Source organism: Ochotona princeps, chromosome 33 (assembly GCF_030435755.1).
Source record: "Ochotona princeps isolate mOchPri1 chromosome 33, mOchPri1.hap1, whole genome shotgun sequence".
Classification (NCBI taxonomy): Eukaryota; Metazoa; Chordata; class Mammalia; order Lagomorpha; family Ochotonidae; genus Ochotona; species Ochotona princeps.
Genome location: NC_080864.1, coordinates 3,292,170 through 3,561,513, shown reverse-complemented (window position 1 = coordinate 3,561,513; position 269,344 = coordinate 3,292,170). Strand labels below are relative to the sequence as shown.

At 62.2% G+C, this 269,344-nt stretch overlaps 15 protein-coding genes across 34 annotated transcripts in view; 6 read left to right on the top strand and 9 right to left on the bottom strand.

Annotated features, from left to right (window-relative positions):
* Window positions 1–21,024, top strand: part of KDM4B (lysine demethylase 4B) — a 60,345-nt gene extending 39,321 nt beyond the window's left edge. Inside the window, exons 10-24 of the mRNA XM_012929931.2 lie at window positions 5,853–6,049; window positions 9,284–9,385; window positions 9,683–9,879; window positions 12,758–13,202; window positions 13,270–13,409; window positions 14,517–14,695; window positions 15,131–15,353; window positions 16,086–16,162; window positions 16,261–16,316; window positions 16,517–16,625; window positions 18,407–18,592; window positions 18,810–18,974; window positions 19,213–19,332; window positions 20,228–20,320; window positions 20,467–21,024. Coding sequence (XP_012785385.2) covers window positions 5,853–6,049; window positions 9,284–9,385; window positions 9,683–9,879; window positions 12,758–13,202; window positions 13,270–13,409; window positions 14,517–14,695; window positions 15,131–15,353; window positions 16,086–16,162; window positions 16,261–16,316; window positions 16,517–16,625; window positions 18,407–18,592; window positions 18,810–18,974; window positions 19,213–19,332; window positions 20,228–20,320; window positions 20,467–20,631 — 2,454 coding nt within the window. The 3' untranslated portion in view covers window positions 20,632–21,024. The remainder of the gene's footprint in view (window positions 1–5,852; window positions 6,050–9,283; window positions 9,386–9,682; window positions 9,880–12,757; window positions 13,203–13,269; window positions 13,410–14,516; window positions 14,696–15,130; window positions 15,354–16,085; window positions 16,163–16,260; window positions 16,317–16,516; window positions 16,626–18,406; window positions 18,593–18,809; window positions 18,975–19,212; window positions 19,333–20,227; window positions 20,321–20,466) is intronic.
* A 7,053-nt stretch (window positions 21,025–28,077) lies between these two features.
* Window positions 28,078–63,787, bottom strand: PTPRS (protein tyrosine phosphatase receptor type S). Of its 5 annotated transcripts, XM_058657759.1 has the most exons (34): window positions 63,609–63,787; window positions 60,813–60,958; window positions 60,390–60,531; window positions 57,190–57,378; window positions 53,738–53,848; window positions 44,043–44,312; window positions 42,709–43,290; window positions 42,075–42,208; window positions 41,833–41,977; window positions 38,462–38,520; window positions 38,215–38,329; window positions 37,477–37,670; window positions 37,350–37,376; window positions 36,175–36,292; window positions 35,032–35,649; window positions 34,508–34,605; window positions 33,744–33,997; window positions 33,549–33,642; window positions 33,020–33,235; window positions 32,617–32,774; window positions 32,415–32,426; window positions 32,215–32,327; window positions 31,461–31,558; window positions 31,236–31,359; window positions 30,859–31,034; window positions 30,651–30,770; window positions 30,152–30,306; window positions 29,774–30,059; window positions 29,463–29,641; window positions 29,228–29,354; window positions 28,829–28,954; window positions 28,552–28,706; window positions 28,304–28,439; window positions 28,078–28,213 (listed from the first exon to the last, which is right to left on the bottom strand). In XM_058657759.1, the coding sequence occupies exons 1-34, from the start codon at window positions 63,697–63,699 to the stop codon at window positions 28,145–28,147; spliced, it is 5,637 nt and encodes a 1,878-aa protein (XP_058513742.1). In that variant the 5' UTR covers window positions 63,700–63,787; the 3' UTR covers window positions 28,078–28,144. The 5 variants fall into 5 exon arrangements, with proteins under 5 accessions (XP_058513742.1, XP_058513739.1, XP_058513740.1 ...); XM_058657756.1 differs by having other exon boundaries at window positions 38,215–38,520; XM_058657757.1 differs by lacking the exon at window positions 37,350–37,376 and having other exon boundaries at window positions 38,215–38,520.
* Window positions 63,788–116,549: 52,762 nt separating this feature from the next.
* On the bottom strand, window positions 116,550–117,851 carry ZNRF4 (zinc and ring finger 4). Its single transcript, XM_004595886.3, has one exon. It carries the CDS (start codon window positions 117,717–117,719, stop codon window positions 116,631–116,633), a length of 1,089 nt encoding a protein of 362 aa, XP_004595943.3. The 5' UTR covers window positions 117,720–117,851; the 3' UTR covers window positions 116,550–116,630.
* Window positions 117,852–146,831: 28,980 nt separating this feature from the next.
* On the bottom strand, window positions 146,832–147,357 carry TINCR (TINCR ubiquitin domain containing). The gene is made up of 2 exons (XM_058657631.1): window positions 147,020–147,357; window positions 146,832–146,836 (listed from the first exon to the last, which is right to left on the bottom strand). The coding sequence occupies exons 1-2, from the start codon at window positions 147,285–147,287 to the stop codon at window positions 146,832–146,834; spliced, it is 273 nt and encodes a 90-aa protein (XP_058513614.1). The 5' UTR covers window positions 147,288–147,357.
* A 5,783-nt stretch (window positions 147,358–153,140) lies between these two features.
* Window positions 153,141–249,100, bottom strand: SAFB2 (scaffold attachment factor B2). Of its 3 annotated transcripts, XM_058657799.1 has the most exons (22): window positions 249,090–249,100; window positions 173,576–173,857; window positions 172,462–172,552; window positions 169,070–169,134; window positions 168,773–168,976; window positions 167,765–167,827; window positions 166,095–166,122; window positions 164,653–165,211; window positions 164,183–164,232; window positions 163,705–163,823; window positions 162,694–162,843; window positions 162,481–162,593; window positions 160,037–160,164; window positions 158,963–159,054; window positions 158,347–158,483; window positions 157,083–157,376; window positions 156,800–156,940; window positions 155,656–155,698; window positions 155,124–155,254; window positions 153,661–153,773; window positions 153,510–153,576; window positions 153,141–153,340 (listed from the first exon to the last, which is right to left on the bottom strand). In XM_058657799.1, exons 2-22 carry the CDS (start codon window positions 173,762–173,764, stop codon window positions 153,178–153,180), a joined length of 2,940 nt encoding a protein of 979 aa, XP_058513782.1. In that variant the 5' UTR covers window positions 173,765–173,857; window positions 249,090–249,100; the 3' UTR covers window positions 153,141–153,177. The 3 variants fall into 3 exon arrangements, with proteins under 3 accessions (XP_058513782.1, XP_058513781.1, XP_058513783.1); XM_058657798.1 differs by lacking the exon at window positions 249,090–249,100 and having other exon boundaries at window positions 173,576–173,859; XM_058657800.1 differs by lacking the exons at window positions 164,653–165,211; window positions 167,765–167,827; window positions 168,773–168,976; ... (2 more) ...; window positions 173,576–173,857; window positions 249,090–249,100 and having other exon boundaries at window positions 166,095–166,113.
* SAFB (scaffold attachment factor B) lies at window positions 174,248–197,103 on the top strand. Of its 2 annotated transcripts, none has more exons than XM_004595609.2 (21): window positions 174,248–174,614; window positions 176,749–176,833; window positions 183,128–183,192; window positions 183,342–183,530; window positions 185,802–185,864; window positions 187,070–187,097; window positions 188,028–188,586; window positions 189,027–189,076; window positions 189,920–190,014; window positions 190,996–191,145; window positions 191,230–191,312; window positions 191,453–191,592; window positions 191,685–191,773; window positions 192,179–192,285; window positions 193,197–193,487; window positions 194,023–194,160; window positions 194,353–194,395; window positions 196,320–196,435; window positions 196,593–196,693; window positions 196,777–196,843; window positions 196,966–197,103. In XM_004595609.2, exons 1-21 carry the CDS (start codon window positions 174,426–174,428, stop codon window positions 197,093–197,095), a joined length of 2,778 nt encoding a protein of 925 aa, XP_004595666.2. In that variant the 5' UTR covers window positions 174,248–174,425; the 3' UTR covers window positions 197,096–197,103. The 2 variants fall into 2 exon arrangements, with proteins under 2 accessions (XP_004595666.2, XP_036353982.2); XM_036498089.2 differs by having other exon boundaries at window positions 196,587–196,693.
* Window positions 198,664–200,040, bottom strand: MICOS13 (mitochondrial contact site and cristae organizing system subunit 13). The gene is made up of 4 exons (XM_058657820.1): window positions 199,921–200,040; window positions 199,373–199,550; window positions 199,036–199,087; window positions 198,664–198,844 (listed from the first exon to the last, which is right to left on the bottom strand). Exons 1-4 carry the CDS (start codon window positions 199,947–199,949, stop codon window positions 198,747–198,749), a joined length of 357 nt encoding a protein of 118 aa, XP_058513803.1. The 5' UTR covers window positions 199,950–200,040; the 3' UTR covers window positions 198,664–198,746.
* HSD11B1L (hydroxysteroid 11-beta dehydrogenase 1 like) lies at window positions 200,389–204,683 on the top strand. 2 transcript variants are annotated; one of them, XM_058657816.1, is made up of 8 exons: window positions 200,389–200,580; window positions 201,183–201,273; window positions 201,345–201,475; window positions 201,732–201,843; window positions 202,398–202,489; window positions 203,999–204,092; window positions 204,207–204,372; window positions 204,481–204,683. In XM_058657816.1, the coding sequence occupies exons 2-8, from the start codon at window positions 201,201–201,203 to the stop codon at window positions 204,677–204,679; spliced, it is 867 nt and encodes a 288-aa protein (XP_058513799.1). In that variant the 5' UTR covers window positions 200,389–200,580; window positions 201,183–201,200; the 3' UTR covers window positions 204,680–204,683. The 2 variants fall into 2 exon arrangements, with proteins under 2 accessions (XP_058513799.1, XP_058513798.1); XM_058657815.1 differs by lacking the exon at window positions 200,389–200,580 and having other exon boundaries at window positions 201,107–201,273.
* On the top strand, window positions 206,136–207,565 carry RPL36 (ribosomal protein L36). 10 transcript variants are annotated; one of them, XM_004595608.3, is made up of 4 exons: window positions 206,136–206,160; window positions 206,358–206,452; window positions 207,234–207,368; window positions 207,440–207,565. In XM_004595608.3, the coding sequence occupies exons 2-4, from the start codon at window positions 206,360–206,362 to the stop codon at window positions 207,527–207,529; spliced, it is 318 nt and encodes a 105-aa protein (XP_004595665.1). In that variant the 5' UTR covers window positions 206,136–206,160; window positions 206,358–206,359; the 3' UTR covers window positions 207,530–207,565. The 10 variants fall into 10 exon arrangements, with proteins under 10 accessions (XP_004595665.1, XP_058513808.1, XP_036354028.1 ...); XM_058657825.1 differs by having other exon boundaries at window positions 206,141–206,164; XM_036498135.2 differs by lacking the exon at window positions 206,136–206,160 and adding an exon at window positions 206,174–206,198.
* Window positions 208,386–216,735, bottom strand: LONP1 (lon peptidase 1, mitochondrial). The gene is made up of 18 exons (XM_058657801.1): window positions 216,278–216,735; window positions 214,452–214,540; window positions 214,229–214,348; window positions 213,578–213,806; window positions 213,010–213,071; window positions 212,775–212,904; window positions 212,612–212,695; window positions 211,949–212,169; window positions 211,540–211,678; window positions 210,916–211,094; window positions 210,316–210,403; window positions 210,109–210,231; window positions 209,901–210,017; window positions 209,586–209,726; window positions 209,342–209,507; window positions 209,046–209,263; window positions 208,811–208,975; window positions 208,386–208,717 (listed from the first exon to the last, which is right to left on the bottom strand). The coding sequence occupies exons 1-18, from the start codon at window positions 216,719–216,721 to the stop codon at window positions 208,541–208,543; spliced, it is 2,892 nt and encodes a 963-aa protein (XP_058513784.1). The 5' UTR covers window positions 216,722–216,735; the 3' UTR covers window positions 208,386–208,540.
* CATSPERD (cation channel sperm associated auxiliary subunit delta) lies at window positions 217,192–237,275 on the top strand. 2 transcript variants are annotated; one of them, XM_058657804.1, is made up of 22 exons: window positions 217,192–217,322; window positions 217,983–218,037; window positions 218,569–218,645; window positions 219,148–219,220; window positions 220,750–220,864; window positions 221,516–221,583; window positions 222,683–222,796; window positions 224,588–224,671; window positions 226,111–226,261; window positions 227,466–227,561; window positions 227,904–227,986; window positions 228,693–228,869; window positions 229,944–230,054; window positions 230,565–230,618; window positions 231,166–231,224; window positions 232,283–232,361; window positions 233,909–233,961; window positions 234,264–234,338; window positions 234,928–235,056; window positions 235,500–235,683; window positions 236,567–236,724; window positions 237,010–237,275. In XM_058657804.1, the coding sequence occupies exons 1-22, from the start codon at window positions 217,243–217,245 to the stop codon at window positions 237,242–237,244; spliced, it is 2,310 nt and encodes a 769-aa protein (XP_058513787.1). In that variant the 5' UTR covers window positions 217,192–217,242; the 3' UTR covers window positions 237,245–237,275. The 2 variants fall into 2 exon arrangements, with proteins under 2 accessions (XP_058513787.1, XP_058513786.1); XM_058657803.1 differs by having other exon boundaries at window positions 230,529–230,618.
* Window positions 237,709–239,401, bottom strand: PRR22 (proline rich 22). The gene is made up of 3 exons (XM_036498269.2): window positions 239,184–239,401; window positions 239,031–239,093; window positions 237,709–238,806 (listed from the first exon to the last, which is right to left on the bottom strand). The coding sequence occupies exons 1-3, from the start codon at window positions 239,314–239,316 to the stop codon at window positions 237,728–237,730; spliced, it is 1,275 nt and encodes a 424-aa protein (XP_036354162.2). The 5' UTR covers window positions 239,317–239,401; the 3' UTR covers window positions 237,709–237,727.
* DUS3L (dihydrouridine synthase 3 like) lies at window positions 239,655–243,404 on the bottom strand. 2 transcript variants are annotated; one of them, XR_009244464.1, is made up of 13 exons: window positions 243,238–243,404; window positions 242,507–242,819; window positions 241,881–242,354; window positions 241,728–241,769; window positions 241,446–241,598; window positions 241,244–241,360; window positions 241,063–241,128; window positions 240,783–240,893; window positions 240,592–240,688; window positions 240,433–240,508; window positions 240,161–240,349; window positions 239,903–239,994; window positions 239,655–239,814 (listed from the first exon to the last, which is right to left on the bottom strand). XR_009244464.1 is itself a non-coding variant. In XM_058657805.1 (13 exons), exons 1-13 carry the CDS (start codon window positions 243,342–243,344, stop codon window positions 239,742–239,744), a joined length of 1,947 nt encoding a protein of 648 aa, XP_058513788.1. In that variant the 5' UTR covers window positions 243,345–243,403; the 3' UTR covers window positions 239,655–239,741. The 2 variants fall into 2 exon arrangements, 1 of the variants encoding a protein (XP_058513788.1); XM_058657805.1 differs by having other exon boundaries at window positions 239,903–240,031; window positions 243,238–243,403.
* A 497-nt stretch (window positions 249,101–249,597) lies between the features above and the next one.
* On the top strand, window positions 249,598–258,758 carry NRTN (neurturin). Its single transcript, XM_058657817.1, has 3 exons — window positions 249,598–249,768; window positions 256,176–256,333; window positions 258,145–258,758. The coding sequence occupies exons 2-3, from the start codon at window positions 256,183–256,185 to the stop codon at window positions 258,552–258,554; spliced, it is 561 nt and encodes a 186-aa protein (XP_058513800.1). The 5' UTR covers window positions 249,598–249,768; window positions 256,176–256,182; the 3' UTR covers window positions 258,555–258,758.
* A 1,521-nt stretch (window positions 258,759–260,279) lies between these two features.
* Window positions 260,280–264,888, bottom strand: LOC131478446 (4-galactosyl-N-acetylglucosaminide 3-alpha-L-fucosyltransferase FUT5-like). The gene is made up of 2 exons (XM_058657814.1): window positions 264,708–264,888; window positions 260,280–261,682 (listed from the first exon to the last, which is right to left on the bottom strand). The coding sequence occupies exon 2, from the start codon at window positions 261,522–261,524 to the stop codon at window positions 260,436–260,438; it is 1,089 nt and encodes a 362-aa protein (XP_058513797.1). The 5' UTR covers window positions 261,525–261,682; window positions 264,708–264,888; the 3' UTR covers window positions 260,280–260,435.
* Between the last annotated feature and the right edge of the window lie 4,456 nt (window positions 264,889–269,344).

Sequence of the window (269,344 nt, the reverse complement as noted above, 5' to 3'; positions counted from 1 at the left end):
GCCGGGAGGGAGCCCGGCGCTCTTCGCTTCTTCCTGAAAGCTCAGCACTCATCCCTGGGGAAGACAGCCGGGCTGGCTGCCTCCCCTTACACACACACACAGGGGCACTGCGTCTGGAGATGGCCCCCCACAGTCAGCCTGGCATAGGGCTAGAGTGTGGAGTGGGGGGTGACTCCTGAACCCCCAGGCTGGGGTGGACAGGGGACTTAATTGCTGTAAAATGGGCGCCACGTGCTTCCTGTGCCTGGGAGGGTGCATGCTAGCTCCTTCTGTCGGCCTGCTCCAGGTTGTCATCCCGGATCCCAGGAGGTGGCAGGGCAGGGCAGGGCAGGGCAGGCAGACAGACAGGGGGCTGCCAGTACAAGAGCGCCTCCCCAGGCGCTAGATCCAACGCGCTTGCCCCGTGTCGCCATCCATCCGTCTGTCCGTCCGTCCGCCCCTGCAGCCACAAGCGCCCCTCAGCTGAGGGGGTCCTGTCTGTGCCCGCCCCACCCTTGCAGGGCAGTGGTTGCCAGTGCGGCCGAGCTCCATGCGGCACTGGGGACACAGTGGGCCCAGGCGTGCCCCGCCCTGGTGGTTGTGTCATTTTCCGGGTGCTGTGTGGGTGGGAACCACGGTTGCCAACCATGGGCAGCTGAGATGGGCCGTCTGTCCCACCCTGGCCAGCTGCGGTCAGGACGGGGCAGGGCCTGGTGGGCTCTGGCCTCTGATGTTCAGAGAGGAGGCCTGGGGGGCTGGGAGCCGGGGCCGGTCTTGTTTCTGAAGCCTTGTCAGTGAATTCCCTTGGATTTCCTAATGAACCCCTCCTGCTGCAGCGCCACTAATTGCATCGGAAACGGGGGCCACGCGGCCCTTCCCACACGCCAGCAGATGCGGTGGGCTCTGCCGCTATAGTCGGCCCCTTGGCTGTGGATTCAACGCTTTGGGAGCCAAAGCACTTGTAGAGGCAAGCCCAGTGCTGGCCATGCTGCCCCCCAATATGCTCCTTGCAGAGCAGGGAAGTGAGCTCCATGTGACAGCTGTTGTCCCCCCTGCCCCATCCCATCGCGGGGCTGCCGTGACCAAGCCCCACAGGGTTCCACAGGCCAAAAGTCCAGGTTGCATGCAGGCAATGGGGCGGAGGGTGGAGCCTGTCCTCTCTTGCCCCTTCCTGTGCTCATAGGGACACAGACGTTGGGGTGGGTGCCCACCCCAGTGAGCTCTCGGCCCCTGCTCCGAGGGAACCCTCGCTGGTACTGGGGGAAGAGAGCAGGGCAGCAGCATGGGTTTGGGGGGCCTGACTGGTCATGGTTCCTCCGTGGGGGCAATGGGGACTTATGCAGGAGGAGTGGGGGGATGGCCTTGGGCCCTGGGCGCAGGGAGAGATGTGGGGAGACTGTGGAGGTCTGTGGGTCTGGGCATGCCTGGGACCAAGGGCATGGAGAAGGGGCTGGGGTGTGGGAGGTTGGGGCTGTGTCTTAGAGGACAGAGTGGCAGGGGAGACGCAGAGACTGGGGCAGCCGGGCATGGGGACTGGACTGGATCCTATCCACAGTCACTGGGGGACAGCTTGTCCCCGCCCACCTCCCCAAAGGGTCTGCTGCCACCGCCACCGTTGGGACACCCCTGCTCCGCCCCCATCCACGGAGCAGGAGCCAGCAGCTGCTAACAGCCCAGCACGGCATGGTGCGGCCTCCATGTTCTGCCCTGGTTCCTGGGTGAGAGCCAGCAGGACCTGATGAGGCATCAGGGCCCCCGTGGTCAGAGGCTGTCGGGCTGATGATTTTATTGAACCGTGTTTAATAATCCCCTCCTCAGGCGGGAGCCACTCCTGCGCGCCCCTCTCTGCTCTGCTATTTTACACGAGCAAATTCAAAGAGCTGTTCAATCTTGTAGAACCAGATGGCCGCTGATGGAGGCCCAGGGGGAAGTCACAGCAAAGGAGACCCACGTGGATGAGTGGCTGGCTTCCCCGACAGCCTGGCCTTGACCTGTTCCTTAGTATCGGGGCCCCCTTGCCTGCCCCCGCCTGTCTCTGCCTCTGGAGTGGCCAAAGCCAGACCCAAGCACCCCGGGAAGGGGGACCTGAACAAGCCGGGCCCTCAACATGGCAGAGGGGAGCCTGTGTGTTAGCCTTCCCCTGAGGCTCAGAGACCTCTGGCCACAGGCAGCTTGGGGCAGGCTGCTGCCCAGACAGGCATGTGTGATGGGGGTGGCAGGGGTGAAGGGGGCAGGGTGGAAGGCTTTTAGCCTTGGAGGGTATCGGCTGCTGCACCAACACCTTGCAGTGCCTCCTCATGCAGCGCCCTGACCCTCCCAGCCCTACTAGAAGCAGGCCATAAGCGGTCCATTTGGGGCGGTGGAGTTTGGGGGTGGGGGTGCCCCGGGAGGGTCTGCACAGCGGCCACCCTCAGAGCCGGGTGCTATAGGATGCGCTGTGCAGAGAGAGGAATAGAGGGGGAGCCTGCACGCCTGCGTCCTAGAACTGTGGGAAGAGAGGTTAGCTGGGACTGTGGCCGCGTGGGTGTGGGCTAACACGCGTTCATGCGTGGGAGTTAGTGTCCGTGTGTGAGTGTGAGTTCCTGTCACTGATTTACACCCCAAACCTCACAACACCTGGAGCTCCAGCTGGGTCTCCCACCACCCCCTGGGTGGCAGGGGCCCCAAGGCTCCAGCCCTCACTACTACCTCCAGGGCATGCACCCCCCATGGTGGTGGTCTGCTCCACAGGGGGGACACGGTCACTTGAGGGCCACACATTGGTCACCGTTCATCATGGAGTTCTTATTGAACCCCCCGGCCCTGTCTCCGTCTCTCTCTGCTTCAGCTCTGCTCTGCATAGCGGTGGGCAAGGCCACAGCCCTCCACTCCGGTCCCCTCGTTCTCCTGGGAACTTGGCCGTGGCTCCTGGGAGACCTGCACGGCTGACTCCGGCCTGTTTGATGTGTCAATCTTGTGGGCACAGTGACAGCCACGCTGTTCCCTGCCCCGTGGCCGGCCGTCAGGGCAGTGAGTGATAACACCAGCAATGGTAGAAGAGGTTCCCACAGCTACGGCTCCCCAGCCGTCAACTTCCCGTCTGTCATTGTGAGAGACAGCTGTGGCCTGAGCGCTCACTGGGCCTCCCTTAGGCCCTTCCTGGTGATCCGGACCCCAACTCCTGGAGGCCGCCTTGGGCTCTGAGTGTGGGTAAACTGAGGCCAGAGGCATTGGGCAGGTGACGCAGGCAAGACAGGGATGAGGCTGGGCTCCTCTTGCAGGGTGGCTACTCCCCTGGGGTGGGGCAGGTGTGGCTGTGTCCATGGACATAACCGGGGCCGCCAAGTGCTCTCACCGGGGGTGTCTGGACCTCTCACAGGTCTCCAGACCTGGAGGGGTGCTGAAGTACTCACTGGGGCTCGACCCCCTTCCGTGGTTTTGTCGCCCTGCGGCCTGCTGTGTCTGCCCGTGAGGGGACGGGCAGGGCCGGGGTCACGGGCAGTCTGGCGTTCAACCCAGAGGGGCTGGCAGGACGGGCTTCTGGTCCTGTTGTGGAGGCACGTGTTTGGGACCAGCCCCTTCCGTGTTGGGGGGAGCGGTGTGTCATTCAGACAGACCTGTCTGGCCCTGTCGCAGTGCCCCGGGCCCAGCAGCCTTGCCACGTCCTGCCTGCGATGCCTGAGGGGACGAGAGCTGTCGCCGACCAGGAGCCCTGAGCCTGGCTGGGACCCCCTGTACGCACACTGGGAGTGCCCTTAGCATATCTGTTGATTCATCAAACTGGCATGGGCAGCTCTGGCGAGCAACACCATCAAGAGTGGATCTGGGAGGTGTCCCTTGCTCAGGCACCATCCCTTCCGCCCAGCATCAGGGAGCTCTGCACTCCCAGCAACGGACAAGTGATGGGGGGCAGCCGTGTGTCAGAGCCGGGCTGGACATGGGAGCCCCAGGGGACAAACCCACCTTGCACAAGTGAGAGATGGGGCCAGGGCTCCGTGTGTCCCCTCTCGCGTCCCCAAAAGCCCCATCCACACCATGGCATCTGCTGGCTGATGGAGAGCGGGTGTCTGGCACCCTCGTGGCTGGCCGCGTGGCCCTGGCTCCAGAGGCAGCCCCGCCTGCCTGCCTGGTTCTGGTGGCCGAGCGCTCTGAGCCGTACAAGGTACACAGGGCCCTGGGGCGTGCTCAGGCTCATGGAGGGGGCCGCCCAGACCTAGTTTCCCCGGTCCACGGCTGATTTCTTCATCAGAAGCTAATGACTCGGTTAGACTCCCCCTGGAGTTCCTTCCTCTCCGTCAGCGGTGCGGGCAGGGCCGCTGAGCTGGGGTGGGGTGGGGCCGAGAGCCCCCGTGACTGCAGCAGGTCCCGGAAAGATTCCTGAAGGCTTGGGGGAGACCATGGGGCCCCTGGCGAGGGCTGACAAAGCAGCTACAGGGCACAAGCTCGCTGTGTGGAAGTGCTAGCCTCCTGTCCCCGCCACAGCCCCTGTCGAGCCACTCGGCACAGGGTCCCCTGGTGCTCCCTTGGCCTCAGGTACCTCTGCGCTGCCCTGTTCCCATGAGTGTGTCGAGTGTGTCTCGTTCCTCTTCTGGCTCCTCCTGGGTGCCTCCGGGTCTGTGTGAGTGTCTCTAACTTGTCCTGGCTGGTGTCAGCCCTGGGCAGGGACCTGCCTGGCAGCCAGGCCAGGCTGCAGGGAGCTGACGCCGGGTCCCCCCATGGCCCACACAGGTGCTCGTTTTAATGAGTTAAGCAAAAGCAATTCAGAACCGCTTGGATGCGGGCCCCGTTAGCCGCTGCCTTAGATGGTGGGGCCAGGGAGGCCATGGCCAGGCCAGGCTCGGAAGATGCACCCACCACCTGCACCCCGCCACGCCGCAGCCCAGCTGCCGTGCCAGCCTCTCCGCCCCTGCGTGGGCTGTCGAGGTTGCTGGGAACCACTCGACTGTAAATGCTCCCTCTCGGCATGGCTACAGCCTTCCTGTCCCAAGTCCCTGTCCCTCGATTCAGCAAGCGGGGTCAGGGGCTGCCCTGGGGGTGGGGAGGGACGGGCCAGGCATGGGAAGGGGCTGCAGAAGGCTCCCCCCAGGGGAGTCCCTGCTGGCCCCCAGTGCCAAGGGCAGTTGAGTCCCTCACCTCCGGCAGGCCGTGCTCTGGGGAGCAACTTCCCCTAAGCATGTTTGCCTGATGGGAGGCCAAGCTGCAGGAGTGGGTGGGCAGCTGAGACCACCCGGCTCGTCCCGTCACCCACCTGGTCTCCAGCTTGGCCTTTGGGGGTGCTGTGTGCTGTTTGGTGAGAACCAGGAGCCCACAGACTGCAGCCCAGACTGCTATGTAGTGGAGTCTAAATGGCAGACAGCCACCTGCCGTGGAGGTGATGCGGCTGTCAGGGCGGGGTACGAGGCAGTGGTACTGTGAGTGTGTCACCCCCGTCACTCTCTGTTGCATCCAGGACAGGCCTGAGTTGGGTGCCTGCCTCAGGAACCCACGAGGGCCACGCAGGAGACCCGGAGGCAGGGGGCGGGGGGGAATCTGGCTTTTGCCTCCATCATCCACTTCCCTGGGCGCCCACGTGCCTCGTGGACAGCTGCTTGTGTGGGTGGACGCCGAGCCGCTGCAGCTAGGCCTGTCATTCCCTGGTCACCCGGGAGAGGGCCCAGGGCCCCAGCATCACACTTGTGGGCGATGGTGACCACACTGGGGGACAAGCGTGAGGCCCTGTGTGGGGGACGTTCCAAAGTCTCCCTACCTAGGGGAAAAAGAAGCCTCTGGATAGAAGGCTCTAGAGAGGGGGAGCTCAGTGGGAAGGGGCAGGGGAGGCCGGCTCCGCGTGTAGGGGACCTGCAGTGTGAGTGTGGGGTGAGCTTCCGGTGACGGCTTGTGTGTCCCGCCCACAGTGCACGTGCCGGAAGGACATGGTGAAGATCTCCATGGATGTGTTCGTGCGCATCCTGCAGCCGGAGCGCTACGAGCTGTGGAAGCAAGGCAAGGACCTCACCGTGCTGGACCACACGCGGCCCACCGCCCTCAGCAGCCCCGAGCTCAGCTCCTGGAGCGCCTCCCGGGCCTCGCTCAAGGCCAAGCTCCTGCGCAGGTGAGGCCCCACCCGTCTGTCCTCGGCTCCTCCCCCTCTCCCCTCCTCCTCCGCTCAAGGCAAGGTGCGTTTCTCAGGGTCGCGGGCGCTACCTGAGGTGAGGGGTGTGTGTGTGTTGTGGGAGATCCGGCTGGGGCCTGGGGCCACAGGGGCTGTTTGACCAGGGCCTCCAGCCCCTCAGAACAGGCCCCTAGGGACAGCAGCACCTGTCCTTGTGCTTTGTCCTGCCTCTGCCATTAGCATTACTCAACCACGTCAACATTAGCCCGACTCCCGGGTGCTGCAGCCCAGCCGCTGGCCCTGGCTACAGAGGTACTTGCTAAGCCCCCAGCCCCAGGCGTATATGCAGGAGGACACGTGCAGGCCAGGCCAGCTCTCTGTAAGCACACTGACCCGGAGCTGGCTAGCCAGGCTGTTACGGCTGCTCCACTCCGCTGCTGACGGTGAGGGAATAAGCTGGGCTTTATCTGTGGACCCTGCCACGAGATAGGGGCATGCCCAGCATGGAAGCACTGCCGTGGCCAGCTCGTGGCTGCCCATGGACGGGCCCTGGGTTCCTGGCTTTGGAGCGGTGGCCTCCACTCTGCATGCCGCTTTCCCCAACTGCATAGCCGCTCTGGGCCCTTCTGACCACGTGGCCTCATTGTCCGCACGGCCCTGTGTCAGTGCTCCCCGCATCTCTTTCTGATGGCCATGACGACGTTCCTAGCCTACTTTCCGTGTGGTCAGCCCTTAGCCACCCCTGCAGATCCCAGTGGCTCCCGAGTGTGGCGCCTGCCCAGGCAGGTGGGGTGTTTGCAGAGCCCTAAATTGACTGCATGCATTTCAAGCTAATTGGCCATCAGAGTGGGCTGGCAGGAAGCAGGTGTCTGCAGTGTGCCAGCCTTGTGCTTGGGCTGGCTCCCTCAGACACAGCCCACTGCGCAGGGCCGGCCCTCCTGCCCCTGAGCTGCTGCTGGCCTCAGGGGCGCTTGGAGCCCCTAGGGACTCCCCACGCCCACCCCCCGTACACCAAGTCTCGGTGCCATGTGACTGTGCTCACCAGGGTCCGCAGAGGTGGGATTCCTTAATGCTAGGACTTCATCTCAGGTCATGGTGCCAGGTGGCAGAGAGCCCTGCATACCCAGGACAGCCTCCCAGCCAGGCCCTGCTGGCAGGGCAGCCGTGGCGGTCCCACTTCACGCCGCGGAGTGGAAGGAGCCTGGGGCACAGCTGGTATCCTGGGGGCTGCTGGTCCAGGTACAGCCCTTTGGCTTGCTGCTGCTGCTGCCAGAGGGACACTGATCACCAAGGAGAGCCGAAGGTAGTTAAGCACCCAGAATTGAGGAGCCTGTGGCCGGGTGTAGTGTGTCTAAGGAGGATTGGAGGGGCAGAACAAGCTGGCATCCCTGGAGACGCCAGCATCGCAGCTCCCTGCTTATGCACCTGTGAAAGCAGCAGCAGGTGACTGAGTGCCGAGGTCTCTGCATTTGGGAGATGCTCGGATGGAGTTCCCAGCTCCTGGCTTCATCCCGGCCCCACTGTGGCTCCTGCGGTCATCAGGGGAGTGAAGTCCCAGCAGCCTGTGCGTGGCCATGGCCACCCGCCCGCAGGAGGGCATCAGGACCCAGAGCCATCTCCTTCCCACAGAAGATGTACCATGGCACGCCCCCACTAACTGGACGAGGGCAGACACCAAAGCGGCTCATCAGGGAGAACCCAGGTCAGGCCCTGAAGGGTGGCCAGCGGCTGGAGACACGGAGCCAACCTTGGCTCGAGCAGTCTCGAGGCTTGGAGCTCCCTGGAAAACCAGGATGGGACCCAGGGTGACCCAGTACCTATAGGGCAGCTGTGAATACCAGAGTCAGACAGCAGTCATGGCAGCCGCTGGCCAGGGACAGCCACACCCTGAGGGTCTGGTCCCAGGGCTACCTGATGGGATCAGCCAGGACCAGCGCCCTTGCCAGCAGAACAAGAAGACAGGTGGTGAATGGAGGCGAGCCGTGGGTCTGTGTGGGGCCAGCTCGGCATGCCTCCCTACTCAGGCTCCCCTGTGTGTATCTTCCCAGGGTGGGAGCTCCTTGTTGGCTGCCCACCTTGGCCCGGGTATGGCCCCTTCTAGAATGCCAGGGGCAAGGCTGGGGTCGTGGCGTGGGGCCTTACCGCCTTGGTGAAGCCCAGTGAGCCTGGGGGACCAGGGCTGCCTGGGACTCTGGGGAGACAGCAGCTGGAACGGTCAGGAGTGGCCCCAGGGCTGATAGGTGTCATGGGTGGGGGTTGGGCCAGAGGGACATGGAGGAGGAGGAGGCAGGAGCCATGCGAGGTGAGTTGGTACACCAGGACTCCTCGACGGGCGCCGCAGGCTGCTTGGGTGGAGGTTGGGGCACGTGTGACCCCAGTGCCAGCTCCCGAGCTCCTGCCACGGCCAAGGGGTACCTGGAGCTGGTGGCCTGGGACAGTTGGTGCATCCCCCGTGGGGAGACCCCCGAGAGGGTTGGGCTGTCCCCCTCCCTTCCCGCTCCCATCCCACACCGGGGCCCAGCTGCCCCTCCTGCCCCGCAGCCACCACCCTCCGTGCACCCTGCGTGTGTGATGTGTCCCTGCTCATGCACCCGCTTCCTGCCAGTGGTCATCTCGTGAGGTTCATGCTGCTGTCATTGCTGGGGGAGCTTCGGGGCAGAGGGGAGGGGTGAGCAGGAGTCAGGGGCAAGGCCTGGGGGTCTCCACACGGAGTTCAGGGGCTCATGGCTCTGCCCAGCCTCTGTAGGGTTCGTGGGGACGTCAGACAGAGGAGGCACAGGTGTCACCCCACCTTCCCCTGCTTGTGGGGCAGCGCACCCCTCAGTAGCAGCCAGAAGGGCCCAACATGCGTCTGCAGGCTCACCCACCTCTCCACTCCTGCTTTGTCCTGGCTGTCCCTCCCGCTCCTCCCTTGCCTCCGCAAGGCTGGAGCTGAGCTGAGCCGAGCCTGCAGGCCGCAGGGTGAACATCTCACCTGGGGCTGGCTGGAGGTGCCGGGCGTGGGCTGTGCCCTCCCAATGCCCTGTGCCCATCTCGGCACCGAGGAGGCCCCAAGAAGCGGCAGTGAACTCGAGTTCCCACGCGTGCCTCTGGAGGGGCTGGAGAGAGGACCAGGGGGGCCAGCCAGCTGGGGCCGATGCCCCAGGCAAGGCCCGACAGGCAGTGCCCACCCCCACACCCTGAGCAGCCGTGCCCGTGGGCTAAGAGAGCAACCCCCTGAAATTTACATTCTAGACAAATTAGTCTGAAGGAAAACAGACACTGGAAAAAGGCTGAGGAGGAGAGAAAACCGAGTCTAGAGAGAAAGAAAGAGCAGACCAAAAAGCCGGGGCCGGCGTAAGTGTCCTTTCTGTCCGTGTCCGCGTCCATCCAGCTCACCCTCCTGTCCCCCGTCCCCTCAGTGTCAGCTGGCTTCCATCTCCAGCCACCATCAGCACCCCCACCCTGTTCCCCAGAGAGACCCTGCCCAGGCTGTCCCCGTTCGTCTCCCTCCCCTGCCTCTGGAGCTGGCACTCGTCCGGGTGTGGGGTGGGGCCCTGTGGTTCCGCCTAACAGAGCACCTGGACCGAGGGCACCCTCCCCATGCTGCCCACACCCCACACCCCCCTCCGCCTGATGGGTCTCCCTCCCCAGGTCTCACAGGAAGCGGACACAGCCCAAGAAGCCCAAGCCAGAAGACTCCAAGTCCCCCGGAGAGGAGGCGGCCGGGGCAGCCCTCCTGGAGGAGGCTGCGGGCAGCATGAAGGAAGAGGCAGCACAGGAGGCCGACCCCGAGGAGGAGGAGGAGGGGCTGCAGCCACTGCAGGGCCGCGAGGCTGAGGGCTCAGAAGGTCAGTCCCCGCAGGGCCACCACCGGTGCCTCCCGGGAGGAGCCTGTGTGCATCTCTGTATCCAGCCGTATCAGCCCCACAGGCCTGGGCGTTTGTAAAAGTCTCCAGTGTATGGTGGATGTTGCAGAAGTGGGCCATGAGAGAGAGCCCGGGCAGAGGCCAGGCCTGGGGCTTGGGAGCCAAGATGGGGCACCGAGCCGGGCCTGGGAGCTGGAGCAGGTTAGGCAGCGGGAGCCGGGCCTGGGGGCTGGAGCAGGTTAGGCAGCGGGAGCCGGGCCTGGGGGCTGGAGCAGGTTAGGCAGCGGGAGCCGGGCCTGGGAGCTGGAGCAGGCTGGGTGTGGGTCTCCCACTGGCCTCTGGTCTCTGCCTCTCTCCAAGGCGTCTTCTGAGGGCCCGTGAGACGGCCATTGAAATGGGGCAGTGGCATTACATGGGTCTGTTTCCAGCATTCGCCCACCATGCAGCAGGGCTGTGCAGATGAGCCTGCGCGCCTGCACCCTGAGTTTGAGAGGGCAGAGTGACCTGCAGGGCACCCCTTCCTCAGCCCCGAGGAGCGTCCAGTGGCCACATGGACACCATCACCTACCCAGAGAACCTTTTTGGGGAGGAAGGCGGTCCTTGGAGACTGGCCTCCCAGAGAACGGCGCCTACAGGAGGAAGCTCTACTGACCACAGACAGACAGAGGCACCCTGGGGGGACGACCCCTGCACACCCCTGGCCACACAGCGGTGTGCATGGGTGTGTTTCAGCAAGGCCAAAGCAGTGAGTCAGCACCATAGGCCACTTTGTTGCCTGTGTGAGTAGCAGACACAGCCATGTACCAGCTGGAAACTGCCGGCCCAGAGCTGGAGCCCCAGAAGCCGGCTCTCCAATAGGGGACCAGGACATCTGACCAGCGAGTGCCCTTGGCTGCCAGGCCAAACGACTGCCCCAGCGAACCCCGTGATGAAAGCAGGGAGGGTCTCGGAGAGCAGGAAAGGCTTATGAATCCGTGAGCCCCGTGTGTCTCGGCTGCAGGAGCAGTCCCAGATGTGCGGACACGGCCATCTCCCAGCTGGCCGGCAGCTCCCTGCAGGACCTACAGGGCCCCTCCAGGGTCTGGGTGGTCGGTGAGGGGACAAGCCAATGGCACGGGGACTGGGGCACCAGCAGAGACTCTAGGTCCCGCCTGTCCCAGCTGGTCCCAGAGCTCGTGGCCCTCGGTGTCTCCACATCGGCCCCCAAGATGAGGCCACAGATGACTCTGCCTGAAAACTTGTGTTGGAGACACCAGGCGTGGCAGTTGCTAGACACGAGTGGGAAGGTGTTAGTACTGACCAGAAGGCCCGAGCCTGGCCAGTACAGTTCCTGTGGCGGAAGGGACGCCTGGCTGTCGGAAGACAGGCCAGCCCCTGGGCCCCAGCAAGGGCCAAGGTGAGGAATGGCCACGGAGGGGAGGCAGCCTGGCCATGGAGATGACCACCCCGAAGAGCTTGCCCACACTGCCCAGACGAGAGCGCTGACCTGGCCTAGCCGTGCCTGGCATCGGTGGCTGCCCCTCACTGTGCCTTTTGGAACACGCCGTCCAGAGCTGATGGCCAGGAGGCAGCCATGCTACCCTCAAGGCACAAGTTGGTCCACCCACGCATTTTGGCTCCAAAACCCAGAGAACAGGCTGCCCAGATGCGGGACAGAGTGCCCTGGGCCATGTGACAAGGTGACTTGGTGTGGGCCCCACCCCACAGGGTTCCCCCACTGCCCCGTGGAGGAAGGTCCCGCCAACTTCCCCAGGGTGGGTGGTGTGCTCCAGCTGCCACTCACTGACCCACCCCCTCCTCCAGCTGGCTTGCAGCCTTCCCTGGGGAGCCCTGTGGGACTCTGGGCTCCCACCCCATGGGCCTCACAGGCAGGATGGCCTCTGTGTTGGGCTGGGCCCCATGGCTGGGGTCAGCACTGGTCAAGGGGCCTGGACACTTCCTGCTCACTGCTGCTGCTGCTGACTAGGGTGTGGCTGGCTGGTACAGACGGAGCCCTCCAGTGGGCCAACCGCCACAAGCACACACCATCTTTAGCTTGGAGCAGACACGCTCCTCCCCTTCAAAAAGCCACTTAGGGGCTGAGGTGGTGAAAGGGTGTAGCCCGGGATGGCCGTGAACGGGGTAGGGAGGCCCTTGGTGGACCCAGGCACGCAGGGCAGTTGGGGGTGTTACACCCTGTATTTGCTACCATCACTGCCTGTGGGAGGGTCCAAGCCCTGGAACCTGGAGATGTGAGGAGGGGACTGTGGTCGCCAGGGCAGTGTGTTGGGCCGCAGGTGCAACCCTACGGGGCGAGCTGCCCTGTGCACCCCAGCGAGGCCCAGATGGTAGGAGAGGAGCAGGTGAACTCCCCCGCTGGGGTTTCACTGGGCTGGGGGTACAGGTGTGGGCAGGTGTCTGGGGAGACCCCAGCTACTAGAGACAGGAGCCTCCTGGGCTTGCAGCTCCTTCCACAGTACCGTGTCGGGAAGCCCCTCCTGCTCCCGTGGCCTGGGCCAAAATAGGTCCCCAGGACATCTGTGCTGACAGGGAGGTGGGGGCAGCACAGACTGAGCCGTGGGAGAAAAACAGGCTGCTTCTGCCCTGGCCTGTGCCTGGGCACACGCTGCGGGCAGGGTGGTTGCACCACCACAAAAACATTGGCAGCGCCGTGCCACATCACCCAGGCCAATGCCCATTGCCCATCGGTCACCCCAGGCCTCCAGCAGCAGCTACCCTGGGGCCCCATTTCTGCCCTGGGCAGGACAGTCTCCAGCTGGCCTGTTGCCCTCGGGGGCTGGATCGGCCCCCCTGCCTGGAGGGAGTTGGGAGCCTCGCAGGTTCTGGGTTCCAACTCTGACCATTTGTCCTTTCTCCACAGAGGACGGGAGGGGCAAGCTGCGGCCCACCAAGGCCAGGGGCGACCGCAGGAAGAGAAACTGCACTCCCCTGTCGCCCCAGCTGCCCCCACCGCCATCGGTGCCCAGCCCCGCCGAGGAGGCGCTGCGGCTGCCACCTCCCCTGGAGCTCCCGGTGCTGGCCCCGGGCCCTGGGACTGCAGAGGAGAGTCCCCCGCTGGCACCCCTCAACGTGGTGCCCCCCGAGACGCCCGGTGATGAGCAGGAAGTCAAGCCACGGCCCATCATTCCCATGCTGTACGTGGTGCCCCGGGCTGGCACAGCGGGGGCCGATAGGGAGCGGGTGGCCAGCCCACAGGCCTCGGAGCACTCGGCCCAGAAGGATCAGGCTGCCCCCATGGAACTGACGGGGCCAGAGGAGGTGCAGGTAAGCAAAGCTGCTCATGCGGCAGCCCTGTCCCAAAAGTGGCTCCTGCATTGCTGCCCTCCGACCCCCTCCTCTGGGGAGCCCTAGGGGAAGTCCTGTCCCCACAAGCCCTGCTCCCACATCCCAGGTTCCATCTGTGTCACCCAAGCTGAGGGTGGAGATCAAGAAGAGCCGGCGCCACCCCCTGGGCAGGCCACCCACGCGCTCCCCACTGTCCGTGGTCAAGCAGGAGGCTTCCAGCGATGAGGGTGAGGTGTCCCCCCCACTTTGGCATATCACACAGCTTCCCTGTGCTCCGGCCCGCCCTCAGTCCCAGCTTCCCCTGCCCGGGACCCCACCCCACCCCCCACTCTGTTCCCCCCCACCCAGTGGGCAGTAGGGAAGGGCCCTGTGCCCAAGTCTGCTCAGGCACTGGGTGCAGGCTGGCTCCCACCTCCAGCCGTGGCCTCAGCTGTCCACATCCACCTGTCCAAACCTCTTCTGCTCACACCCTCAGATGCTGGGACTAGGCTGACCAGGCACCTTGGGTGCCATTTGGCAGAGTCAACAGGCCCCTGGTGTCTCCCTAGAAGGGGGAAAAAAGCCAGTCTCCGAGGCCTCGGGGTGCAGGGGGTACAGCTGTGGGCTGGAGCTCTGTTACGGAGTGGGAGGCAGAGCAGGCAGCCTCGGCCGCAGGGCTTCAAGAGGGGAGTCCCCAGAAGTACCTCAAAGGGTGGGGCTGGAGCCCCCAAGGCAGGAAGGAGTCTGGGTGGGCAGGTGTGGGGGAGAGGGGGCTGACTGTGCCCTCCCCCTCCTCTGCACCCCAGCATGTTGCCCTGGCTACTCCCATGGCCCCACAGCCCAGCGTGGTGGCGGGACAGCCATCAGCGGCCACATTCCCACTGACAGGCAGGCACCCAGGGCCCACGAGGGGCCCGCCATGGCTAGGCCCGGGTCTCTGGGATTAGTCCTGGGCTGGCAGACCAGGTGGTAGAAGAGGTGCAGCCGGCGGCGAGGCAGGGCTGCGGGGAGCAGCAGGTGTCCAAGCTTGAAGGCTCCTGCTGCTGTCCCTCCCCGGGGACTGTGTGTGAGGCCGCAGCAGCTCCCTCTGTCCCGGAATGGCCCCGAGGGACAGCGTGTAGGGGGTGTAGGCCTTAAGGAACAGGACAGACACTCCACATGCTTAGGAGACCCAGAGTGGCGTGGGCATTGGGCAGATGGGAAAAGCGGACAAGACAACTGGGCCATGGCTGGGCCATGCAGCCAGGCGGAGGGACGGGACAGGGGGTGGGGGCCTCCACTCAGTGCCATGTGGGTGTGTGCTGGATGGCTTTCTCGCAGCGCTCAGCTTCCCATCCTGCTCCTGTTTATTCTAGAAGCGTTCCCTCTGTCTGCGGAGGAGGACGCGGGCGACCCTGACGCCCTGAGGTCCCCGCTGTCCCTGCAGTGGAAGAGCCAGGCGGTCAGCTTCCAGGCCGAGAGGAAGCTGAATGCGGCGGCTGCGCGGACGGAGCCATACTGTGCTATTTGCACCCTCTTTTACCCATACAGCCAGGTGAGCCCTGGCCCCCGCTGACACCCACCTGCCCTGGCCCCCGCTGACACCCACCTGCCTTGGCCCCTACTGACACCCACCTGCCCCAGGCCCTGCTGACACCCACCTGCCCCGGCCCCCACTGACACCCACCTGCCCCAGGCCCTGCTGACACCCACCTGCCCCGGCCCCCACTGACACCCACCTGCCTTGGCCCCCACTGACACCCACCTGCCCCAGGCCCTGCTGACACCCACCTGCCCCAGGCCCTGCTGACACCCACCTGCCCCGGCCCCCACTGACACCCACCTGCCTTGGCCCCCACTGACACCCACCTGCCCCAGGCCCTGCTGACACCCACCTGCCCTGGCTCCCACTGACCGTCACCTGCCAGGGATTAACCAGGGCAGGTGCAGGAGAGAGGGTACCACTGGAGGTTGCTGCTCTCATCCGCAGGCCCTGCAGACAGAGAAGGAGGCGCCCCCGGCCTCCCTCGGGGAGGGCCCCTCTGCTGCCCCGCCTGCCGGGAGCCGCCGGAGGACACGGCCACTCATCCCCGAGCTGTGCTTCACCTGCAGCAGTGAGAACCCCGAGGCCCTGCCCGCCAGCTCCGGTGTCGGTGATGACGGTACCAGTCCGCTGATGGTCTGCACCAAGTGCTGCCTGCAGGTGCACGCCAGTGAGTGACCCCCGGGCCGAGGAGATGGGCACGCCGGGGCCTCCCACCCAGGTTCCCTGGCAGCGGGGCAGCGGGGCAGCGGGGCAGCGGGGCCGGCTCTGAGAGCTGGGACTCTCCGCACACCGGGACATGCCTGTGGCCGGGGGCCTAGCCCCTGGTCCCTCCACCCCCGAGGAGCAGGCCTGATGCTCTCCAGAACCCGAGACACCTTCTGTCTCTCCAGAGAGTTCCTTCCCTTCAGAACCTGGGCCAAGATCGCCCCTCTGGCCACCACCACCTCTGTAGGGCTCCCCCCAGCTCTGCCCTCAGAGCAGGGGGGTAATGGGAAACCTAGTGACAGAGAAGGGACAGGGCTGCTGTCTCCCCTGACCCCGAGGTCCCCCACTCCCACCTCAGGGGCTGACCTAGCCCTCCGACTGCCTCCTCTACACCCCCTGCCCATTTCCAATCTGGGACCCCCTCTGGCTTCTGGCTCGTGGCTGCAGAAACAGCAATGTAGCCCAGAGATGGCGGGGCTGCCTGGCCAGCAGAGCTGAGCCTGGGGTCCTACTAGATGCAGCGTGGTGGTGGGGGGAGCAGCAAGGCACCCCCAGGCTGGGGCATGCGGGTGGGCTGTGCGGGGTCTCCCTCCCAACCCCTGTGTCCAGCCACCCTCTGGCCCTCCTGCGGTGGCTGTGCAACACCCCCACTGGGTGGCTTGGCGGGCTCAGCCAGTCCCACCGTCTGTACCAGGTTGCTATGGCATCCGCCCCGAGCTGGTTAACGAGGACTGGACATGTTCCCGGTGCACAGCCCACGCCTGGAACGCGGTGAGGAGCCCGTGCCCTGGGCCATGCAGGGTTGGTGGCTTGGGCCTGACACCCTGCCCCCACCTCGACCCTGAGCCCCCCGCTGTGTGTCCCCACAGGAGTGCTGCTTATGTAACCTCCGGGGGGGCGCCCTGCAGGTGACCACCGACAGGAGGTGGGTGGTACTGCCACCAGAGAGGGGCTTGGCGGGGTCTGGAGGCCTCCCTGGTTACCCACTGCTGCATGATTGGTGGGGCGGGGAGGGGCGGCATCCTGAGTGTCCTAGAGGGGTGGGAGCCACGTCCAACCCCTACCCTGCCTGGCCTGGGCCCCAGGGCCATACAGCCCCCCGCACGCCGTCCCTCCTCCACCCAGGTGGATCCATGTGCTGTGTGCCATCGCGGTCCCAGAGGCCCGGTTCCTCAACGTGCTCGAACGCCACCCTGTGGACATCAGCGCCATCCCCGAGCAGCGGTGGAAGCTGGTATGGGCCCAAGACCCCTGGCCCGACCCGAGATCCCCAGCCTGGCCTGGGCCCATCCCATATGAGCACCAGTGGCCTTGGAGAACCTGGCTCTGTCGCCATGACCTCCGGGCAGCGGGGCAGCTGTGCCCCTTCTGCAAAGCCCTGTGTGGGGCCAGGGTGGCCCCCTTTTGGCGAGTGCTGGCAAGTGCGCGTTCTCAGATGCAAAAGGAGGGAGTTGGAGCCTGGGGTCCTCAAGGGCTGGGCGCCAACGGCCTGCCTGTTCTCTCACCGCCTGGTTGGTTGTCCCAGCTGCCTGTGGTATCTTGGACAGGGAGGCACCAGGCTGCGGGCAATGTGGTTGGCAGCGGGGCATGCTGGGCAAGTCCTGTGAGGGCTGGGCCAACCCCTTACTGCAGACCCCGGCTCCGTGCCAGCAGGCAGGCGCCATGCGTGCCCAGGAGCCCGCAGGTGCAGGGCCACCTGACTGGCAGGGAGGGAGGCCTTGCTCACGGAGCGTGCCTGCACGCTGGGCCTGGCTCGGGGGTGACTCACGGGCCCGGCTGCAGCTCCAGGTGTGTCTTCTGCAGAGCCAGTGGCCAAGGGCCAGTGCGGGCGCCCCTCCCCGCAGGCGGGTTCCCAACAGGCTGCTCCCCGTTTGTCACTCTCCAGTCCTCACAAGCAGAAACTGAAAAATCCTGCTCCATGCAGCTTTCCCTTGTCCCAGTTAGCACCTGTTCTTCCTGCCACTTGCCCACCTTCGGGGACCACAGGCATGGGACGGTCACAGCCGTCTCCAGGGTGGCCGCCAGCCTGGGCTTGAAGGGCGATGGGGTGTGGATGGCAGCCTGCATGGAGAGGACCCCTTGCTCCCCTCCAAGCTGGGCTGGCTCCTGGCAGCTGACTGAAGCTCTGCAAAGTTCCTGGAGACATTGGGGAGTCTGGGGAAGGGGCTCAGAGTGGGTGACCCCACTCCAGCATGGTCAGTGTGTGTATGTGTGTGTGTGTGTATGTGTGTGTGTCGGTGGGGTGGGGGGATTGAGCCAGCTGGACCTGCTGTCCACAGAACACCGTGGGTCGTGGGCAACCAAAGGGGCTGGGCAGCTGGGCCAAGCTGCCTTCCAAGGGGCAGAGACGAATCAGGTGGGCGCCAGGCTCTGCCCTCGCTGCCTGGCACACAGTGTGAGCCCCTGGGGTCAGCCCCATGTGCTGCGTGCCAAGAATTAGTGTCTATCCCTGCTGGCGGCGGCCCGGGAATCGACAGCTTAACTGTGATGTCTGATTGCCATCGATCGGCCTTCCCTGGGGCCACGCTCGCTTGTCTGACCTTTGAACGTGGTTTATGGAGCGATAACACCGCTGAGATGATAACACAGCTGGGGGGGGGGCGGTTGAGGGAGCAGGCAGCCCCTCCCTCGCCACCCCTCATTCCCCAAACTAGGAGGCAGCTCTGTGGGAAACAGAAACAAAGCCACCTGCTGTGCCAACAAAAGCCCAGGGACTTCCAGCGTGTCCTCAGATTGTGCAGCCAGCTCTGCTAATTCCAGAACATTCTCACAACACACACCCCAGGAAGCCCGGCCCCAGGAGCTCTACCTCCTGGTTGCCTCTCCTCTTTGGGGTGGGCCTGTGATGGCAAGGAACCACCTGGGCACGGGGCGACTGGTGCCCGGCTGGCACGTTGCTCCCCATAGCCCTGCAGCAGTGTGCAGCACCACGCAGGGCAGGCCAGGCCGTGCTGGGGGCGCAGCAGGGCTCGGGTGGGGGGTCACTGTCCCACAGCGCTGCCCGTGTCCCCGCAGAAGTGCGTGTACTGCCGGAAGCGGATGAAGAAGGTGTCGGGCGCCTGCGTCCAGTGCTCCTACGAGCACTGCTCCACCTCCTTCCACGTGACCTGCGCCCTGGCCGCCGGCGTCCTCATGGAGCCCGACGACTGGCCCTACGTGGTCTCCATCACCTGCCTCAAGCACAAGCCCGGGGGCCATGCGGTGAGCAGAGAAGGCCCTCATCCCAGGGGCACCTTCTCCCCACTGACCCTGCCCCAACCAGCATGCCCACCCCACTGACCACACCCAGTGCCGACCCCACCCCATCCGGCATGCCCCACCCCACTGACCCCAATCCACATACCCCGCCCACCCTGCACTGACCCCGCCCTGTCCACCATGCCCCGCCCACCCTGCACTGACCCCGCCCCTGCTGCAGGTGCAGCTCCTGAGGTCGGTGTCACTGGGCCAGGCCGTGCTTGCCAAGCACCGCAGTGGCCTCTACTACCGTGGCCGTGTCATTGGCACTGCCACGCAGACCTTCTACGAGGTCAACTTTGACGACGGCTCCTACAGCGACAACCTGCACCCTGAGAGCATCACTGTAGGCGAGGGACCCGCGGGGTGGCTGCCAAGGGGCCCGCGGGGTGCCCCCCGGGGGTGGCTGACAGGGGATCCGCAGGGTGCCCGGGGGTGGCTGGCAAGGGGTCCGCAGGGTGCCCGGGGGTGGCTGGCAAGGGGTCCGCGGGGTGCCCGGGGGTGGCTGGCAAGGGGTCCGCGGGGTGCCCGGGGGTGGCTGCACTGGGCCCAATGCCCCTGCTCACTTGTCGCCCACCACGCAGAGCAGGGACTGTGTGCGGCTGGGCCCCCCACCCGAGGGCGAGCTGGTGGAGCTGCGGTGGACGGACGGCAACCTGTACAAAGCCAGGTTCATTTCCTCCACCACGAGCCACCTGTACCAGGTGAGCAAGCCAGGACCCGAGCCAAGGCCCGGCCCGGTGCCCCTTCCCGGGACTTTTCCTTCCTGACCTGCCCAGCGTGCAGGTTGGGCACCCCTGGCTTTTGCCTTGACCCTGACGGCCGGGGCTGTGGAAGCCTGAGTTATTCACAGCTGTGGGGCCGTGGAGCTTTGGGGCCCTGTCATGCCCTTTGCCTCTGGCAGATGCTGGGTGGGGTCGCCAGCTGGCAGCATCTGCCTCCCGTGTGCCGCCCCCAGGGTACCCAGCAGCTGGGCCTTGGGGACGTGCCCCTACCCCTCACCACCGGCTGACAGGGTGTCGCCCAAGGCAGCACCCATCAGGCCATGGGTGCAGGAGCCACACGGGGTGGCACACACTGCAGTAGGAAAAACTGGTGTTTGGGGTGATGTGGGGCCTGCCTGCTCCCCTGCTTGTACTCCCAACCTCACCCCGGAATTTGGGCCAGTCTGGGACAGCCTCGCCCCCGAAGGCACCTGCCTTCGCCAGTGGGGGCACGACAGGTTCCACAGTCCACAGTGACCACAGAAACTCGCCACGGGGTCGCAGGTCTGCAGGGGTGACAGTCTCTTGTCCTATCCGTGACTCTGGCCTCTGTGGGGTCTCTGGGGATCCCCATGGCACTGTAGGGCAGCATGCTGTTGCGGGGGCCTGTGATGAGTGGGTGGAGGCTGAGGGCCCAGCGCAGCCCACACCCCCCTGAGATCCTGCCAGGTTGGGCCAGGCCTCAGGCGTCCACCCTGCCCATGCTGACGGCCAGTGTCTCCCACGTGGGCGGCAGCTGCGGCAGTGGGTGCCGCAGGGTGCGCTGTGGTGCCTGGGGCCATGGCAGCTGCCCAGCCCTGAGGGCCACATCCCTCCCTCCCTGCCTCTGGCACAGGTGGAGTTTGAGGACGGGTCCCAGCTGACGGTGAAGCGAGGGGACATCTTCACCCTGGAGGAAGAGCTGCCCAAACGCGTGCGGTCCCGGCTGGTGAGTGTTCCTGACCCTGGGTACCCGCCCACGGTCCCCCTGCCTGCACCACACCCACCTCAGCCCCCCCAGAGCTTGGGCCCACTGGCTGAGGGGTCCTGGGCAACGCCAGCGCTAACCACCGTGCTCTCTGCTCCCCCCCGCAGTCACTGAGCACGGGGGCCCCACAGGAGCCCGACATCCCAGGAGAGGCGGCCAAGGCCGCCAAGCGCCCGCGGGTGGGCGCCGAGGATGCGGGCCAGAGCCTCGACTACCTGGCCTTCATGGAGAACCTGCTGCAGGCCCAGGCCCGGCCCGGGGCCCCCTTCTAGGACAGCCACCCGCACCACCCTTTCCCCCACGACCCGGCCAACAGGCCTGGGCGCTGTTCGCTGTGCTGGGCAGCCCGTGGCCAGGCCACCCATCCGCCCGCGAGGCGCAGGGGGCCTGGATCCCTCGGCTGGCGCCGGCCGGGACTCAGGGAGCGGGGCCGCAGGCTCGCGCCGCCCGCCCAACTACTCAGATTTGTAAACCTTGTTAGGCTCTTCTCCTAAAGGTGCTACCGCTTTCGTCTCCCGGGCCAGCGTGGCGCCGAGGGCGCGCCGCCCGCCGAGGGTGCTCCACCCAGGTCAGGCCAGAGGAAAACGCCCCCAGCCCCTCCACCCCTCCCAGGCCGTTTCCTGCATTTGTGGCTTTACAAAACACACACACGCACACACAGGCACACACACACGCACACACAGACACACACACTCTCTCAGAACCAGGATGCGCTACAAGGCATCACCTCCTCGGGTTTTTTCCTTTGTCGTCCTTTTCCAGTCCGATTTTCCCCGGCACAGGTAGTAGGGGGCTGCACGGCCACCCGGAGCCCCCGGCGGGCCCGGGAGCGGGGCCAGGGGTGCCCTTCCTGTAGCTGTGTTGGCTGTCGGGAGGTCAGGCCCGTGCAGCGCCCGCAGCCCCAGCCCCAGCCACCGTCTCCCATCCTGATCATTACCCCATGGCCACGTGGAGAGCCTTCCACAGAAGCTTCCAAGGACTGCCCCGCCCTCCCTCCGAGAGGTGGCCCACCAGGGGCCCACAGTTGCACAAGGCCTCACGGTGACCCAGGTTCATCTGTGCAGAGCTCGCACGAGACCACGTGTCGCCGGCTCCTCACAGAGCCGTGGGGTGCACAGAGGCCGCCACCTGGGATCCCAGACGCAACGCGGCCTACAGAGCCGTGTGTCCATGCGAGGCGCCAGAGCCGCCGTCCCACACCCAAGGGGGACCCACGCCTGCCTGTGGGCCAGCCGGGCCTGGCCCCAGGGGGGCTGTGTAAGATACTGCGCCAGGGCAGGCGGGAGCTTGGCCAGGCCCCACAACCTGGGGCGGCGGGGGGTCCCTGCATGGCTGCAGGGGTCACAGAGACTTGCAGGACACTATTTATATCATACCGAACCCAGTGGGGGCGGGCAGGCCTGGCGTGTACCTGCCGCCAGGGTTTCTGGACGCCCCCTACGCCCCACCCCCGCCCCGAGATTAAGGATCTGTTGTGTTTTGGCCTCTCATGAATTAAAGGCCCCGCCTTCTCTAAAGTCCCAGTCTGCATCCCGGCCTGCGTCTTCATTTCTGGGCCAGCGTGGGGTGGGTGGGCAGGTGGGCAGGACCACCACCACCTGGGATCCCGCAGAGCATTGTCCCCGGCGGCCTCAGCCTGGCTAGAGGGCTTGTCGGCTGGGCCCCTGGTGAGCACGGGCACCTGCCTGGCCGCCTGCCCCGGGTCAGGCACTGCTAACCACGTCTGAGGTTGGACAAAGTGGATTATCTGAGGTCAAGTGCAGCTGGGGCGGGGGTTGGGGGACAGCTCAGAGCAGCCAGAGTTCTCTAGTTCCAACGAAGCCATGTGGGCCGCGGAGGCCACGTGCTTGGGCGGGCCCTGGCTGGTTCCGTGAGTTCAGGGCTGGTGGGAGATGGGCAGTCAGTCCTGGGACTCAGGAGCTGAGCTCCCACGGACCACGCCCAGCCCTGCCCCGACTCCTGACCAAGCATCCTGCCCAGGGCGGACCGGTGATGGCCACAGTGCCTGGCCTCCTACGAGGCCTGCAACATGGCCATTTGGGGAGTGACCCAGTGGGTGGGAGCTCATTCTTTCTCTCTCTCTCCCTTTCAAAGACAAAGATAAGCAGCAGGTGTGTGTGCCATGCCTCCTCCCGTGGAGGCCCCCCCCCGTGTCCCCACCAGGGTCCCCCCTACAACAATGAACGGCAACCTGAGCCATCCTCACCACCGCCTAGGGTGAATCCAACCCAGATCCCCTGGGCACCATCCCCAGGATATGGTCTGCCCTCCCCACCTGGCCAGGGCGGAAGCCTGCAGCTCCATCCTGGTCTCCCTGGTAGGGGCTGGGCCTGGCTGGAGGTGGGATTAGCAGCCACAGGTGTGTGGGCGCCGCCCCCAGCCCGAGGCACTCCCAGCTTCCCCTGCTCTCCCAGGCTGCCTTGAGGGGAGGCCTCCTCCCGCCCAGAACCCAGAGGACACCGCTTGGCTTGGGGAGCCTCAACAGACGCTCAGCCCCCTGCAAGAACCGTGAGCAGTCCCCCTTCTCCTGGGCCCACGTCCCCCCACCTCTCAGTGGCCCTGAGGCCTTTCCCACCCACCGGGGACACCAGAGCCTCTCTGTCTACTGCCGCTGCTGCCAGTAAGCCCTCCTGGATGCTGCAGTTCTGGGTAGATTTTTATGTTTAAATTATTTGCCAGGCACACCGAGATATCTCCCACCACACACACACACAGAGCTGTGCTGGGGGCCAGGCGGCAGCCGGGACTGGCCAGGGGAGGAGGACAGACAACTCGGCCTCCCACCTTCCTGGAGCTCCCAGGGTCCCCCAGCTACAGGCCTGCCTCGGCCGGGCTGGGTCGGAGGCCCCCAGGGGGAGGGCACCCACACAGTCCTTAACTGAACCCTAATGAGGTAAGGCCGGGAGCTGTGAATTCCCGCCTCCCGGGGATGCGCTTCTGCTTCTTATTACTGCCCGTGACTAAACAGAAAACACCCTGGCTCCATTTAGATTATTATAGAGGGAAACATGCCAAACTTGGGCCACGACCATGGGGTTTTTGTTCATCCTTATCCCCCTGATGGGAAGTGAATGGAGACCCTGAGATGCTGGAAGTTGGGGGGCCAGGAGGACGCCAGCAGGTGAGGGGAGAGCAAACGGCTCCCCTGCCCCTGGTCCAGACCGCAAGCCACCTGTGTGTGACCGGAGGGAGGGCCTCCAGGGCCAGCACGCTGCCGATGCCCCTGGAGAGGCAGCAGGTGTAGGGCCTAGTCCCTGACTCCCTGCACCTGCGTTGGAGGCCCAGCTGGAGCTCCTGGTCTCCGCCCAGCCCAACCCTGGCCCTGGCGGCCATTTGGGGGGTGAACAAATGTGGATTCCGCTGTAGGTGAGCTTGGCAGCTGTGGGCAGGTGGCCGGTCAGGACTCCCAGGGCACCCAGGGCCTGTGTCACTCTCGGCCTCCCGGTGAGTGCTGAGCCCTGGGGGGCTGCAGGGTCCCTGCCCCTCATAGCGGGGCTCCACGAGCAGCTGCAGCTTCCGGCCATGGCCCTGGTCACCACCGGGTAGGCAGTGGGGCAGCCGGGCCTGGCACTCCCACGGAGGCCAGAGCCACTGACCCCGGCTGGGCCACCACATCGGCCCCACCACAGAAGGTCATTTCACAGCAGGAAATTCCCGACCTGCCAACTGTCACCACTTCTTCCAGAACATTCCATTGGCCCTGAAAGCAGCCAGGTCACCTTCCCCCTGGCAACCCCTGGATCCCTCTGTCTGGGATGTTTGCTGTCCCGTGTACACCCACACCCCGCCGTGTCCCCGTCTCTCCCTGGAGGGTCTTCCTTGGGCCCCCACCATACTAGCGGCTGTGCCCCTGGAGCAGGAGGGGCACTGGCAGGGTGGGCTTGGCCAGGCCCCCTAGGATCGGCACGTGTGACTGGCAGTGTGGAGGAGCGTGCCCCATGGTCCTGCCAGACTCCAGGGGGCGGTTGTGGGGTCTCCCCCAGGGGTGGTGATGCAGTGGCTGCTGCCTCCTGGGGAAGTGCGTGAGCAGGGAGCCGTGTGGCTAGTTGGGGGGACTCAAGGCCGAGGGAGGACCAGTGCCTTCTGCAGGGGTTACACCAGCTCCCCAGGGTTCCCCCGAATCTGTGGGGTACAGCCGTGCTCTGTGCATGCTGGGAGAGACGGGGTTAAACCATGCCTGAGCCTGGACCCTGTTCACATCGCCAAAAGCCCTGGGGAGAGCGAGCCCCCTTTGTGGAGGCCCCTGTGCCTTTGTGGGGCTCCCCCTCCGCACACCCTCTTTGTCTGGAAGCCTGAGCAGGCCCGGGAGCAGGCGAACCCTGGCCATTGTCCGTGCTGATTGAAATGCAAGAAGAAAACCCAAATCCACCTCGGCCCGGATCGCAGTGAATTCAGCTGTTTCGGTCTAAGCAGGTGAAGAAAAACAGCCTTTGAGAATGTTTGAAAAAAGCGTTCTTTTTGCTTCCAGTCGGCTGTGCTGGCGCCAGCTCGGGGCCTCAGCCGGGATGCTTTGCGATGGAGACCAGTAACTCCACAACAGGGTCCCGCAGGCGCGCCTGTTCACCCCACGCTTGGCTGTTTAGGAAGTGGGGGAGAAAAGCTTTTTAATGTAAGGGATGATGGGCCCGGCATGGTAGCCTAGTGGCTCAAGTCCTCTGCTTGCATGTGCCAGGATCCCATATGGGCACCGGCTCTAATCCCGGTAGCCCCACTTCCCATCCAGCTCCCTGCCTGTGGCCTGGGAAAGCAGTGGAGGACGGCCCAAAGCCTTGGGACCCTGCACCCGTGTGGGAGACCCAGAAGAGGCTCCTGGCTCCTGGCCACCTGGGGAGTCAGGCTGCTCCTGCCGCCCTCCCACACCCCGACTTGATGGAGTGGCATTATGGGAGCCATTTGTGGGGTGAACCCCTGATTGAGGGTGGCAGTGTTGGGGTGCTGTGGGTGGCGGTGGCACCAGCTGGCTCCAAGGGATGGGAGGGGACTCTAGGCTTTTGGGGTCCCTGTGCAGATGGGGTCCCGGCAGAAGGTTGCCATGGCAACAGTGCACTGCATGGGGTCAGGTCCTCCAGGAATGGGGGATATGCCAGGCCCCATCTTGAATCCCACAGGTCCCAGCTAGTTCCCCAGCTGGCTGACTGGCTGGTAGGTGGAGCTTGGGATGGTCACACCCCTCCCTGCCCCAACCCTCCTTGTACTGGCCCCGCCCCTCCTGGACTGGCCCCACCCTCCCCGGACTGGCCCCTCTCCTCCCAGGGTCTGGCCCCAAGTGGGGGACACCCCGCTGCTGGCCCCCCACCTGCCCACCCCTGGCCCTGCTTCCAACCCTGCCACCCACCAAGGCGCCTGCAGGGGTGCTCGAGGGTGACCATGCCTGTGCTTGGTCCTGAGACCCCCAGGGAGCCCCTGGCCAGACCCGCAGGAGCGGAGTGGAAGGTTGGGGAAGAGGTGACAGGCTGTGGGGGGCGCCCGGGGGGAACTATGCTCAGCTCTGACCCGGGCAGGAGGTCTGACCACCCTGGGAGGCAGCAGGTGGTGCCCGCAAGCTTGGTCCTCTGTGCCGCCTCCCTGTGGGAGAGATCTGGAAGGCGCTCCAGCTCCAGGCCAGCCCTGGCTGTGGCAGGGCCTGGGGAGCAAGCCAGGCCATGGGAATGGGAACCTTTTCCGGCCCCCAGACTGGCTCCCTGCCGGAAGTGCAGGTGGGGCAGCAGGAGGCTGGGTCAGGGCAGGGCTGGTGGTGCCCACTTGGCTGCAGCGTGGGTCAGCAGGTGCCCATCTCCTTGGTCGAGGTGGGGGGGGGGAGGTAAGGTCCTCCAGCCCCCTGTTACGGGGTCACCACCCCCTGTGTCATGGTTCTCTGTGCTTTAGGGGCCCACGGCCCAGTCTCAACATCCCCGGGCCAGCTGTGTGCTGTCGTGTGGGGCTGTAATCAGGGTCCCAGCTGTTCTCTGGCACAGACTGAGGGTGGGGGTCCCGCTGGGGGGTCACACGGATACTGGGGGACAGCTGGAGGGGGTCACACGGATGAGGGGTGTGTGCGGCTGGCAGGGGCTGGCTCAGCAGACAGGGAGTCTCCCAGCAAAGTGGGGGAACCACAGCTGCAGCTCTCCCCTCGCCCAGGCTCCCGCTTGCAGCTGAGCCCCCCGCTGAAGGAGGTCCAGCCATGTGACTGAAGCGGGGCGGGGATGGGATAATGGGATGCCCGCTGTGTCCCCCACCCCCAGGGCCTGTGTCCTTGCTGAGAGCGGGGCTTGCTGCTCCCCTCCACTCCTGGGGACCCCGCATCCTGTTTTCTTGTGTCAGCACGGTGACCGTGGTGTGTCGGGCGGGGTGACCTGGACAAGCTGTGCTGCGTGTCAACCTCGGTCGTGGTGGCCGTGACGTGGGTTCAGCCTCCAGCATGGGGCCTGGGCCGGGGTTGCCAAAGACCCAGGACGCCACACGGATGGCCCAGCCAGCAGGTGCCAGGCCAGGGCCTCCCTACTCCCCCAACGGGCATCGCTATGGCAACAGGCAGACAGGCACACCCTGGGAAGGGAGTCCAAAGCCAGGCGCCTCCTCCAGGTCTCCCATGTGGGTGCCAAGGCTCTGGGCCGTCCTCCACTGCTTTCCCAGGCCACAGGCAGGGAGCTGGGTGGGAAGTGGGGCCACCGGGACATGAACCGGTGCCCATATGCAGCATCAGCAGTCTGGGTGTATGTGGGGTGCCCCTCAGGGGACGTGCGAGTGTCTGGGACCACTGCAGCCTGGGGGACTCCAGCATCTCTGTCCTGTAGGTTGGTTGTTCACTGTGCGCGGTGTGGATGTCAGGTTCCCAGGAGCCGCTGAGGCATGTTGCTTGTCCCCCACCCCCAGCGGCGTCCTCCGGCCTCCTGCAGGGCAGAGGGGCAGCCCTGGTGCCTTTTGCTTTCGGCAGGGAGGCTCGCATTCCTTGGGTGTGTTAGCCATGGGTCAGAGGGCAGTGTGGGGGGCCCTCGACCCCAGCCTCGCCTTGTGGTCAGTGGTTCCTCTAGCCGCCAGGGGGCCCACGTGCCTTCTCCTGGGGTCAGAGTTCCCACGCTGGCCCTCCTGTTCCTGCACCCACACGCGTGGCCCAGCTGGGTGAACCTGGCCAAGGAGGTGGCGCCCACCTGCCCATCACCACCCCACGCGACACGGTTACACAGGTGGAACAGGGGCGGGTTGGACGCTCTCCTTTAATACAAAGTTGATTATGTACACGCGGGGCCGTATTCCCCCACGTCCACCCCACCCAGGGCGCCCTTCCCAGAGGTCCCCCTCGGGTCTGCCCCTCCTGGGGTGAGACCCGGGCAGCTGGGGCCAAGGGCTGGCACGGTGTGGGTGGAGAGCGGCAGGCACCGCCGTGGCCTCTGCTGCACGTGAGGGGTCTCCTGCCCTCTCCCCCGGGGGGAGGGAGACGGACCTCGACCCTGGGGTGGGGCCATTGGATGTGTCTGAAAATTTAGTTTATAAAAAAATGAAACAAGAGGGGTTGGGGAGTAAAGAAAAAGGAGCCAGGAATAGGGGCGGGGGAGACAGGGCACGGGGCAACCCCGGGCTGCTGAGTCTTAAAACTTAAAAATAATCCACGATTACAAAAGGGCGCGTGCCCCCCGGCCTGCTCACCCCACCCCCCACCCGGGGCCGCTCGGCTCGGCTCGGCCTGGAATCGGAAGGAAGTGAGGAATGTGCCAAGTGTCGGTGGGCCGGCGGGCCGGGGCCGTGGGCCTGCTGCGCGTGGCTCGCCCCACGGGTGCACACGCGTCACGTCGCGCCGGGGACCATGGCTTAGGTTGCATAGTGGTCGAAGCTGCCAAGGTACTCCAGCGCCGCCTGGTAGCAGAACTGGTACTCGTCCTGTGGGGCGGGGGGTGGCGTGCTGGGGTCAGCGCCCCACAGCCTGGGCAGACCGCCTCGCACCCCACACGGTGCCCGGTCGCTCCCTACCTCGGTTTGCACCATGGCGGGCCGTTGTGTCCGCAGCATCTTCACCGTCTGGAAGATGTCCACCACGCCCTCGTACCGCATGCGCTCCAGCACAATGCTCAGGGTGATGAACACGCCCGTCCTGCCCACGCCAGCGCTGTGGGGGCGAGCGGGCGGAGTGAGCTCACCCCGTCCTGTCCGGGGCTGCCCTGTGTCGCCCCACCCCTGGTCCTCCGGCCCCGCGCCCGGGCCTCTGCGCAGGCGCACACCTGCAGTGCACCGAGATGGGTCCATCCTGGCCGAACTGCTCCTTGGTCTTGTGCACTTGGCCGATGAAGTCGATGAAGCCCTCGCCAGACTTGGGCACGCCCTGCTCAGGCCAGTCGGTGAACTGGAACTGCCGTACGGTCCGCGACTGGCCGTCCTGTGAGGGAAGGGGGCCGGGGTCAGGGCGTGTGGCCCTCCACCCCCAGGGTCCATCCCCAACCAACCCACGGCCACGTCCCTCGGCCGCAGCCGGGCCACCCTGCCGGCTCCCACACTCACCCTGGCGTCCGTGACCTTGAACTCCCGCAGGATGTACTGAGGCATGTTGTACTCGGCCATGGGGTCCACCACGAAGTACTGGTAGCGGGCAGAGCGCTCAGCCGGCCAGTACTGATGGCACTTCTCCTGCGGGGCAGGGCGGGGTAGTGGTCAGCCCTGCCCAGTCCCGTCCTTGCAGCCCCTCATCTCCTGCGGCTCCCCAGCTCACCCGGCCCTTCTCCCACAGCCCCCCATCTCCTGCGGCCCCCTGACTCACCCGGCCCTTCTCCCACAGCCCCCCATCTCCTGCGGCCCCCTGACTCACCCGGCCCTTCTCCCACAGCCCCCTATCTCCTGCGGCCCCCTGACTCACCTGGCCCTTCTCCCACAGCCCCCCATCTCCTGTGGCCCCCGGCTCACCCGGCCCATCTCCCGTAGCTTGCTCAGCATCACCACAATGGTCGAGTTGTTCTCCCATAGCATACGCCAGAAGTCCTCGGTGGTCTCGGCCAGCGGCCCTTGCGTGGCCATGTAGGCCTTCTGCTGCCTGTGGGGTGGACGGGCTGCGGTCAGCGGCTGCAGGGTGCCCTGCTCGATGAGGAGCCCCCGCAGGGATGCGGGGCATCCCGGGCCGCCCCCCAGGGGCAGGTCGCACCTGTAGCCGTCGATGAAGCTGGCGTTGATGTAGTCGGAGCCCTCCACGCCGCGGATGGGCTGCAGGCAGACCCGCGTGCTCTCATACGGCATGATGTTCACCAGGCGGTTCTTGAACTTGTTACAAGGCAGGTTGGCACTGATGAAGCGAGACGTGTGGGCCTTGGAGCTGGCCAGGCGCTGTGGGCAGGGCAGGGAGCGGTCAGCCAGGGCCCCACTCAGGACACCCCGGTCACAGACCACCCCTGGCCCCACCATCGCCCTGCCCGGGTCACCTCTGGACCAGCACTCTGCCCCGGCCCCACCCCGCACCTTGAACTCGAGCTCCATGCCCGTGACGTGCTCGCCGGGCTCCACCTGTGCCAGCTTCTGGATGTAGGCGTAGAGGCTCCGCGCGGGCACCTCGGTGCTGCCGCAGCCCACGGCCTCGAGCAGCGCCTCGTGGATGAAGCTGTACTGGTCCTCCGTCTGCACCATGTAGTTGCGCTGCGCCCGCATGAGCGTCACGTGCCCGTACACGTCCACCGTCTTCTCGGGCCGGATGCGCTCCAGCATGGCGTCGATGACGATGAAGCAGCCGGTGCGGCCCACGCCGGCGCTGCGGGGGACAGCAGCAGGCCCGGGGGTTGGGGCGTGCCCGGGGCACGCGTGGCAGGCTCCGGGGGTCCCTGGGGGCGCGTCCACACGCACCTGCAGTGCACCACCACCGGGCCGGCGTCCGGCGGGTTGCAGGTTTTGACACGCCGCAGGAAGGCCAGGAAGGGCGTGGGGTACTCGGGCACGCCGTGGTCGGGCCACGCCGTGAACTGGAACTGGCGCACCTCGCGCTTCTCACTCGAGCCGTTCTGGGGAACATGGAGTGTGGGGCGGTCACCCCTGCCGCCCCAGCCGTGACCGCGTGGGGGTGTCACACCCAGCAGGACAACGCCCGCCCCCCGACCCTGCGCCTTTCCTCTGAGCTGGGGAGGGGGCTCCATCCTTCCCAGGCCCTGCTGTGGGGTCCCCTGGGACTCCTCGCCCGGGCACACGGGCCAGCGCTACTTCCACCCCAGCCAGAGGCAGGCTCTGCCCACAGCCTTGCATGGCCCCTGGGGTCGCAGCTGAGACTGGCTCTGCCCTCCCACCAGCCCTTCCCTGCGTGGCTCCTCCCCCCTCGGTGCCCGCACCCCTGCCGGCCTGGCGGGCCCACCTTGTGCAGAGAGAATGTCCTCACGCAGAACGTGGCCAGCTCGATGGTGTCCAGCAGCGTGACCTGGATGAAGCCGTAGGTCTCGGTGCCGCGGTTGGGCCAGTACTGGTCACACTTGATCTGCTCGGGTTGGGGGGAGAGTTGGGGGGTGGTGAGCCAGAACGTCCCACACGGGCAGGGCCAGCGTGGGCGGGGAGCGGGGCCTCACCCGCGACTTCTCCTCCAGCCGTGTCATCATGACGATGGTGGCCGAGCGCTGCTCCCACACCATGCGCCAGAAGTCGCCGAAGGTCTCCGGCAGAGGCCCCTGCGTGGCGATGTAGGCGTTCTGCCGCCGGTAGCCGTCCACGTAGTTGGCGTTGATGTAATCACTGCCCACGATGCCTGTGGGCCAGAAGCCGGTCACGTGCTGGGGTGCGGGGCTGGCTCCGTGTCCACCCATTCCCCCAGGCTGACCGCACCCCAACTCCTCCCGGGTGCTGCTGCCAGGCTGCTCCACACGTACGGGGTGGACCAGCACGCCCGGCTCCCCACACGACCCCCGGGGGTGGGGCCATCAGTTACATGCACGTTGGCGATGCTAACCTTCGATGGGCTGCAGGATGACGCGGGAGTGGTCGTAGGCGATGACATTGGCATAGCGATTCTTGGGTTTGTTCACCTCCAGGTTCGAGTGCTCCCAGGTGAACTGCTGGCCCGGGTCAATGGACTGCAGGGGGAGGCGGGGCCGTGCAGGGTCAGAGTGTGTGTGTGTGTCTGGGGGGGACACACGCATGTCCACGCGGGAGGCACGGGGCGGTGGCAGCTCACCTCGTACTCCTGCGACAGCTTGAGGCTGTCATTGGCCTTCAGCCGCTCCGTGTGCTCGGCCATGTCGGCGATGGGGATGGGCGGGTGACTGAGCATGCCTGTGGGCAGGGCAGAGGCCGTGGGCACGGGCTGGTGAGCCCCGGCCCAGCTGGGGAGGAAGGACGGCCCTGAGGGTTTGGTGTGTCCCCGAGGGGCTTGGAGGTGGGGGCAGCTGGTGAGGTCCAGGCGTACCCTCTTCCTGTCCTTAGCGGGGGGTCACAAGGTGATGGGGTAGACTGGCCTGCCCCACCACCCCCACTTTGTGGGCCTCCCATGCTGGTGGGGAGAGGTGAGGACGAGGCCTGCCAGGTGGCCCCTGACTTGACCGGGGAACAGTGGTTCTAAGGGAGCCCACCACTGTGGCAGAGGGCACACACACAGCCAAGAGGGGGGCTGGAGGCCGGGCAGCCGGGGCACCCACATGGCAGCAGCGCCCCAGGGGAGGAGTTGGGGTGCTGGGAGGGCCACGGTCACCTATGGTCGGGCGGACAGAGCCAGCCCCAAACCTGAACCCCTAGTGGGAAGAAAACAGAAGTGGCCAAAGCCAGCCTGGAGACGGGAGCGTGTTGAGGATGGCACGCGAGTGCTTCGGGGAGGGGGCGCTGCAGCCCCCCGACCAACCCCCATGTGGATGAAAGCCGGGGTGACGGGAGGCGTGACAGGGAGCAGGTGGGAGGCGAGGCGGAGTGCAGGGGACGCGAGGGGCCGGCCGTACCCGGGGTCTGGAAGTTGATACGCCTCATCTCCACGGGGTCCTTGGGGTGGTGGGGCGCCAGGTCGGCATTATTGAGTAGGCACTTCGTGCGCGGCTCCGAGTCCTTCCGCTTGCTGAGGGACACGAGGACATGGTGAGGCCCGTGGGCACAACCCACCCCTTCCCCGGTCAGCAGGCAGGAGGACCGGATGCGCTCTCACCTGTCGGGTTTGCTGCTCCCGGGAGGCAGCAGGCACAGGGGAAGAAAGGAAGAAGCCGAGGTGAGGGGGCGGCCGTTTTCTCCAGCCCCAGTGACCTCCAACCCCGCCTTCCCGGCCCCCACTGGCCCTCCCTGTGGAGACGGTGCTCTGAGCACCTGCCACGCGGCCCCTGCTGCGCCCCGGGGACAGAGAGGGGACCCACTTCTTATAGAGTAGGATGGCGATCACGATGCAAATGATGAAGACCACGGCCAGCACGGGCCCGATCACCCAGATGAGCCCCTCCTCGCCGTCCACGATGGGCTGGGGGTCCGGGTTATCTAGCTGGAAGGGGTCTGAGAAGGGGCTGGCTGCAAAGGTCTGCGGGAGACGGGTGGGGTTACAGATGGGAACCCTCCTTGGGGGGCACCTTTGCTGACCTCCCACGCACCCCTGAGCCCTCCCACCCCACACCCCTGGGGTGCACACCCCTGGGGGCCGCACCTTCAGTGTCCCCCCCCCAAGCACCCTGAGCCCTCCCTGTCCCTGCACACCCCTGGGGGCCGCACCTTCAATGACCCCCCACGCACCCTGAGCCCTCCCTGCCCCTCGCATGCTCCACCCACCGGCTCGCTCTTGGCCAGCACGGCCAGCACGAAGAGCACGTAGCGGTGCCCCGGCTCCAGGCCCCGGTTGTCGAAGCCCCCGTACTGCTTCTGGTCTCCGGGCCGGAAGCTGGCGGGCAGCGCCGAGAAGCGGGCGGCGATGTAGGGCCGGGGCGCCTCGAGCTGCCGCGAGTGCCGCAGGCTGCGCCTCTGCAGCCGGGCCAGGTCCTGCAGGAGCTGGGGGCGGAGTCGGGGTCAGGGGCGGAGTCAGGGCGGGGCGGGGTCAGAGCTGGAGTAGAGTCGGTGGGGCGGAGTCAGGGCGGGGCAGGGGCGGAACTGAACCAGGGGCAGAGCGCAGAGGGGCGGGGCCAGAACCAGGGCGGAGTCGGAGGTGGAGTCAGGGCGGGGTGGAGCTGAGTCGGGGGTGGAGTCAGGGTGAGAGCTGTCAGGGGCGGAGCTATGAGTCAGGGGCGGGGCCCGATCGGGCAGGTCCAGGGGCGTGGCACTATGGGCGGAGTCTCCACGGGGGCGTGGCCGGGCGCAGCCTCACCTCCTCCAGGTCCATGTCCTCCGGGCTGCCCAGCGGGGTCAGGAACTGGCCGCCGCGAGACTTGCGGAGCGGAACCATCACGATGAAGTAGCTCCTGCTCAGGGGTGACAAACGGGGAGTGTGAGGGGGTGCGGGCCGTGTCCCCACCCCGAACCCGGGACCCCCTCTCCCACCCGCGGGGCCGGGCACACGTACTGGACGGGCACGGGGCTCTGGCCGTCGGGCAGGTGTACGGTGATGTAGCCTTCGGGGTCGGGCTTGGGGGCCACGCTGGGCTTGCCGCTGAGCAGGTTGAAGGCCGTCCAGGCAGTGACCGTCTGCTGCAGGCCACCCAGGCTGCTGCCCCGGTTGGTCAGCACGAAGTTGTAGAAGGTTTGGGGCTTTAGGTGCGTGATGAGTTTCTTTGTGGTGCGACCGTCCACGTCCAACGTCAGCCCATTGTACTGGATCTGCAACGGGGCCGGGGCCGGGGTGGGCTCAGCCATGGCCCACGGGGCCCTGACTCCCGGCCTGGCCTTCATCTACGGTCCCCGATCGCCCACGCTCGGAGGGTCCCAGGCACCCATGTGGGAGACATGGGGCTCCTGGCTTCAGCCAGTCCCGCCTGAGCAGTTGACGGCATTTGGGGAAAGGGCAGGGGATGAACCAGCGGCTGGAAGATCCTGTCTGTCACTCCCACGCGGGTGCAGGGTCCCGAGGCTTTCCCAGGCCACAGGCAGGGAGCTGGATGGGAAGTGGAGCAGCCGGGATACGAACCAGCGCCCATATGGGACTGCTGGTACAGCAGGTGGAGGACTGACCACAGGAGCTCTTAATCCTCTAGAAAATTTCAAGTGCACTCTAATCCCAGCTGAGCCAAGACACGGCCCAACCTGACCCTGGACTCGGCCTCCACGGCCATCTGCACCACACCGCCCGGCCCCACGACCCCACGGCCCCACAGTCCGGCCTGCACGCACCCTGTAGGGTGTGGGGGAGTTGTAATTGTCGGGAAACTCCCAGCTCAGCAGCACCGATGTCTTCATGATCATTTTGACCTTAAAGTTCTTGGGTGAGACTGCGCCGGAGCAGGTAAACGGTCGGGCGAGGGAGAGAGAGGAGAGAGAGAGAGAGAGAGACCCGGGTGAGTTCAGGCCGGCGGGGCGGGGCGGCCCAGGGGTTCCCTGCCGGTCTCTGCCTGGCCCTGGCCCGGCCCTGCCTGCCCTGTCCCAGTGCCCTGTCGAAGGGGAGACGGCGCAACTGCAGAGAGAGAGAGAGAGAGAGAACGGAAGAGGAAGAGGAGGAGCAGGGGGATGCGGCGGTGGGGGCGGCGTCCCACCTGTGCCAACGCCGGAGGAGCCTCGGGTCAGACTGGCCTGGAGCGAGCACAAGGAAGCAGAAAAGTGACCACTTACCTGGCCGGGGGACAGGGAGGGGGCTGGGGTGGGGGTGGGCGCAAGGCCCGGTCCGCCTGTGGTTGTGGTGCGGGCGTCGCCGCGCCTACCTTGGTCCCGCAGGAAGGTGCGGTAGCGCACAGGGGGGCTGTAGGGGCCGGGGCCCCGGCGCGTGTGGGCTCGCACTTGCAGATCGTACGCCGTGTCAGGCTGCAGGCCCCGCAGCGTGAACGCCATCTCGGCCCCGGGCTCGGTGGCCGCCGCCACCACGGGCAGCTCGGTCTCTCGTGCGGGGCCCGCGGCGCCCGCCTCCCGCACGGCCACGGTGTACTTGACAATGGCCCCGTTGCGCTCGGCGGGCACGGGCGGCAGCCAGCGCAGGAGCACAGTGCCGGCCGACGCGTTGCCCGCCGCCTCCAGGATCTGCGGGTGTCCGCGGGGCGCGTCTTCGGGGATGTGCAGCGCCGCCGCCGCCTCCTCGCCCAGCCCGCCGCGGCCGCGCGCCGCCAGCCGGAACACGTAGGTGGCCCCTTTGTGCGCGCCCGGCGCCGAGTAGTGATCCTGCGACGCCGGGAACTCCAGCGTGGCCAGGGGCGCAGAGTCCTCGCGGCCGAACTGCAGCCGGTAGCCCAGCACCGGGTCGTCGGCGCTGGTGGCCGGGGGCTCCCAGCGGGCCAGCAGGCTGCCCTCGGGGGTCTGCTGCACCGACAGCGTGGGGCGGCCCAGCACTGTGGGGACACGGATAGGCGCGGCGTCAAGAGGGGGCGCACGGCCTGCGTCCCTACCCAGCTGGCGTCAGAAGCCGTCCTCTGCAGCACGGGGAGGGCTGGGGTCCCCACGCAAGTACTCCTTGCACGGGGAAGGGGTGGGGGATGGCCAGCCAGCTGACCAAAGGGTGCGGAAGGAGCGACCCCACTCGAGGCCTCTTGGACCAGCATCGTGGACAAGCTCTGGCCTCTTGAACACCCGGGATGTGGCCATGGAGAGGGGGCCCCTGCCTGTGTACCCGCTTTCCCCCACATCTCTACAAAAGCTTTTGCCTCCTGCAGTTTCATGCTGGCTGGGGGAGTGGATGGAGATTTAAAAACATCCCTTGAGGGCGCCAAGAGGGAGACTGGGGTGGGGGGATGGGGCAATCAGGGAGGCTTCCTGGAGGAGGGCCCTAAGGGAGGGAAGGAGCAGGCCGTGCACCCCACCCTGCACCTGCTGCTCCCCTGCCTGGCGGGGTGGGGTGGGGGCCGCGGGGCTCGCACCTGCTCCCTTCGTGGTGACCACCTTGGGTTTGCTGCGAGCGCCATCGCCTTTCATGGTGTAGGCGGCTACCGTGATGGAATAGGAGGTCTCGGGCAGCAGGTCTGTGATGACCATTTCCTGGGGGAAGGCAGGGGGTGTAGTCAGCATGGGGGGGTGGGGGGTACCCCCAAGAGCACACACGTGCAGGCGAGTCCATGCAGGGACCACGCACATGCAGCCTGCCGACTCCTCCCCATGGCAGCCACCAGAGGGCATCTCTGAGCGCCCCACACCCTGAGGGTTAAAATCAGGGTTCTCTGGGGGGGTCCACTCCTTGCTCTGGCCCTAGCCACACCTGCGCCGGCTCACAAGCCCAGCAGCTACACCTTCAGGGATCCTGCAAGATGCTGACGGGACAAGTGACTCAACTTCCTCTCCAGTCTGGGCTGAGCACACAGAGGGAGTGTCCACCTCCCAACACGGGCAGCACTGCCCATCGCTCCAGTCACAGGATCTTCACCTTGACCCTGCACGGGCGCGCACCTCCCTGGACCAGCGCCCTGCTGTTCCTGCCTGAGCAGGGGACCTGCACCTGCCGCTCCAGCCCAGGGGTGCTTCCCAATGCGCTCCCCTCCCACCATCGTCCTGAGGGCAGGAGCATACAGCTTGCCAACACCCACCAGCACGTGTGGGGGGGCAGGGCCACAGGAACACGGGACTCCTGCCTTTAAGGCCTTCGTGGCAGCGCCCCAGAGACACGGGGTGGCCAGCCCAGGCTCTCACGGGAGGGTGTGGCTCCCGCCTGTGGGCAGAGACCTGCCCAACATCACTGCATGTCATCTCCAGGCCGGCCTCCCTAGGTCAGGGTGGCCCATGGCCAGGTCTCCCAGCCCCTCTCTGCCTGTGGGCCAGCATACAGCGAATGCAAAGATTCGGGGGTGCTCTTTGCCCCTCCAAGACCTACATAAGTGTAAGGGCACGGAGCTCTACAGGGACAAAACTCTGTCCCCACGGCTGAGCCTGAAAGGAACACCAGCTCACCAGGGCCTGTGGGCGCCCAAGGGCCATGGGGCGGAGGGGGGAGGTGCATGCGTGCCCCCAGGGAGGAGACCCTACGATCTGGGTGGGGAGAGGGGCGTGCAGGGTTCACAGCACAGCACGGCCCGCGGGAGCGCACGGCTAGGGCGCTACTCACATATTCGGCCGTGTCATCCATCTCCCACTGCGCGGGAGGCGGCGGCGATGGGAGAAGAGCGGGCAGGTGAGGCGCAGGCGGGGCCCCCGCAGGCCCGCCCACGAACCCCGTTCCCCGCAGGACGCACCTGCGCGTCAGCCAGCATCACATCCTTGATACGGGGCGGCCCGCGGGCCTCGGCGCCATCCATGCGCACGTAGTGGACTTGGTAACCACGGATCTGGCCATGTTGCCGGCCGGGCGCGGGCGAGCGCCACAGCACGCGGATGGCCGTGGCGTTGAGCGCCTCCGCCTCCACCTTCCGCGGCGGCGCGCTGGGCACTGGCGGACGGGAGGGGAGGGGAGGGGCGGCAGGGTGGTTACCAGGATGCCCGACTCTGCCCGGGGCCGTCGGGCTTGGGAGTGGCTGCAGGGGCGCGCAGGGTGCGCACAGCCCTCCCCACAGGCCCCGCTGGGGACCCTCTGCGCTTGTTGGAACCACTTGCCCAGGGTTCTTAGAATTTGAGCAGGCTGCACCTGCTCCAAACACTTTGCAGAAAACTCCCCCGTCTTCAACAACTCGCACCCAGATGGGGCAGCTGAGGCGCAGTGGACAGCTAGGCTGCTAGCCCAGCCCACCCGAGTCTCCAGCTCTGGCTGCCAGCGCTCAACAGACGGCGACCACAGCCTAACTTCCCAGTTGAGCGCTACCGGGCAGGACGCAGGTGCGCACACACACAAACCGGGGCTCCGCGCCCAGTCCTGCAGGATTCTAACCACCCTTGGCTGCCCCCTCAAAGCAGCACGGCCGCCGGTGTCACCGGGCTCCCCACCCCGATGCCTGCGACGCCGGGCAGGTGCAGCCGGCCCTGGGGGTGGTGCTTACCGTCTTCCTCGGTGCGGACGACCACGGGCGAGCTCTCGGGCCCCGGCCCCACCTCTGTGTGCGCCACGGTGGTGATGCGGTACTCCGTCCACTTCTCCAAGGCCTCCAGTAGGATCTGGGTGGTGGTTGGAGGGATGCCTTTCACCTCCTTGGGTTCCGGGTCCTCCGAGCCCAGCGGTCGATAGCGGACGCTGTAGCCCACCAGGGCCCCGTTGTGCGTCTCCGGCGGCGGCGGGCGCCAACTTACCAAAATGGCGGTGGAGCGCATGCTGACACATTTAACGTCTTGAGGGGGGGCGGACGGTTCTATTGGAAGGGGGGAGGGGGAGAACGTGGGGGAGGGGAGGGGAGAGGAGAGGAGGGGGTGGGCGGGGAAACAAAAGATGGGAAAGAGAAAATAAAAAAGAAGATGATAACAAACAAAAAAACAAAACAAAACCAAAAGAGAAGTCGAACCCAAAAGAAGCAGGTGGCAACCGAGGGTGCAATGGGCGGGTGGGGAGGGCTGGCCAAGAAGCTGTGGAGCTGGGGGTTGGGGTGCCCACTGAGGACCTACTGTGCACCCCGGGCGCTTGTCAGGCCTCAAAGAAAAACAAGGCAAATATCTGCTTACAGGGCCCCCACTGCGTGCCAGGCATCAGGACGGGGGCTGCAATATGAGTTCTGCCAAGTGAAGACCTACTGTGCACCTGGCACTTGCCCACAGGACACCCACTGCATGCCGGGCACTGGGACAGGCTACAGTACTAGTCCTGACCCATGAGGACCTACTGAGCACCTGGCAGTTGCCCACAGAACACCCACTGTGTGCCAGGCACCAAGGCAGAACTACAGTACCAGTCCTGCCCCCTGAGGACCTACTGTGCACCTGGCACTTGCTCACAGGGCACCCACTGTTTGCAGGGCACTGGGCCAAGGGGTACAGCGCAGAGACCCCACTTGTCAGCTACCTACTGTGTGCTGGACGCTTTCTAGCGACAGATTACCACACACCTATTAGGTGCTAAGCATTGTATTAAGGGATGTCACCATGGAGACCCCACTTGATACTTCCCAGTGGCTTCAGAGAACAGTAAAGGCAAAACGCAGTGACACCAGATCCAAAGCAACGGCCCCACTGGCTCTTCCTAACCCCAACCCTACCCTGCACAACTGGGATCCCATGGGGCGCTGGTTCTAATCCCAGCTGCTCCGCTTCCACCCAGCTCCCTGCCTGTGGCCTGGGACAGCAGTGAGGACGGCCCAAAGCCTTGGGACCCAGGAAGAAGCTGCTGGCTCCTGGCTTTGAGTGGGCGCAGTTGCGGGCGCTTAGGGAGTGAATCACCGGTCGCAAGATCTTCCTCTCTTCTCTGTAAATCTGCCTCTCCGATAAAAATACATCTTGATAAAAGTCTCCTATCAAGATCCTACTGTGTGCAGGCTCGCTCCAGGGACAGTGAACGCCCACTTTGCACACCTACTGTGTGCTGGCACGCTCCCCACTCCATGAGTCTTCAGTGTATACCTACTGTGTGCAGGCAGGTTGCTGTGGGCGTATTTTATAGAAAAGGACTGATTCTCACGGTGAAAACAACTACTCTCTATGAAGCACCTGTGCCCCGGGGGCCCCTGCACCACCCTGGCTGCTGCTCATGCCTTCAGCCACCTGCTGTGTGCCCGCCCGCATCCTGGCTCTAACATGACTGAATAAGGGCTTGGCCATGCCCTGCGCCTCAGGAAGCACGTTTGAGGACGTGCAGCCCGTCCTGGATACCCAGCATCGGCCAAGGGCCTTGCAAGGTCACACTGTTCCCATTTTGAGGCCCTACTGTGCGCTCAGTGCCGCTCTAGGCCTGTTATCAAGTGACGGCAGCAAGTTGGTAGCTAAGTAGGGCTATGGATGCGGGGTCCCTCGGGGCCAGGCTGGGGCCAGTAACTGTCACCTGGGACACACACACGCTGTAATGCTCCCAGCATCACACCTGCACGCCCAGGACAGCTGGCTGTGCACACACACAGCTCCTGCACGCCCAGCGCCCGCTGAGCCCTCACCACCTCCCCACATGCCAGGAGTTGGCAGCCTGAACCTCCACCTGCGTGAGGCACCTGACCTTGGATGCGCATGGCGCACACCCTCATTGGGGGCCTGGGACTCTGCCCCCTTTTCTTGACCAGCCACCCCAGCCGGAAGTGTCAGGGAAGAGATGGGGGGACACGCAAGGCAAGGGCAGGGGGTGGACAGGGCAGCCGGGATGGCGAGGGAAAATTGACATCACGACCATGAGAAGATAAGGAGCAATGGTGATGGCGGTGATGAGAAAAACCAAAATAATCAACACAAATCAATAAAGGGAAAGACAGAGAGACCGCGCCCCGGCGGTCCTGGGCCGGGTACCTACCTTCCACACCGCAAGCACTAACTGATGGGACTTTCTTACGAGGGAGACGAGCTAGGGGCCAGGCCGGGTTCTCCGGCGCCCACTGGCCTGGCCTGCACCTACCCATGTGAGCGACCGATAGGCTAGGGGAGCCGCCAGCCCCCGCCCTGGGGTTGAGGGGCAAGGGACCGACACGCCTGGCCCTGCGTCTTGCTGCTGGCTCCCCGCCCGTGTGCTGGGCCGCCCCAGGGAAGTGGGAGGGGTGAGCACGGTGCGGAGGGGGCCGAAGCCATTTCACAATCCAGCCCAACCTGCGTGATGGCGTTGTGGGTGGGGTGGGGGGGGGACAGGTCAGAGAGAGAAAGAGAGAGAGAGAGAGAGACGCAGAGAAGGGAAGAGGCCGCAGCCAAGTGGGGGCCAGGCTGGGGCCAGGCACGCAGGGTGGGCCGTGTTTGTGAACTTGACACCAGCGAGGAGTACTCACCTTGGCACCTCTGCCGGCCTCGTGGGCCACAGGCCACCCTCACTGACTTTCATCTCACACACGCCCCCACTCAGGGAGGGGGGTCCTGGGCCCCTGAAGCCCTGGCAGCAGCAGCCTCGACTGAAAACCCGCCCCCCCGCAACCTCTGAGACCAGCTGTGTGTCCACGCACCCGGGGCACATGTGGAAGCTTCTGGAACAAGGCCTGGGGCGGCTGAGCCGTGACTGACTGAGAACGTGGGGGAGGGGGTGCAGGCAGGGGAGGGAGGCGAGAGGAGGTGATGCCGCACAGAAGAGAGGAGGGGGGCAGACGTGGCAGGGACTCGGGGTCCTGTTCAATCCAGAGGCGGGTGCAGCGGGCGGGTGGGTGGCCGTGGGGCCTGATCTGGGGCAGGGAGGCCGGGCCGGCCCTGTTGAGGGGCATGGCGTGGGCTCTGACTAGGCCCTGCCCCCTCCCTTGCTCATTTTGGGGGTGTTAAGAACTGGGGTGTGGGGAGGGACACAGCAGATCTACCTCCTCTGCTAACCTTTGCTGTCCCGAGGGGAGGAGGGACGGGCATGACCAAAAGCGGCTCCTTGACCCGCCCCCTGCCCGTCCCCACCCCTCCTATCCCCCCCAGGACCCTGACCCTCCATAGGGGGCAACCCTGACTGTGCTGGGTTGTAAGGGATAAGTAACACCAAAATGAACCAAACCAGGGCCGGGCACGGGCGGGGGCGAGCCGGCCAGAGGCGCCCCCCACCCCCTGCGACAGGCGCACGGCCAGTGGACACGTACTGGACTGCAGCGTGCGCTGTCGCACGGCTGAAGTGAAGGCGCCCAGGCCCTGCGGCGAGCGCGCCGCCAGGCGGAAGGCGTACTCAGTGTCTGGCTTCAGATCCTCCACCACAAAAGCCGTCGTGGGATCGAACGTGCGGGCCACCTGCGGGCGATAGCAGCGGGCCCATCAGTGCGGGCTGGAGGGGCGGGGGGGTGCCCATGCGGCCCTGGCAGCACCATGTCCGACCCCCTCCCAGTACCTCGTGACCACGGTCGCCTTCCTTGAAGAGGAGCTCGTATTTGATAATGCTGTCCACCCGCGGGGGGCTCCAGGTCAGCCCGATGCTCGTCTCCGACCTGGCTTCAGCCCGAAGGTTCATTGGTTGGCCCGGGACTGGGGTGAGAGGGTGAGGGTGGGTGAGAGAGCGAGAGAGCGAGAACAGGGGCAGCGAATAGAGCGAACAGAGCGGAGGAGAGAGGGAGGGAGGGGTGCCTGGCTCACTCTGAAGGCTTCCAGATTGTTCTCCGGCTGTTCTCATCTCTGGCGTATTTTTTTTTTTCTAGGAACAATCCCTCCCACCAACCCACCCCATCTCCTTGTCCATCTCAACTCTCTGATCTGTTCTGCCAATAGCGGAAAAAAAAAATCCATGGATTACAAAAATTCCCATTTGCAACTGCTCAAGCGCTCATCCCACCCCTGCAAATGGAGTGACACGGGGAGGGGCGTCTCCCGTGGCTGCCTCTCCTGCACCCACCCACTGCGGCAGCGGCAACGCAGCATGAGACATCTGCTTCCTGCTCTTGGGCGGGCACCCCTAAGATTGTGAGATCTGAGCCCCAAGAGGAAAGAAACAAAAATCCCACAGGCGGCTGGGCCCTTCTGGGGCTCACCTCCCTGCTGCGTCTTCACCTGGATGGGGTCTGAGAGCGGCCCGTCGCCCACCGAAGTGAAGGCCAGCACGCGCACGGTGTACGTCTCGTCCTCCAGCAGGCTGCCCACGGTGGTCAGCAGGCTGTCGTCCACATGGTGTTTCTGCCAGTTGCCCACCGGGTGCTCGGGCTCCATGGTGTAGTAGACGCGGTAGCCGCGGATGAGCCCGTTGGGTTCCACGGGTTCCTCCCACTGCACGATCATCGTAGTGGAGCTCAACATGCGGGCTTGCACGTTGCGGGGCGCGCTGGCGGGGGCCTGCTCGCCCGTGCGCGTCACCACCGACTCGCTGGGCGGGCCCTGGCCGATGGAGTTGACGGCTGACACCCAGATCTCGTACTCAGAGTTGGGGCTCAGGCCCCCGATGCTGTAGCGTGTCGTGGTGATGTCTTCTTTGATCTGGTAGGGGCCGTCCTGGCTCTTGGATTTGTACTCGATGACATAGTACGACACGGGGTCGGGGTTGCCCGAGTCCCAAGTGATGGTGATGCTGGTAGCTGTGTTTTCTGTCACCACAGGCGTCCCTGGGGCTCTGGGGAGTGCTGGGTGGTGGGCGAGGCAGGGTGCGGGAAGCAGGGTTACATGAGTGGCCAAGTCACTACCTACCGCACAACTGCCCCTGCTGAGCCCTGCCTGAGGCCGGCAGCCAATGACAGCCCCGCAGCGCTGAGAGGTAGGCAGGCAGGGTCGTCCCCCTGCTGGTTCACATCCCAGGCCACAGCCAGAAGCTGGACACATCGTCTGGGTCTGACCCGTGGGACTGCAGAGGCCCAAGCACTTCAGCCATCTCTCTCCCCTCCCCTGGGGGGTGCCCAGCAGGCAGCTGGAGCCGTGCGTGCCCCAAATGTCCACCATGAAAACTTTTCCACACTGGGGCTTGACACGGTAGCCTAGTGGCTAAATCCTCACCTTGCATCTACCAAAATCCCATAGGGGCACTGGTTTGTATCCCAACTGCTCTATTCCCCTTTCAGCTCCCTGCCTGTGCCTGGGAAAGCAGTCGAGGACGGCCCAAAGCCTTGGGACCCTGCACCTGCGTGGGAGACCCAGAAGGAGCTCCCGGCTCCTGGCTTCGGATCAGCTCAGCTCTGGCCACTGTGGCTGCCTGGGGAGTGAACCAGCGGATGGAAGATCTTTCTGTCTCCCTTTCTCACTGTAAATCTGCCTTTTCCATAAAAATCAATCTTAAAAAAGCACAAGTTGGTCTCATCTATTTGTTCTTTGGAAATGTCACGGGTGGGGGTGCACTGTGGCGCTCTGACCCTGCCACCCCCACGGCCACACACCCACTTACACTTCACGGTGATCTGTGCTACGGCCTCAATGACGCCCAGGCTGGACATGGCCACGCACGTGTAGTTGGCCGAGTCCTTCACGTCGGTGAGTTCCAGCACATTCCGGCCCACGGGCATGTCGTCCTCGGGCGTCAGGTCCTCGGCCCCCTGCATCCACTTGACGTAGGGCATGGGCGAGCCCACAGCCACACAGGTAATGTTGACACTCCCGCCTGGCATGATCTCGTGGCTCATGGGCAGGATGGAGAAACGGGGTGCCACGCGGCGGACTGGGGGTTGGGGAGGTGGTGGGGCAGGGCGCAGAGCAGAAGAGAGAGAAGAGAGAGAGAGAGGGGACAAAATGGGACATCTGTTTAAACAGGGCGCTGGCCTTCCCCCCCACCCCAGCTGAAGAGCTTTCCCCCCTTCCCCCGCAAAGGAAAACAAAGCAAATCAAAAAGGAAAGAAAAAAAAAACAACCAAATTCCAACGCAAAGAAAACAGAAAACTCCAAAGGAAGGCACTTCACAAACAATAAGAAAGATATATCGAGACAAGAAGCGTTATTCTAGAGCGACAAGGTTTCTGCCACCAGTCACTGGGCCAGAGCACAGGGAAACACAAAAATTTATCAGCAGTTTCTCATCTTTGCTGTGAGGCCAAAGGGGAAGCTGGCGTGGTCCTCGCGTGGGCGGGGCCTCATCTGGGGGTGTGGCCACATGTGGGTGTGGCCACGGGTGGGGATGACCTCCTCCTGGACCTGCCGGATCTCAGGGGTCCAGGAGGGAGGATGGGAGGGTAGGGACGAGGCGCCGGGACAGCTGGGCCCCGGGTGCCATGCACCTGCGGGCTCCCCCATCCTCCCCTACTTTCCTACCTCTGTGTAAGTCAGCCCTTCCCACCTCCCAAGGACCCCCCAGGGCGGAGGAGGGGGAAGCGGAAAAAGATGAGAAACGTTAATGAAATTTTTGTGGTTGATTTTTTTTTTTTTTGGCATATAGAAACTCTTCTAGAAGCTTCTGTCGGATCGGACAAGTTTCCATCGGTAGATGCAGCTCTCAAGTCACAAACATCATGCAAAAAGTAGGATCCAAGAGAGACGAGAGGAGAACAGGCCAGAGTCCAGGGGCCTCGTGTGTAGGTGTGTGTGGGGACGGGGGAGAGGAGGAAGAGGAGAGAGAGAGAGCGAGACAGAGAGAGAGACAGAGCGAGTGAGGGGGCCTAGGGCGGGGGGGTTACCACCCCTCCCCCCGCCGTGCGAACTCCCTAGCGGATGTGACAGTGGGATCAACCGCACTGTCAGATCGCAGCCCTGGCAGGATCAGACGTGGGCCCGAGTTCACATGTCAGAAGGGACACGGGATGAGCTGGCCCATGGAGGGATGAGTGGGGTGGGGGATATGTTCCGGACGTTTCTCAGCAGGTTGGGGGTGGGCAGGTGCAGATCCGCTGAGAAAAGGGGGCACGCGGCGCCTTTCACTGGGGAGCTCCATTTCCAGAAGGGAGAGGGGGGTAGGCCCGTGTGGGCAATGGCAGGGATGGATGTGGGGGGGGTGGAGGGCACAGACTGCCGTCTCCTGACCGAATAAGGCAGCCAAGACAAGGGTCTTGGCGGGGAGGGGTCACCAAGTGGGGCTGGGGGTGCAGCCTAGGGCAGGGCCACCCTGTGTCCGCCCTCTCTTCCAGGCTGGCTACCTGGCTCTGGGTTTACGGGGGTGGGTACTGCGAGCAAGGGGCCCTTCGAAAAAATGGAGCATCCCTGAAAAGTCCGGGGGGAGGGGAGGGAGAGGCCGAGATGGGATGGAGAGGGGGCAGGGCCATGCATGCCAACGGACACGGAAGGTGCTGATGACGGGGTGGGGGAGACCGTGGATCCGGCCAGCGGACCCGGTCCGTGCCAGCAGCCCATATCCACAGCGAGGCAGGGGTTACGGTGTGGTGGTGGTGGGGGGGGGGGGAACGAGGTGTATCCACGCACGCGGTTGTCATGGAGACAGAACACGATGGGGGAGGAGCGCATTGATCCGGGACAGAAGACGACAATGGTGAAACCAAACTATAGGGGGACGGGGAGATCAAAGCAACCAGAGAGAGGGCGGGCAGGAGGGAATCTTCAACTTAAAACCAGAAAAACCAAAACCCAACCAAGAAAAACCCCAGCTGAAAAGAAACACGAACGCCCCACAAAGCAAGAGAAAGAAAACGAAAAAGTCCAAACCAAAGAAAGACACATCGTGAACAGGTGTGCGGGGTGGTGGGGGGGTGGGGGAGCTGAAAATCGGGGTCTGAAAGGACGGGGCCAGGGGGCTTCCCAGGGACTCCCCCCGGCCACCCGCCCACCCACCTGCAAGCAGAACACACAGGGCCTGGCCCGGGTCCAAGGGGGTCCGCCCGTAGCAGAGGGAACCTCCTGGAGCAAGCAGCTACGGGGTGAACCAGCCCTTGCTGACCCTGTCCCCTGCCCGAGAGCTGAGCCTAAACTCCAGTCACCTACTTCAAGGGAAACCCCTCCAGACCGAGGGGGGAGGGCAGAGGAGCCTCACCCTTCCAAAGCCTTCTTTCCCATCTGGGCATGTAACGGATGGGGTGGGGCCCGGTATACAATAGGTGCTCTGCCGGACAATGGCTAAGTTGGCATACGGAAGGAACTCCGTCTGGGACATGGCGCTGGCCAGATCATCTCCCAACTGCCGTAGTGGACAGTCCCCCATCTTAACAGACACTGGGGATGAATTAGGGTTTGTCTTGTAAAGGAAGGACCCCCATTGCATCCTGGCCTTACTTGATACCAACAGCTCTCGGGGAGCCGAGTGGGGGTCACAAAGGGAAATATTGGGGGTCCCGGGCAGGGGGGGAAGGGGAGATAGATGGAGGAGTGGCCAGAGCCTAAAACCAGGCCCACGTGGTTCCCCCTGCCCATCAGACTAAATGGGCCTTTTCTAACCCATGGGCCAGCTATCCTCTGTACTGTACAGCTCTTTCAAATTTATGCATTCTTATGCATTTTGCGGACCCCCAAAATGGGAGTGGGAGGGAGGAGGAACCCCACCAACTAATGGCCAGCAGCCCTCATAGTAAATGTCCAGAGGCCATCAGTAGAAGGACCTCACCCCACAGGGTGGCAGGACCATCAGAGGTGGGCAGCTCTCATTTTGGGATTTGGAGGTTTAACGTCATGTGCAGCTGCCCCTTTTTGAACTACACACATCTTTGTAATGAGGCTGACCACAGTGAGGCTAACGTAGGCTGTCATTTGTTGACACGGATTCCCCACATGGCCAGTGGCCAGCAGGTGAATGGAGCTGAACTCCCTCGCCCACCGCATCTGCTTCTTCCAGGTCCTGCTGCAGGGAGAGGAGGGCTGGCTTGCCCCGAGTTCCAGGAGGATCCCCCTCTTGTCTGGGTGCCATGCGGCTGCAACCAGCCCTGGGGGCCCAGGCCAGGGTGACGGAAGGCTGGGTCTCCTGTGCTCTGCCCTGGTTTTTGGTTGGTTGCTGGCACCCACCCGCAGCCTCGGTCCACCCCTGGCTGCCAGCTGGAGGTGCAGGTGACGTCAGGTGGGCGCAGAGCCCACAGGAGCCCGCCCCCAATTACCGACCTGAACGTAGGCTCCAGGCGGGGGTTATGAGGGGCCGTACCAGCCGTGCTTCTCAGCTCGCTGCAGCTGGCCTGCGATCCGGCTCTTCTCGCCGAGTGGCCAGGAGGGGAGGGACCCCCCCCACCTCATGGGCCAGGGGAGGGGGCAGAAGGAGGAGGAGGAGCGTGGCGGGGGGGGCGGAGGGGTGGGTGGTGGTGGTGGTTTCAAACCCCGATTCACATGGAAAAAAAACAAACAAACAAAAAAACCAAAACCTAAACTCACAAACCATCCAAAGGAACCAGGAAATAAGCTCTTCTCCTGGGCTGGAGAAAGCACAGAACCAAAACCCAAAAACTTAACAACAAAAAAATTACAAAAACAAAACAGAGAGAAGGGTGCGGTGGGGGGTGGCAGCAGGTGCAGGGAGGAGGGAGGAGGGAGGAGGAAGGAGGGGAGGAAACTGCAACGTGAGGTGGTCTGGTTGAAGCACCGGGCGCCGAGCCACAGTGCGTGCCAGCGCGATTCAGCAAGCCACAGCTCCCAGGGAAGGGGGGCTCTGCCAGGCATTTTGGGGTGAGAGAAACTTACAGAGGTTTCTCCAAACGCCAAAATGGATATACAGGTGCAGGGAGTGGGAGGGGGGAGGGAGAAGCCAGGGTGGATGCAGCCTTGCCAGGGGGTATTTAAACTTAGATTACACCTGTCAGGGAAGTGGGGGGTGGGTGGGGGGGGGGTGCGCAAGGGCCTGGAACCCCAGCTGCAGGCCCAGGGTGGGTGAGCATCACCCCCTTGGCCTGCCCTCTGCACCTGCCTTGTCCCCACTCCCCAGCCGCTCCTGCCTGCCTCGCCTCTCCCACTGCCAGCTCCCTCCAGCAGCCAACAGCTAGCTAATAAGCTAGCTAGCTTTGCAGGGACCTGGACCGTCCCCCCACCCCCACCACACACACATCCCGCCTCCCCTGCCCCGTAGGCCTTGGCAATGCCTTGATGCTGGACTTTCGCTGTGGTTTTTAATAAATCACGGCTTTTCCTTCCTTGGTGCCCAGCTCCTCCTCCCCTTTGGCCTTCACTCCCTGGCCGCTGGCCACCAGCCTAGGGGCCAGGTGGGAGTGGCGGAGGGAGGTGTGCGCTTCCCAAATGACCAGGTGTAATCTAGTCTTCCCCTCCCCCACCCCCAGAGAGGAGACAGCAATGCGGGGCGAGGGGAGGGGGCAGGCAGCAGGCGAGTGTGCACAGTGTTCCCGTGGGGCGGCACCCACCAGGTGGAGGTGAGATGAGAAAGGCTGCCCAGCCCGTACGTGGTCAAGGCCAAGACTGCGGCTGGGAGGGTGAGGGAGGTGGAGTAGGAGGGAACTCATGGCTCCTGGTTTGGTGAGCAGGAAGTGGGGGTTACTCAATGCACCCCAGGAAATGCTGGGGTTACTAGAGGTGAGGGGTGTTCTTAGCTCAATATTGGTGCCTACTCACTGTGGGGTGACAGTAGCTGAAGGAGGAGTACCTAGGGGTCCTCCCCTCCCACCAGCTCTAGGGCTTGAGTGTCGGAAAGGTCTAGTCCACAGAGGATGACCCAGAAACGGGGCAATCCAGCTCTTCCTGGCAGCGGCTCCCACACTCCCTAGCTCAGCTACAACTCCTGGTGGCCTACCACCTGCAGAGCTCTCCCTGTGTCCCCCCACAGCACTGGGCACAGGGGCAGAGGGGCAGGCGGGGCGGAGGAAAGGGGAGGCAGGGCACAGTTTAACCGGCTCTGGGTGCCATGGTTCAGACATGGCCTGGGGCAGACCAGTACAAAGGCAGCCAGTTCTCGACCCATCAGTCACTCACAGCTAGAGACTGCTGGGGTGGGGGGGGGAGATGTGCCTTCTGGTCAGTGCCCTCAGGGAACTTTGGAACATGCAGCTTTTGCTAACTCAGGTTCTCATAGATCTAGGAGGCTGACCTTGGCAGGAGAAAGGCCAGTGGGATAAACCCTTGATCCCAACTGGGGCCCCCATGGGGAGGGGTGAGGGTGGAGCGCAGAAGAAACATTTCAAAGGATTAAAATGAATGTATCCCTGGGGCAGAACCCTCCACATCCCCAGGTGGGGCTCCACTGGCAACATTGTAAACTTTTGTTGCTTTCCAGGCCAACAGCCTGGGCAGCCCAGTGTTTTAGAACTGGGCTGGTTCTTATCTGCAAGGTTAGCTTAGCCCTGCTGCTGGGGCCATGACTACCCCCTTCATACCTCTTAGGCTTCCTAAGGGGAATGGAGTGGATGGCAGGCTACCAGTGTGGCTTTGGGGGCTATCATCAGGGGGCTGGGGGGGGGGGAAGCAGATGGTGGTGACTGAGCCAGGAAGACATGAGGTTTGAGCCAAAGGGAGTAGTTTCTGCCCTGAGTGGCTTTTCCAAAGTGGCTGCTCCACATGGTATCTCACACATCCTTCAGGGACACCAAGCATGCCAAGGACAGCCAGGCAGGGACAGAAGATGGGGGCTGGAGTCCACATCCACCCCAGCCCAGAGCCTGTTGGACAGTTTTGCCCCCATCCTCTCGACCAAAGTCCTCACCCCTGTCCAGCTCCATGCCACCAGGACCTAATGTCAGTGGAGAGGCTCCAAGAAGACCCCTCCTCCCATTCCTAACCCTCTGAGGGTTCTCCAAGGGCCAGCATGGCAGCGCCCACACTGGGCTGATGAGGAAAGAGAAGGTGGGCGGGTGGAGGGCAATCACAAGGAGGCTGTTCTCTCTCCCAAGCTGAGTGGTGAGCTGGGACCAGAAATACGGCAGCTCTAACTGGGGCGGGGTATGGCTCTCCCAGGGGGTGGGGGGCTGTGTGTTTTCTCAAGCAGCAGCACAAGATGGAGGAATGCAGCTTTATAGGTCTGCGAGAAAGAGAGAGAGCAAGAGAGAGAGAGAGAAGAGGAGAGGAGAGGAGAGGAGAGGAGAGAGGAGAGGAGAGGAAGAGAGAGAAGAGAGTTGGGAAACACAGAGAGGGGAGAAGCGATGTCTGAGGCATCCCTGGTTTTTTTTTCCTTCCCAGAATTCCACAGCTCTGATGTTCAGATATTCAGAAAGTGACCATGCTGTGGGGCTAGACAGACAATGGCTGCGCCTGGGCCCAGAGCCTGCTAGAGGACAGGGGGTTGGAGGCATGGGGGAGCAGCCAGCGGCGTCTGGGAGGCGGAGGCATTGCACTCTGGGCCAAGTGCTGCTTCCAGAATCTGTTGTGTTCTGTTTTCGGATGGAAAGCTCTGGATGTGAGCCCAGCCAGGACATACCAAGTCATCATGCCAGCTGTCACTATATGCACCGGGTGCCAGACACATGGTGGCCAGGGATGGGGACAGTGTCTCCACCGTTAACCCCGGGTCATGCTGGTGATACCCTGACCTGGGCATGACACTGTACTACACAAGGACTCAGAAAGTTGGGGTCTACCTGGCTGGACTGCGGAAACGAGGGTCAGGAACAATACCCTCACTTCAGCTCCCTTCCACTGTGGCCAACCTGGAGCGGCCCTGGGCAGAGCGGTCAGGTGAGTGGGGCTGCTGGCGGCACCCCCCTCTGGGCCCCAGCGGCCGTGTGCCTAGCCCGGACAGTCACTTTCTGCCCCGACATCACAGCTGTGGGACTCCCTCCCGCCCCCCGGGGCCGTGTCTGACACAGGAACACTGGCTTGGGGTTCACAATGCATTGAGGACAGCCACACAGCAGCAGCTCAGCCCAGGAACGGAGACCAAACAGCACGCAGACGCGACACAGCCAGAGCCAATGCGCTCTGGGGGAGGCGGGGAGCAAGGGGAGGGGTGGGGCGGAGGGCGAAAAAAAAAACCATCAACCCCTCCCCCCCCAAAAAAAGAACACTAAAAAAGAAAAAAGGAAACGAAAAGGAAGAAAGAAAAACAGAACAAAACAAACCAACAACAACAAAAAAGGAAGAAACACTCCCACGGAAGGTTGCCGGGAACTCACCAAACCAAGACAAGAGTGGCATGCAGAGAAATTTTCATACATTCTCCCAGCATGCATCAGGCCCAAGTTACCATGACGACGAGGAGTGCAAGAACTTAGCAACAACGTTACCAAACGGATGCAGAGGAGACAAGGCAAGCATCGCGTGTGTGCGGCCGGCCCTGGGCCGGGCTGGGCGCGGTTGAGAATTTCGTGTCTTTCTGGGTTTTGCTCTCGCTTGGCATTTATTTTTTGTTGTTGTTGTTGTTGTTTTGTTTTTTTTGTTTGTTTGTTTGTGTGTATCCGCCACACACTCCAGACTTTTTGAAATTTTTTGCTTTGGTTCGTTTTCCGTGTGCGTGTGTCTGGGTGTGTGTGTGTGTGCTCACGCGGGTGTGTCAGTGTGTGTGACGTGTGTGTGCGTGTCATCTCGCAGAAATGTAAAAATGTGGGTAAAGAAAGTAAAAAAGAAAAAAACACACCAACCTTCTCGAAGTTCTGAGGGATGAAAAAGGGGATTGGATGCGGAACACAATGACATGGGAAGAAGAGAAAAAAATAGGGGAGATACAGAGAGTAAAAAGAGGACTTCCCAAGCCCGTCAGCTGCAACCGCCTGCTCGATTACTTTTTTTTTTCTCTTTAAATCAAAAAACAAAAAATTCAAATTAAAAAAGAAAAAGAACAGCAACGATCTTTTCCTCTTAATCTTCACACTGACCCCACACACACACACACACACACACACATACACACACACAACCACCACTGTCAGCTTTTCTCATTTCTTTACTCAATGAAGTCCAGAGCAATTGAGACCCAGGTCAAGGCTGCGAGGCTGCCCAGAGCACCCTCACCACTATGGGAGGAAGGTGGCTCAGGAGGTGCTCGGGTGGAGGGGGGGCAGGGATACAAGGCCCTCCCTCCCTCACGACCCACCAGCCTTCCTGCAGCCCTACCACACTCACACGCTCACAACGCTCGCACCCCAAGTTTCGGCAGAGATCAGACAGTGAGACGGAGCGGTCAGCCAGGACCACCACCTCCACCACCACCTCCACCACCACCGCCGCCTTACGATTCACCAGGGTGCAGCCTGGCGGAGCCCCCCACCATCCTCGCTCACGCCCACCTCCCCGGCCCCTCCCCTCCCCCTCCTCAGGTGCCTTCTGAGGCCAGACAGATCAAGTCCAGATCCCAAATGTCACTCTGAGGCCAGTGGGAGTCATGGGTGGCGTGGACAGGGGCAGTGGCGGCGGGGGTCTTGTAGATGAGAGAGGAGCCCCTGGGCAGCCTCTGGGGGAGGGGGTTGCTAGAGGGGGATGGAGCACAGGGGGTCAGCTGAGGCCTCTGTGCAGGAGGAGCCGCGCCCCTCATCACAGTCTGACCAGAACCAGCTGCCGGGAGTCGGGGACCATAGGGGGTGATGGGGCCAGGGAAGCCTAAAGCCAAGACGAAGGGTCAGGTGTGCCCACAGAAACAGAAGAGGCTGGGGGATCCCGAGGGACACCCCCCAACCCCTCCAAGGAGGCAGCTTTCTGAGGGCTGGGTTGTGGATTAAGAGTGGGCCAGTTGTGACCACCACCACGTCAGGGGCAGCGCTGGGCACCCCCCACCGGCCTTCAGGGTGGGCTTTTTTCTAGGGGTAGGCTCTGGGACACTCAAGGGAAGAGGCCATGGGCGAGGAGGGGCCCAGCCTTGAAGACCCTTGCCTCCCCCAGCTTTGAGCTCAAGGGTACTAGCTTCGGGTGGGCAGTGAGAAAGCAGGGAGCTACAAGGCCACAGAAACTTGGAGAAGCAGAGCCAGCACACGACACGGGAAGGCACGGTTACACCACAGAAGCTGACTGGGGTGGGGTGGGGGCGGGGCCGAAGCCTGCATGCTCCCCCCCCACAGCCCTGTAGGCCCAAGACTGACCCTCAAACCCCAGCCCCACCTCCACCCCCTCCGACCCCACCCGCCCGGCACGGCCTCCCCACCAGGCACAGAACTTGTATCATGGTAAGACAAGGAAACCCACAAGGCCCACGAGGGGGCGCTGATGTCCCCACCGCCACCACTGGGGAAGGGGCCTTCCCGCTCCGGTCTTCAGGAGAGATGGGGGGGGAGCCTGGAGGCTGTGAGCCCCAGGGATGGGGGATGATGGTAGGGGACAGGGCAGGAGGGTCCCTGCCTCCGACCTGGCCGTGGCGCTCCCTACCTCGCACGTAGAGGTTGGCCGGGGACGAATACCGCACACCGGCGCTGTTGGTGGCCACGCATTCGTACTTGCCCTGGTCCGTCTCCTCGCTGCTCTCGATCTGCAGGGCCCCTGAGGGGAAGACAGAAGGCTCAGACAGTCAGGAGGGGTGGGAGTGGGTCCGGCCTGAGAGGGTCTCAAAGAGGCAGACCTGGGGAGGCTCCCCCAGCCTCTGGCAGCCAGGACAGCGGCCACCAGCATTCTAGGTTCGAGCCCCCTGGCTGCTTTGCTTCCAATCCAGCTCCCTGCTAATGCGCCTGGGAAAGCACAGCAGAACAGGCCAACACCATCCTAGGTTCCTGCCACCCACGTGGGCGGCCCAGATGGAGCTCCTGGGGCCCAGCCAGTGTAGACAGCCAGCTAACGGCAGCTCTGTCAGCCGGCAGTGGGACTTCCAAGCTCACAGCAGGGGTTCTAAGCCCTGCACCATTGTTGGGAACCCCAGTGGAGCTGTGGGGGGGTGGTCACGGGCATCCGGTTATCCCAGGTGCTCCTTGGCCAGTGTTTCCCCCAGGAAGTGAGAGATTCCTCTCCAGGGATAATAAACTTCAGTAAGACCCATCACTGTATGACAGGGCCGAATCCCAAGGCCACGGGGCGTGGGGAGGCTGAGATGTGGACACCTTGAGGGCCCCGGAAGCTGGGCTGTGCCCCAGCTGAGCCACGTACAGCCACCTCAAAGACCCCAGCAAGCCAGGCGCTCCCCCGGCTACTCCCTGTTCTGTAAGTGTGAGACACACATGAGCAGGTTGTCACTTAGGAGGCCCAGACGTGGCAGTGGGGGGCACCTATCGCAGGACATACAGTGCTCCATAGGCGAAGCCCAGAGGGGACCCCATCCCACCACCCACACCCCAGGATGGGGTAAGGGGCCCACTATATAGCACGCTCATTTCCCAGGTGGCCCAACCGCAGAGGAGGGCTTGGCAGACACCTGCTCCCGGTGCCCAGGACAGGTACACTGAGTGACACGGCCCCTTCCCCAGGGCCAGTGCCTCGCCTGAACAGACAAAGACACACAGAGACTAGACGGGACAGGGAAAGGGTGGGCGGGCAAGGGTCTGAGGGCAGCGAGAGTGTGTGGGGCCGTCAGAGCCTCTTACCTCGGATTGGAGTGCTCTCTGTAAGGGAAGCAGAGACAGGCCGGTAAGTGTCAGACGCCAGTCATAGGGCCAGGGAGGGAGGAAGTGAGGGGGGCATCCGAGGAGGCCGGCCCAGGCCAGTGCCAGACGAAGTGGGTGGCCCCAGCTGGGGGGGCTCACTTACAGATGCTGCAGGCTTAGTTGAGCAGCCCTCCCCAGAGAGCAGGGCCAGGGGTCTGAGGGTGGCTGGCCAGGAGGCCTGCCTGGAGGTGGCGGCCACCCTCCCTCTGAGCCAGCAGAGGAGGGGTGGGAAGCATGGCGAAGGGGCGAGTGTGGGGAATCTTGTTAGAGAGGAGGGTGGGGCAGGCCAGGAGTGGTTAGTGGCTAGGACTGGACCAAACAGGAAGCTCGGGGGGGTGGTGGTGTCACACACAGGCTGATGGGGTAGGGTGGACAGGGGCACACAGGGGACTGAGGGCAGGAGGAGGACTGGAGGGCTTGCCATGACCCAAAGGAAAAGAGGAAAGGGTTGTCTTTGCTGTCCCAGGGGTCCCCTAGGGTCGGCCGTGAGGGAAGATGCTGGAGACCCTGCATTACCCCCGACCCCTGGCTTGAACGTTTCTGTGACATTCTTTCACAGCTGCCGGCCCGCCTGCACCCATTCAGCCTGCCTGCTCCAGGAAAGAGGTGCCTCGCTCAGCCACCACGGCTACCAGACTCGCCCTCAGTCCTAGTTTAGGCACGCTGGGGAGGCGGGGCCGGGACGCTCAGGGGCTGTCAGCCACTTTCACTTGAGTAAGAATTACCTCTGTGGCAGGGATCCTTGTCTGGACACCAAGACAAGGAAGTAACAGCCCCCCGAGCCCCCACATCCCACCTCCACTCCCTACAACGAGCTGGCTAGAAAACTGCCCAGGCTGCCTGCAGAGCCCCAAACTGGAAACCCAATCTTTTCCCAACAGGGCTAAGGACCCACCTGAGGCAGGCGTGTGTGTGTGTGTGAGTGTGTGTGTGTGTGTGAGTGTGTGTGAGTGTGTGTGTGTGGTGCTGCACGCTGAGGTCTGGCCAGCCCCCCCCTTGGGGCTGGCGGGGATCTGGCTGTTTTCCTCTTTTCTCTCTGGGGAGGGCGGGGCGGGCAGTGTTAGTGGACACTGAGCATGCCACGTGGAGTGGGGCCCGGTCACCATCAGGGCAACGGTTAGTGTAGGGGAGGAGGAGTTAGTGAGCGACACGTGGCAGAAAGGAGGGTCGCACTTACCAAAGGTCTCTGGGCGGTTACAACAGATGGGATAAGGAGAGAGAACAAGCCTATTAACGACAGGGTGGCAAGAGCCTGGAGCCCTCACCGGCAGGGGACAGGGACAGCGATACGGCCACAGCCATGGCCACGAGAGCAGCCTGCGTTCCAGGACGCCAGAGGGACTGCTCAGGGACGGGTGTGTTTTGCTGGGAGACAGGCTCAGTGTAGGTGAGCGACGCTAGGAAATGGAGCTGGGGGTGCTTGGGGGATGGGAGCCCCAAGACAAGGGTCCCGGGTCCCGGGTCCCGGGTCTCCAGGCTAAGGGGCAGGCGTCTGGCCACGTCCCATCAGGGAGATGTCTGGGGCTGCAAAGTGGCAGAGTGGGCAGGGCATGGGGTCTTGGCAGGGCCGAGTGGGCAGGCCTGCAGAGGGGTGGGGTCCTGCAGAGGCAGGGAGACTCAGGGGGCAGAGAGAGAGAGCGCTGAGTGTGGTGCACGCACGGGCCCGTCACGCGTCCCGACCACATGACGGGGTTGGGAGGGGGGAGGGTGCACACGGCCACCCGTGTCCCCCCACGCACGGCTGCCAGATGGAATGTAATGCTTGAGTCACCACCCCAAGGGTACAGGCACACGGGAAAGCACTGTGTCTGCTGGGGGGTCAGGCCCGCCCATGCGGGACAGGCAGGCACACACATGGGAGACAGGAGGGAGGGGACGGCAACAGAACACAACACACACACACACACACACACACAGAGCTTCCCCCTGCTAGGGGAGGGGGTGCAGGTAGGCCGCACGGGAGCCACGCCCAGACACTGCCAGACACTGCCCGATGCGCCTTTCCTGATCAGCCCAGGAGGCCAGCTCTCCATGACCTGCGGAGGCCTCCTCGCCTCCCAGTCCCTCCTGCAGGCATGTGGCTGCCCGTCTGGGCCCTGCACGCACTCGTCCGCATGCCCCTGCCACTTGCACAGGTAGGAGAGGCCTTCCCTCTGCCAGCTCCTCTGGTCACCTCTACCTGACTGTGCCTCCTCTTGGCCCCACAGGCAACACCAACGTGGGCTGTGCCCCACGCTGCCGCCCACTCACCTGATCTTAGTTGCTTGATTCGCCCGTTGCTGGTGCTGGGATCAACAGGCAGGAAGTCCTTGAACCACGTGATCTCAGGGTCGGGGTTGCCGCTGGCGGCGCACAGCATGGTGGCTGTCCGTGTACGCTCTACCACCTTCAGCTGGGGGCCCATGTCGATGTTGGGGAAGCCGGGGGGCAGCTGGTCCTCTGTGGGGGACACGCGCAGTGCCTGTCAGCTCCCCATCCTCACCCAGGGGGCCACTGGACAGGTGTAGGGGAGGGGGCATGTACCGCCATGAGGGTGTGTGGAGGGGAACAGGCAAGGCACACAATAGACACCCCCCGGCATGCCCCAGTGGGCCTCGCTCTAGTAAAGCCACACAGGTCTCCACTTTCCTTAAAGTTCTGACTTTTGGGGCCAGACTGGCAGTTGAGGCGCCCACATGCCACATGGGCAGGGGGCAGAAGGGGGGAGCTGGAGGGGACCTTCCTTCGTTCCTGACTCAGCTCGCTGTGGATATGTCCCCTTGGGACATGGAGAGGCTCCCCATCCCCTGATCCCATCCCCGGGGGTCCCTGAGGGTCTTCTTTAGAGCCTGGACCAGCAGCCTGGGGCACCTGCATGAGGTCCAGCACACAGTGGGTGCCCAATGTCCCAATGACTGACTTCACCCTGGAGGGCCATGGCACCTGGCCGAGGCACCCCACTCCCCAGCCACGGGGGTCCTGGAAGGTCACAATAAACTCCGTGTTCCTGGCTGGAATGGAGCCTGGGCCCAGCAGCTGACCTGTGGGCACCCTCTGTTGGAGCCCTGGTCAGCCCCACAGCCCATTTTGCCACAGTGCGTAGGGTGGGGTGGGGCAGCTCAGGATTCCCCCCCGCCCAAAGCTGGGCTTAGCATCCTCAGTGTCTGTCCCCAAGATACTCCTCCTGGCTATGATGGCTTCCGTGCTTGGGTGGGGGAAGGTCCCTGGCCACCCACATGAGACCTAGCATTCAGCTCTCGCCTGGCCCAGCCCTGACTGTGGCCTCCCCCCGCAGCCAACAGCTCCCGGCAGCTCCAACTAGAAGCAGAACTAAGACATGGCATCCTAATGGCCAGCCACCCTGCCTGCCTATCCCTGCCTTAGGGATGGAGTGGGGTGAGGTGGGGTGTGTGTGGGAGGGGTCGCTGAGAGCGTGGGTGGCCAGCCACCACTGCCTGCATGTGGGGGCCAGGTTGCTGCCGCCGCCACCACTGTTACCAGAGCTCCTTTAATTAAACAGCAATGTTCGCGGCAGAGCGCTCTGTGCCCGAATCCTCGGAGCTTAATTAAAACAACAGCGAGGGAGGCAGGCGTGCATGGGCTCCATAATCAGATGGCGAAGGCACCGGGAGGTGGGAGGTGAACAGCCACGGCCTAGTGGCTGTGAGCCCCGCAGTGCCGTCCCAGTCCTCAGCCCCCACTGCCCAGGCCTGGGGCATACACACAGAGGGAGTTAGGCGAAGGTCAAATCCCTCACTCCCTACCCCCCACCCCAAGGTCCCGCCATGACTGGATTTAACTGGTCCTTGCTAAGGTTAGGACCAACAATAGGGGGCCTGCAGGCTGGAAAGGCAATGTCTCCAACCCCCCACTGCCATCATCTCTACTGGAGGTCATCTCTACTGGAGGTGGCAGATGATGTCAGGGAGAGCTGGTGAAACTCCGTACCCTCACACCGCACTTCCTGGGCTCATGGTTCAGCCCTGGCTCCCTGTGCACGCACACTGTAGGAGGCGGCAGAGGATGACCCAAGCAATGGGTCCCTGACACCCTCAAGGAAGACCCGGATGGAGCTCCAGGCTCCTGGCTTGGCCACTGGGAGCATCTGGGGCATGTTCCAGCGGATAGGCACATGCATTCTCGCTCTCTGCCTTTCAAATAAATATAAACGCTAAAAAACAATCTCTCAACTACAGCAGCAGTACATGCAACCAAACTGTAGGATCTTTCTCAAGATCTGTTTATTCGAAAGGCAGAGTCAGAGCAAGAAGCAGAGACACAGAAAGCATTCCCGTCTGCTGGTTGCCTCCCCCAGTGGCCACAAAGTCCAGGGCTGGGCCCGGCTGAAGCCCAGCGCCAGGAGTTCCATCTGGGTCTCCCCATGTGGGTGGCAGGAAACCAAGCACTTGGGCTGAATTCCATTGCTTTCCACATGGGGCACTGTTGGGGCAAGCAGTGTCTTGGCCCAATGCACTGTGCCAACCCCACCGTATGGATTTTCCAGACAGGGGGTCCAGGTGACAGCATGGGAAGGCAATGCTGGTCTCCAAGTCTCAAGGGGGTTTTCCCTCAGACACTACTGTGCCATCTCCTGCTGTCCCCAAGGACACTAGAGGAAGCTCCTCCAGGGACCCCTCCTGCTGACAGCTGCCATGGCTCAGTCCCTCAATACCAGGTTCCTACAGGCAGCAGAGACCTCTTGGCTCCCACAAGCTATATAGGAATGCTGCCATACCCACAGGTGACCAAGGGGGCGCTGTGGCTATCTTTTCCTGAGCTGTCATACCTGTAGTTGCCTGAGGGGGCAGTGGTCACCCTTTCCTCACTTGTACCTGGAGCTGCCTGAAGGGGGGAGCTACGGACAGTTTCCAGACCTGCCATACCTGGAGCTGCCTGAGGGGGCACAGTGGTCACCCTTCCCTGAGCTGTGGCCCCTGTTCACAATGTACCCAGAAAATAAAATTATGAACAAATCCTGCATGGATTTCAAATCCCTGACTGCACTAAAATAAGCTCAACTTTTGCCTCAATTTCTTAATAAAAAAAACTACTGAGAGCAGAGAGAACAAGCCTCTACCTGCAGATCCACTCCCTAAGTGCAGGCAACGGCCGCCAGGCTCCACCAGGCTGGGCCACTGGCACACCCCACTGCCTTCCACCAGCCAGGCGTCCTCCAGCCCTGGCATGCTAGCAGGCCCCTCCCCAGTCTCGTCCCTGGGCTTGACCCTCCCTGTGCTCCTGCAAGGAGCCTGCAGCCGCCCCCCCCCAAGCCAGGGCTGAGAGAGATAGGCACGCAGGACCCCAAAACACAGAGGGGCGTGTAAGGCCTGTGTCCCATCTGAGCATCAGATGGAGTCCTGGTTCCTGCATGACCTGGGAGGACCTCACCCCTGCCAGCCAGCCCTGCTCGCCACTCCACCCACCCTGGGAAGCCCTGCCCATCCCAGGAGGCCCCCCTCCCGCCCACACACCTCGCAGGACGGTCAGTTTGGCGTGGACAGTGATCTCCCCGGCCGAGTTCTGGGCCACACACTCGTACACGTTCTCGTCCCGGGGCGTCCGCAGGGGCTGGATCCGCAGCACGGCTCCAGCGCTCTCATCAAACTCGATCGTCTGTCACGGGTGGGTCGAGTGCTGGGTGAGGCTGGGGGTCCCGGCCGGGGGCCCGTCCACCCTCCGCTGGGCTGCAGGTTACCCTCACCATGGACCCGGGGCTGTGTGGGGGCAGACACCCCCAGGCATACAGGGGGACCACTGCCACGTGTGTGTGGGCTGGGGGAGCGTGTGGCTGTGTGCTGTGACCGCGTCAGGCTCCTTCCAAGATACGCCCCGGCCTGTCCATCTGAGGGGTCGCCTGGTCCTCCCAAGCCTGCCCCACCCTGAGCCCAACTCACCTCAAAGCGCTGCGAGTTAACCTTCTTCCCTTTCTTATTCCAGGTCACCCGTGGCTTGGGGTCGCCCGTGGCCTGACACACGAAGGAAGCCACTCCCCCGGACACCCCGATCTGGTCCTTGGGTTCCTTAACGAACCTCGGGGGCTCTGGGGGACACAGCAGGGAGGACGGGGTCTGTGTGGGTGGCGGGGCGGGGGTCCCAGCCTAAGGCCAGAACGCCACGAGCACACCTCCCTGCCTCATGCACCCTCATGGAGCCGCGAGCATGAGGGAAGTGGAGGCCCATTCTACTCCTTCCCCACCTGCCCGACCTGGGCCCCCAAGGCCACACAAGGCATGCAGTTGACATGCCAGCAGGGGCACACATTCAACTCATGGGTGCCTGGCCACACCCTCGAGGCCCCCCAGCAAAGCCCTGGCAGGAACCGGGGACTGTCCCACGGCCGCTCAGCTCCAGAGCATCCGTGACCATCACCTGTACGCCACGCGGGCTACCTCGCTCCGACGCGGTGATGCCTGCAGCCGGCCACCCCTGAGCCCAGCTCAACCACTGGGCCCCGCTCCCCAACTGGGAGACCCGGATGGAGCTCCTGGCTTTTCCAGCTATCAGGGAGAGTGACGTGGCAGATGGAAGATTTACCTCTTGTAACTCAGCTCCTAATAATCAAAAACTTTGAAGTTTTTTATTTTATTGGGAAAGCAGATTTACAGAGAGAAGGAGAGACAGAAAAATCTTCCTTCTGCTGGTTCACTCCCCAAGTGGCTGCAACGGCCAGAGCTGAGCTGATCCGGAGCCAGGAGCTTCTTCTGGGTCTCCCACGCTGGTGCAGGGTCCCAAGGCTTTGGGCCGTCCTCCACTGCTTTCCCAGGCCACAAGCAGGGAGCAGGATGGGAAGTGGAACATCCGGGACATGAATCAGTGCTCATATGGGATCCTGGCGCACGCAAGGCAAGCAAGGATTTTTCCACTAGGCTACCACACTGGGCCCAATAATCAAATCTTTCTTAAACAATTATTTTCACTTGAAACAAACGAGCTAACACTGGCCTCTTTTTAATCATGACCTGCATAACCTGCTGTGACCACCCACTAGGGACTCCCGGTTTCCGTGAGCGGTGGTGATAAGAGAACCCTAACAGCCAGGTGCGGACCCGGGGGGATTGCCCAGCCTCGGGCCCGCGAGAACATCACTGTGGCAGACATGACCGACAGCGGCCGGCGGACGACTGGCACAGGACAGCGGGTGAAGCTGCCCCCTGCAGCTGGCATCCTCCGGGGGTCACTGTTTGGGTCTCTGCCACCCACGTGGGAGTCCCAGAAGGAGCTCCTGGCTCCTGGCTCTTGGCTGGCCCAGCCCCGGCCATTGTGGCCATCTGGGAAATGAACAAACAGATGGAAGATCTCTCCCTGTTTTTCTGTCTCCCTCCACCCCACCCCCTCGAACCTCAGCTTTCTCAAATACAGAAGTCTTAAATTAAAAAGAAAAGGACCCCTCTATAACCCATGAATAGATGAATTAAATCCACACAGCTGTACCATAGGGCACAGGGTCCCCACTCTGAGGCTCAAGGCAGCCCCCCAGCGCCCTAAGCTTTTTTGTGTGTGTCGGGGGGGACGGGGAGAGGCAGAGCTGTAACGACCAAAACACAAGCTGGACACAACAGCAGCACAGGCCACTGACTCGCACGGAAACTTCTGGAACGTTCCAGAAGTTCCAAAGCACACGGACTCCTTGTGGGGAGGAATTGGGTCCAGCCTGGGTCCCCACAGACTCCCCGATTCCTACTTCCCAGGACACAGACTGGGTCTCCCCAGACCCTGAACACCTCCCTACCCTCACCCGCGGCCCCCCACCAGCAGCCTCTACTGCCGGACCCCAAACCCCATCCCAAAGTTTAGGTCCACGCCCTCCCTGGGCTGGCTGCCTGGGCCTTGGTGACCCCAGGAATGGCCAGCCAGGCCAAAGGCTGCCAAAAACCTCAATGAAGGCCCTTGCGACCTGCCTTCCCAGCTCTCCTCCTTCTGCAGGCTGGGTGGTGGGGAGCACCCCCGGGTGCAAGACCAGGGTAGGCCAGGGGCAATCCTGGCAAGAAACCCCCAGGGTCCTCCGTCTCCCCTCGCCCGCAGCTGCCCAACCCGGCCTGGCCCTGCCTCTGCTGCTGTTTCCAAGTCCGTTCTGGCAAGGTGGGCTCCAGGCCAGAGTGCGCTCCCGCTTCCTCCCGGCCCCAAAGCATCCTGGGACAGTCCCACCGGACCAAGCGCCGATCCTGGAGCGGAGGTCACTGGCTGCCCAAGGACACAGCTGCCTGCTCTGGGCCTGAGGAATCCCAGCTGTCCCATGGGAGACCTCGGGCCTAGCAGCCCTGAGGGGTCTGGAGGGGCCCAGCCGGGAGTCTAGAACCAAAAGGGACCATCGTGGACTCTGTGACCCCTACCCTGCAGGCCACAGCCCTGGGGCACCGGCTCCCAGCTCCACACTGGACTCCAGGGACAACTGTGAGATTTGCTCTCCACCAGGGGACGCCAGTGCACACCTGAGTCAGGGTCCGCCTCCTCGGCCCCCAGGCCTCCGTCCATCTGTTATTCAACCAACACCGACCACACCGGCAGCTCGTTTCCCAGACCCTCATCTCCAGCTGTGGGGACCAGAGGGGTAGTGGGGCAGCCCAAGCCCACAGCCCCGGCCACCATGGCCCCAGGGTTCGAATCTTCGCACAGCCACTTCCTGGTCGTGCCTCAATTTCCCCAGCACTACAGTGCCCACACAGCCCCACGGCTCGCTAGATCCCTCTTACCTTCTCCAGCACAGTCTCCAGCCAGCAGGAGCAGCAGGAGGCCCAGGGGCCCCGCCACGACTGCCACGCCGGGGCCCCCCACGGGCCCCATGCTTCAGCTTGGCCTCCGACGACCTCCGTCCTGGAGGGGGCTGGCCTCCCGGGTCCCTCACAGCGAGGCCTCACACCCAGTGTCACACGGGGCGTCTGCAGAGACAGCGGAAGTGGTCATGAGGGTGCTGGAGGGGTGGGTGCCATCTGGCGGGCGGAGGGGACTGCCCAGAGGGGGCAGGAGAGGGCTCTGGGTAGCGGGTGGAGGGGTCAGAGGTGACAGGAAGAGGAGAGTCGGGCTCCAGCACCCCAATTTTTTTTTTTACAGCGAAGTCAGATGTACAGAGAGAAAGATCTTCCCTCTGATGATTCACTCCTCAAGTCTCTGCAACAGCCACTGAGCTGAGCCAATCCAAAGCTAGGAGCCTGTTGCCCCTTCAAGGTCTCCCACGCAGGTGCAGGGTCCCAAGGCTTTGGGCCGTCCTCCACTGCTTTCCCAGGCCATAAGCAGGGAGCTGGATGGGAAGTGGGGCTGCTGGGATTAGAACTGGCGCCCATATGGGATCCCAGTGTGTGCAAGGTGAGGACTTTTGCCATTAGGCTACTGCACCAAGACCAGCAACCCAATTTTGAAAGCCTGGATTCAGATGTCGGCTGCACCCCGCCACTCTAGCTCTGTGCTCACATGCACACCCCAGCAGGCAGCAGGTGGTGGCTCAAGCACTTAGGACCCCCTGCCACTCACAGGGGAGACCCAGATGGAGCTCCCGGCTCCTGGCTGTCGTCTGGCGCACTTAGAGCCTGTGTGGGCATTAGGGGAGTGAACCAGTGAATGGAAGATCTATTCTCGCTAATTAAAAAAACAGAGAGGGCAGGAAGTTAAGAACCAGGAGGACACAGCTAGCATCCTGGGGGGGGGGGTCCTCACTTCCCCACACCTGTCCACCCCCTACCCAGCTCCGCCATCCACAGGAAGTCCTCCCTCCCGACCCCGCCCCATCTAGCCAGGAGTTTGTGCTTCCACTACCCCCCAGCCCAGCTCAGCATGGGTCTCCCCCTTCTGCAGGAAGTCCCTCTACCCCAAGCCCTGGCTGTCCCCTCCCCCAGCACACAGCCAGAGCTGAGGTCTCCCCAGCGGCACTCACAGCTCAGCACCCCGTAACCTGCACGTCCATGCCACACTGCCACGGCTGGAGCCAGAGGCTAGAAGGGGCCTGGGCAGCCTCGCACCCACCACAGGCCATGCCCCGGGCGGGTCCAGGCACATAATGATGGAGCAACCACTGGGACTCTGGTTCCCAAATTACCCAGTTGTGGTGACCGCGCCCAGCCCCAGGGCGGCCGCAGGGGAAGGGCTGGGCCAGTGTGGCCGCGCATCCCTGCCTGGGGTCAGGAGAAGCTGGGGTGGCAAGCGGGAACTGACAGGCACACAGTCAGGCCACACACACACCCAGATCAGCAGGCACAGAATCAGACCCATGCGAGCCAGGCAGATGATAGAGTGGATCAGCTCAGAGGCCCCCAGACATGGTCCCCGCCAGGCAGGTGGCCCGGGTCCCAGGTGAGCGTGGCTCAACTTCACAGTGGAGAGGAACAGGCGCCCAGGCAGGCCACGCCCCCACCTGTCAGTCAACCCAGCCCACCAGAAGAATCCTGGGGAGCAGGTACTCCCACCTGGGGGCCATTCAAGAGGCAAAGTGGCAAGTGGGGGAGACAGCAGCCGGCCAGGGCTGAGGACAACAGCGGTGGCCGTGGAGGGGCCAGACCACAGCAGCGGGCCCCACCCACAGACGCACATCTGTTCCGCTCCAGCTGGAGAAGGGCAGGGGAGAGGGGAGGCAGGGTGGGTGTCAGGCCCACGTGGCTCCTGCAGGGAGGTCTTCAGGGAAACCGAGGCAGACCCTACCCACCGGCCCACATCCTGGGGCAGGCAGGCAGTGTGGAGGTAGGAGTACAGAGGAAGTGGGGTGCAACACAGACACCCCAAACCTGGCACAGCACGGCAATGAGAGATCCCCAGGGACACACAATATGGGGGCATGTGGAGACCCTGGTGAGGGCTCTCCCACCGTGGGGGCTGGAGAGCAGCATCTAGATTCTCCCAGGCACCTGACTGGCCACCTCTCCCTGCAGTTGCTAGAGGGCGCCTCCGAGCACCTGGGCTGGGCCCTAACCCTCCTGGACCTACCTGGACCTACAACCCAGCCCGGCTCCCACCTGCCTTCCCTCGGGACAAAGGCCAGAGCATCCCTGTGACCCCACAGGACACTGAACGACCTACCTCTTCCGCACCCTCTTGACCGCTCAGACCTCCTCGCCGTCCCTCCCACGGACGGGTGCTGCCCCCGGGCCTTTGCATATTCCATGCCTGGATGTGACAGCCTGAAGCTGAATGTAGTGGGGCAGCAGGGTGAGGCAGGACCCACAAGTCCCAGGAGAGGAAGGGACAGAGGCCAGCCTGGGAGGGACCCACAGGGCCAGCATGGAGCCCTGCACAGCCCAGGCCAGGGAGTGATGTGCAAGGACGACACCAGGGTCAATGGTCCACACTCAAGATGAGGCGACGGAAGCTGACACGGCCCCCCAGTGAGGGCACAGCTGCCCCTGGGGGCTGCACTCAGATTGGGGCAGCGTGAGGGGCGGGGTCACCTGTCACTGCCTGCTCCCCGCATGCGGCCACCCACAGCAGCTGCAGGTGTAGGTGAGCGTCTCCTCATGTTTCCAGAAAAGTAAACTGAGACCTACAGCGGCTCAGCAATGCCAACTGAGGGACAGAGAGGGGGGCGGCCCCATCGGAGACACCCCTCCAACCCCCCTCAGCCCAGTGGATTCCCACGCTGTGCCAATCGCCAGGCCAAGTGGGCAGCCGCTCCAGCCAGTGTCACGCGATGCTGGAGCGGCTCTGTGTGCCCACGCGGCCTGGCGCACATAAAGGGGTCATTGTAACCGAGTGGGGTGTCACAAGGCAGGGACGCCTCGCCAAGCCCCAGCCCTTGGGGAGCCTGGGGGCTCAGCTGCTCAACACGCACCCCCAGGCCAATGGGGCTCGGGAAAGACAACACCCTTACGACCATGTCCCATCCGATTCTTCTCCCTCAAGTCCCAGGATCCCAGGATCCAGGGACTATGACAGCACCCATGGGACCAAAGGGACCCCAACTGAGACACCCCCCAAGCTGATGGGCTCCGGGAGCGGTCCCCCATTCAGATCTGGCTTTAACTGATTCAGCGTCCTGCAGGAAGCCAGGCAGGGACCAGTGGTCCTCAAACTCCCTTCTGCTGGACCAGGCCCTAGCTCACAACCCTGCCCAGCTCCCAGATTTGGCTCAAGAGGCTAAGATCTGGGGGTGACCCGTACACCACACACCTCTGCTCAGGTTCCCACTTCCTTCCCTGAGCAACCCGGCAAGCATCTGAGCCTTGCTGGGAGCAACTCACACCCACCCCAGCCCACCCCGAGGTCCCCCCAGCCCAGTCGCTCTTCTATAACTCCCATCGGGGGCCAGGACATTTTGCCCCCTAAACCCCTGCATGTCCCAGCGGCCATCCTGCGGTGCCCACACCCCCTCCCTGGCTCCCCCATCGAACCCCAGCTTCAACACGCATCTCCCACACACAGTGGGTACCTTCTGCATGTCCAGTGCTACCCCCAACCCCCATATCCCTCCTTGGTACCCTCCAATAACAATGCCCTTACAGCAGGCACAGAAAATGGGGGGCAGGAGATGTGAATTGGGGGTCTGCCCCAGCCGCAGAGGGCGGGGGGGGGGGACGAGGCTGGCCCTGGCGCCAGCATGGAGTGACCAGAGGCCCTTTGCAGATCAGGGCCGGCTGCTGAAAGCCAAGCCAGGGAGCGGGTAGGGAGAATGGGCCCCACAGTTTGGCAGGGAAGTCCCGTGGGGACGCGGAGGGACAGATGGGGTTACCCTAAACCGGCCCACACTGCTGCTCCTGTCCTGTGGCGGGGCTGAAGCCACAAGTCCAGAGGGGTGCAGGGGTGGCTAAAGCGGAAATCACAACCACAGCCCCGCCCCCCGGGCCAGACCCCCTCTGCCGCTGCCGCCATCAGGGTTTCCCCCCTCCACCTCGAGGAAGGAGCGCCCCAAAGCCCCCCAGCCAGCCCGAGGCTGGCCGGCGCCTGGCTCCGCCCCCGGGAGGTGGGGAGAGCTGGGGGGAGGAGGTGGGCCACGGGCCAGGCGGGGGAGGGGGCCTCGGTGCCTAACGGTCTGCACTTTTGCAAAGTGCGAGCTGCTGGGCCGGGGTGGATGGGGGTGGCGGCGCCAGGGCAGCGGGGACTCAGGCTGTGCCCGGACAGGCGGCGGCGGGCAGCGGGCCTGGGCCAGGCCAGGGCGCAAGGCACACGGTGCAGGGGAAAGACGCAGGACGGGGGGTGGGGTGAGGGTAGGTGGGAAGAGGACGAGGGGTCCCTCCTAGGACCGGAAGGGGCTCCCCGCTGCGCACTCACCCACCGCTGCTTGGAGATGGGGCCGGCCCGGGCAGCCCGAGCTTCTTTCTTGGCCAGCCTCCGCTAGGCGCCCTGGAGCGCTGCGAGCGCTCGGAAAGGCCTGGCGACTCCACCAGCAATCGAGCCCAGCCAGCAGGCAGGCGAGCAAGGGAGTTTGGCCTGGGGGCGGGGCCGGGGCGGGGCGCCCGGCGGAAGCGGGGCGGGGGGACCCGCGGGGGAGCCCCATCTGGGGTGGGGGGGCATCTCCATGGGGGTGCAGGGTTAGGGACTCTGTCCAGTCGTCCTGTCACCACTACCTCTCGGTTCTGGTGGGCCCCTCCCGCCCCCGCGGTGGATGAGAGCTGCAGCGGGCTGGGGACCATGGTACCCAAAACTTGGGAGGCGCTGCTAGGGGGCCCCCTCTCCCATCACCCCCTAGATCCCGGCTAGGTCACTCGGGGAAATGGATGAAGAGGGGGCCATGGTGGCAGCGGTGGAGCCCCCACCCTAGCCTCAAACTCGAGGAGGGGGCGGAGAGTGCAGGGCTCGATTGGAAACAGATGCAGCTGCCCGGTCAAGCCCCTGACACCCGATCCCATCTGAAGGGAGCTGAGCGGATGGAGGGGCGACCCGCTCCAGCGGCCAAACCGCATGCGCTCTGCTGCCCCGGGTGCGGGGTTTGAAAACTCCACCGAGGGGCAGGGAACGGGGCTCCCCTGGGGAGATCGGCCACGATCCTGGCGGTGGGGAGACCCAAGGGCCGCGGGCGCGCACCATTCTCCTAGCAGAAAGACTGTGTTCCCCACGAGCCAATGCGAACAAAGCACCTCGCGTGTACCCAGCCACGTGCCTGCTTCCAGGGGGCTCTAAGGGCCGCCATCAGCCAAGTGGAGGACAGACCAGCAGCCCTGGACCTGGTGCGGTCAGGGGCAGTGGGGAGCCAGGAGGGGCCGGCTGGGCAGCACACATACAGGGGGACACCAGCAGGGGCTCAGCAGGCACTTGCTCCCAAGACAGGGCTTCCCCAGGCCTCAGGGTGGGAGTCCAGCCCCCACTCCCCCACTGGGCTTCAAGACTTCAGCCGTGGTGCACACAGTAGCAGCTCAACAACTGCAGGTGGCCAGGAGACACCCACCCACCCTGTGAGCCTGGCCCACCTCCGGCAGGCTGCTGGCCCGCGTCTCCATGGAGATGACCTGCTGCTCCCCCTGGATGGCAGTGAGCACAGGGCCCAGCAGCAGAGCAGGCCAGGCGGCCCCGGGGCCCGTGGAGGGGGAAGCCGGGAAGGCCAAGTGCCCTGCCTGGTGCCTGGACACCCTGCACTGTGACTCGCCCCTCAACAACTGGGGCTGGCTGGGACAATGCCAGGTCCTGAAGGCACAGGGGGCCCCCAGACAAGGACCTCAGCAATGGAGACCACCAATGCCCAAGAAAACGACCTCACACTCCCCAGTCATGGACAACCCGGGGTCTCCGCCCAAGCCAAGAGGGGTGGGGGGCATCTTAAAGCGGTGTGGGTGTCTGCAGGGAAGACCAAGACAGCCAGCACCATGCATGTAAAGGCTCGGGGGGCAGATTGGGCACGACACAGAAGGGGAAAGGGCAGGGCCTCGTATGCTGGCAGGCAGCGGGAGATAGCTTGGGGGTAGCCAGAACCGCTCCCCGTGGAGCCTGCAGAAGGGAACCAGGGCCTGGCACGATGGCTCAGTGGTTAAATCCTCCCCTTACAAGCACCACTCCCATAGGGGCGCCAGTTCATGTCCTGGCAGCCCTGCTTCCCATCCAGCTCCCTGCTTGTGGCCTGGGAAAGCAGTGGAGGACGGCCCAAAGCCTTGGGACCCTGCACCTGCGTGGGAGACCCGGAAGAGGCTCCTGGCTGCTGATCAGCTCAGCTCTGACCGTTGTACCCACTTGGGGAGTGAAACATCAGACGGAAGATCTTCTCTGTCTCCCTTTCTCCTTTGTAGATCTGCCTTTCTAATAAAAATAAGTAAATCTAAAAAAAAAAAAAAAAGAGGGGGACACAAATAGACCCGTTTGTACCTGTTCTGTAGATGGAGCCAGTGTAATGTTCTAGAAGGCTGAACCATGTTCTAAGGGAAGGAGACGAATCGAGGCTGCCCTCAGGGTTCCGGACCTGAGCGCCTCAGAGGTCAGAGCCACCACCTCCAGGAAGCCTGCATGGTCTCCACCCCTAGGCAGCCCACGTTCTATCCCTCCGTCCATCCGTCCTGGCCACTGCCCTTGTGAGGAGGGAGGAGACACGGCTGGCCCTTGTCAGTTTCCGCAGCTGGGATGCTTGGGGGTAAATTTTTTTTTTTCAAAATAACTTTTTCTTCTAATTATAAAAGAGGCGCGTGCAGCAGAAAATTGGAGGAAATCAGCAAAAGAAAAATATATAAAGGGAGAAAATAAAAATTACCCATCATGCTCTGCCCCAGGCACCGGGCAGCCGGGGACGCAGCGCCCAGCCTGGCCTGGCACTGGGCCTGCTTCCTGGAGGAGGGGGAGACGACGTTAGAGATATGTGGGCACGAGGGCCAGGCTGGGCACCAAGAGGCAGCAGTGGAGATGGTGGACACATGGATGGGGGAGCTCCAGGCATAGACGTCAGAGAGAGACGATTCTCCAATCTTTCATCCGCTGGTTCATTCACCAGATACCCACAGCAGCCAGGCCTAGGCGCAGAGAGCGGGGAGCCCACAGCTCCATCGAGGCTTTCCACATTGGGTTTAGGAACTAGATGGGCACTGGAGGAATAGGGGGGCTTGACCTGGGTGCTGAGGTATAGGATACAGGATTCCTTCTTGGGGAACCTGCCCCACCTCCCCACCCCCAGCAACCAGGAGTGGGTGCACCCCAGAAACTGGCCAGGCAGCCTCTTCCTCGTGGCCTCGCCCAGCCTGGCATCCGAGCCCCGCGGCGCAAGACGTGTGCAGGCAGCCTGCCTCGCCCACGCTCGCACCAGTGCCCGTGCCCCAGGCCTGGAGCTGTGGCCACGTGCCAGTCACACCGCAGCGGGCATGGTGCCCGCCCCAGCCACATCCAGGTCCTCACGGTGAATGGTACCTGGCACAATGAGGGTCCCCTGAAGACACTGCACTGCTCGGCTACTGTACTCCGGCAATTGGCAGGAGCAGTCCCATGCCAGTCCCCTGTCCCTCCCTGTGCTGGGCAGTAAACACACACCTTGAACAGCCATGGCTCACTCCCTGGGTTCGACTCTGCCTTCTGCCATCAAGCTCCCTGCCCTTGCACACCCGGGGAGCCAGCAGGGGCTCGAAGACTGGGCTCGAAGACTCCCTCCTGGGAGACCCGGATAGAGTCCAGCTGTGGGGGACATTTGGGGAGTGACCAAGGACTGGAAGACCCGTCCCCTCTTTCTCTCTCTGACCTCTTCTGCTATTTCAATAAACTCACTGAATATTTGTCGGCTCAAACAGTAGGGCTTGGAGCGAGGACTTGGCGGCCAAGACAGAGGCTAGTGGGACCCTGTACAACAACTCTCTCCCCAGGAACCGCCTAGCCCCCCTAAACTAATTCCAAAGAGTGAGGGCCCCTCAGCTGGCTCTGGGGCCTGGGTCCCTGGGGTAGGGATGGAGCTGCCATGCCAGCCCCACCCCAGGTAGCCAGCAGGGGCGCCCCGCTGTCATAAACAACAGGACAGGCTCTGGCAGGCAGGGTGCTGGGGTGAGAGCCTGCAGGTCCTGGCTGGGGCAGGCAGGACAGCCAGCTGGTCCCCAGGGACAGTGTCAGCAATGGGGTACAGATGAGAGACCAGCCAGGATGCCAAGAGAGGGGCCGGGGCCCGGGGAAAGGCCCCAGCTATGGTCAGGGGCTGGGATCCAGGACCAATCCTATCTCCCCAAACCCTGGGGTGGGGAAGGAGCGTACGCCCAGCCTCTGGACACTGGCCGCTGCCCCCAGCCCGTCATCTCACGTGGGAGACCCAGAAGCAGCTTCTGGCTCCTGGCTTCGGATCAGCTCAGCTCTGGCCACTGCAGCCATTTGGGGAGTGAATCATCGGACGGAAGATCTTCCTCTCTGTCTCTCCTCCTCTCTGTATCTGACTTTCCAATAACAATAAATCTTAAAAAAAAAAAATCCTGACATACGCAGAAGGCCCTTTCCAACAATGTCTGGGACCAGAAGCGTTTGGGATTTGGGGCTTTGTAATATCCACACCTCCCGTGGCGTGGGGCGGCACGATTCTATGTCCGCTCACCCCCACGGCCTCCCATCCCATCCGCTTGCCCACATTTGTCGGGGGGCCATTTTGGATTTGAAACTGTCAGGTCCAACACGCCCCGTCGTAGCCTCATCCTCCTCCCTCTGCTGAATTGGGGAAAGTGAGGCAGACAGGCTGGACCCAAACCTTTCACGGAGAGGGGGATGAGGCCTGGAACCCAGGCAAGCTGGTGGGCCCGCCCCCCCCCAGCCTCTTCCAGCCTTGTGCCAACATGGTATATAGTATATATAGTGCCTATATAGTATGGGAGGAGGGGGACTGCGTCACCGCATGGCCGAAGCCAGGAGCCGGGAGCTCCCTCAGTCTCCCCACCACGGGCGCAGGAACCCCAGTCCCTGGGCCATTCATTCTCGGTTCCGTTCCGAGGCATGTCAGCAGGGAGCTCAGCCTGCTGCACCACGATGCCAGCTCCCACAGGGCTGCGACTGAAGGTATAAATGTGGCTACCCTGCTTGTGTCCCTGCTTCTCCTGGGTCCCTGTGTCCACCAGCCACATGCAGCTCTGCCCATCTCCCCCTGACAAGTGATGTTCACACCCGTGCCCCACCTGTGGACCCCTAAATCAGCCCCCCATACCCTGGCCTGCCCAAAGCAGTACTTCCATGGTGATGCCTGGGTAGGCTGGTCTCCATGGTGATGCCTGTTTGGGGGTTCAGGGAAGCCCCAGCTACTTCCCTGCAGCAGGCTGGGGGTACGGTGGGGATCTGCCAACCCCTCCCGCAAGGTTTCCAGGACCACATCCCGGTGTCTGCTTGCCCGCGTGTAATGCAGGAATAGCAGTGCTGACCTAGTGGTCCACACGCCTGCAGCGCAGCGCCCTCACCGCCCAACATGCATCTCCACTCTGGCTCCCAGATGGCCCAGACGCCCGGGAGGCCCAGTACACTGTGGTCTCAAGCCCTTGGGCCCCCTGCCCACCACAAGGGAGATCCAGATGGGGCTCCTGGCTCTTGGTTCCGGCCTCGGCCCAGGTCCCAGGCGCCATGAGCATCTGGGGGCGCAAATCGGCAGATGGGAGCTTTCCCTCTCTCTCTGCAAGAACTGAATAACAATTCCAACCTCCACTGTCTCACTGACAGACCCCCCGCCCGGGGACCCCATGGCACGCAGCCCTGCACGCAGTCCAGTGCCTCTCTACCTGGGCCTGGCTGAGCTCACGCCTGCGCAGGCGCCGGGAGCTTCTTGGTAGTATTTTTGAGATCGGGGAAGCCAGGAGTACAATTACAAAGTGGCTTTTTAAGCTGCTGTAGTTTTAAATAATTAAACAAAAAAATTTTTTTTAAAGGCACAGAGGTAGAGAACAGCATTTGAAACAAAGACCTCTCCTGTGTACAGCCCGTGGGATGTTCATAAGATGGCTGGCCAGCTACAGGGGGGCCAAAAGCCACTTGTGGCACCTCAGGTCGAGATGGGAAAAGAAACACACACACACACACACACAATCCCTTTACACTCAGGATCCACGCAGCTACTGGGTCAGGGAGGACCCACAGCGTCTCCACCTCCAGGCGACAGCCCCAAAGGCCAAACCCAAACCCAGCACACCATTGGTTTGCATGAATCAAACTTTATCAGGATGGAAACATACTGCTTCTCTTCAAGGCCCAATTCAGCCCAGCACTTATCTTTATAAATAAAACTTTATTGGCATAGAGCCAGCGTGGCAGCCTTGCACATGTCGGGATCCTATATGGTGGCCAGTTCATGTCCTGGCAGCCCTGCTTCCCATCCAGCTCCCTGCTTGTGGCCTGGGAAAGCAGTGGAGGACGGCCCAAAGCCTTGGGACCCTGCACCTGCGTGGGAGACCCGGAAGAAGCTCCTGGCTCCTGGCTTTGGATCGGCTTAGCTCTGGCCGTTGCGGCTCACTTGGGGAGTGAACCAGCAGATGGAAGATCTTCCTCTGTCTCTCCTCTTCTCTACATATCTGCCTTTCCAATAAAAATAAATCTTAAAAAAAGTAACTAAAAACTTCATTGGTACAAAGGCCCCCGCCTCTTTCCCATTCATGGCTGGTCATCAGGCTGGAGTGGACGCCACAGAGGACACGCCATGCAGCCAGCCGTGCTGAAAACATCCACTGCCCTTGACCCTCAGCTGGAAATACTCCACCAGCTGGTGAGTGTTCTAGAAGGAAAGTATGGCAGGAGGACACCCCGCAGGTGCGAGCCCGACACCCCCAGAACACAGGTAGGCAACGAACGAGGAAGCAGCCAAGCCACTTCGTTCCCCACCCTGGGCGTCGCGACACCCCAACACCCCGACGTCCCGACCTGCCAACCATTTCAGCAGAGTGCACGTGGCGAGAAGCCCAGGGACCTTGTCCCATCACAGTCATCACAGCCTGTAACCAGTGGGAGCCCCATAAATGCTGGTCACCCCCAGCTCATGCCATCCCAGGGGGATGGGCACAGGACAGGGCTGGCTCCTGTCAGGGGCAGGGGATGGGGGATGAGCCAGAAAGGCAGACTCGTTCAGCCCCAGGGCAGGGAGGTGGGGTCAAGATTACAGACCCATCAAAAGCCTTAAACAAAAGCCCGGCAGCCTGGCTCTGGCTTTTATGGTAATGAGCAATGAATTACCCACAATGCCCGGCCAAGTGCAAGCGGTTCTTGGCCTGGCTCCTAAGCTAATTTTTTGATGTTCGTGTGTATATAATTTTGTTCTGTCCCTCCTCATCCTTTCTCTTCTTTGGCAGAAGCATGGGGGAGGGGGCTGTGGAAAACGGGGGGCCGCGCAAAACAGGAGCAGGGGGAACCCCAAAGTGTAAGGTACAAGGTGTCGGCATCAAGCAGCCCGGGGGGGCCCAGGGCCCTGACAGCCTCCTGGCTCCCAGCCCAGGGAGTGGGGACCGAGTGCCAAGTGGGGAGCAGGGGGCACCTGGGAACCGTAGGAACGCAGGCTGGTAGGCCTGGGGGTGCTGAGTCACAAAGATGTTCCAATTCTCTTTCCACGGCCCTCCATGGCTCCCACCTCCCCCGATTCACCCCCAGGTAAAAGTAACTGGGTCACGGCCAGGGCACCACAAAGGAAAAGGCACCAAGCAGGTGGGTGTGTCCACCCAGAGGGGCTGGGCACCACTCGGGAATACTACACAGCCCTGAAAAGGACTAGGTGCCCCACCTACTCATTTTATTCCCCAAATGCCCATTACAGCCAGTCCGGAGCCAGGTACTCCAGCAGGGTCTCCCGGGCTGGTGGGACTCCCTCCGCTCCCGCCAGCACTTGGATCCTCCTCTGCTCTTTCCCCCCCGCACATCTGCAGGGAGCTGGATGGGAAGTGGAGCAGCCGGAACAGGTTGCAGGTGGTGGTTCAACCAGTATGCCCTACTAGCAGCCCAGAACAACATTAAGATGAGCCGCGCCATGCCAAGTCCTCTCTGGCACCTGGGGAACTCACTCCAGTTCACAGACAATGAACTCAGGCCTATGACGGGCCAGGCCACTCAGCCAAGGTCACACGGCGGCAGGTGCAGGAGGTCGCACTCCCGGCCCGCAGGGTAGCCTTTGGGTGGATGCCTGATATAAAGCAGGTGCCTAATGCATGCCCGGGACCTGTCCAGGGACACAAACCAAGGCTCCATTGGACAGCAGGAGGGGAGAGATGGTTGGCTGGGGTCAGGGGGTCAGGGCAAGTGGGCGGGTACTTCCTCCCGCCTGTCACCTGTGCTGTATCCTTCAGCAGCCCAGGGAAGGCCAGGGCTGGCTGGGACAAGAAACAATAGGAAGTTCAAGGGGGACGGTTAATGGACAGCAGGGGACAGGGGAAGTAGAGGGGACCCCCTTCTCTGCCTCAGAAGGACTGACCACAGCAACCAGGGGACATACTGACCAGGAGCAAAGTCCCTTTGTGTCCTCAGTTTACCAGTCAGTAAAATGGGGACACCCCCTACACACACACACACACAGACACACACAAACCCGGGCCAATGGTAAATACCCCACAACAGCCTTGTTTCCTTAGGGCAGCCGGAGGGTGGGGGCCCCCAAACCTCCAGATCTCAGATCCTCACACCACAGGGGTTACCCACGTGTGCACACTAGCTGTCACGCTCCAGCGGTCAGCCCCCAGTGGGCACTGGGCCCAATAACGAGAGCCACAGAGGGGCAGTCAAGGGCCTGAACCACGGCCTGGCTGCGGTCATTTCTCCTGGCTGCTGCTGCTCCAACCCTTCCCCCACCCCGTCACCTCCTTCAGGAAGCCTGTCTGGATGATACTTCCCATGGCTTGCTCTCACAACCCGGCACCCTGCCACACTGAATCTCACAGACAATGCATAGCTATTTTACAACCACCCCCATGCCCACCTTTCTGCACCCAGCATGGCCCCCTCCGAGGGCGCAGTCAGAGGTTCACAGGAAATGGGGTTCTGAGTTTAGGGGCGACCTCTGGTTGCTTGGGACACGTGCACCCAGGGTCTGCTTTCCATCCTGTCTCCAGCACACCTGGGGAGGGACCAAGTGTTGGGGCCACTGCGAGCCACGTGGGAGACATGGATGGAACGCCTGGACCAGGAACATCAACCTGGCCCAGCCCCTGCCTGCCGCTGTGGGCATTTGGGGGGGTAACCCCGCCAGTACGAGATCTCTCTGTGTGTCCTGTGTGTGTATTGGGGGGGGGGGCGTCTACCCTGAGCCCTGTCCTGGCAACTCCTGAGTTCTGGAAACTTCTATAGAAGAACCAAGCTGTCCCTGTCCCTGGAAGCAGGAGAGAGGGACATCTCCCCACAATAGGTCCCAGACAACCCCCCACTCCCTGACCTGTGCCTCCCACCCCAGGCCTGTTCTCTCTCCCAGCAGCCAGGGGGCACCCCAGTCAGGTGAAGCCCCCCAACTCTGCCCTTGGTCTCCCCGCTCCCTCCTGCACTGCGACAGCCACAACAGCCTCTGGCGGCTGGAGCATTCCTCTCTTGCCCACCGGGTCGGCCCTCCCCACCTCACCCCCCGGCTCTGGCCTCGGAAGTGCTGCCCTCACCCACTCTGGCTAGAGCTTTCCTGAGCCTGCACCTGCCAGGCAAGGCCAGGAAGTGGGGGCGGCTGCTGCTGCCAGCATGCGGGGCCTGGGTCCCCGTGGGCAGGTTTAATCCCCGGATGGTCAGCCGGGGGCCAAGGGTGGAGAAGCTATTCTTCCCAGGAAAGGGGCCAGCAGGTGGAAGGCACAGCCTAGCACAGCCCAGGATGCCCCGATGGGGCTCCACATAACACAGAAAGCCAGGTCCAGCCTACCAGGGGTCTCCCGGGAACTCCGGAGAAGTGTGTGGGGCAGAAACCCATGCATAGACCCAAGGTATTTCACTCCACCCCAAATCAGCATACCCTTTAACTGTCCATGAATGAGGGGAGCAAGGGAGCCCCCAGTGTGTTCCTTGGGGAACTCCTCCCGGCCAGGGCTCAGCGTGCCCCCGCAAGGCTGGGTCACCATCACCCCACTTCATAGTTGGCTGAGGCCCCAAAACAGGACATCACAGCGGAGAGACAGATGCACCACCCTCCCGCCTTGTTGGTTCATGTCCCCAGTCAGGCTGGGCCAGGGGCGCTTCATCATGTCCCAGTGCGGGGGGGGGGCCACGACCTGCTGCTTTCTCAGGGTGGGAGGCGCATTAGCAGGGAGCAGAGTCAGGACTCTCGAACCCAGGAATGTGATGTGGCACCCACCGGCACCCCACGCGTTAAGGAAGGCCCACCCCCACCACCTGACCTCCACCAGTAAGCAACAATGTCTCGTTGACTGACAAGAAAGAAACAAAATGGCAGGGTGCCCCCGTGTAGGGGCTCCCCGCTGCTGGGATGACCACATCCCCCACCACCACCCAAGTGGGAAGGGTTAACCGGGAAGGGAGGGTCTCGCAGGCCCAGACCCAGCACAGAAGGGGAAACTGAGGCCGCTATCACCCCAGCCTCTCCTGTGCCTCCCACCTCCCAGCCTGGGCTCTGGGTGAGGGGGAAGAGACTGGGGGTTCCAGGTGCCAAGGACCCCCCATACTGGCCCGAGGCCCATCTGAAGATGGGGACCCTCCAAGCCCAGGACCCAACTATTTCAGGAACGGGAGACGAGAATGTGGAGAAGGTGGGCGGGTGGGCACCCCCAACTCACACATGGATTCGATGTCACTCCCGGAACACGGGAACATTTTATCTAGGGCAAGGTGGAGGGGTTTTGTTTTTTTCAGCCAACAAGGGGTCTCCCAGAGCCTCGTGGGAAACACACTGACCAAAACCCCCATATGGGATTTCCAAAAATACCTCACCCCCAAATCAGTGTACCCTAAACCCCCTGTCCAGGGATGGGGGTTGGGGGCTGTTGGGGGGCTTGGTCCACTGTATCTCCAGGAGGCCGGCTTACCACGGCCGGCCCCATTACACAGATGGGGCAGACTGAGTCCCAACTGACCCAGGGGCCTGGTGAGCTGGGACCCCGGGCTCCCCAAACATCAGCCTGGAACCCCAATACTGCTCTCAAGCACACACAGGGTTACGCGGCCAGCTCCCAGACAGGACTGCAGCGTGGTCCACAGCCATGAGCCTGGCTGGGGTGCAGCCCCCCGTGTCTCTGGGAGCTCCCCGTGGGAGCAGCCGATCAAGTTCCTGGTCTTGGCTGGCCAGGCGTTGGTTGGCACAACCAGACCTGGGCTGTTGATGGAAGCCCCATGTGGGGGGCAGGGTGTCACCCCCTCCTTCCTGGGCCATCACTGCAGCTCCCTCCTGGGTGGCATGGTAACTGAGATGTGTCTTCATTTCATGGAGAGGAAAATCGAGGCTCGTGGTGGGGCAGGGGGGATGTATTCATCTCCCATGGCCGTCAGAGACTCGGATCTGGGGCGTGCAGAATTCCACTTGCTCTCCGATGGGGTCAGGGCTTGGGGTCTGCTTCCCACTGGGTGGGGAGACCCCTCGGGCATGCTGGTTGGCAGGGGGCATGGCAGGAGTCAAGCACAGTGGTTAATATCCCCGCCACCCTGGGACACCACATTTCATTCAGGAGGACCCAGGTTTGGGTCCCCGCTCACACGCACCCTGGGAGGCAACAGCAAGGGTTCAAGGGTGGGGACGCCCCTGCCACCCACCGGGGGTCCCAACCTGGTTCAGCCCTGGCTGCTGTGGGCCTGGGGTGGGGGGGAGGGAGTAAGGCAGCAGATGGAAGTTTCTCTCTCTGTGCCTTTCGAATCGGGGAAAAAAAAAGTGTACGGAAAACCATCAAAAATTTAAGTTTTCTTCAGTGCAGACGCACTTGGCAATGTACACACATGAGGGGCTGGAACCAAGGAAACTACTCCGTGCGTTGTGGCAAAAACAACGCATGGTTTTCAGAACACAGTTGTTGGTTTTTCTTTTCACCCAAATAAACTCGTCAGTCAATTTCATATTCCCCCTGTGTGTCCGGCAGCGCCCCACAGCAGCAGTCGGTCAGGTTCCTGGCCACTGTTGGTGTGACTGCTTGGAGCCGCGCTGCTGGTGGAAGTCCATTCCATGGCCCAGGAAACCGCGCAGCAGCTGAGGTGCCAGGGAGACCGCGGCACACCTGCCCATGGCAGGGAAGACGGGCAGGGTCTGAGCAGCCTTCTGGTTCTCATAACGAAAAAAATAAATAAAAAGCAGCAGCCATCCGGCCCCAGCAACGGGGGTTTCTACACAGCCTGCCTGCTAGGTCTCCCTGCCTCGGCTCGCCTGTCAGTACAGGTGCAGCCTGTGACCTTGGCCCAGCAGCCATTCAAACATTCAGGATTGAGGCTGCCGACACTGTTTCTTTCTCTGGCACACCACAGACACGGGGAACCGGCACCTGCTGTTTCGCTTCCTAAAAAGCCCACTAGAGCTGCAGAGGGTCGGGGTGAGGAGGGGCTGGCTTCCATTCGGGTCTCCCACATTGGGGTGGGGGACCCAGGCACTCGGGGAGTGGGGAGTAGGGTGCACATATGTGAGCAGCTGGAGTATGGCGCCAAAGCTAGGGCTACCTGTACCCCAACACCCCCATAGGGGATGTTGTTGGCTTAGCTGCTGTGGGCACCTCTGCCCCTGGCCCCAGCTAGCCCCAGCAGGTGCCCCGTGGGGCATGTACGTCCCCAACAGTGTCCCCACGCACAGTCTCCAAATGGCTACTCACCTGCTGCTCGCCCCACCCAGTCCGTATTTCTCATCACTTTTAGGTTAAAGAAAAAAAAAAATCAAGCCTGTCTGGCACTTCCCGCCTGTCAGGTGGGACCAGGGCTACACCCCTGGAGAGAGGGAATCAAAAGCCAATTTCACCAGCGGATGCTCTATACAACCCCTTCCACCTACCCCCGCTCACGGCCCATTTCACAGACAGGAAAACCACAGCCATGGAGAGGCTGCCCATTGGCTTGAATGTGCAGTATGGCTCCAAGCTCCCGGGCCCCACCGAGGGAATGAATGGAGCTACCCCAGCTTCTCCTGCAGGGTCCCCCCTGCTCCCATCAGTGGTTCTGGAGGCTGGGAACGGGGGTCACCTCCTGGGGTTCCAGGAGCGCCCACAGCCACATACCTCCCCGCCCCCCACCACTCAGCCCCCCCCCCCCGCCAGGCGCCTGGTCTGCTCTAGAACTGGGGCGTCCCTGATTGCGCAGTCAGTGGCGGGGAACGCCCCAGTTTGCAGGGCTGAGTCATCCTGGTGCTTCTCTCAAACAGGACCCCACCAGAGGCAGGGGGTGGGCGAGTTGGGGGGACTGCTGGGGAGCCGCCCTCACCCCCTGACCGGCCGGTATGTCACATAGTGGTCTCCCAGTGGCAGAGGAGGGTATCGTTGCCACACATTTCTGTGCCCCACCACACCCCGAGCACGTTCCCTGACCGTGGCTGCTCCTCGACTCCCCGCAGCCATCCCAAGGTGGGCACCCCGGACACACCATGTCCTATAGAGTGCAGAGCGTGCCCAGGACACATAGTCTGGGTCTCTGTCAAGGCAGCCTGTGGCTGAGCCCTCCCCAGCTTCCCCACCACCACACCGTGGTGCGAGTTCAGGACCCTGGTTTGGTGGGGGCGGCGGGGGGGGTGCAACCAGACCACACACATCCCACACTGCCATTTCCTGGTATCCAGTCGGGGCTCCAGCTCTCTGGGAAGCAGTGGCGATGGCTCAAGTGCCTGGGGGGCCCCGCCACCCACCTGGGAGAGACCCAGATGGAGCTCGTGGCTCCTGGCTTAGCGCTGGCTGTTGTAGGCATTTTGGGGAACTGAAACAGCAGATGGAAGATTCCCCTGTGTTATCTTCTCTCTCCCAAATAATAGCAACAATAATAATAATAATAATAAGAGGATGGGGTGGTTGCTGGGCTGTGGCCCTTGACCAGGGAGGGTCCCCTTCTACGCCTCCGCTTCCCTCTGCCATCAGCCACAGCAGAAGGGACCAAGGCTCAAAGAGGCCGCCAGCAGGCTTTACTGCACTGGGCGCAGGCACCACCAACAGAAAATACGCCAGCCTGGCTGTTATCACCCCCCCTCGCCCAGCACCCCCTCATTTGCTAATCAGAAGGATAATTACAAGGCGTTAAATTATACCCGCACTGCCCCAGAACCCCTGAATTTGCACCCACGCTCCATTACCCATGCGCCAATGCCTCCCAGCCTGGCCCGGCACAGCCCGGCCTGACCCGGCCCAGCCGGCACAGGGAGCAGGCGTGGAGGCAGCCAGCGAGGTGGAACAGCCTACGTGTGTGTGTGTGTGTGTGTGTCCTCTCAGCACCCCAGGTCGGGATGGGAGGACCAGTTACAGCAACCTTGAGAACCAGAAAGCGATGGGATGCCCCCCCACAAGACGAAAAGCTGCATTTCCTCCCAGACCTGGGATTGCAGTGGCTGCAGCAGGCAGGATGGGAGAAACTCCAGGGCCAACCACAGTAGGGCAGACCTCCAGGCTGGGACAGGGGAGGGGAGGGAGGGGGGGGGAGGGGAGAGAAAGCAAGACAAGCTGTGAAAGTCTGGGCTGGACTTGGCAGGCGTGAAGGCCTAAGGATGCGTGGCCTGAGGGATGTTGGTTTGTTTCTTATGGATGTTGCTCGCCCTGAAACCCCTTCCCCAGCTCAGGGAAAAGCTCAGAAGTGCAACGGGCAAGTGGAAATCAAACTCAGACCCCACTCGAAGCTGGCCAGCCAGTCCATCACGGCACTGGGCCACCTGCTGCGGCGGCTGAAGTAAGTGAGTGAGTGTGTGTGTGTGTGTGTGTAAGAGAGAGAGACAGATAGACAGACACATACTCCCCAATCCTCCCAGATGCAAGAAAAGGTGGGAGACAGATAAACCCCCAAGGAGAACGCGGAGTTCCCGCACTGGGCCTCTGCAGTGACTGTGTGTGCTGGTGGGGCTGGGGGCTGCAGTGTGTCCCCTTTGCCCCCCTCCCCACCCAGGAGCAGCCGGGTGGAATCCCCTACTCTCTGGGCTGTTCTTGCTGGGAATGGAAGAGCCGAAGCAAACTTGACCCAGCTCAGCCAGAGAGAACAAGGGTGCCCTGCGACAGACGCAGCCACGGCCATGACGACCACTTTAGAACCTTCCGGGGAGGGAGGACCCAAAGGACTCCAGCAACCCGGCTTTGTGGGACAAGGTAGGGATGCAGGCTGGCTCGGCCACGCACGCGCGCGCACACACACACGAGGTATCTCTCTCTGTGTGATCTCTGCTTGCTGCGTGTATAAATAGCCACCTTTATTTTTAGGGTTCTCCTTGCTGTAGGCCCTCTGTCCCAACTCTCTGGATACCCCCATGTCCCACGCACACACACTCAGCAACACTGTGTTGGGGGGAGCAGGTGCACACTGGCTGACACACAGACCCACCCCCACCACCTCCGGCCTGGCAGCAGTCACCACCAGCACACAGCCACTGGAACAGCCTGGGAAGCCACAGGTCTCCCTGTCGTGCCGGGCGCTGGAAACCGCTCCACGCCAACGGGAAGGGGGTGGGAGTAGGGGGGTGCAAGGGCATCAAGCCACGCCCCTCGGGTGGGGGATGGGTCCCCCGGGGTTGAACTGCAAATCCCCCCAGCAGCCAAGGAAGCAGACGGGTGCAAGGTGCCCCCACCACCACCCCCACCATCACCCTGTCCCTCAGTACACCCCCAGGGAACAAGCACAGAGGGGCAGACTCAGAAGCTGGGATTGGCTCCAGCACTGGAGTCGGGGGTCACCCCTGGGACCAGGGTAGGGAAGAGAGGAGGGGTGATGATGGCAGCGACACAGCGGCAAGAACAAGAAAACCCGTGCATGAGCTCACCGCGCAGGCCGGGTCTCCCGCGACGCTGTGTTCGCCAGAGCCCAATTACACCAACTCTCAGGGCGCCAGGGGGCCCTGGGGGGCTGGGGGGAACAGGCGGAAAGTGCACTGTCACGGTGAAGGCCACCCCCTCCAACACACACACATACACACACACACACACACACACACACTATGCCCCGTCTGGGTTAGAAAAGGCAGACACTGGGATAAACAGAAGGTGGCAACAGACCCTGGCCGGCCAGCCAGCCAGCAAGTGGAGACCCCCGCCCAGGCGGCCAGGGCTGCGGGCTTGGCAGCCATCCCCCCCTCCCCCGAACCCCCAGCTGCCTGCGTTTGTTCCCAAGCCAAAGCATCGACTGGCAGAAGGCAGCGGTGGCAGCGAGCTGGGCAGGGGGAGGGGGCTACAAAGAAAGGGGGCCCTGGGAGGGGGAGAGGCAGGGTCCCGAGTCCCCCAGCTACCAACAAAAGCTCCCAGCAGCGGCAGGTGGCAGGGACCCGGCGGAGGCGCAGGCTGGGAGGAGGCAAGAAGGGCCCGCGGAACAAAGAAGGGTCCTTACCAACATACCCCCAGGGACCCCAGCGCCAGCGGCAGCAGCAGGCCAGCCAGGGGCCCCACGGTCACTGTGGGAGTGGGGGGCGCACAGCCGCCCCACGCTAGCAGCTCGGGGTCCCGGGCACCCAGCCAGGACCACGCCAGTCAGGGCGGCGAAGGGGGACTGAGCAGCGGCCCTGCACCCGGAGGAGGGACTCCCCCAGATCTCCATGTCTGGGAGCGGGCAGGGATTCCCAGCTGAGCTGGCAAGGGGCAACAGGCGCCCCTCGGAGAAGGAGCGCAGTTTGGTCATCTGGGGGAGGGGTTCCAAGAGGGCCATAGCAGGAGAAGGCGGCAGGCCAGCGTGCAGGCTACGGGGCAGAAACAGAGTTTGGGGGAAGCGGGCCCCCCAAAGGAGGCGGTTCCCGATTTGGGGCAGGGGGTGTGGCTGAAAAAAAGGATGCTGTTTTGGGGGGCGGGAGTGGGAAGGGGTTCCTGGCTTTTGAGGAGGCTGGTAGGAGTTTCCCAGGGTGCCGGGCAGGGGGTAGGGGAGAAGCGCCCAGGACATCGTGGGAGAAGGGGTACTGCACAGCAGAGATTCCAGGAAAAAGCTAGAGAAGTCACCCCGCAGCCGGCCTGAACCCCGCACCCACGCGCGCACGGGCGCTGCTACCCCGGGCTCTGTGGGCGGGGGTCTTCCTCAACGTCCGCCCCACCCCCAGATGACGTCACCACAACCCCCCAACACACACAGACACTTTTCCCCAAAGACCACCCCCCAGGGGGCTCCCTGGCCTGGCAGAGCCTGCGGGACGCACGGCTCCAAGGGGCGGCTTCCCCTCTCCCGGGATCCCCAGCTGCCCGGCGCGCAGAGGCCTGGGGTGCCCAGCGCGCACGCCTGTGCGCCCGGGTCCCTGGGGCTGGGGGGGTCCAAGGTTCGCCCCGGGCGGGGAGGAACGAGGACAAGAGGGGTGCTGGGTGGGGGCGCCCGGGCTGCAGCAGGGCGGGGCCAGCAGCTTTCGGGCACCGGAGGGGCATCCCTCCCCAACCCCCCAGCAAAGGAGCCGCAGGGTCCGAGGGCGCCGAGGGGACACAGAATCCATCAAGGTGTTCAAGAGAGCGGACAGGGGCGCAGCAGCAGCCCAGAGCCCCTCGGCCGCGCTTCGGGGTGCACACACACCCTACCCCGCGCCCCCAGGCATGGCGACCCCCTGCCCACCTCTGGGAGCCGCCCGGAGGGGGGAAGCTGCGCGCCTCCAGCCTCGCCTCGCCTCGCCTCGCCCAGCCCGCAGCCCCCGTGCTGGTGCAGCCGGCGGCGCTGGGCTCCGGGCCACGGTGGCCCAGCCCCCTCCCACGCCGCGAGCGAAGTCCTCTCCCCCAGCCCCCACACCCCACACCCTGCAGGCGGGCGCATTGTTCGGGGAGCCCCCCCCCACCCACCCCCGGTGACCCCGGGCCGCGCACAATGGCCGTGCCACACAAGCGCCGACCGGCCGGCTGGCTTCCATCTCCCCAGCCCAGCATTCCACCCCCCTCACCCCCCACGGGGTAGGTGGCGGGGCGCAGAGGCACAAAGCCGCCCGGACGCCCCGTTATTACCTGGCGGCTGGCTGGCTGGCTGCGCTGGGTTCCCCGGCTGCGCGCCGCCTCGCCTCACATCCTCCTGGCCGTGGCATGGGCTCCGGGCCGGCCGAGCCCGAGCGGCGGGCGGGCGGGCGGGCAGCGCGGGGACACTCACTGCGGCTCGCGCGCCCCTCGCGCCGGCTCGCGCCCCCCTCCCCAGCCGGTGACGTCACCCCTTCCGCCGCCAGCACCGGGAGCGGGCGGAGCGCGGCGGCACGCGCGTCACTGCGCAGCCGCCGCGTCGCCACGCCTCCGTCCAGGCCCGGTCCGGGGCCGAGCAGGCGGTGCGGCTGGGCCCACGTGACCCCCTCCTCGGAAAGGCGGGGGGCGCGTTGCTTTGAAGGGGTGCGGGAGCACGTGGGGCGCGCGGCTTCGCGGGACACGTGGGCGGTGGTGGCCGGTGCAGCCCAGGGCGGATGGGCGCACGAGCCCTGGCGCAGGGGGTCTCTGGCCGGCCAACTGCCCCCAGTGCTCATCCACCCGTTTCTCACCTGCGCGTCCCCCGCCCTTGCTGCCCACCCACCCGTTTCTCACCTGCCCGTCCCCAGACCTTGCTGCGCACCCCTCTCCGATACTCACCCTTTCGGGATTGCTTGAGCTCTCCGATCGGCCTCCATGGACCCACGTGTTGGGGTGCTCGCTCAGGGGTCCCAGTTGAACATGGGAGCCGACGTAGGGGTCACTAGGCCCAACAGGCCCCCGCCTCTGCCGTCCTGAAGGCAGGACACACAGCCCAGCCGGGCTTCCAGCTGAGGCCTCACACACGTGCCCTACGTGTGTGTGTTTAGGTCTGGGCTCTCACCTGTGAGAGGAGGCCCAGGTGGACGCCTCTGGGCTGGCTGACCACAATCAGGCCCAGGTGAGGGGAGCTACACAGGGGGAGCCATGTGGAGGAAGGGGATTAGGGAGAAGAAGGAAGCCCAGCCAGCCAGCTGGCGTGGGGTGGTGGGCAGGCCCACACGGCGTTGGGGTGTTCTGTTTTGTTCCCACGTTGAAAAAAATTATTGATTCATTCATTTCGGGCCAAGGAGGCAACTCAGAGATCTTAAACCAGGGGCTGGAAAGGATGAGACGGAAGCCATCAACAGCAAAGAGAAGAGAGAGGAGGGGATGAATAATTGAACGTGGAGCCTAAATTAAGCTTGGAGTTCCCCCGAACAGCCCAGGGCGGTGGCCAGGCTCGGCCTGCCACCTGGCTGGGTGACCCTGGCCTGGCCTGGCCTCTGTCCTGTTACCCAAGCAATGGGGGCCTCAGCCCCTAATCTAGAGGCCAGGGTGGGTGTTGCCTGCCAGGATGCAATAGGGGTGCAGGTTCAGACCTTGGCAGGAGAGGGGGAGGCTGGGCCTCGCTGAGCACCCACTCCACTCCACTCCCAAGGAGGAAAATAAAGTTGTGCAATAAGGGCTGGAGGGGCTCAGGGGGTACCCCATTCTGCATGTACGCTAGGCGCCTGGCTGTAACCCTTGGAAGTCAGCGGAAGAGTGGGTGTTCCAGCCAGGGTGACCCACGCACCCGCCCTCTCTCCACCTGTGTCCCAGGTCCGAGCCTCCAGGCCCCTCCTGTGTGCCTCACATTCCTCCAGGTGCCACCTTCCTGATGTCAGAACAGGATGTGGCAGCCCCCCCTCAGTTTGCCCGTCTGCCCAGTGGGGATGGTTGGCCATCTTGGTGCGTTAAAACTGCTGGAAGAGAAGTAAGTTGCTTCCTGGCGCCCGGGTCACACAGTCAGAACACAGGCTTAGGTTTCCAAGGGAGGGGTCTCAGGCACCACCCAAAAGCTTTATCCTACACCAGCCACCCCACCATCATTGTACATGGCTGCCAATTTAACGTCCCTGTTCTGCCTACAAATTAACTTCAAATGCCAGTAAGCAAAGGGGGCCAATGCAGAAACCCCACCTGCTGGTGTCTGCTCTGGGTTCTGGGTAGGGAGTTCACCATTGACCGCACACTAGGTCAGACAGAAAAAAGTATGTGGAGAGGTGATTCGTTTTTATGGGAGTCTTGATCGGATGTGGGGGATGAGACGGGTATCCCATGTTCATGGACCAGGCAGAGTGAGGCTGTGAAGGCGACAAACACTTAAATTTCCAAATTCAGCCTCATGCCTGCCGGAACGTCATCGGGTGGCCAGCTTCCTCACACCTGCAGATCCTAACACTCCCATGGAAAGTCCCGGGACTTACACCATCTCAAGGGAGAAAGTAGCAGGAGGACCCCTTCCTCCCTCCAGCTTCAGACTTCACTGCAGAGCCACAGTCCTCGAGGCACAGGGATCATCAGGGCTGTCCGTTCAGAAACAGCTGTCATTTTCAAAAGATTTGTTAGAAAGGCAGAAGTGACAGAGAGGAGAGACAGAGAGAAATCATCAATGTGTTGGTCCCCTCCCCCCTAAATGGCTATGGCACTGGGCCAGATACAAGCCAAGAGCAGGAGCTCCAGCCGGGGGTCCCACAGGGGCACAGAGTCCCAGGGACTTGAGCCATCGTCTGCTGCCTGCCAGATGCACATTGGAAGGGGAATGGGCGGATGAAGGAGGCTTCTGGCTCCCGGCTTCGGAGCAGCATAACTCCGGTCATCATTGAAGGATGGAACATGTCCTATGAACATCCCACCGATGCTGTCCCCAGGAGAGAGACCGTGGGCCTGCTATGACTTCAGCTTGCATCGGCTCATTGAGCTGGACTTCAGGGCCTTGAGAGTCTCCCCAAGACTTCCCCAAGACCCATTTTACAGATGGGGAAACCGGGAGTTATGGGAGGCCCTGAGCTTTTTCTATTTCTTTTTTTTTTTTTTAAGATTTATATTTTTATTTTTATTGGAAAGGCAGATATACAGAGAGGAGAGACAGAGAGGAAGATCTTCCAACCGATGATTCACTCCCCAAGTGGCCGCAACGGCCGGAGCTGAGCCAATCTGAAGGCAGGAGCCTCTTCTGGGTCTCCCACGCGGGTGTAGGGTCCCAAAGCTTTGGACCGTCCTCCACTGCTTTCCCAGGCCACAGGCAGGGAGCTGGATGGGAACGGGGCTGCTGGGGTTAGAACCGGTGCCCATATGGGATCCCAGTGCTTGCAAGGCGAGGACCTTAACCGCTACGCCACCGTGCCGGGCCCTTTTCTTTTTCTTTCTAAAGATTTACTTATTTTTATTGAAAAGTCAGAATTACAGAGAGAAGGAGAGACAGAGAGGAAGATCTTCCATCTGATGATTCACTCCCCAAGTGGCTGCAACAGCCAGAGCTGAGCCCTGCGGGTGCAGGGTCCCAAGGCTTTGGGCCGTCCTCCACTACTTTCCCAGGCCACAGGCAGGGAGCTGGATGGGAAGTGGGGCCTCTGGGATTCGAACCGGCTCCCATATGGGATTCTGGCATGTACAAGCTGAGGACTTCAGTCACTGAACCACCATGCCAGGCCCTACCCTCTCCGCTTCTCTCCGTCTTTCTATGGCGTCAGGGCTGGGGAGGGGCCTTGCCTGGGCCAGGAAGAGGTCAGCCCCTTCATTTACACACCGTGCCCCCAAATGCATCTTGGGAATAGGCTGCTGTGGTGCTTTTGAAGATGGGGGGGACAGTCCTAGAGTGCCCCTTCCCCCTGCCCCAGGACAAGTGGAAAAAAGCATACAGGGCCAGTTCTTGGTGAGGTGGGGGTAAAGGAAGGCCCTAATTGCACCAGGGTCCCAGCAACGGCTACCCTTTCTCCCCTCCCCATCCCATCATGGCTAGTATCCCCCAAAGTTATTAGAGTTTTCCTCACTTTACTAATCTGTGACTTGGGCACACAACTTCTCTGAGACTTGAGAAAGAAACTGTGATGGTCTCTCAGTCAGTATCCCCACGGGAAGGTTCTGCTTTGTCACATCCAGTCTCTGGCTCACGTCATGAGCTTTGCAGGAGGGAGAGGTGTGACGCCTTCCCCTTGCCACCTTGGCTGGCTCCTGCCTGCCCCAGATACCCAGACAGTGGCTGAGACCACGAGTGGCATAGTCCCAGCAGCCAAGCAGCACCCGGGGATAAAACGGGAAGTGCTAAATGCAACTGCTCATATCCTGTCCCAGTTCCTGCCACTCCAGCTGGGGTGGACAGGAGATCGGGAAGCTCCAAGGTCCCCAACCCCTGGCTTCTGTCCTCGCTGCCCCCCCCAGCCCTGGGGTGTCCTCCAGCCATGCTCTACCCCAGCCCTCGGGGGGCCCACGTGGTGGCCATGCAGCCCTGGACACGGGGCTGGTGGGATGCAGAGAGTGGCCAGGAAGGTCACCTGGGTGGACTGAAGTGGGACAGCTGGGGTGAGGGGCTGGGGAAGAGGAGAGATGGGGTCCCAGGAAAGGGGGACAGAGTCGGAGCACGACTGAGGCTGACCCTGTGTCTCCCTGGTGGGCTTCAGCAGCCGCCGCCCAGGGAGCCTCGAAGCACCTGCTGTCCCCCCAACCCCACTCCACAGCAACCCCAGGGGATGTGAGACGTGGGCGCCCCCTGCTGACAGCCTCACCATCTGCACCCCTGCGCTGGCCCAGTGTGGACACGCAGGAGGGAGGAGTCCAGCACGTAGGCCAGGGGTCTCTGCCTGCCACTGGTAAGCTGCTGGAAGAACCGGGTCGCGAGGTGGAGAAGGAGGGAGATAGCCCCAGTCGCAGCCGAGGCTCAGGGGAACCATGCTCCTCCCTGCCAAGCACCCCTGTCCCCCAAACACCTCCCTGCGCTAAGCTTTGGGCAACTCTCACTTCTCCTCTCACTTCTTCTCCGTCCAGTGCCCCAAACCTGACCCGTCCCCCACCCCTACCCCCGTGCACCTGACACCTCCTGATGGCAGACAGGATGACAGGCAGGTGGCGTGGCGAGGCCTGGGCCAGCACGGGGGAAGCCGGTGGAGTCAGAGGCTGCCGACCCAGCAACACACTGCCTTCAATCAGGGAAGGTTTGTATCTGAATCCCACCCACCGACCCGCTGAGGGTGGGTTCTTCAACAACCCGCAGCCAGGCGGGCTCACACCCGTGCCCAAGGGGCCCTCCTCCTCCTCCCCCTCCTTCCAGTGGGACACAGCCCGCAGCCTCCTAACACACTGTGCTGTTACTACTTCTGTTCACACCAGCAAAATGTCCCATCTCTCTCTCTCTCTCTCTCTCTCCCCTTCAGAACAACTCGGGTCTGGACATCAAGTGATGGCGGAAGAACTGAAAAAAAAAAAGAAAAAAAGAAAAGATAGATGATTCTTCCCTTCCGTGTGCCAACTCCAACCACAGCTGGGGCAGGGGCGGGGGTGGCTGGCTCCCAGCCAGGACAGAAGGAAGGTCACACAGGTCGCACAGGGGGAAGGGCTGTGGCTGCCAGGAGCAGGTGGCCGGCTAGGTGGCCGGCTCTCGCCACCTAACCCCAGCCCTGAGTCTCACCTGCCCCGCAGGCGGCTGGTCTCCTGAGTGGGAGAAGGCTGAGGAAGGGACCCCCCACACACACACACAACCCTGACATGCACGGATTGAGCTGCTGTGGGATACCGGGCACCCAGCAGCACCCCACTGCCCCCGCCACCCCAGGGCCTTGGCTTTCCCAAGCCCCGCCAGCCACGAGGGAACGCAGACCGATGGACTCAGAGGAAGGGTTTATTGTGGCACCAAACATGTGAAAAGGAGACAGATGAGGTGCTGTCATGGGCTAAGACTCTGCAGCACCAGCATCCCCTCTGGTCAGTGGTTCAAGTACCGGCTGCTCCACTTCCCATCCAGCTCCCTGCCTGTAACCTGGGAGTGAACCACTTTCTCTCTGTAAATATGCCTTTTCAATAAACATAAATATATATGTATATATTTAAGATTTATTAATTTTTATTGGAAAAGCAGATTTACAGAAAGAAGGAGAGACAGAAACATCTTCCATCCACTGGTTCACTCCCCAACTGGCTGCAATGGCCAGAGCTGAGTCAATCCGAAGCCAGGAGCCAAGAGCTTCTTCTGGGTCTCCCATGTGGGTACAGGTTTCCCAAGGCTTTGGGCCGTCCTCCACTGCTTTCCCAGGCCACAAGCAGGGAGCTGGATGGGAAGTGGGGCAGCCAGGACAGGAACCAGTGCCCTTATGGAATCCTGGCACATTCAAGATGAGGATTTCAACCACTAGGCTACCACGCTGGGCCCGTAAACATGCACTTTTTTTAAAAAAAGACATAAAATAAAGAGGGGAGTGGTTCTGAGAGAGCTGGGAAAGGGACTGAGTGTTTCTGTTTGGGTAGCCGGTCGGATGCTGGAGGGAGCAGCGTGCGGCGGTGGCCACTGGACTACACACGCATGACACTTCTGCCATGAACCTGGCCCGACGGCAGAAGCAGGTGTGCGTCTGGCTGGACGTGGAATACTACACAGCTGGGCAAACAACAGGGGCCAACGACTCCAACGTGGAGTTCCGGGAAGGACCAGCAGGTGGACAGCTGGCTGGCAGGAGCCATAGACCTAGCGAACTCCGTAAGGTGGGCACTGGGGCAGGGGAGGCGGGGCCGGGGTGGCCAGGGCAGCCCAGCTCCCTTCACCTGGCTTTTGCTTCGGGCCTAGCCCAACAGGGAAGAACCTAAGAGGAGACTCTGTGTTTTGAGCGTGGGATGGGGTTGACATTTGCAGATCTCTGGGCTGCCTAGCTCACCCCCCTCCCGGCCTCCTCCTTCCCCAAGCCTTGCTTCCCTGGCCCCAGGAGAACCAGGCTGTGGGAGAGTGACGCAACCTGGAGAAACGGTCCCACGGCTCAGGTCACACCTTGAATGGCGAGTGGAGGAGGCAACCCCTACCCACCCCATACACACACACACACACACACACCCCACCCAGGGCCCCATGGGGGCGCAGAGGGGCGGGTCCCAGGTTGTGAAGCAGGTTTGCCTGTTTGCCTCAATTAGCATCCGAAGGAGCCGGTTGCCATGACAACAGCAGGAAGCCAGCCTGGCGTGGAGCCTGGCTCCTGGGGTTCGCAGCCCCGGGAAGGAGGAGGGACAGACAGGGATCAGGGACAAGACCTGAAGCCTCAGGCTGCAGGATGGGCTGGGGACACCGCCGTGGCCACTGGTGCCCGGCCCCTTGTGGGAAGCGACAGGAAGAGTACTCAAAGCCTGGAGTGCCAGCTTCGGCACCCTGGGGACCCAGGGAGAACAGCTGGGCCCTATGGTGTTCTCACCCAGGCCTGGGCATCTGTCGCCCCATTTGTCCAGATGAAGGAAACAGAGGTGGCTAGGGAAGAGAGATGAACCAGGCAGCGACTCAGGGACCCCTAGGCGCCCCCTTCACACTCCGCCCCAGTCAGCAGGGCAGCAAAGACCCGTACCCAGTCAGCCCTGTGGCAAGGTCAGCCTGCACCCCGGTCCGTTGCTGTGGCCTAGGTCCACTACAGCCGGTCCTCCAGGAAGTAGCCACCAGAGAGTGCCCAGGAGTGCCAGAGGCCACATCAGCCCCTCCTGGCTACAACTCCCACGGCCTGAGCCGGGCCTGCCCCAGGGCCTTTGCACATGTGTGATGTTTCCTCTGGCCCATCTACTCCAGCTCCAGGGTGCTTCTATTTTAAGGGGTGACCCTACTTCTAGGACAGGTACTGCCTGGGCACACAGCCCCCTGCTTGGTGCTCCTTGGACCCCCAGCACACCCCCCACCCCTCCCTGCCACCTCATTCTCTGCTCTGAGCAAGTTACCCTCCGGAGGAGGCTCATGCAAGCCTTTCGCACCCGGGGCCCGGTGACATGAGAGCCTGGAACGGCATCTTAAAGGTCAATTTCTATAATTGAATTTTCCTCTAGATAAAAATAGCAGCTTTGTAATCGTTTAAATGGTTTCTGGGAGAGGGAGGGAGTGGAGGAGGGGGAAGAGGAGAGGGGGACAGAGGGGAGGGAAGGGGTCTGCCCGCCAGCAGGGGCCAATGGTGAGGGCGTTAGGTGGGGGTGCACGCGTGTCCATGCTGGTCCTGACGTGTTTCCATGAGTTCTGCAGGCATGTTCTCTGTGTGCCTTTGCGGTTTTACATACGTGTGTGCTTGCATTCATGATGATGGTGGAGTGTTGGTGCATCACACACACATATGCACAATGCTTTGTGCACACACGTCCGCGATGGTGCCAAGGCGTGTCTTATGCACTCTGCAATGTGCAAGTACACTGTGTGTGTATCCTTGATGTGTTTACACGCTATGCACACTGGTGCACAACCATGTATGTGCGGGTTTATGCAGAAACACACCTAAGCTATGCATGCCTGCAGGTGCAGAGACACACACACACACAGGTTGGCACACCCACGCACCTCGGGGGGCTGCCCGCCACTGTGGCAGCAGCAACACCTCTATGATGGGTCAGTGACTGTGCTGTGGGATCCCCACCCGCAACTGGAGCTCTGCTACCCAGGGGCTGCGGGCCTCGCCTCTCCCGGGGGGTGGGTGGGGAGTACGGGGTTTGTGGAGTTGGGGCACGGTCAGTTACAGAGGAGCACGCCCCTTACCCCCGCTGCGACCCGCAACTGAAATGGGGAAGTTTGCACCAATTGATATTTTTAATTTTTTGTTTGTAAGATGCATGGCTCTTCAAAGATTTATTAATGGCAGATTTAAAGAGAGGAGAGACAGAAAGATCTTCCATCTGCTTGTTCACTCCCCAAGTGGCTGCCACAGCGGGGCTGGGCCAGGCAGAAGCTGGCAGCCAGGAGCTTCACCCGTGTGGGTGCAGGGGTTCAAGCACTCTCCAGCGCTCACCACTGCCCCCCAGGGTGTACCTCTGACCCCAGCTTCTTGCCACTCACCCTGGGAGGCAGCAGCAATGTGGTCTTTGTGTGCTGGGGCCTGTACCTGGCCCAGCCCTGGCCGTGTGGGCTGTGGGAGAGTGATCTCTCTCCCTCTCTCTCTCTTTGTCACTCTGCCTTTCAAATAAACATTAAAAAAATTTTTTTTGTTTATTTTTATTGGAAAGGCAGATGTACAGAGAGGAGCAGAGACAGAGAGGAAGATCTTCCACCCACTGGTTCGCTCCTCAAGTGGCCGGAGCTGAGCCAATCCAAAGTCAGGAGCCTCTTCCAGGTCTCCCACGCAGGTGCAGGGTCCCAAGGCTTTGGGCCGTCCTCCACTACTTTCCCAGGCCACAGGCAGGGAGCTGGATGGGAAGCGGGGCTGCTGGGATTAGATCCGGCACCCCTATGAGATCCAGCATGTGCAAGGCAAGGACCTTAGCCCCTAGGCCATGGTGCTGGACCCAAGCCCTACAGGGATCATCAAGGGGGCATCCGCCTCTGACCCTCAAGGTTTCCAGGGTGTGGATTCTTTCGGCTCTCGGAACAAGCCGGAAGTACCTCTACCTTAAGGTACCACTGCTCTTCCTATGTCTAGCAACTTCTGCCCCAGCTCAGCCCCTGGCCCAGCGATCACCCTCAAAGCCCCTGAGGACCCTGGACACCTGTTCCTTGGCATGTCCCCCACCTGTCACCTCAGACTTCCTTCTGGAGCCCGTGTGTGTGTGTGTGTGTGTGTGTGTGTGTGAGCCTGAGAGGAGGCGGTCTGGCAGTTCCATGGAATTAACCAGGGGCGCCCTTCCGCCTCAGGCCAAAGTGCTGGGCGCATGGCATCTGACCGTACTTGGGTAGGGTCAGCGCTCTGCCCACATCGCAGATCAAGCTGGGCCGTCGCCGACGGCCTGTCCAGCTCCGAGCCTTGCAGCTTGATGGCGGATTTGCTTTATGGGTTCTTGGACGCCCGTGAATCTTGCGAAGCAAACGATTAGCGTGTCCCTTATATACGGCCTCGAGTCTAATTGGGCAGACCGCAAGGCCTGCCTGGCTAATTACCTCGCTGGCACAATTAGCACCTCATTATCTGCGCTGACCACGGGCTGTGTGGCCTCACTCACACCGGACCCCGGGACTGATGGAGGGGGTGAGGTGGGACAGACAGGAGAAAAACACATCCCCGCTCCACCCTTGGGGTGCCCCCCTCAAAGGGAACTCAGTGTCTAAGAGAGCTCACCCCTGCTTCAGCAGCGTGAGGCCTAATGCAGCGGGGAGCCAGCACTGGGAGATGATGTAGAGTGGAGGGGTCTGTGGTGCCTGGGGAATGTCACATGGCAGGTACGAGGGGCCTGGGTGGGCAGGGCCAGGGAGAGGGCTGTGCTGGGGAGTGGGGTGACAAGGAGGAGTGAAGCCAGCACTAGGCAGCTTAAGCATGCAGCCGCAACACCCACATGTCCCATATGGAAGCCAGTTCGAATCCCGCATGCTCCACTTCCCATCCAGCTGCCTGATAATGCGCAGGGGGGAAGGCAGTAGAGGATGGCTCAAGGGTTTGGGCACCTGCACCCGTATGGGAGACCAGGAAGAGGCTCCTGGCTCCTGGCTTCGGATCGGCTCAGCTCCAGCCGTTGTGGTCACTCGGGGAGTGAACCAGCGGATGGAAGATCTTTCTCTGTCTCTCTACAATGATATAACAAAGAAACAAAGAAACAACAAAGGTAGTAAATACACCTTTAAAACAGTTGACCAGGGCCCAGCAGTATGGCCTAGAGGCTAAAGTCCTCGCCTTGGACGCCCCGGGATCCCAGGGCAGCTCCACTTCCCATCCAGCTCCCTGCTTGTGGCCTGGGAAAGCAGTCGAGGACGGCCCAATGCTTTGGGACCCTGCACCGGTGTGGGAGACCCGGAAGAGGTTCCTGGTTCCCGGCTTCGGATTGGCACAGCACCGCCTTTGTGCTCACTGGGGGAGTGAATCATCGGACGGAAGATCTTCCTCTCTGTCTCTCCTCCTTTCTGTATATCTGACTTTGTAATAAAATAAAAATAAATCTTTAAAAAAAAAAAAAAACAGTCGACCAGCGCCAGCAAGCCGGAATCCCTGCTCCCACCCACACCTGCTCCCTCAACTCAGCGACACCCCGTGGGCGTTTTTTTTTAACCTGTTTCTTAATCCATTTCTTTTCTTTTTTTAATAAAAGGATTTTAATTTTTTTTTATTTATTTTTATTGGAAAGGCAGATTTTTACAGAGAGGAGGAGAGACAGAGAGAGACACATCTTCTATCTGCTGGTTCACTCCCCAAGTGGTCATAACGGCTGGAGCTGCGCCGATCTGAAGCCAGGAGCCAGGAGCTTCTTCCGGGTCTCCCACATGGGTGCAGGAGGCCTTGGGCCGTCCTCGATTGCTTTCTCAGACCAAAAGTACGGAGCTGGATGGGTAGTGGAGCAGTCGGGACACAAACCGGTGCCGCTATAGGTTCCCAGCACTTGCAAGCAAAGACTTCAGCTGCTAGGCTACCGCGCCGGGGCCCCCATGGGCTTTTCATGCTAACTCATCTTCGAAAGCTGCAGCGAGACCTGAGCATGTTGCTGGGGGTGAGTGAGTGGGAGTGGGGAGATCTGAGATGATCCAGCTCCAGGATTAAGAGAGAGAGAGAGAAGTAAACGCAAGATTTGAGTGCTCTACAGCAGTTTGTTCCGTAAGAAGCTTTTCCAAGGCAAACACGGAAGCCACGGGCAGGTCTGGGAATGACAGACGGGACAATGGCAGATAATATATTTAAACCCCGTATCGGTTGTTAACAGACCATAAAAAAGCGGCAACATGCATCTGAGCCGCCTGTCGCCGCTGCACGGCCCTCCGCAGCTGTGAGCACCTCGCCTGGCCCCAGGCTGCCGCAGCGGGCGGGACAGTCCCGCACTTCCAGCAGATCCATCTCCATCGATGGGGGGCTCGGGATACATGGGAAATATCACTCCTTCCCCCACGCCCCCCTTGGCTATTGCCTCTCCCCTCCCTCCCCTACTGTCTCATTTCTGCCCGGGGCCACCCACCTGGGGCTTTGGGTCAGGTGAGGAGATTGTAGGGGAAACACCAGATGTGTGTGCGCCCCGCCAGGCTTGCTCCCCAACCCGATCCCCACCCTCACAACACAGTGGGGCAAGCTCCACGCCTCTGTGGAGTGGTCTGGGTCTCCCTCCTCCTCCTCCCCATCCCACTCTGCCTCAGTGGCACACAGAAGCCTCCTCGCTGCTGCTCCCCCACCCCTACACGCCGCCAAGCTCCATCCTGTCCCAGGGCCTTTCACCGTCAGGTCGGGATGCCCCATTCCTCTCCTCCCACAGCACCATGCTTCTCACAGCTTGGCTCTGCTTTCTACTCTTTGAGTTTTGGCCTAAACCTTGCCGCCTCCTCAAACAGCCCCCCATTTGCCACCAGCACCAGTCTGGGACTTCCTGGGGGAGGTGGGCAGGGGGCCTGTTTGGTCTCATTGCTTCTTTCCTGGCACGGTGGGTGGCCCGGGTACACAGGTGTACCCGGTAGGTAGGTGTTCAGCCACAGTTGGGGACAGGGGTGTTGAAGCAGAAATCCCGACTGGACAGTGGGTCCACATGGCCTGGGTGGCCGTGTTCCGCCTTTTTGCGGCAGGGACCCCAGCCACTTGGGCCACCGCTGCTGCCCATCCCCCAGGGTGCAGGCAAGCAGGAGTTGGATGGAAGGTGGAATGTCCAGGGCCCTGGTTTGGGACTGTAGGCTTTGCAATGGCTGCAACATGGCCCATCTCCTCTTCACACACACTTGAGGAGCAGAGGAGGGACAGGGGTGATGGTTAGGGGAAACCTGACCCCCTGAGGCGTTTTCCACGCAGACCCCCAGGCCCAACACTGAAGGGCTTCACTCAGCACCCCCCCACACACGCCACCCCTCCCAGGCATCAAAGCCATTGCCAGATGCCGGGGAAGACCCACACAGCTGTCCCTGGCAGTGAACATCTGGGCCACGTGCTACCAGCAGCTGGTGGCACCAGGACTACAATCAGGCCAGCAGCCGCCCTGGGAGTCCCAAGAGAGGGGTCCTGAGCCACCCCCACTCCCCACCAGCAGCACCCAGGGCTCTGACTGCAGACCCCATGCCTTCAATGTCAGGGCCTGGGGCCTGCACGCTGCCAATCTGCACAGGGTTCAGGCATGCTCCTGCATCTGTATTACTGGAATCCACTTATCTTCAGCCAAATTCATCCCTGTCACGCCCCTCTTTGCAAGGCGACCCCCCAGTTCCACCTAGTGCTCTGTGTCCCATTCCCGTCCCTACCCCCCACCATGAGGGTCTTGTTGGGGTCCAGCCCTGCTTCTTCTCTGCTCCCACCAAGGAACCCCCTACGAAACCCTCCCCCCAGGAGCTGGGCTCAGGGCTGGAAACTGTTCCTTCTAGAACATTCCCACGGTGCGTGGTGGGGGGAGGGGTGCAGCTGCAGCGAGGCAGAACTCACAGGGCAGGTTCACGCCTTTGTCCATCTAGCTCATGGTTAGTAATTTATTTACTCAAAAGGCAGCAGGTGAGGGCCTGGCACGGTAGCCTGGTGGCTAAAATCCTCGTTTTGCACACCCGCGATCCCATAGGGGCTCCAGTTCTAATGCCAGTGGCCCCACTTCCCATCCAGCTCCCTGCTTGTGGCCTGGGAAAGCAGTGGAGGACGGCCCAAAGCCTTGGGACCCTGCACCCGCGTGGGAGACCCGGAAGAGGTTCCTGGTTCCCGGCTTCGGATTGGCGCAGTACCAGCAGTTGCGGCTCACTTGGGGAATGAAACATCAGACGGAAGATCTTCCTCTCTGTCTCTCCTCTTCTCTGTATATCTGACTTTGTAATAAAATAAATCTTTAAAAACAAAACAAGACAAAAAGGCAGATGAGCGAGTGAGAATTTTCCATCCGCTGGTTCACTCCCCCAAGTGCGCACCACAACCGGGTGGAAGCCAGCGTTTGGGAGGACATCTGAGTCTCCCACGTGGGTATAGCAGCCTACAAACCTCAGTCATTACCCGCTGCCAGTTAGGTGCCCGTGGCCAGGTTGCTGGACCGGAAGCAGAGCCAGGCACTCCGAAGGCATGCCACCTGCTTCCCAGGCGTACATCCTACAGTTGTGTGGTCCGCTTGCGTGGGTTGCCCCCGGGCTCCCTGATGAAGGTCTTCGAGGGCTCTCCCCCTCAGCCACAGACCCTCCCAGGACCCTGCCCCCCTCTGAGAACCTCCTTCCAGCCCCAGCCCTCAGTCTGCCCATCTCTGGAATGGGGTTGATGGTGGGGATATGTCTGCTGGCTCTGACCCACCCTGCCCCACCTTGCCAGCTGCCAACTTTTTTGTGTCTGCAAGACACAGGTCCAGGGCCCCAGCCACTACCAGGAGAAGCTTCTAGAAGGAGGAGGAGGAGGGGTTGCTGGGGGTGGACTCTCTCAGCATCATGGCCGGTGGGGAGTTTGGGGGGTAACAGCGGGTGGCAGTATGTCCCCCCCACCAAGAGCACCCAGCCCTGCAGGTAACCCTGGGTTCGACCCTGGCCTGCAGCCACACCCTGCCAATGGGGAAGCCCACTGCGGGTGCCTGGAAACCGTTTCCATGGCACCCACGAGCTGCAGTCCCTGGAAGGGCCTGGTCTGAGGGTGAGGGGCTGAGCTGGGCTGGGGGGGGGGAGAGGAAAGAGTGATGCTTGCTCTGTAACCAAGGCAACCGTGGCAGCTGCGGGAAGGAGCGAGACTCAGCCGGTCAAGCAGGCGCCTGCTTCCCCGGCCTCCACCTCCCACTCTGGGATCTGGGCCGCCCCTCCCAAAGTGAAAACTGCTCCCCTGCCACACATGAGCCAAAATGTGGAGCCCCAAAGTCAGCCGTGACTGGGGCAATCCGGGAGGACTTCCTGGCAGCAGGGAGCCTCCCCAGGGCCGCACGAAGTGGGTGTGGGAGGGAAGGGAGGCTGCCGGGACTGAAACCGGTGCGGGTGTCACAGGTGGTGGCTTGACCTACAACAACCACAGCGCCAACCCCTCGGGCCTTCTTTCTACACATGTGCGGTGGGGGAACAGAAAGGACAAGCCGTGGCACAGACAGTGAAATCAAAAGGAACCAAAACTGTTCTTCTTACACCCGAAGTGACCATCCTTGGTTGGAGGACCTGGCGCCCTTGGCTAGATCCAGGAACTGGAGAGATGTGAGTGACGAGGAGCTACAAAGACACTTGCAGCTCTTCCCCGGGCATGACAGGAAGAGAGCCTGGACCACCGCAGGACACGGACCTTGAGGTTAGGAACTCTCGTGTTGACCAAGTTTGAATTGAGGGGTGATGGGGGGTGGGTGGGGAAGCTGGCTCAGTGGCACAGTGAGCCAAGCCTCTGCTAGTGGTGCCAGCATTTCACAGGAACGTTGGTTCATGTCCCAGCTGCTCCACTTCCCATCCAGCTCCCTGCCTGTGGCCTGGGGAAGCAGTGGAGGATGGCCCAAAGCCTTGGGACCCTGCACCTGCGTGGGAGAAAACTGGAGGGAAAACTCACTCGTGCATGGGAGCTTTTATAAACACCCGTATGACATGCTCTTCGTAACCCAAAGCAAGCATCCTTTAGAGCGAACTTCTGTGCAAGTCCCGCTCCTCCAAGATGACATTAGCGGACACAGAGGGATGAGGTCAGCCAAGACACCCATCCTTGGCCTCCCCGGTTTCCCCCAGGCTCCTGTGCTGTTTGCGGCAGCCCTGAGAGGGGAACCCGTGTGCACCAGCACCGGGGCCACGGGGGAGGCTTAGGTGGATGGAGTTCCTCACTGCCATCTCTTTTGGGCACCCGGGGCTTGAACCTGTGACTGGCAGCCCTCTCGTCTAAGACAAAGAGCCAAGGGAGAACAAATGTTGGGGAGCGGGGTGCTGCCCTAGGCCCGGGATCCAGCTGGTGTGGTGCTTGGGGTTGGGGGCAGCCACCTCCTTGGCTGGTCCTTCTCTTTCCAGGGTATGGAGAGTTGGGGATGGGGGGGGGAGGAGAAACCATGGTCGTTTCCATGGCAACGGTGTGGTCTCCAGTGTGACTACAGGTTGAGTGACAGCCACGGAGGCCAGATGAAATCATTCACTACCACCTACGCGGGAGTGCGGGGTGCTGGTAGAGTGGAACCCCCCATCCCCTGGCCCCCTCCCCAGGGACGCGAACTGGGGACAAGCTGCGGAGTGGAGGTAGCAAGCAGGCCTGGAGTCAGGGGTCGGGGCAGGGCAGGGGGAGCGTGGCCGCAGCCTGACAAGGTGGGCTCAGGCCTTGGCGTGTTCAGCTTAGGGTCTGTTTTGTACATTGGAACTACAGGGGACTAGCTGTATTGGGGCAGCACACAGTAGGCGCTTCATGAATGCTCAGCATCATTGCTCAGCATCACACAGTAGGCACTTCATGAATGCTGCTGCGGAGGGAAGGAGGAGGCCCAGGAAGGGAGGAGGGAGCCAGTTATCACAGCCTCTTAATTCTTCCCAAGGGTCTGATGTCTTATCTGCTCACACCTGAGTTATCAGCCAGCCCCGCCTGCTCGCTGAGGCTCGCGCTGCCTCCTCCCTCTGCCGTTAGCTGCGGCTGAAGCTCCAGGGATGGGCAGAGCTGGGAAGTACGGAGGGGATGGCGAGGTTGTCCCTGTGCGCTCAGCACCAAACGATGCTGGAACATCATCACCCAGGCAACCGAGGCAGCGGCAGAGCTGAGCCAAGAGGAGGCCCCCATGGAGGGCTGGCTGCGGGCCCCCTGCCACCTGCGTGGAAGAGAGGTCATGGCCTGGGTGTGCGGGGAGGGTGAGCAGTCCAGGGTCCGGACCGGGTGGCGGACTTGCTGGTGTCACACATGTCTGCGAGTGCCTTGGTGTCTGTGTGTGGCCATGTTTATCTGTGTCTGTGTATGTTGTGTGTAACCCTGTGTGCCCAAGTGTATGTTAGCATCTCTGTCGCCTTACAGAAGCCATGGGGAGCAGGGAGCCCAGTGCGCTAGCCTAGAGGCTAAGATCTTCACCTTACATGCACTGGGATGCCATATGGACGCCGGTTTGTGTCCTGGTGCCCCAACTTCTCATCCAGTTCCCTGCCTGTGTCCTGGGAAAGCAGTGGAGGATGGCTCAAAGCCTTGGGATCCTGTACCCGCATGGGAGACCCAGAAAGAAGCTCCTGGCTCCTGGCTTCGGATAGGCTCAGCTCCAGACGTTGGGGTCATTTGGGGAGTGAATTAATGGACGGAAGATCTTCCTCTCTGTGTCTCCTTCTCTCTATTGATCTGACTTTGCAAGAAAAATAATAATATATATTTTTTTAATCTTGTAAATCTTTTTTAAAAAGAAGCCACGGGGACTGAGTTACACATAACCCACACCCACCCATCGTGGGCTGCTGGGCTACAGCTTCCATCCCACCCCACACACGCCTGATGGCAAACACCTCCAAGGCCCCCCTGACCACAGCCTTCTGGGTGCCTCACCCCCCACACAGTGCCCAGAGCCGTGCCCAAAGGCCACTTGGGGAGCGAACCAGCAGATGCAAGATCTTTCTCTCTGTCTCTCCTTCTCGCTGTAAATCTGACTTTCCAATAAAAATAAATAAATCTTAAAAAAAAAAAAAAAAAGATGCTCATTGACTGAGGAGACAGAATGGCAGAGCTCCAGTTGCTTGGCCGATTCACTGGCCACCACAGTGAGGGCGTGACCAGGGACATGGCTGGGAGCCCAGAGCTCGGCCCCCTGGGCAGTGAGAGCCATCACCTGCCTCCCTCCTGCCCCGGGGCCTGCTCAAGTCTGCGTGGGCACAGGCATCCTGCCTCCCCGACTCAGCAAGTCCCCAGCCCTTGCAGCGAGCGCCCCATGGGTGGACCCCAGCAGGGGGAACGGAAGCCAGACCCAACCACAGGTGTGACCCACTCCAGCCCCCCACTGCCTCCTTTACCAGAGACGTGCCTCAGTTTCCCCAGCCACGTGCAACATGATTGACAGCCTGCGTCTCTCTCTCTCTCCTCTCTCTGATTCCCCAAGGGCCACTCCCTGCTCCAAACCAAAAATAAAGGAAATCTCATTAGGCCCCCAAACACCTGGGAGCAGGAACATGCGGGCTGTGAATAATGCATTGTGTGAGTCATTTTAATATTTTATCATCATTGTGATGAGCGGCTTGGCTTCGTGTAGCTCTTTGGGAGCCAGGGCGGAGGGGGTCCTGTATCCAAGAAGCGGGGTGCAGAGCGAGACTCCGTGGGGATGGCCAGGTGGTCACGGAGCTTCGAAGGGGGGGAATCCAGGAGGAGTGATGTCATTCATTCATTCATTCATTTATTCATTCACAGGCTCTCCCAGAGTTCTTGGTGGTGCTGACGTCAAACTCCAACCTTCAACACAGGGTGGGATGATCACCTACTGAGTCCAGGCTCTGGACAGGTCCTAACCAGCCCCCACCCACTGGTCCCTGCAGACCCCTGCTGGCCCCTGCAGACCCCAAGCCCGCATCCACCACTGCCTGCTCTGGGATGGCTCACTTTCATCCTGCAAACTCAACTCCTCCCAGGGCTCCCAGCAGGTCAAGGTGGGGGAGCATTGCTGAGCACACTGAACAGCTTGGGTGTCCCCTCCAACCCCGTCTCTACCTCCCAGTGTCTCGGGTCCAGCCCGTTCTCCCTGCTGGTTTCCAGACATGGCCGACGTCGCTGTGCCCCTCCATGCACACTGGGTGGCCAGACCCAACCGTTACATCAGACAGGCCCCCTACACCGGTGCAGACACTGGCTGCACGGGGGAGCCTACATGAGTAAACCGGGGACGCAGCCTGCGCATGCATGCGGCACCTGCTGTATACCACGGCCATGCACAGACCAGGTTCACCAGGGATACTGAACAAGCAACATGCAGTCCCTGCTGTACAGCTCTGCGGGGCCCAGGCTGACCTGTGCACACACCTGCCGCTGAGTCTCAGGCAGGTGTGCGGGTTCTCCTAGGGTTCCAGGTGATAGGAGAGCAGCCATGATGCCCTGGTTCCAGGGTCACACTGACTGGCATTTCCAGGGACCCCCTCCAGGGGTCAGGGTTCCCCTGGGCCTAGGAGGTTTTGTTCACTGAGAGGAAGTTCACGGAGGGCCCCGGGGCATCATCTGTGAGTATATGGCTCAGCAGCGTGTCTACCACACAGGGCTCTCACTATCTCCGTCCCCTTCCCCAAACTCTGGGTCACCCCGAGAACAGCCAGCACCGCTAAGCTGTCACCCCCACACATCCAGTAAATGGTGGTCTGTTTCCTGGCTCATAGAAGCTCTTGATCTGCCTCTAGACTGGATTTCAGTCCAACCCAGGCCAGAGAACGGTATCCACCAGCATACTTTTGGCTCAGATCTGGAGCGAGCCAGGCTGGGCCATTTCGTATCACCCACTGGCAAATCCAAGAACCAGAATGATATATGGGTCAGCCTGGGTTGGGCCGAAACACCAGCCAGTTCACATTAGGACCAGGACTGGGGTCTGCCGGAGCTGGGCGGGGCTGGGTGGGGCTGGGCTGGGCTGCAGGCCCCACCAGGGTGAGCTGAAACTAGGGGCGGGGCGAGCTGGGCCAGGCTACAGCACCCACTGGCAAATGCCAAGGTGAGGCAGGCCATGCCAGAATGGATTGCAGCATTCAACCAGCACACATGAGACTGTGGTGGGGGGAGAGCAGGCGAACATGGTAGGGGGCTGCAGGGAGCTCCCCGGGGGCACCACTATCACCACTGGTGAGCATGAAAGCTGGGATGGGGGGAGACCACGCAGGGCAGGACTACAACACCTGTTGGCCTCATGTGAGCTGGATCAGGAGAAAGCCAGGCTGGGTCGACTGTTCCTACTGGTGCATACACAAGCCAGAGTGGGTGAGGGTTGGTTGGGCTTTGCCACAGCATCAGCTGGCAGAGGATGGCACGGGGGACAAATTTTGTCAAGCTGAATTGCAGAACCACCTGGAGAGTGCATGATCGGGGGGGGGGGAAGGGTGACAGTGTGCCTATTAGGGAAGCAGTGGGTACCTTCCTTTTGGGTTGCCACTCTGGTGAGCATGAGAACCAGGGTTAGGGCAGGCATGGCTAGACAAAGAGTGGCACACACAGGCAGGTGTGTGGGCTGGATAATGGGATTGGTTGGGTTGAACTAGGCTTCAATGCCGATTGACATGTATGAGAGTTGAATGGGATGTGGGACAGATTGGATCAATCCGCTGCATAAACCGGCAAGCACAGGAACCAGGGCAGGGGGCAGGCCTGATGGGGGTTATTGCGGGTTGCCCCAACTAGACTGCGGCTCCCACTTGTTCATGTGGCCAAATGTGTGGTGGGCAGGATCAGGCTGGGCTGCAACACTCCTTGGTTATGAGTGGGCTGGAAACAGAACTGCCTCAGGAATTGCAAAACCACCAGTGTATACATAAGCTGATCGGGGCAACAGACTGTGCTGGACGCTGTATTGGCAGGCACAGACAAGAATCAGGTCTGGGATCACCTCAAATGAAGTTTCTTTGGGGATCCTCCAACTGAACTGTTAGACCCAGAGCTCCAGCCATGGAGAAAATTGCAGGTTCCATGGTCTGACCATGGAGTGCTTGTGTCAGGGCTGGGCCTCCTCAGAGCCTTAGACGGAGCAGTGGACAGCATACCCAGGTGTACATGGAGGATGTGGCAGTCCATGGGAGCCTGCAGACGACACCTGGCACCATAACAGAGGACTGAGGACAGAACAAATCAATGAACTACCCCAGCCAAGTACTGGCAGTGAATAACTGGGCAAACGGAGACTCTAAGGTGGACTATGTCAGCCAATGGATTGTGGAGCGATTTCATTGTGCTTGGGTGACGAGATTGGCAGCAATTCAGAACTGTTGAACTATCAAAACCACTTGAGCACGACCCTTGGAGCAGGCCCCACTTCGGGGACCTGGGACGGTGGGGAGGCTGGGTGTGGCTTCTCCCTTTATCTCCTCCTTTCCCCCAGATACAAGAAAGAAAGAAAGGGAAAAAAAGAATGTGGAAACAATGTTCTTATCCACTTTCCTCAAGTGCCTGACCCTTTGCGCCCTAATCAAGTAAGTAAAGATTATTAAAAAAAAAAAAAGAACCTGTGGGTTCGCTGACCAGCAACCAAAACCTCCCCCTCTCTCGGCTTAGAAAGGTGGGAGGGTTGCCCCCTGCCCACCCCACCCCGCCCCGCCCTGCCCACGCCCCTCCCCCCAGAGAGAAAGACACTTCTCCAGGAAAACTTCAGTAAGACTAAGATCCCTGGTGAGCAAGGACCCCCAACCAGTCAAAGAACTTCTGCAAAAATAAATAGGCCGATTAGCATAAGATATGCAAATGTATGCTAATGTGACAACTATTAAAAGATTCCAAATGTCATCTAGGGAAAATACACACACACACACACACACACACACAGACTGGGTCTGGCGGGAGAGGGGATGGGCAGACAGGAGGCTGCGCCACAACCCTGGCACCCCAAAACCTCGCCCTCACACCCTGTGGGCTCCAGTCCTTGCCAGGGAGTAGGGCGGCCTGCTGATCTCTGCCCACCACGACAGCCCCAGGAGCCATGCCCTGGGCAGACCCGCAGCTGCTCCACCACCGGCCCTATCCGTCAGAACTCCCGACCCAGTCCTGGCTATCCTAGGGATGTCAGGGAGTAAACCATAAACCATCCGCAGCCTGCTCCCTCTCTCGCTCTTCCTCACAAAAACAGACACAATGTCCCCAGCACACTCCAGGGCTGCGACCTGTCGCGTGTCTCCTCCCCCGAGGGCACAGGCTCCCACCACCCACACTCCCTTGGAGAGAAGTCACCCACCTATCGGGTGGAACCTGGTCCCCAGCACCTCCCCCCTTTAGGAGGACCTGCGACGGAGCCCCGTCTCCACTTCCGGGTCACCCAGCTGCCACTCAACTTGGGATGTGAGTGGGTGGAGTGTTGGCCCTGCCAATCACCCAGGAGACCCGGAGGAAGTTCCTGGCTTTGTTCATTTAGGAAGGGAACCACATGATGATAGATCTCCTTCTTGTTCTATTGGGCTCTGCCTTTCAAAATAAATGCAAATTGGGCCCAGCACGGTACCCTAGTGGCCAAAGGCCTTGCCTTGCAGGCACTGGGATCCCATGTGGGTGCCAATTCCTATCCCAACTGCTCCACTTCCCATCCATCTTCCTGTCTGTGGCCTGGGAAAGCAGTGGAGGAAGGCCCAAAGCCTTGGGACCCTGCACCCACGTCGGAGACCCAGAAGAAACTCCTGGCTCCTGGCTTCGGATCGGCGCAGCACTGGCCATTGTGGTCACTTGGGGAGTGAATCATTGGACGGAAGATCTTCCTCTCTGTCTCTGCTCCTCTGGGGAAAGGCAGAGAAGGTAAATCCGCACCTGGGCCGGATTTCTTCCTTAGACAGTAATCCAGAGGAAGCAGGAATTCCCGGTTCCCACCAGCTGTGTGCTGAAAAGTGTTATGGCCATTGGGCACCGTCCACTCCCCAGAGACATCGCCCAGTTCCTGTGGGGGACTCGGCTTGTCCTCAGCCACCACCCAGATGAAGGGATGCCTCCTTTCTAACAGGGCCCACCACCCACCCACCCACCCATCCATCCATCTGGTTCACTCCCCCACAAGTGTTGCAACGGCTGGAGCTGGGACAGGCCAAAGCCAGAAACCCAGAGCTCCATCGGAGTGTCCTATATGGCTGTGGGGGCCCAGGGACCTGAGCCATCCAAAAACACACGGGGGTGGGGCACACACCAGGCACCTGCTCTGCCCATGGCGGACACCGCCCGGCATTCACTGCGGCCAGGTGCTTATGCCCTGAGATTGGTTTGTGTTCATTATTATTGTTTTTTTTTTACCCCAAGGCCAAATTGCTTTTTTTGTGTGTTTGTGAGTGTGTGTTTAAGGATTTCTTCATTTTGAGATTGGGCCAAATAGTGCTTTGACAAACGTCTGCCCGGTGCCTGGAACATACAGAAAATTCTTCCGGCTTCATGGCTTTCCCACCCACCCATCCATCACAGGGCCACAAGGAGGGATGGAAAACAGCCCATTGATGGCCACATCTGGCTTCCAATCAGCAACAGGAGCCGGAACCAGAAGGAGCGGGCGTGGACGGGGCTGTCGTGCGGGGATTTCAAGGACTCCAGAGCAGTAAGCATTTAGTGAACACCTACTGTGTGCTACACACACACACACACACACACACACACACACACACACACACACAGTCGGTTCCTAAGACCCAGCAGGGACTGAGGCAGACCCAGTGGGGGACATCAAATTCCTCAAGGGTCCCCAGTCTGAGCAGCTGGAAGGGGGAGATGGTGTTGCTCTCAGGGTGTTCTGAATATTGGGGGACCATAGGAAGCAGGGGACAGTTGCAGGGGAAGTGGCACAGATCTGTCCCAAGTCACACACACAGCCTGGTCCCACCACCCGGCGGCGGCCCACGAAGCACTGACATGTACCGTGGCATGGCAGGCCTCGTGAGGATGCCCCTCATGGGAGAGACGCAGACCCAGGGCGGCTCCCCTGCAGCCTCCTCTCTTGGGACAGTGGGCGGAGCCACACAGACAGGAAGTGGAGCTGTGGTGCCAGGCCTGGGAACGCGGTTAGGTCCTGGGGGCAGAGGAGAAAGTTCTAGAAGGCGATAGTGGTGAGGGCTGCCCATCCCCGCCTTGCATGTGCCAGGATCCCATGGGTGCCGGTTCTAATCCCAGCAGCCCCTCTCCCCATCCAGCTCCCTGCCTGTAGCCTGGGAAAGCAGTGAAGGACAGCCCAAAACCTTGGGACCCTGCACCCGCATGGGAGACCCGGAAGAGGCTCCTGGCTCCTGGTTTCAGATTGGTTCAGCTTCAGCTGTTGTGACCCCTCAGGGAGTGAACCAGCAGATGCGGGATCTTCCTCTCTGTCTCTCCTCCTCTATTTCTCACTTTGCAAAAACAAAACAAAACAAAACAAAACAACAGAACACTTAGTACCTGAAAAACCTCACCAGTTGCCACTCGGAAGATCCAGAATGGAGTCTAGGCAGTGAGAAATGGTGGCCGGGTAGGGGGAAGGAGGTGGGGTAGAGCGTAGGGCAGCCGCAGCCCAATGTTTGCCCATCCTTTTCCTGGGGAGGTGGCAGATTTCACGATGGGGACTAACTCCACGTGCCTGGCCTCGGAAGGCGCAGAAGCAGCACCTGCTCTTAGATTCAATTAGGGTAGCTGGAGTTGGAGAGCAGAGGAGAGGTGGGGAGGGTGGGGAATACTAACAGGATAGGAGGAAAAACACACACAGCCCAGCAAGGGTTATTTAGAGACTTCCCTCTAAACGGATTTTAATTCTCTCCATTTATCAGGAGCCAGAAGAGCCGCTGACAGCCATGCCTTCCCACTCCGAGGCAAGGCCACCACCACGTTCAGCTGCGAGTAGGGACCCGCGCGGCTTCGGGTTCAAGTCCCAGCCCAGCCGGCTCGCTGGCCCTGAGCTTAAGGCAGGCCCCCACCTCCACGACCCTGTCCCAACCAGGGCTTGGCCACCCCATCTGTGGGGGTGTCGGTTGGCTTTGTTTCTTAGCATCTGAATGAGCAAGGCCTTGGGTTACCCCCAGTGGATTCAGCGGCTTACACAGGGCAGACATTGGGGGAAGGAGAGGTGGGGGAGGATCCGGAGAAGGTGATGATGATGGGGGTGGTGAAGGCAGTGGGAGTTGCTTTCAAAGTTGGTAAGAGTCTGACAGACAAAGACAGGGAGAGATCTTTTATCTGCTGGCTCACTCCCTGAATGCCCACAGCGGCCAGGGCTGGACCAGGGTTGCCGGAAGCAGCCCCACACAGCTTTCCCAAGGGCTGGAGCCCTCGCTGCTGCCTCCCCAGGGCGTGCACCAGCAGGGAGCTGGAGACAGAGGCAGGAACCCAGGCGCTGTGAAAGGGGATGTGGCTGCTTCTACTTCCCATCCCCCTACAATGCAGCAGGTGCTCAGGGGAGCCCCCAGCAGCCCTCGGCTTCTTTGGCTCCTGGGCTCAGTCCTGGCTCAGGTCTGACTGCTGCTGGGGGCATCTGGGGGAGTGAAGCAGCTGATGGAAGATGGTTCTCACGCCCTCTCACTGCTCTCCGATGAAATAAAAGCATCCTGAATTAGAGCAGTGCATCTTATTCTGCGCTGCACAATCTATGGGCAGTGCTTCACTGTCAGAGAAAGAGAAGGGAGTGGGGCAAGATCGGGGATGACTGCAACAGGAAGCTAAAGTCCTTGCCTTGAACGTGCCTGGATCCCATATGGGCACCAGCTCTAATCCCAGAGGCCCCACTTCCCATCCAGCTCCACTTCCCATCCAGCTGCCTGCCTGTGGCCTGGGAAAGCAGTGGAGGACGGCCCAATGCTTTGGGACCCTGCACCCGCGTGGGAGATCCAGAAGAAACTCCTGGCCTCTTTAGATCGGCTCAACTCTGGCGGTTGCGGCTGCTTGGGGAGTGAGTCATCAGATGGAAGATATTCCTCTGTGTCTCTTCTCTCTCTCTCTGTATCCTACTTTTCAATAAAAAATAAATAAATCTTAACAGAGAGAAGAGAATGAAAGGAGGGAGGGGCAGGGAGAAGAGAGGGAAGAGGGAGGGGTTGAAGAAAGAGGGAGGGAGGAGGAGAGAGGAGGAGGGACAAAACGGAAGAGGGGAGACGGGCCTCCCAGCAGAAAGGTGGAGAAGGAGCAGGAAGCTGGGCCAGTGGGGACCAAGCCGCAGGAAGTGGCCGAGGGAGGAACGGGGAGGGAGCGGCTGGGCCAATACGTCCTTAATTGCAATGGCTTGGGAACGTTTAGCTGGGAGACTCAGCAGGAAGGCACAGACGCAGGACGAGGGGCTTTGCCCATTAGTCTAATAGTCCTTCTCCTGCCAGGCTCTTCAAAGCCGGCCGGCTGTGTGAGCCGGGGTGGGTGGGGGGTGCTGATCAGAGCTAATGAGTTCCCCAGAGGGTGGGCTTCTAGGAGAAGGTCCAGGCAGGGCTGCAGAAGTGGAGAGCAGCAGGTGGCCAGCGGTGCCGCGGAGGACAGACATGCCTGGGAAGGGTCAGGGGGACGGTGCTGAGCGGTCAGGAAGCCATGTGGGGGGCTGGTGGAGATGGGGGGGGACAGTCACAGCTCCCCTGCCTGCCCCTCGCAGGCGCAGGAGGTGCATGTGTCACTCCGGCGGGGGAGGGGCTCGCTGATGTCCACGTGTGACTCAGGAGCGGCAGGACTTAGTCAGCGCGCAGTGTAGACGTCTCTCGGTTGCATGACTCACTAGGGCCTGCTGGGATGGAGTGGAGTGTGCCAGCCCTGCACATGGCACACATCGCGTGCCTGCTGGGCGAGCACCATGGGCAAAGCGCAATGCAGACGCCCTCCCTTGCCCTCCCTCCCTTGCCCCAGACGGGTTTAGGATCCCTCGCCTCCACCCTGTTCTCCACCCCTCGACGGCCACCTTCCTTCAGGCAGCGTGAACTTGGGCAACGCGGGAGCATCTTCCACCCCTCCAAAGCCCTACCCCGCACACCTGCTAGTGCAGGAGGCCTGGACCTTGAGGGCGCGGGGCGGGGGACACAGTGGGCGCTCAGCACGTGCTGGCTGCACTGCCCGAATACGGACCCCCCCCTTACAACGAGGGGAGTGGGAACCCCGACCCGCCGTCCACGGAGGCGGCCTCTCGCTCCCCGCGGGGAGCGCGGGGCCAGGACTCCTTCTCTCTCTTGCCTTCTGGCCTAAGACGCGCGACGAGACAGGGGCTACCCCCCAAACTCGCGCTGGGCGCCCGATTCCCGCCCCCCTAAGGAGCACGCAGCCAATTGCCGTGCTGCCCGATGAGGTAATGTTCTCTCTTCGCCCTGCCATTGGCCGACCTGGAGCCCATTCTCTTGCCTGCCGCTCTGAGCTGGGCGCGGGTGCAGGAAGGGAGTCCGGGGGTCCCCGAGGATCCCGCCTCCCGGATGGCACCTGCGCGCTCCCCAGCCCTTACAAAGGGAACCCTGATCCCCTCACCTCTGAATCCAAGCAAGCAAGACCGGGGCGGGATGGGATGAGGGGCGCTGGGCTGGGAGACCCCCTCCCCAGCCGCGCGAAGCTGCCAGCCCACGGTGCACATGGCTCGGTCCTGGCTTGTACGGGGTGCCTGACCCGGCCCTCACCCCCCCTTTCTCCAGGTATCTGGTTCACAACCAGGGACGGCGGGCTTTTGGGGGGAGGGGCTGCACCTGATTTGAAGAAACTGTTTATTGTGCCTCCCTGGACCTGGGGAAAACATTCCAGCACCCCAAGGCTCCCTGAACCCCTCCAACGCATGGTCCTAAGTTCATTTACATTCCAGCACCACGGTTTCCGGTGCTCCCCACCACCACCACCGTTTGCATTTCACGATGTGGATTTTATGTATTGGAAAGCTGAGAGAGTGCGCCCCGTGAAATCCCATTCGCTGGTTCACTCCCCAAAGGCCAACAACCACCAGGGCCTGCCCAGGAGCTCCCCCTGGGTCTCCACATTGGGTACTGGGGTTCCGACATTCTGTGCCAACTCAGCTGCCCCCGTCCCGGTGGGTTGGTGAGCTGCAGCTGGAGGACCCCAGTGGGCGGGGAGGGAGGAGAGCCACAAGCCCGCGGGGCCAAGCTCAGACTCACAGGTGTGTGTCCTGCTGTGGGGTTGTGGGAACCCTGCTGCCGGTGGGGCTGCCCTGTGTGCTGCTGTGGGGCTGTGGAAACCCTTCTGTCTCCCAGCACAGAAACCACAGTGCGCCGGACACTGCGCTCAGCTGCCAGTTAAGGATGCAGTGGCCACCCCGCTCAAGGTAACGTCCCATCCAAACATCCACCTTCCTGCCACCATGAACATCGCCCCCAAGACAACGGCTTTTCCTTATTTATTATTACTTTTTTTTAAATATAAGTACTTGTTTATTTGAGAGGGAGTGAGGAGCGCTCCTCTCCAGCCAGGATTTCAGGGACCCAGAGCTCCATCCGGGTCGCCCACATGGGTGCAGGCACCCAAGCGCTCGGGCCCTGCTCAGGACTCTTCTATTTCTGTGCATTGAATCTGCCGCGTGCCCCAAACTCAGACCCGGGGACGAGCCCAGACCCTGCTGTCCTGGGGGCGGGGGGGAAGGAGAAAGACGGTAGATTCCGACTGTGCCATTGAGTGCACAGGGCTGCGGAGGGGCCATCCTAGGGTGTGGAGAGGCGGCTTCCCAGAGGAGGGGGTGCCTGAATGGGGGACGGGGGTGGGCGGTGGGTAGACTGCAGGATGCTAAGGAAAGGGAAGGGGCGTGGCTTGTGCACAGCCCCAAAGTGCCCTGCAGGACTCCTCATCAGTGGGTGTGGAGCTGGGCCCCTGGACCTGCCCCTGATCCAGGGGTTTGGATTTGAGCAGCAGGTGGGCAGTGCAGAGGGATCCTCTGTAGCCCCCCAGGACCTTTGTGGTCCCTGGCCCATTGCTTCTGCCTGCTGGCTCCAGCCGGGCCCTGCGCGTCAGGGGACTCCGTTCCTTCTCTTCTCTGTGGGCTGTGCGCCCCTCCCAGCCTGCAGCGCCCCCCTCCACATTCTCCCTCTGCACCTCACCCACCAGCGCCAGCTCAGCTTGCCCCACCCCTCCCATGCCCTGGCCCCTCACAAGTCAGGCCCTCCGCACAGTAGCCAACAGAGGGCACAGCTGAGCACCTGCCACAGCGTCCACCCTCTGCACACAGCCTGCCCTGGCCCCCACCTCACTGGGGATTCACACCCACGTGACCTTACAGGACCCGCCTCCTCTCTGTCCCAGCCAGGCACAGTCCTGCCTCAGGGCCTTGGCAAGGGTGTGCCCACAGCCCGGGAGCCCCCTCACACAGTTGCAATCAACTTCCCTTTCGCCTTCGGAAAGTTGCTTGCAAGTTGTACACCAGATCTCCACAGCCCCAGCCCGTAGCCACGAGCCACAGACTCCATCCCGGTATCTCCTGTGTGCCAGGGGACCATTTCTGCCACCTCAACCAGGGGCGCACAGGAGCAGGGAGCTGGAACTGGGACTTGAACCCAGTAATTCCCAGACAGGATGCAGGCCGTGGCTGACACTCTGGTATTGAGGGGTCAGTGACGTCCCCAGCTCAGCACCGGCAGGCAGTCGGCGTAGGCACAAGGCTAGCCAAGCTCCGTGTTCGCCGGGTGGCCGGGATTGAGACATCAGGGTTTAGCGTGGGAGTGGGGGGTGTAGGGAACGCGTGTCCCGGCTCAGGCGCCTCCCCCGCCTTTAATTATTTTGTTGCCAGGCGCGGTTCAGGACAACGCGGCGGCAAGTCAAGGTGGCATTGGAGCCGGCTCCCTTCAGCGGTGCTGACAGCTAATTTGTGGGAAGTTTAATTACAGGCGGCGTTAATTAACCGGCAGGGCGCTGGGCGAGGAAGGCAGCCATCTGTTCCCCGCCGCCCGCCCGCCTGGGCCTGGCTGCGGGGTTTGCAAGGGGGTGGGCGAGGGGGAAGAAGCCACCGCCTTCAGGCCTGCTCCCCAACATGGTCCGCACAGAGACTCCGGCTGCCTGGATGCAGCATGGCACAAGCAGCATGGTGTCTGCCCCACACCCACTGACCATGGCCGCCCGGACAGCCACTGGGATGGCGTGGCAGGTGGTACAATGGGGGCTGTCGCACATGCTCAGCCGTTTGGTCCTGGAGTGGCAGTCACCCCGTGAAGTTGTTCCTGGAGCTTTGCAGAGGGCAAGTGTACGACAAGACAGTTCACAGGCTGCTTGAGGTCCCCGCAGCCCAGCCCAGCCCTGCTTTTCTCATTCTAGGAGCCCTGGAAGCGGCAGCTCCATCCGGGGTCTCCTTGCTGACTGGGCAGGAACTCAGGTACCTGCTGTGGCCGCCCAGCGTGTGCACTGGCAAGCAGCTGAAACCAGGACTGGGATGCAGGCTTCCCATGCCCAGTGCCGACCCCTTATGTTTCCATAACGACCACGATTTACTGAGCGACAGAATCCCTTGTGGAGGAGGTCTCCCGGGAACACAGCAAGTGTCCCCAGCACAGCAGTTGGCTTGCTCAACACAGGCCAAGAGGCAGGTGGATGGAGGATCTTCCTGTCTCTCCTCCTCTCTGTATATCTGCCTTTACAATAAAGATAAATATTGAAAGAAAGAAAGAGAAAAAAGAATAGAAAAGAAAAGAGGAGAGCATACCCAGATACACACCAAGGACGGGACAGCCGTCTCATCTAAGACAGCAGAAGCCTTCGAGCACCTCGCCAGGAGCCGGAAAGCAGGACAGGTTGAACAACACTCCAGGCTGGGCTCTGCAGCACGCACCCAGGTCAGCGGACACACAGCGGGGTGGACACAGACAGCCAATGGGCCTTGGAAAGACTCCCTCCTCCCTGGTGTCCTGGAGCCCACGACTTCTCAGCACAATCAAGCCCACTCCAGTAACCCCCTGGCAACATTCTTCAACTCGCTGGGGTCTCTATGGTCACAGTACGCGACTGTCTCCTTCCCCTCGGGTGGCAAGGGAGCCTGACAACGAGCAGCACTTTGCACACACAACAGCAACACAACGACACCTCTTGGGAAGCCCCTCTCTTTGGGGTGAGCCGCTGCCACTCACCGCTGAAGTGAACCAGCGGACAAAAAGATCTTTCTCGGCGTCTCTCCTTTGCTTTTTGAGAGGCATCCCACCTCCTTTCTCGGGCTTTCCTCTTCCCTCTTCATTCCCCCTGATCAGCTGGTTCCTTTGCAAATAAAGGTTTTTGTCTGAAAAAAACAAAACAAAACAAAACAAAACAAAACAAAACTTTCTCCGTCTCTTTCTCTCTCCATAAATCTGATCTGCCTTTCCAACAAAAACAAATAAATATTTTTTTTAAAGAAAGAAAGAAAACAAGATACTGTATGCCATCGATGTGGCCCTAGGTTATTTGTCGACTGGAAAGGTTTACAGTGGAACCATGGGAGGCGGCGACGTGGTCCCAAGCCCACCCGGCGACCCGACCTGGGGGGACCTCCCAACTATTCTAGAAATTCCAGAACCCAGGATGGGCGCAGACTCCGGCCCCCGCTCACCCCTCCATGCCCCTGCCTTGACCTCCGAAGCTGAGGGGGCCAGGCTGCCCCCCAACACGCAGGGCTGGCAGCCGCATTCACACCGCTGTATTCTCTAGATTCCCACCCGTGCCGCCCGAGATGGTCAGCTGCGGGGGACGGGAAGGGGTCGCCTCAGGAGGGTCCCTGGGATGTGCCGGTGCCCGAGGAGACCACTGTGTCCGCCACACCCAGGGACCCCACACTGCAGCGTGTCCGCGGACCGGCCCGGGCCAGCAGCTCCAGCCTCCGGGAGCGGAGGCGCGCCTGGATGGCCCAGATCGGTGGCTGGTGGCCGGGCAGGGACGACGGGTCGTCGTCGCCGAAACTGTCCGCGGTGGAGTCGGAGCCGTCCTCGGTGCTGGCCACAGACTGTTTGCACACAGGGCACGAGCGGCGGGCAGTGCGCGCGAACCAGGGGTCAATGCATTTGCAGTGGTAGGCGTGCGAGCAGGCCAAGATCTTGAGCTGGTCGCCCTCCTGATAGTCATCCAGGCAGATGGCGCACAGGTCGTTCCGCCGCGTGAAGGTGCGCACTTGCGCCCTCCGGAAGTGCCGAGGCCGGCCGGAGGGCTCTGGGCTCCACCAACTCCAGAGCCAAAGCCCCAGGCGGCGCAGCACGAGGCAGGTGCCCAGCGCCAGCGCCAGCGCTCGGCCCAGCAGCCAAGACACGGCTAGCACCGGGTGGCAGTCCAGGTCTGGGCAGGGCGGGTAGTCCGGTAGCAGCACCACGTGGGCCGACTTATCACAGCGCAGGAGCGTGCGTAGGTCCTGCGAGGCGGCCTCGCCCACGAACACGGACGGGATGGCGATCTGGCGGCGCACTTGCTCGTACACGTGGCCCATGCGCACCAGCTCGTCCGAATGCACGTTGTGCACAATGGCCGCCTCGTAGCCGGCCCGCTGGGCGTGCAGCACCTTGAGGTCGAATGTACAGTCATAGCGGCGGATGAGCACGATAGCGCCCAGGGAGCTGTTGGCCAGCGGCGGCCCCTCGATGGGCTGACAGGCGTTGGCCGGCTTGGCCTCGGTTAGGTAGCCCCGCAAGCCCTCGGGGGCCAGGGGCGCGCCGAAGAGCGCCGGCAGATCGGCGAAGTCCATGCTGCTGCCGTTGGCGTCCAGCACAGCCCGCACCACGGCCCGCGCCGGCGCCAGCAGCGCGCACAGCAGCGCCGAGACAGCCGCCAGCCCGGCCACGGCAGGGCTAGGCCACCGCCGCTTCATGCTCAGCCCGGCTCCGGCTCTGTGCGCGCTCAGGTCCGCTGGGGACAGTGGCCCGGAGGCCTTCAGGCATCTCCCAGGCCTCCCTGGGCCTCAGGCAGCCGCAGCCTGCGGGTGGAGGCCGGCCGGCCCCGGGCCTGCCTGCGCAGGGGGAGCCAGTGGCTCTAGGCAGTGGCGGTGCCCAAGGCCAGCCTGGCCAGCATGGGGCCTTTGAACCCTGGCGACAGGAGCTGCTGGCCCAGGTGGACTTTGCTGCCAGATGACATTGAAGGCTCACACCCCAGGGTTCTAGACGCTGCGAGCCACTGTGACAGGGCTCTGTTCTAGATTTCTCCCCAGGGGGCGGGGCCCAGGCACACCTGGGGGGGCACCCTCAGGACTCAGTAGGCACAGGGGGAGTTCTCCCTTCTCTCCCCCCCCCGCATGGAACCTCTGCCCACCACTCCTCCCAGGGTCTCCAGGATACCCCAGGCAGATGCAGCACCACAGCCCTTCCTCCCTGGCCAACTTGCCCAGCCCTCCACCTGACGTGGTCTGTCTGGGATATCCACACGCCAGGTTTAGGGCCGCCTGGGGCACCATCCTCCTCATTCCTGGTCCACTCCTGCTGGCCCTCCACTATCCACTTCTTCTCACCCCCAGCCCCAAAGGCCCCGTCCCCTGCTCCTTGATCAAGTCTATTTGCCCCTGAGGCTGGCGCCCCAGCCTGTCACCCACCTAACCCCCTCACACGGATGGGGAAAGACCCCCCCCCCGACTCGGCAGATGGCCCATGTGGGGGGACTGAGCCTGAAGTGGTGCCACTTGGGGGAGCACGGAATTCCAGGTGGCTGCAGCTGGGGGGGAAGGGTGGGGCACAGCCCAGAGGGAGAGGGCACAGCCGGGTGCCCTGCCCTAGCCTGGACTCCCCACCAGGCTGCTCCGCCACAGGCCTGCCCCAGGCCGGACACAAGTGTTCCCATCTGAATCCATCTTGCACTGCCCTGGTCCCACCCACTGCACATGTTGGGAAATGGGGGTGGGCAGCCCACGGTGCAGGGCCCAGGTAGAGAGACCCGCTGTCAGCTCCAGGGGCGGGCGTGTGGGCTCAGGCACAGCTGGCTCCAGGCGATCAGACAGCACCATCGGGAATGAGGTCTGCTGCCTCTGGGGGTTCCCTACTCCTGTATGCACCCCAACACCTTAGAGAAAACACACGGGAGGTTCGGCTCTTGTCTTTCTTGGGGGACATACAGGGCACCATAGCGGGGAGAGGGGTGCGGTGAGAGGAGGTGGCTCAGCCCAGAGCACCTGCAGACCCAGATATGATCCTGGCTTGGACATGGGGCCAAGTTTACTACCCCGGGATGGTGGCAGGGGAGGGGGCGGGGGGGACTTCCAGCTCCAGGTCAGGGTGGACACTGTAAGCTGCTGCCTGTCCCCCTGTCCCTGTGACCCGGCCTGCTTCCCTCTGCCTCTCTGCCGTGGGTCGGAGGGCATGTCTGTCTCTCTGTCCCTCCTTGTCCACGGAGGCCCATGGCAGGGCAGCACACCGCGTGGAGGATGTTGGCCTTGAAGGCCCGAGACCCTGCCCTGCTATAACCCCAGAGCAGCGTGACCCCCAATGAGACCCGCCCGCACCCCTCACTTCCTGGGTGATCAAGACCCACCCTTCTTGCTGTCCCGATCGATCCAATGAGGATGGGTCAGCAGGAAGCCCACCCAGAAGCCTCTGAGCTGGGGGCTATGATGGCACCGTCTGTCACAGAGGAGGCCGGCAGAAAAGAGCCATGCCCCCCCCACCGCCCAGCTCCCCATCTCCGCATGCCTGCTGCTAGCACCTCCCCAGGCCAGGCAGGAGTCTGCCCGTTGACCAGGCGTGGTCAGCCATGCGCCGTAGGACGCACACATCCCACAAGGGGGCGCCCGGAATCAGATCGGGCTCCGCTTCCCTTCCAGCTCTTTGCTGCGCACCCCGGGAGGCCAATGCCTGGGCCACTGCCCCTGACGTGGGAGGCCTGGCTGGAACTCCTGGCTCCTGGCTTTGGCTGGTGGGGGCTTCTGTGCAGTGAACCGGTGGTGGAAGATCTCTTTTCCCTCTCTGCCTTTCACATGAATTTTTTTTTTTTTATTAGAAAGTCCGATTTACAGAGAGGAGGACAGACAGAAAGATCTTCCATCCACTGGTTCACTCCCCGAGTGGCCACAACGGCTAGAGCTGAGCCAATCTGAAGCCAGGAGTCAGGAGCCTCTTCCAGGTTTCCCATGCAGGTGCAGGGTCCCAAGGCTCTGGGCCGTCCTCCACTGCTTTCCCAGGCCACAGGCAGGGAGCTGGATGGGAAGTGGGGCTGCTGGGATTAGAACTGGCGTCCATATGGCAACCTGATGCGTGTAAGGCAAGGCTTTAGCTACATGCCAGGCCCCACATGAATTGATTTTTAAAAAGTACTGGAGCCAGGAAATTAATGAGGTGTGCTCCCCACTCTACTACAAATTAAGAGAGCGATAGAGAGAGAGAGAGAAAGAGAGATTTATGTGAAAGCGGGAAGCAGAGAGAGAGCTCTTCCATCCACTGGTTCACTCTCCAGATGTCCACCACAGCCATGGTTGGGCCAGGCTGAGGCAGGGAGCACAGAGCCCTCTCCACGTCTCCCACGGGAGTGATGAAGGGACCTGAGCCGTCACTGCTGCCTTCCGGGGTGCACATTACAGAGAGCTGGACCAGCGGCACATGGGCCTGGTGCTGCGGCACAGTGGGTCAAGTTACTGCCTGCGGTGCCAGGATCCTGTATGGGCACCTGTTCCCGTCGCGCCTGCCCCACTCCCCCTCTGGCTCTCTGCTAATATGCCTGGGAAAGCAGCACAGATAATGCAAATGCTTGGGCCCCTTGCACCCATGGGGGAAACCCAGGGTGAAGCGCCAGGCTCCTGCCTTTGGGCATGCCCGCTCCAGCTGTTGTGGCCACTTGGGGTGGGGTGGCGGGTGGAGGTGGGGAGGGAAGGCAGCTTGAGTACAGGCCTTGGGTCGGGAGGCAGCTTGGTGAGGGGAGAGTGAAGGGGCTGGGCTTAGAGCAGGAGGAGCAGAAGGCGAAGATGACCCACAAGGGGAGCTCCCACGGACCAACAGCAGGGGAGCCACCGAGGGCAGCAGGGGGAGGGGGACTGGTCCCAGGACTGGTCCCCGCCTGAAGCTCACTGAGCTGGGTGCACAGGTGTGCGAGGGTCCCAGGGCAGGGGCCATGGTAGAGCCATGCAAGGCCAAGGCAGAGAGGGTGGCTCCCGCTCAGGAAAAGGTGGCCATGAAGTTCTTAAGGTCCTCCCCACTGGTGTTTGTTTGCAGTGCCCTGTCGTGCCCCCACATCTTGTTAAGGGGTCCCTGCCCTGGACAGACACAGGAGGAGTTCAGCAGGTGCCTCCCCCGACCCCACCGCCTTCATCTCCCCCTCCCTCCCCATCCACACTGCTCCCTGTATCACTGATGCTTTTTTTTTTTTTCACGACACATTACAGGACACCCCAGAGGCTCATCAAGGGGCCCCTGATTTTGGCTCCCATCCCTGAGGCAACTGCTAAGCCCCGAGGGTCCCTGAAGAGTGAGAGGCGTGGTCTTCTACTGCCCCCCACACGCTCCCCACACTCACTGCCAAAAGGGCTGCCAAGAGACCCCCACCCCTGGGACAGAATCTGCAGACAGTACCCCAGGACAGCGCCCAGGCACCTGGGGTCACCGGACGAGGCTCCTGGCTGCCACTGCGACCCGTTCTGGGCGTTTGTTGGGGGTGAACCAGTGGATGGATGCTCTATTCTCTTTTTTTTGCCTTTCAAATCGATAAAGAGATCTGTTCCCTAATAAATGACAATTCCGTTTTACAAACGAGCGACACATCAGGCAGGGCACAGCCATGTCACAGCTTTAGCCACAGCGCCTCGCCCCGTAAGGTTACGTAAGATGTTCACGTCACGGGAGGTGGGTGATGTGTGTGCCAGGCCTGGTGCTATTTCTGCAACTTTTCTGGAAGCCTAAAATGACTTCAAAACACAACATTTTTCTAAAAAGCCAGAAATCCTTCAGACACCAAAATAAAAAAATGTCACTCTGAGAAGGAGGCAGTGGCTGGCGCCGAGGGCGGGGAGCATCCTGTCTGAGCCCCGAAGGACGAAGCGGACTTGGCACGAAGGACGAGTCCTGGGACAGCAGCATGAGCAAGTGTACTGTGGCAGGGAGGACGCCGGGCCGGGAGTTGTTGCACCCAGCTCAAATCTCTCCCCAAGAAGTGCAGCCCAGACAACTCCGCGAAGCAGCAAAGTATATATTTTTTTCGCTTTTTAAAAAGATTTGTTTATTTTCATTGGAAAGTCAGATATACAGAGAGAAGAGACAGAGAGGAAGATCCTCTGTCCGATGATTCACTCCCCAAGTGGCCGCAACACCCAGAGCTAAGCTGGTCCAAAGCCAGGAGCCAGGAGCCTCCTCTGGGTCTCCCATGTGGGTGCAGGGTCCCAAGGCTTTGGGCCGTCCTCCACTGCTTTTCCACAGGCAGGGAGCTGGATGGGAAGTGGAGCAGCCGGGATTAGAACCAGCGTCCCTATGTGATCCCAGCGCCTGCAAGGTGAGGACTTTGGCCACTAGGCTACCGCACCAGGCCCAGCAGCAAAGCTTATTAAGGAGAGCAGGTAAACAGACCAACCAGCTGGGGTCAGCTCTCCTTTCCTTCAGAGTGAGTGGCCATGAGGTAAGAGTTAGATGGCTTTTTATAGAAAGAGTGAGTTATACAGCCGTGAGAACCAGGTGATTTGGACAGCCACAGGGGGGCTGCCATGGGGACAATGGGTGGGCTCCAGCAGCCGCAGGAGGCGGCCATAGGAACAATGAGCGAATAAATCCTACCACGTGGATTCCTGGAAGGGAGGGCTGCTGGCAGGGGCGGTGAGCCCTAGCGATCTGGCCCCAGAAGCAGGACACTGGCAAAGCATAAAGAGCAGGTGAGTAACCTTACGCAGGCCTGAAGCACAGCTCCATTCTGGGAGCGGATTTTATGGAATGCCAGGACAGGAGGTGGAGTGGGGAGAAACTGGCCTTCTGCTGTTCAGGGCAGTGATGAGCCGAGCCTGCCTAGCAGGGCCCCAGGCACTTAGGGTGCAGAGACAAGTCAGACAAGGAAGATAGGATCCCGGGCGGCGGGGCAGGAGGGGAGGAAACAGAATGTGTGGGTACCAGCAGCAGGCTGCTCTGGGCAGCTGGGGTGCCGTACCACAGGGGACCCTCAGGGGACCCACAGCTGTAGGCTGTGCGGGTTTGGGGGGACACTCTCACCCACCCCTGGAGGAAGGGAGCTTTGTGCGTACTCTCCCAGCTGGCGGCAGGTGCTGTCGGGGCAGCTGGGGCCCTCGTAGGAAACCTGAACTGTGAGCTCGCTGGCTTGACCCCATCCTGGCTGCTGCTGCCCGCAGGTTTGGGGGTGGCAAGGAAATGTGTCCTCTTTTCAAATACATGCAAATTCATTCACATGAACTCAACCTACAAAGTCCTTAGCTTCCTGCCACTGGCCACATGTCCGCCCAGCCATGCGGGGGTGACCCTGATGGGTGGCACGGGCCTGGAAGTGGCTCATCCTTAGGCCCGGGAATGACAAATGCACAGCCCAGCACGGGGACGAAACTGCAGAGGACACTTCCCGGCCCGCTTGGGCGAGGGGAGGCTGGGAGGCTAGGTGCAGAAGCGGGTCCCGGGGGGAGCATTCAGGAGGGACACCAGGTGACCGGGGCAGAGAGACCCCGGGCCCGCAGCTGAGCCGGGCGCCCTGGCTGTTGTACCTCCATGTTGGCGAGCTCCGCCTACCCACCTCGGCGGGGGTGCTCGTGCGCGTGTGTGGATGTATGTGTGTGTTTAATTCCGGAATGAATCTAATTCCGACGCCGCCGACGTTGGAGATGGGAAACAGCTGTCTTAATGAGTTAACAGTGGGTTTAAAATAGCAAGCAGATGCTCACAGTCGGAGCAGGCACCCGCCGAGGCTGCTCCGGGCTCCAGGGCTGGCAGATCTGCGCTTGGCATGGAATCGCCCATCTCCCCGGCACCCCGAGACCCCCGTGTGTTTCCACGGCTTCCCCTACCACGCAGATCCCCCTGCGGGCTACAGCCAGAGGGGGTGGGCCTCCTGTTTGGGCAGACAGAACCTGCCTTCCCTCAGGTGAAAAGTAGATTTTTTTTTTTTTAAACAAGGCCAGCGTTGCTTCGTGGCTGGACTGCCCCTACTTCCCATCCAGCTCCCTGCCTGTGGCCTGGGAAAGCAGTGGAGGACGGCCCAAAGCCTTGGGACCCTGCACCTGCATGCAAGACCTGGAAGAGGCTCCTGACTTTGGATCGGCTCAAATCTGGCCATTGCGGCCACTTGGGGAGTGAATCATCGGACGGAAGATCTTCCTTTCTGTCTCTCCTCCTCTCCGTGTATCTGACTTTACAATCAAAATACGTAAGTCATTTTTTAAAAATAGTCAAATTCAAGTGGCATATTATTTATAAACATTTACTCAAAGATTTTTTTTATATATTATTGGAAAGTCAGATACACAGAGAGGAGGAGAGACAGAGAGGAAGATCTTCCACCTGCTGGTTCACTCCCCAAATGGCCACGCTGACCACAGCTGAGCCAATCCTAAGCCAGGAGCCAGTAGCTCCATCCTGTCTCCCACGTGGGTGCAGGGGCCCAAGCATTTTGGTCCTCCTCTGCTGCTTCCCAGACCACAAGCAGGGAGCTGGATGGGAAGTGGAGCAGCCGGGACTCGAACCAGCACTTGAGGCCTCACCCCAATGTGCTCCGGTGCCCACCCAGCACACATCCATGTCCAGCTCCTAAACCGCGCCAGGGCTACCAAGCAGTTTGCCCCAGGGCAGCGCACGCAGCGGTGTGCCACCTGCTACATCACTGCCTAGGGCTTGGGCAGTCCACCGGGAGTATTAGCAACTCGCCCCCACGCCTCCTCCTCCGCCCGCCACTCCCTCCTCCACACCACTCCAGCCTCGCCACAGGCCCCAGGCTGAGGAAGTATAGGCTCCTCCCACAAAAGTTGCCTCAGGCCCCACCCCCAGCGAGCGCATCCAGACCCTGACCTTGGGGCTTCCGACAGGGGTGCAGCAGGTGTCCTGGCGACCCCTACCCCTGCCCTCTGCACTCTCAGCATCCCCACCACCCAGGAAGCTGAGGCCAGAGGGACCTGCAGCCTGGTATGGCCCTCCTTGTGGGCCTGGGTAAACAGGGAGCACTTAGCCAATGTCAGCTGGCACCAGGCCCTGCCCGGCAGCTCAGGGAGGGTCAGCCCCGGGGCTCCCACCTCACTTCCAGCTCTTCCCCCACTGCACTTTACATGCGCAGGCCAGGACCAAGGCTGGGGCGGCACTCGGGGAAGCCTCCAGGGTCCCCTTGCTCCCTGTGCCCACTGGCTGCCGAGGTCGCTGAGTCCCAGAGCAGGACAGGGAGGGCCCGCAGGCTGCCAGCCCCAACTCTGGCCGGTCACGTCGCTGTCTGCCCAAGGCACTACCCGCCCGCCATTTGCCAACTGTGACAGCGTCTTGGCCCCGAGCCTAGGCCCTGCGGCGCTGGCACAGCCCTTGCTGGCTCTGAGCAGTGGCCGGTGGCCGCAGGCTGGAGTATGTGAGCCCGGCCCCCACAGCTCGCCTAAGCCCAACTGGCCGGTGCCTCTGTGGACGTGGGGGCTGCTGGGAGCCCCGTGAAACTGAAGACCCAGGGAGGGAAGCAAACAAATGCCCACAGAGGCACCTGTCAGGGCCCCTCCAGGTGCCAGGCTCCGGGCCAGGGGCTGCAGGTGTCGCCGTGACTGAAGGTGTGCCAGTGTGGGCGATGGGCCATGCATGGTTAGGGAGTGCTGCAGATTGGGCAAGAGGAGCACGGGGCAGGCGTGCGCATGGTGGGCAGGGGCAGGGAGGCCTCATCAAGCCTGGGACATCTGTGCAGATGCCTGGGGTGGGGTGGGGTGGGGGGTCTGTAGCCATCTGTGGGGAGGCTGTGAGATGCAGCTGTGCAAAGGCCCTGGGACAGAAGCAGCATGGAGGCAGATGTGTCAGACCCCAGGGGGAAGTGAGGGAGGCCTGGGCCAGGGAGCACGAGCTCAGGGGCGCCCTCCAGTGACTGCCACAGGCAGTGTTAGGCTGGGGAGGGTGCACACAGGTGCCCTCCAGTGGCTATCACAGGCAGGGCAGCTAGGGAGGTAGGAGCTCATGGGTGCCCTCCAGTGGCTGTCATAGAAAAGTGCTAGGTTGGGGAGCACGAGCTCATGAGTGCCCTCCAGTGGCTGCCGCTGGCAGAGCCGGCTGGGGAGAAGCAGCTCACAGCTGTTCTTCAGTGGCTGCCGCAGGCAGGGTTGTTTGAGGGGCAGCACCCAAGGCAGGGGCTGGAGCTGCCTGCTCCTAGCAGGTAGAGTGAGGGGCCAGCTGCGCCCAGGGGCCTGGAAGTCTTCTCCAGACAGATGAGTTCTCTGAGTGACAGGTGAAGAGGTTTAGAGTTCAGTGCAAAGGCCCTGGGGCAGCAGTAGCTGGCAGTTCGTGTCCCTGCGAAGCTAAACAAACATCCCTGATCCTTGGGGACGACCACTGGCCTCTGCCACAAATGCTTCTCGAATCTTCTCCCACAGCACCTTGCTGTCTTGGCTGTGTGGTTTCCCCTCTCTGCCTCCTGTGTTCTTCTTGGAGTACGGGCTCCGGTACCAGTGGGAGGGACCCAAACTTTAAACTGGAAGTAAGTCCCACAATGACCCAACCTTGAGGGACCTGAGGTGCTTTCTGGAGGTCCTGCCCTCCCAGGCACCAGCTTTTAGGGCCACTGAAGTGGAATCGAGCCATTGCAGACACCTGCTCCACCTACAGAGTTATCTCTGCACCCCACACATGTGCCACACTATCCTGCCCCAGGGCACATGCACTCAGTGAGCAGAGAGAGGGGGTAGAGGGAGAGGCAGGGGTGAGGGGGGGTGGAGGTGGGTGCAGGGCAGGGCCAGGGCCCCTGGGGGTGTGGCTCCTCCCCCACACCCATCACTGCACTGACGCTGGGTTCCGGTACATCAACCTGAACCCAGAAATGGAGAAAATATTTTCTCCCCAGCTTACACCCTTGGCAAATTGTAATCCCTCCAGTTCCGCATCAAAACCAGCCCACTGCGGAAGGGATGGACGGGGGATGTGGTTGGGCACTTGTGGGGAGGACTCTGGGCAGAAGGCTCGGTGGCTACCTCATCATCTCTCTTGGTCTCTCTCGCTCTCACTTGTTTTCACTTTCCTTCTCCCCGTCCCCGTCCCTAGAGGTGAGGGCCGTCGGAAATCACCCCCACGCCAAGCCACAGTAAGAAACCCGCGTGTTTGTGCCCGCACAACCCCATGCCTGCAATAGGAGCCCAGAAAGGGAAACACACTTCCCCAAGGTCACACAGCAAACCCAGGCCCTGCCAACTCTGCACCCCCAACTGGAGGGTGGCTTACCCAGGATAGGAAGGCGGGGAAGTTCCCTAACTGCAGGGGAGCAAATCCCTCATTCAGCACCACAGGGATGGCCTGGTGGGTGTCAGACACCCTAGGGCCCAGGCTCCCCTCTCCCCTTCCTGTGTTCTTCTTGGAGCCATGGAGGGGCCAACACATGCTGGGCCCCTGCCCACATGGGAGACCCGGACACAGATCCTAGCGCCCGGCCTTGGCCTGGCTGTTACAGGCACAGCAGGAGAGAACCAGTAGATGAGAAATTTCTCTTACTTTCTCTCTCTCTGTCCCTCAATTTAAAGATTGCTGTTTACTAACTACGTGGTGGGCCCTGGCTAACAGCAGATGCCAGAGAGCTCAAGCGGAGGGACCGGGCACTGCCTCTCCCCGTACACCCAGCTGGCAGGAGGGGGGCAGTAAGCAGCCGGAGGAGAGGCCCGCCAGCCCCATGTAACCCGTCAGAACCCCCCCGGGACACGCAGCTGACTTTTCCAGAATGCCGCCCCTCCTCCCGGGGCTGCAGCAGGAGTCAGCAGCGCCGCATAAATCCCGCTTTTACGGCCGTTATTGACGGAGACCAGGACGCGCGGCCCCAGCAAGGCCCAATTAATTTTCCCGTCTGGCATCTGTGCGCCCGGCACATTTCGGAGCTCCTGGGGGAGGGGAGGAAGGGAGGGAGGAGGCAGGGCGCGCTAGGGACAGGCCAGGCTGAGGACAAGGTCGCTGGCGGCAGGCAGTGCCCATCCAGAAACCCAGCCGGGGAGCACTGTTCAGGCACTTCTCCCTGGAGTGTGAGACAGGACAGGCTGGGGTAATCAGGGTCCAGGGAGACCGGAAAACAGACACCCAGAGATACCGAGGGAGCAGGCCTGGAAGAGGGTGGGGCCCGTGCAAAGGCCCCAGCACCACCACGCCCCTCCGCCCCGGGGCAGGATGGAGCCACCAGGCAAACAAGGGAGAGAGGTAGGAGGATGGAGTGGCTGGTGCAGGGTGGCCTGGGCCAGAAGGGGGTGGTGGGTGGAGGGAGGCAGGATCTGCCTCTGCTGCTCACTGGCGCCCTCTGGTGGCGGCAGGGATGACTGCCGGTGTTCCACGGCAAGCAGCACTGGAGGCCCAGGTGCCCAGGCCCACGTAGGAGACCTGGACAGACTGCCTGGCTGCTCATCAGCCCAGTTGCAGCTACTGCAGCCATTAGGGGACCATCAGACAGAAGATCTTCCTCTCTGTCTCGCCTCCTCTCTCTATAGCTGCCTTTCAATAAAAATAAATCTTTTTTTGAAAAGTGAAAAAAAAAAAATCTTCAATGTAAGAAACTTTTTTAGGGCCCAGTATGGTAGTCTAGAAGCTAAAGTCCTCGCCTTGCACGTGCCAAAATCCTATATGGGCACCAGCTCTAATTCCGGCACCAGCTCTAATTCCCACGTGGGAGATTCAAAGAGGGCTCCGGGCTCCTGGCTTCAGATCAGCTGAGTTCCAGCTGTTGTGGCTACTTGGGGAGTGAATCAATGGACAGAAGATCTTTCTGTCTCTCCTTCTCTCTGTATATCTGATTTTCTAATAAAAAATAAATCTTTAAAAAGAAAATACAAATAAATTTAAATTTTATTTTTATTAGAAAGACAGATTTATAGAGAGGAGAGACAGAGGGAAAGATCTTCCATCGACTGGTCACTCTGCAAGTGGCCGCAAAGCGGAAGCTGAGCCGATCCAAAGCCAGGAGCCAGGAGCTCTTCTGGGTCTCCCACGCGGGTGCAGGGTCCCAAGGCTTTGGGCCGTCCTCCACTGCTTTCCCAGGCCACAAGCAGGGAGCTGGATGGGAAGGGGGTCGCTGGGATTAGAACCAGCGCCCATGTGGGATCCCGGTGCGGTGCGTTAAAAGTGAGGACTTGGCTACCGCTAGGTCATGGCGCCGGGCCCATCCCCCCAAATTTATGCCTAGCTCAACTGTCCAGGGCAGAAAGCTCGTGGGCTGCCCACTTCAGCAGTTCCCTGGCAAGGCAGCTGGGAGGCGGCGGCAGTACTCAAGTCCTGGGGGTCCCTTCCAGCCTGGTGCGAGATCTGGATGGAGTCCTGGGCTCCTGGCTTCCGCCTGACCCAGCCCCGCCTGCTGCAGGCATTTGGGGAGTCAACCTGGTGCTGAGCCGCCGGCGCGAGCACGCAGCTTTTAGCTCGGCCCGCAGCCCTGGGAGTCGGACTCTATCCTCACAGCCCCAGGGCTGCCAGGGAACTGCTCTCCCCACCCCTAGCCTGTTGGTGCCAGTCCCTGGGTGTTGTTGAGTGGGGGCAGCAGGGGAGGGCAACCGAGCAGGCTGGCCTGGCTAAGGCTTAGCATTCTCATTGTGGGCGCCCTGAAAGGGGAGCAGGTGCAGGCGGCCGCCTTTGTACCTCGGGTCGGCCGATTCCTGAGCTGCAAAACCGAGCCGGGCAGAAAATCCCCGCAGCCCGGCCGGCAGCAGCAGCGGCAGCACCTTTGTCTGTCTCCAGCGTCCGCTAATCGCTTCCTGCTGGGGCTGTGGGCCGGGGGAGGGTGGGGGAAGCAAATGGAATGCTAGGGCCCTGGCCACGGATTTCCAGCTCTCACAAAGGTGAGACCCAAACTTGGCTGGCTGTCTTCGCTGGCAGGTCCCGTTGCCCCTGCCTGCTGTCCCACCCAGGGAGCTTGGAAAGGGGCAGACTTGGGGTGGGGGGAGGTGGAGAGGAGGGGGCAGGGGAAGGCTTCTCTTGCCCCCACAGCGTGCTGTGCGCGCTGAGGAAGCTGCTTGGCCTCTCTGTGCTGTGTGAAGCAGCTCTTTAGGCCTTATGAGTTCAGGCAGGTGGGAGGTGGGATTCTGGGGGTAGTGGGGGGATCTAAGTCCTGCCCCTCCAAAGCTGCCTTCTGCCAGGTTCTCCCAGCCTTTGGAAACACTCAAGGATTTGAACCCACGCCTTTCTGTATGGACAACAAGTGTCCCAGTGGCCGCCCCAGACAGCAATGATATTCCTTCTAAAATTTGCACTCAAGGCACTGGGAGGGGGACGGCGGGGGGGGGGGGGCTTCTTGCATCCCTCCACAGAACAGGTGTGACCAGCACCGCCTGGTTGTCAAACAGCTGGAGGCCCAGCGACGGGGCAGGGCCCAGGACACAAACCCACACACACAACAGACGCTCGGACCCGCACAGCCAGGACACCGATCTTTCGAGGACCCACAGACGGAAGAGGAAGGCAATGCTGAGATGATCTCTGAAGCCGATCCTGCAGGTACCGGGGCGGGGGTGGGGGAGGAGCGCGGACAGACAGCAGGTGTGTGGCTGGCACAGAGGGGAGGCAGATGGACCCTCTGACACCCCAGCATTCTCCGGCTTGCCAGACCCAGTCAGTGCTGGGGGCACCTGGGAGAGAAGCCACGACAGGCCCCAGCCTCCCCGTTGCTGCCAGGATCTGTGGTCCCCAGAAGGTAATCTAGTATTCATTCAACAAACACTGACCTCCACCCAGAGAGGAGTTCTGACCCCAGAGCGAGTGGGGGAGTCTCTCGGCGGCTGCACCCACAAGCCTGCCCCAGGAACCCCCAAGGGGACCATCTTCTATGGCAAGCTCAGAGGGTTAGGGCTCCAGGATGGACAGGGGGTCTCTCCCACCCCACCCAGGCCCGCCCCTCTCCTGAGCCTGTAGGAGCCGCCCCAGCTTTCCCAGGGTTGAAGCCCCTGCCAGGAGCTCCATCTTCCGCCCAGCAGGGGCCACATTAGCCGCTCAGAACCCATTCTGGGAAATTAGAACAGGGCTGCAGTGACAATCACAGGCCATTCTCGCAGGCTCCCCCGCCGAGAAGACAGCTCTGCTAGCCGGCAGCCGCGGGCCTGGGGGTGACAGGGGGGACGCAGGGGAACTGGGGGATCCCAGCCGGCCGGCTTAGACCCAGGCACTTCTCCACCCCAGCCAGGGAGGAGGCAGAGAAAAGTCCACGAAGCGCCCAGGGGTGTTTGCAGGGTTGCACGGCAAGGTGAAGTCTGCATTGAATCGGGGACCGGTGGATTTCAGGAAAGGGTTGATCCAGCCTTCTCAAGGGGTCTTCAAGATGCAAATTTAGTCTCTTACCACTAGCTCCTCCTCCACGTTCATCCTGCAGCTGAGGCGGGGCAGGGGCGGACCACGTGCCCATATGGGGTACCACCCACCCAGCAGTGGTGTTCCTAAAACACAAGAAATCAGAAGTTGGCGACTCCCCCCATAGCCCCCTGTGTGACCCCTGCTTTCCCACGGGGAGAATGGGGGGGCTATAGAGCCAGGATTCTGAGTGGCAGGTCTGGGGTCTGGTCTCCCCTCCGTCAGACCAGAGGTGCCATCTGGGGCACCCATGGGTGTCAGCGGGGACAGCCTCCCCAGAAACCCGCAGGTCCCCCAGGGAAGCTGGTGACCAGGGCCGGGTCCCCCAACACTCTCTCAGAAGCTGGCTTGGATTTGTGGGGGTGTATGTGAGGGTACTGACTTCCAACCCGCGATTGGGGATCCAAGCTTGGGATGGAGTCGGTGGTGACACCGGGGCTGCCTCAGTTTACCTCACTTCTGCTCCCTACACCCCCAGCCCGGGCATATGGCCCTTCTGAGGCGACTGACCACGGCCTGAGGCCCAGGACCGCGCTCTCAGCCAGGGGAGCCGTGGCAGAGGGCCCAGCGAGTGACTTGTGAGGCCGAGGCCGAGCCCTGAGACGCCGGGCAGCGCCCACCGCTCTTGGGGTCCCCGCCTGAGGAGCAGCCGCCATGTTGGCAGCAGCTCAAGCCAGGCCGCCAAGGAGAAGGAAGAAGACCTGCCCCGAGCGGAAGTCCCGCCCCGCCGCGGCTTGGCCACGCCCCATCCCTGACAGATTGGCAGGTGGCTGGAACCCAGTCGGGGTGTGTAGCAACCAAGAGTGGTTCCACCCCGGGATTGGGAATCTGGGGAGAAGGTAAGGGAAATCCCATAGCCTGTGGAATCATATCATTAAAAAAAAATTTTTTTTTAAGAAATTAAGTAGCCTAGTGGCTAAAGTCCTTGCCTTGCATGTGCCGGAATCTTATATGGGCGCCGGTTCGTATCCCGGCTGCTCCACTTCCCCATCCAGCTCCCTGCTTGTGGCCTGGGAAGCCAGTAAAGGATGGCCCAAAGCTCCTGGTTTCGGATCGGCTCAGCTCTGGACGTGGCAGCCACTTGAGGAGTGAACCAGTGGATGGAAGATCTTTCTGTCTCTCCTCCTCCCTGTAAATCTGATTTTCCAGTACAAGCGCCCCTGGCACCCAAGGCACAAGGTCTGTGGCCGGCTTGGGTCAGGCTCCAGTCCCACTACCCCTGCAAGGCAGCAGGTGGGAGGGGGCGGCATGGGGAGAAACCTCCAGCCCTTGGCCCTGTCCAGGTGCCCATGTGGGTGAACACACACACACACACACACACACACGCACACGGAATGCTGCCAGCTTCAGGCCTCTTGGGGAACCAGCTCAGCAGGGCCTTGACCTTGAAGAGTTGAAAAGGCACAAGGGAGGGAGATGTGCCAGTCTCTGGCTGCCTGACCTGGAGCCCCAGGCCCAGCATGTGCCCCCAGAAGGCATTCTCCCCACTCCTGAATCTGTACCCTTGTCCCGAATGGAGAGGGTTGCCAGGTCTCCCTCTTGGAGGTGGCGGGCTGGACATCCCCCACCTCCAGGAATGAGCATGGAGCTCCCGGCTGCTCCGTGGCCGCTGCTGGCCCAGGACACAGCCGTGACACTCTTTCTCCATCCAAGGCTGAATTAGAGAATAATTAAAATATGAAACAGCACAGATGGGGGGTGGGAAGAGGTCAGAGGAGTCTTCCCATCCACCCTTTGTATGTTGCCCTAAGTCAGACTCAGTGTGCCCATCTGGGATCTGTAGACATCGGGGCAGGATCATCACAGGGCCCTACAGGACAGTGGGGCCTCGTCCCTGAACCTCACCCTCCACCCTCAGAGTGTGGAAACCCCTCCTGCCCAGTGGCTAGGAGCCCTGGACAGCCCTAGAGAAAGCTTCCTTTGTTCGACCCTGGCCGGCCGGCCAGCTGGCTACGCCACACTGCAGCAGCAACAGCTACTGTGCCAGGAACCCAGCCCAGCCCAGCCCAGTCCAGAGGGGTCCCCAGCCCAGCCCAGTCCAGCCCAGCCCGGGCGGGTCCCCAGCCCAGCCTCGCCAGGAAGATTGGATTAACTCCGGAAAAGCTAGCCAAGACGATCCGTCAGGCCACCTGAAGGACAGTGTATTGATCTGCCCGCGGCGAAAAAAATTAAATGATATCCCTTTTTGTTATTTAAAATGCTGCTTAAGCAATCCTTTAATGGAAGGATCCGGCCCGGGGCCAGGAAGTCCCGGGCAGCTGGTGGCCTGTGCGGACTTGGGGGAGGACAAGGGCCTCCCATCCTCCGGGCTCCCTCCTTTTCCCTTCTCTCCCCTCGTCGCCTGGTAATTGATGGGCTCCAAAGAACAACTTCATTTTGCCGGGCCATGTTGAACGGCTTTGATTTATTAAAGACATACCAATTATGAAAATAGCTGATTTATAATCAACCCGCCCCAGGCCTAAATTGATTTCTTGTGGGGTAGGGGTACCATTCACAGCAGAGGAGGTTCTGACACCTTCAGGATGGTGGGGGTGGGGGCTGTGGCCGGGTGGCTGGCTCGGACGGGCCAGGAGGACAGGCTGCTGTGAGCCCGAGGCTACGCTGCTTCCCAGCAGGCTGGGCTTCCAGCCAGTGGCCGGCGCGGGCGCTGGCAGAAAGGGTCAAGTTCAAAAGCCCATTTTCAAATGATGGAGGCAGGCCCGGGCTGCTACTGCAGAGCCAAACCCCAGTGTCCCCGCATGTCCCTACCCCGCGATGGTTGGGGACCTCATTGTTGCCAAAGCGCCGGCCGCTGCAGCATCTAGAACTTTCTGTTCCTCCCGGATCCAAACAGGGGTGAGCACTGAGCACCCAGAGAGGGCTGTTGGGCTGTGCATACAGACACGGAGAGGACGTGGCTTAAGGCTACACGCTGGATGTTTCTAGAATTTTCCGCAGTCCCCGCGGGGGGGCCCTGAGCCCGCCCCGCTGAGCAGCTTGAGGTATATCATTACAGATAAAACAATTTTTTCCCCACGCTGAATTGCATGATTGACGGACACAGGCCCCACTGCCAGGAGAAGGTCAGACTGAAATAGACTCCAGTTTCCTGGAGTGATATATCTGCCCGGGGAAGGTGGGAGGGGATCCACCACCATCCTCACACACTCGACACTCCAGTGCACAGTGGGGGCACACGGGTTAAGCAGACAAGGACGGGGAGGGGGGGGCTTCCAGGAGGAGGTGTCCCTATCCCTGGGACTGGAGAAAGAAGGCAGCCCAGGCAGGGGAGGAAGACTCCTCTGCCTCGAGCTTCCTCCCTCCCCTCCCCACCGCCCTGTTCTTCCCAAACTTTTGCAGGCACCCTCCGTGGCTCCCACCTACTTAACCCAAATTCCAGCTCATGATCTCGTCAGCTGTATTGCCTGGGACAGATGTGCCCTCCTCACCTGCCTCGGGGTACGATGGGTTGATCAGAGCAGCATGGCACAGCCGTAACCTGGATCTGTGTCATGGCGGGAGTTGTGGGATGGGCCAGGCACAGGGGCCTACTGGGCCCCGATATGGGATGTTTGACAGCGCAGGTGGAAGATTAGCCAGTTGAGCCACCATGCCAGCCGCTCTTAGAAATATTTCCTTAGGGCCCAGCAGCGTGGCCTGGCGGCTAAAGTCCTTGCCTTGAATGTGCCAGGATCCCATATGGGTGCCAGTTCTAATCCCAGCAGCCCCGCTTCCCATCCAGCTCCCTGCCTGTGGCCTAAGAAAGCAGTGGAGGACGGCCCAAAGCCTTGGGACCCTGAACCCGCGTGGGAGACCTGGAAGAGGCTCCTGGTTCCCGGCTTCGGATCGGCGCGCACCGGCCGTTGCAGCTCACTTGGGGAGTGAACCATCGGACGAAAGATCTTCCTCTCTGTCTCTCCTTTTCACTGTATATCTGTCTTTGTAATAAAAATAAATGAATGTTTTAAAAAAAAAATTTCCTTAAAAAAAAAATCTGCAACATTCTAGAACTCAAGCCTTCAGGGCCTGCCCACGTGACATCACTTGAGACTCCATAGCAGCAAATGTCTGCCGTGCGTGCAGTCCCCTCACACACTGCCCGCAATCACCTTCCGGCGACACGTTAGAACTCCGTGAAACACAAAACCAATTTTCTGCTTATACGTGACAGGGGGACCCCTCTCCAAAATCTCATTACGCATATGCAAATGTTCCCAAAGCTCGACTTTTTTTTTTCCTACTCTCCAACACCGCTGGACTCAACCACATTGGAGAGGAGACACAGAGGCTGGCACGGTGGCCAGGGGTGCCGCCTCAGGCTCCCCAGCATTGCCCGTCAGGCCTGACTCTTGCCTCGTCTTTGCTTGTCCCTGTGTTCCCCCGTGTCCCCACGTCCCTGCAGTCACACGATGCCGAGGTGGGGGAGGAGGAGGAGCAGGCAGCTGAAAGAAAATTGCAGCCACCCCAGCAGCAGGATAATGGAGAAGTCCACAGGCGGCCCGGATTGGATTGAGGGAAGGGGGCAGGCAGGGAGTGCGTGCTGCCATGGAGCTATGGGGCCCCAGCCAGGGGGATGCGTTCAGCAACCCTGAGAGCAGTCTTTGGCCCGTTGGCCTGGGCTGGCACTTGAACCCCCAGCACAGTGTGCTGTTCCGCTACCCAAACATCTGCCCCAACTCATGGACCCACCACGCCCACTCCTTCCCTCTCTTCTCCTTTCCAGTCCCAAACCTCCATTCTCCTCTCACACACCCAGCCAAGCCCATCTGGCCACCTGCATCCATCCATCCATCCATCCATATATCCATTAATCCACTCTTCCATCCATCCATCTATTGCCCATTTGTCTACCCACCTATTCACCCTCCCATCTATCCAGCATCCACCCACTCACCCACCCATCCATTCTCCATACCCCCAGCTCCTATCTCCACGCTGGTCTCCCATCGACCACATACTCATGTGTCGGGGAGCCCTTCCAGAAAGTTTGTTCCGCCCAACTGCTAGGGACCTCTGGATAAAAATAAAGACACGGGACCCAGTGCAATGGCTCAATGGCTACATCCTTGCCTTGCAAGTGCCAGGATCCCATATGGGCCCCAGTTCAAGTCCCAGCTGTTCCACTTCCCATCCAGCTCCCTGCTTATGTCCTGGGAGAGCAGTAGAGGACGGCCCAAAGCCCTCGGCTTTGGATCAGCTCAGCTCTGGCTACTGCGGCCACGTGGGGGAATGAATCAGCAGACAGAAAATCTTCCTCTCTGTCTTTCTTCTTTTCTGTAGATCTGCCTTGCCAGTAAAAATAAATAATCCTTCTGGGACTGCTGTCTTCTTTTATCCCTGTGGTCCATTTCTTCTGAAAGGCAGAGAGACAAAAAGAAAGAATAGTGTGAGAGATGTTCCATCTGCTGCTTTTCTCCCCCAGTACCCACACAATAACCAGGACTGAGCCAGAACAAACCCAAGAGCCTGCACTTCCATCTGGGTCCCCCACGCAGGTGGCAGGGACCGAGTACTCAAGACGATCGCTGCCTCCCACTTATGCATTAGCAGAGAGCGGGGACTCAAGCCCAGGACCTCTGACGTGGGGTGTGGCAGGCGTGCCAGGCAGTGACTACAACTGCTGTACAAAGATCTGCCTCTGTCATGTCTTTAAAAGACTGATTTTTATTGGAAAGGTAGATTTACGCAGGAGAGACAGAAAGACCTTCCATCCAATGGTTCACTCGCCAAATGACCAACAATGGCCAGAGCTGAGTCAATCCAAAGCCAGGAGCCAGGGGCCTCTTCAGGGTCTCCCACGCGGGTGCAGGGTCCCAAGGCTTTGGGCCGTCCTCCTCGACTGCTTTCCCAGGCCACAGGCAGGGAGCTGGATGGGAAGTGGAGCAGCCGGGACACAAAGCAGTGCTCCTACGGGATTCTGGCACTTGCAGGTAGAAGATTGGCCCAATCCCCCCCGCCCCACACACACCATCATTTTGAGTGAGTAGATGAATGAAGAAATGAATCCCCAGTGCCCTCCCTGCTAGGGGGTCACATCTAAGATACGCCAGGGCCAAGGTCTCCCCTGAGGGCCAAGATTCTAATTAACTTGAGGCCAAGAGGACCCTTGAGCAGGAGAGATTATAGAGAGAGTTGGGCACCTGGGCTCCCCCCACCCCCGCCTCCATCGAGGGAGGGAGGGGTAGAGAGGATGGGTCACCACCTCCCCTCCCCCACCGCGCCCACCAGCCAGCTGGCCCCAGGAAGGCGGGCATCCAGAGAGGCCATTTGCATAGGCAGGTAATTGGTTTTGCAAATAAATCTAGCCCTTGAAATTTGTAGATTAGTTATAATACATCTGCAGATGAGGAAGAAAGGTCATGGATGAATAAAACAACAATTAAACTTTCTGGAGCTTATTAAACTAAACAGAGAGCCAGAGGGAACAGGGGACTCCCCGCCCCCCACCCCATCCCACCCCCAGCCAGGACTGGAAGGGAGCTTGCAGTCAGAGTTTGGGTGGATCTCCCTCCGGCCTTATATGCCCATTTCCCAGAAGAGAACATCAAGGCCTCAGGGAAAAAGAGGGAGTCCCCTGGAGGAGCACAGAGAGTGAGGCTGTCCCTCTCCAGCTCCTCCCCCAGGCAGGGGCTACCGGCAGGTCAGGCCCAGCGTGGATAGATCTGACCAATCCGGGTTTGAATCCCATTCCATATCCCTGACCCAGATAATCTCCCTGCTGGCTAGAGAAGTGAGTGCTTGAATTTTTCAGAGAGAGAGAGGGCCTGGCGTGACAGCCTAGTGGCTCAAGTCCTCACCTTGCATGCACTGGGATGCCATATGGGCACTGGTTCATATCCCAGCTGTTTCAGCTTCCCATCCAGCTCCCTGCTTGTGCTTGGGAAGGCGGTGGAGGACGGCCCAAAGCCTGCACCCATGTGGGAGACCCGAAGAGGCTCCTGGCTCCTGGCTTTGAATTGGCGCAGCTCTGGCCACTGTGGCCACCTGAGGAGTGAACCAGTGGGTGGAAGATCTTTCTGTCTCTCCTCCTCTCTGTAAACATGCCTTTCCAATTAAAATAAATAAATCTTAAAAAAAGAGAGAGAGCCAAAGAGATTTCCGTTCTGCTGGTTCACTCTCCCAATTGCCCGCACACACACGACAGCTCCATCGGGGTCTTTCCCGTGGGTGGCAGGGTCCCTGCACTCGCAGGTAGCGGTGGGCCGGAGCCGGAACCAGGACTCGAACCAGCCACTGCAACACGAACACAGGTGCCCCCAGCGCTATTTTTACCCACGTGTGCCTTAGCTGTGCTTTTAAGATGTGACAGCCGGGCACTGGATCTGGTATGATGGAGGTGGCCACTTTGGTCCATTTGGGTTCACCAGTGCCAATGAAACTATGTGTGTTCCAGGGAACAGCCCAAAGGTGCCTGAATGAGCTGGGGACGGGGAGGCGGCAGGGAATGGGGTAAATTCACAGAGGGGGACTACAAGCCGACAGCCACGTCCTGGCCACCCCTTTTGCATTGCGGTTTACTTTTTTTTTTTTTTTCAATTGTCATTTATTTATTGGAGAGACACTGAGTCCCAGAGGAGACACAGGGACAGCTGCTCCTCTGGCATAGACGAGACTGGGCCAGGCCCAAGGCAGGAGCCAGGTGGGAGACTTGGCTGAAGAGCCCGGCTTCCACTACTGGATGTTATGCCTACCTGGGGGCATGAAGCGGAAAACTTCTTTCTGTCTAAAGGAATTAAATATTTTAAAAAGTGGGTTGTGAGCCTGGCGTGGTAGCCAAGTCCTCGCCTTGCATGTGCCGCCAGCATCCCATAGGGGTGCAAGATTGAGTCCTGGCTGCTCCACTTCCCATCCAGCTCCCTGCCTGTGGCCTGGGAAAGCAGTGGAGGACGGCCCAAAGCCTTGGGACCCTGCACCTGCGTGGGAGACCCTGAAGAGGCTCCTGGCTGTAGATCGGCCCAGTTCTGGCCATAGAGGTCCTGTGGGGAGTGAACCAGTGGAAGGAAGATCCTTCTGTCTGTCTCTCCTCCTCTCTGTAATTCTGACTTGCAATAATAAAGTGGGGTTGTGTGGGGTTTGAGCCCCAACAGGGCATCCCCGCAAGGGAGAGGCTATGCCGTGCAGGCCACTGAGGCTCCTGGTCGGTCCTGCACGCAGCAGGAGAGCCTGGCCTTGGTCTGCAGGCAGGGTAATGGGGTCCCCGGAGGGCTGGGGAGCTGGGGTGCCTCGAGGGAGAGGGGTCCCGGTAACCTGATAGCCCGCTATTTTTAGCAGCAGATCCGCAGGACGCAGCGGGTGCTGAGGCCGCCTCCCGCCTGGCTGCCATGGCAACGATCTGTGGCTCTATGTGGTCCGGCCTAGCCCCTCACCAAAGTCCAGGCATCAGGGGGACCTGAGGAGCGACTGCGGACCCCGGAGGAGGCGCCCCCTGCGAGCCAGGACAGGAACCTCGCGGCAGGGAGCATAGGAGGGGGTCAGGCTAGGGTCCAGGGGCCCAGCGCGGCCTGAGGCCACTGCTGCCAGAGGGGACATGGTGGAGCTGGGATGTGGTCCAGGGGCTTTGGGATGGAGCCAGGTTAGGGTAGAACCAGGCTGGGGTGCAGCTAGGCTGGGGTGCAGCCAGCCTGGGGTGGAGCCAGGCTGGGGTTCCAGCAACCTTGGGGTGTGGCCTGGCTGTGGCAGGACCAGGTAGGGGTGCAGCTGGGTTAGGGGGTAGTGTCAGACTGGGGTGGAACCAGGTTGGGTTGCAGGTCAACTGGTGGGGCCATCTGCCTGCTAACACACCCTGGGAAGCAGCAAAGGGGGTCCAAGTGCTTGAGCCCCTCCTGGGATACCGGCGCTAACTCCCGCTGTTGGGTATCTGGGGGGAAGAAGAAGCGTTTGGGCATACTCTGTTTTTCTTTTTCTTTCTTTTTTTGGGGGGTTTCTGTTTTTTTTTTTTTTAAGATTTATTTGTTTCCATTGGAAAGTCAGATATACAGAGAGGAGGAGAGACAGAAAGGAAGATCTTCCATCTGATGATTCATTCCCCAAGTGGCCAGAGCTGAGCCAATCCAAATCCAGGAGCCAGGAACTTCCTCCAGGTCTCCCACGCGGGTGCAAGGTCCCAAAGCTTTGGGCTGTCCTCCACTGCTTTCCCAGGCCACAAGCAGCAAGCTGAATGGGAAGTGGAGCCGTCGGGATTAGAACCAGCGCCCATATGGGATCCCAGTGCGTTCAAGGCGAGGACTTTAACCACTAAGTTAAATCGTGCCAGGCCCCACTCTCTGTGTTTCTTAAGCAAAGAAATAAATAGAAATAAATAAAATGGGCTACACCGAGTTATGGGTCGGTGCTTAAGGGGTCTAGGCGGAAGCTGGCTGCTGGGTGGGGTGGGGGCGATTAGGGGCTTAGAATGCCACCGAAGTCAAGGGGTCCCCGTGCCCTTTTGTCTTTGGTGTATTCCACCAGCTCTGGGCGCTCTGTTCCCACCCTGGGGACAGCCCCCAGCCCCGTACCCACTTCCCTTGGCCTCCTGGCTCGGTGCCTAACCCAGACTCCTGGGTCACCCTGGCAGGCAGGAGAGAAGGGATTGGGGGAGGGAGGCCAAGGTGGCCAAGCCCCTCCCCTTGGCTAGCTATAATTAGCTCTGAGATGAATTAAACATGAGCTTGGGCCTGTCTTGGCAGCAGCGGTTTCCCTGACATTATAATTGTCCCCTGGGCAGGGGGCAGAGGAGGGGGCTGGGGGACGGGGCGACAGAATGGCTGTGTGTGCAGGGCAGGGCTGAGGGATGTCCCCATGAGGTACATGTGTGCGTCTAATCCACATCAAGTGACCCCGCCCTTGGCAGCGGCCCCTGTCTCCAGGCAGAGGCCCCCCAGGGAGGCGAGGGACACCCCCAGTCTGGACATGTTGGGTGGTCGTGGGCACTGAGGTGAGGTGAGGGAAGGAGACCCAGGCCTTACCTTCCTAGGGCCTCTGTCTTCCCATCCATGTCCATCCATGTTCTTGAATCCCACGAGACAGGCTAATCCTGCACCCCTGGGCTCTGGGGAACACACAGGGCCCCTTTATGCCTTTTTTTTTTTAAATATTGATTTATTTTATTTTTATTAGAAAGTCAGATATACAGTGAGAAGAAAAGACAGGAAGATCTTCCATCCATTGATTCACTCCCCAAGTGACCGCAATGGCTGGTGCTGCGCCGATCCAAAGCCGGGAACCTGGAACCTCTTCTGGGTCTCCCAGCAGGTGCAGAGGCCCAAAGCTTTGGGCCGTCCTCCACTGCTTTCCCAGGCCACAAGCAGGGAGCTGGATGGGAAGTGGAGTAGCTGGGATTAGAACCGGCACCCATATGGGATCCCGGGGCGTTCAAGGCAAGGACTTTAGCCGCTAGGCCACGCCGCTGGGCCCCCCATGTCTTTTTTTAAAAGTCAAGTTTTGGTAGCTGGGACCGTGCCTTGATAGGCTAATCCTTTACCTTGTACACACTGGGATACCATATGGGCGCCAGTTCAAGTCCCAGCTGCCCACTTGCCATCCAGCTCCCTGCCTGTGTCGTGGGAGAGCAGTGGAGGACGGCCCAAGGACTGGGGTCCCTGCACCCGCGTCCTGGCTGAGGCCTAATCATTGCAGCCTTTTGGGGAGGGAACCAGCAGATGCAAGATCTCTCTGTCTGCCTTTCAAATCGAACGAAATCAGTGAATTCAATAAAAAACTCTATAAAGATGAGCTCGGCAAAGTGTGCAAACACGCGGTACATACTCAAGGCGCACAGCGCGGCGGCGGTAACCATGGTTACCAAACCACGGGTACATCATTTTTTTTTTGACGGTTATAGATTCATCTCCATGTATCTAGCGCCCCTCATTCGCAGGTGCCCATCTACTCTGTGGGGAAGAGAGACAGATGTGTGTTCCTGAGTGGAGTGGAAAGACGTGTTTTTAAAACAAATACATTGGCTGGGAAAGATGATGCCGCCATGCCAGCAGGCTGGGGTTGGCGGGCAAGGGAACGCTAGCTTTCTCGGGCTCTGTAATTAATAGGAGGAGGGGAGTTAATTAAGTGCAGACTTCCGCTCCAGCCACTCCTTCCTGGCCTGTCCCTCCTGCTCCCCTCTCTACAGGGTTAGCTGGGGTGTGGGGTGAAGGGGGACCGTGAGCATGTATGATGGGGTCCTGATGGCCTTTGGAGCTTAATCCTTAGGGATTAAGGACACTTCACCCCCCAGGCAAGGGCTGCATCCCGTGCTAGGAATGTGCCCCCGGCCCCCAGATGGGAGACTTCTTCCCTCTCCTTCCCAGCTAGAGGAAGGGACTTGGTGCTGGGACCCCAGAAGGCTTTTGGGGTGAGATGATTCGGTGGGGCTGGCTGTGGGGCTTCGACGCATGCATAGGAGCTTTTCAGGTGCGGGGCATCGAATGTGACTTGTGGAGGCCCGGGGCGGGGGGACAGCACAAGCAAGTGAGTGTCCTCTGTTTCCCAAGCAGTTAGTCAGTTGATGAATCTCTCTCACCTCCCAGCCTCTGGACCCCAACTGTGCGGCTGCAGCCTGCGCACCACCCAGCAGAGGGTGCTGTGTTGTGTCTATTCAAAGTCTCCCCCATTCATTCCCTTCCGGCGGCGGCAGCTGGGATCCCCATGCCCCTTGGGGGCCACCTGCAGCCTGACAATGGCTTGGGTGAGGGGCAGGGGACCTCGCTGAGCCAGGGAAGGGAGAGGGGAACTCCTGGCTCCCCACACCCTTATACTAGCTTATTAAGCCCCGTGCCATCCAGCAGTAGTTACGTACTGGCGTGGAAAAACACAAGGCGCATGAATAATCAGAAATAGCATCACCGCTTGTAAGACGTGGTTCTGGCAGAACGTCTCTTACCCCTTCGGGTAGAGGGGGTGCCAGGAGGCAACTGAGCCCAGCCGCCCCCTCCTCCTCTTCCAGGGAAACCGAGGCAGGGATGGGATCACTCAAGACCATTCTGTTGGGTACTGAGGGAGGGGCTCCAGGAGCCCCGGGTGCAGCCCTCTGCACCCCCAAACCCCAGCCTACCCCCTGTTTCTGCATCCCTTCAGGACCTCGGTAAGGACCTGCTCACCATCCCACATGCTGGAAGCGCACAATTAAGGCTTGCAGAAGGGACTCCAGAGGTCCTATCTGGGCAGGAAAAGGGGGTGTCTCTTTGGTCCTTTTAGATAGATAGGGGATCCGAGAGGAACACACAATTTCTCTTATTTAGTGAGCAGCCTGGACTACTGTCCGTGGCGACCTCACGAGGCTCAGCACAGGACCACAAAATCCATTATTCCTCTAAGAAGCTATCCCAAATTTCCATTCTACCTGGGAAAAGCCGAACTGGGGGTGGGGAGGCCGCCCACACGGAGGCGGCTCCTCCCTGGGACACTGCCCGGGGGCCCCTGCGGCAGACAACCCGGCCACTGGGTGCAGCTTGCCAAGTCTCACCCGAAACTCTTTCCCGGCTGGGACTTGCTCCTGGGGTGGAGCCAGGAGCCCACGCAGCCCTGAGCGGTGGGGAGAGCCCCGGCACACGCCTCCACTCCCACCACCCCCATCCCTGACACCACAGCTCTGGTGTTTGGGGAGGGTCCTGAGGCAGGTGGCAATCATGATGGCCCAGGGTGCGGGGAAGGGGGCACAGCTCCGTGTGGGAGGGGGCAGCCTCGGCTGGTGGCGGGAGTTAGAACTCAAGTGTATTGTCCAACATTTGCAAGTTTATTCACAGCTGCCCTTCTGGGTCCAGTCAGTCCCCGAGTGGTGGGGCCCTGGGACCCCAGCGACGAGAGTGCTTGGACTGCTGGGGGTGGTGGACACAGAACCTCCCAGGTCCTTGGTTTGTGCGTTGGGGCTGGTGGGAACCCAGCAAAAAGCACAGGCCAATCTTGAGGGGCTCAACCACGGTGGGCAGAGGGTGGTGGGGTTGGGCAGGGAGAAGGGGAGAGGGTTACTAAAGCTGGGGTCCTGGTGGGTGAACAGGAGTTTGCTGCACACAGGCAGCTGATGTGCAGGCAAAGGGCCTGATGGAGTGGCGGGGGGGCTGGGCAGTGTGGACGTCCTCCAAGTCCAAGCTCAGGAGCCTGCCCCTCTTCCCAGGTCCCCCCGACTTCAGCACAGCCTGGAGCCCCAAGAAAAGCTGCCCAGGTTGCAGCCCGCTCTCCTGCTTGACCTGCCTGGGGGTTGGGGGATGGGGGAAGAGAGGGAGGGGAGGAGGGACAGGCCTCCTATTATCCTTTCCCAACACGCCCCAGAGCTGTCAAGACTTAAGGCATGGGCTCTGATTTGCATGTGATTTGCATGTAATTTACATAGTGTTTGTTAAATGTCAAAATGCCTTGAGCCAGCTTCCCTACCCCCCAGTCCAGAAGCAAGGATGCCTTCCCCTGCCACCCTGTCCCCACCGGCACAACCCAGGGGTGACCCCACGGGCGGGTGTCACCATGGCCTGTGCAGGCTGTTGGCTGGACCAGAGGGGGCAGCCTGGCCATGGACAGAAGTCCCACATCAGCATCCCTGGCCCCAAACTTCTACCCCTGATTTAGGGGTGTTCACAGCACACGGGGCTTGCAGCCGGAGGCCCCCAAATGGAGACCTCATGGAGGAGGCTGCCATGCTGGCTGTACAGGACTGGCAGAGGAAAAACATGAGGGCAGTAAGATGCTACCAGGCTGACCGGGGTGTCGCTGGTGGTGGTGACTCCTGCTGCAACTGGGCGCACAGTGGCGGCCCCAGGCTCCCTCTGTATGGCCTGGGTGGGGCTCAGAGCTGGGCAGGTGCTGGCCCGACCGCCCTAGGTCGGCATCGCTGGGGACTGGGGCTGTGACGGGGCTGTCCTCCGAGGCAGCGCGTGTCCACTGGTCAGGTGGGTGTCTCAACCTGGGTGCCCGGAACCTGGAATGGCAAAGGGTGGATGAGGGTGCGCTTGAGCTCGGCTACAGGCTACCACCTGGTGGCGGCAGCAGGAATTGCAGGAAAAGAGGTTGGGCGGAACTAAGTAGAGTGTTTCATGGTAAGCTTAGAGAGGCAAGGTCGCTTTCCCCAGGTCACACAGCAAGTTGGGGGACCCTGAGCCCCCAGGCGAGTGCAGTGGGCCAGGGAGAAGGTGGCGTGTGCAGCATGGGTGCTGAACCTGGGAGCTACAGTCTCAGCTTCTGCACAGAAACTCACCCAATGTGGGGTCCAGACTCCGGGGAGGTGGGAGAGGAGGCGCAGGGCCCCACCCCAGGCCGCTCTTCCCGCCAGCCCCTGGGGTCGCCTTCATCAGGGCTCCGACTCCTCCGACCCACACCACCTGAGGGGGGAAGGACATGTGTTGTCTCAGGTCCACCCCCTGTACCTGCTAGGAAGCACCCCCTCCCCCAACGGCCTGGTTAGGGCATCAGGGAAGTGTAGAGGGGGCCGGGGGCAGAGGAGGGAGCTCCCGGGCAACCTCTGTAGGCTGCTGTGACGAAGACAGGCTGGCTGACAGGGTGAGGGCCGGGCAGTCCTCCTAACCTCTGCACTGCAGTAAACTTGCCACAGGGGTCACTCCTGGGGGCCTGCTGGGTGTCTGCCACGTGACCGCTGGGAAGTGGGTAAGGACAAGGCACCCCACCTGGCAGGAGTTCCTGGTTCCGAGCACGTTTCCCATTTTTTAGATGGGAAAGCTGAGCCCACCCTCACCCCCCAAACAGGCACATGGGCATCGACCAGCATGGCTCCAAGGCCACCTGTGAGGGGGACCTCAGGACCCCTTCCAGATCCAAGGAGGGTAGTGGCTGGGATGCCTTGGACACACACACGGTGCCAGTAGCCGGCAAAGGGCTTTGGGCCATGCTTCCTGTCTGCCAGGGAGTGGGGACAGTGCAGGACTGAGCCCTCCAACCCCACACAGCAGCAGGAGGGGCCTTGTGTTCTGGCTTCCCTGGCCCCGGCTCTTGTCCCTGCGCTCTGCTTCTCCCACAACAGGCTCAGTTGGCCCCAGGGCCTTTGCACGGCCATGCCCCCCTCTGGAGCAGCACTTCCCATGCCTGCTCTGTGCAGTCCCCTGACTGGCTGATGGCCTTTCCAAGACAAGGTCACCTGCTGACCTTCTAAGGGGACGTGGGAAGTCTTCCTCACTGATCTCCCTCCAGCCTTTTGGACCACAAACACCATGGGGGCAGGGCCTGGTTTCTTTGGGTCACTGCTGGATTCCAACGTGGGGCCGGGCACCCAGCAGGCACTTAATAAATGCTGACAGCATCCTGGAGGCCGGCCGGCTAGCCCTAACCACCAGACTCACCCTACCAGTCCCACCTGCCCCTCTCCCAGAGGGGTCCCCTGCCCCAGCCTCCTGCAACAAAATGGAGTCTCAGGCTCCGGCATTCAGCATGTCATTCCAGGCTTGGGGGCCTGCTGATAAAATCCGGGAACACAGGCATGGTCCCCAGTTCCCTTGGCTGCCCCACCCTTGCAGGGTTAGCTCTGAGAGCAGGTTCTGCCCTCTCTAGCCCCTGTTCACACAGCAGCCTCCATCCCCAGAGACACACACACACACACACACACACACACACACACACACGCTGTGGGTCATCTGGGCTGGGAGACCCCAAAGAGCGAGTCAGAAAGAGGTTGGTTATGCTGGGATATGGCCAGAAGTGTTGGGGGGGTACAACCATGGCGCGTGAGCGAGAGAGAAGAGGGGGAGAGAGAGAGGAAGAAGAGGAGAGTTTGGTAGGGAGGAGGAGCGCAAAGCGGAGGGCGAGCGGGCTGGGTGGGGAGTGGGGCAGAGAGCGCACGGGGGACGCGCGCGCGCGGGCGCACTTGCCGGGCCGGGGTCACGCACGAGCAGCAGCACGGCGCCGTCCTGCAGGCGCGCGTCGCGCACGGTGAGGCCGTCGGCCAACGGCCGCGCGTTGTAGTAGAAGGTGCGTTTCCACGAGCTCACGCCCTGGCCCACGAGCTGGGCGCGCAGGTCGCTGAGCGTGTCCCGCGGCCGCACCGTGAGCGGCAACAGCAGCGCCTCGTCCGCCAGGTGCACCTTGATGTGGTAACGCTTCCAGCGCCGCAGCCCGCGCCGCAACCCTTCCATGGCCGCCCGGCCTGGCCCGGCCCGGCTCGGCTCGACCCCGGAGACCCCGCGCGCTCGGTGCTCCGCGCCCGCCCGGCTGCACACCTGCCCAACCGGCCGGGCCACCCGGTCACCGTCCCCGGTCCTGGCTCCGCCCCGGCATGTCAAACTCGCCGCCGCGCCCACAGCGAGCGCACTGGGCGCGGTCCCTGGCCTGGAGGCGGAGAGGTGGGTGTGAGGAGAGCGGATGGCCCGGCTGGGAGGAGTGAAGAGGTGGTCCGGTCCGAGGGGAGATGGAAAGTAAAAAGAGGAATTATTGGGAGGTGGGAGACCTGGAGGAGGCTCCTGGCTTCAGATCAGCACAGCTTCGTACCTTGTGGCTGCTTGGGGAGTGAACCATCGGACGGAAGACCTTCCTCTCTGTCTCTCCTCCTCTCTGTGTATTTGACGTTCAAATAAAAATAAATCTTTAAAAAAAAAATCCCTGGGAAGCAGAATAAAAACTTTTGCTTCATGGCTTCCTCATGAAAATATGCTTGTTTGTTTTTAAATCAATGCATTTGAGAGACAGAACATGCTTGTCTAGTTCACTCCTGGATGCTGCTAGGGACCAAGCCCCGGCTGGGAGCTGGGGCCCACAACCCGGGTCTCCCATGCAGGTGCAGGGTCCCAAGGCTTTGGGCCGTCCTCCACTGCTTTCCCAGGCCACAGGCAGGGAGCTGGATGGGAAGCAGGGCTGCAGGGATACGAACCGGTGACCCTATGGGATCCCGGCATGTGTGCAAGGCTAGGACTTTGGCCACTAGGGCCTGGGAGTGGCTCTTCCAGCATGCCTCTCTCCACCCAAGACTCCAAAAACAAAACAAACGCCTGTTAGAAGAAAATCCTGGCAATTAAAACTAAGAACAATAATTTCACTGGTTTCAAACATGACATTAAACCCAGCGGACTTTAATTAAATGATGCATGAGTGACCACGTGCAAGTATAAAACATACTCACCCCCCCCCAGGTAAACAGGGTGGAGGCAGTCTTCCAAGACGTGTAGATAATACAGGAAGTACTTCCTGTCACATGTAAAAAGCTCCCGAGAATTAATTAATAAAGACCGACAACCTGCCGGAAGGAAATAAAAATTGGGGACGTTGCTGTGGCTCAACAAGTTAATCTTTTACCTGTTGGCGCCAGCATCCCTTACAGGCACCAGTTCATGTCCCAGCTGCTCCACTTCCCACCCAGCTCCCTGCCTGTGGCCTGGGAAAGCAGTGGAGGACGGCCCAAAGCCTTGGGACCCTGCACCCGTGTCGGAGACCCGGAGGAGGTTCCTGGCTCTGGATGGGCTCAGCTCCAGCCATCACGGCCACTTGGGGAGTGAACCAGTGGATGGAAGATGTTTCCATGCCGGGCACGTGAGGGTGCGTGAGGCCCTCAGTCATGTGCAGGGGCCTGCAAGTACTTGCCTCCAGCTGCCATGGATGTTGTCCAGGAGGCCAGGTGCCAGTGGCTATAAAACCCTTCCCCTAGAACACCACTGGGATCTCTCACGTTGAGTGACAGGGGCCCAGGGACTGCTCCCTCCCAGGATGTGCGTGAAGGAGGAGCTGGTATCAGGAGCTGGAGCTGGAACTTGAACCCAGGTCCTGGGATGTTGCAACATGGGTTTCCCAAGGGGCTTTCCTAGACTCTGCACCGGGACTGGATGCTGAAAGGCAGGGGCCGTTGCCATGGAGATCTTTTGAGCGAGTTCAGCCAATCAGTGAGAAGCCAAAGGAACAGTACAGTGTGTGTGTGTGTGTGTGTGTGTGTGTGTGTGTGTGTGTGTTGGGGGCGCGGAGAGGGGCAGGTGTTAGAGGCAGAATGGCTCCACCTTCAGGGCACATGCCCAGTGTTGGGGGCCTGCGTTTGAATGCCGGCTCTGTTTTTGATTCCAGCTCCCTGGCAGGCAGCAGGTGGCAGCTCAACGTGGGAGAGCCGGATGGACTTCCAGGCTCCTCATGGCTCAGCCCGGCCCCGCTGTGGCTTTTGCAGGAAACTGGGGGAGAAGGGTGGCGGAGGGGACTTCTCCCTCTCTCATCTCTCTGCCTTTACAATTCAAGTAAAAATCAAATGTGAAAGCTTGGTGTGTTGGGAGGGTAAATGGGGATCCGTAAGCGGTAAGACCCTTGCTATGCACAAGGTTTATTTTATTTATTTTATTGCAAAATCAGATATACAGAGAGGAGGAGAGACAGAGAGGGAGATCTTCCGTCCGATGGTTCACTCCCCAAGTGACCGTAATGGGTGGTGCTGTGCCGATCCAAAGCCAGGAGCTTCCACCCACGCAGGTGCAGTGTTCCAAGGCTTTGGGTTGTCCTGGACTGCCCTCCCAGGTCACAAGCGGGGAACTGGATGGGAAGCGGAGCAGCTGGGATTAGAACCGGCGCCCATATGGGATCCCGGTGTGTTCAATGCGAGAACTTTAGCCGTTAAGCCACATCGCAGGGCCCTGCACAAACTCTAAAAAGTCTCTGGTGACAAAATACATTTCAACTTTGAGCCGCTGTAGAGTGGCTCTTGGACGCCATCTGGTGGGTATCTAGGGTAGGGGACCTAGCAGCCTGACCTCCCGGCGGGTCCACCTGCTCCTACTGGCCAATTTCTCTTTGTATGTCATTTTGTCTGTCCTTTTCTAGAAAAAAAAAATTGTTTTGAAGGCAGAAAGAGAGAGAGAATATCTTCTTCTTACTGGTTCACTCCCCCCAAGTAGTGGCTAGTGCTGGACCAGGTCAAAACGAGGAACCAGGAACTTCCACTGGGGCATTTGACACCATTACTTGCTGCTTTTCCCGGAGCCCTATCAGGGAACTGGTCCTAAATGAGAAGCCACGCCCTGGAACAGCATTCTGATACAGGATTCCAGCATATTCTGATATGCCCATCCCCTGAGGTTCAGCACTGTGCCTTAGTAAGTTAAGCCAGTCCCTGCACCACTAAGATTCCATGTAGGTACTCTGCTTGTGGCCTGGGAGGGAAGTCGAGGACGACCCAAAACCTTGGGGCCCTGCACCCACGTGGGAGACTCAGAAGAAGCTCCTGGCTCCTGGCTTTGGATCAGCTCAGCTCTGGCCACTGCAGTCGCTTGTGGAATGAATCAACGGACAGAAAATCTTTCTCTGTCTCCTCTCTGACTTTTTAATACAAATAATTAAAACCTTTTAAAAAAAGAAAAAGCAGCAGAGGATGATGAGTTCTTGGGCCCCTGCGGCTTTGTTGGAGGCCCCGGGAGGAGCTCCAGGCTGACCCCAGCCCTGGCTGTCGTATTTATTTGTGGGGAGTGAACCAGTGGTTGAAGAGCAGTCTTTGTAACTGTATCTTTAAGATGAGGCCTGGCTCAAAAGCATGGGATGCCTGGGGGCGCCCCCGCTTGGGGTGGGAACTGGGGACAGTGAGGGTGAGGGTTCCCAGAGGCCCTGGGCCACGCAGGGCACACTGGGCGAGTATGACTGTGGGCGGGGCCTTGGTTTTTGCAGGGAAGAACTCGGGACTCGTGTCCAGCCCACGGTGAAAATATTCAATCGGAAAGCCGAAGCGCGGGTCCTGGCTGCGGTGAGACTTCCTTCTCTCCCCACCACTCCCACTTTTTTTTTTTTTTTAAAGACTTTTAGTTTATTTTTTATCAGAAAGGCAAATATACAGAGAGGAGGCAGAGGGGAAGATCTTCCGTCCGAAGGTTTACTCCAAGTGGCTGCCAAAGGCTGGAGCTGAGCCGATCTGAAGCCAGGAACTTCTTCCAGGTCTCCCACGCAGGTGCAGGGTCCCAAGGCTTTGGGCCGTCCTCCACTGCTTTCCCAGGCCACAGGCAGGGAGCTGGATGGGAAGTGGAGCTGCTGGACACAAACCGGTGACCCTATGGGATGCTGGTTTTGTGAGTGGACAAGAGTGTCCATATATGTGCACACGAACCTCTCTGAAGGTGGAGGAGGGTGTGACTGACCCATGTGGGATGCCGGTCCTACAATCAGAGGCTTATCCTACTGCGCCTCAGTGCCTGCACACCCCCGTTCTTTATTTATTTTGTTTGATTTAAGGTGGGTCCCCCAGCCAACTAAGCGCTGTTCACAGAAGGGGCCCTCTGGACCCTGGAAGGTTACTGTGTAGATCTCCAAGTCGGGGAGAGAGAAGCTGTTGAACCTGAAGGCACTGCAAGCCTTGGTTCCTGACTTTGCTACCAGCATCCATTGAGGCTCTGCAGCCAGCTGCCTGTGCTGGACAAATGCCATTGTGCCATGATGGAAGCGGGGCCACTGGGATTAGAACTGGCGCCCGTATGGGACGCCGGAATGTGCAAGGTGAGGACTTGAGCTGCTAGGCTGCTGTGCTGGGCCCCACACAGGGCCTTTCTGACTTTATTTCTAGCCTCCAGCGGGCGGACAGGCCGCCACCCCACCCTGTATCATAGCAGATTTCTGTAACTGCTCTTCAAATTCAGCTCCTCAGTGGGAACAGGCCACGCTGGGCAGGAGCCGCCTTCTCCCCATGCCAGCCAGCCCGGAGGGCACTGCCAATGCACTGGGCAGGCCACAGGCCACCTGGGTGGCTGATGAGGGAGCCCTGGCTGGCAGGGACTTGAGGGGTGAGAACTGGCATGAGCGTCGGGGTGCGGCAGGTCAAGCTGCCGCTCACAGTGCTGGCCTTCCCCACGGGAGTGCTGGGCTTAAACATTCCTAGCTACCCCGCTTTCGATCCAGCTCCCTGCTAAGACGTGCAGGGAGGCCACGGTGACAGCCCAAGTCCCTGGGCCTCTGTCCTCACCGCGGGGACCTGGATGGAGCTCCCGGCTCCAGGCTGGCCCAGTCCTGGCTGTTGTAGACACGTGGGCAGGAGAACCAGCAGAACGTGGGGTCTTTCTTTGTTGCTCTGCCTTCCACATACGTACACAGAGCTGAAAGGACTCCACTGGGGCATGAGGCTAGCTCCCCGCTCCTGTACACCCCGGGAGGCAGCAGGTGCCGAGTTCTCCATCCCCCCACCCACGTGGGACACTGGTGTGGCTCCCGGGCTCCCAGCTGTTGTGGCAACAAAATTCTGTCCACGTTAGATATGTAACCACACAGGCCACTGGATGTCATGCCTGTTCCGGGACACAGCTGTGGCCCCCGTGGGCAGGACTCGGGCACTCACAGTAGGGCAGGCAGCCACAGGCCTGCTACACGCTCACCCACTGGCTCATCCCCGGTGTCCATCACCACCCCAGCCTTGCCCATGAAAACAGGCATGGTGGCAAAGGGGCCTGGCCCCAGGCTGTCACACATCCCTACCCGAGGACCCAGACCCTGCCAGCCACCCTGAGTCCAGGATGTAGCCCCCAAGGCAGCCTCCTCCGGTGTAAGCTGGCTTTGGACACCCCGATCCAAGGGAGGCGCGTGCCCGCTCACGATGCTGAGCCAGTGGGAGACTGGCTGGCAGCTGCTGGTGCCGTTGTAACAATGCCAGAGGCTGGTGCGACTGCCTGAGGGTACAGTGGTTCAAAGCCCATCCTTCCACCAGCTTGCTGAGCACGGCTGCTGACGGGGCTTGGCTTGGCTCGGGGGCGCCAGCTGCGGTCACCCTGGGTGCCCGGTGCCTTCAGTCCCCGCTTTCCTCTGTGACCCTGTGTTAGGTACACATGCGCACGCCAAGTGCAAACCTTATAGACTTTATTCACGGAAAACGGAATGCCTCCTTAAACAGAAACCTTGTCTTCAAAAAAAATGGCACGACGAGCACATATTTATTTAAAAAAGAGCGAAACGAAAACAAAAAAAGGTGGGTCCCATTGCTCTGGCTTGAGCCATGAGCCGTGGCGGCCGGTGTGCAGGAAGTCACCCCAGTCCCGGGCGCCGGCCTCCAAGACCCGCAGTGCAGCTGTCCATGTGGGCACACACAGCGAGTGCTTAGTAGCGGCGGGTGAAGTGGGGGTACGGGTGAGGGTGGGGATGCGGGTGGGGATGCGGGACTCGGCTGCCCCGGTCCTGGCCGGCCACTCCGCCACCTTCCAGCCCAGCCCCTGGTACCACATGGCCCTGGGAATGTCCGCCTTGTGCGAAGCCGCCTCGCCTAGGGACAAGGGGACAAAGGTCCGTGTGGGTCTCCTCCGGGTCACAGCTGCGTACCTCCTGTGCCCTGGGACTGCTCTCCAACCGGGTCCCCAAGCACGTGACCCAGGGAGGTCATCGCATACACCCAAGAGGGCAGAGGGAGGGGAAGGTGGGGACGGGCTCCTTACCCCGCCACGCCGCCACGACTTGCTGCGTGTGCCGGCCCCGAGGGCCCCGCCAGGCCTCTCTCAGCTCCTGCAGGAGGACAAGCGTTGGCGGCCTCTGCTCCCAAGGAAGGCCACTGAGTGCTGGGGACCGGGCTCCCCCCATGCGGAGTACCTGGCCACCTGGCGTGTTCCCGCACAGCCACGCCCTCGTCCCCAGCGCCCTGCCACGCACGAGCGGGAGGTTCTGGCATTCGCTGGTGGTGCTCTCCCCAGTCCCGGCCGCCCCTGTGCCAACACAGAGAACACACACATGTGGTTGTGGATGCAAGATGATGCGGCTGCTGCGGGAGGCGCCTGGCAGTGCCGGGCCAGCTAGGTGTCCAAGGGAGTCGAGAGTGGGTGCTCCAATGTGGCCTCACACTCCCCCGTGTTCCTGGCGGCAGGATCGGGACGGGCTGAAGGGTGGACACAACCCATCTGTGCGTGAGAACCAGGGCAGTTGAACACCACGCAGGATGCCCACACACGGGGCATCCCGCAGCTGCCGCACCTGCGCCAACAGTGCTACACGGTGGGCAGTGTGTCATCACAGCTGTGACGCTGGCACCCCACAGCCCAGCTCCCTGCTCGGGCGCCTGCCTCCTACGGCAGACCCGGCTGGAGCACGTGGCCCAGCCCTGGCGGCTGTGGACAAGGGGGCAAGGAACCAGCGGCTGGGGCTCTCTTCCCGCCTCTCTGTTCTGCTCCTCTTTTTGGAAAAATCTTCAAAAAAGGACCGAGTTGAAAGTCAGAATTAGGCAGAGGGAGAGAGAGGTGGTTCATTTTGGTTTACTTCGCAGATGGCTGACGGCCAGGGTTGAGCCGTGCTGAAGCCAGGAGCTTTATCTGGGTCTTCCGAGTGGCTTGGGGCCGGCTTCTGCTGCTCTCCCTGGTTGTGTGCAGGGAGCTGGGCTCTAAGTGGACTAGCCCGGAGGGACCGGCTGCAGCCACGACAGGCCGGTGTCGCAAGTGGTGGCTTTGCCTGCCGTGCAACACTGGCCCCAAGAGAAACAAATCATAAGAAAAAAAAACAAAAAGGAGCCAATGGAGTCTGGCCAGGAGGCTGCCCCGTGGCCGCCACAGGCACAGGGTGACAGCTGCCCGGCTGTCAGAGCCCTCCCAGGCCCCCCAGCCTGCGCTGACAGCACAGGCAAGAGCCCTGGGCACATGGCGCTGCCTGAAGGTGCCGGCCACGGCCCACGGCTGTCCCTGCTCTGGGACAGGCCTGGCTCTGGCTTCCCGCAGGAACTCCACGACCAGGCGCAAAGCAGGTGTCAAGTGGGTGAACATGTGAAATGCACCCATCACTTGGGGGGCCATCAAGTGGTCTACAAGGTGGCCAGGGCTAAGGGGGGGGCTGACCCTGGTGGGCTAGGGAAGGGGAGGGCCAGGGCCAACCCTGCTGCAGGCGGGCAGCCTGTGGCCACTGCGCTGGGGAAGGAGGCTCACCGGCCAGAGTTTGCTCCTCGCCCCTCCTTGAACTTGACCCTCCTGAGAGACAGGGCTCAGGGGTGAGGCGCGGAGAAGGCCGCCACCTCCGGCTCTCCATGACAAGCTGCTAAGAGATGCCCAGCCTGTTGTGGCCCCAAGACCCACCTGGGGGGCGGCGGTGGCCCCCGGCCTTCGCTCATCCTCTTGTCAGAGCTGTAGCCCCCCCAGCCGTCACGGGAGTCACGGCCGTGGCGCTCCGGGGCCCCTCCGTGGCCATGGCGCTCATCCGGGTAGTGCTGGAAGGCAGGGAGGGATGGGGGGACGTGCTTGGTGTGTCACTCCCGCAGGCCTGGCTCATGGAGCCTCGCCTCCCCAGGGCCTGTCCCCCGCAGCTCTGTCACGGGCCCACCTGAGCTGCTGCCCAGCACTGCCCTGTTACTGGGACAGTGGGACCACCTCCTCCCTAAGGAGAACAGCATCAGTGTCCCGGCCAGCGGCTCTCCTTGCGACCAGGAGGCAAGGGTGCACTTGAGAAGCCTGTCCACTCCCCGCCCCGAGGCGGCAGGACAACGCCCCCAACTGGTCACCAAGCTACCACGTGGGTTCCTCAGGGGTGCCTGAATGCAGAGGCCAGGAGCCCCTCAGGCGGGTGGGGGGCACGGCGGACGCTGGCAGCAAACCCCTGGGGGCAACTCACCTGCCCGTCGCGCTCGCCCAGCCCAGGCCTGGAGCTTTCCCTCCTGTAAATGAAAACCATCCTGTTTCCGTAGCAGCTAGTGGGGCGGGGAAGAAGGGCGGTGCTGGTCTCTCAACCGGCACCCCATCTCGCACCTTGCTCCCCCCAGTGAGGCCCAGAGGCGGCACACATCACGATGCCCGCACCAACAGGCCTGGAAAGAGCAGGCCGGCCTCCTGCCAGGAGGGCTTGTCCATGCCGCTCCCCCTGCCCCCGGTTGTCCATGCCCTGATGTGTCACAGTGAAGGGCCACTGCCCAGGCCACAAAAGCACAAAAGAGAAACGTAGCGGAGAGCCCCACCTTCCAGGATGCTGCAACAGGGAGATGGGCACGGGAGGAGGGAGAGCGGCCAGGGGCTGATGCCCGGTGAGCACAGGGAGGAGGGAGAGCGGCCAGGGGCTGATGCCCCGTGAGCACAGGGAGGAGGGAGAGCGGCCAGGGGCTGATGCCCCGTGAGCACAGGGAGGAGGGAGAGCGGCCAGGGGCTGATGCCCCGTGAGCACAGGGAGGAGGGAGAGCGGCCAGGGGCTGATGCCCCGTGAGCACAGGAAGGAGGGAGAGTGGCCAGGGGCTGATGCCCGGTGAGCACAGGGAGGAGGGAGAGCGGCCAGGGGCTGATGCCCCGTGAGCACAGGGAGGAGGGAGAGCGGCCAGGGGCTGATGCCCGGTGAGCACAGGGAGGAGGGAGAGCGGCCAGGGGCTGATGCCCGGTGAGCACAGGGAGGAGGGAGAGCGGCCAGGGGCTGATGCCCCGTGAGCACAGGGAGGAGGGAGAGCGGCCAGGGGCTGATGCCCGGTGAGCACAGGGAGGAGGGAGAGCGGCCAGGGGCTGATGCCCCGTGAGCACAGGGAGGAGGGAGAGCGGCCAGGGGCTGATGCCCCGTGAGCACAGGGAGGAGGGAGAGCGGCCAGGGGCTGATGCCCCGTGAGCACAGGGAGGAGGGAGAGCGGCCAGGGGCTGATGCCCCGTGAGCACAGGGAGGAGGGAGAGCGGCCAGGGGCTGATGCCCGGTGAACACTGGTCCCCGGAGGCGGGTGTCGCTCCCAGCAAGCTGCTTGGGCAGGACAGAGGGTGCGGGTCACAGGGCGGGCATGGCTCCTGACCTGGCGGCCACGTGCTCCGGGTACTGGCCCCGGTCCCGATGGTCAAAGTCGTGGAAGCGGTGGTCGGGCCGGGGGAAGTCGGCGCGGTACCGATCCTCCAGCGCCATGCGCTTGCTCTCCAGCCAGTACGGGTCCTCTCGCCTGGGCGCAGGTCAGAAAGAACATTTAGGGACCAGCCTGGGGGAAGCAGGCAGGCGGTGGGCGGGTCCTCGCAGCCCCTCACAACCCCTAGGCCATGCCCCCTGTCAAGGCAGCCCCCCACTCTCCCCCCAGGCCCACACACCTGCCGTCCAGGTCGTAGGGCCGCCGCCCGGCCGGCCGTCGCTCCTGCTCGTAGCGCAGCTGCTCCTGCTGCCGCCGCAGCTCCTCCCGCTCCCGGTGGATGCGCTCCTGCTCCTTCCGGCGCTCGCGCTCCACACGCATGCGCTCGCGCTCCAGCCGCTCCCGCTCCATGCGCTCCCGCTCCAGCCGCTGCCGCTGGCACTCGAGCTGCAGGCGTTCCCGCTGCAGCCGGGCCTTCTCCTTGCGCTCATGGAAGGCCTCCAGGCGCAGCTCACGTTCCCGCTGCTCGCGCTCCCTGGGGGACAGGCACGAAGCACCCTGACGCACCCACTGCTGCCCCCCAACTTCCTAACTCTGCCTCTTCCCAGACTGGGCCCAGTGGGGTGGCCAGGAGTGTCAGGGCAGCCTTGAGTCAAGAGGAGCCGCGGCCGGCTCGGCCCAGGAAGAAGCCAGCAGAAGAAGGGCAAGGTCATGGAAAATGGCCCCAAGGGGGTGCTGGGCAGGCGACTGCTCTCAGTGAAGGGGTGCAAAAGCTCACTCGCTCTCAACTAAATACAAGTGTAAAAAAACCAAGCTTATGTGGGTGTAAGCAGTGTTCTGAGGGCCTGGTGTGATGGCCTAGTGGCTAAATCCTCGCCTTGCGTGCACTGGGATGCCGTACGGGCGCCAATGAATGTCATCCAGCTCCCTGCTGTGGCCTGGGAAAGCAGTCGAGGACTGCCCAAAGCCTTGGGGTCCTGCACCCGAGTGCACAGGTCTCCTGCCCCAATTCCAGAGAGGCGCAAGGTGGACACAGCCCTGAGCTTAGGGACCTGAGATAAGGGTGTCCCGGCCTGCAGCAGCTTCCTGAAGGCCACCCCTGCTGACCTCGAGTGCAGGCCAGGTACATTCACACCTGTCTCTGCCAAAGGCTGCAGCTTAACTGACAGCATCATTCTGATAGAGCCCGGCAGGACGCGGGTTCAGTACCCAAATTGGGTACAGGTCTCTGCACCCAGCCGCTCTGGGCCTCTCAACCTCAGGCAGTGCTGGGAAGGACTCCATGCCCTCAAAGGGATACAAACGTGTCCCACTGGCCTCTTACTGCCAGAGCCAGCTGCGGGGAGGACGGCAGCCCGTCACTTCAGAATGGCAAATGTACCACAGCTGGCACAACGCAAGGACGCCAACGGTGGACCAGCCCCTGACACAGGCACGGCCCGAGGCCCTGTGCTGCGGAGGGGCTGTGCCCAGGCCCGCACCACGACCCCGGCCGGCCCGCTCACCGGCGCCGCTCCGTCTCCCGGATCTCCCGCTCCCGCTGCCGCTGGCGCTCCCGCTCCCGCTGCTCTTTGATTTTGTCAAAGGACAGGATGTCCCGCTTCTCGTTGCTCTCAGACTTGCGATCCTGGCTCTGGGAGTTCTGTTTATGAGAGTGGCTCCTCAGTGCGGAAGGAACAGGGGACGGCCCTGCTCCCCGACACACACACACACACACACACACACACTCACACTCATCCACAGAGGCTGCTGGGTCAGGGTGGCCAGGAGGACAGGCTGCCAGAGCAGCCGGTTCCTCACTGACTGAAGGCACCCTCTGCAGGCCACGGGCACGGATGCCCTTGGGCCCCAGCGGGGCTCTGGTCACAGCCGGTGCCCACCTCCCAGTCTCCCCCGACCCTTCAGAAAGGCACATCTCAGTTGTGGGAACACCCCAAAAGCGTTCCTGCTGCCCATGGCCATCAGCACCTGCTCTGCTTCTCTGGCTGCTCATCTCTGGGAAGGGCACAGGCCACGGGCACTGCTCCACAGAGAACCCAGTCCAGGTTGGGCTCTGCCGGGCTCTTCCCACAGTGCAGCCCAAGAACACAAAGGGCCCAGCCAGACGGGGCACCCACTCACCCTGTCCTTGGACCTGCTGGTGGTCTTCACGCTGATGACGGGCTCGCCTTTGGACTTGTCCATCACCACCGTCCGCTCCGGGCCTCTGCTTCCTTCCAGAAGACACTCAGTGACCCACCCCGATGGGCCGGGCCCCCCCGCCACACCCCTGCTGCATCCCTGCGATCTGGCATGAAGCCAGTGTGAGGCGGCCTCACTGGGGCTCGGGTGCGGACCCTGGTGTGAGAGCCAGCACGCCCATCCTGCTGCTGCAATGCCCCCAGTGTCCCCTGCGCGGGCTCTCCAGTCCCGCGGAGCTGGGCCGGCTGTGTGGGCTTCTGCTCCCACACCTGGGCCTCTGTGCTGACAACATGACAGCCAGGCATGAACCACTGCCAGCAAGGACTTGGAGCACTCATTTCAGAAGCCTGCTGTTCTGACATCACTAGAAAATGGCCCCGCCTCTTGGGGTCTAACTCCTCCCACTGTGACGCCGGCTGCCCCTCAGGTGGCTACAGCTGGCTCAGTTCTTGCCACAAAACATTCTGGAAGTCTCCTATCAAGCCAAACGCACAGAGAGCCATGAATGTGTGCAGGATGACCAAGGTGATGTGGGGACTCAGACCAGCAGGTGAGATGCCCATATCCCACCCGCCCCCCGTTGCCGAGCCTGGGCTGGTGTCCCCGATCGCTCAGGTGCACCCTGGGAGGCGGGAGTGGTCTTTGCTGCCCACTGTGTAAGTTCACACTGGGCTCTGAACTTCTGGCTGTGGCCAGGCCCGGGGCATAGCAGACACTCGGGCAGTGAGCGGACGGTGGGAATTCTGTCCCGCTGACTCCAATAAAAATGACTGTGAACAGGTGATAACACAAACAGCGCCCTGCAGACGTGCCTCCTACGGTGGTCTGGCCTGCGCCATCCCGCCCTCCCTGGCAGCAGGCACGCAGCATGCAGCTGCAGGAGAGCACCGACTCTGGGCAGGGACTGGGACACCCCCTCCTGCAAACCCCACACTATCATGTGCCAAGGCCGCGGGGCCCACGAATGCACAAGGCCCTGGTCCTGCCCCCCTCCCATCATCCGGGGCCGCTCACCTGACTCGGCACCCCGGGACCGCTCCGCAGGCCCTGCTCTCAGCTCGTCCTGCTCTTTCTCCTTCTTGCCGTCTTCCGGCTTCTTCTCATCTTTCCTCTCGATCTTCTCTTCCTTCTTGGTGGCGGTCCTACTGGCCAACATGGGGCAATGTGGGCCTTGAGAGCTGGCACAGGTGGCTCGCCCCACGGGCCACCTGAACTCACTGCCACAGCCACGCTGAGCAGAATCACCCAAGGGATGGCCACGGGGTGGTGGGCGCCACTGATGATGCCGCCCCTCTGGAGGTGCACCTGCTGTACCCAGGCACGTTATCTGCGCCTTCACACAGGAGGCGGCAGGCGCCCCCCGATGTCAGATGTGCCGGCCTGAGGGGAAGAGAGCACTGCCTCTCACAGATTCACTCCCAGCCTGTCTCAGCGAGCTGTACGGGGAGGAGGCGGCAGGGCAGGGGTGCCACCTGACACAATGGAGCGGGAGGGGCGCTGCTGCTATCACCCCATCACTGGCAGTCTCACTGAAACAGATCAACCACATGAGCCCTGGGATTCGGTCTCTAAGGTCACTGGCCCCGACCTCTCCTCCTGCGGCAGCCCACCCCCACTTCCCAAGGGCTCCCATGCACAGCCTGGTCCCGTACTCAGGACATCCCGCAGACCTGACTCCTTCCCACGGCGTTCCCAAGGACTGGTGACGTGACGGAGCACCCACAGCTGCACGGAGATGAGGCTGGCTGCAGCCCACAGCGGGGTCCCAGCGCCCCCATGTCCAACCTAGCTCCCTGCAAACTGCCCAGGAGGCAGCCATGGCGGCTGAAGTACCTGGGGTCCCGCCATCCATGGCGGGGGGCTGGGAAGGGACATCTCTCGGCCTTTCTGTGTCTGTTATTCTGGCTTCAAACTAAGCACGGATATGGAGAACACACTGTAACACTCGCCTTTCTGGGAGGAAGCTGACAGTGGTGTTGAGTATGTTTAACATGACGAACACAAGCCTGATGAGGGTGTTGATTGGGTAAGAAATGAAACACAGCCTCACGGGGGGGCGGCCCCTGGCCCACCCCAGCCTGAGGGCTGCTGGGCAAGTGCCTGAAGGCAGCTGTTCTTTGGTTTTAAACTTATCCCTGTACTTGAAAGGCCAAGGAAGGGTAGAGCGAGGAAGTGCTGGGGCTTAAGCATCGCACCGACTCAGCCAGCCCGGATTCTAACTGGCTGTGTGACCTGGAGCTGGGCCCCTGAACCCCCTCCTGCACCCAAAGCACGAGCCTCCCAGGCCCACGTCCCGACCCGGGAACAATGCCCACAGGTGGACTGCTCAGAGGCTTGGTCCCTGGGCTAGGACCTGACCCAGGCACACAGGGTTCAGAACCCAGGGAGGGGCAGTTCACACTCAGCTTGGGGTGCCGGGATCCCCACCTGGGAGGTCAGGGATGGACTCCCAGCTGCATCTGTGACCCCTGCACCCTGCAGGCAGCAGCAGGGTAAGGGTGAGGACCCCTGCACCCACGTGGGATAGCCGAGTGAGCTCCCAGCTCCTGGCTTCGACCTATCTCAGTCCTGGCTGGGGAGTGCACCAACGACTGAGAAATCTACTTCTCCTCCCTCCTTCAGTTGGCCTTGCAAATAAATCAAAAGCTAACGGCAGGGTCCCATGCAGTAGCCTAGCAGCCGCAGCCCTCACCTTGCATGTGCCAGGATCCCATGTAGGCACTGTTTTGTATCCTGGTGGCCCTACTTCCCATCCAGCTCCCTGCCTGTGGCCTGGAAAAGCAGTGGAGGATGATCCAAAGCCTTGGGACCCTGCACCCGCGTGGGAGACCAGGAAGAAGCTCCTGGCTCCTGGCTTTGGGCTGGCTCAGCTCTGGCTGTTGCAGCCACTTGCAGAGTGAACCAACGGATGGAAGATATTTCTGTTGCTCCTCCTCTCTCTATATCTGACTTTCCAATAAAAATAACCCATAAATCTTGAAGGAAAAAAAAAAGAAAAACTAACAGCAAAATGGAAACACCACGACTGCTTGGTCCTCAGTTGGGGGCTCGGTCTCTGGCAGTGCCAAGCGCACACAGAGGAAGACACGGGTGATGGTGACCACGGGGACTTCGCGCACTCCCTGGGCCGGCCACGCCTCACACCATGGCTCGTCTGTCCCCGCAAGGGCTGGACCTGTGACTACGGTGCCAGCACAAGGAAGCCACGCCTGCTTCTCTACCCACAGCTTTAGAGAGAGGCCTGTGGTGAGGGTGTGGGAGGGAGGGAAGCCTGCCCCGCTGCAGGGCGTTGGAACACCTCCGATTCTGAGGTCAGCTCATGCTGCATCCTGAAGCCGGCCGCCAGGCCACCCCAGCCTCACGGGGGGCGGCCCCTGGCCCGCCCCAGCCTCACGGGGGGCAGCCCCCCGCCCACCCCTTAGGCACCCAAAGGAGAAAGCTCTTAGAAAGCACGTTACTTTTCTACTTTGATCTCCACAGAATGGTGTCTGTCGGCGCTGGACACCTTCTCCTTCTTCACCTCGCAGTCCTTTCTGTCGGACAGCTTTTTCCCAGCAGGTTCGTTTTTGGCCTGAGAATACAACGTGGAAGTGAGCGAGGTGCGGAGCAGGCCGGCCGCTGAGCCCGCGGGGGCGAGGGGCGGTGAGTGGACGCGGAGGGCGCGGCCTCACCTTTTCCACGGAGATCATCCTGCCGTGCAGCTCGGTTCTGTGCAGGTGGCTGATGCACTTGGTGGCCTCGTCAGACGTGGACATCGTGACGAAGCCGTAGCAGCGGGCCCCGGGACTGCGTGCGTTCGTGACCACTTTGGCTCCGACCACCTTCAATAGAAAGGGCCCACTCAGAGCCACTCAGCGCTTCTCCCCGGGTTGTCTGCGCCAGGGAGGCAGGCAGCAGACTGGCTCTGTCCGTCCAAGTCCTGATGCTGGAAATGCTGCCCTCACCGCGCAGACCCTGGCGAGCACATGGAAGCCTCCAGATGCCCCTGACCCACACTGACCCAGAAACCGCCTGCTGCTGCCTGAAACCAAGATATGGGAGGAATGGCTGGCAGCAGTGTGCACACACTGGGCGCGCCCCGGAGAGCCCCCAGTCTAAAGAGGGGAGACCTGGGAGAGCCCATGTGCAGGAGCTGCAGGAGTGGGCTCCCTCAGGGCGCCTCAGGCCCAGCCTGGGGTTACTAAAGGCAGCTGTGGCACATACTACTCCAGACGGCCACCGCAGCAGCCGATATCCAGAAGCAAGCTCCAGCCCGGCAGAAGGAGGAACCCCCCCAACCCCTGGTGGGATCTTCCGTCTGCTCCCTGAGCCACAGGACCTGGGCATGCTGTCACGGCCTGTACTTGCACGCGCCCAGCAGGGCCAGGCCTCAGGCCTGATGACCCAGAGCAAGCTGGAAAGACGGATACTTTGGGTCCTCGACTCTGAAGTCATCCAAAGGCCCACTCCTGGTCGTGGGAGGATTTCCACAGACAGGGTGGCCACAGCACGTTGGCGCTGAGCCTCCTCGCCCCTTAGAGGGGCCCCAGCAAAAGGCAGAGAGCTGGGGCGCCTAGGCAGAGTGGTGTGGCACAGCACCTCAGGCCATGCCAGGGAGCTGTCTGCACGGCATGTCCCGGGAGCTGGGGACGCAAGGACACCTGGCGCTGGGGGGCACGGGGTACGCTGAGCCATGAGCATACCTTGCCGTACTTGCTGAAGAGGTTCTTGAGGTCTGTGGCACGTGTGGTGGAGGACAGGCCACTGACCCACAGGTTCCTTCCTGAGCTGCTGCTGCCGCCACCACCACTGCCACCGCGGCCTGCACACAGGCGAGGCAACACGTCCGATGAGGTCCAACCCGAGGCCCCCGCCCCATCCCGCCCGGCTGTAGCCTGCACAAGGCCAGCGACTGCGGAGCGGGCACAGGACCGGCATGGTTCGAGTGTGTGTGACTGCTACCCCACTGCGTCCTCTGCTGCCCAGCCTGGCCCGACGGCAGCTGCGACTCCACTGCCCGTGCCACGGCGAGGGACGAGAGAGCTGAGAATGCCACCGTTTGGCAGCGTCCACGGCCTCTCTTCAGGACCCACTGGGTGGCCAGTCCTGGCACTCGTAACATTCCCGGAGCCCACACACCTCTAGGGTCGGTCCCTCCCATGCACACCCGGCCCAGCTCACCTTTTTCTTCCTTAATGACTGGCTTTATGTCTTTCTCTTCTTTCAAAGAACTAGAGACAAAAAGGAGTATCACTCAAGCGGAAACGCAGACGCGAGCGAGCTAAATTAAAAAGAATGGTATGTGCTAGAACTGCATACCTACCAGCAAATTAGTCTGAGATACAATGTTAGCAGACACCTCTGCAGGTCTAGCAAAATCTGACCCCACTGATAACATGTCAGATTGGATTTGGCGGAAGATAAAACAATTAATGCCCTTAAGGACACAACCGGGTAGGTTGAGGAAAAGCGGAAGTCTCTAATCACCCGTTTTACAAATGCACCGAGAGAAATCAAACATTCTTTAGAGGTGGACTAGGGCCTCGGCAGCCTGGCAGACCGGCCAATCGCAGACAAAACAGCTTAGGCGTGGCATTAATGACCCATGAAAAGGAGATAGCGTCTTGGTCTAAAACTGAGAAACAACAAACCTCATGTTCTGATCAGCGCCCTCACTGGTTGAGGACTCGTTAGGAGCCGGAGGGACTTCATTACAAGCTTCAAAAGCAAACTTCTTCACGTCTTCTTTGCTATCTCTGGGCTCTGGGCTTGGGGCTTCCGTGGGCGCCTCCGCGACCTCCTGGCTAGAGGGCTCCGCGGGCTCGGCGGCCGCCGCGCTACTCTGCCCAACTGGCTTCGCTAGCCCTACAGGCTCACAGTCCGTCCTGGCGCCTCCTCCGCCTGTCTGCTCCACGGGCTCCCTCCCCGCGGCTAACCGGGGCTCTGCCTCGCTCCACTGAGCTCGTGTTGACTCGCTGGCCAAATCTAAATCTCCCTCTTCCTCCTCCTCCTCCTCCAATGCCTCCTCCTCCTCCTCCGGATGAGCATGAGCATGAGCGCTGTCAAAAAGGTCCTCTTCCTCCGCAAGCTTCCTGTCTGGCCCCACGCTACTTGTTTCCTGTGCAAATGGCTGCTCCAGCTCGGAACCTTCTTCTTTTACTGGCTCAGATTTACAAGTTTCCCCCAAAATGTCGAGTATTTTCTCATTTTCTACGGATTTAACAGGAATAGAATGGCACAAGGTTTAATTACCAGGGAAATAAAGCAATCACAAATGCGGCACGGGCACGGTGGCCACGCTCACACGCAGAGAACCGCTAGCTACACAGAGATTGGAAAACCCGCGGGACACACGGTTACGCTGCTGCGCTCCTAGCTGGCCGCTACGCTACGCGGACGACAAAAGGCCCCCACAGACTTAACACCTGCACCCGCTGCGTAGCTTCTCGGCTCTTCTTCAAGGCTCTCTTCTGATTGCTCTTCACAGCGCAGGTGCTCCACCGAGCACAGTCATCCCTGATGGCTCCCAGCGTCTTCAGGTCCCGTGGGACGCGACAGTCCTCGTGCACACCCCGCCGGCTCTTTGGGTGCGCGTGGCCAGAGGAAGGCAGCCCGCAAGGCGGGGGTGGCGGTGGTGTGGGCTCGGAGATTCTCTCGAAGCAGGCGGTTCCTCTTCTGGAAGCTGTGGCCGAGTTCTCAGGCTGACTGTGCCCTGACCACAGCTTTCTCTGCCTCAGCTGTACCCGCTAGAAGTGCTGCCGCATATCACAAGATCTGTTTCATGTGGGCAAACACGGGGACGACAGGGGGCAGGCAGCCCCTCGGAAGGACACCCTCTGCGGGGTCCTGGGGTTGGAGGGGGTGGTCATACATGGTGGTGCCCCCCCACAGATGTGCCCTCGGGCAGCCGCTAGCGGCGCCCACAGATCTGGTGATACGAGTGGGTTTCCAATCTCTGGTCCTTGATGAGTTGGAGGGTGCACCATTAGGTACCCAACATGACCTTGACACGGCTTAAGATAGACACAGCTAAGAACCCAGAGCAGCATGTACGCTGTCAGACCACGAGCAAGTGTGCGTCTCCTATCAGTACCTGGCTCCAACAGGGCGTGCTCCATGTCCTAGAGAGAGAGAGAGAGAGAGAGAGAGAGAAGCTGGGGGGGGGGGGGCGGCCCTGTGTCAGCACAATCTTCCAGGAGTCCTCCCCCCAGGGCTATGTCCATGGCGATCTGCTGCCAACAGTCTGCCGAGAACATTCTGAGGTGCCAGCTTCCCTGATGGCACACTCCACCCATCCTCAAAGTGTACCTCTGTTCTGTGTGACCACCGCACCCCGAGCCACCCTTGAGTGGCCAAGGTTCCTGGGGTCAACACAGAGGTCACAGACGTGGTCCCGAACCTGTCACCTTTGAGGAAGGCATGTCCCCACTCGGCCGGGACAGTTGTCCCCATCTCGCTCTTGGGAACAGGAAAATCCTCCTTGCCAGGGCGCAAGCACTCTGCGGACATGGGCCCCGTGGCAGCCCCAGCTCTGGGCTCTGCCTGACCTGGGCTGCCCCTCGCTTCCTCCTCCTTACCCCCATAAGGCAGTGTCACACCCTGTAGCGTGGCCTTCTGCAGGAGGCCTCGCGGGCTGCACTGCTACCCCCCCACCCTTCTTCCAGCTACGCATGCTGATACCACCTGTTGCTACAAGAGGCCTTCAGAAGCTCTTGAGGGAGCCAGCAACATGCGGTATGAGGTTAAGCGAAGCCCGCAACGCCGGCATCCCACGCGGCCACCATTCGAGTCCCAGGAGCTCTGCCTCTAAGCCCAGCTTCCTGCTAACCCGCCTGGGAAGGCGGTGCCAAATGGCCCAAGTGTTCAGACAGCTGCCAGCATCGTGGAGACCTGAACGGAGTTCCAGGCTCCTGACTTCGGCCAGGCCCATTTCTAGTCCTTATGGCCATTTTTTTTTTTGGAGGGGGGCAGGGATAGATTTCTCTAAAATAAATAAATCTTAAAAAACAAACTCATACAAAATGCAAAGTAGGGACAAGCTTTCCATGGATTCCAACATTTTTTTTTCCAATTGTTAAGTTTTGGGGGACCTTCACTGGCCCACAGCAGGTGAAGTCACCCCAGTTCAGGGCCTGCACTGGGCAGCTGGCCGTTTGGCAGCGAACCAGCAGATGGAAGATCTCCCTCCATCTTTCCTTCTCTGGCACTGCCTTTGAAATAATTGAAGACGTTGGCTTTCAGAAAGCATTGAGTCCTAGGTCTGTGAAAGGCAGACAGTCAGAGACACGGGAAGTGGGGGGAGGATGAGGAGAGGTCACCCATGCCCCGCTTCAGTCTCCCCCATGACCCTCAAGGGCTGAGGCCGGGCCAGGTAGACACCAGGAGCTCCAGCAGGGTGGCTCACTTGGGCGTCAGGAACTCGAGCGCTTGGGCCAGCCCCAGCTGTTTCCCAGGCACATCAGCTGGGAAAGAGATTTGAAATGGCACAGCTGGGACTCGAACTGGTACCTCATGCGGGCTGCCTGCAATGCAGACGACAGCTTAACCCACCACGCCACAATGCCAGCCTCCAAACTGCACTCACACTGCCTCGTGTGACCCGTCACCTCCACACCCTGTCGCCAGGCTGATCTGTGTCTTGGTGCCCCTTCGGCATGTTTACTCACACACTCACACACTCTCTCTCTCAGACACAACTTCCACTTGGCAAGCACGCACATGTGCCATGCAGAACCAACCGCTCAACAGCTGAGGGCTCCTTACCAGACTCACGCGGAGGTGCAAGGCCGACGCATCCAACGTGTCCTCGAAGGCTTCCTCATCCACCTAAAACACATCATGTCACATGACTGGGGACCCCGCCCTCCCTGGCTGCCCTGGGCAATGGGGCCACCAGCACCCAATGACAGGCTCCCCTGACATCTGAGAAATGGGCATCCTCACGCCCACTGCGTTTAAAAGCTGCTGCCTCTCGAGGGCTCTCGTCCTATGCAAGCAGCCCGCTTTCTCAGCCCTTCTCTTTGAGCCCACCATGTTCACGCCCCGTCAGCCCAGGACCTGCCCGCGAAGCGCTGTTACTCGTACACAGCGGTGTGGTCACATGGCGGAAACAGGGCAAGCCGAGCTGCTCGCCACACCCGTATGCCAACCTGCGACAAACCCCAAATATACGAGTTTTGAGGCCAGAGCTGGCAACTCAATGCAGGCCACTGGCGGGTGGCTGGCACCCAAATACTTGAGCAGTTAGAGAGAGAGAGAGCGCGTCCATCCACTTGTTCACACCCCAAATGACTTTGAATTCCATGGCCATGGCCAGGTGGAAGCCAGGACGCAGAAGTCCCAGGGGGACAGGGCCCAGGCACTTGAGCCACCCTCAGCTGCGTTCCTAGGACATCAGCAGGAAGCTGGGTTGGAAGTAGAGCAGCTGGGACTCACGTGGCACCGAGTACAGCACACCAGGGTCGCAGGTGGTGGCTTAACCCAGAATGCCCTAACACCGGCCCCAAAAATGAGGCTTTGAAAAAGAAAAAAGTTGTTAGCTGCGCCTGTTGTGCAGTTCATAAGCGTTCCTCACTCCAGGCCTGCGGACACCTGCCAGCTAACACCGGGTTTTGGCGTTCCATTAGGCAAGACGTCCCCGACTTTGGGTTTGGAGGCCATTACGTATTTGTGGCGAATCCAGCTGTGCTCCACTAGACCCCAAAGCCCCTGGTGCTGCGGGCAGGGAGGGCAGGGCGGGAGGGTGCCGCTGTGGGGCCTCCAGCTACCTACAGCGTGCTGCGCGAGCTGGGCTGCAAGGGGTCTCAGCTGTGTGGCCCCAAAGTCTTTACTGTCACAGAAGGGGGTGAGGAGGCTGCCGCCAGCGGCCTCCCCCCAGTCCGCAGTGCTGCCACTCCCCGCCTCGGCCTCATCCAACACGCTAATGTCCACCATCTCCATGTTCTGCCAGGCCTCTAGGCCCGCGTCCGTGTCCTCCTGCAGGTGGGAAGCAGGCAAGCCGTGAGCGCGGGGCGCGTGGGCGGGCACAGGGGTGCAGCCGTCCTCCGCCCACCACCGAGGGCGCCATACCTGCCCATCTCGGGAGTCTTCCTCCAGGCCATTGTCTTCAGGGCCTCCCTCCTCGGTCTTCTGCCCTAATGACAGGTAACACTCACCGTTAGTGGCCCTGGTGAGGCAGGCTGCAGGGCATGCTGCAGCCCTGCATAAGCTGGCCGGCGGTGGCAACGGTGGCAGTGGCACGGTGCCAGCAGGGTCGACCTCTTGGCCGTGGGAGGTTCTCCATGGGGAACGAGCATTTGGGCTGTCCGGCGTGTGCATCTGGTGGATTCCGTACCCTCACCAACACTGGGAAGCCCCAGGAGCCCTCACCAGGGACCCAAATGGAACTGAGTGCCGACTCGAACAAGGGCGGGCATTCTTCATAGGAGCCTAGCGCAGTGCCCGGGGCAGGGGTGGGGGCAGTCCCTGAGCCATGGGGCTGGCATGGCCTCTGGTGCCCTACAGCTCAGGAAATGTTCTTTCCTAGGCCCCAGGCTTGAAGCCTGCCAGCTGGAAAGCGGTTACACGGGGTTTCGTGAACACCAAGGAAGGAGTCTGCTCTGCCCCGTGCCCACCCCTACCAGAAGCCTCAGCCACAGCCAGGCTGGCCCTGCAGGTACGGCTGCCACTCGTCTCGGCCATGCGCGCCGAGTTCGGCCGTTCCTTCCACAGCAGGTGCCTGGGAACAAGGCTGGCAAATGGATGCAATGCTTGAGCTCAGCTCTGGCCCCTGGTTTCAGCCTGGGCAAGCCCAGGCTCCGGGAGCAGATAGAAGATCTCTCTTCTCATCAGTTAACTCCCAGACCCACGTGAACACATGCACCCATGCACACAGAGACACCCTCAATCCAGGAATCCCACCCGGGATGGGCCCTAGCTGTGGCCCCGGCGCCTGCCCCGTCGCACGCAGCGTGCCAGCGGGTCCCTGCCACGTGGCATTTTCCATCTGGAGAAAAAAAAATCACTGCTGTCTCCCGTGTTCGAAGCAACTTCGTGTTCCCACATGCACTCTGTCATTTTCGTATGCTGCAAGGGTTTTGATCACTGTGTGTGAAAGAGTCAGACTTAACCTAGCAGGCCCCGTCTGAGCAGTGGGCCCACACCAGAAGGCTAGTGCCACGCCTCGGGCGCCAGGCACACACTGCCCCTCACTGCCAAGGCTACTGGCAGGGCTTAGCTCCTGCAGCCACGTGTGAGAGGCGGATTCCAATCTCCCACATGCCACCGCCTCATGGCGCTGTGCCCATGAGTACCCCTGGCCGTGCCCATGTCCAGGCCTACAGCAGATGCCAACAGGTGCCAGGCTGCAGACTAAAGCACAACCTGGACTGGTCTCACCCCAGAGCGGGGCCTTGGCGGACCGGAGACAGGCTGCAATGCCCCCTCTCGCAGAAACGCATCCAGGCTGCAAGCGGGCAGGCCTTACAACCTCCAAGCACGCTGCCCAAGGCCCCGAGAGCTAGGGTAGCTCACAGGAGCGACTTCTTTAGCTACCACGGGAGGCGGGCACTGGCCAGGTCCCGGGATGGGCTGCACAGCCTTTGCAAACCTCTGACACCTGCCAGCTGTCACCCAGAGAACACGCCCTGTGGCAGGCAGCCACAGGTCAACATCTTCTCCAGCAAACTCCAGGCTCCAGCCTGGAGCCCGAGCGGCGGCCAGCAGCCCCACGACAGCGCTCTGTGTCCAGGAAGTGACTGAGCCACATGGCTCCAACACAAGCCTAATGCCCATGCACTCCTGACTCAACCCAAGCTGACTGCGTAAATTCCTCACCTACCCAAAAGGCAGAGAGCAAGCGATCTTATGTTTGCTGGGTCACACCCCAGTCCCTCAAGAGCTGTGGCAGGGGCAGGCTGAAGCCAGGAGCCACAGCTCCACCCACCGCAGCTCTCCCTTGCAGGGCACGCAGTTCTGAATAAGCAGTTCTGAATACGTGAGCTGCTAGGAAACAGTAGGAGGCCACCGGGTAAGTGCAGAGCAGGCGCGGTGGGTACCGGCACACTGAGGGTGGGGGTCCCCCAGCCGCTGCGACACCAGGGTGCAGAGCCTCGGCTCAGCTGCTCTAACTTCAGGGAGCGCCTTTCCGTGCGCACTCCTGCACCTTCACACACGCACGAGGCTCCCCAGCTGACCGCTCAGTTTCTTTCCCAATAAGTCACACGCTGCCTTCCAGCTCTCCACGACCAAACGCCCACTCGTGCAGCAGAGGGCAATTCCTGCTGGGCCCAGTGGGCAGCCAGAAGTCACACTGACAGAAAAAAACAAAAACAAAACCCACACAGTCAGATGTCAAGTGGGCTCTATCAGGTTTGCTAAGTGTCACCAAGAATGGTCCTTCAACCGGAAATCCATTATACAGACGCTCAGAACTGGGGGGACATGCTGCTGGCACCTGCTGCCTGACTCGGGCACACGGCCTTGCATTAAGAGGAGCCTGCCACAAGGGCACCCCACGTACGCTGTACCATCCTCGATCGCTCGCTGGAAGACCCATGTAGGTCTGCAATGATCACTACCCAAAGTGACCTCTGCAGTAAGGATAAACACAGCAGCACACGTGGGGACAGAGCTGGCACCCGAGGCGTGCAGCACAGGACGCCTGGTATGTAAACCATCTGCAACAGGCAGCTCCGTGGGGACGGAGGGATAGGATGGCGACCACCAGCAGGGATGAGATTCCCGGGAGGAAGGAAAGAAGGCCACAGGAATGTTCTAGAATGAGATGGTGAATAGGAGGGCCAGGCTTGCCAACCACAGCGTAAGACAAAACCAAACAAAACGAGAAAGGCTGGGGTCGTGGGGAAGTGTCTCGGGCTGCCTCCTGCGACGCCCAACCTGGAGTCCCAGCTGCTCCACTTGGACCTGGCTCCCTGCAAGGCGCGCCTGAGGAAAGCAGCCAATCCCACCACCCACTCACGTGGGAGACCTAGGCGGAATTCTGGGCTCCCGGCTTCAGCCTCGCCCAGCCCTGGCTCTGGCAGCCACTGGGGAATGGACAAAGTGGAGGGGTAGATGGAAGATCTCTGGGTGTCAACTTCAAGTAAACCAGAAGCCACACACACACACTCACGAAGCAGCAAGGACAGAGCCCCCGGCTGGCAAGCCCACAGAAGCTGGGTCCTACCTGGTCTCAGCTTGGTGACCTGATTTGAGGGGGGAAGCCAAGCAGGGGACTCGGGGCCGCTATAAGCCTGCATGTCACTCTGGTCCTTTTCTTTCTGGCCCTGGCGACCAAGGGCGTCCCTGCCCCAGCGCACTGTGCCTGCTTGGCGCCTGCTTGGCCCCTGACTGAGCCCCCCAGCCCCCCAATGGCATGGCCACCAGATGAATGGCAAGCCTCAGGCCAGGAAGAAGGGGATGCTGGCGGCCTGAGCCTCAGGCAAGCAGACAGGCAGGCAGATGGGCGTGGGTCCGAGTACCTTTAAGGCAGCATCTCTTGGGGGTCTTCCTGCTGGCGCCCTCCAGCTCCAGGCCCATGTCGTCTGGATCTTGCCCCTCCTCCTTCACCGCCTGGGGACGTGAAGTTGGAAGAAGGACAGTCAGGACCAAGGCAGGTAAAAGCCGTGCGTGGGGGGCGGCCACACCAAAGACATACACGGGGGAGCGTGTGTGGCCACAGGCACGTGTGGCCACAGTCTTGCCCACAGAAGGGAGAGGGTGGGAGTGAGGGCGCCGGAGGGTCCACAATCACCACACCACGCCCAGGCTGCCAGAGAGAGAGAGAGAGAGAGAGAAACAGAGGCTGTGCCAGACGGGTCTGGCTCCCGGCCACCCAGCAAAGGGTGGGTGGCGGGGTGGGGATGGCGCTCCTTTCTGGCAACAGGTCATCCAGCACCCTACCACGCTGCCTGCGGTCAAGGCAACAAGAGCTGGACGCTGGACACAGACACGATGCACCTGCTCTTCACACACACACACACACAGAGTGGATGTTGGAGGACATGGCGGGTGGGGACAGGTATTCAACACACCAAGCCCACGCCATGACAAGGAGCTTTCAAATGGCCTTTGACCGGGGCAGTCCCTGGCGGAGAGCATCCCCCAAGTTCAAAGGTCCAAGTCCAAGGGACGGGTGTGTGTGTGTGTGTGTGTGTGTGTGTGTGCAGGGACCCCTGCCCCCAACCCCTCCTCTCTTTCCGGAGACCCATGCTTGAAGGATGCGGACACAGGAAAGCACTTGCCCAAGGTCACCGGGGCCACTCAGGAAACGGGACTGCCTTTCGGGGGGAACATCTTTATTTTTTTTTTGCTGGGGGGAGGGGAGGGTGCAGCGGCCTTCTAGAAAAAGAAGGGTTAGCAAGGGTCGGGGGTGGGGTGGGGACAAGCAAGGCGTAGACCACCAGGCAGGAGGGGGAGCAGTGCCGGGGCCAAGGTCACACACACGCAGAGATCGGAGCAATCCCCCTTTTTAGAAAATCGTCGTGCTGTTGAGGCCGGGACTGCTCCGTCCACGGTGTCACCCCAAAAGTGACAGAACCCCGCTGTGGGGGTGGGGGTGGGGGGCGTGCCCCTCGGGGCGCCCCGCAGCCTCACCTTCTTGAGGCGCTCCATGAGGGCGCTCTTGTTGCCGCCCGTGTCCAGGTTCCGCTTCCTCAGCTCCGCTCGCAGCTCGATCACCCGCAGTTCGCTCAGCCGCCGCGTCGTCGTCCCGCTCTCCGACACGGCGGCGGCGGCGGCCGTGCCACACCCGGGATCGCCCGGCTCCGTCAGCGTCTCCGCCATCCTCCGCCTGAGCCAGCAGCTTAGCTGCGCTCAGCCGCTCATCGTCGTCCCCGCGCCGTGCCAATGGCCGCGTCCGCGTCCGCAACGACGGCGACGGCGGCTCGGGGTACAAAATGGCGTCGCTTGAGAGAAAAAAAAAAAAAAAAAAAAAAAAAAAAGCCTCCTCTTCTTCCCGCCCCTCTTAGCGACCGCGCATGCGCGCAGACCCCATAGCAACCAGCTCGCCCAACCACATACTTGCCCCTCTCCGCCTCAAAGCGCAGGCGCAGAGGCTGCAGCACGCACGCGCACCGCCCCTTAGCAACCAGCTCGCCCAATCATACAGTTGCCACCCTCCCCAGCTCACGGCGCAAGCGCGGAAGCGGCAGTACGCATGCGCGCCGGCCTCGCTCTGGGGATGTCTCTTCGAAGCCGCGCGCGTCTGAGTGTCCGCTCCGCCTCTCCTGGAGGCTCTCCACTACGCATGTGCAGAGGCGACCGGGCGCGTCGGGCGCGCGCCGCCGGCGCCTGCGCACAAGGCCGGCGCGTCGGGCGGCTGGAGCGGTTCCCTCTCAGGCGGCGCCATTTTGTGTCTAGAAGCCGAGCTCAGAAAAAAAAAAAAATAAACAAGCCCCGGGCCGGTTCTGTGGGGGAAGTGGACAGCCGAGCCAGGGTTCCTGGAATGGCGGAGACTCTGTCGGGCCTGGGAGATTCGAGTGCGGCGGGGACGGCGGCTCTGAGTTCCGCGTCGTCGGAAACCGAGACGCGTCGCCTGAGCGACTTGCGGGTGATCGACCTGCGGGCGGAGCTGAGGAAACGGAACCTGGATTCGAGCGGCAACAAGAGCGTTCTCATGGACCGGCTGAAGAAGGTGAGGCGGCGGCTGCGGGGGGCGGACCGGAGGGCGCTGTCGGGGACCCCCCCCACCACCAACATCCCCCAAAGCCGCGGCCTGCTCTGGCGTCTCTTGTTTGGAGAGGCGGAGACGGGGGGAGAGGGAAGGAAGGAAAAGGAACAAGGAAGAAATCATGTGGGAGCGCGGGGTCCCCAGGGACAGAGGGTCTCAAGCCGCTTCTGTGAGCTCGCTTGGCCAGGGCACCCCGAAATCGCACTTCCGGGGCCAAGTTAAGAAAGGGACTCGGCCAAGGTCAGCGTGCCAGAAAGCTGGGTGGTGCTGGGGGAGTTGGGGTTGGAATCCGGGTTAATGGTGCTGGGTGACGGGGTGAGGTGAGGTGAGGTGGGGGACCCCCCCCCCAAAAAAAAAGGCCGACGAAAGGGGTTTGACAGCTCTGCCTTGGAGGTGGTGAGGGTTGGGGGGCCGCGGTCACAGGGTGGGCTTCCTTGGGTGGTCGGGTTTTCTGTTGTTCTTTTCCTGCAAAAGAAAAAGAAAGGAGGAGGACAGAAAGAGAAAGTGCTTTGTTGGGGGGCGCCAGCCAGGCCCTGGGGCTCTAACCCACCTCCCCCGCCGAGCTGCACCTGCTGGGCAGTGGTTAGAGCCCCTGGGCGAGCTTGGCCAGCTGCTGCGCCCTGGCCTCCCGGGTCACCCCCCCCCCACTCGCAGCAGGGGTTTTGTTGTCACCTGCAGGGGAGGGGGTGCTGTGTGGGTGTTTTGGGGTGTCTTGGGGCCTCCTGGAAGCTCCAGCTTGGGTTCCCGGTGACGTGGTAGAGGGGGCAGGCTGGCCAAGGGATGGGGGGATTGGGGTCCCCGGGAGATGACCGAGTGAGAGCAGGACCCCGTGGCCTTCCTCCTGTCTTCTTGGGGAGGGAGATGCCCACCCGATTGCAGTCAGGGTCCTTTCTCCTGGTTTTGTCTAGAGCAGAAGGTGGGGGAGGCATCCGGAGCCTGTCAGGTGGCTCGCCTGAGGACGCTGCCGGCCTGCGCAGTCAGGCGCTCCAGGAGTTTCAGAGGGCCCGGGCCCTGTTCCGGGGGGGGGGTGTTTTCATTCTGACTTGTTTGAGAGGCAGTGGGACAGAGCTGTCGTATTTGCCTGTTCACTCCCAGGTACCTGCGCAGCCAGGTGCAAGCTGGGAGCCAGCCCCAGGCACGTGGGCCCTCAGCCCTGCTAGGCGGAGGTGCATCAGCAGACAGTGGGCATGGAGAAGCAGAGCTGGCACGTGCATCCAGGTGCTCACGCGTAGGATGCGGGTTCCCCATGCAGCTGCCTGTCTGCTGCAGGAAACACAGCATGTGCCCACGGGCTACTGCAGTGAGGAGAGGAAGGGATGCCAGGCACTGTGTTCACGGCGGTGGCATGGCAGCATCACCGTTTGGGACTGGTTTGCCACTGTTTGCCGGGTGCCAGGCACTGACTGAGTGTGGGCAGTGTCTGCAGGATGAACGGTGCCGGCTTGCAGTAGAAGCCGGGCCACCTAGCACCCCAGAGCCGTGGCTTTGGAGCCAGCCTTGTGTGTGATCGTGGGGACTTAGAGTGAGGCAGGTAGCTGCTGGTCCCTGGCCCGCCACGCACTGGGGGCTCCTCCGTGGCGGCCTCAATGGAGTTGCCACGGGGTTGGCATCGCTGTCTGGAGTTCATTTTCAAGGATTCAGTGGCCAAAAGGCAGAGGTAATGTCCATTTGCTCGTTCACTCCCCAAATGGCCTTAGGAACCAGTAGCTTCCCTGGGGCTCTCCCACGTGGGGGCGCTGGCCCAGGGAGCTGGATGGGAAGTGGGGCAGCCAGGCCTGGAAATGGCCCCCACCTGGTATGCTGGTATCGTTGACAGTGGTTTTACCCACTGTGCTGCAGCGCTGGCCCAGTTTTTGAAGTCTTTGCCATGGGGAATGGTGTGTTCAGTGCTTACTTTGCCTAAGCAATAGTCTGAGTACCAGCTTTGCCAGGTGACTAGCCCCGTGTCCTAGAGGCCAAGGGAAGCTCCGTGGTGGCTGAGCCTGCCTGAGCCTGGCCCGGTAACTGCTGGAGCCATCGGAGCCCTGTGCGGCCAGGTGGAGGTGCTGGCCCGGCTCTGGGGGTACCTTTGGGGGTAACTTGTTTGCTTTGCCTTTAGGCCATCGAGGATGAAGGTGGGAATCCGGACGAGATTGAAATCCCCTCGGAAGGAAATAAGAAGGCTTCCAAGAGGTCTAGCAAAGGTACCACGGGGGCGGGGGGGGGGCCTGAGCGGCGCTTCCCCTCCGTGGGCTCGGCCAGGGGGCGTGGGATGCCACCCGGGGCAGGGGCTCGCGGCGACTTGCCCTTCGTCGCACCGTTCGCCCCTTTGGGTAGAGCGCATTCGGGAGCGAGGCCTCGGTGGCTTCACCGTGCGGCAGGTGGCTTCCCCCGAGGGCTGCCTGGCTGAAGCGGTTCCACGGCACGCTCAGGACTTTGACCTCAGCCATGCTGCTGCCTGGGGCTCACACTCTGGCCCCCTGGCCTTCGCTTGAGCCCTCTGGCTGCCCCGTCTGCGCAGGCACGGCCTGCTAAAGGACAGCTGCTGTCCCTGGCACAGGTGCTCAGCCCCCTGCACCCTGGGCTCCGTGCTGGCAGGACTGCGCCCTGCGCCCCGGCCCCAACTTTGTCCTCAGTGGCTTCCCGCGGTGACATTCTACTGCTCACGGCAGGAAGAAGCGACGGCAGCCACAGACTGGCTGTGTTGTCATCCGGGCAAGTGAAGGTCCTGTTAACTCGGCACCCCAGCCAGGTGTGGGGCCTGGGGCCTGGTCGGGGTTCAGGAACAGACCTGTCAGCCACAGCATCTGGGGTCCCCATGGGCCCTCCTCCTGCAGAGGAGTCACGTGCTGGGCTCACGGTGTGTTGTCTTCCATCTCAGCTTTGGGCCAGGGGCGGTGGTGTCCTGGAGAATACGCCGAGGGAGGCAGTCACCCGCGGGGCTCAGCCTGCAGCGCCTGCCGTGGCTCAGCGAGCAGGACCTGGCCCTGAAGGCTTTTGGGGGTGCGCGTCAGGCCAGCAGTGGAGGCAGCTGTTACTAAGAACGGGGCAGCTGTTGGAGGCCGCTTGCCCGTCTGTTGCACGGCCTGTCCCGCACACGCTCACTGCTGTTGTGGAGCAGCTCGCTGGGCACCTGCCAGCTGCCTGGGGAGGTGCGGGCCCGTGTTCACCGCGGCCAGGGCTGTCTGCGGAGGAAGGGCTGCTAGGCTGCTGGCGACTGGCACTGACGTCAGGCAGGGCTCCGACGTTTACTTTTGAATTTTAATTGGTTTTTACCAAATTCGGTATTCATGGAGACATTTCTAAGAATATGGTGCCCTCTTCCAGCCTCCTTCCTGCCTGCCAACATCCTGCTTTAAAATAGCTGCTGTCGGGTTGTCCCCGCTTGTTTGTGTGTGCAAAACGTTGGACGGTAGATACTGCCTGTGTGGGTGCTATGTAGGTGCTGTGTGGGTGCTGTGAGCTGGGTGGGTGCTGTGTGAGTGCTGTGAGCTGGGTGGGTGCTGGGTGGGTGCTGTGTGAGTGCTGTGAGCTGAGTGGGTGCTGGGTGGGTGCTGTGAGCTGGGTGGGTGCTGGGTGGGTGCTGTGAGCTGGGTGGGTGCTGTGTGAGTGCTGTGAGCTGGGTGGGTGCTGGGTGGGTGCTGTGAGCCATGTCACCTGTGTAGGGGTGCACGGTGTGTGGCAGGATTTTGTCATGTTCGTGTGCATTGCTCGCAGGCAGGCAGCCTCTTGCTGTGTTCAGCAGGGTGCCTGCCGGGCCCTGTGCCTCCGCAGTCCTGCTGTTCCCCCGCAGTCCTGCTGTTCCCCGGGCAGCTTCGGGGCATTCTGCCTGCAGGGCTGCCCTGCCGTGCTCTTCTGACATAGCTTGTGGGGAGTGGATTTTATTTTACGGGAAATGTTCCCTGTGACTTCTAGGTTTTGTGTTGTGTTTCGCAAGGCACCCCCTGACGTTAGTTATTCCAGCCGTGATGGAGTCTTCTTCGCATTCGGTGTTTAATTCTTTTAGCGCATATTTTGCATGTGATGGGAGTGTGGCAGGAAGCAAAGGTGGCACGTGTCTGTCGTCCGGAAGTCGCCGTGCGGCTGTCGGTCCCGTCGGCACCGGCAGGAGCGAGGCCAGAACGCGGGTGTCCTTACGGCTACTCGGACTTGGTCTGGAGTTTTTTCTTCCTTGCCGAGCCGTAATTGGTCTTTCTCTCGAAGCTTACAGATTAGCTTTTGCTGTTCTTCGGTTTGAATTATTCAGAGATCTACCCATTTCACTGAATCATTTTTTGCTACCTTGTCAGATTTTTTTTTTAAGGATTTATATATTTTTACTTGAAAGCTAAACTTACAGAGAAATGGAGAGCGCTGTGTACCTGCCGGCTTGCGCATGCCGCGCCGGCCGGGCTGAGCAGCTTGCCCCGGGGTCCCCGTGCCCCAGCTCGCCCACCACGGTACCCGAGTTGGCGCTGAGTGAGCGAGCTCGTGTGGCTTTGCAGTTCTAGCAGGCCTACCCCAAGGCTGTCCACGCCCTCGTGGTGGCTTCACACCAGTAATGTGTCGAGCAAGATCTTGTCGTTCCTTGTTTGCAAAGCAGGATTTATTTAGGAAAATGGGGGCAAGGGGCTCCCCGCCATAGTGGCAGGAGGAAAGACCCCAGGTAATGCTGGAGGTGGCATCCTCCTTTTTTTCTTATCTACATGTTAGAATTCTCATTCCTTTTTCTTTTTAATTGGGAAGTCAGATTCACAGAGAGGAACATCTTTCATCCGCTGGTTCACTCCCCAAGTGGCCACAGTGGCTGGAGCTGAGCCGATCTGAAGCCAGGAGCCAGGAGCCTCTTCCTGGTCTCCCACGCAGGTGCAGGGTCCCAAGGCTTTGGGCCATCCTCCACTGCTTTCCCAGGGCACAGGCAGGGAGCTGGGTGGGAAGTGGGGATGCCAGGATTAGAACTGGCGCCCATATGGGATCCCAGTGCATGCAGTGTGAGGGCTTTGGCTGCTAGGCTACAGCACCAGGCCCGAGATGGTGTCTCTTTTGCACCATCCAAGGGGAGTTACTCAAAGGACAAAATCCTTCGCAGTAGCCTCTGGTTTCGCATCAGACCTTGTTCAGCGTAGTCTGAACTAATTGTCTGCAGTAGATGGCGCCACAGTGAGGTCATCACGGAAGGTCCTGACTGTTCTGTCCTGTTGGGGGCGCTGGGCGACTGGGCAGCCAGCCGCCTGTTTGCTAATCCTGGGCTGCTCCCTGGAGGAGAGTTCCAAGAATGGCGTAAGGCCTTCCTTCCTGGATGTCCTCCGCCGGGGTCAGACTTCCACTGCCTGCGCCTCGTTCTGTTGACGGAGTCCCAAGTGCTAAAGCATTTCCCCAGGGCAGCTGTTACGTAACCACAGCTGGAGAGACCGTCTCCTGCTTCAGCTAACCTTGGACCTTGTTGAACTCAAGCTGCTGCTTCTGATGTTTAAGCTCAAAAAGAAAAAATTACAAGATCGCGTGGAGCTTTCACCTGTTGGGTCTCTCTCTGTTTTTAAAGATTTATTAGGTTTTGTTGTTGTTGTTTTTGTTGTTGTTGGAAAGTCAAATTTACAGAGAGGAGGAGAGACAGAGAGAAAGGTCTTCTGTCCACTGGTTCACTCCCCAAGCAGCCACAATGACTGCAGCTGAGCCGATATGAAACCAGGAGCCAGGAGCCTCTTCCGGGTCTCCCACGCAGGTGCAGGGTCCCAAGGCTTTGGGCTGTCCTCTGCTGCTTTCCCAGGCCACAAACAGGGAGCTGGATGGGAAAATGGGGCAACTGGGATATGAGCCTGTGCCCACATAGGCTCCCGGTGTGTGCAGCGCAAGCCCTTTTGCCACTAGACTAGCATGCCTGGCCCTGCTGGGTCTCTCACGGGAGATGCAGGCGCTGTTTCCCGACAGAGCTGCTGGCGAGGTGCAGACCCCCGCCCCTGTCTGCTATCTTGTTCTCAACTTGACCTGCATTATTTTGGGTTCTGCCGTGCTTCCCTGTGGGATCCAGTTGATGCTTCCTCCCTGTCTCAGCCAGCGGCAGGGGCTGGCCTCCCGAGCCCCCCACTAGGGGGAGCAGCACCTCGCCGTCTCAGCCAGGGGAGACCTGGAGACTGCGTAGTAGCCCGTTCACCCTCAGGTCTTCTCCCTTCCGGGATGCTTGAATGCCATGTAAGGATTTTCTTCTCTGTTTCTGCTTTAATGCGGAAGAGCGAGCTCCCTCTGCTGGTTCACTCCCCAGATGTTGGTGGGAGCCGCGGCTGGGGGCCGGAACGGGTCCAGGTCTCCAGCTGTCAGCAGGGTCCCGCGCCTAGCTGAGGTGGGTGGGCTGCGTCAGGGAGTTCCCTCTGTGGGAGCCCGGTACCCCGCCCGCGTCTGCAGGGTGCCACCAGAGCCCTGCCGGTTTTATCTTGCTGTGTTGTGTTTTGTGTGGCAGTGGTGACTTCTCGTTGCCTTCTTCCTCTGTTCCCTGCTGGGAAGACCTAAAGTGAGACAGAAACACAGGTATGGAGGAAAATGTGCTAAGCTACTTGGAAATTGTAAGGCTCCCGAGAGAAGGTAGCACCAACATGAAGAAACAGCATGACAGCAGGAGACCCTCTGGCGCGGAACAGACGGCAGTGAGCACACTTCCTGTCCCCCAGTGGGGCCGGCAGCCTGGGGCTCAGCTGGCCGCCCGGCATCGTGCAGGCACCAGTGCGAGGCCCAGCTGTCCACTTCTGACCCGCCTGCCTGCCCACACAGCCGGGAAAGCAGCAGAAGTTGGTTCAAGTGCTTGGGCCCTGGCGTTCCTTGGGGAGACCCCGAAAAGCTCCTGGCTTCCTGCTAGCCTGCTTGTCTATTCTGATCATCCGGGGCGTGACACAATGGGTGAAAGAGTCAGTCTCTCTCTCTCTCTCTCTCTCTCTCTCTCTCTCTCTCTCTCTCTCTCTCTCTCTCTCTGAAATGCTTCTCTTTCAAATCAGTAAGGTTTGGGGTTTTTGTTTGTTTTTGATCCGACGCGCTGTCTCGGGGGCTGAGTTCTCACCTCGCAAGTATCAGGATCCACATGGATGCTGGTTCCTGTCCCAGCTGCTCCACTTCCCGTCCAGCTCCCTGCCTGTGGCCTGGGAAAGCAGTGGGACCCTGCCCCCGCCTGGGAGATCCGGAAGAGGCTCCTGGCCCCAGATGAGTTCAGCTTTGGCCATTGCAGTCACTTGGGAGTGAAGCAGCAGATGGAAGCAGGTTGGCAGTTGAAGGTGGCCTGGCCAGTCCAGCCACTGCTGGCAGCACCAGCATGCTGTGACCTGTTGGCATCCTGGCCGCACCGCCTCTTCTGCAGCTCCTGGCAGTGTCCTGGCTGACCGGCACGGTGGCTCACAGGCTCGTGCCGGTTGCTCCACTGCTGATCCAACTCCCTGCTCATGGCCTCTGAGAACGGCTCAGGTCCTTGGGCCCTGCACCTGCGTGGGAGCTCCTGGCTGCTGGCTTTGGATCAACTCAGCTTGGCTGTTGGGGAGGAGTGAACTAAGTCTTTAAAAATGCAGGCAACCCTGCTTCCCATCCAGCTCCCTGCTTGTGGCCTGGGAAAGCAGTTGAGGACGGCCCAAAGCCTTGGGACGCTGCACTCACAGGGGAGACCTAGAAGAGGCTCCTGGCTCCTGGCTTCGGATCGGCTCAGCTCTGGCTGTTTTAGCCACTTAGGGAGTGAACCATCCGACAGAAGATCTTCCTCTTTGTCTCTCCTTCTCTCTTTATATCTGACTTTCCAATAAAAATAAATATTCATACACAGTGCACACACTTGTGGTTGCTGCAGGTCCTCTTTCTGTTTCCAGAGTCTGAAAGTGGCAGGGAATTGTGGGGAAGAAGACCTAGCAGGGCGCTGGTTAGATTGCTGGCTGCGGAAGAACGTGGCGGGGCCGACGGAACAGTCCTGCTGGAGCCCCAGTCCCTGCCGCCCGCCTGGCTCCTGCGCTCATTGCCCTGCCCCTCAGCCCGGGGGGCGGCAGGTGGTGGCCCCTCTCAGCCACAGCGAGGCATGGAGGGAGTGCCCAGTCTTGGCCTCAACTGGGCATTTGAGGAGGGAATTGGCGGGTGGAGAATCTCTCTCATTTCATTCTGTCTGCATTTCAACCAGCTGAAAAGAAAACATTTTAAAAATCCATGCCGAGCTGTTTGTAGCTTGTTCAGTGAAAAGGTTGCGCAGAGCTGCGGTGTGGAGCCCCCTGTCATCGCCATGGTCTTCCCCGGCACCTGCAGGCCGGCACCGTCGGCGGGAGCAGGAGCTCCCTCAGCTCGGCTTGTTGGTGCTGCACACACTAGGTCATGTCTGTGGGAGAGGGTGCTTTACAGGCCCCAACTGAAGAGTAGCCTGCTTGTGGGCTGGCGTCACGGAGTGGGCTCCTGCTCCTGCAGTAGATGGGGCCTGCCCTGGGAGGGTCCTGCGAACAGGAAGGCCCTTCGTGGCTTTGGGAAAGAGCGTCTTGTTGATCTCATGCAGTATCTGCTTGTCTCTTCAGGGAGGAAACCGGAAGATGAGGGAGTGGAGGACAATGGGCTCGAGGAGAATTCTGGGGATGGACAGGTATGTGCAGGCCTGTCGCTGAGTCGTTTGGAAGGGTGGACGCCGGGAGGCTGTCACATGAAGTTCTTGGAGGATGGATGCCGGCTGGGCCGTGACGTCCTGGGAGGGTGGCCACCGGCTGGGCCGTGACGTCCTTGCCTCCGCTGCAGGAGGATGTGGAGACCAGCTTGGAGAACCTGCAGGACATTGACATGATGGACATCAGCGTGCTGGACGAGGCCGAGATCGACAGTGGGAGCGTGGCGGACGGCATGGAGGAGGACGACGCCGACCCCCTCCGGGAGGCCCTGTGTGACGGCAGAGAGCTGGCGGAGGCGGAGCTGCTGCCCGAGCCCGCTGTAGGTAACTCGCCAGGGCAGTGCCACCAGCGTCCCAGTGGGTGGCAGGTGCCCGTTTGGTAGAGTTACTGCTTCAGTCTTCACGTGCCAGGGTCAGAGGGTTCTACACACGTGACACGGTGAGAGGCTTACCGAGGCCAGCTGGCGGCCACTAGCATTGGAGGCAGTAGCTCCCGTGTCCCTGCGACCTGGCTGCCGTGACGGCGCCGAAGGGGTGCGGTGGTCGCATGCGGGCTCCTGGAGCTCCACTAGCAGATGCGAGGCACGAGGGCTCCTGGTCCATGGACGTTGGTCATCGGAGGTCCTGTGGGCCTGTTCTCCAGCTGAGGCAATGGAGGGTGGCCAGGGAGGGGAGAAATACTGCAGGCAGCTACACCGGCTCACGCTGACTCGTGCGGGCTGCCACGTGGGCTTGGCAGCGGTCACCATGGAATGTGATTTACGTGGGGGTTCGTGTCTGTCCAGGTCAGTGGGAGGCCACGGAGATGACCAGCTGTGTGGCACCTATGGTAGCTCCGAGTGCTGATCCTGGGGTGCCTTAGCCCTGGCGTGGGGACCTGCCCACGTGCCTGGTGCCAGCCCTCAGCGGGGCCCTTACCCCACGTGCTTCTGTGTCTCATCTTGGACCTCGTCCAGAGTGTCCTCAGTGGGAACAGCCGCTCTTTTCCAGTGGGGCTGGGGCTTGGGGGCACGGCTGGACGCAGACGGAGCGCACAGCCTGGATGGGCTGCGGAGCCGTGTTTACCTGGCAGGAATGGCCGCAGCGTCCGGCTGCGGGGCGCCCAGCTTGGCTCCTGGGCTCTGACTGCTGCTTTTCCCTGCCTGTATAATAACAGCTTGTAACAGAACCCTGGAACCTCCTCCACGTGCATAGATAATGGTGGAGTAGTTGTCATTTCGTGAAAATAAGATGGCTGACTGCCTTGTTGGTTTGAAAGGCAGAACAGCAGAGAAACAGGGAGGCAGATCTTCAACTGCTGGTCTGCCCCAAAGGGCTCCAGGAGCCAGAGCTGCATCTAGGGCTCCCATGTGGGGGACGGGCCCTTGGATGGACTGTGGCTGACATCTGACACCTCTCGGGGTTGGCATTGGTGAGGCCAAATCCCAGATACTGCGTTGTGGGGTGCTCAGGAGATGGCTGCCCGGGGCGCAGTCCCCCGCAGCGCCCATTGGCCCCGAGAACAGACACTGAAGCCCTGTGTAAGTGCCTGACGCTCTGGGTTACAGAAGGGACCAGCTTGGAGAAGCTCATAGAGCTCACAGTGCATAGAGCAGCTGGCCGTGCCCGTGGTTGGCAGGCAAGCTTGTCTGCTGCCTGTGGTGGCTTCCTAGCTGGAAATCCTCCCTAGTTCCTGCCTGCAGGAACTCGCCTGGCCCCGGCCTAGAGTCATGCAGCCTGCCTGGAGTCACGCCCAGCGTGAGCAGGCCCTGTGGAGTTAGGGACCTCCCAGCCAGCACTCTGGTGTTGAACAGAGATGAACTTGAAAGGGCTGATTGGACAAAAGCCAGCTCCAAGGATGGTTGCAGGCGTGGCACAGTTGCCCCAGATGTCCCAGGAGGGGTGGAAGGAGTAAGGGTGGTGGTGGTGGTTTTTGTACTATTTGACCTTCTTGGTGAGTCGATCTTAGTTCAGGGAAGCTGACAGTAAACTATACTCACTGTAAGACAGTGGAAAAAGTCTGCTCTGAAAATCTGCTCGGTTTACAGGGTTCAATAGCAGGCGACCCCAAATCTTGGGAGCCACCAAGCACCGGGACCCCTTTCTGTGTCTGGGGAGCCCTTTGCCTGGCTGGGCAGAGTTGGCCTGGGAGAGAGGAGTGTGCGGCCTGCCAGGCTGGCTTGGGCTGGGCCGGCCCTTTCCACACACGTGGCTTTGGGGTTGATGCCACGGCACAGATTCCAGGGTGCTGTTTGCAGTCTGGACCACAGTCCCGGCCTTGGGGCACCGTGGCTTGGGCTGAGGGCTCACTGGCCAGTTAGAAGTTCCTGGAACAGCAGTGCCCACATGCAGCGCCGCAGTGAGCCCAGAGAGCGCCTCTGTTCCTTCTGTACACCGGGCTCCCTGTGGGCAGGAGGCGTCCTAGCCCCGCTGAAGGTGGCCCTGTGCAGGCGGCGTGGTGGAATTGTCCCGCGCCAGGGCTGCTAGCGTGTCTGCAACCCGCTGGAAGGGATGCCACACGGGACTGCCCAGGCTGGCGGCCTTGCAGCACACAAAGGTACGCGGGGTCGCCTCGTGTCGCCGTGCGGACCAGGTCTGCCCTTGTGTTGCAGGTGGAGGACAAGGAGGTTGTAAACAATGTGGATACGTCATCGTCTGACTTCACTATATTACAGGTAAATGGTTTTGTGTCTCAATGTTGGCATCAAAGTTTAGGCCGGCGTGGGTAAACAGCTGATCCGGGCCTTTTGCAGCAGCTGGGCATCGCACCCACTGTGAGGTTGGTCACCTCGTTGGGGTCTCCGTCGGCAGGGCATGCGTTCTCACCTTCCTCCGTCCCCAAGGATGACCTCTCAACTCTCCGTGTGGCTGGCGTTCTCGCTCAGGCCACCGCACGGGCAGGGCAGCATCCTTCGTGGTGGCCGCCCCGCACAGGCTGTCACATGGCTAGGAGGGGTGCCCCTGCCCAGGGCACAGGACGGGCGGCGTGGGCAGAGCAGCACCGGGCACGCAGGCACAGGGCGGCCCTGGGCGTTGTTCCCACAGACACTGCCCGATCTCTCGTGAGCCCTCTGTCAGCCTGGCTCTTGTTCAGCCTGTGTGTAAGTAGGACGTCGAGGGGAACTAACTTAGGTTTGCTTTCGTAACTGTGGGTCTTCTCTTCCTGCCGCACTGCAAGAAGGAAGCGGGTGAGATGCGTTGCCTTCAGGACATGTTCTGTGAGGGGGTGAACATGGGGGTTGCTGTGTCAGCCTGCCCTGTCCCCCCATTCTTCCTTTTAATTTCCCCTGTGCTGCCGCCAGGGAAAAAGCTGGGCAAAGGGCAGACTGCAGGCACCCCGAAGCCCAGGACCCCCTGCTGGCCTCTCATCCTCCTGAGGGCCGTTCTGGGCCGCGGCATCCTGGTTAGAGCAGTCCACCCAACGCCCTTCCCAGAGGCAACCAGAGAAGGACTCCGAGAAGCCTTGTTGGGGCGGCCATGGCCCGGCTTCATTCCCAGCAGGGTGGGCTGTGGGGAAGGTGGGAGATGGCCTGGGTCACAGCCAAGGGCAGGACAGGAAGCAGGGAAAGGGCCAGCGCCTCCCAAGAGCCAGGGAGCCTGCACTGCAGCAGCAAGGGGCCAGCGGGTGGGGCGGGGATGAGAGGCAATGGCCGGCGCTGGGCACTGTTCACGGATGTGCCCAGATACCAGCCGTGTTCTCCGGAGGAGCAGCGTCAGCTCCCCAGGCCCCTGGCCAGGAGCACATGTGGCCCGGGGTGGGGTGGGTGGGTGCCCGGGTTGGTGCCTTGGCCGTTCCCTTCCGGCTGGATCCCGTGGTTCGGGTGGTTCAGGGCCGGCGCCATCCCTCAGGCACCATCTCATTCATGTTATTTTGTTGCAGGAAATTGAAGAGCCATCCCTGGAGCCAGGTACTGTTAAACGAAAAACTTAGCAGCGGGGGTTTGGAACCATTCTAGTTTTCCACCTTCTCTAATTTGAATCCTTTGATTTTGCAAGTTGCCTTAACTGTAGTGTACCTTGTTCTAAGGGCTGCCGGCCCAGAGCATACCAGGAGCATAGAGATTGGAAACCCACCATATCACAAGATCTGTGGCAGTGGTGCCTCACGGCTGCACACGCGCACTGGTGAGGGGACGCGCCTGGCGCCTTTGGGTGCAGGGCAGGCTTGGAGCGGAAAGAGCGTGCATGCCTCCTCAGAGTTGGTCCTCGCGGCGGCCCACAAAACAGATCTTGTGATATCGGGCAGGACCCGAGCTGTGTGGTGTTTGGTGCAGGCAGTGCAGGCAGTGCTAGGGGGACACGTGTTCCATCTCTGAGCCCTGACTGGATTCCAGAAGAGAGAGAGCTGCCTCGCGACACTCGCAAACAGAGCCCGCTTGCCTTCTGGACCGTGGCATCCCAGCGCCCGGAGAAGAGATTTTCGCTCTCACGTCCGACTCCTGTCACTAAAGAAACGCAAAGCATGTGGAAAGGAGCCGATCAGTCACGGCGTGGCACTCAGTTCAGCGACTTGCTCTTCGGAAGCTCAATGTGGAAGAGTCATATATATGTACTCGGCGACAGAATGAAGACTGCCAAGAATCAGCCAGAAGGTTTTGGGGGTTAAGTCTCTGGGATCCTTTTGTCTTCCATGTAGCGTAGAGGCTTGAGCTAGCAGTCGGTCGGAGCGCAGCTAGGAGCGCAGCAGCGTAACCGTGTGTCCCGCGGGTTTTCCAATCTCTGTGTAGCTAGCGGTTCTCTGCGTGTGAGCGTGGCCGCCGTGCCCGTGCCGCATTTGTGATTGCTTTATTTCCCTGGTAATTAAACCTTGTGCCATTCTATTCCTGTTAAATCCGTAGAAAATGAGAAAATACTCGACATTTTGGGGGAAACTTGTAAATCTGAGCCAGTAAAAGAAGAAGGTTCCGAGCTGGAGCAGCCATTTGCACAGGAAACAAGTAGCGTGGGGCCAGACAGGAAGCTTGCGGAGGAAGAGGACCTTTTTGACAGCGCTCATGCTCATGCTCATCCGGAGGAGGAGGAGGAGGCATTGGAGGAGGAGGAGGAGGAAGAGGGAGATTTAGATTTGGCCAGCGAGTCAACACGAGCTCAGTGGAGCGAGGCAGAGCCCCGGTTAGCCGCGGGGAGGGAGCCCGTGGAGCAGACAGGCGGAGGAGGCGCCAGGACGGACTGTGAGCCTGTAGGGCTAGCGAAGCCAGTTGGGCAGAGTAGCGCGGCGGCCGCCGAGCCCGCGGAGCCCTCTAGCCAGGAGGTCGCGGAGGCGCCCACGGAAGCCCCAAGCCCAGAGCCCAGAGATAGCAAAGAAGACGTGAAGAAGTTTGCTTTTGAAGCTTGTAATGAAGTCCCTCCGGCTCCTAACGAGTCCTCAACCAGTGAGGGCGCTGATCAGAACATGAGGTTTGTTGTTTCTCAGTTTTAGACCAAGACGCTATCTCCTTTTCATGGGTCATTAATGCCACGCCTAAGCTGTTTTGTCTGCGATTGGCCGGTCTGCCAGGCTGCCGAGGCCCTAGTCCACCTCTAAAGAATGTTTGATTTCTTTATTTATTTTACACTTGATTATATAATCTTTTTTTGTTTGTTTGTTTGTTTTCTTTTCTCAACCTATCATGGTTGTTTTCTTTAATTCTTCCTAATTATCTTTTGCCCAGCAGAATTAATTAACTCCTGTGGGTCTGAAATCTTATGGTTAGGTCAGATTTGCAATACCAGTTTGTCGGGGTGTTTTTTCAGAACTAAATTGCGGGTAGGTATGCGACCTCAGCACACGCTTGGTGCCTTTGAGTTGGCCTCCCGTGTGCTGCTGCGTCCGGCCTGACGCTGCCTATTCTCTCTAGCTCTGTGCACGAGGACTCGGAAACGAAGCGGCTGTCCAGAGAGGAGAAGGGTAGGTCGCCGCGGGCTGGCAGGGCCCCTCTGGGATCGCATGCTGCGACTGTCACCCCCTGTGTCCGGGGCCTGAGCCCTTGGAGCAGATCGGGACCTCTGAGTTTGGGCGCTGCTTGGGTGCCGGCCCCTGCCGCTCCGTGTTTGCGGTTCATTGGTTCCATGAGCCATTACCAGAACTGCGTTCTAGAAACAGGCAGCAGACGTACCGATGAGTAGCAAGAAGTAGCCACGGCCACCGTCCCCTCCTGCGGGCTAGCTGCCCGATTGCATGGCGTCCCAGGATGCCAACTGTGGCCCTGCCAGCCCTGACTTGAGCTGCCAGCCGTGTGTCTGGCCAAGTCATCTGGCAGAGTTCTGCTGAAGGCAGTGACCGGACCTCGCCCCCCGCCAGCTGAGTTGGGGACAAGTGGGGACGTGTCTGCTTTGGGGATGGGCGTCTTGGTTCGTGACTTTCGGGGGTTGTTTTTGTTTTTGTTTTATAAAGTTTTATTCAGTTTATTACAAAGTCAGATATACAGAGAGGAGGAGAGACAGAGAGGAAGATCTTCCGTCCGATGATTCACTCCCCAAGTGAGCCGCAACAGCTGGTGCACGCCGATCTGAAGCCGGGAACCAGGAACCTCTTCCGGGTCTCCCACACGGGTGCAGGGTCCCAAGGCATTGGGCCGTCTTCGACTGCTTTCCCAGGCCACAAGCAGGGGGCTGGATGGGAAGTGGATCAGCCGGGATTAGAACCGGCGTCCATATGGGATCCGGGCCATTCAAGGCGAGGACTTTAGCTGCTAGGCCACGCCGCCGGGCCCTTGGGGGTTGTTTTTGATGGAGAACTCTTATGCCACAGGTCGCAGCAGTTGTGGCCGGAATTTCTGGGTTAGCGGGCTGTCGTCTACGACCAGAGCTACAGACCTGAAGAACCTCTTCAGCAAGTACGGGAAGGTGAGCACCACAAGCCAGGCCTGTGCCCACCTGTGGGGGTCCTAGCGCCCCCTGCTGCCACTGTGGGGCTGCTCCCAGGCCCACGTCCACTGTGGGTCGCCTGCCCCGCGACTTTGTGTGCCTCCAGTCCCATGTCTTAGGCACTGCGGCCAGGACAGCTGCTAGTGTCAAAGCGGGGGCAGCTGATGGCCCAGATAATCTTGGCCGTGGGCATTCCTGCCCCTCGAGCTTGCCTCTCCTTCCCCTCAGAGGGGCGTCTTGGGCTCCACACGGAGGCCGCCTCCGGACCCTTCTCGTCTGCGACACCTGGTGGTCCCCCCGAATCAGCCTCTGGAAGAGCAGACCACCCGCTCTGTGTCTGCCCTCTTTACTGATGTCCGGGGCTCACGGGAGGAGACCCTGAGCCGTAGCTACCAGCCCCTGGGCTGCAGCAGCACGGAGGGGTGCTAGGTGCGCCGTGCCTCTCCCTGTGGGGACCCTGGCTGGGGTGCTCGCCATGCCCCACGGGGCAGTGTTGCTGCTCAGCCTGTGATGTCTTGGGTGCACCTTCGGTTGATGAGGACACAGTGAGCCAGGTGGCCTCTGCCGCCACAGGCAGGTGCTCCTCGGCCAGGAGGCCGAGCCGAGCCACTCACTTCCCGCAGCATCCTGAGAGCTCGCCTGTAGAGGACACCTCACCAGCTCTCAGCTGCGTGCAGGCGCACGGCAGAACCATGGCTCTTCCTTCCCTTCGCTCTGCTCCTCCGCACTGCAGCCGGGTCCCTCTGGCAGAGCCGACGTGCCATGGGGTGCTTGTAGGAGTGCGGAGACAGCCTTGTCCTGCCAGGGCCTGCCCCTGCCACATGTCCTTGGGCTGGGGCTGGGCAAAGCTGTGCCCTCTTCCCTGCCTCCCCAGTGGCTCAGCTCCTGGAACCCTGGGGCTGTGTTGCGGGAGCAGGTGTGGGACTTCGAGTTCAAGTCATGGTACCTGCCTGCCTTTAGGTGGTGGGCGCCAAGGTGGTGACAAATGCCCGGAGTCCTGGAGCCCGCTGCTACGGATTTGTCACTATGTCCACAGCAGAGGAGGCGACCAAGTGTGTCAACCACCTGCACAAAACAGAGCTTCATGGGAAGATGATCTCCGTGGAGAAGGTGCGTGCCCGTGGGCTCTTGGCTCAGGATTGCTGTCTCGGGATACGCTCATGTGCTAATGCCTGCCGTGCCTGGGTGTTGCAGGCCAAAAATGAACCCACTGGGAAGAAAACCTCTGACAAAAGGGACAGTGAGGGGAAGAAGGAGAAGTCGAGCAACAGTGACAGGTAGCTCTGGGCCCCGCCTGGCCGCAACCTGGGCGGGAAGGCTTGAGCCGCCTGGGCAGTGGGGTGTCCTCAGCAGGCATTGGCACCCACTGTGCGGCCAGGGGCTGGCCAGCTGCCCTAGACGCCCCCTCTGCCTGCAGGGCTGCCAATGTGCGGAGGGACGAGAAAGCCGACAGGAAGGAGGAGGCCCGCAGGAGTGAGGATGGGCCTGGCGACAAGAGTAAGGACCCAGACGAGCAGAAGCCGGGGCCCTCGGACCCATCCCGGGCTGCCAAGTCAGGTAACTCCCTTTGTGGCATCGAGATCCGAGCGGGCTGGTTGCGTTGCTGTTTGGGTGTTGGTTCTCATCGTGCCTGGGCCCTTGTCCCCTAGGGAGCCGCGGCACCGAGCGAACTGTGGTCATGGACAAGTCGAAAGGAGTGCCCGTGATCAGCGTCAAGATGTCAGCGTCCAAAGAGCGAGTGAGTGGCCTGGCCCGAGGCCCCCGGCTCTCCTCCCTCTGCCACCAGGGCGCTGCTCGCTGCCACAGCAGCCAGGCTTTGCACCTGTCCAAATATGTGGGAAGCTTGTACTTGGGGTGGGGGGCAGCGCAAGCACACTATAGGAGCAGGGAGCAACCTTGGGGTCCCTGGGTTTGGCTTTAGGTGCCTGGCCCACTCGGGGAGCCAGGGCTGAGCACTTGGGCTGCGTGTGCAGGCCACGTTGGTGCTGCCTGGCGTGTTGGGGAAAGCGTGTCCCACGCAGGACGAGCCAAGCAGGGAGCCTCTCGCCGGGCAGTTCCGGTCTCCACACTGGCTCGCTGCACAGACACGGCTGAGGGTGTTCCCTTGTCCCTGCCTCCCTGATGTTGTATTTTTGTGAACTAGGCCTCCAAAAGCCAAGACCGCAAGTCAGCCAGCAGGGAGAAGCGGTCCACCGTGTCCTTCGACAAGGTCAAGGAGTCTCGCAAGTCCAGGGACTCAGAGTCCCGCAGGTGAGTTTCACAAAGCAAACCCAAACCTCACAGCCGAGCTGGGCAAGGAGATGCCCAGGGCCTCGGGAAGTGATGGGCGGCTTGGGCAGCCTCCCCTCGCTCATGTCCTGCCAGAGTGCAGCCAGCTGGGCAGCCGCCCCGAGGGAGAGCTTCTGCAGCCCTAAAGGGAGCTGTTCAGGAAGTTGAAGGAATTGAACTTCTGCACTCTGGAAAACCACACAGGTGGGAATAGAAGCCGTGACAGCAGGTCCCAGAGAGCTCAGCCAGGGTGTGAGAACATTCACTCGCACCCAGGCACAAATTGGGGAAGCAGACGCGCCGTCGGGGTGCGCCCTTTTTCTTCCAGCACTGTCATTGTCTGGGAAGCACAGTGGGTGCTTGTTCCGTGGCATCCTGTGGGCATGCTGGGGTAGGGTGCAGGGCACTCCATGCAAGGAGGCCACACCTACTGGTGTGAAGTGAGGCAGCCTCACACGTATCCGTGGGTGTGAATACTTGTGTCTGAAGACATGCTGACATGGGATCCAAGGTGTCAGCCGTGCTGTGACAGCCACCCTGCACAGCGTCCTGCGCCAGCCCTCGGTTGAAGTGCCCGTTGTCAGACACCCGGAGGCCAATTGTGGCGTTCCAGAAGCAGGCTCTGTCTTAGCTGGCTGCCGTGTCCGGGAGGCTGGGGTCCAGGTCACGGCCCAGCGACTCCTGCACGTGAACTCCCACCCTGCTCTGTCTGCCAGCGTTGGCCCAACTGGGAGCAGGTGCTCGCCTCCTGCGGGGGCTTGGGAGGCAGCGGTTCTGGCTGCCCCCCCAGGGAAGGGTGGTGGTCCAGGACAGGGTCCCCCATGCTGGGTCTGCCCCTGTGATCCCGCCTGGGCGGCCGCTGCGCTGCCTCCACGGCTGCTGTCCCTCCACAGGGAGCGCGAGCGCAGTGAGCGGGAGCAGCGCCTGCAGGCTCAGTGGGAGCGCGAGGAGCGCGAGCGGCTCGAGTTCGCCCGCGAGCGGCTGGCCTTCCACCGGCACCGGCTGGAGCGGGAGCGCATGGAGCGGGAGCGGCTGGAGCGCGAGCGCATGCACGTGGAACAGGAGCGCCGGCGTGAGCAGGAGCGCATCCACCGGGAGCGGGAGGAGCTGCGGCGGCAGCAGGAGCTGCGCTACGAGCAGGAGCGAAGGCCGGCCGGGCGGCGGCCCTACGACCTGGACGGCAGGTGTGTGGGCCTCAGAGGTCTCTGCTTCGGTGGGGAGCTGAGCATGGGCTGAGCTTAGTGAAGATGGGCTTGGGTCCCCCGCAGCTAGTGGGCTCTCGGGCTCTGTGAGCAGGCAGCCAGAGGCCACCAGGCACCTCCTAGGGCCCTATCCGGGCCAGGGCCAGCTTGATGTTCTAGAACATATTGACAACAGAAAAGACCAAGACAGCCAGGCCTGACCGTCTAAAACTGGGGGACTCGGCCAGCATGCTTGCGGCTGGCCTGGATCCTGCTTGCCTTCCCTTTGCTGTATAGCTTAGCAGGCATGCTGCTGTGGGGCCCAGTGCCTTCCGGGTCCACCGTGGTGCTCTGTTGAGGCAGCCCAGTTGTGTGCTGCTGCCCAGTTGTGTGCCGCGGGCCCCTGCTGTCCTGGGAAAGCCAGGGCCCTTCTGCCCGGGTGGGACCGATAGAGCACAGACCAGGAGCCCTGGGCGCGGGCCGGGCCATCTGCTGCTGCCTCCAAGGGACGCATCGTGTGTTCTTTGTCCCCACGCAGGCGTGACGACACCTACTGGCCGGAAGCCAAACGGGCTGCGCTGGACGAGCGCTACCACTCAGACTTCAACCGGCAGGACCGTTTCCATGACTTTGACCACAGGGACCGGGGCCGCTACCCCAACCACTCGGTGGACAGGTATGTGGGGGCCCTGCGTGCGCCGGGGCCGGGGCCATCTCTGACTGGGAGCAGCCCTGGGCGCGCTCTACCCACTTCAGCCGCATGTGGGGCCAGCCACGCATCCCCGGCCTCGCGCCAGGCAACGCCTACGGCGTCGGCCTCTGCTGGCACTGCTCTCTGCGGTGGTTTGATTTGAACTCCCTTTTTCAGGAGAGAAGGTTCGCGATCCATGATGGGAGAACGAGAAGGCCAGGTGAGTCGGGGCCACGGCTCTGCTGCCTTCGCTACAGCGCGCCCCTCGTCCCGCCTCGCGAGGTGGGGCGTGCAGCACCCCTCTGCCGGAGGGATGTAGCTGGGTGTGTGTGTCTTGGCCTTCCATCCAGACTCGCCCTAGAGTTCTCGGTCCCCTTGCCTGGGGCTCCGCGGGCCATGTGAGTGACCACGCGTGTCTGTAGTGCTGCTGTGTAGCTGTGTCCCCCGCCCAGGCCTGCCGTAGCCGCCCTCTGTTTGCACAACAGAAAGTGAGGGCGCTCGGGCCAGGAGGCCCGATTGCAGAATTGGCACGAAGCTCGGTCTCCCTGCCCCTGCATCCACTGGGGTTCAGGCTGTCCCGGCAGGGCCATGCCTGTGGTGTTTGCTGACACCCTGCAGGTCCCTCCTCTTCCCTGCCAGCTTTTCTTGACTCCTGCATGTGGCTCGCTTTTGAACCTTACGCCCACCTGCCTCGCTTCCTTAGTGTCGCTGAGGGGACAGCCCTTCAGCTCTCCCAGGAGAACCTGAGGGAGCCTTGGTCCCTGCTTAGGGAGTGATTGAGATGCAGTGCCGTGGAGCGCCAGCCTGGATGAGGTTTCTGCAGGCAGGGGAGGGCAGCCAGTAGTGAATGTCCAGGCTGCAGAGCCAGAGTTGGGGAGGACAGGCCCCAGGGAGCCTCTGCCCACGTGCACCAGGGCAGGAGGGCGTGATGTGTGCCATGTCACACCTGGGCTCTCAGGTGCCAGCTGCCTTTCCTTGCTGCCCGGGAGGGGTGGCACACTGGCCCCAGTGACCAACGCCGACATTGGACCCAAGCCGTCCTTCGGGACCTGGTGAACCTAGTGTGGGTTGGAGAGGAGGCGGCCGGGCAGGTCTGAAGTGACAGGGAGGGAGGCTGGTCCTGAGAGGCAAGCCTTGCCACGCGTCCCCACCCCGTGTGGGCGCTGAGCCGAAGGCCGAGACGCAGCGTGACAGGCATGAGCTCTGCCTTGCCGGACGCCCGTCATCATGCGCAGGTCTTGGAGAGGGGTCACCAGGGGAGATTGCAGGCTTGTGGTGCTGTGTGCTCTGGGCACATGAATGCAGATTGACGAGACAGTGGAGTGTGCAGAGGGGCCGCTCTGGCGCTGTTCACCTGTGTCGGCTTGTGAAACAACAGCCCCAAGGGTCGTGGCCCCCATGAGAGTCAGGGTAGAGCCGTCTCCCCCCTGCACAGACAACCTCGGGGTAAACATTTACCTTCACCGTGCAAAACTGGGCATTGGGTGGCAGCTGCTTCAGACAGCAGGTGGGACAGGCTCAAGAACCCACAGCCTGCTGGCCACACAGCTTACAGAAGCCAGGACTCGGAGCAGGGAGTGGGTGGTTGGCCTAGTGGACAGGACTCTGCAGCTGTCCTGCGCCAAACTTAACAGGAGCACCAGGCTTTGGAGGGGCCCTGGGGACTGAGATCCCAAAAAGGGCACGATGAAGTCACACCGTGGTGGTTTACTCCTGTGTAGCTCATGGAGATCATGCCATCCGTGGCATCCCGCTCAGGGACAAGGGGCCGCGACGTGTATGTAGCCGTGTCCTTGTCAGAAACACTAGTACAAGGTCGAGGTGTATAAGCTGGGGTTCCTTCAATGGTTGCCACAGTCAGGGCCAGGAGCCAGGAGCTGCATGCAGGTCGGCTCTGTAGACACAGGGCTAAGCACTGGAGCCATCTTGCTCCTGAGCAGGGAGCTGGAGCCACGGGGCGGCTCTCCCAGAGGCTGCCAGAGAGTGCGCACCCGGACCCCTGGGCCCGCCTTGCACTTGCTATTGTTGGTGTCCTGCCTGCCCCCCTCCTGCCCAGGGGCAGCCCCTGTGGCCGCCAGCTTCCCTGGGAGGCTCCGGGCCTGGGCCTGTTTCCTGACCTTCCCTTCTGGTTCTTTCCTGTGCAGCATTACCCCGAGCGCCACGGAGGACCCGAGCGCCACGGCCGAGACTCCCGTGACGGCTGGGGCTACGGCTCAGACAAGAGGATGAGCGAGGGCCGGGGACTGCCCCCGCCCCCAAGGTTTGTGTCCCCCACCTCCCACGTCAGCTGGTACGCAGTGAGCACCCAGGCCCCAAAGCCCACCCCTGCACCCCTGCGCGGAGGGGTGAGGCACACCTCATCCTGGAAGCCGGAGCCTGGGCAGCCCAAATCAGAGATGTCTCTTTCCAAGGGGCAGACGTGAGTGGGGGGACCACAGCCGGCGGCTGGAGGATGAGCGGGCATGGCAGGGTGCCCCCGACGGTGGCATGGTGGACCGGGATCACAAGCGGTGGCAAGGTAGGGGAGCATCTCCTGCTGGGACCCGGGTGGCAGGGGGCCCCGTGCCCAGGGCTCCAGGCACAGCATGTCCTGTATCCCAGGTGGAGAGAGAAGCATGTCGGGCCACTCGGGGCCAGGCCACGTGATGAGCCGGGGAGGCCTGTCAGGGTAAGGGGCCTGCCCACGCCTCCCATGCCTCCCTCCTGCTCAGCCCCCGTGGGTGGCGGGGTCACTGGGGACCCTGCCAGGCAGCAGGGAACTCCACAAACCGAGGCCTCTGTCTGTTGCAGGCGGGGCAGCTTTGCGCCTGGTGGGGCCTCCCGCGGCCACGTGATCCCGCGCGGTGGCATGCAAGGTGGCTTCGGAGGACAGAGCCGGGGGAGCCGTCCCAGCGACGCCCGCTTCACCCGCCGCTACTGAGCCCCCGGCTCAGAGGGCCCTGGGAGTTACCACAAACCTTGTACAAATCATTTTTTTATCTGCTGCCACATTCTAGCTAAATACAATGTGAATTTGTTTCCTGTTTTTGTTCTCGTTTTTTGTAATAAACGTGTTTCTGTTCATACACTTTAAAGTGTCATTTTGTGAATTTTCTGCCTGTGTGGCACAGCGAGGAGAGCCCTCTCCTGTCGCGCTGGCATCCGCGTGGCTGTCCGCCAGCTCAGTCCTGTGCCCGGGGAGGCCTGGACACAGCCTCAGGTTGGTGAAAGATCTTTTTCTCTGTGTGACTCCTTTCTAATAAGTTTACTAGACTAAGTTGTGCTCTGTGTGGTTGAGCCCTGACTCCTCAGGAGCTTCTAGAAGCACTGCCCACGGGGCCTGAAGCCAGTAGGGCTCAGGGGTCTGGCTGGAGGACCTGTGATGGCCAGCGTGAGGGACGAGCAGGCGGCTTTGCATCACCTGGGACCCCTGCCCGTGCGTCTGCCGTCCCCAGGCTGTGCACGACTCGCCACGTCACAGGACTCCAGTGTTCCCAAGCTGTGAAACCAACCCTGCCAGGGTCATGCCATGTGGGGCCGGGCGAAGCTGCCCCCTGCCATGCCAGCGTCCCCCACCGCACCACCCCATCCAGCTCCCTGCTTGTGCGCCTGCACCCACAGGGGAGCCCCAGGACCCTGACTACCCTGGCCAGGCGATGGGAGACCTGTCGCCGCTTCAGTGTTGGGAAGTTGAATGTTTGTTTTGCTAGATGTTTAAAAGGCAGGGACAGTGCAGGCCCCGGCAGCAGGGAGCTCCCACGTGGGTCATGCCGTCACCTGCACCCCCAAGATGTACAGTGGCAGCTGGGCCATGATGCCCACCCCAAACTCCTAATAGAACTTTCTGCTGGCTCCAAAATGCCCTCACACCTGTGTCCCTCCAGATGGGGGCCGGTTCCAGCACCATGCTGGACACGGACACACCTGGGGCTGTGCAGGGCCTGCCCCCGCCTCCGTGCTCAGCCCAGGCACCAAGCTGAGAGCAGCTCGGCCAGACAGAGCAGGCTTGGACGTGCATTGCGGGGTTCTGCCTATCTGAGGACAGGCACGCTGGGCACATGCGCAGAGGCTGAGGGCTGCCAAGGTCTAGGATCAAGGCCTCCACTCCCCACTGCGAGGCAGCAGGTGCTCGCCACCGGGAGAACCAGATGGAGCCACCCCTCGACGGCCGCTGCTTGGTACACTGGGCCCCCTATAACCCAGGGACAGCATGTCGTGATGCAGGCACATCCACCTGGCACATCCTGGCCCTGGTGCCCAGCACCAGCCCAGACAGTGCCACTCCTAGAACCCAGGGCAGCGTTCACCTCCCCTCCCGCCCCCCGGAGCAGACCCTGAGCTCCACTCGCCCTCCCCAGCCTCGTGGGACACCCACTGGGGCTGTGGAGGTGCAGGCAGCAGGACTGGGAAGAGCAGGGGGCTCGGCCGTGAGCCCCAGGACAGGATGGAGACGAGACCCCTTAACCTGCGGTCCAGGGGGGCCAGCACACAGGTCAGCAGGGCGGGGTGCTTGCAAAGTCCTTTATTGGGCCAGGCCAGGCCGCGAGCTGCCTCCGTGTGGTGTGGGGTCCCAGTCTCCAGGCAGCCGTCCACTACTTGATGCGTTCCTTCACGTACTCCCAGCCCTGCCTGGAGTACTCGTGGGCCTTGGCGGGGGCGGCGGACAGTGCCGACATGACCCTCAGGATGCCTGTGGGGGAGCAGTAACCCTGAGGGGAAACTGAGCCACGGGGCTGACACAGACCCGCCCCTAGACATGTCCTCCCTTCCTTGTTCCCCTGGACCCCAAAGAGGCACACACAAAGCAGGAAAGCAGGGGGAGCAGGAAGCAGGGGGCTTGGTGGGGGGTCCTGGTCCCAAGCTTGGGGGGCAGGACGCTACCTGAGTTCCAGGTGTCCTGGATGGGGAAGTTAATCTTTGGAAGAGCTGGGAGCTGGGGAAGAGAGGGGTACCAGGGGGCCAGTGAGGAAGACAAGAACTCCAGGGCCTCCCCCCAGTGCCCCCATCCCGGCCAAGGGGCCCCCTCCGACCTCCATCCTGGCCCAGGACCAACCCGGTCCAGGGCCGCCCGGTGCCCCCATCCCGGTCCAGGGAATCGCCCCCATGCCGGCCCAGAGCTGCCCCAGTATCCCCATCCTGGCCCAGGGCCCTCTGGTCCCCCCATGCTGACCCAGGACCACCCTGGTCCTCTCCAACCCGGCCCAGGGGCCCGCAGTACCTGGGGCATCTGCAGGCCTGTCTGCTGGCACACGTACTGGCTAAACTGGTACACGGCGGGGGGCACCAGCTCCTCGGCCTTGTGCAGGGCCGCCTCGCCCCTGTCACTGGAGCCCAGCAAATCCTGGTCATACGCCAGGTACACGGCGCCCCCCGCCACGCTGCCCTTGAGGAGGAACCTGTAGGGGAAGGACAGGCGCTCAGGCTGCACCCCAACCCCGCCAACCAGCACCCCACTATCCAGGGAGCTCGGGCAACGCCACCCAGAGCTGACCTCTGACCTGAGCTGGACAGGGCTCCCCGGGGACTCGGGTCCAGGCTCCCATACATCCCATCAGCACCCACCCCGTCACCCTGACACCTCTCTCCACCGCCCCCACACACCCCAGCACTCCCTCCAGCCCCCAAACACCCCATCACCGCCCACCCCGGGCCCCCACCACTCCCTCCGGCACCCCCAATCCAGGGAACTCGGGGCGGCTCTGCAGCCGATCCCTGGCCCGTCATGGACAGGGCTCCCCATGGACTCGGCTCCAGCCCCCCGCACACCTCATCAGCCCCCACACTCGGGCCACCATGGTCGCTCAGCTTCGCGAAGGACACTCGCTTCGCCCGCCGCTTCCGCTGGCGGGACCGGAGAGCACGCTGGGAGTTGTAGTCTTTGGGGGGAACACAAGCGAGCGGGTCTTACCCCAGGAGGCTTCTGGGAAATGAAGGCAGGCGGGAGGAGGAGACGCGACGGCGCCGCAAGGTCGTCGGGGAAGTGTAGTCAGCTCACCACTGGGCCGCGGCGCCTCCTGGGAAGTGGAGTCCGGACTTGCACTGGTGCTGTGAGTGGACGGAAGAGTCCGGAAAAGGAAGTCTAAGGGTCCGGGCTGGAGTCGGCCGCGCGCGACTGCGCGGTTGCCACAACAACGCAGAGCGAGGGGCGGAGCTTTTCCCATCACGTGATTGCGCGCGCACGCGGAAGGGACTGGAACGTCCGTCCGCGGAAGGGGCGGGACCAGCGCCGGAATGGCCGTGCGAAAGCCGTTACCAGGGCAACGCCGGGGCGCGCTGTCCCCCCACCCCTCGCCCCGCGCCCGAGAAAGCGGGCTTGGCATCACGTGACTCGGGCCCTCCGGGAGGGGGCGCGGTCGGGGGGGACCCCGAGAAAGGGAGACCTTTAGGGGCGTTGGTGTGTCCCCCCCCCAGCGAGGCCTGACGTGGGTGAGTGCGTCGTGGGGGAACACGCCGTGGAGACCCTTTGGACGCTGAGGCCCGCAGGGCAGCACTGCGAGGGCCCTGTCATCCCTCCTTGGGCCCCATCATCTCTCCTTGGGCCGCCCCTCATCTCTCCTCGGACCCCCATCACCTCTCCTCGGACCATCACACTGCCCAGAGTCCCCCCCGCGACCCACCTGCCCGCCACCCTGTCCTCTGTCCACCCGTCCCTCCACCTGCCCGTCACCCTGTCCCTCCACCTGCCCGCCGCTGCCCCTGTGTGTCCATCCCTGGAGCCCTGGCTCTCCTATCTCACTGTGATCGGATCAGGGTTGGGGGGAGCCCGGGTGACTCACCACCCTGTGAGCTGTCCTGGACTTGGAACTGCTCAGGGGGTTACCTGGCCTTGCCAGAAAAAGGGGAGGGGTGAAGGGTGGGAAGGTGCCCCCAGGAGGAGGAGGAGGGCTCAGCGGTTCACACCTGGCTTGGCTCCAGAAGCTGCTGCAGAAGGGGAGCAGGAGGACCAGGCCGGGGCAGTCACCAGATGCCCCATGCCACAGGTGTGGCTGTGGGCGGGCCCAGGCCTGTCCCCATCCCTCCCTCTCCAGGCCCAGGGGAGGGAGACCATGAAGCTACTACTCCTCGCAGGGCTGGGGGCCCTGTTCTTTGCCTACTACTGGGATGACCACTTCGACCCAGGTGAGTGTCTGTTGAGAGGAGGAGGGGTGGGAGGCAGGGCTCTGGCTGACAAACCCCCACCCCGCTGCCAGCCAGCCTCCAGGGAGCTCGGGTGCTGCTGACCGGGGCCAGCGCAGGCGTTGGCGAAGAGTTGGCTTATCACTACGCACGCCTAGGCTCCCACCTGGTGCTCACGGCCCACACCGAGGCCTTGCTGCAAAGGGTGAGCCCGCTAGCAGCCAGGGGAGGGCGGGGGACAGGGCCTGGGTTGCCATTTCTGCCGTAACTGCCTCTCCAACCCTTTCCAGCTCCCAAACCCAGTGTCAGGGAAGAGGCCTTGGGGCCTGAGGCTGGGGGCAGGGGAGCAGGGCCTCAGGCTGGGGCCCTCACAGGACCAGCAGGTGGTGGTGGGAGTGGGCCAGCAGGTGGGGGACAGGCCCAGGGACAGCTCTGGTCCCCACCCCCTATCTCCCCATCAGGTGGTCGGGAACTGCCGCAAGCTGGGAGCTCTCAAAGTTTTCTACATAGCAGCTGACATGGCCTCCCCTGACGCCCCAGGACACGTGGTGCAGTTTGCGCTGGACAAGCTGGGTGAGAAGGGGCGGCCTTGGCCTCAGACAGAAGACTGGGATGGGGGTGTGGGAGTGTGGAGGTGCAGTGTAGAGGGTGGAGATGTATGGGGGGTCCTACAGGGGTGACTGGAAGCAGAGCCTGACAGCCTCACTGCCTCAGGGCGCTGGACAGGGCCAGGCGGGCTGGGGTCCAGGCGAGCTGGGGTCCAGGCAGGCTGGGGTCCAGGTGAGCTGGGGTCCAGGCAGCATGGGGTCCAGGTGGGCTGCGGTCCAGGTAAACTGGAGTCCATGTGGGCTGGGGTGCAGGCGGGCTGGGGTCCATGCAGGATGGGGTGCAGGCGGACTGGGGTGCAGGCAGGATGGGGTGCAGGCGAGCTGGGGTGCAGGCGGGCTGGGGTCAAGGCGGGATGGGGTGCAGGCGGGATGGGGTGCAGGCAAGCTGGGTTCAAGGCGGGCTGGGGTGCAGGCACCACGTGGGGCTGAGTCTGGTGCATCGAGGGGGGATGCAGTCTCCGGGGGTGCCCAGGGCCAGTCTCGGGGTTCGCTCCCCGCTGACCCCGTCTTTCTGCCCAGGCGGGCTGGACTACCTGGTGTTGAACCACGTCGGGGGCCTCCCGGCCGGCACGCGCGTCCGCAGCCCCCAGGCAACGCGCTGGCTGCTGCAGGTGCTCCGCCCCCGCGCCGGCCACGCCCCGACCCGTGACCCCGCCCACATGACGGGCCTCCTACTCCTGGCCACGCCCTGGCCACCCGCCCTGACCCCGCCTACAGGGCGGCCTTCCGCTCCTGGCCACGCCCTGGGCCCGTGACCCCCGCCTACAGGGCGGGCCTTCCGCTTCTGGTCACGCCCCAGGCCCCATGATCCCGCCCACAGGGCGGGTCTTCCGCTTCTGGCCACACCCTGCACCTCCCGCCCTGGCCCCGCCTACAGGGAGGGCCTTCCGCTCCTGGCCACACCCTGCACCTCCCGCCCTGACCCCGCCTACAGGGCGGGCCTTCCGCTTCAGGCCACGCACCAGGTCGCGTTTTCCCCGCCTACAGGGCGGGCCTTCCGCTTCTGGTCACTCCCCAGGCCCCGTGACCCCGCCTACAGGGCGGGCCTTCCGCTCCTGGCCACACCCTGCACCTCCCTCCCTGACCCCGCCTACAGGGCGGGCCTTCCGCTCCTGGCCACACCCTGCACCTCCCGCCCTGACCCCGCCTACAGGGCGGGCCTTCCGCTCCTGGTCACTCCCCAGGCCCCGTGACCCCGCCAACAGGGCGGGCCTTCCGCTCCTGGCCACACCCTGCACCTCCCGCCCTGACCCCGCCTACAGGGCGGGCCTTCCGCTCCTGGTCAATCCCCAGGTCCCGTGACCCCGCCTACAGGGCGGGCCTTCCGCTCCTGGCCACAACCTGCACCTCCCGCCCTGAGCCCGCCTACAGGGCGGGCCTTCCGCTTCTGGCCACGCACCAGGTCCCGTTTTTCCCGCCTACAGGGCGGGCCTTCCGCTCCTGGCCACACCCTGCACCTCCCGCCCTGACCCCGCCTACAGGGCGGGCCTTCCGCTTCTGGTCACGCCCCTGGCCCCATGAGCCCGCCCACAGGGCGGGTCTTCCACTCCTGGTCACGCCTCAGGCCCCGTGACCCCGCCTACAGGGCGGGCCTTCCGCTCCTGGTCACTCCCCAGGCCCCGTGACCCCGCCTACAGGGCGGGCCTTCCGCTTCTGGTCACTCCCCTGGCCCCATGACCCCGCCCACAGGGCGGGTCTTCCGCTCCTGGTCACGCCTCAGGCCCCGTGACCCCGCCTACAGGGCGGGCCTTCCGCTCCTGGTCACTCCCCAGGCCCCGTGACCCCGCCTACAGGGCGGGCCTTCCGCTCCTGGCCACACCCTGCACCTCCCGCCCTGACCCCGCCTACAGGGCGGGCCTTCCGCTCCTGGTCACTCCCCAGGCCCCGTGACCCCGCCTACAGGGCGGGCCTTCCGCTCCTGGCCACACCCTGCACCTCCCGCCCTGACCCCGCCTACAGGGCGGGCCTCCTACTCCTGGCCACGCCCATTCGTTCCAAGGCCCCGCCCCTAGCTGCGCGCTCCTCCCTACCAGCAGTCGCTCCACCTCGCGCCCCTCCTCCTCTCCGGGGCTCCGCCCCTTCTCTAAGCTCCGCCCCGTGACGTGTGGCACCTGGCGCAGGTGAACTTCCTGAGCTACGTCCAGCTGACTTCCCTGGCGCTGCCCAGCCTGACGGACAGCAAGGGCTCCCTGGTGGTGGTGTCCTCGCTGCTCGGTGCGTCCCAGGGCGGGGCGGGGAGGCCTCCCTGGTGGTGGTGTCCCCCTGCTCCGTGTGCCTGGGGAGGCCCGGGGGAGCAGGCCGCTGAGCGCCGCCCTCCCGCACCCCCAGGCCGCGTGCCCACGTCCTTCTCGGCCCCCTACTCGGCGGCCAAGCTGGCCCTGGACGGCTTCTTCGGCTCCCTGCGGCGGGAGCTGGGCGTGCAGGACGTTAACGTGGCCATCACCCTGTGCGTCCTGGGCCTCCGCGACCGCGCTTCGCCCTCCGAGCGCTTCAGGTGAGGCCCGCCCCCCCGGGGGGGAATGGGGGGCTGCACGGGGGAGACCCCCAGCACCCCCAGCACCCTCTCCCTTCCTCGGCCTCCCACCCCTCCCCTCCCCACCAGGGGCATCTCGAGGGCCAAGGCGGCCCCGGGCCCCAAGGCTGCCCTGGCCGTGATCCGCGGCGGTGCCACCCGAGCGGCCGGTGTCTTCTACCCGTGGCGCCTGCACCTGCTGTGCCTCCTGCGGGCCTGGTGGCCGCACCCACGGGCCTCCTGGTTCGTACGCCAGGAGCTCAACGTCTCGGCTGCAGCTGCGGCCTGAACCGGGGACACCTGTGCCAAGGGGGGCTGCCTCGGGGGTCAAGTCGGACCGGGGACACGCTCGCCGCCCTTCCCTCGGGAGCCAGAGCACAGGCTGGCGGGCACACCCAGCGCTGGGTGGATGGGGCGGCCTCACTGCTGCGTCCATCTTACACATGGACCGACTGAGGCTGCGTGTCCTGCCGCAGGTGGCACTGCCCCGGAGCTCTGTTCTCCTGCCGCGGCTCCTGTTGTCCTTGCTGTCCCGCCCCACCAACACCCCCGTGCTCCCAGCCACGACCTGCGGGTGGTGTCGCTGGCCCCTGCGAGCAGGACGGGCTCTGCGATGCTCCCCAATTGTGTAATAAAAGCCAGACCCTTGCACACCTGTATTTTTTTTAAATTAAGTTTTATTACTAGTTCTTTTTTTAAGCTTTATTATTGGAAAGTCAGAGAGAAAGAGAGACAAAGATCTTCCATCTGCTGCTTTACTCCCTATGTAGCCACAACGGCCAGAGCTGAGCCGATCCAAAGCCAGGAGCTTTTTCTGGGTCTCCCACACGGGCGCAGGGTCCCAAGGCTTTGGGCCGTCCTCCACTGCTTTCCCAGGCCACAGGCAGGGAGCTGGATGGGAAGTGGGGCAGCCGGGATGCGAACCAGCGCCCCTATGGGATTCCAGTGCAAGCAAGGCAAGGACTTGAACCACTAGGCTAACATGTCCGGCCCTCATACCTGTTCACGGTCTCAGTTCTTCCCACTTGTTGGCAAGGGGGCCGCTGGGGCTTGCTCAGCCCACAGCCGCCTCACAGGGGACACGGGGAGGAAGGTGAGGCGCGAGGGAGGGCGGCTGTGGTGGGGGCTCAGGGGTTTGGAGGAGGGCTCTTCGCTGCACCAGAGCAGGGCCAGGCTGGAGCCGGGAGCTGGGGGTTCTGTGCCGGGTCGCCCACCCAGGGGTAGCTCGTGCTGCGGGCTGGGCTTAGAGCAGGTGCGTCACGGGGTGGTGGCTTGCACAGCCAGCGGGACAGCGCCACTGAAGGCTGCCGGGGAGTGGGAGCTGCTGAGGCGCGGCCCCCCAGCCCCGGGGCTCCAAGACCAGGCGCACTCGGGGATGGACCCCGTGCGCTGCACCTGCGCTGTTCACGCGAGTTTCAAGCAGTTTGGCGTGGTGGCGTGTTACAGACGGAGGAATCGAGATGTCGCGCTGGGTCGTTCCACCCACGGCCACGGGGGGGCGGAGGTGGGACTCGAACTCTGAAAGCACAGGTGCAGGGGGCGGGGCCAGTGCGGCAACCACGCCCCCGCCGCAGCCACGCCTCCCGCCGCGCTCGAGGGAGGCAACGCGCATGCGCCTAGCGTCTCTGCAGGTATTCCCTCCCGCCGCCAGAGGGAGCGCGCGTGCGCCGTGTCGGCCCCTCTGTCCCGCCGCGTGACGTCGCGGGTAGCTATCCCAGCGTTCCGCGCGGCGGCCGTCCTTCCTCCTCGGGTTCCGGTGGCGAGCGGCAGGTCGGTGGGTCGGCGGGGCTGCATCCGCGTCCATCGGGGTCCGTCCGCGTCCCTCGGGGTCCATCGGGGTCCGTCCGCGTCCATCGGGGTCCATCGGGGTCCATCGGGGTCCATCGGGGTCCCTCGGGGCGCGGGGGCAGCGGCCAGGCCGGGGTGCGCCGCACGGACTCACTCGCACCCCCTTCTTTCCGGAGCAGCCATGGCTGTGCGTTACCCCATGGCCGTCGGCCTCAATAAAGGCCACAAGGTGACCAAGAACGTGAGCAAGCCGAGGCACAGCCGGCGCCGCGGGGTGAGTCGGGGGCGCGGGCGGCGGGGGTGCGGGGGCTGCCCGGGAGAAGCGGGGTGCGCGGGTTCGCGTCCTGAGCGGAGCTGGGCCCGAGTGGTGAGCTGCAGCATGACTGTGTGGGGACCTTGGGGGCTGAGCGGGCCGCGGTGCCGTCAGGGTGTCTGCGCCCCAGACACGGACATCTCCTACCCGGGAGGTCACGGCGGGCAGGGGCAGCCGGGACAGCTGGGAGGGGGGCGGCGGGTCAGGGGGGGTCAGGGGTCAGGAGGGGTTTGGGGGACAGCGGGTCAGGAGGGGTGAGGGGTCAGGAAGGGTTTGGGGGCGGCGGGTCAGGAGGGGTCAGGGGTCAGGAGGGGCTTTAGGGGGTCGGCGGGTCAGGGGGGGTCAGGGGTCAGGAGGGGCTTTAGGGGGTCGGCGGGTCAGGGGGGGTCAGGGGTCAGGAGGGGTTTGGGGGCGGCGGGTCAGGAGGGGTCAGGGGTCAGGAGGGGCTTTAGGGGGTCGGCGGGTCAGGGGGGGTCAGGGGTCGTGAGGGGTCAGGAGGGGTTTGGGGGCGGCGGGTCAGGAGGGGTCAGGGGTCAGGAGGGGCTTTAGGGGGTCGGCGGGTCAGGGGGGGTGAGGGGGCGGCGGGTCAGGGGGGGTCAGGGGTCAGGAGGGGTTTGGGGGCGGCGGGTCAGGGGTCAGGAGGGGTCAGGGGGCGGCGGGTCAGGCTGGGTCAGGGGTCAGGAGGGGTCAGGGGGCGGCGGGTCAGGGGCGCCCCGTCCTCACGCCCGGCCGGTCCCCCCAGCGGCTGACCAAACACACCAAGTTCGTGCGGGACATGATCCGGGAGGTGTGCGGCTTCGCCCCCTACGAGCGCCGCGCCATGGAGCTGCTCAAGGTCTCCAAGGACAAGCGGGCGCTCAAGTTCATCAAGAAGAGGGTAGGTGGGCGTGGGGCGGGGGGCGCCGCCGGGCCGAGGGTGGGCGGCTGACGGGGCTCTGCCTCCCGCAGGTGGGCACACACATCCGCGCCAAGAGGAAACGCGAGGAGCTGAGCAGCGTGCTGGCCGCCATGCGCAAGGCCGCCGCCAAGAAGGACTGAGCGCCCCGCACCCCGGAATAAAATAAAACCATAGAAAACCATAAAACTCCCTCGTGGGACTCGTTCTTCCGCCGGCTGGGCTGGGGCTCCATGGGGGGCAGCCTGACCCTGCGGGATCCACTCAAGGCTCATGAATGATCTTGATTTGGTTACAAAGTCAGAGGGAGGAGAGACAGAGGGAGACTCCCCCGCCTCGGGCAGTGCACAGCACCGACCCGAAGCCAGGGGCTTCGGACAGGTGTGCCACAGAGGTGCAAAGATCCCAAAGCAAGCATTGGTCCATCCTCGACTGCCTTCCATGCTTCCCAGAACACAAGTAGAACACACGGGTGGGAAGTGGAGCAGCCGGGATTAGAACCGGCGCCCTTTGGGATCCCGGCGCACTCAGGGTGAGGCCTTTAGCCGCTAGGCCACGCCGCCGGCCCTGCTGGGGATGGGGAATCTCAGCCCCATATAGCTCTGCCTGCGTCTTCCGCAACCAGCTGGGCCCAGGGAGGCTGCCGCCAAGCCAAGACACCTGCTCCCAGCCCTCAGGACTGTGCCTCGAGAGCGACCCCTGCGGGTCAGAGGCCGCCCCTGCAGCACTGCCAGGGACCAGCTCCCTAGTTGCAGGGAGCTGGATGGGAAGCGGGCCAGTCAGGATACAAACCTGTGCCCATATGGGATACTAGTGCATGCAGGGCAAGGGCTTGAGCCACTAGGCTATGGCGCCAAGCCTGATGCCCATCCTCTCCCTGGAAGGCTAGCACAGCCCCACTGGGCACTGGGTACACACCGCTTAACTCTGGGCTAAGCCGCTGCCTGGACTCGGCACCGTGTCCCATGGTGCCCCATCTCTGGGTAAGAGACACACAGCTCTATTAGAAAGCGTCTTTAATCAACTTGGTTATTAAATAGTCCCCGTGCCCCACATTCCAATCAAGCCATCATCCGGGTGTCCGGGGCCGAGCCCCCAGCGCGCCCAGCAGCCTGCCCAGGCGTCCGTGCAGCCGACCGTGGCCGAGGCGGCCGTCACCGCTCCACGGCCAGGGATTCTGCCTGCGGCTTGGGGAAGGCGATGTCGAAGATGTCGCTGTACTGCTCGGCGAAGTGCACCTCCAGGCCCTCGGTGATGAAGGGCGCCAGGTCGTGGAAGTCCTTGCGGTTCTCGGCGGGCAGCACTATGCACGTCACGCCGGCGCGCTTGGCCTGAGGGGAGCCCGTGTCCCGGGTCAAGGCAGCCCTGCGTCGGCAGGGTGCCCCCCAGGGGTTTGGGGGTATGGGAGAGGGGTGGGCGCTCACCGCGATGGTCTTCTCCTTGATGCCACCCACCGGCAGGATCTTGCCCGTGAGGGAGACCTCCCCGGTCATGGCAAGGTTCTGGCGAACGGGCCGCTCCATGGCCAGCGACAGCAGCGCTGTGACGATGGTGCAGCCGGCACTGGGGCCGTCCTTGGGGGTGGCACCCTGTGGGGAGAGGCCGGTCACCCACGGGCAACCCCGCCGGGGGCCCAGGGCGGCAGCAGGGCAGCCTCACCTCGGGCACGTGCAGGTGGATGTGTGAGGTGAGCAGGCGCTGGTTGGCGGGCTCGTGGCGCATGAGGAAGGCCCTGGCGAAGGTGTACGCGATGCTGGCACTCTCCTTCATCACCTCGCCCAGCTGGCCCGTCAGCTCCAGGCTGCCGTCCCTGTCCTTGTCCCCCGTGCCCGTGGGCGGCCGCCTCAGCGAGGTCTCCACAAACAGCGTGGAGCCCCCTGGGAGACACAGAGGCCCCGTGAGCCAGCTGCAGGCCCACCCTCCCGGGGGGACCACCCCACGTCTCCCCCACTCACCCATGGCTGTCCAGGCCAGGCCCATGACCACGCCGGGCGGCGTCACGTCGTACATGCGGTCCACGGTGAAGATGGGCTTGCCCACGAAGTCCTGCAGGTTCTCGGGCGTCACCTCCACGGCCTCGGCCTCGCCGCTGACGATCTTGTAGGCCGACTTGCGCAGCACCTGGGCGGCAGGCAGTGAGGTGCGGGGGCCTGGGGCGCCCGCAGAGCTGAGCGCGGGGCTGGCGGGGTGGCCACTCACCTTCTCCACCTGCTTCTGCAGGTTGCGCACCCCGCTCTCACGGCAGTACTGCCGGATGAGCAGCGTCAGCACGTCCGACGACAGGCGGGCCTTGCTCTCGTCCAGGCCGCACAAGGCCCGGGCCTGAGGGACCAGGTACCGCTGCGGGCAGACGGACGGCTGGGGTGCAGCTCCAGGCCAACGGGGCCAGCACCCGCGCCCCAACCCTGGGAGTCACACCCTGGAGCCGAGGGCTCTGGCCTCCCCGCCCGCACCTGCCCAGGTCAGGACCCGCCCACATGCGGGCCATCCACACGGCCCAGCCTGCGTGCCCACCTCGGCGATGGCCAGCTTCTCCTGGGCCACGTAGCCGGACACGTTGATCATCTCCATGCGGTCGCGCAGCGGCTCGGGGATGGTGTCTGTGATGTTGGCCGTGCAGATGAACAGCACCTGCCAGGGAGGTGGGCAGGCCAGGGCTGCAGGGCCGGACCCCCACTGCAGCCCGCAGGGCCCGGCCGCACCCACACGGGGACGCTCTCACCTTGGACAGGTCCACGGGCACGTCCAGGTAGTGGTCCAGGAAGTTGGCGTTCTGCTCTGGGTCCAGCAGCTCCAGCAGTGCGGACGAGGGGTCCCCCTGGTAGCCCCGGCCGATCTTGTCCACCTGGGAGCCAGAGCAGGTGCCATGAGCAGTGCGCAGGCCTGGGCGAGGGGTGCCCAGGGAGTGCCGAGGGCTGCGCCCCCTCACCTCGTCAATGAGAATCAGGGGGTTCTCCGTCTTGGTCTTCTTGAGGCACTGGATGATCTTGCCAGGCATGGCTCCCACGTAGGTGCGCCTGCGCGGGAAAGCTCGGTCACAGGCCAACCTAGGCCCAGGGTGGCTGCCGGGGCCCCTGGGCACGCACGAGGTGCCACACACCTGCCCCCACCCAGTCCTGAGCCCCCAGGGGTCCCACAGGCCCAGCCCTAGTGGCTTAAGCTGCTGCCTAGGTGTCTGCACTCGGGGTCCAGGCACGGGCTCCAATCCTGGCAGCTCGGCCTCCAACCCTGCTAACTTCCTGCTAGTGCCTGGGAGGACCCCGAACACAGCCCCGTGGGAGGAGGCCGGCTTGGAATCCCAGCCCCTGGCCCCGGCATGGCCTGGTGCGCTGACGGCTGCACGCCTTTGGGGAGTGACCCTTCAAATACGGAATCGAATCAGCGTAACCCAACAACAGTGCCACGGTATGCGGACGCTGGTCTGGTGGGCAGGCCTCTGCAGCCACAGGCAGCCGCCTGCTGCTTTGGGGTGGCCTCGTGCCCTGCCAGGTCTGTCGGGGTGGGGGACACAGCACGGCAGGCGGCCTACCTGTGCCCTTTGATCTCGGCCACGTCCGTCATGCCCCCCACACTGAAGCGGAAGTACTCGCGGTTGAGGGCACGGGCGATGGAGCGGGCGATGCTGGTTTTGCCCACGCCAGGCGGGCCGTAGAAGCAGAGGATCTTGCCCTGGGTGGTGCCACGCAGCTGGCTGACAGCGATGAACTCCTGTGGGCAGGCGGGGAGGCACGGTGGGCTCAGCGGCACCCTCTCCAAGGCCCTGCCTGCCAATCCTCGGGCAGCGCCGAGCTGAGAGCTGCCACTGGCCGTGGGAGAGCCGGCTGTGGGCCAGACCCCACTCTGATGGCCTCGCTACCCCACGGCCCGTCCCTGCAGCGCAGTCCACACCCCCAGCCGCCTGGACACCCCAGGGTCTTGGCCTTGTGGCCACAGCAGGTCTCCTAGCCTTGTAGGCCGTCCCACCCCCAGCAACACAAATCCCAGGCATGACCATCTGGCCCCTCCGTGCCCCAGGGAGATGGGATGGGCCGCGACTCCAGGCAGGCGGCCTCTGCAGGAGGGTGTGTGAGGGTGAGGGCTGGGACCACCCAGGGGCGGCGGCAGCTGGGCTGGGTCGGGATTCCGGGAAGCGGGCGGCTGGGCCCCAGCTCACCAGGATGCGTTTCTTGACGTCCTCCATGCCGTAGTGGTCCTCCTCCAGCACGGCCTGCGCCCGGGCCAGGTCCAGGTTCTCATCGCTCTGCTTGCCCCACGGCATAGACGTCAGCCAGTCCAGGTAGTTCCGGGTGACACTGCACGAACAGGCCAAGGCTGCTGATGGTGTGGGAGGGCGCTCTGAGGCGCAGCACAGGTGCACAACACCCCGTCGGGCCCACACGGGCCACCGGGAAACAGGCCTGGGCCGGGGAAGCCATAGGCCAGGGTGGAGTCCTTGAGGCTCTTGCTGTAACAGGCCACCAGCGTCCCAAGGAGCAGACTGGGCCATCAGAGGGTGCCAGGGCTGGGCATGAGCCCGCTGTGAACCCGCCCAGCTCCTGGGACCACAGTCAGTGGGCGCTCACTTGAACTCAGACGAGTGGTTGTCCAGCAGTCCCAGCTTGCTCAGCTCCTCGTCCACCACGTCCATCACGTGCTTGGGCACCACCAGCTGCGCCAGGCGCTCGCGGAACTTCTCCTCGATGGCGTCCTTGTCCTCCTTCTCCAGGCCCAGCTCCTTCTTGATGATCTTAAGCTGCTCCTGCAGCAGGTACTTGCGGTGTGTCTGCTTAATCTTCTCCTCCACCTGCAGGGCTGGGGCTCAGCGAGGCGCAGAAGGGGCACATCCCTCACCAGCGCCCCCCCGCCACGGGCCCCTCGGCCCTCGCCAGCACGCACAGCCCTGGGCTCTGCGGCAACACCAGCACCCACCCAACAGTGCTGTCCACGCCGGGGCGCTGGGCCTTGGGCCACTCTCCCGGGCAGATCCCCACCCTCCACGCCAGCCCCGGGGTCAGGAAGGAGTTTCTCTAGCTGCTGCGGGCTGCAGGACCCAAGCCCCACCCCACCATCCTCAGCGTCCACTGTCCACTTCAATGGCAGCATGAAGAGAGAAAGCTCCCGGGACAGCCACAGCAGTGAGGGCTCCAACCCAGGACACCAGAGTTCAAGTGACAGCGCAGTCCACTGGCCCCCGCCCCCTGCAGACGGCCCAGCCCAGGGCCGTGCGGGCAAGGCCGGGCACTCACCTCCCGCCCGAGGCGCTGCTGCAGCTTGCTGAGTTCGAACTCCTTCTTGAGCAGAGACAGGGCCTTGTACAGGCGCTTGGGGATCTGCAGGGAGGCGGGGTGTGGGAGGATGGCAGGGGCAGCCCACAGGGCACCACACGGGCACGGGATGCCCACCACTCACATTGGTCTCTTCGAGGACGTCCTGCAGCTCGTGGGACTCGGCCCCGGTCAGCGCGGCGCCCATGTCACTCAGGTAGATGGGGTTGTCCACCACCCGCTGGCCGGCCTGCATCATCTGAAGCACCGACTCCCTGCGGACACGGAGCCTCGTCACGGGCCCGGGGACCCTCCCCCGCAGGGCCTCCCGGGGGGCAGAGCGCCTGGCCGGACAGCAGCCGCCCACGCGGGACACTGACCTATACAGGGGGTTCAGGGCGATGATGTCCCGGATGGTCTTGACGATCTCGGCGGTCAGGGCCTGCAGGAGGGGGGAGGGGCAGCAGTCATGGCACCCGGCGGCCCAGCTGGCAGGGCCCGCGCCCCACAGCACCCCGCTAGCCCTAGCCAAGCCTGTCCCTGCGGAGCAGGCAGGCCAGGTGGGCTCCTTCTGCTGTCTGCCTTTGACACGCACCCTCTACAGTGTCAGTCCGGGCAGGGCTCCCCACGCCTGGTGTCCCCCATGTGCACACGGTGGGCACGACCAAGGCCTGGGAGCTACGGCGAGGCCAGCAGACAGTCCTGGCCAATCAGCAGCCACGGCTTGGGCACTGCCACGTACGCCTTTGGCATGGTCTACGGTGAGGGGAGCTGGTCGCACGGCCCTCGCCTGGCCCTGCCTGCGTGAATTTCCACCGATGGCACCGAGGCTGCCTGGAGGGCCCCGCTCACGGGAGACACACCACGCACTCCGAGCTCTTCCAGAGCCTTCCACGGAGCAGGGCAGGGCCCGGGAGGACATGTTCCACCTGGAACCTGCCTTCTCACCTTGACCTCTTCCGTGACCTGGAAGTCCTCGTGCGTCACGTTCTCCACCTCCACCATGAGCACCTCGTCCTGGCCGGCCGTCAGCGGCTCCGTGGGCGCCCCCTGCAGCCGGGCGCCCGGCTCCTCCTCCGCCTCTTTCCGGGACCGCTTCGTCTTCCTGCGTGTCTTCTGCTTGGGGTCCACCTCCGGCTCCTCGGGCTCCACCTCCAGCTGCCGGCTGATGTGGATCCTGCGGCCGGAGCAGGGAGCTGGGGGGAGTGCAGCCCTGCCCCTGCAGGACCCACCGAACAGGCCCACACCAGGATCCCCAGCACCCAGCCATCTCCTGCGCCCCTCAAGGTGCCAATGACGGGGGCCTCCCGTGGCAAATGGCATCCGCTCAGCTAACACAGGCCTGCCCTGCCCGGGGTCCTTTCCTCTGGCCTTGGCATGAAGGAGGCCTCCTCCAGGAAGCCCTCCCTGACCACCTCAGGAAGGCAGCCTCACCCCGTCCCAGGGATCCAGCAGGTGGGCAACGGCCACTGTGTGTGCACTGTCTCCACAGTGCTCGAGCAATGCTGCACCGCAGCATGTCTAACGCCCCCAAGCTCCGCACCGCGCACCCCAGCCCCGGGGGAGCCCCACACTGCCGCGCAGCAGGCAGCCGCACACCTGCGATGGCCCGTGACGATCATGCGCAGCTTGTCCCCGAGGTCCTGCAGCTCGTGGATCTGGGCGAAGGTCCCCGTGTGGTAGATCTCATCCAGGCTCCCCACCACGTCTGACTCATTGCTGGGGGGTCAGACACAGATGCTCGCTGGGGCGGGTGGGCACCCCGTAAACCGCCGGAGGGTGCCACCTTGCGAGGGGCCCTGGGCGCCGGCCCCCCCCTCACCTGTCATCTCGCTTTAGGAAGACGCCCACGTAGGGCTGGGCCAGGCGGACTTTCCTCCTCAGCAGCTCAACCAACCTCTTGTTCTTCACCTGCAGACACCGCCACCCCGCCCCACCCAGGTGAGCACAGGGCGGGGCCTGCCGGCTGACCTCGCTCCCGCAGCCCCCCAGGGCTTCTGGACTGCTCTGGAGGAGCCGGGACTCTTGATCCAAACATAAATAACGGGTGGGGGGGGCCTGCCTCCCTTCTCAGCAGCAGCAACCACAAGCCGCCAGCAGCCCGCTTCCTAAAGAACACTCAAGTGCAGCCAGGAATGGCCCCAATGCAGCTTCCAGCTACAGCATCTGGGTTTTTTTTTTTTGGGGGGGGGGGAGGGAGTGAAACCTTGGTTTGAAACCTAGAACCTGGTGCTCTGCTAAGTCACGCCCGGAAGGACAGCACACCACGGGGCCTGACTCCAACACAGCACCCCCCACCCACTCCCTCTGCCCCCCAATATGACTCGTGCCTCAGCAATCCTAAGGGTGGCTGCTTGGGGAGTGAACCAGCAGATGGAAGACCTTTCTGTCAATCTGCCTTCCCAAGACAAATGAACATTTGGCACCTCGGGCTGTCGTCTGGCGGAGCCCCTCCCTGCCCCGAGCTATACACCACCCCCTTAGCTCCTGTCTCGACCCGTGGGCAGGTCCCCAAACCCAGAAAGTCCACAAGGCCATGGCTGTGACCCCCCCCCCACTGCTGGCCCACTGTGCCAGTGAGCACCCTGCGGTGCCAGCTGCAGAGTACCAGGCATGGTGAGGACCCCTCCTGCCCCGCTTTCTGGGTCGCAGTCTCCCAGAGCGGCGCTGGAAAAAGGGCAGGTGTTTTTCTGGGCTCAGACCATGAGCCGTGGGCCTCGAGACCCCCCAGGCTGCACAAAGGAGGAAGTCACACTACCACCACCACCACCACCCCCACCCTGGTCTCGGGACGGCCTGTTCCCTAATGCTGTGCAGACATGACTCGCCAAACCACACTCGGCTAGCCTGTCTTAGGTGCGATGGGCAAGAGCCTAGGCAGCCAGAGGAGGGTATGCTGGAGGACCCCAAGGCATCCCGGGGCGCGAGTCCAGGCCCTCAGTCCCCAGACAGCATCAAGAGCTCTGGTGCTCTGTGTGGGCCCATTTTCTGGCTGGGAAGACCAAAGCCCAGAAGGCAGACATGCTGAGGTTCTCGGAGCTGGGGGGGCGGAAGGGATCCTCGCTGTATGCAGGGAGCTGCCTGGGGGTGAGGGGGAGGCCCTGGAAGGGGTGCACAGGAGCAGGGTGGAGACGGGGGCCGCCTTGGGCCACCCTCCAGCTGCTGTCCCTGCCAACCTTCATCTCTGCCTCTACACCCGGGGATCCCTGAGATGGGGGGGGGTGGGGAAGGCAAGGCAGGGCTGACTCATGCCGTGGCCTTGCTAGGAGAACGACCAGATAACCAGAGACAAAGACAGAAGCTTCCAGAGCTTCCTGCGTCTTGCATCACCCCGCGGGCCATCCGGGGCTGAACCGTTCCAATCTCCCCGACCTCCAGCCTCGTGCCCGAGGCCTGGGAAGTGTCCCCTCCTTCCGTCCCCAGCGCGTTCCCCAGGGTGGGGAGTGGGAGGTGGGGACCGGAGCGCGCCCCGCCCCTCCCGGGAGGCGGTCCAGATGGTGCAACAATCCGCAACTTCAGTCACTACGGCCACCTTCCACGTGAGCCTCACCGACCGGAACTAGCGCCGAGTCTAGTTCCCGACGAAGGAATGAGCTCCCCTTAAAGGAGGATCGCTCCTCGGTGCACGGTGCGGGAGGCCCGGCTCACCTCGATAATCTTGATGAACCGCGGAAACACAGGGTTGCGCGTGATGGCGACGAGCGGCAAGTGCGGGAACACCTCGGGGATGGTCATGGGCGTGAGCGCCGTGATGACCGGGCCTTCCCCGCCGCCCGAGCCGGCAGAGCCGGCCGAGCCGGCCGAGCCCCCGGCCCCTTCCTCCGCGCCGCCCTCCGCAGCGTCCTCGCCGCCCGAGAAGGCGCCGCCGGCCCCGCGCCCCGGGTTCGAGTCCCACAGTCCCCGCCACTGGCCCGGGCCGGCCGGGCTCCGGCCCCACAGCGCCGCGGGGGCAGCAGGGCCCCGCCGCCCGCCGGCCACGCACGCCCCGGCCGCCATCCGCGCCCACCCCCCGGCCGGGGCCAGCAGCGGCCGCCGCAGGGACAGACACCGCGCCGCGCTCCACAGGCGCACGTAGCCTGCGCCCGCCGCCATGGCCCGGCCATACTGGCGGCGCGCGGCGCTTGCGTCACCGATCCTCGCCCGCGGTGGGGCGCACGTGACGCTCGGCGCGTGCCTCCGACGCCCCGCCCCCTGGAAGGCGGGACCGGAGGACCGCCTTCCAGTGTGGGCGTGGCTTTTGGGGTGGGCGGTGCCGTGGACTAAGTTATGTCTTTCCCTGTGGGCGTGCCTTGCATGGAAAGGGCGGGGTTTGAGTCCGCTCCTTCCGGCCTTCGGGGCGTGGTTTTAAAAGGAAAAGTGCGCATGCCTGCACTTTTGGGCGTGGCCTGAGACGGAACGCCCTCCCCTGTGGGCGTGGCTGCAGATAAAGGGCGGGGCCCAATCCTTATTAGTTACGCTCCTCCCCTAGTCTCCCCTGTGGGGGGTCTTGTCCAAGGAGGGATCAGTGCGCATGCTCCAGAGTGGGGGGGCTGAGCGGCTTCGTTTCCCGGGAGATGGCGCATGCTCAGTCTGCGGCGGCGACGCTGGCAGCGGTTGAGGGCTCTTCTGGCGGGATGCTGGTGTGGATACGGCTGCTGGCGATGGCGGCCGGCGTGTGGCTCTGCCCGGTGGTCGGAGCTCATTCTCTGTGCCGGTGCGAGGGGCTGCCCTGGGGCCTCGGCTAGGGACCCAGAGAGGGCGGACCGGGGGTCCTGCACCCCGACCCCGTGGGGAGGGCCCCCCTACCTACCCTCGTACGAGGTGCACACCATCAGAAAGCTTGGATGAAAAGCAAGCAGCTGCGGAGGAAAGCTTGGATGGAAAGCAAACCCCTGCCGAGGCCGGGCCGGGCGTGCAGCCCGCGGCGAGATGCAGGCGTGCCTGGCGGGGTCGGTCCGCGCCCCGCCCGCTTGCACCTTGCCTGTGCACCTGTTGCATGTGCCCGCGGAGGAAGAGCCTTCTAGAAAGATGGACTTAAGCAGGGCTTAGCTTCAGGTCTGAATTCAGTTAGTTTCCCCCGTCTCCCCACATAGGCTCCTGTCCCTGGAATTTGTGCAGTTAGCTGCCTGGACCTGCCCCAGTCCGAACAACACACACACACACACACACCGGGGTCGCAGTGATTGACACCGTCTTTCCAAGGTGACCTGCCTAACTTGGACTCAGCCCTCGCGAGGCAGGGCGGTCCTGTCTATACCTGGGCGGGTTTCTGTAGCACGCTTCCCTCAGGCGACCTGGGCGGGGAGTGGAAGGGTTGTCCTGCAGGATCAATTCCACACACACTGACCAGCGGTCGCTCTTCATTCGCTTCTAGGGTTCACACAGTGAGGACAGGAAAAGTGTTCAATGTCGTGCAGCGACTTCATGGGGTAGGTGACCGCATACGTCACATCAACGCTTCACTTTTAAAAGAGATTTAAACTGGGCCCAGCACTGTAGCCTAGTGGCTAAAGTCCTTGCACGCGCCAGGATGCCATATGGGCGCCGGTTCGTATCCCAGCTGATCCATTTCCCACCCAGCTCCCTGCTTGTGGCCTGGGAAAGCAGTGGAGGACGGCCCAAAGCCTTGAGACCCTGCACCCTCGTGGGAGACTCGGAAGAGGCTCCTGGCTCCTGGTTTCATATTGGCTCAGCTCCAGCTGTTGTGGCCACTGGGGGAGTGAACCAGCGGATGGAAGATCTTTCTCTCTGTCTCTCCTCCTCTCCATATATCTGACTTTCCAATAAAATTTAACAAATGCTTAAAAAAATAACTGGCATCCCCTCATTTCCAGGCGGGGTGTTGGGCAAAGGGAGACATTGTGTGTGTGTGTGTGTGTGTGTGTGTGTGTGTACGCGCCGACGCGCATGTGCGCTGTATGGCCCACGGATCCACTAAGGTTCTGTGCTTTTCCTTCCAGGAGCGCCTGTACTTTGATGATTCACCCCCTCGCTTGTTGAAGCATCCTTGCCACAAACAGCTGGCCCTGTACCTGGGGTAAGCACCTGCCAGGCGCAGCTTCCTCTTCCGCCAGGTCCAGATCTTCCGCCTGCCCTCGGCCAGCGTGCAGACAGGAACACGAGGGAGTGTGGCCTGGTGCCACCAGGGGCTCCAGGAGGAGCCAGGAGCTTCCTCCAGGTCTCCCATGCGGGTGCAGGGTCCCAAGGCTTTGGGCCGTCCTCCACTGCTTTCCCAGGCCACAGGCAGGGAGCTGGATGGCAAGTGGAGCAGCCGGGACACGAACAGCGCCCCTATGGGATCCCGGGCGTGACAGGTTTCTCGGCGGGCACACCGCCATCCCCATGATGTTACCCCAACAAGCATGAAGACCACAGAGGCATCTCTAAGCCAGGAGCAGCAGTGCTCATGTGACAAGCGCCGCCGTGGCTCCCCAGGGACACAGAGTCGTGTTAGAGCGGAGCACTTATGGCGTCCCACCCTGTTTGCGTTCTCTTCTCCTGTGGGGTTGTCCTAACTCGTCTCCTCTTGTTGATTTCAGAAAGCAGGTGTTTCTCACGCGAGATGACTTCAAGAGCAGCCTTCTCCCGTTCACCATCCCTGTATCCATGGCGGTAATTATCCTGCCCATCAGAAGGACATCTGGCATAAGGAATATCTGGGGCCCATCAGAAAGTTCACAGATGGGGCCCGGCATGGTAGCCTAGTGGCTAAAGTTCTCATTTGACGTGCACCAGGATCCCATATGGGCATCGGTTCTAATCCAGGCAGCTCCACTTCCCATCCAGCTCCCTGTCCGTGGCCTGGGAAAGCAGTGGAGGACGGCCCAAAGCCTAGGGACCCTGCACCCGCGTGGGAGACCCAGAAGTTCCTGGTTCCCAGCTTCGGATTGGCACAGCACCGGCCATTGCGGCTCACTTGGGGAGTGAATCATCAGACGGAAGATCTTCCTCTCTGTCTCTCCTCCTCTGTGTATATCTGACTTTGCAATGAAAATAAAATAAATATTTTAAAAAATGAATAAATCTTTATAAAAAATAATAAACTGCCTGGGACCACAGACCCAGCTGCTCCGCTTCCAAGCCAGCCCTTTGCCAATGCGCCTGGGGGAGCAACGAAGGACGGCCCAAGGGCTTGCGTCCCTGCACCTGCGTGGGAGGCCCGGCTGGAGCTCCAGGCTCCTGGCTTTGGCGTCACTCAGTTGAGGCTGTTGCAGCCACTTGGGGCAATGAACCAATGAATGGATGAGAGGGAGAGAGATCTGTTTCTCTCCCCTTCCCTGTCACTGTGCCTTTCAATAAATACATATTTAACAATAATGTCTGATTGCAAAAGCTTTGGCAACCAAATAAACTGATCGTTTAAGCCCACTTTCCATCTACTTTTTAAAGAATGATTTATTTTATTATTTTTTTAAAGATTTATTTATTTTTTATTACAACATCAGATATACAGAGAGGAGGAGAGACAGAGAGGAAGATCTTCCGTCTGATGATTCACTCCCCAAGTGAGCGCAACGGCCGGTGTTGTGCCAATCCGAAGCCAGGAGCCAGGAGCCTCCTCTGGGTCTCCCACGCAGGGTCCCAAGGCTTTGGGCCATCCTCCACTGCTTTCCCAGGCCACAAGTGCAGCGCAGGAAGGAAAATGGGGCTGCCAGGACACAAACCAGTGTTCATATGGCATCCTGGTTAATGCAAGGCAACTGTTTTAGCCACTACGCTATAGTGCTGGGCCCAATCTACTTTGTTTTTTTTAAGTAATTTATTTGAAAAGCAGAGAAAACTCTTCCATCCACTGGTTCACTCCCCAGTGACCACAATAGGCAGGTTGAGCCAAAGGCAGGAGCTCCATCCAGGTCTCCCATGTGGGCATGGGGCCCAAGCAGCTGGGCCGTCCTCCGCTGCTTTCCCAGGTGCATGAGCAGGGAGCCGGATGGGAAGCAGGGCAACCGGGACTTGAACCAGCACCCCTATGGGATACTGGTGTCACAGCCAGTGGCTCCACCCACAGCACTGTAGCACTGGACAGCCTGCCCCCTGCTTCCCGCTCAGCATCCACCTGGCCCCTGGGGCGTGTGGGTCCCCGGATCTAAGAACCAGGCCTCGCTGGTGTGGAGCGATGTCCCACGCGTGGCTGCTTGCAGGTGGGCGTGCCCAAAGTCACGTCGGCCCACTTTGCCGGCTCACTGCTGCTGCTGGTGATCAACCACCACGTGTACAACTACAACTACAAAGACAACATCTGGGGCAAGGCCACAGGTAGGGCCCCGGCAGGGGTGGGGCTTGGCCGACCCCAGTCGCCACCCCCAACTCCCCGAGGGGAGCCCCTGGGCACGGAGCTGTGGGGTCAGTGAGAGGGGCAAGGCTGGCCCCCTTGGCACCCGCCACAGGCTAGGAGGAGGGTGGCACAGTCGGCTCCAGGGCAGGGAAGCTGGGTCCCTGTGGGTCTGTTCCATTGGCGGGCACTGGAGGGCGCCATGAGTCACGCTGCCATACACTCCACTTCCCCGTGTCCCCTGCCATCTGGTCACAGGGGTGTAAACCCAGGCCCCCTCGGGGACTGGCCAGCACAGCACAAGAGGGCGGCCTCCAGCACGCATGAGCAAGGAGCTGGAGCTGGGGCGGTTGCAAGAGGAGACTGGGCGTTGAGCACACAAGTAAATGTGCCACTCTAGCATCACGCCAGAGGCCCCGGGTTCGAGTCCTGGCATGCTGCTTCTCATCTAGCTCCCTGCTCATGCGCACACAGTGGCACTTGGGCCCCTGCCACCCACAGGCGAGAGACCTGGCTGGAGCTCTGGGCTCCTGGCTGTGGCCTGGCCCGGTTCTGGCTGTTGCAGCCATTTGGGGAGGGAACGGGTGGATGACGGAAGCTCGCTCGCGCTCTCTCTCTCCACCTCGTCCCTGCAGGTATACACCACCCCGTGTCCCACGTTTCCGGCGACAACTGCTGTAATGCCAGGAGAGCCTTTTGCTTGGTAAGCGTCACATGCCTGAGGGTGGGCGGAAGGCAGGTGCGGGCTCACGTGGTGCCACGGACCCAGAGCTCACCGGGGAGTTCGGGGGTGGGGGGCCGTGTGACCTCCCCTCCACCTCCCCTGAATGGTTCTGTCTTTTTTTTTTTTCTTTCCCATCACTGGTTATTTTCAAATGTTTCTGGATGCCACAGGAAGTTTGCAAAAACAAAACGGGGTTCCACGGGTCCCTCCCCTAGCCCACCTAGAAGTGAGAGTTTACGGAGCTTCTGAGCCGCGTAGCACAGCCGGACCTTGGGGTGGTCAGTGAAGGGGGGCTTCACGGCCCCAGCACTGGTTTCCACACCTGCTTCCCCTACATATGCACCCACCTGGCTCTGGTTCCCGGCTCAGTGAGCTCAAGCAGCTGGGTCCACCATCACCCCCCAAGGGAGACCCGGATGGAGCAGTCAACTTCTCGATTGGGTCTATTCCAATCCAAGCTATTTGAGGAATGAAGCAGATGTGACGTGTGTGTGTGTGTGTGTGTGTGTGTGTGTGTGGGTGCACCAAAAACAAGAATGCTATATAAACAGCAGCACGCAGTAACATTCCCTTTTTCAGGGCTGTATAATACTCCAAGGCCTAGATATACCATTGTCTATTTTCCATGTAATATATATATACACACACATACAAATAATTAAAGATGAGTCTCCCATCACAGGGGAAAGCCATGCATTAGTGTAAATTTTTCACATCTCTGAAACTTACATAAACTGGCCTCTTTATATATATATATATTTTTAAATGGTAAGCCCATTCATATATGCATACGTACATACATATATATTTGAAAAAGAGACAGCAATAGAAATTCCATCTGCATATGCATTGGGTCACTCCCCCAAACACCTCCCCCCAACACCCAGGACTGGGCCAGGCTGAAGCCAGGAGCCAGGAGCTCCAGCCAGGTCTTCCTGGTGTGGCTAACTGAAACACAAACACTCCCCGCTCCCTGCTGCCTCCCAGGGAGCTAGCTGGGGACGGGAGTCGCCGTGGGGACTCGAACCAGGAACTCTGATAAGAAAACATTCCCCCTCTCCCCCGTGTGCCTTCCCAGTCCATCAGTAACTCCGTGTTTGCGTACGCCCACGGCGAGAAAATCGCTCAAACCAACATGTATTTCTCGGACACGGGAGGACAGAGTTTCCGGAAGTACACCTTTCACAGACAGGTGCGTTGGAGAAAGCAAATAACAACGAATCGTTTAAGTCCCCCCTCCCCCGAGAGAGTTGGTGCTCCCAAGTGGGTGAACAGGGAAGATTCCAGATCAGACAGGCTGGCTCCCCAAAGAACGTGCAACAAGCCGGACAGGGCTGAGCCACGCCAAAACCGCAAGCCAGCAACTCCACGCAGGTCTCCCACATCCAGCAGCAGGAACCCAGTCAAGTGAGCTGCAGGGAGCTGCAGTCAGAAACAAAGATGCTGGCGCCCCAAGCCACAGCTTAACCCACGCACCCAACGCCCAGTCGCACGACACGGTTTATGGGGTGTCTGTGAGAAGCTGGTCCCAAGGGACGCCTGGGTTCCATCCCACCTTGTGAGGGAGGAGCAGCAGGTGCCGCAAAACGGGCTGAATGCTGCAAAGCAGAGCAGCCAGCAGAGGGCGCCCACGTCCCACGCAGGAGCGCCTGGCTGGGTTTGAGGGTTCGGTTCCCAGCTCTGACTGTAGTCTGCAGCTCCTGGCTAGCGTACACGCAAGGGGAAGGCGGCAGGCATGGGTCCCCTCCCCACTTACATGGGAGACTCGGATTGGCCTAGACCCGATCATTGCACATGCAATTTGGGGAGTGCCAATAGATTTCCCGGCCTGGGGACTCAAAATCCAGCTCGCCAGCTCAGGGCATAGTCCTTCAAAGAAGCGCCCACCCCAGGCTGTTGGACACTGGACCCTTCAGCCAGAGATGAGAATTAATGGATGTGGCAGCAGTTACAGCGTGGGGGTGGAGGCAGGGGCCGTCTGGGCCACATCACCTCTTCCAAAGCCCCAAATAAAGCTGTCTTCTTCATGCTTCTGCCCTAAAGAGCAAATTTCCACAGTGGGGTACACAGATGTGTCCATCCATCCACCCATCCACTCATCCATCCACCTGTCCATCCATCCATCTACCCATCCACCCATCCACTCATCCACCCACCCATCCACCCATCCATCCATCCACCCACCCACCCATCCATCCATCCATCCATCCACCCACCCATCCATCCATCCATCCATCCATCCATCCACCCATCCACCCATCCATCCATCCATCCATCCACCCATCCATCCACCCACCCATCCACCCATCCATCCATCCACCCATCCATCCATCCACCCATCCACCCATCCATCCATCCATCCATCCACCCACCCATCCATCCATCCATCCACCCACCCATCCATCCATCCATCCACCCACCCATCCATCCATCCATCCATCCATCCACCCATCCATCCATCCATCCATCCATCCATCCATCCATCCATCCACCCATCCACCCATCCATCCATCCATCCATCCACCCATCCATCCACCCACCCATCCACCCATCCACCCACCCATCCATCCATCCATCCATCCATCCATCCATCCACCCATCCACCCACCCATCCACCCATCCATCCATCCATCCACCCACCCATCCATCCATCCATCCATCCACCCATCCATCCATCCATCCACCCACCCATCCATCCATCCATCCATCCATCCATCCACCCACCCATCCATCCATCCATCCACCCACCCATCCATCCATCCATCCACCCACCCACCCATCCATCCATCCACCCACCCACCCATCCATCCATCCATCCACCCATCCATCCATCCATCCATCCACCCATCCATTCACCCACCCACCCACACACATGACCTTCCTGCATCCTGCTGGAGAACCAGATATCTGTAACCACACCAAGAGCCAGACACAGGTTTGTATTCACACTCACCCTCCAGCAGTGTTTTCCACTGTGTCACAGGAAGAGCTAAATGGGACTCTGGGCGGAATCTTCTATTTTCACTCCCTGTCACAAGTTGGGCTGCTCATGGTCAACAACAGGAAGGTAAGGGGCGCTGCCCGGCGAGGAACTCAAATGACGGTGTAACCAAAGTCAGGTCGGTTCAAGTGTTCAAACTGAGCTGTGTGGAAGCCCTTTGACCTTTTCACTCACCCCTTCACCAATGCATCCTTCCACGTAACTTCATCCATCCATCCCTCCATTCCCCCACCCACCCATCCGCCCATCCGCCCATCCATCCCCCATCTACCCATCCACCCATCCGCCCATCCATCCCTCCATTCCCCCATCCACCCATCCGCCCATCCATCCCCCATCTACCCATCCACCCATCCATCCACCCACCCATCCATCCATCCGCCCATCCCCCCATCTGCCCATCCATCCATCCACCCATCCATCCATCCACCCACCCATCCATCCATCCATCCACCCATCCATCCATCCATCCACCCACCCATCCATCCATCCGCCCATCCATCCATCCACCCACCCATCCATCCATCCACCCATCCGCCCATCCATCCATCCACCCATCCATCCATCCGCCCATCTGCCCATCCACCCATCTGCCCATCCATCCATCCGCCCATCCATCCATCCATCCACCCACCCACCCATCCATCCACCCATCCATCCATCCATCCATCCATCCACCCATCCATCCATCCGCCCATCCATCCATCCACCCACCCATCCATCCATCCGCCCATCCATCCATCCACCCATCCATCCATCCATCCACCCACCCATCCATCCATCCACCCATCCATCCATCCGCCCATCCATCCATCCGCCCATCCATCCATCCGCCCATCCATCCATCCACCCATCCGCCCATCCATCCATCCACCCATCCATCCATCCACCCATCCATCCATCCACCCATCCGCCCATCCATCCATCCACCCATCAATCCTACCCACCCTGCCCACTCCATCCAGGGCATAATATTCACGTCGCATCTGCAAGGTGCTGAGACCTATGCCGGGCATGGGAGGTGGGGGACGTTACAGTTCTCGGCGTGGGTGTTGTGGCATAGCACGTGAAACCGCTTCCAGGACACTGACATCCCGTATCAGAGCGCCCACAGTCCAGCCCCCTCCCCATCTCTGCTTCCCATCTCCTGCCGACATGCACCCTGGGAGGCAGTCGGTGATGACCACTCCAACCCTCAGCTCTGCATGGAATGTCCAGTCACACGCCAGCGCTGGCAGGAGGCCGCAAACTGGGCCACTGCCAGCCGGCCAGCAGCCAGCACCACCATCCTTGGGGCCACAAGAGTTCTAGGTCATGAGGTGTGGTGGTTCTGGGGTCCTGCAGGCTCTGGGCGGCATCCTGGCCTGTGCTGGGTGGGCCTGCACACGACAGCCACAGATGGCTTCCTGGCATGGCCGGGGGGTCACCCAAGCGTCACCGCTGACAAGCAGACTCCCGAAGCTACTGGGGTGACGGACCTACCCAGGTGGGTGATGTCCCCACAGGGCCAGTTCGCGTACTCACACCACCCCCTCAACCGGAGCTTCGGGCTCCCCTTTGACTACAATGGCACCCTTGATGTCCTCATGCTCCCGGGCCAGAGGGGCGTCCTGATCTTCTGGTTCGCCAACAGTCTGCTCTTCTCACTCAACTCAGGTGAGTCGGCCCTGGTTGGGTAGCTGCCGCCTCTCTGCAGCTGAGCGGGGCGGAGTGGGGCAGGACCCTCGCTACTTCCTGCTTCCCCAATGGCAGGGGGTGAAGGGGGCAGAGGGAAGCTGGGGAGGGGCAGTGCACCCCCAGCAGGCTTGCCAAAGGAGTATCAGGCCCTGGCATCGTGACTTTGCCATTGGACTTTAGAAAAGGCAAGGGGCGTGGGTGTTTGGCCGGCTGGCTAAGACACCTCCCAACGGTGGGCCTGGGTTCAATTCCCAGCTTCGTTTCTTGCTAATGTGTGACCCTGGGAGGCAGCAGGTGGCAGCTCACACCCATGTGAGAAGCACCCTGGAGGGAACTCCGGGGAGGGGACAGGGGATGCCCTGGCTTCAGGTCAGTGCAGTCCTGCCCCAGCCATGATGGGGGGGTTTACAGAATGAACCGCCAGGAGCCAGCCCTCTCTCTGAGATGTATTACGCACACATTACACAGACAAGGAGGAGATGACATCATCAGCCCCCTGCCCCCACCCCCAGAACACTACAGCAGGAAAATGCTCAAAGAGGTCCTAGAAAACAGAATTGAGGGTCCAGTGTGGTAGCCTAGTGGTTAAATCCTCACCTTGAATGCACCAGGATCCCACAGGGGCGCCTGTTCGTGTCCCGGCTGCTCCCTGCTTGCAGCCTGGGAGAGCAGTGGAGGACGGCCCACAGCCTTGGGACCCTGCACCCGTGTGGGAAGAGAATCTGGGCTGTTGGCTTCAGATCGGCACGGCTCCAGCCGTTGCGACCACTTGGAGAGTGAATCATCGGACAGAAGATCCTCCTCTCTGTAATTCTCACTTTCCAATAAAAAATTAATCTTTAAAAGAAAGATGGACAGAGAAAGAGAGAGATCTCCCACTGGAGTGTCACTTCCTAAATGCCCACAGCAGCCAGGGCCGGGCCAGGAGCCAGGAGCTCCATCCGGGTCTCCCACGTCAGTATCAGGGAATCAGGGATTTGGCTCATCCCTGCAAACCCGCCGCTCTCACTCGACCTTAGTCCTTCGCATCCGGAACGCCGTGCCCTCCTTCTAGATCCTCGGTGCCTGGACTCGCCAACCAACCCCAAGTCACACTCAGGGACACGGAGCCTCTGGTGGGGAGGCGGGTGGGGGGCGGGCCACAGCGGCAGGGCCTCACGGGGCCGCTCTGTTCCCCTCCCAGGCCAGCTCGTGGACACCATCCGGGTGCGCAAAGGAGAGCAGCTCCTGCACCCTTCCATTTTCGATGCTAACATCACCATCCAGGACATCACCGTCAGTGAGTTCTCAACCTGCCGGGAACGTTCTAGAACACCGAGCCCCGAGTGGGCTTTTAACCACACTACACCAGATCCAATCTGCCTCCTACACCCTCCCCCATCCCTGCAAAAGATCTCCCCGAAACTGATTCACTCCCTCAAATGACCCCAACAGCCAGGGGCTGGACCAGGCCGAAGCCGGAGGCAGAACCTCCACCTGGCTCCTGAACCGCATGTGGGACTGTGGGCATCACTGGCAGTGCTTTAGCCCACTGCACTCCCCCTCACCGCCACACTCACACACACACACACGAGGCCCCTGCCGTTTCACGTGTGGCATTGAGTCGTCTTTGTTTTCCCAGATGAAAATGAGCTGGCCATCCTGTCCCAGGAGCAACACCTGTACTACGGGAGCGTGGGTGCTCTGTCTAGCTCCATCCTCAAGGTGGGTGTTGTCACGGGGGTGGGGAAGGTCCTGTGCGTCCCTGGCGCCCTTCCTGCCTGAGGCCATGACTCACTCTGCCGTTTATTTAAGGATTTATGTATCAGGACTGGCACCGTGCCTCAACAGGCTAATCCTCCACCCGCAAGCACCGGCTTCCCATATAAACACCGGCCGGTGTGTCCCGGCTGCTCCACTTCCCACCCAGCTCCCTGCCTGTGGCCTGGGAAAGCAGTGGAGGACGGCCCAAAGCCTTGGGACCCTGCACCCGCGTGGGAGACCCGGAAGAAGCTCCTGGCTCCTGGCTTCGGATCTTTCAGTCAATCTGCCTTTCAGATTAAAACAAATTACTCTTTTAAAAATATGTACTGATTTGAAAGAGCTGCAGAGAGAGAGAGCCGCCATCTGCTGGCTCACTCCGTAAATTGGTACAACAGTTAGGGCTGAAGCCTGGTGGAAGTTCTTGGGTCTCCTCCGTGTGAATAAGGGGCCCGAGCTCTTGGACCAAGCTCTCCCACGCCTCTCCAGCCTCTTTAACAGGGAGCTGGATGGGATGTGGAGCAGCTGGGACTTGAACTGGTACTTCACTGTGGGCTGCCACAGGGAGCCTTCCAACCCACAGGCCATGGGGGTTTCCAGGACCGTGACTGCGCGAGCCCGGGCACGGATCGGCCCCAGGAATGCCCCTTCACCCCTCACCCCCCCTCAGGTCTCGGAGGACCTCTTCTGGTCCACGGAGGTGGCCCTGATGTTCACGGGCACGGGCGTGCTGCACGTGCTGTCCCCCCTCGGCGATGCCTTCTTCCTGGCCTTCGACTTTCAGCAGTGCTCCATCAGCATCCAGGCCACCCTCATGGAGCCTCGCCTCCAGGTCAGCAAGTGCAAGGTGCGTGCATGCGGCCAAGGAGCGACCCTGAAGGGCAGCGGGAACAGAGTGACCCCCTCCCGCCCCCAAAGCCCACACGGCCTGGGCTGTGCAGGGCCGAAGTTGGCAGCCCGACGCTCCATCCGGCTCTCCCATGCCCTGCACTGCCTCCTGGGGTGTGTATCCGCAGGGAACTGGACAGAACGCAGGCGACGCAGGCCACGGCGCAGGCCACGGCTCAGCCCACAGCACCGCAACGCTGACCAGCCGTGACTGGCTCTGGAATCTCACCTGCAAAGGGGCAAAAATGCCCCCTCCCATCTGAGTGGTTCAGAAAACGAGGATAGGGTCGTGGTCATGTTTTGTTTTGTTTTTTTCTTTTTTAAACATTTATTTATCATTTTTATTGGAAAGGCAGATTTACAGAGAGGAGGAGAGATAGAGAGAAACATTTTCCATCCGCTGGTTCACTCCCCAAATAGCCACAATGGCCAGAGCTGAGCCAATCTGAAATCAGGAGCCAGGAGCCTCTTCGGGGTCTCCCATGTGGGTGCAGGAGTCCATGGCTTTGGACCGTCCTCCCAGGCCACAAGCAGGGAACTGGATGGGAAGTGGAGCAGCCAGGATCAGAACTAGAGCCCATATGGGATCCCAGTGCATGCAAGGTGAGGACTTTAGCCACTAGGCTACTGTGCCAGGCCCTGGTGGCCATGTTCTTACACAGTTAACACCAGCAAGCATGGGGACACTCAGCCACAGAGCGCCAACCTGCCAATGACCGTCCCCCTCCCAATCACAGCAAAGATCAGGCAAGACCACAGCACCCCCTGGGCACTAAACCTGAGCGCAGCAGGAAGCTGCCAGCTGACCCCCAGTGCAATGGGCAGGGGCAACTCGCCCCTGCTACACACCCATAACATCCAGACTTGGACCCCAAACCTGGAGTCTGCCCGGGTTGCGGAGTGGCACAGGTGTGGGATGCCCTGAGATGCTCCTGGGGTTGCAGAAGGTTCCAGAAGGTTCTGGAAGGAGCTGAGAGCTTTGGCTGCCTTCATGCTCCCCGTCACCGATGCGCACACTGCGCTCTGATTCCAGGTGGAACTCCTGGAGGCAATATTTAGAAGCCTGTATACCATCGACATGAACAGCGAGCTGTTGCTGCAAGCCAGGCTCATTGCACGGCTGGGCACGTCACCCATCCCCTTGGTACGTACCACCCCCTTCCACCCCCAGTGAGGGTTTCCTTCAGTCACTGGTATCGCCTATGAGCACTGGTAGTTTGAGTCCCGGCTGCTCCACCTTCCATCCAGCTCCCTGCTAACGCGCCTGGGAAAGCCTGGGGCTTCTGCCACCCACACGGGAGACCCAGATGGAGCTCCCGGCTCCCAGGCTTCAGCCGGCCCCATCCATCCTGGCTGTTGTGGCCATGTGGGGAGTGAACCAGGGGGAGCAGGGTCTCTGGTCTGACCTTTCTGACGGAGCCAGTGTGCGTCCCAGGCCACGGCTGAGGCCGGTGGTGGTGCTGGGGGGTCAGGTAGGTGGATCAGGCTAGGGGAGGCACCTTTGGGGTATGGACCTGCAGCTCCGTGGGCAGGACCAGACTGGTCTGCCATGGGGAGGTGGGCTGGAGTCACCTGCAGTGCCCGCCAGCCCGGCCCACCCCTCCACCCACTGCTCCAGGCCATGCTGAGCAATCCACACTCGCTGGGGTTGCAGGCCTCCATCTCCGAGCGGGGCGACACCTTCGACGGCAGTACCATATACATGCTGGTGAGTGGGCCGGCCCTGCCCATAGACCCAGGCCTCACCCCAGTACAGTCCCAGGTCCACCAGAGCTGGCCTTCAACACAGGCCCCGCCCCACCGAGACCCACTCCGAGCCCCACTCCCACCACACCAAGCTCCCTAGTTCTGCCTCCAGGGCCCCTGTTGAAGTGGGGACCCTGGAGGGGAACCAAGGCCCACACCACTGCCTGTATCCAGGACCTCCTCAGAGTACCCTCCTGGGGCAGGGGATTCTGTCAGAGGTCATGGGTCACACCCCCCGAGTCTCATTTGACCCCAAATCCCAGGAACCCAACAGCTCCTGTCCCAGCCGGCACAGTGGGGTGGGGACACAGTGGCACCTCGTGCTGGGAAGGCGGCCCGAGTCCCCAGGCAGATGTGTGTGGGAGCTTCCAGGAGCCGGGCCCTGGACCGTGCATGGCTTCCAGCCTCCTTCCGCCCACAGCCCCCATACCCACCCTCAGCTTCATCCCCCTGGGCTACCCCAGGATCAAGACAGCGTGGTTCTTTGTCTCCTACCCCCACCTCCCCAGGGCATCCACCTAACACAACAGCATCACTGGGGTAGGACAGACCCCAACTTCACCTACAGGTAAAAGGCATGTGGCCCAGGCCGCCCTTGCAGCTTCGCTCCCACATGAGAACAGATCCTGCAGCCCACAGACTGGAGCAGTCTGAGAAACTCATACTGTGAATCATGTGCCCAGATGGCAAAAATATTTTTTTGTTATTGAAGACTTAAAAAATTTTTTTTTAATTTATGGGAAAGGCAGATATACAGGGAGAAGGAGAGACAGAAAGATATTCCCTCTGCTGGTTCACTCCCCAAGTGGCCACAATGGCCAGAGTTGTGCCGACCCGAAGCCAGGAGCCAGGAACTTCCTCTAGGTCTCCCACGCGGGTGCAGGGTCCCAAGGCTTTGGGCCGTCCCCCACTGCTTTCCCAGGCCACAGGCAGGGAGCTGGATGGGAAGTGGAACAGCCGGGACACGAACTGACGCCCATATGGGATGCTGTGTCATTAACACCAAACCTTGAACATATTTTTCAAGTCCATTTTCTCAGATTTTTAAAGTGCCATCATACATGTTATTTTCAGGGTAAAACTTAAACTTGCACCACATATATTTTTATGATTCAGAAATAGGAGAACCAGAGAGAAATGAGCTAGATATTTAACTGAAGGTATTAGGGCAGTGACAAATGGAAACTACGAGGTGAGATAAAATCGTATCACCTGACATGTGAAGGATGAAAGAGAAACGGTACATCAAGGGGGAAAAGACCCAACATCCTCATTAGAACCCTACATCCTGATGGGGGAGGAGAGAGAACAGATTTCAACGCTAGGAATGGGAGAGGACCAAGAGAACATTCATACACAGCACTGCCAGGTGGCTGGGGTCTCTGGTGTGTAACGCGCCTACATGCAGGTTCACGTAAGCACACACCGAGACCGTGGGCGCCAACACAAGTGTGCAGAGGCGCTCAGGAGACATTCTGGGACAAAGGGAAGGAGAAAGGGGCGATGGATGGATGGATGGGACGGGTGGAGGGTGGACGGATAGGGAGATGGGTGGGCGGGTTGGTAGGGAAGGTGGGCTGACAGGCTGCTGGGGTCTCATCCACATGCAGTTCCCTTTGCCTCCAGCATCAAGCGACCCACCATCTCCAGCCTGACTGTGGACATAGCCAACAAGGAACTCTCCTGTGTGGACATGAAGCCTCTGGTAGGCTCCAAAGCCATGCTGCCCCAGATGCACTGTCACCAGCAGAGTCACCGAAACACCCGTGAAGGGCTTGCCTGGGGGACCCACCCGTGAGGCCTGTCCCTCAGCAGGGCCTGTCCCTGATACATCATCTCCCCCACTGCCTTAGAGGGGTCCCGTATTAGCTGGGCACACACCTTAGCCCACAAACTCACACGCCCACGTGGAAACGTCTCGCACATCCGTAAATCGATGATAGGACAGACACGATGTGGTCTGCCCACCTATGAGAGCATTACACAGCCAGGAACAGGAATGAGGCTCGGCGACACTAAAGGCCACACGGCCTGGGACTCCCTTAGAGGACACACACTGGGCCAGGTTCAGAGAGAGGGACGTGGAAGTGAGTTGTCCCATGGGGACAGAGCTTCCATGAAGAGGAGGAAGGTGTGTGTGCGCACGTGGAGAGGCATCGAGCAGGTTCGATCGCATAGCCCCAAGACTATGCAAAGCTCACCGACAGAACCCTGCTGGAACATGGTTGAGAAGTCACGTGTGTGACGCCTACATCCGGCTCTCAGAACTTGTTCTCCGCCGTGTAACCCAAACCAGGGTAAAACCCACACTTTCCTGGATTTATCCATAAGGCAGAGTTCCGGAGAGCAAGAAGGGGAAAGATTCTAGCTGTTGGTTCACTGCCCAAATGGCTGCAAAGACCGCCCCCAGAACCAGTCCAAAGCCAGGAGCCAGGAGCTCTGTCTGGTCTCCCATGGCAGGTGCAGGGTCCCAAGGCTTTGGGCCGTCCTCCTCTGCTTTCCCAGGCCACAGGCAGGGAGCTGGATGGGAAGTGGAGCAGCCAGGACTCGAACTAAGAGCCCATGTGCGAAACTAAGGTCACAGGCAGTGGCTTCACCCACTTTGCCCCAATGCTGGTTCCTCACGTCTGTCTGAAGATGGACTTGAAGGACACAAGTCCCACCGTCCCGTGGCATGGGATGGCACGAGGCAGGGCGTTTGGCCCAGCAGGGATGAAGCCCGCCTTCCACTCGGATGCCTGCATTTCCTTCCCATGCCCAGCTCCCTGCCCATGCACACCTCGGGTGGCTGCAGTAGCGGCTCAGATACCAGCTGGCTGGAGGGGTCCCTGCCCCCTGCCAGAGAGGCCCGGGTTACATCCCCACTGTGCCCCAACTGCCCCACGTATTTGGGGCGTGCACTTGACGATGGTAGAATTCTGCCCCCCACCCCCGTCCCCCTATATCTCTGCTTCTTGAATGATTATTTTTTAGTGAGGGGTGGGCACAGAGGCACAGTTTTGCTAAGTCCCTGCTTGGGACACCTGCATCCCCTATAAAAGCTGTGGTTTGAGACACTCACTTCCCTACTCATGCTCCTGGGAAAGCAGTAAGGATAAGCCAAGTCCCTGGGCCCCTGCACCCAGCTGGCTGATCCGGATGGAGCTCCTGGCCTCCCGAGCCTGGCCTTCTCGAGCAGTGGGCATCGGGGCCCTGCTGCAGCTGCAGGGCAGGGCTCCATGGCCCTGGAGTCATGACCTTTGCCTCTTTCAGTCTACGCTCATCTCTCTGGGCTGTGACCTAAGGAAAAAGATTGTGGTCCAGAGGTGAGTGAGGAGGGCCTCCGGGACGGGGGTTGGGGAGAGAGGACATGCATGGGGCAGGGGGGGTGGCAAAGCCTGGAACCCCCATCCAGGTCTTGCCTGTCTGTGGGTGGCAGGGGTCCAAGCCCTGGGGCCATCCTCTGCTGCTCCCCCACACGCATGAGCAGGAAGAGGAATGGGAAGTGGAGCAGCCGGGACTCGAACCTGGGTCCGCATGAAGCAGGCAGCAGCTGAATTTACTGCAACGCAGCTCCCAGGGCCCGGACAGGTTGCACAGCTTCTGTCCCATCATCTCTGGCTTGCAGCGAAATCACTGCCTGCTCCAAGGGTATCCTGGACCCCGTGGTGTTGCAGGACAATTATTCCTACGTCATCGAGAAGTGAGCCTGGGCACCGGGGCGCCGTGAGGCCACCTCGCCTCGGGCGGGGGGCATCTGGATCGACTTGCAACTTGGCATCAGGCCGAGGGGACAACTGAGTCGGGTCCGGCCGAGCCTGCCGGACAGGAGGGCCAGGGAGGGCTTCCATCTGATACCCGTACCCCTGGCTTGGAGCATGGGCTGGGGTCGGGCTTGTGGAGGGGTGGGGTACCCCTTAGCCCCAGCTTGACAGAGAGCATCTGTGAGCAGCGTGCGTTTATCCGGGTGCAAACCTCCCTCCCCCGCGACGCTGGTGCATGCCAAGGCTCTCGAACCGGCAGCCATGTGGGGTGTGACACCACACGTGGAGGTTTACTTTACTGTGCCACAGCACGGACCCCCGCCCCATTCTTCATTCTTTAAGATGTTAGCATTCAGGGACCCATGGGTGGGGGGAGAGGGGAGGCCCAACCCACAGCTGGTGGGCACTGGCTTCCGTGGAAGCCCACGCACCCGTCTCCGTGTGAACCCCCCAGGGCCGGCGGTGGGTGGGGGACAGGGGGTCCCCCAGCTCCTTCCCTGCTCTCCCCTCCCTCTCCCCGCGCTGCAGGGAGTCCTACGACCCCAACTTCAGGGGGCGCAAGGCCGCCAAGGACCTGACGGTGTTCTACCCCTACAAGGACCTGGGCTGCCCTCGCCTCGTCTACTACGACACGCCGTGGCGGCCGGCGGTGGAGCTGTGAGAGGCGCCCCGCACCCCTGGGCCCGACCCCCGACCACCCCGACCCCTGAGCCCCCCATCCCTTCAACCTCCCTACCCGTCTCGGCAGAGCCCGGGGTCGGCGGTGGAGCCAGGAGGGGTCCTGCTGCCCTCCCTCAGGCCCGTCTCCCAGAGAGGACGTCACGGGGAGGCGGGGCCGCCCGCAACCCCTGGGCGTGGCTCCGGTGGGCGGGTCAGCCCCTGGGCGTGTCTCTCGGGCGGGGTGGGCGTGGTTCGGGTAGGCGTGTCTCCCTGAAGGCGGGGCCGCCCGCAGCCCCTGGGCGTGGCTCGGGTGGGCGGGCCACCGTGGGCGTGGCTCCCGCCCTGCAGCCCCACCCCCACAGGCCCTGGGTGTGTCTCCCGGTGGGCGTGGCCCCGCTTGGGCGTGGCTCCCACCCCACGCGCCTGCGCCCTTCCCGCAGCTGGCTGGCCGGGCAGTTCCGGGAGGCCGTGGCCGCCGAGCACGTGCTACTCGAGGTCAATGGCCTCTTCACCTACTCGTACGCGCTGAGCGCCAGGGCGGCGGGCTGCAAGGCGCAGCCGCAGAACTGGAGCACCATCCTGGGGGCGCACCCGGACGGCGGGCCCTCCTCCTGGAACAGGGAGGTAGGGATGCTGGGCAGAGGCCACCGTCAGGGTGGACGCCCAGGACCTGGGCCCACCTGAGGTGGACAGAGGGGCCGCAAGGACACTGCAAACCAGGGGACCTCAGACCAAGTGACCACAGACCACCAAGTGACCACAGACCACCAAGTGACCATAGACCAAGTGACCAGACCAAGTGATCATAGACTAAGTGACCACAGACCAAGTGACCATAGACCACCAAGTGACCACAGACCACCAGGTGACCACTGTCTGACCGTCAGCCCCAGGCGGGGACAGCAGGTGCTCGTGGGTCCCACCAGTGATTCTTCAGCCTCCCACACCTGCCACAGCTGCCCTCGGCACCCACAGGCACAGACAGGAGGGGCGGTGGGAGTGCCAGGTCAGCACTGCCCCAGCGGCGTCATGGCCCGCTACGCCATGACGCATGACACGCACATCCCAGGACATGACCAGAAGAGCAGGATGGACAGAGGTGCTGAGCCTCGGGCCAGGTGGTTTCCATCCACAGACGTATCTTCATCCCCCCAAATGCCCACAGCGTCGGGTACCCGGCCGCAGCCAAAGCCAAGGAGCCAGGGACAACATCAGGGTCCCCTACATGTAGAAGCCAGGAGCAGGGATCCCCCCATCCCCGCTGGGGACCACCAGGAGGCCTTTTCTATTTTCTGTGTGCAACCCCACCAGCATGATCACTGGGGTCCGGAAGTGCCTGTCCCCCCGGACCACCACGTGGGAGAAGCAGCTCCCAGCTTGTACCCTGGCTGTCACTGGGAGCGGGAGCCCCACAGGAGCCCCCTCCACCTGGCTGGTACCTGTGTGTGTGTCGGGGAGTAGGGACTCCAGACAGCAAGGCCACCACCCCGTGCCCCTCCTTCCCCAGAGCTACGTGAGCTGCCATGACCCCAGCAACACGCAGCCCCTGCAGTGGCCCCAGGCCGAGTACCAGATCCTAGGCGGGTCCACCGACAATGAGATCATTTTCGAGCAACGTAATGGGATTTACATCTTCTTCCTGGCTATTGTGGACCCATACTACAGGTGTGTAGGGGTGGGCGTGCAGGGCTGACCATGGTGTGGTTGAAGTAGGGGGTAGGCAGTGCTCCGCCAAAATATGCCGGGAATGCCCACCCAGCAGAGGGCATCCTGTCTCCACGCCGAGGCACACCTTGCATCCAACCCCCAGCCTGGGAAGATGAGGATAAGAACTGACGGACATAAAAAAAAGAGACTGGGTGCAGGTGCCTGGCCCAGGGTCTAGGGGAGGGGGCGGTGGGCCCAGGGGCCTCCATCCTCTCTGCTCCTCCTCGTCCCTCCCCCCTGCAGCTACTGCCACCTGCAGACCACCTTTAGCGTGTACGTCTACGGGGCCTACCCGCTGTTCAGCATCCCCTCAGACACGGCCATCGCCCTGCTGGTGGCGGCCATCCTGCTGGGCGTATGGCTCGTCTACTGGGTGCCCAAACTCAAGCACAGGGAGCTGGACCACAGGATCCAGGCATCCCACCCGTGCCGGGACTGCCTGGAGGCCTTGGGCTGTGTCCGCCAGCGACAGTGCTGAATGGGCAGCGGGCAACCCCACCTCGCTCCCTCCCGAGGTGGGCATCCACTGTGCCAACAGGGGCCCATGGCTGTTGTCTTATAATAAAAACTTGAAGCAGGAAGTGCCGTGTGTCTGCGGGGGGGCGGGATGGGAGCTCTCTCTCCATCTGTTAAAGAGCCCAAGGTGCACACGCCCATAAGCCCTTTATGATGACCCAGTCTCCCTTCACCAGCTAAGGATGCCCAGGAGGGCAGCAAGAGGCCAATCCTATCACCATCACTCAGGGCCTGCCCTGTCCGCTGCCCCTCACCTAGGCTCCCAAGGGCGCCCTTCCTGTGCAGCTGCGGGCCCAGCCCCTGGATGTGGCTCCGTCTGCCCCCCAGCCCACACTAGTGCGTGGGACCCCCGCCTTCCCCTACACACCCCTCAAGGTTCCACTCGTAGGCGCCCTCCACTGGGCTGGCCACAGGTGGAGACATTGCTGAAAAGGCCAAATGGACTTTAATGGGGGGCATTTCCAGGGTCGACTCTGGGCCCCGCCGCCTTGCTCCTGCTCCCCGACTTGCCCTTCTTGGAGGCGGAGGTTCCCCCACCTTTCTTCCTGCTGGGGGGCTCGGGGTGCAGGCTGGGGGGAGCGGTGGCGGCGTCTGCAGTGAGGGACCCCGTGCCGGGCAACGGTGGCGGCGGCTCCTCATCCAGGGCCTTGAAGTTGAACAGGCAGTCCACGTTGGACACGGTTTCCAGGATCTCGGGCACGCTGTAGTCGAAGGAGAGCAGCTCGGCCGGCAGGTGCAGCGAGCAGATGTCGCCTCCCGTGTCGCCGCCATCACCGTCTCCATCCCGTGGGGCTGCGAGCCTGGGCACGGGCACCTGGCACGGGGTCGCCTCAGGCTCAGGGCCGCCAGGCAGGCAGTCGAACAGCTTCATGGCGTCTTCCAGCAGTACCTTGTCCGGCAGCACAACGGCCCGAGCCGCCTCTGGGGCCTGCGCCTCCCCCGACCCGGCCGCGACAGCAGCCTCAGCTGTCTTTGGCTCACCTGAGCTGGACACATAGAGCAAACCTGGCTCGGTGCACTCGGTGACCTCGGGGCCCTGGAACTGGCTGAGGCGGCCCTGCAGGTGGGCATAGGCGCTGGTGGGCAGCGAGGGCTCGGTGGGCAGCGTGATGACCAGGGGGGGTAGCTTGCTGTCTGGAGGCGATGATGATGGTGGTGGTGGTGGCGGCGGGGCAGCCAGGCCTTCCTTGAGCAGGGGCGGAGGCAGTTCCAGGAAGCCAGGGGTCCCCGCATCCCCCACGAAGCCCAGGGTTTCGGAGCCAGGCCCTTCTGGGGGTGCGTAATAGGGGAGGAAATATTGCGGTCCCCCAGGTGCGGCCGGGTAATGGGGGTACGGCAGCGGTGGTGGCTGGGGGGCAGGGGTCTTCAGGTAGTGTTGGGGTTCCAGGAGGAAGCTGCCCCCTGCTGCTGGGGGAGCCGCAGCCACCAGCTTGTACAGGGTGGTCTGGCCAAAGTCAGTAGCAGCCCACTCTATGCGGTAGATGCGGGGGTCGAAGAAGCAACCACAGGGTGCCATCTGGAAGCCTGCGGGGACGGGAGGGGCCCTCAGGTCTGGGGTCCTGCCACCCCTTCCCCCCCGCACCTGCACCTTGGGGGTGCTGTCAGTCTTTGGGCCTCACTAGTGGGGAGACTCGGGTCTCGTTTGGGCCCTGGTGGGGTTCCCGTAGGGGAGGGGACCCAGGCACCACTCTGGGTTCACACCCGGCCCCAGGCTCCTCCTCCACCTCGGGGCTGGGGGCGGCCAGTACCTGCCGGGGGAGCCGGGAACACCTCTTTCTCCAGGTTTGGGGCATGGTACAGGTTTGAGGAGCCTGCGGAAGAAGTGCAGGTGAGTTGGTGGGGAAGGGAGGCCCAGCTGCTGGGCACCCCAGCCCCCCCACCACCGGGAGCCCCCTGCATACCCCTGGATGCAAGCGGCTCACTGCAGGGGCCAGGGGGCTGACCGGCTGGCCCCTCGCCGGCCTCCAGGCCTCGGGGACTGAAGCTGTCCTGCGTGGCGGCGGCAGGGGTGTAAAAGGATTTGGGGTGCTGCATGGGGAGGCAGAACAGCCCAGAAAACACAGAGGTGGCCTTCCTGGGGAGAAGGCCTGCTCCCCTCTGGCTTCTGTTTGCCTGGTTGCCAGGGCAGCGCGTTCTAGAGCGCTGCCTGTCCACAGGCAGGGTTCTGGGCAGGGGCTGGTGGGGGGCAGTCAGACGCAGGATCCTGGCCCCTGTGTCCTTTCCTGCGTGGCTCCAGGCAGGCCCACCTAGTGAGGCCCCTTCCTCCCGGCCCACAGGGGAGCGGCCACCGTGCCTGCTGCCTTTCCCTGGCCCAGGTGGCAGCGAGGGGGGATGGGAACTGGGGCAGCCGCAGGGACACAGAGAGGCCTGAGTCTGCCTTTAAAAGAATAAAATTTATTGGTCCTTCACGGGCGTGGGGAGCTGCCGGGGGGTGGGGGCGGCGGCGAGGCGGCCCCCGGCTACTTGTAGGCGTTGGCTTTGTGCTTCGGGAGGAAGACAAAGTTGGGGGGCACTGGGCCCAGGAGCATCTCACTGTGGGGCAGGAGAGGGCAGAGTCAGCCCAAGGCCACGACCGCCAGCCCCCTATGCCACCCCACCGGCCCCACCGGCACCTGCAGACCTGATACGGATCCAGTCGGCGGCCTGCTGGCTGGCCATGAGCGTTTCCAGGTAGTCCCGCCCTAGGTAGTACGGCGGCCACTCATTGATCCTCTGGGGCAGGCGCTCCATCAGGCCCACGGGCACATACCTGCGGGGACGCGGTTAGGGCCAGCCCTGAGTGAGCCTGCGCAGGAAGGACCGCCCCCAACATACCTGCACAGGAAGGACCGCCCCAACACACACCTGTACGGGAAGGACCATTCACACTCACACACACCTGCACAGGAAGGACAGCCACTCGAGCAGGAAGCGCCGTGTCTTTTCCACGCCGCGCGTGTCGGAGCCCCAGTGCTCCAGGCCGTAGCTGGTGAAGTCGCGCAGGATGTCGAGGCGCTCGGCTGAGGAGATGTCCCAGTGTCGCTGTTCCTTGATCTCCGTGAAGAGCCAGGGTTTGAGCAGGGCACCGCTGCGCACGGGCAGGAGGGCTCAGTGGGACGCCAGCACCCAGCGCACCCCTCCACCCGGCCCGCGGCAGCCACGGGCACTCACCGGCCGATCATGACCCCTGCCACGCCCGTCTCCATGGCGCGGTTGGCGTCCTCATAGGACAAGATGTCCCCATTGCCTGCGGGCAGACACGGGGGGTGTTGGCTGTGGCGGGGAGGGCGGGCGAGAGGCTGGGAGGGCCCAGGCTCCCCTGGCACCCACCAAACAGCGGCATGGGGCTGGCGGCAGCTGCGCACTGCTTGATGTAGCCCCAGTCAGCCAGCTTGGTGAAGCGCTGTTCCCGGGAACGGCCGTGCAGCTACGAGGGGTGGGAAGGGCAGAGGGAGGCAGAGTGAGCCTGCGGCGAGCAGGGGGTGGGAGGATGGGGGGGAAGCCGGCACCCCAAGACCCACCGTCACCAGGGCTGCGCCCCACTCCCTCAGGTCGGGCAGCAGGCGGTGCGCCAGGTTCACGCGCTCCTGGATGCCCGTGCGGATCTTCACTGTGAGCGGCACGTCCAGCACCTGCAGGACCAAGAGAGTGGGGCTGGTGGGCGGAGCCAGACAGTGGGCGTGGCACAGCTGGGTGGGGCGGGCAGGGGGTGTGGCTAGGTTTGACGGGCAGGTGTGGCTAGGCAGGGTGGGCGTGGCCTGTACAATGGGCATGGCTGGGGTTGGGTGAGCGCCCAGGTACCTGGTCCATGCCCCGGACAATCTGCTGGAACTTGGCTGGGCGGTTCAAGAGGGCGCAGCCCCCGCCCTGGAAAGCCAGAGATGGGTGAGCGAGAACCCCGGATAAATGGGGCGGATCCCCCATGCGCCACCCCCAGCCGGCCTCCCCCTACCCTCCGATCCCCCCAACCCGCAGCAGCTACCTTCTTGTACACGAGGTCGATGGGGCAGCCCACGTTCACATCCACAAAGTCCACCTCGACCGTGCGGTTCAGCAGCTCGGCGCACTTGGTCATGGAGTCGGGGAAGGCGCCCTCCAGCTGCAGGGGTGGGGCAGGGACAGGCTCACCTGGCTGGTCTCGGGCAGCCTGGAGCCCGACCCCGTGGCTCCCGTCCCCTTCTGACCTGCACCCCGAACAGGTCCTCACTCCGGTGCCGCTTGAGGAGGGCCCACTCAGAGGTCCGGCCCTGCAGCAGGTTGGTGCACACCGCCATCTCCCCGCACGTCACGTCCGCCCCGAAGCGTTTGCAGATCCGGCGGAAGGGCAGGTTCCCACACTGCACGGGAGGACCCCCCAACACACACACACACACACATGAACACGCGAGAGCGTGGCCAGTGGTATTGACAGCGGCAGGGGCACCTGGTGACCCGGCTGCCCCCACTCCACCCCTGCCGGCTCTCACCGTGGTAAGGGGTGCCAGGTACAGTTTGCCGTTGATGTCAAGCTGGAACAGGGGTATGGAAGCATGGTGGTGAGCACCAGCTCTCCCTCCCTGACCCCACGCCCAGGACTCCTGTCCGGCTGTGCGCGACGGGAGGGCCCCACACCGGCGTACCCGCTTCTTCTCACAGCGCCGTAGCTTGACCACGTCCTCGTCGGTGAGCGGCCCACAGGTACGCACGGGGCTGCTGCCGGCCGCGGGGGACTCCTGCCCGGTGCCCCCGCCGCCACCACCGCCACCACCACCACCACCACCACCCCCGCCAGGGCTCAGCTGCTGCAGGGCCTGCTCGGCCGCTTCGAAGCGGACCAGGCGTTTCCGCAGCTGCTGCTGCAGGGCCTTGTCCAGGCCGTTGCGGATCGGGGTGGCCTGCGCCCAGCGCGCCGCCACCTCCTCCCGCACCAGGTTCTGGCCGTCCGGGCCCAGGTGGGCGCCGCCGAAACGACAGGTGACGCCGTAGGGGCAGCGGCCGAAGGTGTCGAAGAGCACGCAGCGGGGGCCTAGGTCGGCTGGCTTGGTCTCCAGGTAGGGGCCCAGGTCGTGCAGGAAGCGACAGCGATCGCCGAAGAGACAGGAAGACGCCGACTCCTGGGTGGGGAGAGAGGGGGCTTGGCCAAGGGGCTGCACAGCACCCCCCCCCCCCCCCGTTCCCTGAAGTGGGAAGGCAGCACGCGGGGCACCCGGAGCTGCAAGAGGCAGGTGCCCGCCCCGTCTCCCCGCCCTGCCGGGCACACACCCACCTGGATGACGGTGGGACACAGACGGTACTGGTCGTATTTGGTGGGCTTCGTGTGCGGCCGGCTCTTGTTCTGGCCGCGGGCTTTCTTCTGCTGCTGCTGCTGCTGCTGCTGCCGGGCCCCAGTGGCCGCCCCCACGGGAGGCTGCCCATCTTGCAGGCGGATGCGCTTGGCATCGGGCTCGCCCTCGCCCTCGGGGTCTCCGCCATCCACGTCTCCAGCCTCCTCCTTCTCCTCTTCCTCCTCCTTCGGACGGGCTTTCTCCGGCCTGTTGGCTTCCAGGAACTCATGAAAACTCTCCTTGGTGGTGAGGAACCTGCCGGGGACGGCGGGGGGGAAACGGGGTTCGCACGGGGTAAGGACCCCCCCAGTAGCATCCTTCCTGCACCCCCACACCGTGCCCAACTACAAGTCCCAGCATGCCTTGCAGCGAGCCCCGCGCGGGGGTGCGGGCGGCGCTCCCGGCAGGCCCCGCGGCCCCCCGGCTGCCCGTCCACCCCGGGCAGCACGCGGCGGCGGCCCTCGTGGCCGTGACCGCTCCCCACGCGCGTCCGCGGCCGGGAACTCAGCGCCCGACACCCGGGGGAGGCCCGGCCGGCAGCGTCCCTGCCCCGAGCTCCCGGCATGCACCGCTCCGGCCGCGCTACGGGTACCGGGAGATTTGTTTTTTCTTTTTTCCTCCCTCCTCCCCCGTCCTCGCGGTCCACACCAGAGCCAGCCAGGGCTCGACTCACTGGGACTTGATGGACACCACGGCCCGGTCTGAGGCGCCGGCCGCCGCATCGCCGCCGCCGCCCCCGCCCTCGCCCTCGGCCGGGGCCTCTGCACTGCCCTCCGCCATCCGCGCGCCTCACGCCCGCCGCCCTGCGCGCCGGAAAGGCCTTCCGGGTCGCGCGCGCGTGCGGGGCTCCCTGCCCTTCCCCCCGCCAGCCCGCGATCGGCCGCCGCCGGGGCGAGTGCGCATGCCCAGGCCGCGGGGCCCGAGGGGCGGGGCTGTGCATGCGCGCGTCACGGGGGCGGGGCCGAGGCTGTTGTGTCTCCGTCATGGGCCGGGACCTCCCCTGGGGCGGGGCTGTGCGTGAGTGCGTGTCGGGGCGGGGCTCTCCATGCCCTTCTCCCCTGCCAGTCCGCGATGAGCGGCCGACGGCGCGAGTGCGCATGCCAGGATACGCTACGGGGCTGGGCAGCCTGGGGGCGTGGTCAGCTCGGGGGCGGGGCTTGGCGCTATAAAAGCTCGAGCGACGGCCTGAACGTCGCTTTCCGTGTCTGCAGCTGTGTCTGTTACCTTGTCCTGGTTTTTCATTTTTTAAAATTTTTATTTATTTATTTTTACGAGATCGGGACGGGGAGGGTTGGGGGAATTTTCCGCTGCTTTCAGGGCTGGGGAATCCGATCCATAAAGAGCTCCCGTTGGGCTAGAGGGAAGTCGCCAGCAGGCTGGCAGGGTGGGGAGGGAGGCGCCCCTGAGTTGGGTGCAGCAGAAATGGGGCTGACTGGGGGAGACTGGGGGTGAGCACTGGGGCGCGGGAGCTGGGGGGCAGGCGTGCCGGCCTCCCTCCACAGACCCTGGCCTGCTGTCCAGGGTTCGAATCCCAGGCCCGCCACACACTTGGGGAGCCGTGGGCGGGCCACTCTGGGAAGGTCGGGTCCTGGAGGGGCTGACCCACTTCTAGGAATGGGGACCCCGAGACCTGGCCAGCTCCCCTAGGTTCCCACCCCTGACCGCTCTGAGGAGCCCGACCCCCGTGCGGGGCAGCCCAGGAAGGCTCCCCGATGGAGACCCGGCGTTGCACCCCACACAGCACAACCCCACCCCGTCCCCAGGTCCTCCCACACCCCCAGTGCAACCTCCTCTTCCTCGCCCTCCAGACCCCCTCGGCTCTCCCAGGCCCTGCGCTTGCTGGGGATCCGAGCAGGACCCCACCAGCCCTTCAGGAGCCGCCCCGTCGGGTACTGGGGTCCCCCAGGGGTGCTGGGGAGCCCCCTCAGTTACTGGAGTCCCTCTAGGGGTGCTGGGGAGCCGCCCCGTCGGGTACTGGGGTCCCCCTAGGGGTGCTGGGGCTCCCCAGTTCCCTGGACCAGGCCCGTCACCCTGAGGCAGGAAGCAGGGAGGAGCCGGCCGCAGGACCACCCTGGAGCAGGTGGGGACTCGGCCCGTCACCCCGGTTCTGTCCCCCGCTGCCCCATTTCTCTCCCCGGGTGGGGTCCGGCCGGGTGCAGCCCGGGCTGCGTGCCCACTGCTGCCGGCCGGGATTTGCAGCAGGCAGGCGGCGGCTGTTGCTGCTTTATCTGGGGCGCGCGGCAGCAGCTGCCCCTTATCTCCCGGCTTCAGGACTAAGATTAAGGTGGCTGGGGCCAAGGACACAGGGCGGGAGCGTGCGTGCCTGCCTGCGTGGCCATGCATGGCTGCATGTGCGTGGCGTGTGTGTGTGTGTGTGTGTGTGTGTGTGGTGGTTGTGTGGGCGTGCCTGTGGACATGTGCGTGCGCGCCCCTCCAAATGGTGACCCTGTGGGGGTGCCCCCACGGCCCCCTGGGCCGCCCCCGCCAGCGTCTGATGGCTTTCCCACCTTGCCTGCCCTTGACCTGTGACCCGTAGCTGTCAACGACCCCCTGGGGGAGCCAGGGGAGCTGTTTTTACCATCCTCGCCTGGACCTCCTTCCCGCCGCCCACGGCTGCTTGGGGGCCCCGCGTCCTGGTCTGGACCCTCGGGCTGAGCCAAGGTAGCCTCCTCCTGCTCCTGGCGTGGGGCGAGAGGGAGAATCCAGGCCACGGTGTTTCGTGTTCCGAGGCCGGGGAGCCCCCCAGGCTCCAGTTGTAGAGAGCATTGCAAGGGAGCCACTTAGGCAAAGCACCCCGCCGGGTCAGGGACAGGGGGACATTGTGGGCATCCGGCCATCTCCACTGCAACCTCCCCTCCCACACCATGGACCCCATCCGGGAGGTCCCAGGGTACAGCCCCAGGCCCGCTGGACCCGGGCCGACCCCTGGCGCTAAAATGGAAACTTTTGCACGGGCCAAGTGCTTGGTATGTCAGCCGCCCGGCGTCCTGGAACCTCCGCCTGGGTTAACAATGTTCGGACAGCGTGCTCCCCAACCAGGGGCAGCATGGGGGAGGGAGGGGGAACGGGCAGGGGTCCAGCCCTGGGGGACAGGGCAGAGCACTGTGGAGCCGTCCAGTCCCAGAGCCCTGCCTGCCCCCTCCTTGCTGTGTGACCTGGGGACCAGCCCAGGCCTCTCTGGGCCCCTAGGCCAGGGTTCCCCAATGTCAGGCGAGCAGGGAGCCAGCTGGCAGGGGGTGGCAGGTGAGGAAGCCCTGGGCGCCCATAAGTAATGCCCAGGGAACGCAGTAGGAGCTCAGGCGGGAGCCAGGGCCTGGCCTCTCCTGGATGCATGGGCACCCACCAGCCAAATCCACTGAGCCCAGGGCTGCCTGCCGCACCCTTCCCAGCTGGTACCCTACTTCTGTGTGGGGTGATATTTTTAAAATGCTTTAAAAACAGAGCATTTTGGGCCCAGCACGATGGCGTAGCAGCTAAAGTCCTCGCCTTGAATGCACTGGCTGGGATCCCATATGGGCGCTGGTTCTAATCCCGGAGGCCCTGCTTCCCATCCAGCTCCCTGCTTGTGGCCTGGAAAAGCAGTGGAGGACAGCCCAAAGCCTTGGGACCCTGCATGCGCCTGGGAGACCCGGAAAAAAGTTCCTGGCTCCTGGCATCAGATCAGCTCAGCTCCGGCCATTGCGGTCACTTAGGGAGTGAATCATCGGACGGAAGATTTTTCTCTCTGTCTCTCCTCCTCTCTGTATATCTTTTTTGCAAGAATAAAAATAAATAAATCTTGAAAAAAATCACACAATGATTAAAATTAAAAAAAAAAAAAAACAGCATTTCACGGTCTGGCGCCATTGCTTAGTGGCTGAATCCGCACCTTGCATGTGCTGGGATTCCATACGGAACCGGTTTGAATCTCGGCAGCCCCGCTTCCCATCCAGCTCCCTGCCTGTGGCCTGGGAAAGCAGTCAAGGACGGCCCAAAACCTTGGGACCCTGCACCCGTGTGGGAGACCCGGAGGAGGCTCCTGGCTCCTGGCTCCTGACTTCGGATCGGCTCAGCTCTGGCCTTTGCAGCCACTTGGGGAATGAACCAGCAGAGGGAAGATCTTCCTCTCTGTCTCTCCTCTGCGAATCTGCCTTTCCAATAAGAATAAGTCTTGAAAACCAAAAAGGAACGCACTGGAAGTAGCCGTGTTCCTGGCAGCACGAGCAGACCCTCGCAGCAGCCCAGCCTGGCACCCCTGGAGTTCCCGCCCAGGTCCCCCACTGCAGGGACGGGTGTGGCTGTGTGTGCACCCGCTCAGCACAGGGCATGAGTCAGGACACGGTGCACCTGCCACAGCGCTGGGCTGGTGACCGGGGCTGTGGGTGACCAGGCGACAGAATGAGGCTGACCCTGTTGAGTAGGACAATGTCTCCATATCTCCCCTCTCCCCCCAACGTGTAGGGGTCTCCCCAAATGTGGCTCAGGAGGGCGTGGCTCCTGCGTTCCCCACCCCCTTCTACCTCTAGTCCCGCCCCTTTCTAGCCCCGCCCTGACCTAATCAGTCAAGTCCCCGTTGCCAGGGCGACCGGTTTCCCAGCGTCCACATGGTAGGCACATGTGCGTGTGTGTGTGCGCGCGTGTGCCGGCCGCCACCCTCCCCCACTCCCCGCCACGCGTCTGCAACCCCTCTGCTCCCCTTCAGGGCAGGGAGGGGGAGAAGGGGGTGTGGGGCGAGCAGGGCCACTGACAGGCAGCTGGCGACAGCTTAACTGCTGTGAGCTGGGGTGGGGGTGGGCAGACGGCTGGGCTGGGCCTCCAGGCAGGCGCAGTGTGTGTGTGTGTGTGTGTGTGTGTGTGTGTGAGCGCCGCACGCACATGGGGTCAAGCCCCTGAGTGGCTACAAGGCGCTTACCTGGTGTATGTGTGCGCACACGAGGCCAAAGCCCCTGAGTGTCTGGCTACAAGGCATTTACCTGGTGTATGTGTGCATGCGTGTGCACACGGGGCCGGTGTTCCAGCAAAGCCCCGAGCCTCCAGCTATGAGGTGCATGCCTGCTGTGTGTGTGTGCGCACGCGTGTGTGCAGGCTGCAGGTGTCCCTGAACATCCAGCTATGAGGTGCACAACTAGTGTGTGTGGTGGTGATGTGTGTGTGTGTGCAGGGGGTAAATGTCCCAGCAAAGCCCCTGAGTGCCCAGCTACAAGGTACACACCCGGTGTGCATGTGTGTGTGTGGCACGCACACGGGGTCAAAGCCCCTGAGTGCCCAGCTACAAGGTACACACCCGGTGTGCATGTGCGTGTGCGCGCGTGTGCGGGCAGGAGGTGCCCCTGAAAAGTCCCTTAATAAGCAGCTGCCAGGTGTGCACACCCGGCCCTCCGGGCTGATGCGAGGGTGGCAGGTGTGTGCGGCAACTGGAAAGTGAACAGTGGGGATGGCCCTGCCCGTCGAGGCCAGCCCGTCATGACATCCCCCTGGTAGGCAGGTAAACTGAGGCAGCGGGAGGAGTGGAACAACTCCCTGCCCACACAGGGCACAGGTCCCCTCGCATCCTGAGCTGGGTCCCCCATTCCTGCTGCATCCCGGGGTCCCGCGCGCACCCCGCGAGCGGGGTGCACCGTGTGGCGCACACCCTGTCTGCGGCGATTACACTGCACAGCCCCCGCAGGACGGGCAGGCCCGCACCTCCCCTGGTGGCTTCATCAGATGTGTGTGCTGCGCAGGTGGCGGGGTGAAGGGGGATCCCCAAGAACTCCGGCAGTCCCGGCCCCTCCAGCAGGAGCCTGCGTGCGTGGGGCCGCAAGCGGCTGGGTGGTTCCCGGGAGCCGGAGCAGGGTGGAGGGACGGGGCCAGTTCCCGTCCCGCGGCCGCTGGAGTCGCCAGAGGGCGCCGTGGGAACGCGGAGCCGTCCGGCAGGGAAGGGTTGGGGGCGGGTTGAACGCTGGGGCAGGTGTGTGTGTGTGTGTGTTTGGGGGGGCGCGGATAACGTAGGGCGCGGTGGGTCTTGGGACACAGAAGGGGGCGCACGTGGGAGCCTGGAGCGGGGAAAGAGGTCCCCCGCAGGGCTCCTAGACCAGATTTGGGGGGCCGAGCGACTTGTGATGGGGGCGCCGCGGACAAAGGGAGTCGCCGTTATCTTAGGGTACCGCGAAATGGCGGGGGCGGAGTTCTGGGTTTCAGGTTCCTAGAGGGCCGGGGGTGGCGGGAGGGATCTGGAGGTTTGCGGAAGACGTGGGACAGGATATGGGGTGGGGGCAGAAGAGGCTGGCGTCTGAGTGCGCGCCCCGAGGGTAGCCAGAAGGAGACGTGGGATGTCTTGGGGTTTCGGCTTTATGGGTGAGATGCCGGCGTCGTCGTCGGGGGTCCCCGAAGTGAGAGACAAGCCATCCTGGGAAGCATCGACCTGAGGGTTCCCCGCAAGGACATTCACGGTGAGGGTAGCCTTTGGCGCTTCGTTCCCCGGGGAGGCGAACAGGGGGTGTCTGGCAGTAATTCCAGATCCTCAGTGGGGTGGGGGTGTCGGCGGAGCAGGATCGGACCTTACTGGCGGCGGCGACCTGGGGTCCCAGCCTTTTCCTACAAGACGCCGTCGGGGTCCCCGGGGCCGTGGTGGAAGTGGTGGTGACAGGAGCGAGAGAGATAGCCGTTTTGGGGAGCGGGCCGGTGCCGTGACTCCCCCGCCTCTGCCACCTGCGCTCCTCCAGCGCCCCACGGCCAGGACCGTGGGCCGGGGGCGGCGCCGGGGCCCGGGTAAGCCGCGCTCCGCCCTCGGCGCCGCCCCAGCCCCGCCCCCGGCCCCGCGCCGGGCCGAGCCGTCCGCGGCGGGAGAGTGCGCGCCGTGGAGAGCCGCTCCGATCTCCCCGGCCCCGCGCGCCGCCGTCCCGGGGAGCCCCGCGCCGTCCGCCCGCCCAGGCCGCCCGCGTGCCGTCCGTGCGCCCCTGCGTCCCCGGAGCCGCCGGCCGTCCAGGGCACCCCGAGCCCCAGCCCCAGCCCCCCCAACGCCGGGCCCGGGATGGCCGCAGCCCGCGGCTGAGCGAACCCGGGCGGAGGGGGGGGTGCCCCCATGGGCCGGCCCGGGCCGCGCACCCCCCGCGGCCGCCTCCTCCGGCCGGGGCTCCCCTCGGGCGCCGCGGGCCCTGGCGGCCCGGATGGCGGTCGCGGCGGCAGGGGCAGGGGCTGGGGCCGGCGCGGCCGCCACTAACGGGTAGCCCCGCGCCCGGAGCAGGTAAGCCAGGGACAGGGGGGTGGGGGAGCTGGGGGTGCGCAGGGGACCGGCGAGAGCGCACGACCAGCCCCGCGGACCAACCAACGGGGGGGCTAGGCGGAGGCGCCAGACTCCCGGAGGACCAGTAGCTCCAGCTGCTGCTTCTGATCCGGAGCAGGCGGGCGAAGGCGGGTGGGGTCGCAGCGGAGGGGAGGTGCGGGGGTGCGGAGACAGGTCCACGGTGCGCGGAGGCCCATCCCGGGCGCCTCTGCCAGCCCCGGGGTGTCCCTGCCCGACGGGACGGGCGCGCCTCTGCCGCGCCGGACCCCCCACGTGCGCTTCCCGGGCGGGCTGGAAGCGGGGGGCCCGCCGGCACCCCACCCCCGTCCCCGCAGCCTCCAAGGAAGGCGAGAGTGGGACTCCCCCCCACCCCACCCCACCCCGTTGGGCCTCGGCGTCTGCTGTGTGCGCGGGGCAGAGGCGGACCCCGACCCCGCGGACCCCGGCCGGGGGCTGCCGTCGCGGCCCAGCGGCTCTCCCAAGTAAACATCTGTCAGCGGCGCGCTCCGGCCGCCTGCCCTGCGCGCCGCCGCCGCCGGGGACACCGTGTCCTCCGGTAAGGGCCGGGCCCTCTCGGCTACTGGGGCGGCCCGCTCAGCCACAAGAGGGCGTGAACCCCTCTGGGGAGGTGGAGGGATCCCCGAAGAGCCAAGACTGGCCTGGGAGGGGGCCACACTGTGCCCGTCTCCCCTGCTTTGCTTAATTTTTTTTTTTCCTTTTAGCAAAGGCGACCTTGACTGGGGGTGGGACTGACTTTGTGCCCAGCGGTCAGGGAAGTATTGGTGCAACACGCCCCCCCCCCCCCGTCTTGGGGTGCCGGGGCGCAGCAGCCTGTTCTGGGGGGTGAGGCGGGGGCCACCTGTAAGGCTGAAGGACCCTGCCTGTCCCACTGGCTCCCTGCGAGAAACTTGCCGGACACCCTTTGTGTGCCAATGCCTCAGGGGGCTGAGCTGCCCCAGTGAGCATGAGGGCGGGTGGGCGGGGATCCTTGCGACACCCCCTCTCCCAGCTTCCTTCCGGGTGGCCCAAGTAGCCCCACCTCCAAGAGCTGCTTGGTAGTGGGGGTGTTGCGGAAAGAAAATCAAACAGTCCCCCTGCCGCTGTGGTATCTGGGGATCCCCACATGGGGCACAGTCCCAGTGCCCCCAAAGGTTTGTGGCAACAGGAGGAGGACAGGTACCAGGGAGAGGAGCCCTGGGGGTGGGAGGAGCATGAAGGAGAGGCCCCAGGCACTGGGGCTGGGAGGGATGAATAGGAGTTTTCTGGTTCCCAGTTGCAGGAGATGGCACAGCTGGGGGTTGCTGCCACCATCAACGGCCCCTGGTGAGCGGGGACAGGCTGTTCTAGAAGGCTGGCAGGGGGAGCCTGGGCTGGGGCACATGAGGAATGGGGTGTCCTGGGAGGCCAGGGCTGGAAGCTTGAACGCATCTGTGGCTGGGCTGTTCTTGCTGAGGGTCCCTGAGGGCCTTCCCTCAGCACCCCGGCAGGTGCAGGCCAGGGGGGCGTCCTGGCCCCGGAGGGGATGTTGTTGGGGAGGTCTTGATCTGCCCAGCGAGGACCTCTGGAACCCAGTTGTGTGCGTGTGTGCCAGACCCTGGGTGGCAAAGACGCGGGCGGTTGGACAAGAGCTGGTGCCTGCCGCAGCAGGGCCGGGGCCCACCCAGGGGACGCCTCACGTGGCCTGCGTTGCATAACATGCCAGGGGACCTGACTCCAGGGGGCTAGCAGAGGTGACTCAGGGAGCCACGGTAGGGGGGCGCGAGGGTGGCCGGACTCTGGGCTGTGTGCGCGGCCCCAGCCCACGCCTCCCGGCCGGCTTCCTGCCATGCCCTCCCGGCTGCCGTCGGAGAAGCTCTGCTTGTCTTTCTCGAGCCGCCTGCCATCCGGGCCCTGTGCCAGCAGCTCAGCCGTGCCAGGCCTCATTAGGTTGATCCTGTCATCTCCCCCCTACCCCACCCCCCGCCCCAGACACCTGCGTGGCCAGCCCTGGGGCCAGCTCGGTCAGCCAGACTCGCCTGGTGCGGCCGAGGTGAGGATTTTGTGCAATGAGTACAGCCACCATGGCAGCGGGTCCGAGACTCCGGCAGCCCGGCCACCCAGGGGCACGCACATGTACCTATACATACGAACACACACATGCCGGCACACGTGTGCTCCACAGACTTGCTGGTCTCCAGGCGCCTTAGCCCCACCCCTGCCCCAAATTTCCCAGATCTCACCTGCCACATGCCATCTTCCTGCTCCTCCTGCTCGGCGAAGCCCTCTGGCGTGCCAGCTGATCACCGCGGCTTTGTGGTGCTTGCACTGCCAACAGTGGAATGGCCCTGTTTGTTTCGTCCCCTTAATATCTGCCTCCTCTCCCCACTCCACCGCCAAGAGGTCACTGGCCCCTGAGTTCCCTGCCGACCCCCTCTCCCTCTCGGCACACAGCCGGGTACTCGGCAGGTATGTGCTGGGGACAGAACCCAGAACCCCGACCGGCACATGGGGTTTCTGGCTGGGTGTCACCCCACTGTCTCTCTCTCCCTCCCGGGGCTCCCAGGGAGTAGATGTGGAGTCAGAACCCTGCCCCACTAGCTCAGCCCCCGGTTGCTGTGTGCCCTCCGGCAACACACTCGAGGTCTCTGAGCCTGTTTTCTTGCATGGGAGACAGAAGTGATGGGGCGGCACCTTCCACAGGGACACTGGGAGGGGACGATACCAGGAAAGCACCTAGTACAGCCGGGATGGCTGGAAGGAACGTGACTAAGGGAGTGGCACATGAGGTGGAGTACCCAGTTCGAATCCCGGCTCCTCCATGCCTCCACTATAGCTAACCCGCTAATGTGTACCCTGGGGAGTAGCAGGCGATGGCTCGAGTGCCTGGGAGAGCCGATGGAGCTCCGGGCTCCTGGAGTTCGCCTGGCCGGGCCCTGGCTGAAGCAGGTGTTTGGGGAGGGAGCCAGCGGCCGGGCCGCCTTTTAAATAATTAAGCCAAATCATTTTTAAACAGACCCGAATGTGGAAGAGGGTGGTATTGACAGTGGATCTTTGGGGGTGGCCGGGAGCTTTTCCTTTTCGCCTGCGTGTCTACCCCAGCCCCTGAATGTCCTCCACACGACACGGGGGTGGCTTGGCCCGGGTGCCTGCTGGGACTGTGCGACACAGGTACCGTGGGCCTCCCAGCCGTGCTCCCCTTGGCGAGCAGCGCTGTCCCAGCTGTCCCTCCTCCCCAGCCAACAACAGGTCTAGCGGGCGGGCAGTACTGAGCTTTGTTCCACAGCCCTGGCCCGCACAGAGCGACCCCCAGGCCGGCCCCCAGCCCCAGCCTGGGAACAGCTGTGGCTGCCACATGTTCCTGGTTTGCCCCAGATGTGTGTCGCGGCGCCCAAGCCGCCCTACCCCACCCCTCCATGGGCGGGGCTGGCCCCAGGGCCCTGGTGGGGTGGGGGGAAGGGAGTGTGGCCTTCCTGTGGGCTGTGCACTTGGCTGCTTGATTCACGGGGACACTGAGTCTGACCTCCGGTGGGGACAACTCCCACCCCTTGTGGGGCCTCAGTTTCCCCATTGGTGGGAGCCAACCCCTTCCCACCGAGGCAACGTGGGGAACCCAGAACCCGAGGGAAGAGAGGGTGCCCTCTGCTGTTTCACTTGCACACACTGAGAAATAGGCCGACAGAGAGAGGTGCAGCCCCTCCCCGCCCCCAGGTCTCCACTGACAATACCCCTCACACCTAGGCCACCCCTGCTGCCCCACAGCGATGGAACCCTGAGTTGCAGGGGTGAAGAGGAGGACCCCCCCCCCGCCCACTAGCTGAGCCCCTGCTGTCCCTGGAGGGCTCCCTCGTGGAGGGGCTTGAGAGATGGGGCGTCGCAGCATGTGTAGGAGTTGTCTTAATTCCTGGAAGACAGAACCAGGCTCTCTGTGTCCGAGAAGTGTGGGTGGCACCCGCGCCGTCAGCGGGAGCGGTCCTGGGCCAGGCAGCGTCCTCTTTGTTACCCTGGGCAGGCTGGGCCTATGCAGCTTCCTGCCGCCAGCGGCCCCACCTGCGGGGCTGGGGCAGCCGTGCACCTGTGTGTGTGCCTGTGGCTGGAAGAAGCAGGTGGCAGGCGGGGGGCTAGGGGTGTCCCTGAGCTGCCCCCGCCAGGCTGAGCGTCCGCAGGCTGTGCCTTCCTTCTGCCTGCAAATGCCCTGGTCTGTGGGCATGGCGGCGGGCCAGGGGCGTGAGGGGGGCTCTTGTTGGGTGGACACGTGTGTGGCAGTGCCCGAGTCGTGAATCAGATGGCATGAGAGTGCCTGGGGGCGTGCCCCCTGCACACGTGACCGTACAGTTCGGGTGCCCGGGCCCTCCGCCACCCCCACGTCGCCCCTCCCGGTTGGTCCCGGTCAGGCGGTTTGTGCAGAGACAAACCAGTCGGGTGGCCCCCATACAGAAAGCTCATTGTTAGCGCTGCCTTATCAATGGCACCTGCCGAGAGGGGGCCCACACCCCCCTCCCCTGCTTTCCTGCCACCCCCACTGGAGCTGGGGAGGGGGGTCCTCCTGCAGTGTCAAAGGCCACTGGGGACTCTGTCACACACTCAGCCCCCTGCAGAGATGGCCAGCCGGAACCTGCGGCTACCTCTGTCTTCACGGGGAAACCGAGGCACGCCCCCTCCACAAGTCAGGTGCTGAACTAGGGAGGTCTGGCTCCTGGTTCCGGGCCTCAGTCTTTCCATCCATAAGATGGGGCTGTGGGTGTGTCCTGCTCCTGGGGACCCCTGTGAGCTTGCCTGGGTTCCTTCGGAGCTGGGTGTGCGAAGTGGGGGGTTGCAAATGACTCCGGTTGCGGGGGGCGGGGCAAAGCTGACTGCACAGGCCCTGAAGCTCCTGCCCACCAACCCTCCTCCCATCCCTCCCTGCTCCAGCCCCAGGGGTCTCCCTGCTGCTCTGCCATCAAATGCTGTGGACACTGTCCTGCTCCAGGGCCTTTACACATCCCAGCCCGGTCCGCCCCACCCCCAACGCCGTTTTTGCCTTCACTGTGCACGCATGCACTGCAAACCTCCTAGGCCCTGGTGAACTGGCTTGGTTCTCACCAGATGCCCCTGTGCCCCTGGGCTGGCTGGGACTTTGCTCCTGCGTACCCCCTCCTCCCGGTGGACGCCCACAGCACTAAGGGCCGTCGGTGCAGGGGTGGGGTAGGGAGTGCCTGTTTTTTAGCACAGCGACCAGAAGACCCCTGCACCCCACGTTGGAGTGTCCGGGGTTCCAGGCCCAGTCACTCATGGCAGGCCTGGATGGAGCTGCAGGCCACAGGTGGGAGAGCTCCCCACCTTGCAGATAAATAAACCGAATAGAAAAAAAATATTTAAAAGAATTCTAGCTCCCCCTTCCCAGGGTCTCCTGTGGCTTCGGGGCCCCTGAGCAAGTCCTTGTTCATGTTTTCAGTCTCCCCTAACTTTGTCCAAACAAGTGTCCGGCTTGCGGGCTGGGACTGGCCTGGTAACCAGAGGCGTTTAATAAATGCCTCCTGTGGCTGCCTGGGGTGTTGTTTCTGCAGTCCGCGGGCCATGCGTGGGGAGACAGGCAGCTCCAGCTCCCGGCACCCGCAGACAGCTGGTGTGCAAAGGAGGACGCACCCGTTTGGCTGCGGCTGCATTGCAAGCTGAGCGCTCGCTCCGCGCGCCGGGAGGTGCGCGCATGGGGGTACCCGGCGACCCCGCAGGGCCCAGCCCCGGCGGCACAGCGCGCGCGCCCAGGCTTCCCAGCTCCGCGTGTAAATGTTTACACCGGGCCGGCCGCCAGGCTCCGAGGGCCGACACCACACCAGGCGGCCAGGCGGGGAATGTAAACGGGCTGGGGCGGCGGGTGTCCCCCCCCCCCCGCCCGGCTCGGCTGGGGTGAACACCCACTGTGTGCGCCATGCGCCCGTGGCCCCAGAGATCCTCATGGCCTGGGGTGGGGAGCGGGTGCGGTGGGAACCGCCGTTGGCCTGGGGATGTGGGAGGTGGGCAGGGCATCAGTGTATCTGAGGACGTGAGCCCAGACGGGCGGGAAGTCACTCAGGGACACCCGTGGGTGCAGCCCCGGGGCTTCCCGACCGGCCCTGGTCCCACAGTGCCACCTGCTGGGAATGGCCCCAGCCGCTGCTGTCCCTCTTCCCTCTGGCCCCTGGGCAGCAGCCTTCCCTGCCGCCGTCCTGCCCCAGCCTGCTGCTTTAGCACGGGCAGTACCCCGTGTCCTTGGTTCCTCTGGGCCCCCCAGGTGAGGCGGCTGCCTTGGCCCTGACACACCAGGGGGTACCCATTTCCCCCACGTGCCTCTTGAGCTCCCAGCAGCGGGCCAGGGCTGGGGTGATGGAGGGGAGGGTGGGTGGGCACACGCTGATGCCCTGCCGTGCCCACAGGCCCAGCATGCAGCGCTGGAAGGCGGCAGCCGTGGCCTGGGTGTTCTGCAGCTCAATGCTAACGATCTGGATGTGCCGGGACGGCCTCACGCCTGCGCTGGCCCCGCTGCGCCGCCCGCCTCGCAACCTGGACGCCCGGATTGCCCGCCTGGCTCAGTGTAAGCTCTACGCCCCTCCCTCCCCTGTCCCTTCGCAGGGCGTTTTTTGGAACGGAATGGGGGTGGAGAGAAGGTACAGCCTTGGGGGTTGAGGTAGGGGGTGGCTGTGGGAACTGGGGTCTCCCCCAGGCACGGCTGTCACAAGGAATTAGGCTGCAGTCCCCAAGGGGCCGCATGGAGGGAGATTAGGCACTGGGCACCGGGCCCGGGCGGCCCCCACAGCACAGCGGAGGTGGTGGACGGAAAGGCCCCCCGGGGGCCCATGAGAGACTGAGGGGGAGAGAGGCCAGTTTGTGGAAATGCCCCCTCCCTAAGGAGGTGCAGCCTTGGCCCAGCTACCCATCCAGCCTGGTAGAGGTCTTGCAGGATGAGGCAGGGAGGGGGGTGAAACCGCACGCGCACACGTGGGATGCCCACGCACGTCCAGGCCTGCCCCGCCGGCTCACACACAATTCCCTTTTCTTGTCCTCACAGTGGACAAGGGTGCCCCCGGGCGCCAGCTCCACTTCCTTCCCCTTACCCCCCACCCCAAGCACTTCCTATGACAGTGTGGAGGAGGGGGGCCCCAGGAGGCAGGGGCAGACCTGCCAGGAGAGGAGTGTGCGTGTGTGTGTGTGTGTGTGTGTGTGTGTGTGTGGCCTGGAGGGACACCTCCATGTGACCTCACCACCCCAGCCAGCCAGCTGTGCCTGGGCTGGGAGTGGGAAGGCAGGCCATTGTTGGGTGGGGGGCATCCCAAGGTGGGTGGGCTGGCCAGAGGAGAGGCGGGGGGGGCAGTCCTCGATGGCATAGGAGCTACACTGAGAAAAATTACATCTGAGGGATGGCCAGGGTCCCCCCCAGTGTTCCCTGGGCCCCCCACCCTGCATGTCACCCTTCATGCCAACAAGAGACAATCCCGACACCCCATGGTCCACTCTGTCAGTTAGGATGGGGAACAGTGGGGGGCTGCGTGGGAGACACTGAGAACTCGGGGTGTGTGTGTGGAAGCACAGCCAGGTCCCCCCTCAGCCTGGGGGTGTCTGGCTTGTGAGCCCACCCACTTGGGGTGCGCACTGATGGCCTTGGTGAGCTTGGTTGTCACAGAGAGGGTCCTGGGGTGCACACAGAGTGACTTGGTTCCATGGTGAGGGGCCTGGGGTGCGCACCGACGGGCATGGCGGGCTTGGTTCCACAGTGAGGGGCCTGGAGCACACACGGAGGAGCTTGGTTCTGCAGGGAGGGGCCTGGGGCGCACTCTGATGGGGTTGGTTCCAAAGCTAGGGGTCTGGGGTGCACACTGACAGGCATGGTGAGCTTGGTTCCACTGTGCGGGACCTGGGGGGTGCACCGACGGGCATGGTGAGCTTGGTTCCACTGTGAGGGGCCTGGGGCGTGCACCGACGGGCATGGTGAGCTTGGTTCCACTGTGAGGGGCCTGGGGCACACACTGACGGGCATGGTGGGCATGGTGAGCTTGATGTCATGGAGAGGGGCATGGGCGCACACCGATGTGCATGGTGAGCTTGTTACCATGGAGAGGGCCCTGGGGCACGCACCAACAGGCATGGTGAGCTTGGTGCCATGGAGAGGGGTCTGGGCACACATGGAGGGCCCTGGGGCGCGCACCGATGGGCTTGGTGAGCTTGTTACCATGGAGAGGGGCCTGGGGCGCGCACCGACAGGCATGGTGCCATGGAGAGGGCCCTGGGGCGCGCACTGACGGGCCTGGCGGGTCTGGTGCCGTGGAGAGGGGCCTGGGGCGCACCGACGGGCCTGGCTACCCCGCTGAGTCCCCTCACCGTTCTGACTGACTCTCTCTTCCCCCGCAGACCGGGCCTTGCTGCAGGGCGCGCCGGACGCCGTGGAGCTGACCCCCTGGGCGGGCCGAGCTCCGGGTCCTCGCCGTCGGACAGGGCCTCGGCGGCGGCGCGCACGTGCGCGTACCCGGCCGTGCGGCCTGCGCGAACTCGAGGTGCGCGTGAGCGAGCTGGGCCTGGGCTATACGTCGGACGAGACGGTGCTGTTCCGCTACTGCGCAGGCGCCTGCGAGGCCGCCACGCGCGTCTACGACCTGGGCCTGCGGCGCCTGCGCCAACGGCGGCGCGTGCGGCGCGAGCGGGTGCGCGCGCAGCCCTGCTGCCGCCCGACGGCCTACGAGGACGAAGTGTCCTTCCTGGACGTGCACAGCCGCTACCACACGGTGCGCGAGCTGTCGGCGCGCGAGTGCGCCTGCGTGTGACCCTACCTCACGTGGTGGGGGGGCCCCCCGACGGCGGCGGCGGCGGCGGCGGCGGCACCAGCTTCCGCCCCGACCCTTCGACGACGGACTGCGCGTGCGTGGCCTCCTCCGACGACTCCTCCCTCTTCTTCTTACCCACCCACAGCCCTGGGCGGAACTCTCGCGAGAACTGCCTTGAGAGAAATAAAAGCGCGGGAAGGCGGGCTTCGTGCGTCAGTCACTCGCAGAGTGGGATGGGGACACATCAGGGTGTCGTCCCTCGTCCCTCGGGGTCCTCGGGGTCCCCGGGGTCCCCGGGGTCGACGGGGAGGGAGGAGCAGACGTGGCCCTCTTCGTGGGGGCGCACGGGAGAAGGACGGGGTGCAGGGGCGGCAGTCGGCCGGGTCCTGTCCCCCTGCCTGCGTGGCCCCCCACCCCGGAGCCGCTGGTGGGGGTGTTGGGGGGCACGCGGTCAGCCTCCACCACCAGGGTGAAAACCAAGCCGTGTGTTCTCCTTTTCGAGGCTAAAAATACCCCCTCCCCCCGCCCGCCCAGGCCCCGGCGGGGACAGCTCCGGAGCCGGCGCCTGCCCAGGGGGGTGCGGAGAGGAGTCCCCGGGGGCCTGGGTCCATAAAAGCCCTTGGCCGCGGCCTGCGAGGGAGGGGATTTATGACGAGGCCCCGGGCAAGCTCTGCCGTGCAATGTTTAGATTTGCCCGCCGTGTCACCTTGATGCTGGGCAGGCCCTAGGCTGCAGGGGGGGTGGGGCTGGGGTGGGGGTGGGCGCGGCAGGTGCCCGGGCCTGGGGATGGGAGGAGAGCTGCACCCCTTACGTCCAGTGCACCGTCCCACTCCTCAAAATGGTGTCCGCAGGGCATGGTCTTCCCCTCTGGGACCACTGTCCCAGCTTCAGCCCCACTGGCTCTCCACTCCCCATCCTGGGCTGCAGCTGGACACATTGCAAGGCAGCTGACAGGCAGGACTTCCACGGGGTGGGGTGGGGTGGGGTGGGGGTTCCAGGAGCAGTGCCAGGCTGCAGCCCGTGAGTGGGTGGTCGGCGTGGCCATGCCTGGCTGGGGCCCCTGCCGCCCCTAAAGGGAGGTTGTGTGTGTGTGTGTGTGTGTATTCCTAGTCCAGGAAGCTGACTCAGCCCCCCGCCCGCGGCAGGCGCTGCAGAGGCCCAACGTGCTGCTGTGTGTGCGGGCCCCAGTTGCCCCGTTCTAGGTCAGGGAAGCAGCCCAGTCCGGGACACACAGCTGGGAATGGGGTGCTGGGCTTTGTGGCCCCCTGTGCTGCCCCTGCGTGTCCCCCCTAGGGTCTCCCAACCTCAGGGCACCAGCCAGCCCACCAACTGCATGACATAGATACAACTGCTCCGCGTTCTATGAAAGGGTTGCAGCTGCACCCGAGAGGGGTCCTGAGTGGGGCGGGGTACCAGCCATGGCCTGGCCGTCACAGCCATGCGTGTCCTGGGGACCCCCTACCCCCTGAGTGCATGCGCGTCCGTGTGCGCGCACACACACACACACACACACAGGTGGGGGAGACACTGCTGGTTTCCGAATAGGCCACACCCACAGTGCTGCAGACACGATGGACTTGATCCTGTTGGTCTGGGGTCTTCATTGCCACTGGACACTGACTTGTGAGGTGTGGGGGGGGGCTTCCCCGCCTCTCCTGCTCCATCCCTCACTGCCACTCATCTGTGACAAGCCCTGGGTGCCAGGCACCGTGGGGGGTTAAGAACTGGATTGCAGTCAGTTGACCTTCTAGTATTTTCCAGCAGAGGCTGCTGGCCGGGCTGGACCCAGGGGCAGAGTCCCAGGCAAATCAGACCACCCCCTGCACACGCCTAGCCCGCTGTGGGGCTGCCCGCTCCCAAGTCCCCAAACCCCAGGGCCCCTCAAGTGAACCAGGCGGCAATACTGGGCACCGCCTGGTATCTGGTTTCTTGCTGCAGGTGCCAGCAGGCCTTGCAGAAGTACAGGGCCCAGCTCCCCAGGCCAGGCCTCAGCATCTCCCGCCAGCGGAAGTAGCTCAGGTAGCGGGCAGGGTCCCGGTCCAGGGCCTGCAGGTGCTGGGCCAGCTCCTTGGGGCTGCCGAAGTCATCAACGTGGATGAAGGCGTCGGGTGGCAGGAAGCGTTCGTAGCTGCTCCGGCTGGGGCCCAGCACCACGGGCACGGCCCCGGCCAGCAGTGCGTTCTTCCACAGTTTCTCGGTGATGTAGTCAGGATGCTGGGAGTTCTCGAAGGCCAGATAGAACTTGTAGCGGCTCAGGGTCTCCATCATGGAGGCCTGGGGCAGTGACTGGTGGCCAGCGCCAAACACATGCACGGGGAGGTGGGCGCGAAGTTCCTGGTAGTATTTCACCCTGGCTGACTTTGGCTGCCAGTTGGACACCGCCCAGGCCACCAGCTCCGTCTTGGCTGACAGGTTGACCTGCTCTGCAGCGGTGGGGGCATCCGCCCAGGGTTCGAGCCAGCCGTAGGGTGTGAAGATGTCCGAGTCGCTGCGGTAGGACATGGTCAAGTTAAAGTAGCCGTCCAGGGCCTGTAGGTGCCTGCAGTTGCTGGGGGACTCGAGGCTGAACCAGACCCAGCGCTGTCCGGCTGGCCGCGGGGACGGCGGAAGCTGCCTTTGGGGCTGCGCGCTAACCTCCCGGTGATGTACAATGACGGCATCCGCCCGCTGGTACACACTACGGTTAGCGGTCAGTTCGCAGTCATCTGCACTGGGCCGCAGGGCCGAGCAGCGGACCAGTTTCACAGGTCGGTTGAAAGGCCAGCTCCATAGCAGGACCACCAGGGGCCGGCGGCTGGAGGCATTGGGGGAGATGGTGTCTGGATCCAGTGCCGTGAACGTGCTGGGGCTCTCACGGACCACGCGCATGTAGGAGAACAAACACACAGCTAGACACAGCTGCAGCAGCAGCAGCCCCGGGAGGTGCCGGCACCAGAGACGCTGTGGCTGGGGCCTGCCGAGCGGCTCCATGGGTCAGTGCGGCCCCAGCTGGACACACACGAGGGCCTGGAAGCCACCTGCAGGATGCCTCGTCCCAAGGCCAAGCGACTGGCCGTCCAGCAGTAGGGACGGCAGAGGTTGAAGGCTTCCTGGCTCCTGGGCAACAAGACTTCTGTACCCGGGAGACCCTAGAGCTGCCCGGCCCGGGAAGACGGGTGGGAGCCAAGAGATGGCCTGTGAGGGACACGCCTGCCCAGGAGGGGCTTTGAAGGTCACAGAAGAGTTCTCCCGGCGTAGGAGTGGGCGCCGTGGCCAGAGATGCTGGAGGTGGGTGGGAGAAAGAGAGAGAGAATATGGGTGAGTGCCTGGCCAGCGCAGGAGGCCCAGGCCTGCCAGCTGGGACTCAGTGACTTGATGAGTGAGGACTGGCTCCCCCTGGCCCCATGGCAGCACCAAGACATGCCCTGCCACCTCCCCCCTCACAGGGGACGAAAGCTGGGGGAGAGGTGGGATGGGCAGGAGGGAGATTGGACCCCCCCATCCCCGGTGCAAAGCCAGAGAAAGGTTGGAGCCGCCTGGGGAATGGGACAAAGAGAAGCTTCCAGAAGATGCTAGGGCATGTCCCAGAGGTGCATGGCAGACACCAGCCAGTAGGGGTGGGCAGCTAGGAGGGTCTCTCTCAGATAGCACCTGGTGGGGGGCACTGCAGACCCCGGCCACTAGGGGGCAGCGTGCCCTGAGCCCTGGCCGGGCCAGTGTCCCTCTGGTCCAGCTCCTGCTAACCCCACGGCTGGCCTCAGCTCCCTGGCCAAGGGCTGCCCGGCTGTGTTCCTCCAGCCTGCCAGAAGGGGAAACTGAGGCGACGGACCCAGACCCCAACCACCCCAGCCCCTCTTAGTGAGAGAATCCACCTGCTAGTAAGTTCACTCCTCAGTTCCCAGGAACAATCTCCCCCCCACCCCGTAGCTAGCAGGGACCCCAGCGTCTCCCCCGGGGTGCGCAGGAGCAGGGAGCTGGGGTTGGAGGCGGGGCCGGGGCTCTCACTCAAGCCCTGCGTTCCCCTGTTGTCACCACCAAACACTTGTCCCCAGTTCAGTGTGTTTGTCTGCCAGCAGCGCCCGCGGGCTTCTGAGCCCTTACCAAACACATGTCCTGAAACACGGGCCAAGTTTACGGTGACTGAACTGTGATGACACCTTCTCTCACTAGGTCTAGGGCAGGTGTTGGGCCAAAGGATTATGCCCGCTGCGTCTACACCACATCCGATTCCAGCTCCCTGCACGTGTGCACCCTGGGAGGCAGGGGCTGGGTCTTTGGCGTCTACACCCGTGTGCCAGGCTTGGATTGAGTTCATGTCCCCCGGGGGCATCTGGAGACTGCGCAGAGGGCAGGAGGTACCTCCCTCTGACCGCCCTCTGTCTCCTATAAAATAAGTAAGTACATAGTTTTAAAAATGGAAAACAATGGGTTCCTCCTTTCCATTAGACACGACTCCATTGTTTTGGTGGGAACCCGCAGCCGCACACTGGCGCCTTCCCCCCAGCTTGCCCAGCCCGAGTCGCGCGGGAGCTTTTCGCTGCTGACTGCACACTGAACTAACCCCTCTGGACATCCAAGATAGAAATAAAATATTCCAATGAGATTAAACGAGCCATTGTCTTTTGTATTGATTTTTTCCAGGCTGTAGGCGACGGGGTTTGTGTATAGGAAGAGTGGGAGAGCCTTAGATGGCTTGCCTTTGCTGGCTGTCTCCCCCCATGCATGCCAGGAGCCAGGAGCCTCACGTCACCTTCCCGGGAACGGGGAACTCGGCATTTTGGACGCGGGATGTGGGGGTTTTAAACAACATCTCCATGCTAGACCATCCCATAAAAAAATTCCCTAAGTGATTGAAAAAAAAAAAACAACCCAGTATGTATTTCCTTCAAAACCTAAACCTAGTCTGGCGTTGGGATGCAGTGGGTTAAACCACCGTTTGCAAGGCCGAAATCCTGTAACGTAGTACGTGGGTTTGAATCCCAGCTGCTCTGCTTCCCATCCAGCTCCCTGATGCCCCAGCTCCAGGCCCAGCGCAGTAGCCTAGCAGCTAAAGTCCTCACCTTGCATGCCTGGGATCACATATGAGCACCGGTTCTAATCCTGGCAGCCCTGATTCCCATCAGCTCCCTGCTTGTGGCCTGGGAAAGCAGTGGAAGACGGCCCAAAGCCTTGGGACTCTGCACCCGCGTGGGAGACCCGGAAGAGGCTCCAAGCTTTGAATCGGCTCAGCTCCGGCTGTTGTGGCCACTTGGGAAGTGAATCAATGGACAGAAGATCCTCTCTGTCTCTCCTCCTCTCTGCATGTCTGCCTTTCCAATAAAAATAAAATAAACTTAAAAAAAAACAACTATTGTCACCGAGGGTTGGAGTCCTCCTTGCCCTTCAAGAATGGCATGTGAAGCTCTGGCAGCCATGGCGGGCGGAAGCTGGGCGCCCTGGGACGGTGGGCCTGGCATTCCTTGAGCAGCCGACTCGGGGCTGGTCTGCCGCTTGCTGCACCTGCTGGGTGACTTTCTGGGATGGGACAGTGACGTGCCCAGCCAGATGTCCACAGCGCAACTTCCCCAGGGAGCCCCACGTTGGGCGAGCAGGGAGGCGGTCCCGAGGGGGCAGTGCCCACTCTCTTCTTGCCCCGTTTGGCTCCCTGGTTGGTTGCCTGGGGCCAAGGTCTCCAAATATTATTAATGGCCATATGGTAGGGTTCAGGTGAGTCCAGGCTGATCGTTGTGCCTTCCAGGATATAATGAGGCCTTATTGCTGAAACTTATCATGGGGCAAAGTGTGGAGGGGATAGGAGAGTGTGGTCAAGGTAAACCCCACAGCTTTTTCTTTTTTTGGTCTCAGCAAAAACCAGCCGGCAAAAATACCATTGCTCCGACAGCCTTCAGGGCACAGATGCAATGAAACACCCTCCCCCATCGGAAGCTCTTGGAGAAGCAACCGTGGGGGGCAGAGGGAATGGGGGTTTCATCCGGCCCCGGGGGCTTGAGGCACAGCCACCAGAACCTTCCATTCCCTATCCCTTCCATTCCCTATCCCACCTGGGACCCACTGGCACCTGCGGAGCCGCCTGCCCTGGCTGCCTGAGCCCCGACGGCTCTGGGCTGGCCATCGGGACGGGGATGGAGAGAAAAGCTGAGAAAAGATGTGACACCTGTGCCGCGGAAGCCTTACCTGCTGGCGCTGGCGGGCGGCCGGACTGTCCCACGGAGAATCTGTGGACCCAGCAGCAGGTGGATTTTCCACAGCGGTTGATGGCAAGGCCAGTTGACAAAGGAGGAGGAAGAAGGAAGTGGATGAATAGCCAAGGCTGGCTTCTATCCGGTACTCTACACCTGCCTCTCAACCAGCTGACCCGGGCTGTCTTGACTGGGAATACTCGGGCCACCTTGCGGGAAACTGGAGCCAGCAGGGGTGAGGCCGTGCAGCCTTGGGCACACCCCCGGTGACGGACAACACGTCACTACCGAGAAGGGAGTGCTGGATCTGGGGGCTGGCGAGCAGGATCCATTCATGCTCCTCATCCCTGGATCCCTCATTCAGTCAATCAACAAACAGGGGTTGAGTGCGCAGAAAGCCCACCCGAGCCGGGGAGTACGGTCTTTGGCTGGGCATCCGTGGGGGCTAGCGCTCACCTGGGACTCCTGAACGAGGCGGCTGCTCCCTGGTGGTTGGTGCTAGGTCACTTTCACGGGTTAGCAGTGCTGCTGCTCCGAGCTCAGCCATGGAGAGCCAGTGAAGTGGCTCCTGTCACTAAGGAGGTCCCTGCCCCAGGGCGGTGGCCGAGGCTCGGCTCTGCCTGTTCATCAAGCTCTTTGGTGTGACTCACAGCCAGTCCCTACCCCTGCCCGCTCTCCCATTCTTGGAAGGGCTGAGAGGAATGTTCTGGAAGACGGGTTCAGTGAGAAGATGGCTCTGGCCTCTGCTGATCTCTCTGTGGGCACGGAGCGGGACCATCCACTTTCTGTCCCAAAAGCTGCGCCTGGGAGAGCCCTTGGTGCCTCCTGCAGCTGGCTGATGGCCTGGGTGCCCGGAGGTGCCTGGTGGGCGTCAGTGGAGGGGCCAGAGCGTGTCCACGTGTCACTCATTCCCACGCTGGGATGTCCTTGGTCATGAGTCTTTGATGGCAGCGACGCGGGGTGGGCCCTGAGGGGCACATCTGGGTCTCCCGCTACTGCTGACAGGCACAACGCTGGGCCCTGCAGCCCTGGCTCCTCCTTATTGGGCCTCGCTGGAGGGCTGAGGGAGCGGTGTGGCCCCCAGGGGTCCCCGACACTGGCAACATCAGGGCTGTTCCATCCAGGTGGCCTGTGGGCCAGGCCTGGGGGCTGCCAGGGACTGCAGGTCCATGGAGATCCAGGCTCAGTACCATGAGTTTCCTGGGGACAGGGAAGGTGATCCTGGGCTGAGCTGAGGTAGCTGAGCCGAGCCGTGGTCTGCGCCCGCCCCCAGGCCCTGCTCCTGGGCTGAACCCCAATCCCAGGTGTGTCCTCACTCAGGGTCCTGAGGTGAGAGCCCCACTCAGGACAGGCTGGGACCTTGAGACACCAGGGGAAGTGCTCAGACGGCTTGTACAGTCAGTCGTCGCCTCTTCCTTCTCCAGGTTCCCCTTGGTCCTGCACCTCCCATCATTAAGTTTTATACCCTCAGACCTTAAGTGCTGTAATTGGTCTGGGTGTTTCTGTTTCCCGGTGGTGTCCACCCCTTGTGCTGGCAAGTGGCCAAGGGGGCTAGGTGATCGCCTGACTTTACCGTGTGACATCACACACCCCCAGCCACCTCTGGGGGAGCCTCTGGGGGAGGGGACAGGAGAGGGTTCCTGGAACAGGGTGGGCCCCCAGCCGTGGACTGGCAGTCCTCCAGGCTCTGGGGGAGGCGGCAGGGCAGTCCTCTGTGGGTAACGTTGCTCAGGTGGTCATGAAGGCTCCAGGGCCACCAGAGGACACCATGACCGGGCCCAGTCCTGCTCCCGGTGGGCACTGTGACTGGGCCCTGCCCGAGCCTGCAGGCAAGCCCGGCCTGGCCTCCCAGCCCCTCCCGCCCCATCCTCTCACCACTACCAGGCGGTGGGGAGAGGGGCCCAGGTGTGGGGTGTGGGTGGCAGGTGAGCGATGGGCCCAGGGAGGCAGGCTCAGGCCTGGGGTCACCGGTGGGCCTGGCACAGGCACCGTGGGCCCCCCCACTCCTTCACCTGCTGGAGGGCACCTCCATCCCCCCAGGCGTCCCTAGGCGTTCACTGCTCAGGTAAGGCAGCTCGGACTTGCAGAAGGCCTGAAGTTCACCAACCCTCGCACCGCGCTCCAGACAGTAACAATTTTCCCCAAGCCTGGAAGGTTCCAGAATGTTCTGGAAGTCCTCCTCTAAAGTCCCAATTGACTTGCATTGCCCGCAAGAGACAGAGCTGCGCTGGCACCCGAGCTCCTGGGACCCCGGAACTCCTGACCCCATGGTTTGGTAGGATACATTTTGCCCTGTGGCAGCCGTGTGGCCTTGAAGGAGTGACACCACTTCTTAGGGCCAGGCCCTGCTGTGTGTCTTGGTCCATCTGGGTCAGAACGGTGGGCTACCGTTTACCCTCCTGGGATGTCTGAAGAAGCCAGCTTCTCCCAGCTCCTCCAGGGGAGAAGAGGGTGAGGGGGCGGCCCAGGTCGACACCCCGCCCCCCACAACCCTCCCTGGCCTTTCCTCACCTGGGGCCCTCTGGCATGTCAGGGTCTGCCCGCACCCCCCCAAAACCGGCTCCTCAGTCCGAGGTCGGGTTCCTGAGGCTTAAATTTCAGCCCCTTGGTGTGTAAAGAGGCGGGGGCTGGCCACGCTTCATTTTCCGATTTCTGGAAACAACAGTGGTGTGAATGGGGGAAAAAAAAACAACCACCAATCCATGTGGTGTGCTAAGAAGGATTGTAGGGAATGCGTGGGGCTGGGAACAAAGGGCCTTTCTCTGGGTCTGGGATGGGCTCTGGGGCGCGTGCGGGTGGCGGTCTCCAGAGTCCTGGGTGCCGATGGAGGGATTTTGCAAGAGAGCCCAATTGGGAGATGTGTTGGGACAGGGAAGGAAACCACAGATGGGCTTGGCTGGGTTTTGGGGATGCGCGTGACCTGCCCCCCCAGGGCACCTGCCCTCCCCCCTCCGCTCCCCCAGCCATCACCCAACCGGCAGCGGAGGCGCACGGGCGGCCTGTAGCCACAGTTACTGCCATCAGCAGTCTCCGCAAAGTGGCAATTTCCCCTCCCCGCCTGTCCTCTCAGAACATTCTGGAAGCCCTCACTGTCCACCTGCAGCCACTCAACTCCCAGCAGCCCAGCTGCAGCCCCAGGAGGGTGACGGTGGTGGCTGTGCCAGGGGGCTTTGTGACCTTGGACCAAGGGGGCCAGACGCCCGCCTGCGTTTCGGTTGCGTCCCGCCCAGGCGCCCCAGGCCCTTTGCCTGTGCTGTTCCCCCCGCCCTTCCCTCCCTGTCCCAACCCCACCATTTGACTCGGTCTCCCAGCTGACCATTTCAGCCTGTCCCTCCTCCTTCCTCCACACCTGCCCTCTCCCAGATCAGCTCCTGAAGGGGCCGGAGCGGTGGGGTGGGCTTTCATTCCCTGCTGAGTTCTAAGTGCCTCTGGCTGAGTGACAGGGCCGGGACAGGCGAGCAGCGGACAGTATTAGGCCTGCTGGGAAGTCCTCCCGTTGGTTTCCTGCCTTATTGGGTGTGTGTGTGGAGGGGTCATCCCACATAGTTGGGAGCCCCCAGGATGGCGACGGCAGAGGAGGTGCAGCGGCCAGAGCCAGGGTCCCCCACGGGAGCTTAAAGACCAGGGCAAGCAGAGGCCCAGCGCTTTGAGGTGGGGGTGGCCCCCCGCTGCCCCCTGTGCTGGCAGGTGGGGTGGTGCTGCTGGCCCCGGGGGCCACACGTTTGGAGCACTGGCTGGGCCGGTGGCAGGCGCAGGCAGGCGTGGAATGCTCTGGCCGCGGAGGAGGGCTAAACGGGCTCCTTGGATGTCAGCGATGGCCGCCGGGGGGGGGGGGGGGAGTGGTGGCTTTGAACCTCACGCTTGGCTGGGATGTTTGGACAAGGCAGGCGGCCAGGGGGTGTCATCAGGGCTAAAATTAGCCCGTGTTTCCCGCTCAGCCCCTCCCCCTGGGCCTCCCTTTGGGAAGCTCTCACTACAGCCCGGGCCACCCTTCTTGCACGAAGGCCCTGACAGCCGCCGGCCACCACCAGGTCACCCTGGCTCACAGGTGAGGAGGGTGGGCTCATTGTGACACAGCCAGCAGGGCTGCCTGGGACCAGGGCCGGTGTCCGGGGAGACATTCAGGCAGCCGTGGGAAGGCGGGGAGCTTAGCAAGCTTGCGGAAAAGGCCTGCCATGAACTGGGCCTGAGTTGCAATGTTGTGGGGGCCAAAACAAATCTGTAATTACATTTTTCCATTTATCGAAAAGAAAAAAAAGTTTCGGGGCCCGGCGTGGTTGCCTAAAGTCCTCGCCTTGTCTGCGCCCAGGATCCCATATGGGCGTCAGTTTGTGTCCTGACTGCCCCACTTCCCACCCAGCTCCCTGCCTGTGGCCTGGGAAAGCAGTGGAGGATGGTCCAAAGCCTTGGGACCTGCATCCGCATGGGAGACCCTGAAGAGGCTCCTGGCTCCTGGCTGTGGTTCAGCTCAGCTCTGGTTGTTGTGGCTATTTGAGGAGTGAACCAATGGGTGAAAGATCTTTCTCTGTGTCTCTCCTCTCTGTAAATTTGACTTTCCCATAAAAATAAATAAAATTTAAAAAAATTCATTTTGATTCAAAATCTTCCATCCCCTGGTTCACTCTTCAAATG

What these genes read in the sequence shown, in the direction of transcription:
- LONP1 (XM_058657801.1), bottom strand. Translation starts at nt 216,721, where the DNA reads ATGGCGGCGGGCGCAGGCTACGTGCGCCTGTGGAGCGCGGCGCGGTGT. An exon ending in TTCCTAAAGCGAGATGACAG is followed by an intron (nt 214,349 to 214,451) that starts GTGAGGGGGGGG and finishes CTGACCCCCCAG; the next exon opens with CAATGAGTCAGACGTGGTGG. An exon ending in ACGTCAAGAAACGCATCCTG is followed by an intron (nt 211,095 to 211,539) that starts GTGAGCTGGGGC and finishes GCCTGCCCACAG; the next exon opens with GAGTTCATCGCTGTCAGCCA.
- LOC131478446 (XM_058657814.1), bottom strand. Translation starts at nt 261,524, where the DNA reads ATGGAGCCGCTCGGCAGGCCCCAGCCACAGCGTCTCTGGTGCCGGCAC.
- PTPRS (XM_058657756.1), bottom strand. Translation starts at nt 63,699, where the DNA reads ATGGGGCCCGTGGGGGGCCCCGGCGTGGCAGTCGTGGCGGGGCCCCTG. An exon ending in TGATGCTGGCTGACGCGCAG is followed by an intron (nt 37,377 to 37,476) that starts GTGCGTCCTGCG and finishes CCTCCCGCGCAG; the next exon opens with TGGGAGATGGATGACACGGC. An exon ending in TGGATGACACGGCCGAATAT is followed by an intron (nt 36,293 to 37,349) that starts GTGAGTAGCGCC and finishes GCCTTCCCCCAG; the next exon opens with GAAATGGTCATCACAGACCT.
- SAFB (XM_036498089.2), top strand. Translation starts at nt 174,426, where the DNA reads ATGGCGGAGACTCTGTCGGGCCTGGGAGATTCGAGTGCGGCGGGGACG. An exon ending in AGAATTCTGGGGATGGACAG is followed by an intron (nt 183,193 to 183,341) that starts GTATGTGCAGGC and finishes CCTCCGCTGCAG; the next exon opens with GAGGATGTGGAGACCAGCTT. An exon ending in CCCAACCACTCGGTGGACAG is followed by an intron (nt 194,161 to 194,352) that starts GTATGTGGGGGC and finishes TCCCTTTTTCAG; the next exon opens with GAGAGAAGGTTCGCGATCCA.
- CATSPERD (XM_058657803.1), top strand. Translation starts at nt 217,243, where the DNA reads ATGCTGGTGTGGATACGGCTGCTGGCGATGGCGGCCGGCGTGTGGCTC. An exon ending in CATCTGGGGCAAGGCCACAG is followed by an intron (nt 220,865 to 221,515) that starts GTAGGGCCCCGG and finishes TCGTCCCTGCAG; the next exon opens with GTATACACCACCCCGTGTCC. An exon ending in GCTCTTCTCACTCAACTCAG is followed by an intron (nt 226,262 to 227,465) that starts GTGAGTCGGCCC and finishes TTCCCCTCCCAG; the next exon opens with GCCAGCTCGTGGACACCATC.
- SAFB2 (XM_058657799.1), bottom strand. Translation starts at nt 173,764, where the DNA reads ATGGCGGAGACGCTGACGGAGCCGGGCGATCCCGGGTGTGGCACGGCC. An exon ending in GTCCCGGGGTGCCGAGTCAG is followed by an intron (nt 159,055 to 160,036) that starts GTGAGCGGCCCC and finishes GTCTTCTGGAAG; the next exon opens with GAAGCAGAGGCCCGGAGCGG. An exon ending in AGTCGTGGCGGCGTGGCGGG is followed by an intron (nt 153,341 to 153,509) that starts GTAAGGAGCCCG and finishes CCTTGTCCCTAG; the next exon opens with GCGAGGCGGCTTCGCACAAG.
- ZNRF4 (XM_004595886.3), bottom strand. Translation starts at nt 117,719, where the DNA reads ATGAAGCGGCGGTGGCCTAGCCCTGCCGTGGCCGGGCTGGCGGCTGTC.
- TINCR (XM_058657631.1), bottom strand. Translation starts at nt 147,287, where the DNA reads ATGGAAGGGTTGCGGCGCGGGCTGCGGCGCTGGAAGCGTTACCACATC.
- NRTN (XM_058657817.1), top strand. Translation starts at nt 256,183, where the DNA reads ATGCAGCGCTGGAAGGCGGCAGCCGTGGCCTGGGTGTTCTGCAGCTCA. An exon ending in GATTGCCCGCCTGGCTCAGT is followed by an intron (nt 256,334 to 258,144) that starts GTAAGCTCTACG and finishes CTTCCCCCGCAG; the next exon opens with ACCGGGCCTTGCTGCAGGGC.
- PRR22 (XM_036498269.2), bottom strand. Translation starts at nt 239,316, where the DNA reads ATGCAGCACCCCAAATCCTTTTACACCCCTGCCGCCGCCACGCAGGAC. An exon ending in TGAGCCGCTTGCATCCAGGG is followed by an intron (nt 239,094 to 239,183) that starts GTATGCAGGGGG and finishes CTTCTTCCGCAG; the next exon opens with GCTCCTCAAACCTGTACCAT. An exon ending in GTTCCCGGCTCCCCCGGCAG is followed by an intron (nt 238,807 to 239,030) that starts GTACTGGCCGCC and finishes CCGTCCCCGCAG; the next exon opens with GCTTCCAGATGGCACCCTGT.
- MICOS13 (XM_058657820.1), bottom strand. Translation starts at nt 199,949, where the DNA reads ATGGTGGCCCGAGTGTGGGGGCTGATGAG. An exon ending in CAGGCCTGCAGATGCCCCAG is followed by an intron (nt 199,088 to 199,372) that starts GTACTGCGGGCC and finishes TCTCTTCCCCAG; the next exon opens with CTCCCAGCTCTTCCAAAGAT. An exon ending in CCAGGACACCTGGAACTCAG is followed by an intron (nt 198,845 to 199,035) that starts GTAGCGTCCTGC and finishes GCTCCCCCACAG; the next exon opens with GCATCCTGAGGGTCATGTCG.
- DUS3L (XM_058657805.1), bottom strand. Translation starts at nt 243,344, where the DNA reads ATGGCGGAGGGCAGTGCAGAGGCCCCGGCCGAGGGCGAGGGCGGGGGC. An exon ending in GTGGTGTCCATCAAGTCCCA is followed by an intron (nt 242,820 to 243,237) that starts GTGAGTCGAGCC and finishes CGTCCCCGGCAG; the next exon opens with GTTCCTCACCACCAAGGAGA. An exon ending in TCGACCTCGTGTACAAGAAG is followed by an intron (nt 241,129 to 241,243) that starts GTAGCTGCTGCG and finishes CTGGCTTTCCAG; the next exon opens with GGCGGGGGCTGCGCCCTCTT.
- RPL36 (XM_004595608.3), top strand. Translation starts at nt 206,360, where the DNA reads ATGGCTGTGCGTTACCCCATGGCCGTCGGCCTCAATAAAGGCCACAAG. An exon ending in GGCACAGCCGGCGCCGCGGG is followed by an intron (nt 206,453 to 207,233) that starts GTGAGTCGGGGG and finishes CGGTCCCCCCAG; the next exon opens with CGGCTGACCAAACACACCAA. An exon ending in TCAAGTTCATCAAGAAGAGG is followed by an intron (nt 207,369 to 207,439) that starts GTAGGTGGGCGT and finishes TGCCTCCCGCAG; the next exon opens with GTGGGCACACACATCCGCGC.
- HSD11B1L (XM_058657815.1), top strand. Translation starts at nt 201,126, where the DNA reads ATGCCACAGGTGTGGCTGTGGGCGGGCCCAGGCCTGTCCCCATCCCTC. An exon ending in GGATGACCACTTCGACCCAG is followed by an intron (nt 201,274 to 201,344) that starts GTGAGTGTCTGT and finishes CCCCGCTGCCAG; the next exon opens with CCAGCCTCCAGGGAGCTCGG. An exon ending in TCGCCCTCCGAGCGCTTCAG is followed by an intron (nt 204,373 to 204,480) that starts GTGAGGCCCGCC and finishes CCTCCCCACCAG; the next exon opens with GGGCATCTCGAGGGCCAAGG.